The following is a 288,358-nucleotide window of genomic DNA, read 5'->3' as shown; positions in this document are numbered from 1 at the left end:
GTCGTAACTCATGGGCTTCCTTGATGGCAGCTTCAGAGCCAAGCATGTCAGTGACACATAATTTACAAGATAGAACCGTGTTATATGAGTTATGTAAATGACTCTAAATTATTATTCTGCCATCAATAATACAGCAATTTTAGGAACTCCTAATTTACCCAGTAGGAGAGGGGTTTATGTGGCATATGGAAATGAATGAGCCGCACATGTTTCTCTTGCTTAAAACAGAGAGCTTTGGACTGTGTGATAAGCCTATAATATTCACGTCAGAAAGAATTTTTCTAAACAGTAAAATATTTGCCCTTGGTATTCAAAATAAGGGGAGTCCCAGTTGAGAAAAAGAGGGACAACTGTTCTGGTTTCTTGCTGGGTTTGCTTTGTGCAGTTGTCTTGTTATAAATCTTACCTGAAAATAACCCAATTCTGTCAATCTTGGCACTATATTCATTTTGTGTGCAAAAGCTACATTCATATAAATTCTATTTTTTTTCTGTTAAAGAGAAATTCTATAATATGAAGGCTAGATCTTTCACCTTGGCATAAATCTGTTCACTCCAGGTAAAAGCAACCTGATCTACAATAAGTGAGGATCTGATTTTTTACATAAACGCAAAATAGAAGTTCATCAGTTACTTTAGACTTCTAATGAGAAAATAAAATTAATTAGAATGGCGTTGAGTGACAGTCCTTAAAAAATAATTTAAATTGAAAAGTCTTAAAAAACATTGACTATCCTTGAATACAACCATGGATCCTGAAAAATGCCATGCTTCAGGAAAAAAAATATTAGATTAAAAATAGTGATATATGTCACATATGCTTTTTAGATAATAGAAAATGGGTCCTTTCTTATTTAAAAAGTAAATTAAAAGGAATAAAGCTAAGACTGTAAGAAAAAAAAATCAATGTTCAATTTAGTAAGGGGTAACTCAAATATACTTCAGGCATCTATGGAAATTACCTGCAGTTTGGACTCGAGGAAATAAGATCACAAATCTCTTTATTTTAGGCAGGTTGTGAGGTAAATTATAATTTATTGCTTAAGGAAAAGCTACAAAAATGTCTTTAATACCTTTGTAGTGTTGCTAGTTTCTTATGAGAGAAGCCAAGAAAACTACAAAAGAGAAAAATAGTGAAGGGAAATAAGATTATTAAAATATTAAAAAAAGATATTACTGGATCATGATAGTAAAACAAAATGGGTGAAAGTGAACCAATGTTTGTGTGGGTGTCTTTTATTTTTTAATTAAATGCTGTACAGAAGTCGTATCTGGGAATAAAAATGAATACATTTAACAGACATTTTTCATTAAAAACAAAAAAAAAGTTTTTTAAAAAGCTTCTTATTTTTCCATAATATGCCTGCAATGTTTTTTCTCTCTTACATGCAAAGGTGTTTCCAAGGTGTGAATGTTCCTCTCTACACAGGTTCTTTTCCCATTTTTCTCATATTCCCAAAGAAAAATGGGAATGAGACAGAGTAGGAATAAAAAAGAAGCAAATTATAGAAAGACAGGTATTAATAGTTGCAGTTTGAGGGACTCCTATAAAATTAAAAAGTGAGAATTTTCTGTTAATGTCATTTCTGAAAACATAGTATTAGTCATCATTAAATGCAAAGAGACAATTTTGCCCAGGATGGAATACAAGAAATTATCAGTAAAACACGTTGCCTCTGTTTTCTCATAGTAGTGTCAGGTTATTTAGGACAGGACGTGTTCTTTATCCCTGAACTGGAAGAAGAAAAATACAAGCAAATATTGACCACAGCTGACCTGGTCAATTGTGTATCATTAATCTAACAGTGACATCATGCAGCATAAAATTAGGAAACACGTATTGATCTCAGTGGTGACCTAAAAGTGATGTATGCAATGGTATCTCAATGTAGCTCAATGAGGACAAGGACAGTTTTACTGCATCTCTGTTATTTATTGTTCAACTTTTCTGTCCAGAAAGATCTCCAAAAACCTGAATAATTTCCACAGAAGAAGGTGAGGTTTGTGCAATGTGCCATGCTATAGCATCACAAGAAAGTGAAGTTCTACATTTACCTGTTCCCCTTTCTGCTGTCAAGGAGACTTGATTTGGATTTTTGAGAAGGAAAAGGTGCAGACGGCTACAGAGACAGAGTTATGGGAATATCAGTTTTGCAATGTAGCTACATTACTGGACAACTTTATTTGAGTCCAACATAACATATAGGATTGTAAATCATATAGCAAAGTGTTGCCGACCGAAGTTGCAAATGGCTGATGGAAAATAAACAGAGGAAAGTGAAGTAGTGAAACAATGAGGAATCAGAGGATGATTAATGAATCAGTATTCAGGCAGAGAAATGCACAGACTAATTAATAAAAGCTTTCCTTTCAGGTAGTTAACATAATGCTACTTAGTTGACTACTAAAGTGGACAACTGGAATTACTAAAATAATGAATAAAGTCAACGTTTAAAGTTTTTGAAGTGGACAATGATGAAAATAAAGACTGAGATGTTCACAGGGTCATACATTATTTCTGTCTACGGGGACACAATTAATTCTTTCTGTTCCGGAGATTTCTTTGATCTATTGCCAAATGTAGTGTTGATTTAAAACAATTATTATTAAGTTTGGATCAAAGTCATGATAGTGCTCATACTGTGATATGTATGTATATTTAAGGGACTGAGGTCAGCCTTTGATGGTGCCTCAGTTTACTGCTAGTTGCTGTTCTACAGCAGCTGCAGGGCAGAGTATTTGGCAGTTCTTTTCCAGTTGTCCAGTGTTAAATTTTGTTTTCTCTGTGTTTCCTGTAACAGAGACTCAGTCATGGATTCCAGAAGTTCTACTTAAAGAAATAATTTGTTTGCAAGGTATAGCATAGAGCAGCTCAAGCTGGGTGCCTCCTGAAGAGCAACCTCAAATAATCTCAGGCAATTCTGCCCCCACAATCCACATCCCTACCACCCTCCATATCACCAAGTAGTAAATGAGAGTCTGAGATCTCCCCATTCTTCATTGGGTCTCTTCATTTTCATCAGGTGGGCCCTCAATCAAAGTCGACCTTCACTTGCCATTTTGCAACTGCAGCAGGATGAAAATAGGTTCTTGTCAAACCAAAACTTTCTTCTGTTTCTCACCTTGTATTAGATGCTGTTCTGTTCCCTTATTTATCTCCAGGTATGCAGCTCCCCTTATCTTCTAGCTTGAAGACTCTGAGGCCTTTTTAACTTAATGAAGCAGAAAGTTCAAAGGTTCACAGCTTGCAGAAGTTATGCGAAGCAAACTTACTTATGCCGAGCAAATTCTATATAAGCAGTTTCTAAGCGAGCTCTATACAAAGCAGTATACCCAATAATTCAATAAGCTAAGGCAGTCTTTTCCCCAATGTCTGGTAACATATGCTGTTAGAGCTCCTACCCATAGATAATGTCATAAAGATACAGACACATTAGTATCTCTGTCTCCTACAAATTCTGTTCAATAAATGTTAGCTCATTGTGTATGCAATTCACAAAGGCTAAATGCAGCTGATGGAAGAAGAAGATAACAATAACCATATTTCAACTGGAATGGCAATACAAAGGAACATTTTTTGACCAATCTTTTTGGTGAAATAGCAATCACATAAAATTATCGCATACCATAGTATCCATTTGTGTTCCTTTGAGGAACACATTGATATTGTTATGAAAACATCACTGCATTGCACATTAAAATTGTTATTTGTCCTTAAGTTCTAGCTAACATTAATACAGCCCTGAAGTACTACTTATAAAAATTTTCTCTACAAATTTATATAGCAGTACAAGTCCATGCAAAACACCTTTGGCAACAAATGCAATGTAAAAGTTTGAACCCCCTTTCCCTCTAACAATCTGCCAGGTGGTGTATAGGAATTAAGAGGACTTCAGCATCTGAATTTGATCTTGGTTTAATTTTGAGTCTCCCGCAGTCCCGGAAGCAGCTATTTTTGAAGTAATTTAGTTCAATGAGCTACATAGCAGCATGATCGCTGCATCCTCATCCTGTCGGTGTGATACCTGGAGTAAAAACACTTCAAAACAGGCTGTTTTGCACAGACTCTGTAGTGTCTTGAGTTTTGCTTTTGTGGGAGAAGTAGAAGTCAATGCTGGAGCTCTCAGTTTACTCCCATGCTGGTAAGTACCTGATTTGCTGCTGATAATCACTTTCCTCTTCATTAACTACAGCTCTGTTTTGCCATTGACACTTCATGTAGCCAGTGCTAGATATTCCAGTACTAATGAATTTGATTGAGTTATACAAGATAATGGTCCAAAATAACACAAGATAACTCTTCTGTAAAGAACGTAAACACCTGCATTAGCATCTTATATCCTAGCAGCTTGCTGCTTTCTTTGTGCCATTATATTTATTCTGTCTTGATTTCCAGCTCTGAGTGTGATGAATGCATGTACTCTTAATTTCTCATAGGGAGGGTGGCAAGCACCATAATAGATAACTTCAAAGCATAATGAAAAGAAAAATGCAATGAGCCATATTTAGAACTCTAATGATTTTTTTTTCTTATCATTTTGACTGATGAAAATGGAGCAGTATGACCTATGTGAATGTATAATTCTTTTCTTACTTGGGAGGCTTCAAATACTGCCTGGCTGGCCTTTTGAAATGGCATGATTATGACTAAATTGCACATTGCCAAGGAGAATTCCATTTTTCTAAGAACATAGTGAAGTAAAATTATCAAGATTATAAAGAAGTTATGGTTTATTCAAGCCAGCAGAAAGACAGCTACAAACTGACCATTTTAGCAGCTTTTTTTTCTCATTGCTACATGCAGTTTAACATTTGCACATTCCTATTAACTTTGCAATTTGTTTCTGAAGATGGTATTATGCATGGTCTAGTAGAAATAAGCTTGATTTTTCCAGGTAGACTGGTAGAGAAAATTAATGGGCAGACATCAGCTAGTGTTTTGAATGTTTAGAGCAGTATTTTCATTGAGGGAGCAGGGAAAATTTAATTCAAAAATGTTATAGCTCTAGACCCTTAAAACTAAACTTGTCCTGAAGAGGCTTCAAGTCATTCAGGCAAACTGTGCTAAACTCACTAAAATCAGAAATAAAATGCTTTTCTAAAGAAGAGTTTTAAGCTGACATGTTATTTTGCAAATCATATATATGGGCCCTAAAATATACGTTAGATATCCATTTTATTTTGAAAATCTTCATTCCAGCTACTTCTGTAAAAGAAGGACTTTGCAATATTGAAGTAAGTTTGCTCACAGTATTAATAGTAAGGCTTGAGGAGGAAACACTTAAGAAGAGTAGGGAGTATGTTTTTTTTCAAAGATGATGCTCTTAAAAAATACAAAATGTCACAAGATATTGTAGTTGTAATGAGCACTGTAACTTGTGGACCCATGAAAGTAAAGGTGATAGAAGCAAAATTAGCTGTGCTGAAGTACTCTGTGCTACTTAATCTAGGATTCCTCTACACTCAGTGGAGAGATATAGAATGATCCAGAGGGAAATTCACATCACTCATCTCAAGTACTGGAAGATTGAATGGGATTGCTCACCTCTGGAGGTGTCTACCTCCCCTCATTATGGAAGGCTACTCCTTAATTATGAATATGTGAACAGTGGAGCTCAGATTTTTTATTTTCCAGACATACATATACTTAGTGAGTGATGAGCTAAATAAAAACCTTTGTTTACTGTAGCAATAATATTGTTTTGAATCCAATCACTTAAATATAGTGGTAATGTGAGTAGATGTCCATGACAATTGTAGTACAGCAAAATTACGTGCATTGACCAGAAAAAGAGCACACTTACAGGATCAATAACTTTCCTGTTCATTGCCAAATATTCTTAGATGTATTACATCACCAGTTTTGGGGAAATGAATTGACATATCGGTGATAAATAGAATTTAGGATACAGTTACTTTGTCCTTGGTAATATATATATTGCATATTGCATACTAATGCCTTCAGTAAAGTTCATTGTTTTTCAGAGTGGGAAACATTTCAGAAAACATTGATATGAGAGAGCTGGGGGTCTAATGATATGGGGACTTTTGTAATTGGATAGCATATGTAGTTTACCATGGTTGTTAGCATTGCAATACTGTTGTAATAGCGATTTTCCTCACCACGTATTTTCATTCTGTTAGCTTGATGAATACCAAGAGGAGATTGGTACCAGAGCTGACAAACTCATTTAAATGAGAAGCTACCACAAACACACTAAATAAATAGCATTTTTCCTGAGGTGAATTTTTGTTTGTTTATTTTTGTTTAATTTAAATCTCTTGAGCTGTCAGTGAAAAAGCTCTTAATTTAGTAAGTCAATAAGACCTCTATTTTATAGTGAATTGTTCTCTGTTGCTTTTTTTGCTTGTTGGTGGGACTTTTTAATTTATTTTGTTTGTTTGTTGTTTGGTGGGGGTTTTTTTTGTGGTGTGTTTGTTATTGTTGTTTTCCTAAGCTAAAAGCTACCATTCTGTGGTGACTGGTAACAGATTTTGCTCCTCTGATTTCTTGCCATGCATACTTGAAGAGCGTCTTCTAACTCACAGCTTGTTTTCCGTTCTGCTTCAGATTGGTTTTGCTGCGTGCTTATTTTGTTACCTGTGCCTAAAGGCTGTTTTCATGTGTGGGAACAGCTCGTGCATCTTCTGATTTTTGCCATATGGTAGGCTTTACTTCTCTGTGTGATATCCTCTTGATTACACTCATCAGCACATTCCCCAAAAGGCAATTTAGATGACTCTCTCTGCATACGCAGAAATAAGCATTTGCACTTTCCTGCTGGAAGTTACCAAATAGATCCGTTCCCTGGCAGCACAACTTGTCCTTTTCCACTTCTTGGATGGGTACAGGGTGGGGGATTTGGAGGTACATGTTGTGTTGAGCTTCCTCGGGGTGGAACTGGCATTACCTGTGTATGAAATGCAGCACTGTGCAGGTGATGATGGGGAAGATCAAGCTCCCAATGAATTAAGGAGCAGGAATTATGGGAAAGGAGATTTGCTAAGCTTTAAATTCCTTATCTCTTTCCAAAAACAGAACACTGTAATCGTCTCTGTGGGTGAAAACACTTCTTTGAAGAAAGCTTACGCAAAGCTAAACTTTATTTTATGTCCCGTTTTAGCCAAAGAGGTTAACTAATACAGTACTATTGTATTTGATTACATTCAAGAAATTTGATTACACTCTAGAAATTTATCATCAATACCAACACCTTGTTCCAATACAGCCGGCTTCACAGATGAACCTCATCAAGGATATTGCTGAATTATTTGAAGTAGTACAGGAAAAAAGAAAAAAAACCAAAAAACCAAAAAGGTTTTGAGTCATCTGCATGAGTGTGAATAAAGCGAAATCTTATGTCACATCATTACACACCACACCTGTGCTCACATGCTCCCTTATTACCTATAAGTTATAATACAGGAGTTTTCCATAGTTATACATGTGTTTAATAAATTCTACTTGTTAGTAAGTGATTTTTCCCAGTCTGTTATTCTCACTCTTTAGCTCACACTGTGTTTTGGTTGCTTTTCAAAACTGAGCAGTACCTGTATAACAGCAAAGAATATCTCCTGAATTAGGATTGTCGTCCAGCGTTTCCCAGCCAAAGCACTGAAGGGTCTGAGCTCCGTCGCTGAGTTCTCCAACACGTAGCGATGAGTCTTGCTGGTGTGATGCAAAAACCAGGACTCACAGCTGGTCACCATGATTGGGATGATCTGTCTCATCTCACTAATAATGCACAAAAAATAATCATATTGCAGCAGAAAGCACATAGTGCAATATTATCTTTTGTAGATGTCATGGCAGAAGAAAAAAATCTGCATCTGAGTGAAGCTGAAGATACAGATAAGTGGCTTCATTTTAACCCATGGCTTTCTAGATTAACTGAAAGTCATGTTCTTCAAAAATACAACTTCTAATCTTCCTTCCCTGGCTTTGCCCATGTATATTGCTTTCTTGTATTGATTTGAGATTAATTATCTAGAGGTCCAAAAAATAAGAATGTGCATTATCACTTCCTCCAAGCTGATCACAAAAATTCACCTCCAGTCTCACTTAGGAAATAGTATCACATAATTTCTGGTTAATCACTATGCAGGCCAATGCAGGAAACCTGGTTGAAATCTATTTGTTTTTCCTTCTGCTGTGAAAAGACAGTTCAGATCTCAGAGCTGCCAACAAAAGCAACTGCTGCTAATGCTCAGGTGAACTCAATATGTCAAGAGCTTATGGAGATTGGAAAAGCTGCACAGAGATCCCTGTGCTGCTGACACTCCTGGAGTAACAGCATAGGCAAAAGATTAAGATTAATAACCTCATTTCTGAGCCTTTAATTCAAGAGATAATTTTGCCCACAAAATGAATGCACAGAGAGCACTCAGAGAAGATAGTACCACTAGTGATAAGATGCTCACTAGAAAAAGTCAACTGTTTTTATGTGATTTTATGAAACATGAGAGTGAGAGCTGTGAATACCTGTTTCCCCCCCAAAAAAGCCCTACCCTGAAAAACTCTAGCATGATTTTTCAGGATGCTCAAAAATTAAGCCCTACTCCAAAAATAAGCCCTAGTTACAGTTAGTTTTAAAAGGTCAATTTTAATACTGTCCAGGCAGCCATACATGTCAAAAAAAAAAGGTTTTGGAGTAAAAGTTAATACAAGACCCTGTCTTATTTTCAGGAAAACAGGGTATGTGCTGAGAGGAATCTGCAGGTTGTTGTTGAAATGAGAGCTGTGGCATTTGTTTGGCTGGCTGCAGAATTAGCTCATAGGATGTTGTGTTAAGATAATTGGTTTAATTGGCACTGAGTTGCCTCAGCTTGCTGGCTGACAAATAACAGTGGTTGGGAAGCTATTGTATTGTAACACTGTGAGTGAATGGTGAGAGGATTCTATGAAGCAGGAGTGAGCTGCTACGGGTCATACAAAATTAAGGTAGCCCTCTTTGTCATCCACAGTTCTTGCATAAAGCTCTTAAGCACTTTGTTGGTTTCTAGTACAGTAGAAAATGAAAATACTGGCACAATCATGCTCCTCAGGTTGAAAAAAATTAGTGTTCATGTGTCTCTATGGGTTTTGAAGTTGAGCTCTCCAGCTGTTTCCTTAGATGTAGTGAAATGATTTAAAGATGCAGTTGAGCTGTGTGTTTCTTTGCTACTCTTATTTTAATGGAGTTTATCAAGTTCTTGGAACACTTGCTAAATATAATTATTGCAATGACAGATATTCTACTTTCCAAGAAAAACCAATGCAAGAGAAATTAAGTTAACTATAGTCCCTTTCACACAAGGGTATTGTTGCAAAGAAAGCGATGTTGAAAGGCACGTTGGGTGCCAAGATTCATGTTGTGTTAAGAAATTGGAACAGGTCAGAAGACAGAAATGTATTTCTGCTTTTTTGAAAGCCTGTATGCAGCAGATCATTATTTTGAGTGTTTCAGTTAAATTAAGCAAAGGTTGGGTGTTTCTACAGCACAGTAGGGATAAAGGAGTAGAGGGGCATGATGCTTTCTTTGGTCTGCTTTCTGTTATCAACTCCTCAATGTACTGCTTGGAAACAACAGGTCCCTCTGAGGACAGTGTGCAGTTAGATTTTCTGTGAGTCAGATATTTCTAAAGAGCACATGTATTTACCTTTGATAAATGCTCCATTTCAACAAACGCTGACATTCTCAAATAATTTCCCTAGGGGTCTAATACTTTGGCTTCTCCACTGCAGTGTTATTCTCCATTGGCCAATTCCTCAACTCTTTAATCCTTTCAGTTCTAACAAGTTGCCCACATTGTTTGCACCTGCCAAACAAAGGATGGCAATGGGCTGTTCCTTGCATTAGGTAACCTTTGAATTTCAGAAAAGCATCATCCTATGATATTTAACTAACATGTAATAAGTTTGGATAGCTTATTTTCCCATCTTATTTCATGCCTTAATAACTATTTAAAGAAAGTTTATGGGTAGCCATTGGGTATGACCAGGTTTTGTTCTTGTATTACTTTTCATGGGAAGGGGAAAAAAAGCCCTTGAAAAGCAGTTGCATTATTACAGACACCAATAGAACTCACAGGACATTAAAGTAAACTTCCCTAATTACTATAATTTAAATTTACAACATTAATACCGAGAAAACCTATTATAAATAAAAGCTTCTAAGCAGGAGAGAATTAAATCCACTAAATTCCATTAGTGACATCTGATATAGAAACACATTAAGAAGGCTAAACATCACACTGGTTGCTTAGTTAGTTAAATCCATTAGTATTAAATACATTCATTTCATTAGCTGCTTGGTTCAAGGGATCTAAGCTTGAAATATGTTCTTTAAAAGTGAGTAAGGTATTTCTTTTAGATGAGACATAAACAGTTACTGGTATCTAAAAGGTTTTACATATTATGTGCGTACCTTGTCATTATAAAAGAAATAATATGCAATTTTGACTTAGCAGTTTTTGAATACGTGAATGTTGAGAATAATACATGCAGCAGTGTGAGTTAAAAAATGACATAGTCTAGAATTAGGCCCCTTCAAAGAAAACCCCACCAAAAAGAGACAGAGAGACTGTTATTCTTGGGGAGCTGAGTCCAAAGCACAGAAAAGCAAATGGAAACCACTTATTTCCTTTGGGTTTAATCAGGCCTGGATTTTGTTTGCTTTTAATGAAGCCACACAGTCAAGAGAAAATTAAAGTACAGCATTGTGCAGGGAAGCCTTGCATATCAGAATGCTCACAAACATTAAAAATGGAAAATTTTCTTAAAGCAACCCAGAACGTAACGTAGGATAAGCAATCAAAGTATCTCCTAGGAATAAAACCTGAATGTATCGAGTGTAGAAAGAGAGCAAGTTTTGCCAACAATTCAGTGGGAATGAAGGACAATCACCATAATAGAATAACCAGCAAGGATGTGGGTGTTCTGCTGGGAGGTCAGCAAATGCAAAATGTAAATGAGAATGATAATGGAAGAGATTTAAAGAAATTTTATCCTGGCAATTACAAAAATAGTATTCCATGTGTTGGCCTGTGTATGTGTTTATATGTTGATGAGGATCGATTACTTTGCATTACAGAATAATTTGAATTACAATGACATGTCTTGCTTTAAAATAAGAAGTGCATAACCCTAAGCTGGTGCATACAGTTATACCATTTAAACTGGTTATTTGAAGACAGTGTTTATCTGGAAAGGGTGCCATTCAGTTCTAAATTTTCTTGACATGTAATATAGTTTCTGCCTGTTCCTTTATCACTTGTGGTGCCACTTGCTGTGAACTGAAAGGACAGAATATTTTCCTAATTATTAACTATTGGATTTGGAGTGTGTTTGCTTTTTCTCTATTTAGGTACCAAGAGTAAATGATCCATAGTTCCTTCTCTGTCAGCTGAATTTCCTTAGTCGACAACAGCATCATCTGAGAATGTTGCTGGATGGTGCATTAAAATTGCAGTTGAGTTACTATTTGTTTTATTCAGTTTTTGTGGGACAGCAGAAAGCTGAACTCAATCTATCACCTGCTTAAGCTTTTTGTTTTTTCTTGTTTTGACTCTTTTTCTCTGAATTGTATATACTTAGTAAAGAACAAAAAAATCAGTTGATCTGCTGTTAGTTTACATATGTGTTACTTATGCGCACTGATGTTAATTTTACAGAGCCTTTGCAGACCACACTAGGGTTATATTTTCATAATTAATGTAAATGTAATGTTTCAAGGTCTCCAAGACCTGTGCCTATAAAATGACTCCTATACTCAGACCAAAACCAAATAATAATCCATCATGAACTTGCAATGACTACTATGTTATTTGTAAATAATTGATAAAAGTCTTAGGGTGGCATATTAACAATAAATATTATTTTATTGCCTTTATTTGTACTTTGGAGTTTCTCAGGGAAAGAGATGTCATCTAAAGTGATGAAAGTCTGGTAGAGGGTGAGAGAGATTTGCAAAAATGATTAAAATGGGAATGGAGAACAGTCATCAGTGTTGAGGATAACTAGGAAGGAGAGAAGTAATGTGTGACCAGCTACTGGGAAGCTGGCTGCTGAGTGTTCAAAGACAATGATGTTCAGAGTACTCACCTGAAAAAATGCTCCTGTAAGATCACCAATAATCATACATGAATAGACATGGGTTTACTCCAAGAAAGTGCAAAAGTCTGTTTCATTTGTTCTACTTCTTATCTGGGACAATGGCAACTTCCAGGAAAATGCAAAACCAATCTCTTACTCATTTGTGATTGAGTGTATCCTTCAGTATGGTATAGCACATAGGACAAGATATCGCTGGTGCCAACTTCAGCCCTTCAGTGTTATCATTGAATAAACAGTAACTGATCATTGGACCCAATGCTCTGTGTTTCCTGAACCCTCTGTGCAGTTCAGCTTATGTCAGCTCTTGGCTTTTTATTATACCATGTTTATTGTTTATCTCCTTTTAATCTGGGTCAAGGAGTGGAATCACTTTTTATATCACTTGCTATAGAAATCACAAGAGATGAAGAAAGCAGAAATTAAGAGGACAGAACTTTTAATATTAATTTTACTTGAACATATTAGAAAATATGTTATTGAGTGCAGTCTAGATGGTGCCACCATGAAGTTCATAAGTGATTTCCACTCAGTCATGCTTTTTCCTTAAATTCTCATCATTTAAAAGCATTTCTCATCAGCTGTATGGGGTTTTTTATGAGTGTTTGGGATTCAGATTGAAAATTATTACACTATCATTAGCAGATTGGGGTATTTTTTTGTTGGATTTAGAGGTAATTATACTTAATACTGTGATTATTTCCATTATCATGTGTACACAGTTGACATTTTATATGTGCTTAGCCTGGTTTACAATCTGACAACTGGTGTGTTAATTCTTATACTCATTAACTTCAGTCCAGCTTTCTATTAGTGTGTTGATGTCCAAACAATCCAATACAGGGGGTCCTTCCAAAATGAACTCTTAAAATTCCAGGGTGTTGCCACATGCCTAAACCACAACTTTCATTCTTAGATTTTAAAATACATTCGGCTTTTTTTTTGCCTTGGTTTCTGGAGGGTAGTAGTATTTTTTTTAACCATTCTATTCACCATTTGCATGAGTTTGAAATTCCAGTTTCATAAGAAAATGGAAGCAACAAAGCACAATAAAAATCAAACTGCTTGTATCCAGCCATTCTTATCACCCTGGTACATGACTGCCTTACCAAATCATCAGTACAGGAACAATACATTCTATTTCTTTCTATTTTTCCTCCTGCAGCAGTTCCATATTCACTCATATTTGTTTATGAAGTCAAATTGAAAGTGATGACAGCAAAAACTAAAGGAAGATAAAATGGTATTCTGAGGTTTTGTATAGGCTTGCCAGTACGATAATTATGTTTTACAAAAGGAGTCTATACTTATGGAAGGGAAATTTCTAAGTCTCTTTATCCTTATAAACTGTATCTATTTCTAAATATTGCTTTTGAAGAAATGTTTTATAACCTTCTTGCAGGTTTCTAGCAGCAGTTCTAAATCTGGTTCTCTCTCCTGCCTTGAGATTTGCAAAGTAATTTTGGTCTCTTTTAAAGGAAGTGTCCTTGCATTTTTATTTGCTCTACCAACTAGGAATAGGTAAAAGTTTTTTGAGAAACAGATTTGAAATTAGATGATCTGAAAGATTTAATGAGTATTTAATTTACTATAAAAGCCCTTGTAAACTTTTTCATTTCCTGAGCACAAGATGCATTTGGGTCTTTTTGTTACTTTAGAAGTCCAAAGCTTCCCAGGTTGCTTGGATGCTTTTTGACAGTTTTGAGAAGTGCAAAATCTGTCTCATGATGCATAAAGTATCCCACTTCTATCGCCTGAGAGCATCTACGCACTCCAATTACATCCAGTCCTGCAGAAAACAGAACGTAGGTGCTTTGCTAGTTATAGAAGTCCAGCAGACGCTCTTTTTTTGTCCTTTTTATTGCTCCGTTCATGTGGTTTTTCTCTCTGCTGTAAACCCAGTAACTTAATCATTTGCACAACAGAATCAAAGCCTCATTGGTTGAGGAAATTTGGATTCAATCTGGAATATATTTCCATAACTATCAGTGTGGGGATTTGCATAGGAGCAGGTGGAATATGGCAACATGATTCAATCAGGGATTATGAATACATGCCTAGAACAGCCTAGATGTGTTTACAAAAAAAGCTGGACATGAGTAGGTTCGTATATAGCCAGTTTTAAGTATTTTTGCAGCTGTTTCTCCATTCCTTCTTCCTCTGGAGCTGGTCTATACAACGTGTGTCTGAGATATTTTGTACTAATCGTATAGTGAAATCATGTGAAATCCAGGCACAGGAGTAGCAACGTAATAATAAAGACATGGATTGAAATAAATAAATAAATAAATAATCTCTATATCATGCTTTCCAGATAGTGTTTTTTTCCTTTTGATCAGATATGGCTGTTGGTTTAGTTCCTGGATTGCTGGCAGGTCTACAGTTGCTTTGTAAAAGATCTGTCAGAGCAGACATAGGACTGAAATATAAGCAGACTGGGGAAGCAGAGCATGGGCAGATGATCAGGTAAGAAGAACAAGCCGTGTCTTATTGCTGCTTCCAGAATCATAATGGCTTTGGGTTGCTAACCTATTTCTCCATGTAAAATGATTTAAGAGGAACATTTCCATTCTGCTGTATTTCTAATAGAACGAAGCTTATTCCTAATTCTTTGGGATTTTACAATGGTTCTGTGAACAACAGGAGGCAAATCTGCAGGCTTTTCCCATTAAATTCATGCTGGTATTTACTTATCTCTCTATTTTATCTTGAATAATGATAGCTTCCCAGCTGCAAAAGCCAGTCTTTTGATTTAAAATGCATATGAGACAGTTATTTTGGCTAGGAAACCACAGGTCTTTGCTATGACGAGTACAAAATGTGATAATAATTTGGTTTTTGAGCCTTTACAGATATGTCATACAGATATTACCACAGAATGAGAAATACCCATTTTTCAAAGACATACCAATATCACATAATTATAAATACATTCTTGCTTCAAGGAGAGGTTTGAAGACCTGGCCTGAAAAAGGCAAATTCTAGGACATTTGAAACAATATCTCATGTGATGCTGTGGCATCCCTGCCAGACCCCACGCAATCATCATCACTATTGGATGAAACAGTAAAGGGAACAGGAAAGACTTTGTTCAAGAACATTGCAAAAAGCCGCAGCGGATAATGATGACTGATGCATAGCTGCAGAAGCACAAGGTCATACGGAGGAAAAAAGAAACAGTAGAAATGTAACAGCAGCTGCTTCAAGAAGATGTTGCCTTCTTTTCAGAGAAAAAAAAAAAGTGCTCCTTCTTATCACTTACTGCTGTTAATGAATTGAAGGTGAAAGGAAGGCAAGGCATTCTGTAATGAGAGCTGCCTAAAGGGTTTTATTTCGTGTTTGGTTTCACTTACTGAGTAGGGTGAGGTAAGAAAGTAACCTTCTCCTAGTAAAACCAGTATCCTGAGGCAGTGAAGTTTTTCCTGCTGCAGGCATTTTGGGGGAAGAGAGGAATGGAGGAAGATGGGAGACAACTGGAAGCAAAGTAGGGGGAAAAAAGCAGAATATTTATCCCATTTCAGATGTTCCCAGACACTAATTCATCCAGTAGGCAGCCTGTAAGAAAACAGAAGTTTACTGATCTGTGTCTTTTCTACAGTCTGTCCTATCAATTTTATGCTAACTTTAAGAGAGTCAGGTTTAAGTGTAGGATCAATCAGTACTTAAACCAGACACACAACAAAATATTTACTCTGTCCTGTGCAAAATTAATGAATTAAATGACATTCTGATTGAAAGGAAAAAGAAGTTTTATTAATTTCTTACTTGGACCCAAACTCAAGGAGACCTGTTTTAATTGCTGAATTTTTGGAGAACACTTATATTCTTTCTCTTTATGTGTTTTTTTAGAGGAAGTTCTAGCTGTTCCATAGCAGATTACACTAATACCCTTGCGGATTTTATTCTTAGGGCTGCAAATAAGCAGTGCATCAGATTCATAATGGTCCAGTTCAGTGCTGAGATTTTAACAGTCTCTGAAGGAAAAAGCGTGTTAAGTTTGGCTGAAGTGCAGATCTGTCTCTCTAGATTTGCTGTTCATCTGAACCAAATTCTGTGTTTTCTTCATCACTCCATGCAAAGAGTTATAGCAAGTACAGACAACCAGTGACTGGAAATTTAACTTCTGCCTCAATCTAAGAGGCCAAAAGCAAGCAGGTGTGTCAAAGGCATGTTCACTGTTCTAACCATACTACAAGAAGTTGCTTTTATTGCACAGTAAATAAAGCAGGAAGCTAAATAAGCCATGATTCACGGTTGGTTCTGAGCAACATATAAACAAGATTTGAGAGTGATGGTAGGTGAAGAGTTTGGAAGAGTGACTAATCTAATTAGGTCTGCAGTCAGGGTAAGGCTGAGTGAGTAATATTGGAAAATAATAAGGCAGAACTTTGAGTTTCAGGCCATGCAGATAGGAAGAGAGAGGCGAGGACCTGCAGAGAGTGCAAAAAGAAATGAAAGTGTTCAGGAGAAATTGTTGTGTAACCAAAGGCTGTGTGTGAGTAATATTGTGCAACAACAAAAAAGAAGAAAAATAAAAATTTAGCCTTATTAGAGAAAGGGCAAGGAAGTCAGATACAGAAGTGCAAGAAACAATCAAAGTTAAATGTGTAACACTTTGTTCTGTGAAAGCATTTGGGGAAAATGGCCATGAAATTGAAATGGAATTAGAAGTTGCATGGAAATACAGGCAATTAAAAAGGCGTTCTGAAGTGTGTATGTGTTTATATATATGTATAAACACATACATAAATAAGAGTAGTCAAGTTCCTGAAAGACAGTGAGGATAATCTAGTTATGGTAGAAACAAACATTTCCTGGCACTGTGAACTAATTGTGTTTCATAGTGCTTTCAGGAGGATTGCTGGCAGAATGTCAGTAGAAGAAATATGTTTTTCATGCTAGGGAAAAGAAATATAGCTAAATTCCAAAGTGCACTAGAAATCTTTAATCAGATTCTGAGTTTAATTTGCAAAGTGTTAAATGTGCTCAGGTTTTATGTTGGACTCCTGAAGCTGCGTACTAAGCACCTAAATCAGTCCTAGAAAGTAAAGAAAAACACCTCAGGAAACTTGTAGCTTTATGTTAAAATGTGGGTTTATTTTCCTTTTGGTGAGGGAATACAAAAAGGAATGGTCCACTTTAATAGTCTCCAAGTGATCATACATTTGACTGTCTGGTTAAAACAAACAAAAAACAAACACCCCAAAACCAAACACCAGAAGAATACAATTTCAAGTCAAGAGTGCTCTTTTGTATAACTTTACACTCCTTTGTTACCACAGAAACAGACCTTCAGCTGGCACAATATAACAGATCCTGATGCTCTCTCCCCTTTACCTTTAGCGGGAACACCTGTGGACTAAGAAACAGCTCTTTGTGAGCAAGAAACTCAAAAATAAGCTTTATGATAGATAGAAATCCTTCAAGAAATCAAATTCTAATGCTTTCATCTTGGTCTGTTACTTTTTTTTTACCACTGAAAAATGCCTTATCTCAACACAGCCAATTTAAAGTAGAAGTCAGACTATGAGCAGGGATAAATAGGGCTGAGTGAGTCTCCAAAGGATGTCTTAATGCTAGAAATTCTGTTGCAACTTTGTGCCAAAGTGTTACTTTATAACCTGTCAACTGTTTAGCCATAATTACAGCTTCTCTGTGTTGTCCCTACATGGGAATTTGTTTCTTTTATAAATTTTAATTTCCCAGGAGCTCTCATTAACGGTTGAAACCATTTGCTTGATTTCCCTTTATTAAATATACTGAAAAGTCAGCTGTCTTGGGAATAAAATACAATTTCATAATTAGGAATACGTGCTTATTCCCTGTGCTGTGTTTCTGGTTTATTCTTCCTTCAGTGTCTTCTCTGAAAGTAAACATTTAGGATGGTTAAGTAAAGTTGGAAAGAAACAAAACTTATTCCAGATTTTTTCTCTCAATCATTTTATTCTTATGCAGCATGTATTTCCTCTTGAATTATTTATAACATTAATCAGATAATGAAATACAGATTTGGAGTAAGTGAGAAATTTTAGCCTTGTAATGAGAGCTCTGCATGATGACAAAAATGTTCTTTGCTTTTCAAGGTCTACTCTTGTCCTTTGTTTTACAAAGTAATTTTTCTCTTGATCTAGTAAGTATAGAGCATAGCTGTAAAGAAAGGTGCAACTGAGCTGAATATTATTGTGATGTATCTGTATTCTTTCTATCAACACTTTTGTGGAGTTTGAATGGTCTTTCTCCTCTAATTTAATATTATTACCACTTATTATTTATATTCTGGTGTCACCCTGAAAAAGCCAACATAGCCTGTCCATCCTACTGTGCTAATGTTGTGTATGGACAGTGATCAACACATGGCAATTATAGTACCGAGTATCGAAGTCAATTGTCCAGGGTCATAAATGTCAGCCAAAAATTCATCTTGTTAATTACACATTCATTATGCAATCCACCAGACTGCGTGGTGTCCATTGCTAAATGTGATGCTCCTATCCTGAAGTTGTCCTTTGCTTCAAATAGAACAGTTGTCTTTAAATCCAAACTCAAGGTTTTACAGATTTTCCTATTGTCAGAATTCTGCTTATTCTAATGATCTTCATATCCTTCATCCTTTCCCATGCTGCTGCTTTGTGACTTCTCCTATGCAGATCTCTGTCCTCTCAACACTTAAAATATATCTGCTTATTTATTCATTAATTCATTGATTCAGTAACACAAAGGGGGATTTACAGTTACGGAGACTTGTGATGTGAAAATGGGTGAGAAAAGAGGATACCAGATGTCTCAAGGACAGATTCTTGGTTTTCCTTGTTTCATTCTGTAGATTTTTGCAGTGAGCATGCTTGGAAAATCATGAACGAAAGGGGAATAGAGTGGCCAAAAACACAAGAGAAAACTCACTGGCGCATTAGAACTATCTTTTTTTTTTTTTTAATTTTAATAACAATACATAACAGACTGGTGCGCGAGACCTACATTAAATTCTCACCTCTGCTTGGTGAAATTTCTAGCATAGATTTCTACTCCAGAGAAGACTTTCTTGTGTTTAAAATGCCAAGTCATTTGCCTCAGCACAAGTCAATAGGCACAAGTAAGTTAAAATGTTTCAGCAGCCATGAGCTCCCGAAGGGTAAAACATGGTGTGTGGGACATGCCATATCACTTTTTGCACTCTAATATCTATGTGGAAAATGTAGATTTCCTTGCAGAGGGAGCCTGAGGAAAAGGCCGGGTCCTTCAGGAGCATTTTCTTTGTGTTGCTCCATCAAGAAAGCTGAATTAATTTTCAATTTCTCTTTAAAGTTTCCCATGTGGTGTGTGGCTGTGAGCAACAGCGATGGGGAGAGCCAGGGAAATGCTTCCCTAGCCAGCCGAGAGGGAAACCTTTGGAGTGCAGATTATTAAGAGAAAGGTTGTTGTGCAGCCAGAGACTTTTCTGCCACCTCTGCCTCAAGCTGAGACAGCTGGAGCAGGGAGCTCTGATGGATCTACTGAAGGCAGCTTGAGGAAGTTCTTGAGAATTAATTACTCTTTCTTCAGTTTCCCTTGGGTCTGGCTTGCAGATTTTTTGCTAGTGACATGTGTCACAGGCTGGGAATAAATGATATGTCAGTAAAAAGGATTGCTGACACTTCTATACAGTCAGTGGGTAGATTCCTGAAGACTTTCTCACCCACTCTTGTCACACCATGAGAAGTCTTTCTAAATACATGTACAAATACCAGTTCCAGTGAAGACACTTTATCCTTTCCTGTAACACTCTCCATATCCACATGATACTCTTTGCATCTGAGATCTACTAAATCTTTCTTTTAGTGAAGCTGTTTAAAGCCCTGGATATGACATTTTTTTTCTCCTATGTGAAGCTGTTCAGTGATGGAGCTCAGAGTACTCTGCAAACACTTAAGCATTTTATTATTTACTATACCTGTGATTTAGGTAGGGCAGATGATGCATAAAATTTATATATGCTTAAATTAGAGTAAATAAAAGATGTGGTTCAGATTGGTTGGGAAGGGATCAAAAAGTATTGTCAATCAAACTTAGGTAAACATTATTTGCTGTGATATTTGCATTATAGATACTCGGCTGTAGAGTAGACTCTAGAGCTATAACTGAGGTGCCTTACAGGGAAATAAAGGGGGAAAAACTAGAGAATATTTTTTAAAATGATGTTATGAGACTCCTGCTGTTTCCCAAGTACTTTTCCAAGGGGCCTAGAATCTGTACTTGTAGGATCTCTACCTCTTGAAAGTTGTATTTCAGCCTGGGATACTTAAAGGGAGGTTAGGTGTCCATGAGCTTTCTTCTAAAGAGTTGAGCAAAACTCTTCCCTCCTATTCTTCTTGCTGTGTTTTTAAACAGAATGACCATGCTCTTGCCTTACTCCTTTCCAAGATTTGAAGTGGAAGATGGGTCATTACAGTCATGGAGGTTAACTGCAGGACTGTAGGTCTCTACAGCCCATTGCTTTACAGGACACTTTATGCTGCTTTCTGCAGTGCAGCCAATATTCGGATTTACCCAAAATCTCCTCATAAAACATGTCTTAGAGGTAGACGGCAGATGCTCCCTTTCTATCAGGCAGAGGACAGATAAAGGTCTCACAAGATCAGGGTAAATTAGGCAGGCTCATCACTGCCCAGCACTCCTGAGTTTCAGAACACTAATGACCACTGTCACTGGGTCACAGATAACTCAATTTGGCTCATTTGTTGAGTTCTCTGACATACCAATTCCCACAGTAGAAAAATGGTTGTATCCTGTTTTTTTTGTAGGTTCCTTTTTTACATTATGTTTAATCACGAGTTTATTATTAGGATGAGATAAAATGGCCTCAAGTAGCTCCAGAGAAGGTTCAGATTGGATATCAGGAAAAACATCTTCATGGAAGGGTTTGTGATGCATTGGAACAGGCTACCCAGGAAAGTGGTGGAGTCCCCATCACTGGAGGTGTTTATAAGACGTGTAGATGAGGTTCTTAGGGACATGGTTTAGTCTTAAGGGTCTCTTCCAATCAAAGTGATACTATGATTTTTAACCCTTTCAGCTCACCTGCAGAGCTGAACTTCAGTCAAGTGAACTTGAAGCCATTCACTTGGGCTGCTTGCCTTAGGACAGCTAAATGATCAGCATTACTCACTTACTGGCTCTGACCTTTATTTGCTACTGCTCCTGTGTTTCTTTTCATCAGCACCCTAACAGTTCCAGTAAAACCTATAAAATTAACTTCCTGGGCAGCTAGAAGAAGTGCTGAATTCATTACTTCCAAAAAACATCTACATCCCTGCTGTGACTGATTATTTACTATCCTAAGGGGACAATGAAATGATAATAAAACATATCATTCGCTTGAAATGCTGGGAAAGAAACTAGTGTAATGAGAACAAGTAACTTTTACTTATTACAAGCGAAAAATGGCAAAAGTAATGAAAATGGAAATGACTTAACAGATTTTGAGATTTATCTGGCTTTGGATCTGGAAATTGGATTCTGAAGTGCAGAAGCAGACCTGTATGAATTAGTGTGGAGATCATCAAAACCAGAAAGAACTCACTGGAGGTATTCTTAATAATCCTTGTGAAGCTATACTAGTATTTCTGCAGATGTAGTTACCAACAGCTTCCCATCTCCCTTGATAAGGAGGAGACTATAATTGACTTTGTAAATTGTATATTGGAAGATGCATCTGCATCCTGCCACATTTTGCCAAGTAATAAAGTGGTTGCTGATTTGAGTTTTTAGAGAAGGTATTAATAAGCAGTAGTTGAACTAGAAAAGCTAAGCTGCCAAGACTCCACAAGCTGAGATAAATTTTTACCTGTGGTAAAAATGTACATTTTACCTTTGGGTCTCAGACAGAGTGCATTCACAAATCTGCAAGGTCCTGCTCTCACATTCAGTCTGAGCTTTGTAAGGTAAAGCTAAAATGAAAACAGTGCGATGAGCTTACTTGGGGTGTGAGAGAAGAACCTGTTTGAACCTTGTTCTGCTAATGACTCCCATCAAACAGCACTGCGTTGCTTGACCAATGGTGTTATAATTGTACTTAAATTAGGAAAATTGTAAGGGTTTTCCAGTTTTGCATTAACATGAGCATAAAGAGTAGCTTATTTGTGATGATGCACACTGAGTGCTTATATTGGACACAACAATAAAATCTCTGTATCCTCTTGTCAGTGTATTCTTCTATTGATGCATTGGATATATGTGCTTGTAACCCTTGCCCTTCAAATATTCATATCTGAAACTGAAAATAAATGTCTCTTATTTCCTGTCAGGTGCATGATAAGACAGAGGCACTGAGAAATCAAAAATTATCTGTCCATAGTAACTTATGCTAACGATTGTCTGGAAATGTTATAAAGAATAGATATTTATTAGCACTCTCTACATTGGAAGGGAATGGTGCGTATGGTCCTGAATATACAAAATATTAAGGCTTTAGATATTACTTAAATGCTGGAGTAAAGCTGAGACATCTGATAACTGCAAAACTGTTTACTGCTAGACATATTCCAATGCAATGAACATTACTCTTGAAAAGATAAAGCAATACAAAGAGCTATAACATCAAGTAGAAAAAATATTGCACCTTTTCTCTTTTTTTCTCTCATGAGGGTTAGCAAGTGCTGTATTTCTATTTTCTTAGGCTATCCAATAACTTAATTTAGGGGACTAAAAAAGATGGATGATGTTGGGTCTCTATACTCTGCACAAAATCATCCAGCAACTGAATCTATTTAGATGAACTACAGTGTCCAGCTCAGTATAGAGACCTATAGCATGTCTTCCAGGAAGATTAAATCCAGACAAATAAACACCCTCTGGGATTTCTGCTTAGATCAATTCCATCACTTCAAACCTAAAATGAGGAAGAAAGGAATTTTGAAAAGAGGGATGCAAAGGACACAGCAGCTGTATTGCTTATAAAGAAAGGCAGCATTACTAGTAGAGAAGTGTTTTGAAAAAAGCCTCTTCAGAGCTCCGTAACCATTTTAGACTCTGGTAGGTTAATGGTCACCTCATTCCCAGTTAATGACTTGGTCCATCTAATGCAGTTCAGACATGTTCTCATGATTGGCTTCCAGCAATAAATGCAGAGCTTTGGGTTCTTCAGTTAAATATTAATAAAGCTTCTTGGAATAGTTCATACAGTTTCTTCTGCCCACATTAGCATTACCTGCTTCATTCTTCCAGAGAACTAAAAGGTCAAGTAATGAGTTACTGAGGCCTTTTTGATTTTAGGACTTTGTGTAGATTTTCTTCCTTAGGTATACCATTAACACTGGGGTTGGGTACTCTTCACCTTCTATCAAATGAGCAGATAGGAAAACAGTCCAGAAATAAGCCTACAGCATCTATTTATTGCAGAACTGTTTTAATATTGCATCTATGTATCTCAGTGCAAAAGATTTGGGTAGTCCATGACTGCAGAGCATTGCATCTGTCACAGTTCAGTTGCAGGATCTCCAAAATGGTCTTTTGCAATTTCATATTGCTCACTTCTGACTCAAGTGAGGCAGAATTCTTATCATATAGTGTACAAGAACTGTATGCAAAGACCTTAAAGTAATAATTTATATTAGGATTTTGTCTTCATATCTGTACCTTATTGGTGCTTTTTTGACCCATTCCGAATGTGAGAAAGCTAAAAACTGTATAAAAATATCACAGTGATTGCTGAAGCAAGTTTCATGCTGTGGATTATGCTCGTTATTCATAATTATCTCTTTATGAATAGCCACCTGAATGGCATATTGTTTTTCTTCTCCAGTTTAAATTATTAGAATTGTAAGAAAATACGGAGTGACAAGTATTAACCAGTGGAATTTCAATTCCCCTAAAGAAAGGAAAATAAGAATTTATGGGAGTGGAATTACGGGAGTGGAATCTATTTATCACCGCAAGGTTTAGAGACTACGCGTTACTATTTTTCCTTTTGTATAGAGCCTCATAAAAAAAAAATCACTAGTTGAAAAAATAGAGGGGTGTAATTAGAGTTCGAACTTAATATTCTGTATGCTTCTGTATGAACAGAACATAATTTATCTAAGCACTAATATAATGCAAAGGGAGTGAAAGGACATAACAATGTGATAAATCTGATCTTCTAATTAATCTAAATGTTGAGAAATATATTTCTGCACTATAGACCTGACTTCTGTTAATAGCATAGCACAGAATAGTGATATTTCAGTCACTGAAGAATCATTTTCTTTTATTTAAAAAACAGCAGGTATTTTTCTTGGGGGAAAAAAAAAAATCAAGAAAGAAATTTAACATGAGGAAATCTGGGGAAACTAGGAAATATAAGTACTGATACGATGTTTTCCATTACAGAAGTATTTTCTATTTGGAAGTTCTTCCACATACCATCCTGATACTTCCCCCACCCCATTCTTTGTATAAAATTATAATTCCTTGTTCCACAGTAATGAATAGATAAACCTGGGAGCAAAAGTATGAGTGGAGAATCCACACCAGCTGTATTAGCAGCTGTTAATTCTGAGTTATATCTAAGTTTTTGGGGCACTTGCTTTAAACCCAAATGTTCTGATCCTCATTTATATGCCAGTAGTTCCTACTGGTCCAAATATGCTATGTCATCTTGCTGTAGAGATGGACCTAAAAGGTGTAGATGCTGACACCATCTCCTTGGTGTGTTGTCTGTGGTTTCTCCTCAGCTCTTCGTCGCCGCCAGTGACCAACTCATCACTTGCAAGAGGTTGTAGCAGGTTCAGCATCCAGGAGGTGGGAAGTGTGAGGACAGCAGTTATTTGGCCACTTTCCTATGGCTTTTAAAATTAACTACTGTGTATGCAGACACAGAGACAATTATAGTGAAACGGCAATTTGAATGAAAGGGGAAAAGCACTTACAGAAGTTGTTGATCATCTAAGCAGAAAAAGATTTGGTGGGTTTGCCTCTTCCAGTTCCAATAGAGCTACCACAGCCTTGTCATTATACATTGTAAAATTCTCCCTCGTATAGCTTTGTCTTCATAGTTTCATTAGCATTTCCAAATATGTAGAGTGATGCTATTGTGTTATATCAGTTCATTGCAGTCTCCGTTTTTGGACTATTTGCCTAGTTTTTGTCTTTATTCTTTGCCTCCACAATGAATACTGCCCAACATTATTACCTTTGTCACGTCTTGCTCTGTTAGATCAAGGTGACTGTCGCTTCTTTTTAATCTGAAGAGCTGTTTTGGACAGTGGATGAAAGTGGCTATTATGTCTCTCACAGAACCAATTTGGAATTTGGTTGTGAAAAGATATTTTAGTGAAATAGCATTATAATACAGGAAGGACATGAGGGAGGATGGAAAACTCAATGAAAAATAAAATCTAGCCACAAAATCAACATCCTGAAAAGAATGTGTAATGGCAATTATACGTGGTGTGCAATGTGCTCCTTAAAAATGAGCAAATAATTTGCAATGAATAATTCAGTTTACTAATTTGGCTGTTTATCACTCTGTGGAATACTTGCAAGCAGGCTGCTGTGTCCTCTAATCATAACTGCATGGGAATAAGGTTTCCCAGGCAAAAAAACCCAATCAAGTTGAGCATTCATTGTGTAGACAATGGAAAGTATGTTTCTGTGGGCTCCTTTAGTGAGGGCAACACATACTGTTATTGAGCTTGTTTGAATTTATCCTTCAGTAAGGAGAGGCTGAGGAAAACATGGGAATAAAAAATCTGAAATCTATGTGTTTATTAAAAAGAAAAACAACCTAGAAATATCACAGAGAATTTGCCAGGTTCTAGAGTTTTAACTTTGCATGTTAAAATAAAAAGGGAAAATATATTGTGGGAGCTAGAACAAAGAACTCTGCTAATTAGCAGCAGCAAATATAACCATGCCTTTCTTTCAAAAGTAATTGTATGCAAACACATAGTTTGTATACAAAAGGATAGTTATCATAGAAAATGCATAATTACGTTCCATACAGAGAAATAATTAAATATGAAGCCTTAAATTCCTATGAACAACTTCAGAAAGAATGGACTACATTTTTGTGCCAGTAGGAACAGTAAATTTCACCATGAATCTGTTAAAGGTCATTTGTAATTGATACTTTCCCTCTTGGGAAAAAAAAAAAAAATAAATAAGCAGAAGGAAATTTCCTGTAGGAACGGAATGAGGTACCTTAGAAAGGTTACATGAGATAAAGAGGAGTGGCACTGCCTGCAGCTTGGTCTCTCCTACCTGGTGGTGTAAATCTATCACTTTGGTTAGTGGTAAAGTCACGTTAAAATGAAATATCAGTGTCTACAGAGCCTGCGGTGAGCTGTATCGCTCTCAATGGGAATTACAATTCACACCACTGTGAAAACTCATCTTTGTGGAACTAGAGCCATGTCTTTAGCAGACAAAATCTGGTGGGTCCTGAGGAGAGGAATATCCTACCTGGCTCTGTCCTGTCCCTCCTGGGACTGGGCCGTAGGAGAATGTGCTGGGGGTTCAGCTCTGCACAGCCTGAGGAATGGCCAGGCACTTCAGTAGGTTCTTTACTTTAGGTTTGTGTCTACAAATGTGTTGAACCTTGTGCCTGTTTCTGTGGATTAGAATTTGGATAGTCAGTGTTTTGCATGATGGAGCCCTGCAGGAAAACCTTTCAGTTGCCTGGTTGCAATGAAGTGAAACAATCTCAGGCAATTCCTTATGAACAGAATTTCCATGTATTGGGTTTCACCTGGTTACAAGAAGCAGCTCTGTGATGTGCTTTACAATGTGCTTAATGTTTTAGAACAATCCATGGCGTCATTTGCTGATTTTAATGGGCAAAGAAAGCTTAATCCCTTTGCGAGTGACAGAAAACAACTGTGATAAAACCCATTCTTGAGGAATATTGACAAATACTAAAAATATTGACAGATGAGAATGTCAAAAGATTAAAAATCAGCGAGACTACTCATAAAATAGGTGCTAGTGTGAGGCTTGACTTCAGTCATAAAACTGAGCTTCGATCTGTAAGATATTTAGGTATCCAATTTCAGCTGGATTAATGAGAATTAGAAGCATGAAGTGGACTTGGACATCTTGCAGCACTGAGGCACTTGTGAACTTTTGATTTAGTTCTCTTTGGATATCCCTAGGCAATTTAGTTCAATAGTATTTTTTTTTTCCTGAATATCTTTGAGTCCCAGAAATATTATTCTCTCCTGAAATCATTCTTCACCTAAGCCTCTGATAAAAAAAATAACTGAAATTGTTCCTTCTGATATTCTTTTTAAATCTCTACTATAAGAATGAGTTATTACACAATTTAAAAGCCTGCTTTACTGTGTAAGTTATGGGGTTGAATGGTATGTGTTTGTAAAGTGTTCTGTTCATTGCTTGGTAAACAAACTATGGGAAAGTAATGGAGAACTACAGGGAAGTAATAGTTCAAGCTAAGAGCTCAAATGGAAAATGCCTCAGGTTGAACATATGATCATATCTGATTACAACTATCTTTTGAAAATGGTTATGTGGTAGGTAAATGGGCCACATATTAAGTGGAGCTGTAGGCAAAGGGCAGTTTGTTCTTTTACCTATCATGTGTAGCTCTTATTAAACATTCATGAGATACAGGTCATCTACAGCAGAAAATCCTTATTAAAGATTTCCTCATGACTCAAACTGACATCTTAATCAGGGCTCCCCTTGTCATTTCTGTGACTTTGCCATTTTAAGGTCCCCATATGACCAAATTCAAGATAAACCAATGATCTGCACGTTCTACTTGTTCAAGTTCCATCCTTGTTAAGTATGCTGCATTGGACTGGGACCTCGAATGGAAATAACAATTCTAAAACTCAGAAATTACTGCACTGCAAGGTTGTGATCCTTTCACTGTTCACAATTCCTACTGGTGCCAGTGTTGCTAAATCCAGCCCTAGAATCTCTATAAATTGGATGAAAAGATGTTAAACCACTTTCAAATCTTATTATTTCTCAGTGTTATAATGGGAGGTAAAACATTTGTTTTTAACTAGCTAGTGAACGCTTCACACTTCAATTTGCAGTTCTATAAAAGTAATGATGCCACAGTATTGCTGCTGCTTGAGCAAGATCTGAACCCAAATATAAGACCCCTCAAATTACAGCTAGAACCTAGAAACCTTCGAAAGGCTTTAGTTGTAACAATATGGCTGTTACAAACAGTAATGGTTCCTACAAACTCTTAATTTGAATGCAGTGTTTGTGCAAAAAGATTTAGTAGAAGGTCAACTTAATTTCATAAGGTGTTATCCAAAAACCTTAAAGTTTGCTCCTCAGCTCCGTAGCTTGTACATCATTTTAATAGAGTTCAGCTTCTACAACAAATAAAAGACGAATGGGCTCCTGGGGAATAAATGTGTTTGGAAGACTGACAAACAGAAGTGAAGAAACATGGTAAAACTTTTCCCGGGGGCAGGGGAAGTGGCTAACTTGCTATTTATTTAAAAAAAATGGACATATCAGCAACTGAGGGAACTGGGAGAGATCTCTTTGTTATTTTAATGTACATCTGGACATTAAAACAACTCTGCAGAGTCTATAAATTTCCATACAGATATTCCAAATATTCAATGTAGAATAAGTGTCAATTCCAAGTTTTATGATTAGCAGTGAAATGTGACTTTTTTTTATCTGCCCAGCTTTAAAAATGAGAATAGCTCATTTCTAGCAGTCTGATTGCCAAGTTTTTTTACAAAGTCAATTTATTTCTCTAATACTTCAGGTGAAAACTTGATTTATAAAATCCTAATTCAGGGAAGGACTAAATATGTCTCAGTTTAAGCATTGGAGTAGTCCTAATAACTTCCTCAGAACTATTGCATGCGTTAAGTCACATAAATAATAAATAAGTAATTTCTTAATTCATTTACACACTGCTCATTTACCACTGAAACACAGGAAAATCAAAGCTTTAGTTCCTCTTAGTTCGAACCACAACACTCACTGATCTCAGTGGTGCAGAATGGTGACCTGATATCCTGCCATACTAACAGCATGTTGGACAGATTGGTTGTGTTTTCATCTTAAATGTTTCATGTTCCAAGCTGGGTGGTGACAGCACATGGTTAGTACATTCCTCCTACTGCCTTTTTCATGCTGTCTTCTGCTTTCCAATGCTATTGGTTTCAGGCTGAAACCTGAAAACTCTCCTGAAACTCTCATTTTCCCTTTCCCCTTTTCCCTTCTCCTTCCTTCTTTTCCCTTCCCGGTTAGGGATCTTGTGGAGTCATTTAGCTTTCCTTGAATCTATATATCCATATATATCTATATATGCTTCAAAAAATGGGTACTACTGTTTCTGGATTGAAGGGTGTCTGCACTGCTTCTGCTTCCCCCATCATAAGCGCAGTATAGGTGTTTAGGTGTATAGGTGTATAGTCCTTGCTCTGGTCAGAGCTTATGTCCGCAAGGACTTGAATTTAAATGATTGAGATTGAGGCTGGGAGTTCTATATTCCTACTATCTGTCCAAACTTTACACTAGATGAGGCTCTAGACCTGGCAGGACACCAGGTGATGCTGTGATAGTACCAACCTGCTTCTGCTCCTCTTCTGTCTCCACTTTAAAATGCTACCAGGCTTGCTAATCATCTTTTAAAAATGAAACGGATGAAATAGTCACAGAGCACTCTTAAAAATGGAAGAGTTTTCAAGAATTGGCTTTCTACATCATTGCAGAGTGCACTTCCAAGTGGTGTGTGAAATGGGTGTTTTCCAGCATCTATGCTTGATCCAGAGAGCTGTGGTAGGAGTGTGACTCAGTGCCCAGACGAAGCGGAGTCATATCATCAGCTTTTGTTCTTCAAATTCGAAATAGTTTCCCTTAAATCCTTACCTTGCTCTAACTGTGTAATCTATAAAACCAGCTGCTGTGCCTCCTTTCAGCTACAGAAGCCATAGAGCTTTAAACTCTTTGTTATCTCCTTTTTTTCAGCTTATTTCTAGTTGTCTTGGAAGAGCTTTAGCTCAGTCGGAGATACTTTCTTTTCTCTCCAATTTAAGCAAGAATGCAACAGCTGGGAAACGCAGGCAGAAACACTGGAGGATTAATCACAACCTCCTTGCAATAGCATGAAATATTCCTGCAGTCCTATGGTTCTGTTACTCTTTCATATATATATTTGATTATTTCCTACTACAGTGCTGATAGCTCTTCTTAAAGAGAAGAGATGAAGAGAAGCCTAAAAAGTAAAGAAAAAGGTGGATTTCTAAATGCATACTAATTCATGAGAATTCATATGCCTGGCAAACAGCTCCCTGAAGCCTTAGTAAATAGGAAGAGGAGAGAGGGGAGAGGAGAAGAAAACAAACAAACAAACAAACAAACAAAACAGGCCATAAAATGAGATAAATTAGTAATGGCTAAGGAAACATCCTGGTAGAAAGTAGCAAGAACCCTAATTGAAGCCATTTGTCTACACATGGGCTTTATTAACATTCTGCTGATGTTATTTGTGTCAACATATCTACACATACAAACTTGTGGAAAGTTCTGATGTTCCACTTGGGTTTTCGGAGTAAATAGTCAAGAGTTTTAAATTGCATAGGTGCTCAAGCAAATTAAACTTTGGGCCATCATGATCTTACATTATTTTTTTTTCCTTAACACATGGCAGCTTGTTTTCATCAATATAGAATAATCTATCTTCATTACAGACACGTGCATTTTTCTGTTCCTTTGGCTCTTTTCCCAAACTGTTGTTTGATAATGATACTGTCCCAAGAGAGAAGGCGTACTGTATGATCCAAAACTTCGATATTTGTGGGACTGCCAGAAAAATCAACCACATCTGGAATGGTTGTGTCCTTAATTTCTGCAGGATTATTTTGTTTCAAAATAGTTTAGGAAACATTATCAGAACATAATTTATGCTTTCACTTTTTGATATATATCTATATATATATATATATATATATATCTTACCAGATGCAGTACTGGTATTACAGGAAGTTACTAAAATGCCATATTACCTTTAATTGTTACTGATAATCACTCCAGAGTTCCAAAAATAAAATCATTAATATAGCCTTTCAAAATAGTAAACTAGAGCTAAAGTTCTTTTGCGCTTGTTTGGCTTGTTATTGTTTCCCCACAATTCCTAACTCACAAGCCAATGACATGAGAAAAATATATCAAATACTCCTTAGCACATTGCAACATTAAAAAACCACATCATATTTGCACCTTGAAGGCAATCTGTGTTTCCAGCTGGGATGGGATACAGTGTTAACTGAAGTCACAATTATAATACATTAGTAAACTAATAAAAACTAATAAAGAAAACAATTTCCCTTTTGCAAAGTAAATATCACCAAATGCACTTTACCACATATATCTCTATGGAAATAATTAGAATTTGATAACAAAATCTCATGTCTATATACCTTTCCATTTTTGCTTCATTACTCTCTTACTTTAGAAAAGACTAGAAAATAAATATTGGAACTTTTTTAGTAGCAACTTAATATTGTGTTTTCTCTAAAGAAAATTTTGTCCGCAGTTTATAATTTCTTTAAATTGCTAGTCAAGCTGATAGACCTTAAAATTAAATGAATACATTTATAAATTAACATAATTTTTTTAGAAAGAAAAGTCACATCATTTGTTATAACTGATGAACAAAGCTGTTTGAAACTTGAAACTATTAGTCTGGAAAGAATAATAGTAGCTGATCTTTAAGATTTCAGATACTTTGCATATCAAAATTATTAAGAAGGTAATCAGCAGGACAAAGTGCTGTCAGTGCAGATGGATAACATGCTACACAGAATAGTCCTGGCTCCAAGGCCCAGCTTGACCTTTGAGATGTGAGATACCAGTCACAGAAGGCTATTCAGGTTGGGTTTTTTTATTAAATGCAGCAGATGATATAGAGCTTTCCCAGCTGAAAGAGGTTGCTGTAATTCTGGGTGGTGAATTAGGTTCTGATAGAGACTGATAAAAACAGCTTTATAGAATTCAGATGGGAATTACCCAAAGGTGGGCTCCAGTGTCTAATACGGCATGATCCAGAGAACCTTGCAGACCGTGCAAAACCTTCCTGCCAATGGACGGCATGTGAGTCCAATGGCCTGTTGCATTGGACCATTAAAGTTTTGTAAGGATTGCTGGGAGACCTGCTCTACATGAACCACCTGAACAAGACATTTCAGTTCTGTAGCTCAAGATGGAAGTGTGATGAACTTTCCTGTCAAAAGCCTAATTCCATAAAGCTGTTACTATGGACATCTGACGTAAATCCACTCAAGTAGATGAGAGACTTTCAGTGTTGAGGTCTGAGATGAAGATTCAGTGCTGGGAAGCATTTCTACTTTATGAAGCTTATTTAATTTAGTTATCCCATCCTACTAAAGCATTGAAGTGGGCACTGGACAGGTTTGTCATTGGACAAACCACATCAATAATATGAACAGGTTCTATCTCTGCTACAGTGTACACTGACATTAGAGTTTCAGAGAAAGGCAAGGAAAAAAACCAGGTATGGGATTCTGCAGGAAAATGTGTTAATTACTTCATGCTAAAAGGTGATTGTAGGAAGCAGTGGATGTTATGAATATTTATTTAAGCTATAAGCCATGAATTTACTTTTTTTCATGTACTAGCATAACATGATCAAACTTACTTACAAAAGAGAAATATACTCAGCACTAGAGATGAAAAATACCTATGTTTCTAACTAATTCTTTCCCTTTTGCTATCCAGTCACTGAATTTCTTCCTGAGATTTGTGAAAACCTGCACATAAAAATTTATATTTCAGTATAGAACTCATCCAGCTCTGAGTGGGGGATGTTGCTCTGTTTTTTCTTTTTCTCCTTTGTTCTCCCTCTAATGCAACCAGCTTATCTACATAGATTCTCCTTAAATTATCTCTGAGAATACAGAACTTAAACCCAGGCTATAATAAGTCTGAAACTTCTTGAAGCCCTATGGCCTGAGATGCACTTTTAACAAATGTAAAAACCTATAGAAACAAGTGACGCTCTTGCGAGACAGGGAAAAGTCAAAAGCAAAAGGCTAGGTGAATTTCCACATATTTTCATCTCTGATAGGCAAGAAAATCAAGCGATTAAGTATTTATGTTTTAAAATATAGATTTTAATTATGGTTACCTCTCTCTCTTAGACTTATGCAGGAACATGGTTTATTCAGTTTTGTTCCAGTCGGTGGTATGAGTTAGTTGCACTTTTCTTTATTCTTCTTCTTTAAAACTAACATAGTCTCCTAATAGGATGCATAATAAAAGTGGCCAACATAGAGTGACACTGAGGACTTGAAGTGCATTTCTTTTAAAGCTCCTATGTATCAGCTCAGTGATGTTGCTGCTAAGTATTAACAGTAAGCAACAAAAAATGTCTTTCTTTTTGAGTTTTCTAGTAGGCTGAATTTCAAGAGGAAGCCAGCTTCATCAAAAATATGATTGAGAGCAGCTGTACATGAACAGAAAACTTTTTACATCTAGAATAAGGAGTTTTTTGGTGTATGTGGGTTGTTGTTTGTTTGTTTGTTTGTTTTCCTCACATTTGTTTTTGCAGAAACTATGTGAAAACTAGATTATGTAGCATCACATTGCATTCTGCCATGTCTTAACAGGACTTTTACAGTAGCGCTGCAGCAGGTTGAACAACTCATGGGATCTGTATTGCAAGTGTAGATGTTAGTCCGAGCCACTATTGTCCAAAACAAATGTCCACTTATTTCTATGGATGAGCTCTGAGAACTGACAATACACTTGCTTGGCACTGATGCAGATCATGACCACTTTACCGGTTTTGGAGAAACGCTCCTTGAACAAGTAATTCCTCTAAGCAGAACTACATGTGTGACTTGTATGAGGAAGATGTTCACAGTTGAATTATTAGCTGGATGGGTGCAAGATGACTGTATTTGCTGTTACTGCCTCTTGCAGTGCTCCTCTAGAGAGCTCAAAACTCCATTAAATCAGCATCTTGCTGGTGCTCAGATCAACTTTCTGGAAATGGATGTAGTTACACAGTTTTCAACATCTTTCACAGGACCATCAGCTTTTCAGGAGGTCATCTTGTTTTGCTCAGTGGAGACCTTGATTGAAGGAAATATTCCTGTTCAAAATAATGATCTATTTTGTAAATAGATTTCATTTTCTTGGGGTTTTTTTCCTAATGGGAACGCACAGACGCTACATTACTTTCCCAAAGGAATTATGGTCTTTGTAGCTTCTGAGAGAACTGGGAACTCACCCTAGGAAATTATTATGTTGCCATAATAAAGAAACTGTGCCCACTTAGGAATTTTCTCTGAGAGGCTTCAGCTCGACTACCAATGTTGTATTACTTTCCCTTTCCATTAAAATAAAAGACTCAGTCTGGCAGACATTCATTAGCATAAACCTTTGATCAGTGTAATTATCTCTATGCAAAAAATTAGGTTGATTTTTTTTCTCCAAATTAAATAATGAGCAGAATATTATCAATTCAAAAAATGAACCCCCAACCTAATTTAAAAACTGTACCTAACGTGCTGCAAAATGCTGACAAAGTAATCCTCTTTCTTAAATCCTCTTTCTGTCATTGATTTGTCACAGGTTTGTTTTCATCAGTCTCATAGCCAAGGTGAACTTTACTTCAAAGACTTTTCTTTTCTTGTTTTCTAAAATGACCTTTTTCTTTGTTTTGTTTTGTTTTTTTCCTCTCCAATTTTTTCTAAATTCAACTAAATTCAATGAAGTGATGAACGTTGCATCAGGGACAAACTTGACTTCGCATTCCTTGTATTACTTTATACATGTCAAAGTAATGGTGATTAAGTGAGCATACAAAAATAAAACACTTCATTTAAGTGTTCAAACCCTTCAAGTCAGCCTTATTGCTTTAACAAGCTGTCAGCTTATGCTATTTGAGAGTAAAGAAAGAAGCAGGAAGGGTGGACTATATTTGTGGGGAAGAAAAGGTTTCAGAGAGTAAATTCAGATCACTGGTAGGTGCTGAGAAGAGCTGCTCTCTTTTCTGTTTTTAATCCTTTTATTCAGATGCATGCAAATCTTCAGCAATCAAAAGTGTGAACAATTTGTGAAATCTCTGTGGCTGTGGAAGTTCCGTGTCCTGAGTAACAGCATTGAAAGAATGATCTTAATGATCCTTTTGCAAATAAAAATCAACTTCTAAATTTCCAACTGCTTTTAGTAAAAAATCTTGGGAAATAAGCAATAAAAATGAAGAACTCTGAAAGGCAGATTTTGTCTGTCTTCAAACAAAAATAATATAGGTCTGGAAAAGGCATTCTGGATTATTGAATTCTGGCCTCTTCTGCCCTGTTGTACGAGGTAACTTCAGTACTGCAGAATTTCTTATCTCTCTAAAACACACATAAAATGAATGAATAAATGAAGACTGAGTAAACTCAATTATAAAGATATTTCTCCAAAGAGCAGACCCATATACCACTTAAAACTGCGTAGGCTGTTTTAATGTTCTAGCATTTAGTTCAGTTAAGGATTTGGTGTGGGAAACTCGGTCTCACACAGACCTATGGAGACTGGTTGTACACCATGTCCTCTATAAAGAACATATGAAGGAGGCAAAGAAAGATTTAGCAAGGATTTGGTAACTGAGAGTGAACTGAAATTGCAGCACTGAAATATTGTTTTTATTATTTTACTGCTAAAAAGAGGTTTAGAAATTGAGAATATAATGCAATCTGAATATAAGCAGTGAGAAATCTCATTTATTTCAGTGAGAGTTACTTCCACCTTCATCAGAGCTCTATTTGTTTATTTGGCTCTTTGTTATTGACACTGACTTTCCTTGATCTCCCTTCTCACACAGCAGAGAAAAACACAACTGGAAGGGAGAGTACCCTTCACATTTCTAAGCAATTATGTGTATTTTGTTTTGTCATCCTTGGGAAGAGGAAATCTCAAGTAAGTTTTTCATATGAATTGGTAAAATAAAAAAAGAACAAAACAACAACAACCACCAAACAAACAAACAAAAATATCCACAACCCAGAATTGCTGATTGCAACAGAATAGTCTTCGTTTTGCAGAGCATTTAGGAACATCCATGGCTCTAAGCATGTACTTCAGTCCCATTGCTACTTAAATATAAATAAATAAATGAAGAGATCAGGCACAGCTGTAGCATCAGTGCTGTCAGGGAAGTGCATTATGCTCAGTTTCTGTTCTTTTCAGTAGTTTTCACCTGAAATCCTTCCTGGGTTTTTGTTTATTCTTGGTGTGGTCTCTTCAGGGCTTGGTGTGTTGCTTAGGGCCATCCAGAGTGTAGTTTTCCTTTGATCTGTGTGCTGAAGCACAAGGGCTGTGCATTACCCAGCCTTATCTTTGTTAATTTCCAAACTTGAATTTGTATCCTTGGATATCTTAGAGGAAGATCACAGAGTAGAGCACAGGTAGGGGGCACAGGGAATAGGAATGACAGCTGGAATTCTGCCTAGAGAGCAGCAAAATGTGTTTGAAGCAGCCGATTGCAAGTAGTAACTCCCTGTTTTCTTACCTTACCACGTGTTGCTTATTTAGCTTATAAATTTTTCCTTTTGACAAATAAATGGTCGTATGAAATTTGTACCCAAAGGCTTATGAGAAGATATAAAATATTTTCTCCACATTACTTATTCTCTACCAGAATGATCTGCACCGATTAAATAAAATATCAAATATTCATATAGGAGGTGAGGGGGTTCAAATCTACTTAACATGGTAGTAACTCTGCTTTTGCCCAAATAAGCAGCAGAATTAGAACAATCATGAAATTTTTCAGTATTCTTACAGCTGTAGTCCTTGTTTATTAGCATAAAACCACAGTATTAGATCTGAACTTTCTTCAACAGAGACTGAATTGGACCCAGTTCCAGTTATATATCTAGTGAGTTAATCCCATCATGAAAGAAATAATAAATCAAGTGAGGTATGACTATAATCAGCAGTATGTTTAATAAATCAAAACAGCGACACTAATCCAGAGACATAAGTAAAGGGGGAAAAAATCTTTCCTTTATAAAGTATTAAATTCACCATACCTGGCTTCTTTTGCAAATCTATAAACTGCTTAGTTCAGAGCTGTGTATGCTGGCAACAGGGAAGTGATCATCAGCTCTTTTCTGCTTTTATTCCTGTTCCCATATAGAGCAATCCCCATTAGCATTATCACTTTGCATAACACTTTTTCACATTTAGAATTTTGTATCAAGTTTCCTGGATTTGTGCCCTTGTTTGAAATGTTGCTTTTCAAATCCTGTCCTGGATAGAAATAATGTCAACTTTTCTTTTCAGTGATAATATTAATAAAACTCATTGCTCGAACACTTCAATTTTTCCATTTCAAAATGTTTTTATTGGAAATATAGCATGATCAAAACCGACCTCTAATTTCCCAAGAGAATTTGTTGAACCTTCAATGAACTGACAAAAACCTGATACTTCCGCAGCAGAATGCAAAATTCACACACTGGAAATGGGAAGGATTTCACAAGAACCTTCTGTGAAAGCCACAACATATCCATGACGGCTGCACAGATTCCCTGAAACTGATACAGAAGGTAGCTGGAACTATTCAAGAGCGGGGCTAAAGATCTTGAAAACACGGTATTAACTAACTGAGTTTTAGTAAAATGTTGCGCACTTAACCTTTCCTGCCCATCCTGTGTAGCAGCCAATACAAAGCAAGCTATCAAAATGTCAAAGAAGAAAAAAACAAATACAAAAATTCCATCTGAGTAGGTTTTAATTGCTGCTTGTGCTAATACCGTTTGATGCTCAGGATTTTTTTTTTTAAATTTCTTATATAGTGAAATTTAGAGCAACAAATGCAATAATAATTTGATTCTGATGTTATTCTAGCCAGACGCTTGGGTTTCATCAGACATCAGTATCACAGTGTTTAGCTGCCTGCCTGTAGCATGGGCTGCTCATAGCCATGGGTACTCCTTATGAGGTATTGAGCAACAGTGGGTGTTGTGAATTTGGTGTGATTAATAGAAAACTGTTAATTACAAGAAGTTGCAGTAATTGTGGATATGTGTGACTTTTGCAAGTAGACATTTCTGAAAGCAGAGCAACTCCCAGCTGTAGGACGAAGTATTAGAAAAACACCAATTTAGTGGCATCAGCTGTGCACAGGTGGAATGATCAGAGTGTGCTCTGGAAGTTCATTCAAGTTAATTCTTACACACAACGTATCATCAAACAATGATGTTATTTTGGTGGAGAAGGGGATGATTTGATTGCAATACTAATCTATATTTTATATATTAACACACATGTATAATTCTTTTTACATGTCTGAAGAACTCGTACATATGACTTCATGTATTTTCTCTCCTTTTCCACCCTTCACACTGGGATATTTGGATGTGACTCTCACTCTGGTTAAGATCAGTGATGTTACCGCTTGAAGACAGGATTGGCTGCTTACCCTTTCCATGAGGGAACCAAAACAAGTTTTCTAATAGGAACTGAAAGAATGTATGATGGCATTAAGGAAGACCTCCTACAATATCCTATTGTCAAGAAATTGGTTTTGCTTTTCCCTATCTTGAGTTATTTCCAGATGACCTATTCCTACAGCTTATGCAACAAGCTGATATACTAGGCAAGCCCAGGGGCAATGAGATTGTGAGGGAAAAGATGCAGTTTTATATTGCCATGTCTATAATTAACGTATGTGGTGACACAGGTTACTTTCACAGTTGTCATTTGAACCTGTGAAATTTCCCCCTGGAAATGTCTAGTCCCTAATTTAGTGAGAAGTTTGCACAAAAATCAACAGCAAAGGCCACAAGATCTCATGAAATAATTACTGTTTCACAGTTAGGACTTTAGTCAATCTATAACTCTGTCATTTTGGATGTGTGCGCTCAGACACACATTACATATGTTAAGTACAAGCATGAAGTCATTTTGGGTCATTTGTCTGATTCGTTGATAATTCTTTTATTTATTTCAGGACCTTTGAGACTGAGTATTTCTGTAAAAGCTCCTTCTTATTGAGTAGTGCATGACGGAAATCAATCTCCATTCTTAGATTCTTGCTTTCATAAGCAATAATTAATCATGCTAAACTACTGATATAAAAATAGATGGTGTGTAAAATAACTTTCTAATTTCCCTGCAGACCCGTCCCTACTTTTCATGGAATTTAACTTAACTTTCTGTTAGTGAAAATTTCCTTTACAAACTGGTGTGGTCACTTCCCCCACAATAACATCTTAGAGTTTTTGATACATTTTATAGCTTTTGCTGACCACTCTCTCCTGTGAAGTACTTGCAGCCTTTTTATCCTCCAGGAATGGACTCGGTCTCTAGCAAGATCCAAACTAGTCCTCCTCAGTGGTTCAAATTGTTCATTGAGTACAGTTTTTAGAATCCATTTCACCAAGAACTTTAGGTGATGTTCTTGATGGCAATAAAATTTCAAACATTGCTGCACTTTTGATTTTCAGTTTAACCCAGTACTAACACAGATGCCTCTCTATAATTCAGATCCATAACCACAATCTTTAATAATATTTAGAACTGAGTATTTCAGTCTCTGATCATCTGATTGGATCATGTTTGTCCAAAATGACTTTAAAGTTTGTATGAGACTGTATTACTTTTGGGCATATGTTTCAGAAGTGTGAAATTACTTCTCATTTCAAAGTTACTGACTCATACTGAAACACCTTTTCAGTATTTGATAGTAGGTGATAAAAGGCTCTCTCATAGAATACCTCTCTCTCTTCACAAGCTGTACGTTGTAGTATGATTCCAGGAAATCCATCATCTCTCTTAAATTTCCCTCATTTACATTTCCATGAAGGACTGATGGGCAGCAATAAGTCAGTTGTCAGCCCCATAGAATTATAAAGTTGGCTGAGAAGTGTTTTCTGCAGTTATAGGGAAGTCTTTGTCTTCTAGAAGGAGAAAGACTTCAACCAGATGTTTGTTTTTTTTTTTCTTTGCCTAGTGTATAGGCAATATCTACATTTCTTTTGTGTACATACACATAAAGACATGTATTTGTAAATATATATATACACATACACATACCTACAGGGACAAACATGAAAGTAATGTGACATTTAATTTCAGACTCTTTTCATTGTTTGTAACGGTTTTTGAGTCTATCCCATAATTTAATGCTAGATAGAGATAATTTTTTTTCCTCCAAAGCCTGTTGGTCAATCCAGGAGTTCTCTCTTTTTTGCTGTTTGCTTGTTTGTTTTCTGACAATTATGACTGCTTATTATGTTATGACGTATCTATATTTATGAAAAAATCTGTTATGTCTGTGGATCGAGTATCACAGATGTGTAATATGCCTATGTCCAGGTTTTGGCTGTGAGTTAATTTTCTTCCTAGTAGCTGGTATAGTGTCATGTTTGGGATTTAAGATGAGAATAATGTTGATAACCAACAGATGGTTGAGTTGTTGCTGAGCAGCCTACACTAAGTCAAGGACTTTTCAGCTTCTCATGCTGCCCTGTTAGTGAGGAGGCTGGGGGTGCACAGGGAACTGGGAGGGGACATGGCTGGGACAACTGACCCCAACTGACCAAAGGGATATTCCATGTCATATGGCATCATGCTCAGTATATAAACTAGGGGTAAAGTCAGCCAGAGAGTCGCGGCTCGGAAACTGGCTGGGCATCTATCAGCAGGTGACAAAGGGTTGCTTTATGCATCACTTGGTTTGCATATTCTGTTATTATTATTATTATATTTTATTTCCCCTTCCTTTTCTAGCTTATTAAAGTGTCTTTATCTCAACCTGGGAATTTTACCCTTTTTCTGACTCTCTCCTCCATCCTACTGGAGAGTAGTGAGTGAGCGAATGGCTGTATGATGTTTAGCTGTCCACTGAGTTAAACCACTGCAACTCATTAAACATGATTATGTAATAATCACATTTTTGTCTGTAATAACTTGTCCTAAGTGTAAAAGGACATCTGAGGTAGGTCTGTCTTTCTTACATTGAAGCTTTGACCGTGCTCTGATGTTGCGTGTTGAAGCACAGGTTTTCCATTACTGCATTTGTAGGTTGGGTTTTTCTTTTATTGTTGGAAATACTTCACTTAAAAATCTATTGTATAACATTTCCTATCTCGTTGGTTATGCAGGAAGCTTTTATTCATTGATATAATGGTGTAGTAAACTAACTTATAGAGCCATTAGGCTGAATTAAGTACTAATATTTTTTATTTACCTAATTTCTTGAAGTGATGTTTGTAATACAGATTTGCGTGTGTGTGTGTGTGTTGTTAATAGCGGTAGCAGTGTGCTGTATGACATACACAGTAATAATATCATATGAGGTAGTGTCTGCATTTTGTACATAAAAATGAAAATGTTATTGATTACAAAATGCAATGCTAAAATCTGAAATCACAGCAATATTCAGCTTCATAAATAATGCTAAGTTTGGGCTACACCAAGGCTTTCTCTGAAGGACTAGATAGAAAACTGCATTTTTCTTCTGTATTTTCAGCTTTGTAAGGATCAGACAGAAACTTGACTTTCAGTATTGAAATACTGGGTATGTCAAGTAACAGCAGGAAAAAATGTCAGGGGAGTTACTTCCAGATGATAACTAACTCCCTGTAGCCAAGGAACGCAAGTCTGACTTGAGCCCACTCTCCATCTCCTGTAGCGCGTGGTGGTTCCCCACCGGTTCGCTTCTTCTCCTGCATTCTGTTAGAAGTCACTAAATGGCTTTTACCATGTAGTATCTGAGAAGACAGAAGATATATATAATTCATCAAACCGTCCTTCTGAAAATGAATAAAACATATGCATCCACGTATGCATCAAAAAGCTCCCTATTCTCTTGTAAAGCCAACAATTACTGCCTCTGAAGAGGTCTGTGTAGCCATGTTGGATGGTGAAATTCCTATTTTGTATAATCTTTTTTCAGCTAGAGATCAAAAATCTCTTTCCTTTCACCTCTTCTTATTAAGATATAAAAGAATTCCATTAAATGGAACCTTTTTTTTCTGTGGAGATTCTGTTTAGAGAACAGGTGAGTAGAAAATACAGTGTACTCTACAAAAACACATTACAACTACATTTTTGTATGACAAATGAACACTATTGATTTTCCTATAGTGCCTTTCATAAAGATAATCTGTACATAGAAGGAGTCAATTAAATGCTGAACAGAATAGAAAGGTTTAGAACTGTTATTTAAACTGACATATTTCACAGGAAATGCACTCAGAGAGCAGGTCAGGATTAACTGTATCCCCTCCCATCTACAAAGATTGATATGGAAGGCTTAAAAATATGAGAAATGTAAAGAATTAGAATGAACACTCAAGAGCTGATGAATAAGAAGTCAGTAAGTGAAACCATGATAACCCTTCTGGACTGAAAAAGGTCAATTTTTGTTTGGGTTGAATGATGGAAAAGTACAGAGAAAGAGTAATATGGTCCACCTTCCTGAAACTTTGAGAGGATGTTTTAACCTATTCCATCACAACGATGGGAAAGATGATGGCAGGAAACATGAATATACTTCTGATAAAGAAACGTATTTTTACTCTATTCAAATAAACTGTCACAGAGGGAAACAGAGACTACCAACCACTGTGTACTGTTGCTGCTATAATCACTGAAAAGTATTTCTTAAGTTCATAAAGCAGATTCTATAGTGGCTGTCTGAAACACAGCATTACTACTTCTGCAATGCGCTGGGTTTTTTTGGGACTGTAGTTGGTTTTAGGTGTTGCTTTACACCAAGTTGTAATGGCTAAAACACTTAAGAGGTTCCTTTGTGTTTCCAGAAATAACTTAAATGCTTCCAAGTCTAGGATTCATTTCCACTTAGGATTTTGGCGAAGTCACTTTTGAAAGTAAAGCACAGGTTAGCATTCATCTTACCCAGCTTCAATTGTGGAATAAAAAAAAATAACTATTTAGACTAACTTTACTTTCAGGACTCTTCTGTAATGAATATAGAGACACACACAGAGGGGCCTTTTGATCTTACTTGTTGTAATCCCCTCCCATCCCTGAGAACTCTTTCTCTCTGCTCATACAGAACAGTATTTTATAATAGGGTTATTACTTCTGTCATGTTTTATATTGGGTATGTAATAATGCTTTATATGTCCAACAGTGTTCTCTGTGTGGTTTGGATTTTATAGGGACCTGAAGGCTCTGAAATCATGCAGATTTGTAAAGGGTTTCAACAATCAGTCTCTGGTGGACACTGGTGAAAATCACTGACCTTTTCAGTATTAAACTGCTACATTTAGAAAATGAGAGTGAAATACATCCCTGCTTCTGTACTTACATTAACATCAAGAAATATGTATAACTTCAGGAGGAATATAAATCAACCACTAAGTGACGGGACTTAGTAAAGAGCTTCTCCTAGTGGGAGAATTTTCCAGTGTCGAGAACTGCTCATTTTTTTGGCACATTCACCTAACACACTCAACTGAGGAAACCTCAGAAGAGACTTTCATCTGACCTGGTATGTGAGGCAATGGCTATGCCTCCTATAATTATTTTATAATAACCACCAAAGTTTTCATGTACATTACATAACCCTCTTTTGATAATCTGCTCTTCTTAGGATGCAATCCTGTCAACATGCTCATGAATAATTCCACTTTTGTCCCTTCCTATTAGCATAAAATGTTTCACAAATTTGCTAGTGTAGTTAAGTGCTAATGTTCTAACTTCAATTACAGTTTTTAGGAGACATATTGTTTGTTTGTTTTCCCCGTGTCCTTATAATTTTACTTACAAACAGTTGCATTGAGTAATTGTCTGGAATCAGTTGGATTATGTGCTAGAAAGCAAGACAGTCTTGCTTCTTTAAAATTTTAATTAGATTACTTTCTGATTGTAAACAACTCCAGGAAGACTAAGCACTATAATATAGACCATCCTATTTTTTCATACAGCTCAAGAAAAGCCCATTTAATTGTTAGTAAAAGATACACAGACAACAGCTATAGGTTACTGAGGAGCAACTTGAAGTTAATGATTGGAATAAATTCACTGATGCAAAATAGAGGAATTCAGACGTAATTCTGCTGCAAACTTCACCCCCCACTATGTCTCCAAATTCTTCAAAATTAGAGACTATGGGGCTTTATGGCAAAACTTTTCCAGAAGAAGTTGGCACTTGAAAAAATGTCCAGATTAACTGGAAAATTTGCCATCCCTGAATAGATATGGCTTTAGTAGCAGGACTATAATCTTGCTTGTCAATATTTCCAACTGTTCGGCATTCAGATACCAAAATTAAAAGAAAAGAGTGTTAAAGAAAGAAAACACATCCCAATTTCCACATTCTTTTCATCTTAGCTCCCTACCAGGAGCAGATGTGCCAGTAATGGCAGTGTTTCCTACATGATAATAAGTATTAGTAGCTCATAATGAGCTAAACGCCATTGCCAAAGAGTTGTCATCTAATTTTTTTTTCCCCCCAATCATTTCACTTATTCAAAGTGAATGATGTTGTTTGGCCAGATCTAGAGCTTATTTGAACAGCAGAAGAGTTTTATCTGCCCAGTCTGTCTCCTGTAATGTGACCAGATGTGATGTGCGTGCTCACTACAGTCAGTCTTCAAATGTCCACAGCTTTTGGAGAGTGTCAGGTATATTGTGCACACAGAGACTCTATTGCACAAGATGTCACATGAAGAGATGACGTGGCTGTCATCTCCTGTTTTGCCCTGGGGAAAGCAAACAACCTGAAAATGGGCTGAAACTACCATGTGAGATGCTTTTGTCAGAACAAGTCATTATGGCCCATGCCAGGCGATGATGTGTAGTCATAGAAGGCTTCTAGACATGATCACTTCTTCTGGCAGCAGCAACTTTTTCATCCATCATCATTCTTTTACATTCAGAGACATGTTTCTGCCCTGTGCCTGGGTATAGATGGACAAATATTAATGTGAATTAGAGATACCAGTCTCAAATGGGAAGCCCAGGGAAAAAAAGCTTCAAGGAATAGACTCTAGGAAAGGGTTCTTACAGGTTGAGAGCATCCTCCTAAAGGACTTTTAGGAAAAAAGGTGTGGACAGCCTCTTTGTCACACATGTTATCTCAGCATGAAATCATACTACAGAACATTTAAAATAAGGGTGACGCTCAAACAAAATCTCAGAGCTGGACTGCTCAAAAGAAGTGCTTTTCTACACTATTAGAAGGTTTGCCAACCTGGAAAATGTAAAAGTTCAGTTGCCTTGTCTGATAATTTTTGGGTATTGCTTTCTCCTCGTCAAATAGGAAGGAATATTGGCTTTATATCTGACTACAATGTCAAGTGATAATATTTATTGATGAATATTTTTCTCCTTAGAGTTGGCAAAAGGGATAGGTATAAATACTTTAGGTATTATTATTATTAATAATATTATCATCATCATCATTATCATTATTTTATAGAAGTTGTTCTGGTTCATTCTATTATGAAACTTTTAAAAAAAAAAATAATTCATAAGATTTTATCTATTACTATTCTATATTAAAAATATTTGTTTATAAAAATAACTTTTTCTTCAGTTGGAGAGACAAGCAAGAATTTTTATTTCAGGTACTAACAGTTCTTTGGTAAAATCTGAAGTTTCATGGCCTCTTTTTCCATTTATGGGTATGTAATATGAAAGCAAAGGGGAGTACTTGGGTAGTAATGGATTTTCACTTTTATTAATCATATAATCCCCATTTTGCTAAGCAAACCACATTCTCCATAATCTCATTCACCTAATTGTTTTCAGTTTGCTTTCCTCTGGCATGATGTGATCATAAAGAGAAAGGAGTTAACAAAAATGTTTTCCTTTCCTTTCACTTAGCAGGAAAGCCTAACCTATTAAAATATAGCATTTTTACTATGTTATATTCTGCAAGATCTGAACATCTTTCTGTGTTTGAAATTACTGTATTGAAGACTGTAGAAATCAGGATCTTCATCATGCAACCTATGATTAATTATAATTGGACCGCTATCTAAAATCTAGGCCCTATGGCACTCAAAAGCTTACTTTAAATGTAGAAGTAGGTGTTCAGAACATCCAGCCTAAATATACAGTATTTCCATTTACAAGCTATTCCATTTGTAGCAATTGACTACCTGTGTCTTTAACTTTCAGTTGTCATTGACATTCATCAATACTTACAGTGGGGCAATTTCAACAGGATCACAGCCTCACTGAATCAATGGGACCATGACTTAACTCTGCACTTTCTTGGATGAAGGGAGGCATAGTTGATAGCATTAAGAATAAATAAGAATAAGAACTTATTCATTCATATGCTTTTTTATTTTTCAGTGTGCAAAGATGAGATTTAAAATTTCAGTTGAAAACAAATGCTGTTTACAATTGTTCAGTCACAGTGATTGTATATGTGTTATGTGCCCTGTGCTGGTGATGATCAGAAGATGTTGAGTTAAAAACATCCAGAGAAACATGAACTTCCTGCCTATGCCAATATTATAATTGTTAAGTAAATTTCTAATATGATATATATAGGTAATGAGATTGCAACTGTATTTCTACAAGTTCTTAGTGAACTCCATTGTACATGGTCAGAATTTAGCTGCATATTCTAGTTAGTTTTATCAACTGCAGTTACCACAGATAATGTCACAGTCATGATATGCTTGATGACATGATGAAACATTTGGAAACTGCTCTGTCTGCTCTGAGCCCTCATCAGGGAATGAGATGCTTGATGGGCACTATTTTCAAAGCTGCTTTCTGTCTATAATTAAAATGTTTTCCTTTACATCTTTCACGTATTGAACAACAACCTCTCATAACTTCCCATCACAAATACAGAGTTGGTTTATTTGTTTTTCAATGTCAAGGGCATGACTCATTTTGAAAGACCTCAGTCGTGTCCATTGGGAACAATCACACCGTTCTCCTAAATTTTTCTAACTTAGCCAGCAGAGCTAATCCTGGGAGCAAGGATTAGGTTCAGTCATTTAGATTTTGTACCTTTTTTTCCCTGAGGTGTAGAAGTCAGGGCTCAGTCCTGTAGAAAAGCAAAACTTTATTGATTCTACAATATAAACTGCATTTTGATGCCAGGACAACACAGAAAACATTGCAAAGACCTATAAAACATACTTGTAGAGTTCTACGTAATGGAAAAAAACATCAGTTCATTAATGGAATGCAAAGAAACTTTTGTAAGTTTGTACAAAGTAAATTTCCATATTTACTTTCATATTGTGTCATCAGAGCATTTTATATAAATTATATCTTTCAAGCACTGATGTTCCATTCTTCCAAAAACTTATAACATTTTCTTCTTATAAATGCAACCTATATAGCAAGTCTAGGAATTAAATTAGTCTGTGACTGCAGACTGCGTAACATATTATTATTTTGTTAGACTGACATTTAGTTTGTTATCTTATTCACCTTTAAATATTTATTTAAATGGTGAATAAAACTGGACAAGGTAAGTAACATAATTTGACAGCTGATTCCTCAAAACCTTATGGAAGGAAGAGAAACATGTTATTAATGTACTACCATTTTCAGTTTATTAGTTATACCTACTTCTGGAGAAGTATGGTTCCTCTTCTCTTAAGAAAGAAGTTTAAAAATTGTCCATAAATTCATGCCATTTTAAGTTGGGGCAATTTCAACTATGTAGTTTTAAGGAGAATCCACTAGATGGCACAGGAAAAGGAACCTCAACATAACTTTGTGAATGGTGATGTTTTTGCTTTGCTGGCTTATTTAGTCAAAAAGTCTTGTTTTGAGGCAAAAATTTTATTCCTTTTGATATTAAAATACTTAAAAATCAATTAATCATTTTCTCCATTCCCATAATTTCTGAGAGGCAAACGGTGGTAGTGTCCCAAAATCTGTGTCCCTTCCCCTATCCTTTTCATGATGTCTTTTTGTTTGTTTGTTTTAACTACAATAATTTAAAGGAATTTCTCATCACCAATATAATCCTGACCAAACACAGCATTTAAATGTGTCCCTAGCTTTAAGTACTGATTGTTTCCAGTGTGAAGCTGATGGTTGAACTGTGGACCCCAATGTAAATTCTAGGAAGCCAGTAAATATTCTCTTAGGTTTAAGTCATAGACAATGGTCAGAAAAAGGCTATAGCAGGCTCTGCACACTCATTAACACTTGAGATTATTGTATGAACTTCAAGACAGAGGTAGAGTATTAATATTGAACTGGCATCTTTCCAATGTAAGTATGGAAAAGTCTTAACAAAATTTTCTCTTGAAACACTCCTATTGATTTTCCATCATTGTATTCAGTGAGTTCAGGAAGAAGTGCAAGTGAATAAAATTCCTACTCTTTTTCTCTTATTCACTGTTAATAACTCTTCTAGCAAGTTGGGTTTGGTTCGTTTGTTTTTTTTTTGACTGGAACAAAGAAAGGTTTATGAAATTGAATTGTAGTGAGCTAAACAAGTGCAGTAGCCTGAGGAAGATATTAATTTTTAACATATTAATTTATCCATATAGAAGTAAAATTTAATTGTTTCCAGGTTCACTCTACATTATTTTTATTAAAGCTAAAAGCGGGTCAAGATTTAAACGCGTCATTTGAGGTTCATCTGTAATTAACAAAGAATGCTGTACTTGTGACCACATCTTGGAGTTGTTATTCAAAGCTTGATCTCTCTTCAACACTTAGACAAAATTGCTTTGAATTCAAAGGGACAGTATTGTCCATTCAGGCCACATCTATGTTAGCAAGTCAACAGTCACAGTAGGAGGAGATCTACAGAGCAAAATAGTTGGTGACGATGCCTCAAAATCAACTGACTATATTTTTTGGGGGGGTCTTCTCTGAAGTAGAGTAGCTCCAGCTTGGTTCTGTGCACATCAGAGCTTTGGGCAGCTAGAGTGCATTGATAAGTTCTGTGGTGCATCCTTCGCTTGAGTTTCAGTGAGGTTCAAGACGTCCCTAAAATGGATAAACACCCAGGAAGTGGGAATAAACAAAAGATTTCACTAGAGTGCACTCTGGACCTGAACGGAAATGCTTGTGTGAATGTACTCATGGATTTTGCACTTCATGTTTGGTGTAGCTGTGATGACTTTCAATTGACATAAATCATTATTTATTGATTGTATTTGGTAAGTATGAACAAACCCAACAGCAAGTGTGGATGAGTCACATGGTGTGTGTGTGTATATATATATATATATATATATATATGTATATAACATTCTCTGACTTAAACCTAAATTACTAAGGAAAATGGCAGGTGGAAGAGGTGAGAGGGCATTTTGCAGAATCAATGCCTAACTTTGGAAACCAACCTGGTTTTGTGGTGTTCATCTCAAAGTCAATGTGTGTACATTATACAGGCTTCAGTTAAAGTGTGTTCTACCTACATATTTGGAGAGTCTTCCTCCTACTCTTACCTTAAGCCTGTCATGGGTGGAGTGACAGCATGAAATCAAAAACCTACTCAGTTCTGTTTGGCATGTAACAGAATAACAGCTGTTGCCGTATCGTGAACTCTTTTAGATAAAACGCCAAATTTAGGCTGAATTTTAGTCCTTAAAGCAGGAAAACATGCAACAAGATAAACTGAAAACAGGAAAATAGGCCCACAGCAATAACAGATAGTCCTGTCATCTGAGTGGTTATATTACAGCACACACCAAGTAGAAAAATTGTCATCTATTATTTTTTGATTGTTAGTTCCATGTAGAAAAACATGTCCTGAGATAATCAGGACACTGAAAAATATTTTACTATAAAAACAAGTTGTAAAGAATTATTACCAGGTGTTTCACCAGGAAAATGTATAAATATATTCTCTTCTCAAACAACAGGAGTTGTCCAAGTGGACAAATCTATATATATTTTTATATTTATTTATCCAGCTAAAAAATACACTAAGAACTTACTTTTTTACCTCTCTCTACCTACCATTAAAGAAAACTGAAGTTCTTTTACTGAGATGTTGGTTTTCTGAGGCAATGGGGTGACTCATGATTGGATTTGGCTCATAATTATGATAAGAAACATGCTAAAATTTCATTCAAATCATGACATAAATAATTAGAATAGGTTTACTTCTTCCAGTTTTGCTGAAGAAAACTGATTCTGATACAAATTCCCAGATAAAAAAAGAGATGTTTCTAGTCTTAAGATGACATTTAATAAAGATATCTGCTTTCCTTTTGCCTTGCTATTTTTCTATGACTCTGGTAAAATCAGGTTACTTCCCATCTTAATTCTGAACCTTGATTTTAAAATGTAGTTATAAGAAAATTAGGAAAATTGTTTCAAAACTGAATATCCCTCATTGAAAAAAGATTGCACTGAAATGTTTTGACTTAATTAGTTTAGTATTCACATTAAAGTTTGGATCATACTACATCTTTCTGTTTATTTAAAGAGATATTTTCAGAAGTGTCTACTCCAAGTAGTTAACTGTGAACATTTGTGAAAAACTGAGATTGCCACTTCTCTGATGTAAACATGTTCCTTTAGAAACTAATGGCAGATGGAAGGTACCTCGCTGCTCTAAGTGTGTATGACCAAGTATATTAAGTCTATTTTTTATACTGACAAAACGGCGAACCCTATGTGGATACCATCATAATAGTTTTGCACTAGTTTCATTATATCAACAACTATTAAAGCAGAGTTAAAAAGACAAATGTCTTCCTCTTTATGTGACATTGATTTTTATTCTGTGAGTTTTTTTGGAAACTTTTAAGAATGCTGTGTTAGAGGAATATTTAATCTATTATCTGATTTCCTCTTGTATCAGACACTCACTGAGCACCAGCGCCCTTGAAAATCATATTTATAATCTTCTAATTCCATATTTCTTTTTCTTTCAATCTTTTATCACCAGTATTTATCAGCATGTGCTTAATAAAGGATCCTCAGGATTTCTCTCTTTTCCTTATAAGGAAAGAAGAATAACTTAACTGTCTTGTAAATTAATTATTTTTGTTTCACTAAATAGCACCTTAATTTTAGCTTTATTCTAGTTTAAATGTTTTTTTGCAGCATTAGTATTTTCAGTTTTCTACTGCAGCTGTTACCAGCTTTTCATTTCTGAGGTTTTCCTGTGCAACGTTGCAATTGTATTTGTAAAGTATTTGTATTATTTTAGAAAGGGTGTTCTGATTATTTAGTTACAAATACCTGAAAACTTTGCTAGAAACCCAGTTGACAGGGCATAGGGAACTTTAAACAAGGAAAATGTGGACATATGGGAAACATTATGAGCATTTTTAAGATTCCCTAAGTGTTGCCACTTTGTAAGTTCAAGATGAAAGCAAGGTTTGGTGGATCTGATCAGTGGATCTGGAGACGTGAGCACATTTCAGAGAGCCTTTGCACCACAGTACGGTGGATTTTCATCAGTAATATTCATCTATGTCATAGTTTGCATATAGACGTTCTACAATGTATCACACGTAGACTGTTATTTTAAGAAATGCCACATTATCGAGAGTGTATTTTGATTGCTCTCTATAAATTAGTTAAAATACTGTTCCTGAAGTCCATAGTAAAGCTCCCACTGGTTTCACAAGACCACTTTTCTTCTTTCTTTGGACTGCAAAGCTTAGCACAAAGTAGACAGAGTAGAGGCTTGTGCTTTTGTAATATCTTTACAGGAGTAGAGATCTTATCTGCATCCCTACAGTGTTTTGATTTCTTTTCCCTCACTCTGCTCAATGTCAGGACTCAATTCATGTCAAAAGCAGTAAAACTATAATTTTCATTTAGTAAAACTGTTTTGTTTCTACATAAAGAGCTCGGTGGCCCCCTGTGTTACCCTACCTGTTAGTAACTACTGTGAAAAAATCTGTTTTCTTAATCTATGCTGTGTCATTTAATCAGGTAATCATGGGCAATTTTCTAATGATTTGATGATTTAATTTTTATGATATACATCCAGTTCCAGAGAGGACAAATAATTCCTGTGATAAATGCAGAAGATTTCTGACAGACTTAGGCTAAGAATTCAGTTTTGATAGAATGCAAAACTGCAAGGCACTAATCAGTCTGCTTATCACTCTGAGTGCGTAGACAATTGCTTAATTGCTGTAAATTAATATCTCCGGCCATTTGCCTCTGACTTCCAAAACTGATACATTAGGCTTAGAGATGAAAATATGGTCTTATTAAGGAGATATTTTATTTATGAGATTAAGTAAAATAAAATGTGAATGTTATAATTAAAAATAAAAGTATTTTGTGTATAACCGGATCTGATATCTAATGAGAACAAGCACTTCTCTGTGATAAAGCCATTTGCCATAGGAGCTCATAAAAAGAATACAAATACCTACCAACAGGTAAAAACATACATTCCATACACTGAAGCATACCTGGCCCCTTTCTCTGACAAATATTCCCATTAAGGAAATCTGTAGACATGATGTCTCCAGCATCAGTCCAGTTTTTGGCACAGTCCCCAGAGAAAGAGAGATGGTCTATGGTTTGAATTAATTCATTTTATGTCCTTTGAGCAGTGCAAAGTAGGCACATAAAACAATCTATCCTTTGCTTAACACAAAACTGGACAGCAGCTGTTGTAACAATTCTTCCCTTTTTTATAATTTGGGCATCTGAGTTTGCCATTTCAAAAGACAGTCAGCCGTGACAAAAAATAATGTAGATTCTCTGTTTACTTCATTCTTAATGAAGTAATAGAAATATAATTCTGATAGAAGTCCATACAGTTTATATCACTGGATCTCAGAAAGAGTTGGATTGTGTGCCTGGTTGTTTTAGTAATGAGAATCACTACTCGCTTATGAAATCTACAGCATGTTCTTAAAAAAATAAAGCTGCAGTTCAAGGTAATTGAGTGTAAGAGAACCTTTTCCTGAATGAGAAATGCATAAGCTTTGTCTGAATACAAAATCTCTCTGTGCTCCGTCATGCTGCAGAGCATATTAATTTTGGTGTCAGTTTCTCTGCGAAATCACTGCACAACCTATGAGTGAGAGTAATTATAAACACTGCATTTCTTTTGTTATTTTAATGTGTTATTTATTTCAAGGAAAGAAGGATGGGAAAATAGAAGGAAGATGAATATAAATAGTTATTGTGAGTAGAAAATATGAAGTGCAATATCACTAGGAGCAGGCATATTGAAGATATTACTCTAAATTTGATGTCCAGGTCTATTTCCTACTTCCATGCTCACTAAGAAAAGATCATACATGCTCAATTTTCTGCTTATATTCATATAGTTATTCTTTTGCCTAGTTATCTATCCTGGAATTTTCACAATAATTAATGATTTGGTTTTGGCAATCATAGTTGTTTTTAAATACATACAATTTCTGTAAACTGCTTATTTTTGAATGACTAACAAAATCCCCACCCACAGAAATCTGTTGTTATGTTATTAAACTGATATTTGAGGTGATGTTTATTCTTCACCTCACTGTCCATCAGACAAAAATAAAATGCCCAAATGGATGAACACGTGGTTCATCTAGTCCAGTAGTACATCTCCAGCAATGGAAACAGCAGATTCTTTCTACATAGAGGATATTTAGCATGCAAGCAAGGTCATTCTATGTGGTCCATTCCTCTCATGCTTTCACAGCATTCACAATTCTACTTCAAACATCCCTACCCAGTTTTTGTAGTATCCATTTTGGAGCCTGTTGCTCAAGAATTTGTTTAATCCCTTTTTCGGCCCCCTGACACTGTCACTACATCCTTCTGTGACATTAAGATCCAGACATTCACTACTTGCTGATAAAATACTCATACTTCTGTCTATCTTAAACCAAAATATGTAAATGAGCACATGCCAGCATGACGTGCTATATGTTTTTCAGGAAAGAAGCTCATACTTCTGTTGAGAACTAGAGCTTTTTAATCCCTTTGATCTTATAGTCCATTGCACCATGCCAGAGGTCACTAGTTTCTTGTTGTCAATATAAAGACAATAGGCTCAAGATATCACATCATCTATGCTGAAAATCCCACAGACTTGGCATGAATTTATAATAGTATGCTAAATGGTCTTGAGTGGGTTCTTCTGCGCCATTAACATTTCTCTATTTACTCTCAGGTTAGGGAAATCAGCCTACCTGGCTTGCTTTGGCCCTTGGGAATTCCCTGTGTCTCACTTTAGATTCCAAAATTCTTAAAATTAGGACCATCAATTCTTCAATTTAGGACCTTAAATTCTTCTTAGGTCCTCACATTCTTAAAATCTTAGCCTTTGGCTTTTAAGAAAGCCGTGGGACTGGGAGCTGACCTTATACTGCATTGATTCTTTCTGGTTTAGTTATTGCAGCAGTGGTAGCAGTGCCAGATCAGAAATCATGTTACAGAAACTCTGCAGAGGTGACATTTCAACTCAGGGTAATATCCTTGTATTTATGGTTGGAAAAAAGCAAGAAAACACAGCAGCATTCATTTTAGTTATTATATAATCAAGTATATCTAATTACATTAACACAACTGCATTTTGATCAGCAAGTATCTGAGTTCTGTAAGATCAAACCCCAGTAATTCAGACATGAAAGGCATTTTTTGCTCTTAATTTTAATTGGAAGTGCATTTACTTCAAAACATGTTTGCTGCATGATAGAACTAAAATCTTGAAATTGGTTTATTTTAACAAATCTTTTGTGTCCAACAGAAATGTTTGCTCCTGACATTTTTCACCCATGTTCTTACACAGACACACAGGAGACCCACTGTTGCTGCAGCAGCAGTGAATTTGGTCCCAAAATAGTAAAGATTTTGACCTGGCAGTACATTTTCATTGAGGAAATGTTAGTGATTCTCTATTAAATAGCTAAGATCTTGCTTGTTTTCTTTTAGGTGAAAACATAATTTTAATAGTTCCACTGGGTTAAGCTGGGTCTTTTGGCTGAATGCATGTTATAGTTTATAATTATACAGAATATATTTTAGCAGTGTTCTTATCCTGAGTTACTCTATACCTATGTGCTGGGTGAACATTACTGTAGGCTGTGTTGTTTCTTAATTTGTAAATAAACCATGAGATTCGTCACCCTTCTGATAAGCAGTACTTGGCTACAGGCAGCACAGCAGTGGTGCAAACTGCACCTCTCCCCTTTTCCAGAGCTCTGAAATCCTCACAGAGACAAGGATGTCTCACCAGGAGCAGAAGAATTCACCTCTGAGTGACACAGGATGCTTAAGTATGTCATTAGCTGATTTCACTTCAGTACATCTGAGTAAGTTACTGTGACTCTTCAGGTGTTTAAAGTTAAATATGTGTTAAGTACTTAGCAGCTTCAGGACTAAAGTGCTAATTGAGCCCCTAATCCTTCTGCTTATCCCAGCACTGGAAATGATGTGTGCTTGAAAGGGCACACCCAGACCTGTAGATTTAAATGATATATCAAAGTCATTCAGCAGATTTTCCCCTCCTTGCATTCACTGAGATGTTGTTCCTAATTTCAGTAAAATAATAAATCAAATTATCCCCTGAGGAACTGGGGATGTGCCTTGAGGCGGGTAGTGCTCTTGTTACACAAAGGCAAGGAAGGGTGTGAGCATCCTCTGTGCTGGGTTGCTCTCCGAACTGCTTCTCAGGTGGCCATTCCTGCTGCCGGTTTGCTGATCCTACCCATCTCTGCTACATCTGCTCCCCTGGAAGCAGCATTTCCTGTCCTGGGTGATGGGACATGTCACCTCTGAGATGGGTGCCAGAAAATCAACACTAAGCATGTGGCAAGGATGCCTCAGCAGCCCAATGCATAGCAGCCTGACAGAAAAGAAAAACCCTCAATATCCTACTATAATAGTAATATTTAACAGGTGGTGGACACTAACTGATACCATCATAACTTCATAATCTCTGATGTTATTTTAAAGTATATTCTTATATACTAAAATACAACAATACAATTCCAGCTTCCTCCTCCTCCCAGGGCTGCTGCACTGCCCACCATGATGAGGAGGGAGCCATGGCTCCTGGGGCTGCAATCAGTGATTTGCCTCATTAGGGCTGCAGTCACTGATTTGCCTCGTTAGGATTGAGGGATGGGCAAGAGGGGCATTTACTGAGGTGGGGGCTGCTGGACGTCTGGTTTTGAGCCCTATAGTAGGGTAAGGCTCTGGGCTGCAGGTGAGACCTTCTTAAGTCAGGGCTGCCGCCAACACCACACCTGCAGCACATTTTTCTGCCAGCTTTTAATGTCAGGCAGGAGGTCTCTTGTTGTTTGTTAGCCAAACCTGGGAGTTTTTGCTGAGAGAGCATGTGGGGCATGGCTGTAATCTCCTGTGGAACCTCTCTGTTTTTTCCACCTCCCATCCACACTGTAGACCAGGAAGGGTATGAGTGGTAAGCAATTTGGAGGTGTATAAGAAATTTTGCTGTGTTTCTGAAATATAGGTGGGAAAGGTAGGAATAAGCAATAGAGAAGTTGTTTTATAATTAACAAAAATGCATAAGTCAGATACTGTGGCCGCCTTCTTAAGAGCAAACAGCAAAGTCTGTAAAGCTCTTTCTGAGACTGAGCAGTATGAAGAATCGTGGTGGTTCTGCCTTCCCTCACGGACAGAAAGTCTTTTCCTGTGGTTTTGCCTTCATACATAGTCTGGGAAAATAGCCTGCCTCATAGAGTTTCTTAAAACCTGTGTAAAATGTGTGTGTGTGGCTGAGAAGCATTTTTGTTGAGCAGAACAGCGGAGTTAGTAAGAAGATATGTGTTCAAACTCTTGTTAAAATCCTTAACAAAAGTAGCAAGGGTTAGTCACAAGACATGTATTGTACTCCTTTCAAAAGCTAAGTGTCATTGGCTTAGAAACCAAAGGATTTTTCATGAAAGTACCTGGTTGCTGCTGTTCTCTCAGAGCTACAAATGTGTTGTATTAGTGCTTTCTTCTTGGTGGTTATGTGTTTATTTTGTGTTTTTCTTCAAGAAACAAAAACCTTGTACGGCTCCTACAAGTGGAGAGAGAAGCACTAGTTCAGCTCTTCAGAATGTTGAAAATTTTTATGTGAACGTACTTCAAAACCATCCACACTCACCTATGTAAGAACATAAAAACTTTAATGCGGTTGGGTGTAGATAAAGAACAGTACTGAATGGAAGAAAAATGCTTGTGACTGGAATAATACATGCACATTTATCCTGATTCTCTACTTGCTTGGGCACCATTCCAGATTAGTGGGTGGAATTAAGCTGCTGTTTAAATTTGAAGAGAGTTTCATACATTTATAGGAAAAGCAATGAGTGTTTGAGCTATGTATTGAAGTATCATTCATAAATAGTGTACATTTCCCATCAGCAGCTGTCTTTAGGAGTCAAAAACGTCAGCAAAACCTGAACAATAATGATGGATTTTGAACTGTGGCAAAATAACTGGTATTTAATTAATTTTTCACTTCTGAACATCTTTAGTACTTGGGAAAGAACTGAAGGACTCAAGCAGTGTACTCATAGTGAAAGGAAGCTGAATTCAGCTTGTTAAACTCAGATATTTAGTCAGGTTTTATGTTAGGCAGAAAGGAGACTAGGAAATTTAGCTAATGCAGAGGTAAATGTGGACAAAAATCTGCCAGCATAGTCACTGTTGCCAGTGAACAGAAACCAAGCTACAAAAATGTTTTGATATTTTGAACAAAAGAATGCCCTAGGAAGTAGATTAAGAGTAGCCCACTCCTATAGCTGTCAGGTGAAAGGACTTAGCAAATATAAAAATCTGGGTCAATTTGTAATACATTGCTGTAATTCCACCTAAGATTAAGGAACTCACGTTGTTTATATCACCTGCAATAGTGAACTCTTGAAGTTTCACTGAAATGCTTGCTGAAGTTTTCCCCTAGGTTTTTCTTGTGCTTTGCAGTATGTATCAGTACAATATACCACAGGCTATCTTGACTTTGGAGGGAGTAAATGAAGCAAATGGTTCAAGATGATAAATCTTTTTTTTTTTTTTTTTGGAAGACAAAACAGTTCTTCTGCCCCACTCCCCCAAAATAACACTGTCTAATTGTAGTGGAGAATAAAGAGCTAAATTGTCACAAATTGTTGCATTTTCTTGTTAGTGTCCAGTGCTCCAATATTCTGATGTTATAATGCCTAAGATAAACAAAACAAAATGTACATAAAATGACATACTTAAAGTATATGAATGAACACACAAATAAAATTTTAGTTTTGAACAAAAAAGCACATTTTAAACTGTTACAATTTTGCTTATGTAAGTTAGATTGTTTTTATTAACTTGTAATTGCAGAATTCTTCTACTCAAGTAAATTGTGGTGTCTTTTTCTTGCACTCCTAGAATTATTAGTGTGGTCCTGCCTTTAACATTTGCAGGACACATAATAAGAGGTGTTGTAGCTTCTATCCAGAGTTCCAGCTGCCTCAGTCACCCTCCATAGAATCCTATTGGTTCTGTCCACAAGCAAACTGCAGTGCAGAACACTTAAGGTTTGCTGCAGTAAAAGAAAAAATAATATTAAAAGGTTGTGTGTGAATTTTTTGCTAAGTGAGCTACACAAACATGTGTTCTGGGACTTCCTTGTATTAAAGTAATTGCTTTGCGCTTATGTGGTGCTTGCACTTAAATTTCCAAGTTCTGAATAATAGAGAAGAAAAAGATTTAGTGCAGTCTAACAACTAAAGAAATAACCTCAATGAAGAAATCCTTTTATCAACTACTCCTACGCACAATAAATAAAGGCTTTGGAAGCAAGCAACTGTGTAAAGCAGTCCTGGCTGAATGGGCCGCTACTGCTTCTCTGGAAGATATCCTACAGGGAAAGCTGCTTTTACAGCATGCCCTAAGTAAAGCTTAATTGCTTCAGTTACAGTTCAGTCCTGTTTTGGATAGAAAACACCTGATGTGTGCATTTCTAGTGTAGATTGCTTATTAGTTGGATGGATGTCTGGGAAAGGTGGTTTTGCCTCTCTTCTTCTGCTAAGCTGGGTCACCTGTTCTGTGCCCGTTAGTTGCTTCTCTGCTTTTAATGTATGCTGTTAACAGAAATTCTGTGTATAAAAGAGTCACTGCAGGCTTCTTGTGTCTTTCTCTGTATCTCAAATTAGATTTTTGCCCCAGTCTTTTTAAATTTGTCAGCACCACTGGAAGACTTGAGCCAACAAAGAGCAGGAGCCGGGACAGGAGAGGTTGAAAGAATTGCTGTTTAAGTTCTCTACAAAAGGGCAACAGAAAGTCTGTTGTTATTTTTGCCTCCCGATGGAGAAAAAAATACTTTAAATGTACTTTTCTTTTAAAGTTATGGCATAAGAGGGTTAGTATCTATAACTGTGGTGACCTAAAGCAATGTGAGGAAGGCAGCATTCAGTGGGTTACGTGGATTTTTTTTAGTCCTCTGTGTTTTAGTATAGTTAATTTTTAAAGAGCACAGGTTGCAGAATGTGACAAGCATGAAACAGCCCTGCGAGTCCTTTCAGCTGGTTTTAAAGGTAACTCAAGTCTGAGCATGTGAATATTATTTAACAGTGGCCCCGAGTATAGGATGTTGCAGAGACATAACCTAGAGGTCACAAGCAAGACAGTTCTGCAGTGAAGCCATGTCACACAATATGTTCAGAAAGACAGTCCTGGAGGCTTAAATTCTCTAGTGCTTGTCCATAACTGTGACCTCTGAAAGGAACTGTGTGTGATAATACCATGGTAGATGGGCTGTAGCCATTCAGCTGAGCACTTCTGCATCTACGAGAGAGAACATCAAAGAGTTTCTTGCGGCTTTCAAGGTCTTTGTAGAGCAGATGTGAATTTTCACACAGCCTCTTTAGTTTAGTAACCCCAGCACATCTTTCACCTAATCATTCCTTGACCGGCTTTTAGCTCCGCTCAGCTAATTTAAACTGCCACTGTTTAAGGGCACAGCCTTGGAGTCTCCATTAAATAAGGCGGCTGCTGGCTGAGGATCTGGAGCTAGCAGATACATTATCCTAATTAGCAAGTGAGCAAATTTATAAAATCTAATCAACTCCACTGCATCTGCTATTGCAGATGATGAACTCACTGTAAACAAATAAGATTTTAGCAAATTGCTGTAGGTAGAAAAGGTATCAGTGCGTGTGGACCATGTTCATATATACATATACGTAATAATTTTTGGGAGTGTGAACTGTTCATGTGTGATGATTCCACTTGCTCCATGGCCAGCTAGTTGATACTTATATTACGCTATGTTGAATCTTTAAAAAAAAAAAAGCTTATTTTTGAGCCATTGTTTCAGTACAACTGTCATTAGTTGATGTGGTAATTTGTATATCAAGCACAGTCATGGCTGCAACTGCATTGTATATTGGGTCACTCATTCTGCTGCGAAGGAAAACCCCTCCTGAGAGTAGTTGAGTGTGAGGTCTTAAAATGTTCTTAAATGTAAAATGTTCTGGATTTGCTAGGAACAGCTCTATTACACTATTACACCGGTGTGTGCATGGTTAACAAGAAGGTAGAGCTTTGGTAACTAATTACATATCATGAAATAATTGCTGTCATTTACCCAAAATAAAATATATTCAAATCCATCAGCACTGTTGAAAATTGTTACTATCAACATAGGATAACAACTGGCATAAAAACAAGCCAAAGGAACTAGTGCTATGACAGAGAAGGATCTAAAAGGAAGACCATGCAGTGTTAGCCATATATATTTAATTAAGTGAATGCTGTGATGCAAATATTTTAAATCCTCAGAGTTTCCCTTTGTTATTTTAAAATGTATATGTTTCTAGCTGTGTAGTAAATAAAACGTATTCGTAAAATATCTCTCTGATTTTACAAAAACGGTCTGGGAAGATAATGATATGTTGAATGTTCTTCTCTATAGTCCAGTCTCGCAGGGGGTTGAAATAGCATCATAATGGAGTGTACATGCTGATATCAAGACCAAATTTGGGAGGAATCTTTCTCCAATGTAATTCAGTTTTGGCCTGCCATTACTTTAAATTATCTATCATTCAAATCTTAGTGTGAAACAAGAATATAAGATTTTTGGCAGATTTCACTAAAACAACTTAATCAAACTAGTAATTTCAGGTGTAATCATAACTTTGAAATGTTAGCAGTGCCCTGAGATTAGCACTCTTCAGATAAAGTCATCGAATCGCTAATGAAAATGGCCAATATCTTTTTTTTATGTCCTTCAGATCATTGGCTAATGAGTCTCAAGGGGAAGCAGAGTGAGACTTCACTGAAACACAAAATGCAATCTAAACTTTGAAGTTTCCAAGATGATTCTTAGTTCGAGAGATGTCTCAGGATCACGCTGTTGCTGTGTAGTTACAGCTGATTCTGATGCTTTTTTATTTTCTCTCCAGAGTGTCTGAGAAGTTTTCCTAATACATGAAAAATCTGTTCCCCAGCCCTCAAGAACAGTTATTATCAGAACATATGAGACAAATAAAACAAGGTCATACTTGCTGTATATTTTTTGAACTTACCTTTCGGAAGATGAAAAACAGTATTACTTCAGCTCCTCTGTGAAAAGCTACAATTTTTGCAGAGTCAACTTTCATTTTGAAGAGCAATGAACAAGAGTAAGCGCATGGTTTCACGAAAGAATGAACTTCTGCATTACGTAGAACATTTGATATAGAACAGCATTACAATAGATATTTCCTATTCAGCGACAAGGTCTGTAGACCACTGATGCTTTGTTCTGAAGGTACCAGAATTCATGGGTTTTTTTAAGCAAGCTCAAACACAAAAGGATGATAGTAAGTCTTACACCACAATAAAGAACGCAATTAGTTAATCTAATAACCACGAATAACAAGTACAAAGGAAGGCATGCTTTATTTTTTTCTATAAGAAATGTGTAGGTCAAATGAGAGTTTTCTAATGAAAATATAATTTAAAAGCTGTTACATGATATTATGTCACTGGTGCAGAAACATTGCTAAAAATTCTGTTTTTACAAGCATCTCTTTCACTTTACAACAGAATTGTCTAAAGTGGAGCTGGCCTTTGTGCAAGCCAACCTCTCAACTGTGATAATGTAACTTTTCACTGGCTGAGTATATAGCTTCAACCTTCAATCTATATGCTATATGAACATGTTTCTTGTGTCAGACTTCTTCAAAATAATTAACCTACTCTGATTTACAATTGAGATTGCAGCTGAGACTCTGGCTCTTGTCTTTTGACATATAAGTTAATAAGAAATCAGAGTTTAAAAAGTGACTTCTGAGCAGCTTTATGAAAACTGTGGAATAATGACTTTTTTTTCTTAAACAAACATGGAAAATGTTACATGTACACTATATCTGGTTTATAGATATATAAAAATCAATCAATCATTGAGGAAAGCTTGAATACTTACTGGCTTAGTATTTAAATCCTCAGTCTATTTCAATAGGTGGTGTAGTTTTTACAAGCCAATGTCACTGAGCAGTAGATCTGAGTGGATAATTCAGTGACTAAATTACTTGCTACACATAGCTACTCAAAATATCCAAAAAGAAACTATTTTCTTACTTAATTGCCTTGTGGCTTTTCTTCAAAGGAAGAAAGTAATGTGGTTTTAGTCATGTGTTACTTGCTGTTCATATTCTCTGCTCTGTGCTCAAAATTCAGTTTCACATGTTGTGTTTTGTCAAATGACCTATTATGACTGTTTAATCTGCCACTTGCTATTGTTGTGCTTGATGTGCATCTCAGATTAGGTTTAGTTTAACAGTAGCAAGTAACGAAGTGAACAAATTTTAGGAACTCTGTTGCTGAACCATAAAAAAAAATACTCTGAGCTATGTGGTCAAACCCTATGGCTAAATCCATTTGTGCCGACTAAAGATCTTGATCCTTACTTCAGTAGTGGTGGGAAGGTAACTGTAAGATGTATTTTCTTTGTCTTCTGCTTATGCCAAGATGGTTAGGACATAATAGAAAAGAATCATTTCAGTTGGAAGAGACCCTCAGGATCATCAAGTCCAACCATAACCTAACACTGGCACTAAAAATGTCCCTAAAAACCTCGTCTAAGTGCCTTTTAATCCCCTCCAGGGATGGTGACTCCATCACTGCCCTGGGCAGCCTGTTCCAATGCCTTTCCGTGAAGAATTTTTTCCTAATATCTAATCTAAACCTCCCCTGGTGCAGCTTGACGCTATTTTTTCTTGTCCTATCACTTGCTACTTGGGAGAAGAGACCAACACCCTCCATGCTACAAACTCCTTTCAGGTAGCTGTAGACAGCAATAAGGTCTCTCCTCAGCCACTTGAGTACATTGACCCAATAATATGTGAGTCTCCTTGACCACATCTTTGATTCAGCCTTGATTCCCCTGTATAAGTCCTTCTTATATCATGCTGGCCAGTTTTAGTAGGAATATGAAAGCATATAGTCCTTACCTTTTTCTCTTCTGTCAGAATGACTTATGTTCATGTACTGCTCAAACTGTAAAGGGACAAAAGCTCAGCCAGTGTTATTTAACTGTTAAAATCTGATCAAAGGCTTGAGAAAAGTGTGCTCTTCTCCCAGCTCTGTGGGGAGATCAGAAGACCTGGGGCTGCTGCTCAACTGTGTTTTGCAACATCTTTTGAAACCAGGGGTATTTCTGAAGGAATAAAGCCCCTTTGCCAAAGCTGGGGCTGTCATAATAGTGAGACCCCTATTTCTCAGCTCCTCAGACTGAGCAGATTGCACCTGGGACAAAACCCACTGATAGTGCTGGGACTCCAAAGGAACACTGGTGAGCTCTTACTCTGCTTTTCTGTGTGAGAGCATATCTAAAGCAGATTATAGTCAAACTGAAGAGATACCAAGCTTCATCCTTCCAAAATCCTTATTTCCCAAGATCAACAGACTAACAGTGTTCTGTTTAGTGTTAAAAACAAGGCACAGGATATCAGTACCTGGAGATAGGGAAAAAAAAAATCCTTTAACAGGAGGACTTTGTGTGTACTACTTTTGTATATATTACTATTAGAGTAGGCGGTTGTGTCAATTTTCCTGAAGGCTCATGCGATGCACCGTTAGTGTTACTCCAGGTAACGGTGTTGTTTTGCAAGCAGGTTCAGTGTTAGTTCCTACTTCCTCAAATGCAGAAAAAGCACTGCAATGTTTAGATTGAATGGTTGTGTCTTCCTTGCTATGCTTAAATCTGAGTTATTTCCTAAATGCATACTGGTTTGGTAAAACCAGTTACAGTTCTGCCGTATATGTGTGGTACTTAGCTTGTTTAGAACTTGTAAGTAAAACCCTATAGTTCACTAAAAGATATTAAACATGTCTTCTTCACTTCTTCAAGTGAAGAAAGTACCTCTTGTTCTAAAAGGAAGTAAATATCGAGCTAAATGCTTCCTCAGTGCTTAAGGGCAAGGTGAAATTATTGCATATAATGCAGCACCTGTCCATCTCAGTTTTGGCTAGAATTTATCAGATATCCTTTTACTGCTATGGATTCTGCTATAAATCAACAGTGCTGTGGTGTTTGTGTGTATTTGTTTTGTTTTTCTGCTGACTTCAAAGGCATATTCTTAAACAACAAAATACGAGCATACAGAACCAAAACAGGGATTAAAGTCTTTGTACTTGTTATAATCAGGTTAGGAAATGAGAAAATTACTGTCTGTGGAACCTTATGGTCAAATATCAAAATAGACAGTTCCTGAGATAACGTGCTGCTTCAGTAAGAAAAATACGTTTTTAAGAACAGCACATTCAGAACACGTTTCCTTGAAAACTCTTATGAGAAGAAAACACAAAAACAACAACAAGCCCTATCAGCAGCCAGTTTCTTATCGCATATAAATCAGTAAGATGGTTTTGAAGTCAGGAATTCACACTGTTTCATGACAGTGAAGAAACCAGTTCAAGATACCTTCAAAATACCCTTGCATTCCATTTTGGCACCTAAACGAAGTTTGCTAGGTATAGCGTGCTTTTAAAGATAAGTGCACTCTGTGGTTTATAGCTTCTGCACATATTTTCAGGTTTTTATCTCTGAAAGCTGTACTTGCTTGTGGCTTGTTTGGCAAGCGGTGATGCTCCTACATTCCCCTCAAGTTGCAACTGGGTGTAGGATTCTTCCTTGCTTCCCTTCCTGATTTAGCAATACGTGACAACACTACTACTGCCTGCTTAAAGGATGCTTTGCTGGGTCTCATTGATACACTTCCATAGAAACAAGATTAACATGTTTTTTGTGCTATTTTAGTATTGATTGTGCTTTGCAAGATCTGAGATTTGGGTTTTTTATAAAGCAGAACTTCACAGAAAATTTATTACATGGCACTCAAGTTGGTGCTAAGTGGAACTCTGCATATATCTGGTTTTCCTTATTGAAAAATTAATTTGTGATCATAGGAAGGGAAGGAGTTAACAGGATGTTTGCCATGAAGATTACATGCTTACTAGGTATCTCATTTGTTGCGCTTGTTGCAGGGTTGTTTGATCTGTAGCTTCTCCCTGACTTGAGTGGATGGTTTGTGGTGGTCAGTAGAATAAAGTGATATAATGAGAATGCTAAAGGTCATAGCCTGTGATGCGATTTAAGTAGCAGAATAGAAATCTTTGCTTGTGTTTTTGACGTCTCAAATTTTAATGGTTCTTTGCCCTAAACAAAATTTCAGGGTAAGTTTTCATTCAGTAGAAATAGTGCAATAATATTGGCAAAAATGCATTTTTGGGGTAGCTGGAAATGAGCTACGAAGCTTTAATTTTAAATAGGGTTGTTTTGGTGTACCTCTAGTCTGGGAGGCAGCCTAGGTTACTACAGAAAGGAGAAAACTTGAGTCTAGGAGTGTTGTATGTTGAAGACATATCGCTTGAGCTTTGGTGCTATTAGTGTTTTTAAACAAAACACATATCTAAGTGTTGTTTTCCTTTATTAGGTATGGGGGTGAAGAAGAAATACATAAGACTGGCTTTTTGAGAAATTAGATTAGCATTTTTCTAGATGGTGCTCCTTCATCTTCCTTTTTTTATATGGAATCTTCAATAGGGGACTAGGGAGTACTCTGATACTGGAAAAAGCAAATGATTATACTTAATCACAGACAGGAACTTTTTCCACTCTTGTCTTACTTGTCTGAAGGATGTATGAGTATGTGAACTACAAAACCTGTATTTCACATATAGGATATGGGAGCTCCTGAGTGGCAAAAATGGTTATTTAGGCTTGAACAGCAGGGAGCTGAATCACAATTGTAACATGCTAATTGGACAAGCTGGAAATTCCTGGGATTTGCAAGTGGATCATTTGAAAATGCATGGGGTGATAATTGAAGGCAAATTAGCAATTTGAACACCAGGTGTTCTGAATCTGATCAACACAGGAGAGGAGAGAAATATCTTTCTGTTAAAAAAAAAGTAGTTGGAAGTGTCAGAGTGCAGAACTCTAACACAGATGAAATCTACTTGTCTCTTAAATTGTCAAGAAAAGCTTTCTTACTGGGTAGAATAGTAATTGGTATTTTTATTCTAATAATAGTTCTGAAAGAATTTCTTTTGTTAAGCCTTTGCAATAGCTGCATCTATAAATACTATATTATTGATCAACCTGCTTATAAACTGCTTTTGGTTTTAGACCTGCAGAAGAAATGCAAACCAATGTGCTTTTTTCTCATTATTCACTTACATGGCTGTATACAGGGGCTAGTACAAAAGAACCTACTGAGTTGAAGACTTTATTTTTCACAAGCTTTCTTTCTCAAAATTATAGCAGAACTGGCATTTGCAGAGCACTGTAGCAAACAAAAGCACAATGTAGTCTTAAGAAGCTCTTGTGCACTTAACTTCTCAAAGGTCTGTTGCTTTATTCAAGTGGCTTTTATACATCTTTGTTAAAAATATGTCTAGCTTTTGATCTTTTTCTTTTTGCAATAAAGCAAATGTTTTCCTGAAGAAAAACAAGGGAAAGGGAAAGGTCATAGACCATAATTTACTTGTGGGTTTTGGTTGTACGCTAGATGCTTTGATGTAGTTAGTTGTGGTCTCCTTTGATATGGATAAAATATTGATTTTCCTTCTGATCAAGTCCCCCTATCCTGAGTTTTAACAGTCTAAGTGCATTTCCATGTGTATAATTTTCACCACCACTTGGCATGCTTGCAAGAAATATAATAGGAGTTTGAATAATACAAATATTTTGGGTTTATTAAATGGTGTTTATTCATGCCATTATTTCCCTTCTGTATAGATCAGAATGAAGTTAGTGATGGTGACAAATTTGATGAATCGTATTTGGGGATTTTTGCTTCAATGTCGAGAGGAAAAACTGAGAGATGTGCTATTGGTTTTAAACTGTTTCATAACAAGCCAGATGATTCCTGTAACTTTGCTTTGTGGATGGCAATTGTGAATTAGGGCAAAACGTAAATCTACTAATATGCATTTAATCACAAAGAGATGTCCAAACTGTGTTCTGGAATGTTCATGTGATGGTGCCCATTGAAAACAAATGAAACAGAAGATCATACCTGGAGCTCTTCTGGTTCAGATTAAGCTAAAACCTTATTTGTGACACAGTGGCTGTCTGTCCTCTGCCTGCTTCAGTGTTCAGACTTCCACTCTTCTGTTTTTCTATGATTTATTAATGGCATTCCATTATCAGGAGCTTGGTGATCAACCTAGGCTGATTTCACAGCCTGATTGTATAAATCATATGCAGTTTCATTTGTTTTAAAATATCTTAGTGCTTTTTTCAGATTACCTACGTTAAGTGGACATCGATCAAGGAATGCACATTAATATAGAATTGCTATTACTACTGAGTATTCTTTGAAATAAATACTTCTGCAGAGCTAAGTCTGTTTCCAAGCCATTTGTTAAGCAAATTCTAAAACATGAGCAGGATCCCATCTTTGTGATCCACAGATCTTTCCCTTCCCACTCTAAATTTTGATAATTTGAACTTTTTTTCATATGTTTAAGAACAGCCAAGGTAAATTAGCTGGCAAGTCTTGAAATGGTTTGAAGACTGAGAGGCCTCACTGTCATGTGCAATAGAAGTATTATCTGAATTCTCCCAGTTCAGGTTTTGGACCTGACGGCCGCTTGGCTGAATCGCTTGGCTTGTAGCTTGGTCAGGAGTGACTGAAAAAATTGTACCAATCAGACATAACACTTCACTGGTCATAAGGAACAGCAGGTTGTAAGCCATGCTCTACAGTATAATCCAATATACTTTCAGAACAGAATCATTTAATCTATTGCAAATGACCTTTTCCATTAAAACCTTGGAATATTACCAACCTGTTAGCAATCCTCGTGTGCTATGGGTGGCTTAGGCATGGACAACAGAAGAACTGAAGTATGCCAGGGCCAAACTTGAAGATAACTGAGAGAGTTTGTTCTTTAGATTGAGAGCTGGATCTCTCCACTAAGTAAAAATGTTCCAACACTTCTGATAGTAACACATCCAGACCTCTTGAAATCCTCTCACGCCTCTTAGTATCTGTGCAGTTATATTGGCAGCATGTGGTCTTTTTATCTCAGAATACCACTTCCAAGTAATTTTTATCCAGGTTCATTGTTAATTTGGATCCTTTTCAAACTTCAGCATTCCCTTTTTTGCACTTTTCATGTTCTTTGTTTCTTTAAATGTACCTGGGTTTTACTGCCTACCCTCTCATAAGAGTGTGGTCTCTAGTTTCCTAAGCCATGAATGCATCTTTCTGATCCTTCTTCATCAGTATTTATTCTTCAATTTCCAGTCTGTTTTTTCTTTCTTGTCTTTAAGTTATATTCCATATTAGGTAAGTACTTTTCCTGCCTGGAAACTATTACATAGGCAAATCTTGTTGCGTTTGAGTTCTTTTGAGGCTTATATTATCTATTACCTTGTTCAGCGGGCATAATAGCTGTACTAATTTATTTAGAGTCAAATGGTAGTTCATAATTTTGAATTATCTATTCAATAAGTCTTTCTACATTTTAATAGTAGTTTTAATTTTCATAATGATGTCTAAAAAAGAAACGCCAAGCGACTCAATTCTCCTTCGCTTTTAGCAATACTTAAGCTGTATCTCATGTATAATAGGTTTATGTTTCTGTGGATGATAAAGAATAATTGGAGGGAATATAAAGCTGGTATTTTAACATTTCAAAATTAAATGAAGGCAAATTAACTTTTTCAGATGGAAAGATTAATATGAATCTTACTGATTTGTTTGTTTCTTATTTTTTTACTTTCTAGCATATTAAAATGAAGTTTTCTACCTGTTATGCATTGGTTTTGCCCAAGATGACATAACTTTGCCACAATTCTGTCATGAGATAATATGGAAATGCTGTGAAGTGTAGAGATTGGAGGTAATTATTTCTGAGGCTCAGCGTGCACTGAGGTACTAATTGGCTCTAATGTTTGTAGCATGCTGAAAACTTGCTAGGCTGAAAAAGGTATTTTTTCTAATTTCTACTTGATTTCCAGCAGGTATTTGGCTCACAGAGATGGAAGTAAGAGATACAAATAGCGGAGAGGAAAAAGGCAAGGGAAAGCGATGGCACAGCATGAATCAGAATTTGCATCTGCTCTGAAAACTTATTTGTGGGAGGGGAAGAAAAGACTAAGATAAGGCATTGACAGAGCAAAGTAATCCAGCTGTATAGACTGCTAACATTTGTTTATAGAATAAAAGAAAGACACTGTGACCTGTTCTTCAGCTGTTAATTTAGCCCTTTGTTACTGGAATACTTAGGGATTCAGCTGAGCTTTCTTAGAGCATCTGTCTGGAGGTTCAAGTTTATCCTATTGTCTTTTAGCAAGATTACCTATTGCAGGCCTTTAGGGAGAACCCTTTTTGTTTCCTCTGATTTTCTGACATATGACTATTTAGTATTGGAATTAATTATATGTAAACTGAATTAGCAATAGAGTAGTGGAGATAGTATCTAAATTAGAAAGAAGTTAAAGGGAACAGAAACCTCTCCATAAGAACACAGTGAGATCTTTCAATGTGAACATCTACACTGTTAGGGAATAATATTTTAACTTGTGCTGAGTTTTCAGCCAGCTAGTTCTCTATGTGGGCACTCATGACAGGAGCTCAAACTTTGATCATCATCTTTGGAAGTCTGCATAGATCTAATTGCACGCGGCAGAATAGTATAGTGTAGTTTTACTACCCAAATATCACTCCCCTCCCCTTTAAAAGTACTGTGGTCCAAGGTTCTGATTGTTTTGCACCTAAAGCATGATGTTACCTTATTTATATCCTCTGAATATTGGCTGCTTCTGAAAATAGCCAATGAGAATTTTGAATTTTAGCCCTACATTATGATCTTTCTCTCTAGACTTATAGATTCACACAGCTCAATATGCAGAACTGGACAAAGTTTGAAGTTTTGTTTTATTTTTCCTTCACTTTTCATCTAGTCTAAAGTTTAAGTATATCTGTCTCAAACTTTTTCCAACTATCCTTTCAGCTAAGATCAAATATTGATCTCTCTTCAGTGAAGAATTTTGGGAAAAAGCATGAAATAATCTCCAGAGAGCTACAGAGATTTATAATGGAAATTCCATGTCAAATAACATAATTAACCAGAAATATTTCACTATAGAACAAGGAATAATGTCATAATGTGTGTGTAAGTATTTAAATCTCAAACTTCAATTTAAAGGGCATTTTTAAACCTCAGAAGTCTTCTTCAAATATTATCAACCCTTATGTAATAAGTGCTTCCAAAATTTGGAATGTGCTGAAATGGTCAATTTTGCACAGTTTGCGTATTATTTGTTAGTCATAGTTAATATGCTTAAGGCATATTGGCACATGCACTTATTAGCTTGAATTGCTAGGTCTATTTCAAAGGCCTTTAAGCAAATAAAGCCTTTTATCTTGTACTAGAAATACTTGTCCTCTATGTTGAAGAATTCACCAGTCTATGAAATATGTTCACCTTTGTGATTTGAATGGTATCCAGCCAAGCTTGCATAGGTCTATATTTTAAAGTATCTTTATAGTGAACTTTCAATAAGTATTCCTGACCGTTGAAGCTGGACATCTTGCTGCAACATTGCCGTCCTTTGTATGCAGTATACCACTGTGGATCATAAAAACAGATGTCATTTTTTTATGGTGCTTTTAAGTTGCTGAATTCTCAAATAATTAAAAAAAAATCAGCATATGTAATATCATCTCCTTGTAGCTGCAAACGTTAAATCATTTTTGCAGCCTGAGAAATTTGGTCTGTGTTTTCATCAGGTATGACTGTCTGAGGAATCCAGCCCACTGTGTCTCAGTGAACTGACAAACCGCACCATTGTATCAAAGAAATTTACTTTGCTGGTTTGAGTGCTAGTCTAATAAATTGTCATTCTTTGTTTTAACTCCTTTTTGCTTTAATTAAAAGACAACTCTCCCTCCAAATCCGAACAGGACAAACATTAAGGCTTAGTAATTTTATTCAACAGTAAAAGACCAAGCTGGTTATAAAAGCTGAATGGAAACATAAAAAATTTAATTTTTTAATTTTAAAGGCCATAATTCTAGGTTGTCTTGTCATAGCGAAGTTGTTTTGAATCCCCCCTCTTCTAGCCTGTGTTTTGTCCTCTCAGCTGTTGTAGTGGAACTGTTTGTGGGCTCAGGCGTGTTCACCAAAATAAACTTGATTCTCCATGATTTCTCTGAAGTAATTTTGCTGTGCTGCTGTAAGTAATTTCTTCAATTGCTCTATAGGTGTAACCTGCAGATCAGGGCAAGAAAGAGGGATTTCTCCAGCTTTGCTGTCATCTCATGGATCTGCTGAAGTCTGTACCACTTAGTAATTTACAAATTATTTCCACATCATTGCTAGACTTGGGAGTGAATCTGTATCCATGCCCAGTTCCGAAACAAATTGGATAAATTTGACTTTTTCTCATTGTCAAGAAATTACATTAATTTCGTACAAATAGAGTCTCTTTGGTTGCTGCACAAAGGGAAAAGTTTTTGTCCCCAGATGACAACTGGCTTAACAAATGCAATTTAAATGTCATTTGCTGCCACTAATGAGATAATTTAGATTGCACTTGTGTATATAAATTGCTGCTGTATCTATAAGGAAAGGAGGGAAATCAGAGGAAAGCTGGCTTTCTGTAACTCTTCACAAATCATAATAAGAACTTACTGTCTTATAGCTAAATGATGAGAAATTTAAAATATCACAAGGGAAAAAAGTAATATACAGGTTGGACAGGCAATAACAACACAAGATGTGTGTGATGCAGTGGTGCGTATGCTTCTTCCTGATGGAGTTTGGCTCTGCCACTTTTGTGCCCCATGTGAGAGTTCTAAGTATCAGCTTATAAGGCAAGAATATGTTCTGTTCCCATTAAATAATTAAATGTTCATTGGACCAAAAGAGTAAACATAAAGGAACTTTATGATCCAGTTATTGGGATGTTAGTGTGGGACAGGTATATGAATCTCTACCTGCTTCTTCTATAGTATTTAATATGAAATACTTAGATATTTTGGAGAGCAGGAGCTAGAGACTCTAGAGACCAAAGAGACTCTATTTGTACGAAATTAATGTTATCTCTTGACAATGAGAAAAAGCTGAATTTATCCAATTTGTTTCGGAACTGGGCATGGATACAGATTCACTCCCAAGTCTAGCAATGATGTGGAAATAGAATAAGAACTTACTGTCTTATAGCTAAATGATGAGAAATTTAAAATATCACAAGGAAAAAAAGTAATATACAGGGTAAGAAGGCAGAGTTGGAAGTGTCAAACTGTTGCGAGAGATGCTGGAGCTGCAGAGCAACCCTTTCAAAGGGATAAGGAACAGCTGTGGGGTGAGGGCTGCCAGAGTGGAATGGAGCCATGACATTCCAGAAATAGACTGGACTGTGAGGCATCAGGTGGATTTGATGTCACTTTTATCTGTCATAGCCTGTGATTCCTTGGAGAGGTTACCCATTTTCACCCCACCAGTCTCAAAAACTGGTATATTTTTTGAATGTTTTTGTTTGTTTATGTGTGTGTATTTGTTTGTTTGTTTGTTGGGTTGTTTGGGGGGACTTTTGTGTGAGTGATGTGAGGGGTTTTTTCTTGTTGTTATTTTCTTTGGTTGTTTTTTGGGGTTGCTTGATTGTTTCCTCATCATCTGCTGGGAAAGCCATTAATGACCATTTCCACTTAACTTATATTTGGGTTGGAGATGACATGAGCTATTATGCTCTACATTGCTGGAATGGAGAGGGGTATGGCACACTCAATAAGGTGTGCTATATATTTCTTAATATTTAGAATACTTAGATTTACAGTATTTCATTGTACCACAAATCCACCAGAAAAAGTTTTAGCTTATTTGAGATGAAAACTAGGTTTTTGTTATTAAAGTATGCTTGCTTTTCTTTCCACAAAACCCAAGTAATATCAACCAGCTTGGCTGAGAATTGCTGTGAAACAATAGAAATGAGTGTTTGATGTGTAGATGAAGCCCAAATTCTTATGGTTACTACAGGCCATTCTTTTAAAGCAGAACAGATGTTTCTTTATACATAGAGAATTAAGTAGTATGAAAACAGCCAGCTGTTGTAAACTCACTCAAGAATTTTTGTAAAGCTATAGGGAACTGGGTGAACATTTGGTTAAATCAATATTTGCACCATGCATGTTTTGTTTTGTTTTAAATGCTTAAGCTAAGGCTCCTACTGGAAGGCCTAGTCCACTCCATCTGTCTTCAAAGGAAGGTATGAGGTTCAACCCATGTTTATTTTGAAGCTATAGGCCTTCAATATGTTATTTTAAAGTCAATTCACCATCAATTCCAGAGTATGGTAGTCTGCTTTTTTGATCATGCTTTATATTGACAGCAAATGTCACTGGTTGTCCTAAAAAATATTTTTTAAACAGTAGCCTAAATGGCTTTACCTCAATCTCAGGATTAGCCTGCATTGTAAATCTGAACAGGTTCTAGTTGGTTTATCTATTAGACAGTTTTTCAGCAATAAACAGGCAGTTTTGCAGAAAGGTGGGAGGCTGAGGGGATTAGGAAGAGGAATGGGAAAACAGGGCTATTTGAGTTGTGGAACTTGGTCCTTTTTCTTTTCCCAATTTGCCAGAGTCTGTATTTTAAGTTTGAAAATAAGTTGCAAAACACATCTTCCTCCTTTTCCCCTTTGAAGTGCTGACAGAAGCTCCCTTCAGCTTCCCTTCTGACTCCCATCAAATGCACATTTGATATCTGGATTATCTAACAGTTGTAAGGATAACATTTCCTATGAGCCTTCCCCTTTCTGTATTTGAAGGAATTTTTATAGCTCCATGACATTGTTGCTAGGGTAAAAATAAACACTTGAATTACAAGTGGTATAAGAATTGTTTTTCAGTTTAAAGATATAGGTGGTGGTGTCTCGGCCATGTTGTTAATATTTTAGTGTTCTTCCCTTCTACTAAAAACAGAAAGCACAGAAGCACAGCATCTGTATCTCTGCTTTGCTTTTGCTTTAGAAGTTTTGATGGAAGAGTTTATAGAGAAGGTGAAGGTAGCAGAAAAGATTTCACTGGATTCTTCTTTTTTTTTATCCTCGGGTTCTGTTTTCAGTTAAAAAGCAAACCATACACCTTTCGTTGATACGAAAAGAATTATAGACATCCTATCTCCACAGTTAAGCACTCCGAGACATCATGATGATTTCTGTCTTAAATGTCAGTTTCTCAGGTACAGAGAGTAAAATCTTGAGCTGCAGCTGCTGATGTGTGGCTGAGATTGCCTAAGTAGAGCTGCAGGTTCAGAGTCCCCGATACCAGAGATGACTAGGAGCTTTTCTTTTCCTAAGCTCTTGCACAGTTTGTACGTATATTAGGGACTGATGTGAAATGCTAAAAAGCAGCTGAACATTGAGAAACTGCCAGGGAACTTGGACTTCCTGAAAAGAGGTTCCAATCTGTGGATTTTACAGCTTTTAGGTTTCCATTGCAGGAATTGTCCAAATCTGTGGTCAAGGATCTAGTCAAGGGTGTTCCCCAAATGGCCAAGAAATATTAGCATTTTGGTTGTGTTATTTTTACATCTGTACTTTACAGATAACTGAGCATTAATGGCTCTTACTTCTCAAAGGACTGGAAGAATGAAGAACTTACATAGTCACTAGTACATTGAATAGTGTTATGGAGACTGTACAAACTGTATAGTAAATGTGATTTGCCCTTTTGTGATTTCATTACAGTTGATTTCACTGACAATTAGTTGAATGTAAAGTACCATTTAAACATTTAAAACTGAAAGTTCACTGAACAGTGACAGACACAAGTGTTGTACATATTAACTTCTAGAGTCTATTTGTACTATGACTTGTCAAGCTAATAGTTAGATATCTGCTTGATTGCTCAGAATGCCTAGCCATGTCATACCAAAATATATCATGTAAAATTTCAACACAGCAAGGAGAGATATGTACTCTCTGCAATTTATTACCAAGAGTAATTGGCAAGCAATCATAGAAACTCTGCACTCTATCGTATGTTTTTATAAACAGTTTCTCCTTTTTTTGGTAGTCAATTATAGTACTGTGCCAAAAGCTGCTTTCACTGAATATCAAATTTAGTCCTCCTATATCTAGAAAGATAAATATACAGTTAGAAGCTTAGTTCTACACACCTGCTTAAGTCGCTTTATATTTACTAAAAAAAATTGTAGCTTTTTGTTATCTTTCTTTTTACAAATGAAGCTGGAATTGTTGTAGGGTAAGCATTGCTTTTAAAACGTTGAGACTTGGATTTCAACATGTATGGCAAAACTAATGCCTTCTCCATTCTTGCCTAGGTGCGGGCAAGCTTGATTATTTTAAGACCTGGTTAAATCCAAGCTGAAAGTTTCAGCTGCAGCATAAAGGTGTTTGGTGTTTGTTTTTTCTTCTTGAGTTCTGAAGGATGAGAAGTCCACATTCTGGCCTTAAGATAGAAAGCTGCTAAATGACCATTATATAACACTTGTACACACCTATACACTATATCAACACAAGTGATGGAACAGGGTAAAATCACATCCGTGGAAGGCTTCTGGAATCCTACTGCTAATGTACCTAATATTATGGCTCTATCAAACACACAAAAAGCACAAAACATGTGACACACACACTTTTCTGACAAAGCTGTGGACTCCAGCTGGACAAACACTAAGGCACAGGATCCACCTATAAGAACTTTTGAGTCTTCGTTAAGGTTATGGGTAAGGTAAAATTAAGTGCCAGAGTTAATTACCTGCCCAAGCTATTCATGCAGTGAGCAGATTCACACAAAGTTAATTAGCTTTTTTTATAGGTGCTCATTATTTTAGGGGTAGTATTAATATCTACGTTGAATAGTCTTGAGAAATGATGGATTAGAATGCTGTTTAGTTTGATAAAGTTTGAACTATTAGCTTCATCTTTAAACATAACAAGCTTTTTTTAACACTTGTTTAGAAAAAATATTTTACTTGTACTACTGATTAGATGAATCACTAGAAAAAGACAGTAAGGCTCTGGAATACATATTTTGAACCAGAGTCACAGGATGAACACAGGCAACTTGTGGAAAAATCTGATAAGCAAAAGTGAAGAACTGACAGAAGTTCTCAGCCAATGTCTGGCCCCAGTTTCAACAAGAAAGTTTAAAACAACATACCTGAGGGTACATAATTGTTTCAGTATGCTACGGTACAGTCAAGAGGAAGAAATCTGGTCTATGAACATGCAGTAGACTCCAAGGTGCTTTACATAGTATTTTTTTTTAACTAGTAATTAAGCTGAATGGTTCTAGTGACTGTTAGCGTGCCTGTAGTTCTGCAACATTTATTTATAATACAAAGATCTAGGCATGTCTGAAAGAGCATTTCTTTGTGCTTTCTGTATAAGCTGCAAAAATGCCTAATTCACCATTCCCTCCCCATCTTAAAGGCCTATAATTAGAATGAATTTTGAATGAGTAATTCTTGATTGCGGCACAGATGGGGAAAAAATTCCTGGTTTCCAGACATCACAGTGCGTGTAGTGTTTATGAGTATAATTCATCTGGTTGCTACTTGCAATTGAGGTATTTGTTGAGAAGCACAATATATATCTACTGAATAAAAAATACTATCTGTATCTACTGTAGAGTAATATAGAACATGTTAATATTTAGAAGCATTTTAGAGCTGAGTCTATTGTGTAAAAATAAATATTAAAAGAGAGAATTTCTTTCCAAAAGAATTCACAAACTAAATCCATCTGTTCCCTTACAAGGGAAGGAGAGGAAGGAACAGGCATCTGAGGCTAAGAGAATGAAATCAATTTCCTGAAGGTCAAAGTCTTCAGTCAGGACAGGAATTGAACCTTAATTTGGGTTTATTGTTCTACTATCAGAGCACCTGCTCTCTCAATCCCAGGTGGTTATTTTCTTGAATTATTTCATGGATTTCCTTGAAAATTTTCACTATTTGTTGCTTTGAAAAGCCTTCAAGAAACATGGAAGGCAAAATTTAATTACTGTTCAATTAAGTATGGCAATGACCCCTGAGAACTTGAACAGGTTGCATTTAAATGTCCATAGTGTGTACAGTCCCAGTTTTAGTGACTTCTACAGGGTTGAGAGTTTGGAATAGATAACATCCACAGATGTGTTGCAAGCTCAAGTATTCTTTGAGGCTCTTTTGGCAACTATTGAAAGTATTACTTGAAAAACCTGGATAATTCTGGCAGTTAGTAACTTTTTCTTTGATATTTAGGTGATTTACAAATGTCTGTATTTTTCTTCGGAAGAAACTCCTGCGATGTGGCACTGCCCATGTATTGTACAATATGAAGTTTGCATAATTGCTTGGCTAATTTACTTATTTCTGAATTACTGTGGACTAGATTGCTTTATGGTCTATTCATCTTTCTAAATTTACTTTAAATACCTGAAGATCGATATAACCATACCAGGGTATTTTCAGCAATCAACTAACTTTGCGTGCAGGTGGTTACATAGTCTGGGGAAAAGTCTGAACTAAAGACGGGTCTTGAAAGTGTTAAAGGTTAATTTAAAATGTGGGGGGTTTTTTTGTTTTGTTTTTGTTTAGGGTTTTTTGAGGTGTGTGGTGTATTCTTCCCCCTACCCTTGTTAAGCAGTGTTTGTAGTATATCTGACAAATGAATAGTGAGTTCACATCAAAAGTAATGGGTGAAACTTTTGTGCTCACTCTGGAAATTCAGTTTGCGATGAAGACCATTCTAAGCCAGATTTGGGCCTGTGACGTGGGGTGCTGTGTATCCTGACAGTTCTGCCCTTTGATGAAAAACTACTACCAAGCACTATTTGGAAGTTGCTGCTTGAGAACCTGGCATGAGTACAGGTGGTTGTGTATTTATTCAGCTTGTAGGAGTTTAGCTGACATGGAAGGACATGTAAATGCACATTGAAATATTCTTGCACTTTCCTTGCTGAGTTTGTTAAATACTCCATAGTGACCTGGTAAAATGTTTAGCTCTTGGCTGCTGGATTTTCTCTATGTTGCCAGTTCAGTAGGAATTTGCTGTTGTGGCTGAACAGCAACACAGATTTCTTTGATAGTCAATGACCTGATTAAGTTGGCTACTTCCATATTGAATCTCCTTTCAAATATGAAGAGAGAATGACAGTGCAGAAATCAATAAAATTGGTAAGAGTTATTGCAGTGATCAAGCCTCTCCATCAAAAAAAGGGCTGCTCTGACCATGCTTATATATTTCAACACCATCTCATTGGCATCATCCACTGGAGATTAGAATTAGAGCTGCAACGAGAGAGGAACAGGCTGCATTGTGTGAGCTCTGACCTCTGAACACTGCATGTCTTTTTCCATATTCTATTTTATATATATATTTTTCTGGGGCAATATAAGGCTGTAATAAGTAAATGGTATGATTAGTGCCTGGCCATCCTCCCAGTTACACACTTAGTTCCCATTTTCCAATTTGCAAGTTTGACAAGAAGTTTTCAAGGTAAATTTCTGATTATGAAACTTGTTGTCAGGTAAATAAATCAAGATCTCTGAGATCTGTAGCAGTTTGATGGAGAGTATAAACTCTCTGAAAGCAAAACAAGGAAACAAAAGTTAGCTGTGGCAGGACATATTAAGCTGATTTCATTTTAATCCTTGAATTTTGAGTGCATTAAAGGTAGAGGGAGATTTACAGTTGAAATCCTTTAGATAAGGGGATCTTTTCTTTAGCATAGCCAGCCACTGTGCTGTCAAATTCACACAGATCTGGAGACAGTGAGCTGTATTTCAGCTTTGACCCTCAACTTCACCTTCGCTGTGTGAGGGGGTTTTTTTAGGCTTTCAAATCTATCTGGAGTTCTGTGACGGAGAAATGGCTGGGAAGGAAGTTGCAGGTTCCTCTAAGAACTTATAATTAAGGGGGAGGTTTATGAACCAAGACACTCCCAGCACAGTTGTATTTCCTTTTGTAGTAACTCTTCTACTGTGTACAAGGAGAACTGCTTAGATTCTTTTATTTATTTATTTTTATTCAGCAGGTTCATTCTGCACTGTTGTGAAGGGTTCTTGGACTCCTTCACATCCTTCCTGCGTAACCATATTGAAGGTTTTCCAATTGGATAGAACTTAATGGAATGCCGAGAGTGGATAGCAACAGGGAAGAAGGTGCTTGGATTAGTACATGCTGTGTTACAGGAAATAATGGGGATCAAAGGAATGGTTTCTAACTGGAAGAAACCCATTTATTTTTTAGGTTAGAGCCCTCCTAAGAAATAGAGGATCCGTTTGGGGAATTATAAATAAGACTGAACAGCAAATAGAAGATATTAGAGAGAAAGTAGAAATGAGCATCGCTTTTAAGTACTTTCTCTGGTCAATTATGTGTTTTGTTTGGTTTTGTTGTGTGCTTTTTGTTTTGTTTTGTTTTTAATTACATTCTGTTTTATCACATTTCTAAGCAAATTGTACTGTTAGTTTGTACATTTAGGAAAAATACTACGTTACTCAGTCTCAGCAGTGTTCTGTATCTAACCAAAGAGTGCATTTTGATCTTATATATCTGATTAATATATTTCAGCTATCTGAATAAATTTAGCAAGGTGGTGATTGACATGATTAATATACAAGGATTAATTCTGCAACATGTCAGATGGAGATACGATTTAACAGATACACAAATATACAGTATACACGTAACTATTTCATAAGAGGTGCTCAAAATAGATTCCTCATAAAAAGTAACATTGTTCAGTTAAAGAAACGCACAATGTCAAGCCACACAAGTTCAGCGGCACCTCAGAGGTTTTTGTGAAGTTGAGGATATAGAGAAATATGAGCATGAATCTCCTGACTCTGAATCCTCTGCTTTTACTGCTGTCAAGCCCTGTTCAATACGAATCAGGGCATGAACTTTTAGCAGATGAGTTAAACCTGATCCTTAATTGCCCTGCAGGTTTTTGTGAACCAACACCATATTTGCTATTGTTTTCTTGGTTTTTCAAGCTCTGGTAATTCCTATTAACAGTTATTTTCCTTAGCTTATGACCTTGAAGCTGATGAGAAGAATCCAGTAAACTGAAAGGTGGTTGGAAAAACAAAACAAAAACCAGGAGCTTTTGAAGTTTGATCAGCTCCTTTTGTATCAGCTGTCTTTATCACAGCTTTATATTTTCTGTAGAAATGATGTTTATTGTGTTCTTGGCAAGCACAATAAATATTTAGAGCTATGCATTTTGTTACATTATGCATTCCCTACTAACATCTTATTTGCAAAAATCACTTAATGTAGAGAAATAGTACATACTTTTTATAATGAAGTGTATATTTTGAGATAGTAAGGACTGAAAAATTTCCCATTAAATATTTTTACATTTATTCAAACAGTCATTGTCTCTGTAGTAACTGAACATATATTGCTGGAATAGTTGATTCTTTTCAGGGCACCTGTGTGAGAAACAAAGGAAGAGAAATGCAGTTTTATCTTTTGGAGGGACAGAAGGGTAGCTATTTAATTTCAACTTAAAACTAGTCTTGCTGCCATTAGGCTAAAATTCAGGGCAATGCTAAATTACAGCTTTATTCAGTTTTTCTGAAACTCTGTTGGTGTCATTGATGAATATACATAGACAAAGTTGCATGAAATACCAGTGCTGATTCTTAAGGTCTTGACGGAGACTTTTATGCCTAATTGTATGAGACATAAAAATGGCTCATCCCACTTGTGCTACTTACCTGAGATTGTATTCAGGTCAGGTGCTGCCTTTCATACAGAACTGAGCTCAAAGCGCATGTGCAACAGATCAAAAAGTGGAGATTCTAGTAGAAAGCTTTTGGATCTGTTCTAGAAACCTCTTCTCACAGTGGGTAACTCTTATTTGTATCAAGGTATAGCTGCATGAATCGTGAAGGTTAATATAGTTGCTACTACCTGGTTGCATGGTCATTGGGGGCTTTTATCTTTTCTGTGAAAACACAAAGCACGATAAGCTTCTAAATAAGCATAAAACTGATGTTCTTGCCCCTGTGGCTTGGCCAAATGTTCCTTTTTTTTGGCTAATCAGTACTATTCTGTGTATGTCCACTGCTATGGAAGCTGTGGAGTTGGCCACCGCTCGCAAGTTGCACCATCTGTGTATGGTGTTTTGGTTTGGCTTTCAAAACACAGACAATAGTGGTGGTGGTAACAATCCCTTTAGAAAAAAGGGTGGGAGGGAAGGCAGGAAGCCTGATCCTACATATCCTTTGTGGACCCTCAATTCTCCTGAACTGAAGTTGAAATTTGAGGTTCTGTAACAATGTTAAGAATTTTTCTGTCTTCTGACAGTTGATACTGGAAAAATTCTGATGCTTAAAATCCATTCAGTGTATAGCTAATCAGTTATTTGTATGCAAGACAAGTCCTGGATATAACAGGGCCTAAATTAAAAAATAATTAAAAAAAATAACGGTGGAACCAGGCTTGTGCAATCACCACTGAGAGAAGTATGTGTCAGTAAAATGGGACTATAAGAGCAGATTTATCTATGAATTGCTTTGTGTAGGAAATTAAATAGGACATAAAGGTACACTGGTATGGAAAGAAGAAATAACTATAGAAGAAAATCATCTTGCAGAGACATTTTTCTGACTGAAATGCATTCAAATAGCATAAACCAAACATTCACCAATGAATGAGAGAAGAGCTGTGTATTGTAAAGGTAGGTGACAGATTGTTGCTGTAGTTCTATGCATCTCAGAATCAGTCTGGCCATCTATCTACTTTTTCCCCTATTTTTTAGCATTTTTGAGCCAAGAATCATCTTATGGCAACCCATGTGGCAAGGAAAATGATTTGTGTTTATCTGTGAAAAGTTAAACAAAACAACTGAAAATGAAATATGTTAAATTGTGCTGGCAGTGAAAGGCTTTGATTTCATTATATGCACTTTGTTGCTTGTGTTTGGAAGATATTTCAGATGACTAGATGGTTTTATGGATCTTCTTGGACCTCCTGACAAGTACACAGTGGCCAGGATCTGTGGGGGATTCAATGCAGTTTAAACTCAGACCATTCTAGTTTCGTGGTTCTGTTCTTGTATAGGTGACTACCAACTTACCAACAGTGCTGATAGCTGTCAAGAAAAATTAATAATAGGCTTAACTATCAACACCAGAGTTGATATTTATGTGGAAGGTTAGTTCTGCTCTCGTACTGTTTCTGCATTGGGGCATATTTTGAATAATATCATAGAACTATTTATCTGTTTGTCATAGAAATTTGACATTTATATAAAACTGGAATGTTTGTACTTTTGACCACAGTTGAAGGCACTGAAGTAGTCTGGAGTGTGCTGTGTTTGGATACAACAGAATTATTGAATGTAAAAGCACTCTTGACCAGAAACAAATTTCAGTTATGATTTAAACATATTTCACCCTTTACTCTTGGTCAATGTGTTGCCATGGTCTGTGGTTTCAAGTTGAGCTGAGCAAGTAATAAATTATATATATATACGTGTGTGTGTGTGTGCATGTATAAGAAAAAAAGCAAAATAGTCAAATGGATCATATAAAAGAGCAACTAAAGAGGACTTAAAAATATTGTAGTCTCAGAAGACTCAAAGGGAAAGGGAATATACAGAAAGCAAAGGTGAAAGATGAAAGGAAGGTTGCACAAAAGGTTATGGTGAATAATAAGAAATTTATAAGCAACAAAAGGTCAGTGACGGGGAGGCAGCCAGGCTTCTGTTCAATAGCTGTTGTAATTTATTGACAAAAGGAAGTATAGTCCTAAGAAATTAAATGAATTCAGTTTCAGAGCTTGCAAAGGAGAATCAGAGTGAGATGCCAGAACCAGTCATAAATTCCCCCGGAGCGAAGAGTTGTAGTGAATAAAATAGGGGTTGTGCCAAAACAAGTGTTCTAGAAATTAGAGCGTCTGAACCTGGGAGCTAACCAAATTGCACAGCTAAAGCTTGTGGATCTACCTCAGAGCTGTGCTTAGCACAGCTAAGAGAACTTTGTCTGCTTCTTGATTATTTTTTATCTATGTTTTTCTCCCCTGGAGGCAGCATCACTCTGGTAATGGAGAGGAGGTTCTGCAAGGTCCTCTTTGTCTCTTTGAGTGGAGTAGGAGGAAGGAATGCTTTTATCTTCCCATGTTTTTGGCCAAAAGCTAAGTTGCTTTTTTGTTCGTTTGTGGATTTTTTTTTGTTGGTTGGTTTTGTTTTTTGTGGTGTTTTTGCTGTTGTTGTTGTTGTATTTTTGTCTTCCCTGAATTATTAGTGTTAGAGTTATTAGTGACTGCAAGACAGAATAAGCCAAGTACTGTCACAAAGACTGAAGGTCATTGTAGGGACACTGATGGAAAAGTGAAAATATGAGAAAATCTTTGCAAACAGAGAACTGAGGGGGGATCAGCATTAGGGAAAGGCTTTTTTAGGGAGAAAATTGTACAAAATTTGGGAGATGTGCTAGAACCTTCTGGAGTGAGGATGTTGAAGGACAAGAATGGACACCATCTGTATCCTTTGTGTCTTGGCTGGGCATAGCTGTAATAGGAGAAGACCAAATGGGCACTGAAAGTCCATGTTGCAGAAAAAAGAAGCCAATGGTGAGTAGTGTCCTGGATTCAATGACAGAATGTCATTCTTTTAAGCAGTTACCCTAATCAGTGACTTTACATACTGGATTTGGAGAGCTTCACAGCTGAGAGAAGGATGCTTTTAGTCCATGTCATCATTTCTTTTCAGACAGAAAATCTGAATTTATAATCTCAACACTACTGAATGGAAAGGCTCCAATATGATGGTATTTTATATTAAGATTAGCACAGGTATTTTCTACTACAGTAATTGTGACAAATGTGTTGTTGCTGTAGGTCTGCTATACTTGGTGGGTGCTTTGGACTTTATGGTCTTCATGGCAGTTAGAGAACAGAGGGATCTCTCCAGGGAAGTGAAAAAAATGTGACTCTCTATGCCTGAGAGAGAAACAGGGTAGTAGAAGATGAATAACTGAGTTGGGGAATGTGTGTGCGCTGAATACAGAACAAGAGAGCTGGAGTAAAAATGAAGTAGTGCTTTGGAGAAGTAGAAATATGTGTTGACAACTTAGGGGATGGTAAAAGAGTTTTCCAGGATAAATGACTTCCTTAAGAGGGAGGAAACGGTAAGAACAGATGAAGCATTTGGAACTCTTAGGATCATGTCACAGGCTGCCTGCTGCAATTTCAGAGACAGGCTCTTCACTACTGTCAGCTTTCACACTTCTTGTTCTTGAAGAACAGAACTGCTCAGGCTTAGGAGAGATACCACTGATCTGAAGTTGTTCATCAGGAGCCTTCCAAGTCTTCTGCTTTCCATGACTGGCTTTGGAGAAGTGCAGCGAAGCTTCTAGCACTGGCTTCAAAAGCAGTGCACTACCAGCTGTGGTGGAAAGGATTTACCAAAGAACTGAATACACTCACCAGCTCTAGGTTTATGAATGAAGCCATCCTAATTCACCTCATATTCTCTTCTGTAAAGCAGATTTTCTAAGTTATCTGTGCAAACACAATGTAAAATAATTAAATTTAAAATTGTTTCCCACATGGATGACAATAGACAAATTTATCAATAAAATTTCTGATCAAATGGGATAAGCTTTGAAAAACCATGCATAATTTTTGTCTCTGGAGCAGACACAGCTTTATCTAAGTAAGGTTATCCATGCCATGATAAAACATTTAGAGGGGAATTTTATCTAAATTATTTGGCATTTGCCTGCACTCAGGAACTTCTAAAACTTCTCTTCTAAAATTTCAAGTTACAATTTGTTTAAAAAAATCTCTGTACATGTTTCAGACTGCCTGAAATTATTGGATGGATCCTGATGGTCTGATATCTCTGCTCAGTTAATGGACTTGGAAAGGAATCATATTTGGCTTTTTGGGGGTGGGGTATAGGTGGGGAGAGGGAGTGTCTTGTAGCAAGAGACCTCTGAATTCATTGCAAAACCAGAAATGTAAGCTGCAAAACCTTACTCCACAGAATATTAAGACATATTAAGATGGCTTGACCTTCATTATCAGTTTTTGTTTTGTTTTTTATAGTAGAGACAGACAAAGCGATCTCATGGTATAGATCAAACTGTATCACTTGGAAGTCTTGTGTAGTAGACATCATCAGCACACACATCAGCAGTATCAGCAAATAGAACAAGTTGTGCATCTTCACCCTTGTTAGGATCACAAGGTGTGAATATTTTATATATATAAAAATATAATGTGTGTACCTCTATATGTCAAAACTCTTGTTTTTAAGAGCAGGAACAGCACCAATCTTAGATTAAACACCCTGGGCAATGTTGGTTCTTATTACCTATTTTTTTGGTAGGTAACACAGAAGCTGCTCAGAGTTGGAAAGCTGGACTTCATGTGAATATGATGGGAACTCATTCTGTCCTGCTGATGCTGAACTCCTTTTTACGTTGCTGAAGTTTATGCTTTTGACCTCTGCAATGTGGAGAACTGTGTTTGTGCCAGTCATCTAGAGCTGATTACATCTGGTACAGGGTTAGGGGCACTCTAGAAAGTGAAACAACTTGTCCTGAGTCAATGTAGTATGTACAAAGTTTTCCTCTATAGATGGTTATTTTTATTGACTGAGAGGGTTTAGACTCACCTTTAGTAGTTTATATTATAGATGTCTCCAGCTAAGATGAATCTCACAAAAATAGCTTTGGAATAAGAGGAACAGAGGTGCAGTTATGACTGAGACTTTTCTGATGGCTACCTTGCTTCACACTGGTAGTGTTTAATGATTGCTAAATAGGTATGGAAGACTACATCAGCTGAGGATCAGTAAGCAGCTTTTTTATTTAAGATCAATAGCACTCAATTTTTTCCCCTCTCTCATTATGAATAAATTTTTTCTTCATTCACTGTTCTTGTTTTCTTTTTTTTTTTCTTTCTCAGATTTTTTTAATCTGTCATGGGTTTCCTACCTTGCTGTTCTTTCGCTACCCTTCCTTTTCCCGACCTCCTTTTTTGGGTCTGCCAGCTGGAACATCCAAATTGGTGTTTTAATCAGTGCAGAACTGATAAGTAAAACACAGGCTTTCCTCTGCAAAATTAAGGGTATGTGAGCATGTGCCAGGCAGGAGAATGCTGGGAAGACTGTGGATACTATTTCAGTTGATGTTTAATAAATGCAACTACGCATGCAGCTAACACACACTTGGGTTTCCTTCTGCGCATCAAGAGAAGGGGAGATCATTGTGTAGCGTTTCCTCCCCCCAGAACAGCTGAAGATCACAGTATTTAATACTTCAATTTTCCCAGCACAGATGCTTAAAAGCTCTTATATTGTTGTTATGCTATTTTGGATGTTATTTTCTATGTGGAAAGATTTATTCAATCTCTGCTTTCTGATACTTTTTTTTTTCTAGTTCTGGCATCCCAGCTTGTAGCTTCAATTTTCTTTTCACAGCATTGATTGGGAAGCTGCTGCCCCTACCACATACTAATGTCTGTCAAACACTTGATTCATTCTGCGGCATGAGAAAGCTGGAGCTCTGCAGCCTGCCAGCACTACCCGAGAGCTGTGGACACCCGTTCCAAGGAGCTGTCATGCCGTACATCACCCGCGGCACTCACACATCCAGCCGTGTCTCATGCGATCCTCACCACAGAGAGAGCTCCCCGTGGGCAGCACCTGGTCCTTAGTGCTGGAGACATCCCTGAAATAAAGCAGGGTAGGAAAACACTCACCAAAAAGTTAAGTAAGGAAAGCATAGGTGGATTGAACAGTAAAGCCCTGCTGGGGTAATGAATAAACTGTATCATTCAAATGCAAAATGTGTTGCTTTATTCACTAATGAAGATGGGTTCTACTTAACTTATTTGGAATGAAGTGAAGTATATATCGACTGAAATAGAAGTACTGGGAGGATGGCTGTGACTTTGTGGTGTTATACAAGATATTGTCCGAAATGCAACCAGGGTATACACTTGAGGGGCTGAGCAATAAGTAGAGGTGTCCTCAACAGCAGCCAAAATCTGTGATATTCTGATGTAAACTCTTCATAGCTGGAAAAAGAAGCAATCCACCCGGAGGTTCTTAATGTTTAATATATTTTAAACCGTCATGGGATAGGGTAATGTTCATGTAATGTGTTTCTGCGTTGCCAAACTTTTCCAGCAGTTGTTACATTCACTGGTGAATAGAATAATCCCTCTACCCCTTTAATCTTTAATGCATTTTTGTAAGGCTTAATTATTTTAAGGCCTCATCCCTTGCAATAATTAGTATTTTGCTGAGTCAGGTGTTGGGTATATTATTGGATAACTTCCTTAGCCTTTGTAAAGACTATCTCAATGTTCTTCTCAGTAAAAATATCACAGAAGTGTTAAAAATACTAGAAACATTCTTAAAAGTTAATCCTATATTTGAAGTCATCAGTAAGGATATTTTTTTCCTATGCAAAAAGGGAATTCAAGTCCATTTATCTCTAAAATTTGCATTTTAATGACAGTAAGCAGAAGGGCAGGGAAGAAATATTAAGGAAAAATCCCAGCTTGGGACAACATATCCAATAAAAAATTCTTTTAAAGCTGATGATAACTCCTCATTTTATTTGATGATGCCAAACAAGAAAATTGAGATACTGATTAACAATTTGGCAAGGTTTTAGTGAGTAATGCACTGTGCTGGTGCTTTATATACATGCCAGCTCCTTTTGGAACTGGTTAAAGAACAAGCCTTGATTAATGAACAATTATTTTTCTTGATTAATTTAATAAATGGTCCTTGTCCTCTGCCCCCTTTTTCTTTAGCAGTTGCTGGTCTTAGTTCTCCTTTGATTGGCACGTTGGGAGCTGATAGTGTTGAGTGAGTATGGAACTTTGCAGAAACTGTACATAAAAATTGTCAACAGTTTCTGGATAGTCCTTAGGGGGACTCTTTTTTTCTAAATTACGTTCAGTGACAGAGACTGGGTTATTTTTTTGTTTTCCTCAACTTATTGAAGTCATTATAGTAGAAAAATAAGCTACAAATTTCAAAATATATGAGGCAAAGCTGTCTAGTATGAATTGGTTACATATGTCTTCCAAAGGACTTGAAATATGGCATCTCTATTTTCTTTGACATCTTGTATAAAATAGGTCTAAAAATGGCACTTATGCAGCCAGGTTTTGTCTGGAAGGACATGACTTGGTTTAAAACAAAAAAGTTTCCAAGGGTAATATGGTATTCTGGTAAATTTACTGTGAGCAGAGTCAGGGAAGAACTTGTTGGGTAAAACTCGGGCATTTCAATGTCATTATGACAGTGGGTTTTTGTCACTTAAAGGACTTAAAGGAAGAATGTGTCCTGGGAATTCATTTGAGCTTAGGGTACGCTCATATTCTGTGCATTGATGTGGCAAAAAGTCTTCAGTGTTTACAGAACATAAAATTGTAAATATGAATATAAATACTATGTTCTGATGATTGAGTAAAGTGTCAGACTAGCTGAGATCTTGAGAAATAGTCCTAGATTTAGGTGGCCTACTTTTAATATGAATCCTGCTGGTGGCATTTTTTGTCTAACTAGATCTGCCCTTTATCTATTGGAGAGCTATATCTAATAATTTCAATTAGGCCTATTGTTGTTTTTTTTTTTTTTTTAAATAAGTTTTGAACTACCTCAAGGAACTGTGTGAACATCAGTTAAATTAGAGAGCTTTCCTCAACTGTGATTTGTACTAATCATAATGTTTACACTGAAACTATATCAACATGCAGCTGGCTGGTTGAGTGGCTTGCTAGTTGTATGTCTCAAGCTCTTCTTCTGTCAGTAAATTCTAAGAACTGTACAATAGAGAAGCACTGCATTGTTGTTCATCTCATACAATAAAATAATGATATCTAAGAGTTTTTATGTGCTGCCTTCCAGCATCTTTGTGATTTACAATCTTTTCTCAGCAGGCTTATCCCAAGTGGGCTAGGACTAGAAGTACCAGTGTGCTGAGGAGGCATTGTTTGATTAATGAACACCTATGTTGAGTTATGCATTAGGCTTCCTGCCTTTGAGACTGTCTTAATTAGCTAAATGCAAAGGCTCTCCTATCAGTACACAGACAGATTGTGATATTTTAAAAAACAAAAATATGATAAAAAGGATGTTAATCATGTTCAAATAACTAGTGAAAGGATGGCAGATTGTTCAGGGTGTTATTCTCTGGGGACTTTTTCTTCCTCATGTCTCTGTTTTTTTGCATAGCTTATGTATAAGAGGGGCTAGATGTGGTATAGTGTTTGATGTACTTGAAGCATGTCCTAGAGGGATCGTGGAAAAAATGAGGTGTACTTGAAATGCATGAGAATTTCACACAGGTGGGACCAAATCTTAAATCCTAACCTAATGACAGACAGGTCAATCTAACAGTGAGTGCTTAGTACCACCATGTTTTTCAATATTGTCAGTAGGGTGAAGGAAATCAAAATTCATTCTGGCTGGTAACAACTTTGAGAAAGATCAAGGCTCCTTTGGCATCACTCTTATTTTCATTTGCTAACTTAGTTTGCTTATTAATCTAGTCTCTGGTCCTTTGAAATAAGACAGGATAACCTGACTTTTATTCTTTGTTTACTGTACTGTGCGCTTTTCATGTTGAGGACAGAATATGCTTACCTAATGCACAAGTGAAAATCTGCAGGAATTTTGACATGTCCCAGCATTTCTAGAGTTATCCTACACAAATCTGGTGGAAAAACAGGAGTATTTGAGCAGCAATTCATGCCAGACTGATCTCCACGAGTTCATAAGAATGTGTGCATCTTCATGTGAAGTTGTATCTGCTAGAATAACTATTCACCTTGACTTTTTTTGGTTATACCTACACATACTCTGAATAGTCTTTGTATTGCAGAATCTTTAATTCACTGCAGCTCAAACAGTGCTTACTATTCCCTCTGTCATATTTCATTTTCTAATATATCAGCTTTAAGCTCCTTCAATCAAAGTGGCATGGAAATTTCAAACACGTCCAGTATTTTAGTAGTTGCTAAAACTGGTACAAAGCATGAATATTCCTCTTTACTCAAATTAGTTTTCTGTCATGAATGTCAGTAAGTATGCCAGAAACTTGAATAATGCTTCTGGTAAGCTCACAATTTATAACTGCAGTTGATCACTTTTCTGAAATCAAAGGCATTGAAATCATTATCATCAGAATAGAGAGTGAAGCATTTGCTGCTTTGCTCTTCATTAGGCTGAAGAAGCTAATCTCCTTTTAATGACTTTTCTCCTTGGTTTGATCTCTATTTGAAGCTGTAAGAAAGCTAAGCTGTTAGATTTTCAGGGTATTATCCACCACCCTTCTACCAGTAATGTTGCAAAAATAGTACAGTCCTTGGCTGCAATTAAAATGGTTAGAAGAAAAGCGGGGAACTTCCATTTCAGCTTTTTTTTTAAATTACCTGTATGGAAGTGTTGAATATATCTATATGTATTCTAGAAATATGTGAACAGTCTCTAGAACAGTTGAGGGGCAGGGAAGTGAAGATGCAGCTGTGAGGCATTCAAATTCAACCTTCAGTTCTCCATGATGAATAATAAAAAAACCTAGTGAAACCAACTTTAATCTGGACTAATAAAATACTACAACTGACAGAAACGTGTTAATAGTTGTAAGCATGCACTGAAGTCTTGCATCTTCAATACTGTTTGTTTTGGCTCCAGTGCATTCCTAGTTAAAAGAATAACATTGCTTTTAATTGGAGAGGTTTCTGATTCAATATTTCGATTTTTATAGGTTATTAAGATGTTCAGCCTGATTAATGTCTCTATTCAAAGTATGCCCAAACCTGCCTTTCTCAATTGCTTCTGACTTGGAAAGTGCTTGCTTGTTTCAAGATTTTTAGGTTAGGTGGTGAGAGCCCTGTCCCAGTGTATCCTCCATGCATCTCAATATGTTGCTGATGTCTAAACTCAAAAAGAAAGAAGAAACTCATGCCAAGCCTTCAGATATAGTTTGTCTGCCTCATCCCCTATTGCACAGGACCACTCCAATCATGTTCAGCTTCCTAGAAACTGAAGACTGCTGAGCTGTGGAAAATAGGCTTCTGAGGTGAGGAGGAATTTGAACGGGAATAATTCACTGCCTGGTCAAGGGCTTGGACCTTTAACTTGCCTTGTGGTGGAGGGGAAGCATCAACACCACTATATTGTTTGCCATCGTATAAGAGAAATTTAAACCTGTTTTGCTGCTTTTAAAAGCTCATTTCCATAGCCAATTTGCAGTCTTTCTTGAATGGATAGTAGTGCATCTTCTCAGAATGAAGAACTAGGAAACTATTTATACATTTCTGGTATTTAAGTTGCTTGCAAAGACTGTAAATTTTTTATTTCAGGAGTTTCCTAGGGTACAACTTTGAGGAATATATCCTTTTTTATTATTTATTGCTTTTTCTGTTAGGTATGGCTACCTCTTTAGGACTGTAGAAAATACAGAACAGTAGGCACGATGTGCTCACCTGCAGGTAAAACACCATGCAATAAATATAGCCCAGGCTTGAAGTCTTGCCTTGTACTGGATTTTGGGGTTATCTACGTGAAAAAATTCTTAGCGGGCATCACTTTGCCTTGCTATGCTGGGAAAAAAGACAAAAAAAAAGAGAGAGACTGAGACAAAACCCAACCATAACCTCAGAACTCTTTTGCAGAAATATTTGACATTATCATAGTGATAAGGATTAATTATGTGGTGCTGACAGCTGCCCTTGGTGACCACAATAACTGTTGGGCACTCTGCGTAAGCTGCTTTCTGTTTTCCAGGTCTCCCCTGTGTGAGGAAAGATGACATGAATATTGAACTGAACTGCACCTTTCCTCTCTTATTTCAAAGCATGGGTTTTGATGTGCTGCAGTTAGGAGGGTAAGGAGTTTGTGTCATGTTAACTTGGAAATCCAGGAATACTTCAGGTGAACACCAGTACAGCTCTCTAAAGTTATTTTTTTAAGTGTGGTCTTGGAAGAGAAAACGTGCAAAACCTTTTACATTTTTAATGTCATTCTTATGACCTAATAAGGAAATAAATGTTTTGGATAGGGTATTGAATTAATTTCCTATGGAACTCTTGACCTCAAATACTTTATATTATTCTGGCTGTTTGAGAAGCAGAAGAAAATCTTCCATTTCTCAGATCCATGCTGTGTTTCCCACTCAGTTAATAGTTTTTAAGCGTTCCTAACACTATGCTGGGTAACCATGACAGTTGCTCACCAGTCCTCATTCATTTTACGTTGTAATGGGTCTGTTACCCTCACGTATTAATTTGCATTCAGAAACCTGGCTACATCTTATTTTCGTTTTCCTTTGATGCAGTACATTCTTAATGAAAGTCAGATCATTAGTTGGATTTATGGACCAACAGCTTTATCTCTTAAGGCCAGAAATAAATCTTTCACTTGCTCATTTGAAGCTGGTTCTCTTTGAGCAATTCTAGTACATGCAACTAATGCTAGTAATGGAGATGACTGACCATCAAGCTTCTGGTTTAATTTTGAAGGTTTTTACTGAAGTAGTTAAAACAGACCTGAGAAAGCATTTCAGAATTCCATTGCTAATTCAGCAGTTCTTTAAGTAAAATTTCATGATGGCAGCTTTCTTTAAATGAATTACTCCTACTACATCTATATTGATTTTGCATGAATTGAGGTTCTTGTACGAAGCACAAGAAAAGTTTACGAAAGGGAAGCTTATTTTCCCCATCTGGAGTTGATCCTCAGCATATCACGAGTAACAGACCAACGTTTTTTGCAAAAGGAGTAAAGATTGCATTTGTTTTGGAGGACTAAAGGCTGAACGTGAATCTTTCAAATGTGTCACAGCAGGGCTTTTAGTGTAAGAATAAAAAATAATCATCTTGCCTCCTTGCATGTGTTTGTCAGTGGAAGAGCTGAGAGTAGAGTCCATAAGGAGTTCTCTTACACAACTGTTCTGTGCTAGATCCTTCTGGTGGTACATTACTGAAAAGCTGCTTGGTTTAGAGGTTGTCAACAACATAAGCCAGCCCAAAGCTGACGCAATTCTGAATAGATAGCTGCATAAATTAGGCACTGATCTAGCTACATGCAGGTGGATACTGGTCCATGGACAATCTGGATTCATGTGTAGTCAGCCATGAAAACAAAATCAGAGTTTTCTTCTTAAGTTCTTCAACATTAAGATTAAATATAGTATTTCTTGAAATACAAGAGGTATGCATGACAAAATAAACTTTATTTAGGTGTTACAGAGGAAAGACAGGATTGCAATGACATGTTTGTCTCTATATAATAAGTAGTGACAGTGGCTTGTGGCTTAAGTTGTCAGGGGGCACTGAATTCATAGCTGGATTGTTGACCCCTGCACAGCAGGATGATGATAATGCTTTTGAAATATTGCTACTAGTAAAATGTATTACTAAAGTCAAGGTTCTGTGTGCAAGACTAGATAGATTTGTGTGATAACTTGGAAAAAAAATAAAAAAAGAAGAAAAGGAATGATAGCCATAGACAGACCAAAAAAACTTCTAGTACCATACATACGATTTCTGAGGAGAACAGCAACTGTTATCTGGGCTGTAAGGGAGTTAAGTGACTGGTGTTATCTATCTGCTTTTTGCTTACCAACGCATTTAAAGAAGTAACTGCAAGAGGAAGATAAGTGGATGATGTGGCAATGATATTCACACAGACACCTGACAGGTCAGAACATGTAAATAATATAGACCTGATATTCATCACCTGAATCGGTAAGCAGACCACTGTCTCTTTTGAACACTATTCTGATTTAATGTGGCCATTATTGTAAACATACGAGGATAGCATTATTACCACCACCAATTTAAAAGGTGCATCATGGACTATGGCAGCTTCTTCTTGTCTTTGGTTATATTTCTATATTCTCAAAGTTACAGAAGCTGAAAATCTTAATTTATTTCAAAATTCAGATAAACTGAAAATATATGCTAACATCAGTCTGCGCTATGTTAATGGGCTGTTATAATCCAATTTCTGTAAGGAAGGCAAATATACAGGTTGATATCAGAATCAAATATTGATGGAACTATTCTGTATTAAAACTGTTGCTTCCATCTAGAAAGACTCTGTATCTGAAAAAGGCAAATGACTCACACTGACATTGTGAGAAGTCTATGGCTAATCAAATGTAAACCAACATGAAACGTGGATATGCCAGCTTTTGCTTGTAGAAGAGAATGGCTTTTATAAAATGATCTTTACAGGGTCTGAGCAAAATTATTAAATTGTAAACTAAATGTTATAAAGGTCTATTTTCTAGGTATTGACAGTTATATAATATTTCACAAGGAAAGTAGCACCACACCTTACTTTATTGCTTGAGTCTATGTAATATACCAGCAAGTATTCTGATGCTTCTTGGAAAAAACAACCAACCAACCAAAAAACAAACAACAAAGAAACAAAAAAACCACAAAACCACAAACTGCTTCAGAATTGGTGAAAATTGATGCAGAAATAGGAAATTCGACTTAATCGGTTAATTTAAAATAACATAGAGTTGATATATAGTACTTCCCTTTTTATTTTTTTGGAGGTTGAAATGGTTTTATTAGTAAAATAAGGGACAAAAAAATGGGCAGTCTAAGCAGCTAAAAGGAATTTGTGAGAACTACTGTTTCATGATGCATCTTTAATGCATGAACGTTATGAACCATGTTACTGATGTGGTCACTAACAGCAAATGACAGAAAGCTGCTTAGAGCATAAGGTAAAGTGATGTTCCAAGCAACACCAAGTGTCTTTCGAGTTCTTCAAGAACAATTTCATTGTTTCTCCAACACATAAATAGCTATAAACCAATAAGGCTGAAGGAGAACAGCAGAACTAAGTGATGTATCCCTTCACAGATGGGTAGGCAGAGCACTAAAGAGTAAGTGATGTACTGGAGAACCCAGGACAAGCTGGTACCCAGGCAGATTCTGGGCTGTTATATTTGTGTTGCTAAGCATGCTGTACTGCAGAACTATGTGTTCCCACCATGGAGTGTGGGTTGGTTCTTTGCATGGTTTTTTTTGTTGTTTTAAAAGTGATATGGTCTTCCAGTCTTTTCTAAATAGTTGTAGCAGGATTATACCCTATAACGTTTCCTCACAGTGACTTATTATCTATATTAGCTTTTCTTTATTGCTAGCTGTTGGTTTTCGAATCTGGCATAGTGTAGGAGCTTTAGATCCTCTTATTTTAATGCTTTACTGCACAGATTTGGTGTCATACTGTGCTTAATATTTGTTATTGACCCTTAAAAAAAAAAAACACTAAATTTATTAACTGTATAACTAAATATAAAAGAGCATACTAAAATTCAAGCGTAACAAAATCTGGCGATCTAAGAATTCCCTTTTTCTGACTGAAATACTTTCTCAAATTATCTGTAAGAGAAATAAACATCATCTTCTTACTGTGCTGTGTAGTGAGGGAGGAATGACTAAAACTGGGAATCTCTGAGTGGTTTTGCCAGTGCAAAGTACTTATTTGCTACTGTGTGCAGTGTGAGGTACTTGAAACAAACAGTAGGAAATGTACTATGCAGTGCTGTGTAAGTTTGTTCTCAAAAATGTGATACTTCTTATGGACAAATGTGGGCCTAAGTAACATTAAGGAAGGGTCCTGGCTCTAGGTGGGAGTGGTGTTAAGCTAGGTCTTGTGCCTAACCACTGTGCTTTTCTTTTTGATGAGTAGTCGTGGATCAGTCTTGCAATAAGTGACTGCAGCAGACCAAGAGTAAAGGGAAGTGTGAGTGTCTTGTTGGAAAATTGATCCATCCACAATGGAAGTCTGTAGGTTCAAGGAAGCCCTGGAAAAGCTGTTGAAAGAGAAATCCAGATAGGGTTGTGTAAAGACATAGGAAGCCTGTTCTTCCCAGCTGCCAGGGGCTTACACTTCATGTCCGGGACTGTTTCAAATCAGTGTCAGAAGCAGGGTTGGGCTACGTGTCTGTGGATCAATTCTTATGTCCTCAAGACTTATTTTGCTGCATTACTGTGTTTAACAAAAAATGAAAGCAAAACACAGGCGCTCTAATACTGAAGAGAGTAACTTAAGGAAATGTAGGAGTGATTTAAATCCATGAAAAGGCAAATAGTCTAACGCAGTACTGAAGTGAGAGTGAAACTACCTTTGGGTTTAATGGAAAGGAAACTAATTTCTATGGGTTTTGTTTTGTTTGTTTTGGGTTTTTTAATCAGTGTAATGAAGTTATTTGTAGCAATTCTGCTAGAGTTAATAGCTGTTATCTGCTGTATATACAAAGGGGTTTTTTTGGGGGAAATGAATAAATGTAGATAGTGTATATTTAACTACACATTAACTGTCTACATTTAAACTGATTTGCACTTTAAACATGCTATTCAAACAGGTTACATTGGTCATGCTACCTATTGTTACAGAAATTTCTTTGCTTTATGTTCAGTTTCAAGAAAGTCAAGTCCTCTATACATTTCTTCAATCAACACAATTTACCAAGTTCTAACCTTAAATGACATCATTAGTAAAATAAATATTTTCCTATAGTGAATAATGAAGTTGTTGTATTGGGGTTTTTTTTAATGACAGAAAAAGGTACTTCCTCTGAATTGTGGGAAAAAGTCATTCATGTTGTATCTGTGCACTATTGAATCAGCTAAAAGCACAGATTTGAACTATTATACATACTGAGTTGATGAACAGGACCAAGGCTGGTTATTCTGGTTTGGTTTGGTTTGTTTGGAGGGGGTGGGAGGGGTTAAACTTTTTCTTTCTTTTCATATTATTGACTATTTACATTTTTCCTTTGTATTTTGTTGGGACATTAACTAAATCAAATTTAATTAGCTTTGAATAAAAGATACAACTAAACTATTCACACTTTTAGAAAAATTGTCACTGGAAATTTATAACTTGTTTCTGGTCTAGTGAAAAATTTTTGTCATGGACTGAAATAGTGAAGGAAAGACATTTAAATTCTTATTCTTGTATTGGGAATGGGAAATTTTTTTCCAAGCCTGCTGTACTGAAGTACGCTGTAATAATAATAATTCTCAGAAATATTGGGTAAAAGAGGATGACTGAAGTGGCAAAATTATAGCATTTTTAATGCATGGATCTCAATGTTCTATAAAGAAATATGCCTTGAAAAAATGGATGTAAAGCAGGGCTTGCTCAAAGAGGTACAGGAGTGAAATTGCTGTTCTCACTCTCAAGAAATCACATCTACAGTCACCATTGAATTAATTCTCTGAAGGACTTGGTTCTGCACACAGACTGTAACACCAAGATGCTGCCCAGTAATTTGAATTAAGCCTGATGTGTATTATATGCAAATTTGCCACTTACACATCTGATGACTCACCTACACACCATGGAGTGATGGATTTGATGATGCACGCACCCGATGACTTAGTCACATCACTCGAGCGTCTCCACTGTGCAGCCATGTTTTGATGTGAATGCTTCCAGCTGTAGGAGTTGCAAATTCTCCAAGCATCCTGATGATGATTCATGCAGTTCATGTTTGTACCCTCTTACAGAACTTCATTTCTAGTGTGTAGCTGACTAATATATGTATCACTTGGTGAGGGAGGAAGAATAACATTGCAACACCTTCTTTTATGTAAAGTGTTCAAACATAAAGAACAGTCCCTTTCCTGAAAGCTTGTCGTATATGTAGGGAAAGTTTTAGACTTTTTGTATCCACCTCAGTTATCTCAAGGCAAGATCATCCTTGTTATTTGTGGATTAGTCAGCAGATCTGCCACCTAGTTATGTGAAATAACAGATACGAAGTGCCATAACTGAAGAAAATATGTTCAACTTTTCCCTTCTCGGTCGAAATAGTAAAGGTATTAAGGCTATGAGATAAAGAGAACATATGGAAACTAGCATTTATTGTATTTCTTTTTTGTGTGTGTGTGAAAAAGCTGACTTTTGTACCTTTAAACTACTGTTTGCAGAGATTGAAGCTGTAGAAAGTTTATGAGATTTTTCACAGGACATTAGCATTGTCACATATGGTGCGCACTGTTTGTAAATTAAATAGAGTTCTGCTTTATAGTCATTAGTGATTTGATCCAGTTCCCATGACAGATAAAGTGCATGAGCAGAGCTTCAAAACATTTTTGTTGTCACTGCTTCAATCTGATCCTGAATGAGAACTTTAACAGACAATATGATACTGAAACAAAGCCTAAGGAAGAATCAGCTTGAACTGAATGCTCCCTTAAGCAAGGAGGCACTTTTGAATAATTCCCCATGCCCACCACCTGTTTAAGAAGATAATGATAAATTTCAAAACATCCAAATCCACTTTGTAACTTTAGGTTATCTTCTACCTTTTGGAACATTAATATCTTGAGTAACAACTGCTTCTGCAAGTCTCTTACTACCTGTAATTGCCTTATGCTGATTACAGTTCAATGATTATTTATTTATTTATTTTCTCCTGATGACTGGGATTACTTCATCAGACAAAGGATATGTAGATGGAGAAAGCGTAAGCTTGCTTAGAGCAAATAAATTGCTCTGCAGTGTTTTAGAATAGGTGATAATTGAACCAGCAATGTGTATTTATTTTCAGGATAATAATTCAGTTGTAATTTATCTTCCAACTATCCATCCTGAACATTGGGGAACAATCCAAAGTTTGCAGGTTTTTTATGGTGACTTACTCAGCTTTTGTGTTAGCTGTTTGCAAGAGATTGCCAACTGCTGGAGCAGTTGAGAGCCTGTTCCTTAATTGCTCTGAACTGCACATGAGAAATCCATCACTAAATTGAACAAACTACTTTTGGAAGAGAAGCTGCTTATCATGTCTCATTGTGCAACGACACAGCAGCACTAAGAGTAATCAATAGTGAAAGACACTGTTAAATAAAGCCAATTAGAACCCATTAAAATATCGTTTTACAAAAAAAAAATCCTATGAGTATTTCAGTGACAACTGGAGGTTTTTTTTTTTCTTAACTGGAGCATTATTATTTAGAAGGAACAGAAATGTATGAACATATTTCCCTTTAAAGCCTTCAAAACATGCATGCATAAAACGACAACCTGTATTGGAATGCAGGTGTAGAGTTCTACACATTAACCTACTAAACACTTCTATTTTACAGATATACAATTATATCACATAAGTGAACCTCTAAGTCGATTTGCTTTCAAAGTCTTGCAGAGAACTTGATTTCAGACTATACGACTTGGGTAGGGATTGTGTGCTGTGTGGAGGTTCAGGTCACCTGGGGGTGGTGGCTGTGTCTCAGTGTGGCAGAGGAATACTTCAGGTATTCTGATGCAAAGCAAGGAATGTAACAGAGAGAGATATGCTGCCAAGAGTGCTACGTGCTCCTACAGCAAGATAGATTTTGGTATGTGTTCCTACAACAAGACAGATTTTGGAACTGTATCTTGCTCATGCAGAATGTTCTGCAGGTGGATCTGAATAGATTTGATATTGAACCTGGGTAAGGGTGAAGTCTTTGGACACTGTGGAACATGTGAATTGATATGTTTCTGTATGTTCTAAAAGTCAAACTTCCCACAGCTATTTGAAAAATCTCAGTTTTGGGAGTGGGTTCCTTTACTGTGGTCTGAAACAAAAGAGCCTTATCTATCCTCAACACTAAATCGCTGAGAATCTTTCATTTGCAGACGGGGTGTAGTTAGTTTTCCACTCTCTCCATGAGGAGATGAGTAACAACATAAATTTGTCACAGTGAATATTCTAGTAATTGCAGAGACTACATGGCTGAATGTTTTGGCCAATGAGTATTGTTTCAAGATAAGTTATCTGAGGTGTATGCGACTTCCTTCTGCAGATAAAGTTCAGTGAGTGGTTTTGTGATGCTGTGGCTCTGTTCTGGCCCACTGCTGGTTAAATTGTATATTTAGAGTTGGAAAATAGAGAACTCTTTCCAGTAAAAAATGTGGTTTCATATATGTTTGCAATTCCTTTCCACCTACCTTTACGAAGTCCACTTGATTTCCATATAGAAATTTAGAAGGAAAAATATCTCAGAAAGCTAATTTTCAGAGGTTCTTTCTTTATTTGATGCTCTTGTTATTTCCTCTATGAAATGGATGTTGGCTTACTGTATTCTTTTTGGCTTTGTAGGTGTGTAATATAAACTAAGTCAATGATAATATTTACATCTATGATGATTCTGGCTCACAGTAGCTTTTCTCTATTAGGTATCAGAGAAGCCAAGGCATTGCACCCACAGGGCCTTTCGATTCAGCAAGAAAATCTAAATCAAGGATGAAGTAAATTGATGGAATAATATTGACAAACTTGGTCTGATGTTCTCTATGCTTAACCTTATGAATAAATATCGGAAGTATTTTTGACAGCAAAGCCAAAATATCGAAAACTAGAGGTTAAAGATTAATTTTCTATAGAGACCCTTTCCCCCTCACAAAAGTTCCCTTTGGGTTTCAAGCAAAAGTTCTCCATTAATTTTAGTAGGCTTAGGTTCTTACGGCTGCTTTCTGCCTTCTTTTCAGTAGCTTCCTGACTAAGAAATACAAGACTCATTCACTACAGTTGTGTTCAAAAAATTCACAGTTGAGATACTGGCATTAATCACTTTCCTAAAAAAGAGTCTTTACCTAAAAAAATATTCACAAAACATTCTAATTTAAGACTAAAGCTACTGAAATATTACTACGAAGAGTTTTCTTCTTTGCCAGGTAATTTATTTTTGAAAGTAATAAAGGTGGAGGTTTTCAAGTGAGCTTTAAGGTACTTCTCGTAATCTAAATTCTAGTATGATTGAAGCAATGAACTCCTCTGAAGTGCCAGCAACGTCATAGCGTGAATATAAATTATGAGAGGGTTAAGCCATCAGCACGCCTTGTGTGGACTAGAACTATAGATTTTTAGGGACAGCATGAAGCCAGCTGCTTTATAGAATTGGTAGCATGTAGTGCAATAGGATGGGAACAAAAAAGCACTAAACCTATTTTCCTGAAATTGTTTCTTTTAAGGCCAAGCGCTGCGTTGATCCAAACTACTTAAATTACAGTTATTGTAAGTGTCCTTTAACAGCGTTCACTGACTGCGTGTCGCAGTCTGGCTACCACCCAGCTGCAGGCATCCCCCCCCAAAATAAGCGAACTCACCATGATTTTGGTCTAAAGTGTTGTAGAGCATTTCAGGGGCAGCACCCTTCACCTTCCCCTTTTGAAATTTGAGATTAAATTTTCTTTCAGGCATAAATGACTGGTTCTGCTTCCTGTTATTATGTTTTCACATGCATATAATATGAGGCTGAGGCTGTCTACCTAGGTTTCTTGCCAGCAGAAGACAAGTGTGTTTTGTTTCTTGAGCTTGTTTGTTGGTTGGTTTGGTTTGGTGGTTTTGTTTGTTTTTCCTTTCTCTCTCCCTAATTTCTGACAAATCCATGAGAAGGATTCCACAACACTCTTCTTTGCAGCATGATGGTAATAAGTTACAAATAAGACCCACAAAATGGTAATTAAAGCTACCCTTTGAATACCTTAAATACGCAACATTCTCTGCAGTGTGCCAATCTGTGCTCGAAAAACACATACCTGATGATTATATCTAATAAAAAGTGTAATGCTTATGTTTGTGTTGTGTGACAAGGATCAAACTAGCCTGTGAATGTGTGAACCTGCCAGAATTAATAACTAACTGCCAGAAATAATAACCAATTAAATTCCCCATAACATCTTGTAGATGAAGCGGCTTGAACTAATAATAAAATTAAGTTAATAAAAGAAGGTTGCTTAGTTCAAAAATGTTGGATATCTTTCTCTGTAAACATAAGGCATATTAACCTTGTGATTCACATGCTGTGAATTACTGATCTTTTCTCCACGTCTAAGAATGGGAAAACAGTTTTATTATTGGGTTTGAGAATTGCCAGAATAATCAGGAAAATACATTTTCCCATCTCTTGATGATTTAAGGTGGACTGAGAAACAAGGTTACAGAAACGTCAGGGATGAACTCATCCTACTCTTCTTTCACTGTGTAGCTGTGGCCCATGAATACAGACATGACTTGTGCTACTGGAATGTGTTACCTTGTGAAGCTAAATATCCAGCATTGCTGCTGGTTACTGTAGCTTCATGAAATCTCAATGTATGCTTCTACGAAGGAGAATGCCTTTAAAACCTGGATATTGAATGTATTTTCAGAGTTTTTCACTATTAAAAACCTAGGGATGCTCTATAGTTAGTGGTTTTTGTCTCGCATTGGTAGGAAAGCATTTGCAAATCCTGGTACAATAATTCATGTTGGAATTCAAGGGTGAAATATTGTATGGTAGTCAGTCTAGGAATTTTAAGTTATGTTAGGTTTTGGTGGCTATTTCTTATGTGATTGAAAGACCTGGATTGTTGAGGGTCCAATATAAAGGGTGAACATCCCCATAAAATGCACTTTGAAGGTATAGAGACAGATTTCTGTCTTCCTCCCAATCTCTCTTTCAGAGAATGTGGCCATGAGTCTCTGTCTCAGCTCTAGTTCTTGAGTGCCTTTAAATTACATTGGTTAAGCCTCAGGATCAGTAAGTGGAGAAGTCATATTGGCATTCTCCTCCTTTCCTGGGCTATTAAAAAGAGTAGAAGATAAATGAAATCTCAATTTCCAAAAAGTATTTGGCAAAATCCATCCAAGTGGCTTTAAAGGGGAGTAGGGGGGGAAATAAATTGCTCTTATGTGAATGCTAGGTAAATTTTGTGGATCAAAAGCAAGCTCAGAGAAAAAGACTTTAAAAAAATATAAACAGCTGGTTACAGCATGGGAAAAAATATTTTGGGATAAGACTTAGAATGCGAAGATAAATTTATTACCGACTTAAGGAAGTGTATTAATGGATGATGGAAAAATTGTCACAGTAGGTGAGAGTCCATTTGGAAAGAACAGGAGACTATTCCAGAAGAACTCAACAGGAGCAGATGACTGGCGGGTTTAGGGTTGACAAATAGAGATCAAAATCTGCATGGTAAAATTTGATAAACTCTTAAGCTGGTAGGTCTGAAACTAAGTACAAGAAAAAGAGGTACTGTAAGGGAGCAGTAATCATCTCAGCTACTCAGCAGTCCCCCAGAAAACAAGGAATGGATGTAAATGAAAAAAAAAAATCATTTAAATAATGAAAATTACTTTATAAGAATTATAGGGGGAGTACACCTATGCTTATAAGAATTATAGTGGGAGTACACCTATGCTACTCCTTGACACAACGTAAGAATAGTAAATCAAGTAGATGAAAAATAAGCGAGTTTGAGTTTAAATACTCATTTAATGATATTTTTTTTCTTTATACAACCTTTTTAAAATAGAACTGATTTCTGCACAATGTCAGATTTTAAGGAATTGATTAGGGGAAAAAAAAGGTTTCAGCATGAATGGATGTAGCTTTTATTTGAATAGGTTAAGAAAAATAAGTACAGCTTTTCAAGTTTGTTTTACTTGAACATAAACAGTAAAGCCCAGAAAGGCAATTAACTGTTAATTGAAATTAACCTGCCTGGGGATCCTGCATGGGGATTCCTGAATATTCCTCTGAAATAATCCAAAGAAGCAACTGTCCAAAGATTAGGCTATACCAATCTTACCTAAATAATGTTTTTATGTTCCTGTATTAGGAACTGTTGTCTTATAGTTTCTGACTTTGAGAATAAGTTTGAAAAATGAAGCTGAAGTGAAGAGCATCACCTCTGGGAGTAGTCCATATTTGTGATCAAGGGTGTTTCTAAATATATGCTGCATCAATACATATGTTTTTAAATTCTGTTACAACAGATTACACTCTACTGCAATTTCAAGCTTGCAAAATCCTGGATAATGGGTTCAATTTGATTTTCATCTTGCGTGTGTTAACGTTTGACCATTGTAAGGTGCTGCAGCAGAGATGATATACAGCATTAGATCTTTTAGATTGATAAACAGAATATCTTTTTATATATATGTGAAAGTCTCACTAATTGTTACTTTCTATGTTTTTGCAAAGTACCAAATGCTTTCTATATATTTTCTAAGCTTATCAAGGAAATGGGTTCTTTGACAAAATCTTACTAGGAATTATTTACCTGCTGGGGAAGGGATGGGAGTGTGGAACAGGACACACATGGGCAGAATAAATGGAAGAGGAGGAGGAGAGAAGAATTGACAGGCAATTATGCTGACATTTGATGGAGCTGTATTTGTGGTAGTACAGCTTCAAAAAGCTAAATTGGCATGTGGGGGCGGGGGGAAGAAAAGCTGTATGCTGCCCTGATAGTCTAGTTACACTAAAACATCTGTTGCTGACTTAGATGCTATTTACAATGAGATTTTTGTGCAGATGTCTAGTACAGAGTTATGCCTCTTCCGAGGAAGTTACGCAGCAGTGTTTATTCATCACCACCTGCTGCTTTGTGAGCAGAAAGACATATAGTGGGTACGTGGCTGAGGAGAGTAAATGTCCAAAAAAGAGAATGGCTAAAGAAAGGGGGGAAAAAAAGGCATAAATCACATACACAGACTTACCTTCTGTAATCAGCAATATGTCAGCTGGATTTGGAAGGTATGCTGCAAGGCTGTATGGAAAATAAAAGCAGGATTGCCTTATTCAAAATTAACTTCTGCAATATGCATTCCTATAAAGAATTTAATTAAGTTAAGGCATAAAGTGCCAGGTTTTTAATACATAATTTAACAATGGCTACATATGGGGATCACTGGGCTTCTCCACAGATTTTGTCTTTTTTAAGGTGTAACTTCAAAATCTATCCCTTTCTTCAAGTTGTCTTCTTTGCCTGCCCACCGCCTTAATTAGATAGCTTCTGAACTATGGAAATGTTGATATGCTCTTATTATTACAAGAGAGATGGTGTTAAAATTGTTCACGAGTTTGATACGTGACATAACCCTGCCAACTGCTTCATTTGAGGCTGTGACTGCTGTTTCAATGGATGCTGCCTGCTCCTGTTTTTTCTAGGTAAAGAACACATAGGTACACAATGTCTAAAGTAGATATTAGACTTAGGATATTCCTCAGCCCTCTTTTCTTCTAGCAAGAACTGTGGACTTAAAAGCCTGAAGTCCAACAGGGTTCTATCCTGCAGGTCATGGGAAAATTTGTAGAAATTTGAGCTAAGTGGATGGGTGGTTTCAGAAAGGACTTTCAAACTAGATAAAAGTGTGATGGAATGTCAAACCTAAATTACAGACGCTTGTGTTATAAGCAATGTTCATACTGTGTATGACCTTCCTTGTGAAAGGCTGGATCACTTGTCACTGTCGATCGGCTTCAGTGTTACAAACAAACTACTCAGGAGATCAAAGAGCCACCGTATGTAGCTTAGTTTATTGCACTTTTATATTAGTTTATTTTTCTCACTTGCTTCATAGGAAAAATAGTGAATTTAATGCACAAAATCTCACTTTTTATTGGAGTGGAATTAAGTGCTCCTTAAAAGTAGAATAGCATAATAGCAAGGCTGAGCTGGTTGGTTTTTAAGACACAGTAATTATACTCAGTGTAAGCATATATTTAAATAGATAGAATGGAAGAATGGAATGAGTACACTAGTTCTGTCTCCTGTTATATAAATGCCACTGTGGTTACCCAAGCTATCTAATATTTACTTGCTTCAGATCATTTCTGCAGTCAGGTTCAGTCAAGCCTACTGAAATTATGCTTCTAAAAGTTTGCCCAAGGTTGAGGAGAAAAAATGATATAGTATTGTGTAGTGAAGACAATCTGTAACCATAAAAATATGTTTTGAAGACTTTTGTGCTCAATACTATTAAGGATTCTGAAGCAGGCTGAGCAGTTCCATATGTGGAAGATGCAGATGGGGAGAAGCCCACGATGGTTTAAAAGTCAGTTGCCAGACAGCTGGAGGTGGCAGGGCAAAGCAGATAATTATATGCCTTGTTTGTGACCTGCAAAACCTCTTCTTTCTGTTCAAATCTGTGACACAACCAAGCCCAAATTAAAGGACTACAATAGGAAAGTCTTGAACCATCAAATATTAAAGGTCATTTATTACCACAGCATTAAAGGTCAAGGAAAATATAGGAAAGTTGGTTGGAGAGGATTTAACTACTTAATGTGGAGTAAGTTATGGTATTTCTTTAGGGAAAGAGTAAATCAAAGAACAACCCGAGGTATTAATTTGCATTTTGTTGATACATACCAATTTTTAAAGTTATTTCTAGCATTTATGGCAGTTCCCATGTTGATTTAAAAAATTAGCACTTTTATACATTAGCCTTCACTAGCTAATGAAAAGTGATTAGCTGAAGGATTATAAAAAAAATTCATAAGCTAAGATGTAATTTCCTAGATTGTACAGTGTAGCCAGAGTGAAGATTTAAAATGTCATGATTTGTCCTAGATTAATGACACATCTCAGTAGAAATGCTCAAATCACGTATTGAGGGAGTTAATCTTTCAGTCACGTCTGTTCTATTATGGGTAAAAAAATCACGAGCCAAGAAAATCTCTGTGCGGTATGAATTACACGCTGATAATTCTTTTATATTTCAGAAATGGTAAACAAATCCTTTTATCACTTCCTATCCCTTTATTGGACACTAATATATTGCTGTATACATTGATTTGCATGATCTTGATAATAGGCCTACCCTTTGGAGAGTCACAAATGAAAAATTAGTTTTGCTGACACTATAGCTATGAGTCTAATATTTGAGAAGGGATACAGAGACTGTGCTGTTTAACTTTAAGGCTACAGTAACGTGATACTTCAACCTTACTCTCCAAGAATCTCAGCTACCTCCTTCCCTAATGGCTGCTTTATTTTAAAAACAAACAAACAAAAACCCACCATCCAGCATAGACAGTATACAAGACTAGAAGATGAGCAGGAATATGTCACAATAGGTTTGCAGACAATGTGAAAGACACAGAATACAACTTTGAAAAGATGAAGCTAGATATGTCAGAGAAAAGGTTGATTTCTTTTGGTGTCTTTTTAGGGATGTTAAAAAGTGGATATAACCACAAATTCGGGTGAAAAGATAGGAGCGGATGGTTCTGAACACATGATTTCATAATTGCATATGATGTATTTAACACTTGCAGAAGCTGACATGTCTTTAAGCAGACCTTTAGGAAGCTCAGTATCAGTGAGTTTAGCAAAGTATTGTCACCTTTGAAGCTCTGTCTGAATGCATTTGGTTTCTCTTTTAGATAGAGATGGCTTAAATGTCTCAGGTGCCCTTAATATATAGCGCTCTATATCATGAGAGATACTTGCTGTTTTTTCTCAGCTTGGGCCAGAATGAGGACTCAGTTTTTCTAGTGAGTTACATTGTAAAGTGCTTTTTATAGAGGGTTTTATTGAAATGTCAGTGTACTTAGGGCCAAATCGTCCTACCTCATGCAGAGTTCAAATAAACAACTTTTCCACAGAACCTATTGTGGTTAAAGAATGGGATTTGAAAGCTTCATAGTTACGTGTGTAGATGCCACGTTGCATGCTGTGCTTTAATGCCAATCTTCATTGCATGAGCTTTTTGTGACCCAGCTCATCACTATGACAAAAAATCATATCCCTTCTTCCAACCTTCTAGCCAGCGGGTATTCAACAAGAATAGCTGTTAGATGGATTCTCCATTGAAAGGATCCACAACTCCTGAAAGAAAAGCAGTAATGGATCCAACCATACGGTGACTGAACAGAGGTTGACTTGTAGCTCTGTGCTCTGCCTGACAGGTCCTTGTGTTCTTTGTTTCTCCAGTTGAGCCTTTCAGCCATTAGTACTGGTTCATCTTCCATTTGCATCTGCTGGTACAAAACTAGATTAGCCAGAAGAGATGGAAGTGGACAAAAAATCTGTAGAGATAAGTGTTGTTTCTGTTCAGTGATCCACACATGACTATTTGGATAGATAGTTCTCCTAAAATTTGGAAGGACAGCTTATGAATGAGGGAAAACTCGTACTTGTGAACGAAAGTGATAAAGCAAATTCTTCCTGTAGAAAGAAAACGTATCTATCTAGGGAAAACAACAAACAAAAAAACAACCAAACAAAACAATCAAATCCCTGTATATCTGTGTAGTTGGTTACCACAGGATTTATGTTGCAGTGATTCAGTATCCATTTAAGCACAGGAATTCCAAATGGGTTTTGGAAAATAGGTTTGAACTCTGCTGTTTGATATCCTGCCTATTTTGCCTTTTTAAGTTTTCACAAAATGAGTGTGCATGGGAGGGTGTTTTCAAACTTCTGAATGTCTTTCTGTCCTGCAGCAATCTCCACACGGCAGGAAAGGGCTCTTCCCTTTGGTTTTTTCATTATGTTTGTCCACATTAGTCTTTCAGGCTTTTCAACTACCTTAAAAGCAAGCTTATTAGATTTATTTTTCCTTTCTTTTTCCTTTATAACAGGTTTTGTATTTATGTGAACACAATTTTACATTCTACTCCATCTAAAGAAAAGAAATTGGGGAACATAGTTTGGAAGCATGTTCGAAACTCCCATATCACTTTGGTGGCAAAGTGAGCTGGAAAAACAGGGAGCTTAAGGTTTTAGCCTCTGGGCTCTGCTGAAATCCACTCATTGAATTCAGTTCACCTCATAGGTGACATATGGCACACCCTACACTTGATGAGATTCCTAAGAATGATGATAAAATGGTGCATTCTATGAAATCTAGCAATGGCTTCAAAAGGTGAACAGAACAAGAAATCTTACACTATGCCACTGTGTGGAAATCCTGTTTGACTTTTTATTTTTTTAAGATGGAGAAATAATTTTTGTAAGGTAAATATCCAATTAGGACTACTATAACCTTCTTTTTATTTTACTGCTTTCAGTAGTGAGGAAAATCTTGTGGTTATTCAACGTCATTCCCCCCCCACTTTGTAATAGTTTTGTTTGCTTGTTTGTTTTTGGCGGTGTTGAGAAACTGCAACAGTGGAAGATTCCTAAACCGTTTTAATGTTGTTCGAATTTTAAAAAGATAACATTAAGATTGCTCGATTTTTTTTTTTGTACTAGTGCTTTTAAAATGTGACTTAGGTTTGCCACTTAGGTGCCTAATTTGATATACACACTGGCTTTAATTTGAAAGTTAAGATGAGTAAAGAGAATATGAGATAATTCTTAAGTGTTATGAAAACTTTTTAGGCCATATTTTGAGAAAATATAAAATAGTGGTTTCTCTGAAGTTAGTGAGGTTTTCATGAGCTCACTATCTCAGCTCTGAGCTGACTTTTCATGACGTGGCTCAGTTTTCACTGGAGAAGGGATCACAGATGGCTGGGGAGAAGTTCAGATGCTGTTTTCCTGCTGTGATTCCCAGCACTGTGTGAGGAGGCAAAAGACAGCTGAAGTTTTTTGGGTAAACACAATAAAAGTGTCCTGGTCATACTTGTTTGCTTGACTGATACTTCACTCTGCTCATTACCATGGATTTATGTGGACTGTATGTTGTAGACCATTAATGAGACCTGTGCTAAATGTGTATACAATTAATATGTAATTATATATAATGACATGGTAGTCTGACATGATTACTTCAAACTCTATTTTTTTTGAAGAAGTGCAATTGTTTCATTATAATGCAGAGAGATCTGTGAGATTTTTTAACTATGCCATTATAATATTGTGAGGGTCTCACTGTTGATGTAATGTAGCAGTTTTCACTGAGTTCCAATTAATTCTGTATTAATGACATTTTGATATGATCTTGATAGGATAATCTTAATGCATGTCATATCTAATAAATTCTGAAATAGAGCCATACTTCTGTTAGCTTTTTGAAAATCAGGTTTTTATTAGGTTATAGCAGAAAACAGGTCCAAATATTAGGAAATTCTCATTATTTCATCTGGGAAATATAGCTATCAGTTAAGCGTTACATTCCTACTTTCTCAACAAAAGTTTTGCAGACTTCTTTATGCAGAGGACAAGGCACATGTGTATCACTGGTGTGAACAAGTGCATGCAACATCATCTAGTTTTAGCTGTGTAAAGAAACCGTGGAACCTTTGCTCACAGTCTCTTCTGGTCACGTCTATTTGGCCATAAAAACACTATAACTGTATGTTATGAAACAACAGAGTAAAGCAAACCAGATATATAATTAAGTGGAAAATATACTTATGACCATCATAAATAGCTATAGCAGTTTCAGAATGACACAGTATAGATATGGTTTCTGCGTGTATCTTCTATGCTACTAGTCATTATGTTGCATGTTATCTGACTGTCTATTTATAATTTTGAGAGACTACTCCTGATGTTATTTAAGATGCAGGCAGAAATACTTGTTATTAATGCAAGGATTCCTTATGAGAAGCTTATCAACAGTAGCTTCTCTGTGTAATTTCCTCCCTAAGTGTCTCAAATTATTTTATACCATAGCTTCCCACCAGGTAAATGGTGATCAAATTATATGTGGATTTATCAAAAATGCTTAAGTACTTTGGGTGTAGGAATCTGAGTAGTGCAGGTACCAGCTCCGATATTTGGATCATCTGGATCGGGATGTTTGTAAAATTCAAGACTGAAATATTCTAATGAATTCGTTGTAATAATTCTCTCTTGGATCACATTCAATCTCATTATAGCTGTAGAAGACCAAATGCTTTATAACTGATTTAATTGGTTTTAATTTATTTCTAAACATGCCTCTGTTTCTGTTTTGTTTTTAAAAGTGGTGGACAGTTAAGATCCAAATATACAGGGAGGAATCATCTACCCTACATCTAAGCACAGGTACCAGCTACCTTTACTGTTTTAAATTAAGGAGGAAAGAAGGAAAGCAGGGAGCAGAGTTTTTAAATGACTAAAATGACTAAAAGTAAACAATTGGTGCTAAATATTCTATATGTTGATGAAAAGGAAACAGTTACTTAAATTACTTAATTCCATAGTAAAAATAATCGTTTATTATCAAACAACTTCAAGTTTATTTGAGGTACCAAAAAAGCATTAGAAAAGTCCTCTTGAACTCCAAATTGATTTAAAACAAACAAACAAAACCAGAGGGAAATTTAAAATGGAAACAAGACCTTAAAGAGTTTTTAGCATACCCTGAAGTCTGCTGAACCTCAGACCCAGAATAAACCCATCCACTGTACAAGCAATAGCAATGATTCCTGACCTCTCCAGGGCTACTCAGATGTGACTGAAATTTGTTATTCTTTAATTGTTTTGCTAAAAATGTTATTAAAACACTGTTGTCTAGCTCTTTCAGTTTTTAAACCAATTGGTCTCACAGAAACTGAGACAAAAAAAGTCTTTTCTGACACTTGATTTTTATTTTGTCTGGAAGGATTATCAAGTAGCTTTTGTTTTATAGAAGTAAAACTTATCTGAATTCATACAACATTTATTAAATTAAACAAGAGATTATTTCAGAGTGGAACAATAAACAATTCTTTAATGGACCCGTATGTAGATTGTCAAACCACCTTAGTAGGCACATTTTTTTCCCTGCTTTCAGTTCTGAATGAACGCTGACTTTTGCAGAGATGATTTTGGTATGAGAAGGCAGATTTGCCCTGAGGCATCTGCTGGATATAAGCAAACCTCAACTCCAAGATGCTAAAAAAGGCATTTTCATGTTAATGACTGCTGACGGAAACACTTTCTGAAGATGCCCTAACTCCTCTTCTTTTGTGTGTGACCTTGGTGAACCTGGTGGCATATTTGATGTGTCAGCTACAAATTGAAAGAGGTTTCTCTGAAACCTTGGACTTGTAGTCCTTGGTACAGTGGAGTAAATAAGCACCACCACATATGACAGCATCTACAAGTTATCAGGGATGACTTGTTTTAGGTGTATAGGAGGGACATTTGTAACAGCTTCTGAAGCAGACACTTCCACAAAGAAAATTGTTTCAAGTTTCCTGATACCAATATGTTGTTGAAGGCTGATCCTCGTTCTTGTTCTTGCACAACTTGTGCAGTGAGAAGCAGAGAACTGGGTTCCTCTTATGTTGTTTTCTTCTCTTCCTGCCTTTCCTCTACAACATACAAGTTGAAATGTAAATTGATGGATGAAGAGGTTCAGCACTCCTGACTCTGTGGCCAACATAGTTAAGGCCAGAAATTCATGATTTGGTTTTGTTCCATTTTCTGAGATCCTAAAGTTGCTTCTTATCATGTATGTAGTGGTTGGATCAAGTCTTGTCGTCACTACCGGAGTTAACTGCAGTTGTAATATTATATAAAATGTAGGGCTCCAGTGTGGAATGAAGGTGGGCAGTCCAGACATGTTAAATATTAAATACATAATCATTCCTGGTTTGGACAGTGGAAAAAAAAGAGATGTTTTGTAGAATTAAATTAAACTCTTTTCTGTAATCACAAGCTCATGAAATTGCTCATTTCTCTGTACTTTAACAGCAAACGTATGTGGGCTACATATATTTGCTAACAGTTCAAACAAGAATTTGAACTGGACTCCTAACCTGTTAAAAGTAGGATTAACAATGAGGTCAAACTTACTTCTTTTTTATTTTAATGAACTTGCTTCTGAATTGGCTGGTTCTTAGATTTAAAAAGGGTTACCTTGCAAATCTCTTACAAAGTTCAAAATGACCTTTAAAGGGACCTCTGTAGCAGCTTTTACTTAACTCTGATGTTTAAGCCATAATTCCAGCGCTGTAGTAATTGGAATACTTACAAAAATATCCTGTCTCACACGAAATACATACTTTTAAATGAAAGTGAAATATAGACTCCTGAAGAAGACACTGCTAGAAACTCTTCCACGCTTTTTGCACACTTTTGTCACTCGTGACCCTTCCTTTGCTGTGCAACCAAGTCTCCAAGGCTCCAACATTCACAGCAGGTGGATTCCCACAGGGCTTATAAAAGCCCCCGTGTTGAAGATTGAGTTGGGAATCAGTCACCCCAAACCTATTATCTCACCAAGTGGTGGTGTTAAATATGTCAGGTTTCAATCAAGAGAAGTAATAAGCTGCATGCATTAATTCTATGTATGTGTTTGATCTGATTGTGTTTGTACATGTGGATATGAAATATTAGTCCCAGTATATTGAAATACTTCACCCTGAGACATAAGCTTTGCCTATTTTGGTAAGAATGTTTTGCACTTAGGTAGATGAATGGATTTGTTAAGAGTTTATTTAAAACAAGGTACATTTCTAAAGGCAAAGAAACTCTGCCAGGGGAGGTGGAATGAGAAGATGAAGTGACAAAAGCAGGAGAAAAATTAGGAAAAAGAATATTGCATCTATTTTTGAAGTTAAAATGAAATCTTTCTTTGAGGGGAGAGAGGAATAGGAATTTGGAGCTAAAGAAGTGTCTCTTGTAAGTCACTTGTCCCTTCTGCTCCTGCTCAACCAGGGCTGTTGTCTCGGAGCTGCACTCACACACGTTTTGCACCCACTGAGGAATGCAACATATGTATTCAATAGCTCACAACACTTTCCCTTAAGAAAAGAGTACTGATGTCTAGGTTTTTGCATTTCCTCCTTTATTTAAGATGCTATTTATCATACACTATTTCAGAGATTATATATTATTACTCGGGAGCTCAGTGTGTCTAGCTAGCCTTTTTAAGACATAGAAATGCAGTATGTTGTGTAGAATGTAAAAATGTATCAAGTTACTGTTCTAGTTATCTTAAATGGTGATTCAGTTCAACAAAAATATATATACACGTGTATGTACACGTGTATTCACACAGACATATATAAAAACATGTAAAAAGGCCGGCATTCTCTGCACTGCAGTGGTGATACAATACCTACATCGTAGTGTAGTCTGCTTCACAGAGATGAACATGAAATTTTCACCCATGAAAATTTACAAATTGCATTTGTAAAGCACCCTTAAATAAAATGCATTACATCTTTCCAATGGTTGTGCCTTTATTCTTCTGAAAGTCTTTTGTGCAAAGTGTTGCGAAGGCTTCAACACTTAGAATTTTAATATTCAACAGCAAGACATATGAATGGTCTGTTTTTATAAGTGTATTTATAGAAATATCTCTCTATTAACACATATGCATTCAAAAAACCTGAATACAATATATGACATCAGTCAATGATTCTTTTTTTTTACTACCATTATTTCCAAAGAATGGAAATAAAATTAGGACCCCTGCTGTAGTAGTTACTACATAAATACAGGCATGAGTGGATGTCTTTCTGCTCATGCTGTATTTTGCAAAGGAAGGCAGTTGATCCGTTTTCCTCTCTAAAATAGGCAAAGATATTCTTGAACTATCAGTGTGAAACTTACAAGAACCTGTGTGACAACTAGTGTTTGAAATGCCTTAGAATTATGCAGTTTTCCATTGTTTTATTCTTATTTATATTTTCTATGTATGGCTATTTATAAAAGAGCATATGTAATCACCTTTCTTCTGCTTCCTAAGCTAGGAGTAATTATTTATTTAATAAGACTGTCAATAAATTTGAGCCAAGAAAGGGAAAGCTTTTAATTATAGAAGGGAAAAGACATTTCTAAAGAGTTCTGCATGTCTAATGTATTTACATGGAATATTTCTATGCAAGGTCTTTGAAGTTGTTATACATTAATATTTGATCTACCTTTAAGTGTATGCAGCACTAAACAAATTGAGCATACAGCCTAAGTCTAAGAAAATCTACAAACAATTCTCTCCTATTTTTTCGTATAAATATTATTCTTAAGATGCACATTACACTGGTAAAATACATCTCATCAAAACAAACAAACAAAAAACCCAAACAACCAAAACCAAACTAAACCCCTAAACCCTTCAAAACAATAGAAAGCTCCAGATGAAGGTCAGTTAAGAGTCAGGGGGAAAAAGGATGCTTTTTTATGTCTTCAGGGAAACAATTTGAGCACAATCAAGTCTGACGAGTAGCATTTAAGATTAAGTGCCCAGTCCTTAACTGCAGAAATTTGCCTCTAAAAATGCAGGTTTTCCTTTTGTCCTACTTGCATTCACCCCTGATCATTTTTCTTCACAATAATACAATTTTACCTGTGTGTATCGCAACATTTCGGGTTGTAAATGTGATATAGGAGTGATATAACACTATTATAGCTGCAGAGTACAGGTACTGGAGCCACCAAACCGCTTGTGCAGATGTTCTCTCATGGTAAAATCCTTTAGAAGATAAACCCCAGACTTAGCAGTAGGCTTCTCTATTTCATTGCTGATGAATAGTAGTATCACAATTAAAAAATAATTCCTCAAGTTGCAGAATTTCCTCAGTTTCCTTAAGCTCATGCAGCATCATCAGGGATCATTTTCTGCCATGATACACCAATACCTTCCCCCAAATTCCACCCCATTTGTGTGCACATTACAGATGGAAGAAGTATTAGCTGTGGGTATGTGACTGTGAGGAGCCTGGGAAGGTTGGCTTTTTCTGGAAGAGAAAATGACAAGCTGACTGTACTTTTTATGACCTTTTTACTACTCTGTCATAAGTATCCATGGTAACATGACTGTTTCTTTCATGCTGGTATGTAGCATCAAAATAACGATAAATGCTGATTTAAATTAATGTGGTTGAATAGGACTTGCTGCCAGGTGTGCTGAAAAAAAGATATCAGAGTTGAGACACAAGGAAGAAGAGTCAGAATTACATTATTTTATTCCTTTTTGGCTATGTACATTGCTTTTTCTTTCTCTTACTTTCTCTCCCCTCCCTCTCACTTTCTTACTAAAGAATATAACCAAGAATTTAATTTATTAATTGTATTTGTATGCCATGTGAATGTCTTATTAAGGGTTGATACTAATTAAAAAAAGGTTTCCATTCATTTCAAGCAGTGAATTTCTATTTGCTTTGATAGACTCCAAAATTACTCCTTACTAAATAATTGAATCCTATGACGCACCAGCTTAAACTATGGAAACTTTCATTTTATACGTGTGATGTATAATGTAGTTTCTGAATGCCTTTCATATAACCAGACAGGCACATAGATAACCAAAACTACTTCTTGCAATGATCACACTTCACTTGTAGATAACTTTTTATTCTCTTTTGTATTGTGTAAAAGGTGATTTTTGGTTAAATGGTATACTTTCATGTGATTTGTCATCAGATGAGCTTCACTTGTTGCAAGGTAGGGAATACCTCTTTTCTGTAAACATCTTTAACCAACACTCATTTATTTAAATCAATATTAAGATCAGGTGAAACACAAACACGGAAGGTGGGTAAACAGTCTTAATTGCTCTGAAGGTCTTCCCAGTTGCTTCAGGTGATGAAGAGCTTTTGGGGTTTACATTAATGTTTCAAAACACTGTTCTGGAAGCTATTGTCTGCACTTACCTTCAGCTGGATGTGAGGCAGGGCTGAACGAACACCTAATTGAAATAATAACTTGTGAATTGGCAGAAATGACAGTTTTCCAGAGGCGGTGGCAGGCTGACCTGCAACTTGCCCCTGACTCGCATCTTGTATCATCGATCTTGTCTAGATGCAGTTCAAAGAAGGATGCTAATTACAGAATGTTGTTGGTGGTTTGATTGTAGTGTTACTATTATTATTTTTCCTCCAGGCAGGATTTCTCAGCGATGTTGTGCCGTAACTTCCGAGCGCAGCTCCAGGCGCCCCCTGCCCATCCCGCCCCCGGGGCGGGGGGACCCGCGCACCCGCCCGGCCGGGGCCGGGGCCGGCAGGAGGAGGCGGGTCGGGGCCGGGCGGGTTCTCTGTGTTGGCAGCGGCGGCAGCAGCAGCAGCAGCTCGTTGTGCTTCGTGACATCACTCCTGGAGCTTCCATCCCACTCGGAGCTCCTTTCCTCACTCGTTCCAGCGGTCTGTCTGCTCCGGAGGAGCTCGGAGCCTCCCTGGGCGAGACGAGCTCGGGAGCTGCTGGAGGAAGATTCGGAGGGAGGAGGGAAGTGTCATTGCGAGGGGGATAGTGAGGAACGGAACACACCAGAGCAGCTCCAGGATGAGATTCCTCTCTGCCTACTACTTGCTGCCTCTCTTTCCTGCACTGGTCTTCAGCGCTAGGTGAGTACCGAGAGCTATTTTGCTCGGAGTTCCCTCGTTTGCTCTTTTAGATTCAGTACTTCCAGTGGAAATAATCCAGATTTCAGCTTTTACTGGGGTGGTAAGTTTAGAGCAGATAGCTTCTCCGATTCTTATCTCTCCCCCTTCTAGTCCTCTAAAAGATACTGACTATTGCCTCGGTGTTTCTAGGCTTTTTTTTTTTAATGATGTAGAAGAGCTGCTCCGGTGCAAGTTGCTCATGTGATGTAGCAAGACAGTAACAAATAAAGCTTTATACATACAGTAGTAACAGCAGATAGACTCAGCTTCATTGGAAACAAGGAAGCCAAACAGCTGAAACTGAGAACGTGCTGAGGTTTTCCCTTACAAAGTGTAAAAATATAAACACTGAAACAATCTCATCTCGGTTTAGGTTTTTATATCTGAGCATAGACCTAGGGCTTTTTTGCTGTGAAATGCAGGTGAGGTGTTGCAGTGTTATCGCAATGCCAGGAAACGTGTTAAAAAGTTGCTGCAATCTAGAAACACTCCTTTCTGTACAAGTATAGTATAACAAATCACTGAAAAAATGTGATAAAAAAAATCTGTTGCAGCTCAAAAATGAAACCTGTTCTGACCATGTAGTGTTGTAATAAGATAATGTATATTGCTCCGTTGCTCAGAGATAGTGTATTCTCCATGCTGTAGACATAGCATGTTCAGCAAAGAAAAGATAAGGCTGAGATGCTCTATCCCGTTGTCTTGATGTACACAGATGGAAAGTTAATGCTGGGTACAGAGCAGATCTGTTGTAATGACGTTGCTCTCAGTGCAGGCTTCTTAACTTTCAGTTTCTTGTCAGAAAATCAAGCTCAATTTGACTGTGGTATTTCTCTGCTGTGTTAGAAGTTTATAGAGTACTTATAATAAGTCTGTAAAGCGTGTTATCAGAGGATATATGTACATATATTTATCAGGGAAATGTGCCTTTCCCCTTATTCTTGGTCTCCTTCTGCTAAATGAGCATTGAAGCAGCTTTCTGCAGAAAGCACTGCATGTTTTAAGCCTTAAATGTTCACTGGGAATTAAATAAATAAAGGTATACCTGCTAAGTACTCAAAGTCAGCTCCAGCAGGACCACATGTCTGTACGTACTGGAACACAGACAAGTGATCACTGTGAAAATCCCTGACTGGGAAAAGGCCCGAAGGTAGGAGGAGATCGGGAATATCAAATGTTTCCATTATTCAGTTACTTTAGTCCTTTGGAGGGGGTTGTTATTGTCGAGGGAAGTGGGTGCTTTTTGTAGCACTTCTGATTCAGGGACTTTGCCGTGCCAGTCCATACGAACCACTCCAATGCTCTTTGAAATACAACGCTTAGAGGGAAATTGTGGTGTGTTGTGATTCAATAATTATTCCTCTGATTTAAGAAGTGATCTGAGGAAACATGCACTAGTAGTCGAGTGTAAAAGTTATTATCAATTCTGATTAGTAATTTTATGCACAGAGTGATACAATCATTGCTAAATTATGCCACATTTAAAAAACGAGAGGAAGCACTCAGACAGCTTTTGTAGATGCGGGTTTGAAACCTGCATGTGCTTGTGCAGGTTAAACTGTAGTAAAGAGAGATGTGGAAAACTATTCTAAATTTTTTATTTGATTGTTTTTATAAAGTGTCTTAAAACCTACTTGAACATTTGGGGGACTAAACTGGAACAAAGTATCTAGTATAAAGCCCTAAAAGTACGTGCCTTATCTTCTTGAGAAGATATTACCTGTATGAAAAATGAACTGTAGCTCATTCTTGATGATTGTGAAGAAATCAAGTTCCTCTCCACCTTTCAAAAAATAATTGGACAGAATATGAAAAAGTTGAAGTTGGCATGTGAATACTAAATATGAAGATGATGGAGTTGTCATGTGAATACTAATTATGAACAGTATGACTCTGAGGAGTGGATATACTCTCATAAGCGTATAATTTTGTGGCACATGATGATTTATGTTCTTAGGTAATTGAGGGATGAAAATGATCCATGTGAGAGAAATTCCAGTTAAAATTCCACCCAAGTGCCATACGTGTTGCAAAGTGAAGTTTTACTTTTGATAGCAGGTTGGTCCTCCTGTTAAAAAGGAGACTGAAACTCTGCTGTAGAGCTGGACATTTATAGAAGTCCTGGACTACTCTGTTCAGCAGTTGCTTTCAGTCACTGTATTTTTAACTGGTTGTGTGGAACATAGAGTAATTTTTCAAGAGCACATGATGGAAGTTTAAAAAGTGATACAGTGCTATCAATATGCCATCTACTGGAAAGAAATTATGCTTTAATCTCCCTCAGCAGAAGGCAATTCTGTCTGTGGCAGCTAGTATTTCTTGAAAACATATGGTTAATTCATTGGTTGGACCCAAACAGGGTAGACTTGCAGAACTAGTTGTGTTTGCAAAAAGCAGGGTCTAATATCTTGCTGTGGGAAATTGCTTAGCTAAGGCAAAGCATAAAATGTGCGGAGCAGAAAGTTTTCCATCTTGAGGATTTATTTTTAAGTTTGTACAGAAGCACAGTATCTCCGTTTCATAAAGTGGTGCTGAAATCGCTGAGCACAGGACATGCTGCAGAGGTGGACAGCTGCTGCTTTTTTGCACCTTGTCTTGTGGTGATGTTACCTTCTGTGCGTCATGTCACAGGGACAATTTTGGAAGACCTAAGCGTGCCTTCAAGGCTAATTATAAACAAATAGGAATTTATCAGTTCAACTCTGTTAACACAGCATGTTGTCTTTTCTTGTTTTATAGCATCGTTTAAAAAATACAGCTACTATTTTTAAGATTGCATTCAATATTAGCTTTTGATTTGCAGAATTATATGCAGGTAACTTCTCCGCATGGTCTAAAATCATATGCATGAACCAAATGCCTATCAATTTACAGAAAAGTGATGTTTTTGAAATGAACGATCTTTTCTGTTTTACCTAAACTTGGTTTTGGTGCAATTTTGAGACACAATGATAACCCTTAAGCCTATTACCAGTTGGTTGTATTGTCAAAGAGATAACAAGATTGAAGTGTATTTACCTGTCCAGTTAACTATGTATGTTTTCATGGAATAAGTAAAAATTACTGCTCTAAAGTCAGTCCCATTAAAAGGGAAACAAGTTTTTGAAGGTTAAGTTAACTTGGTAAAACTATTCTGACGCTGGTGTTTTCCTGTCTACTTTTATATTTCCTTGGTCTGCTTGGTATGGGCAGATCTAATGAGATGGTTGTGTACGTGTTATTGTCTCTTCCTACGCTGGAAAGGCCTTCTTCAGAAATGAGTCCCGCTGCACTGAGCGCTCAGTGAGTGCACATAGTGTACAATAGGCTCAGGGTCTGATTCTGCAGCTACTTGGGTGCTTTTGTGTCCCCAGACACCTGAATATTTCAACTAGAAAACTATTTGTAGAAGGCAATGCTCGTATGAAGTCAGTCATTGGCGCCAGTAACTAAGATCTGCAGTCCTGATTACCTTGTCTAATGACTCTTGCTTTTATCCAAAAGGAGAGTCTTTTGAATGTTAATTCAACATTGCTACTCAATGGCTGGGTACTTTAATCTCCACTCACCAAAATATTTTCTTCTCCAAATGGCAAAAATTTGACTCTTTAGTAGCAGTTTGTGAAGCAAAGCTTTCCTTTCCTTCTGTGACGGCAAATTCTTTTTTGTTCATGTATGAAATGTGTCAAAGATGCAAGACGTTGAATAATTTGGTTGAAATAGAATGCTTTATAGCAGATAACAGGGTGATAAACCAAACAAGGTACACTTTAAAGACAACAATAATATTGCTACTACAGCAACTCATTAAATGGATGTGCAAACAACAGGACTGTAAAAGGCAGAACTTATTTTAATGGCAGAGAAATGACTGGCTGTCATTCTTTTCTAAAAAGTGCAGTTCTCTGGCTATCTTACTACACTGAGGTTACAAAGCAATCTGTAAGTCCTTGGCTTGAGAAGAATGCTACCTCTGTGTTTTATGACAGGATAAAAATAGTGTGCTCATTTTTGGGAGGTGGATGTTGCTTAACAAAGGTATGGTTGTTGATCTAGTTGTATGTCTGTTGTTGGAAGTGATAGAAATATAATGAATTTGCTTAATTTATTAAACACGAGATCCTGATTTTAATGCTTGCTTTTTTTCCCCGTGGATGTATTTTCAAGGTCAACTGAATTTCTTTGTTTGTTGGTTTAGGTAATTATTTTTTAAGGAATATGAAAAATACTAATATCTTTCCCACCTCTTGGATAATGGTGTGTGAAGAACCATTCACACTCGGTCTGAGACATGAGGAAAGATAAAGGGGAACGTCTTTGTGATAGGACAAGAGGAAATGGCCTCAAGTTGTGCCAGGGGAGGTTTAGATCAGATATTAGAAAAAAAAAGTTGTTCCTGGAAAGGGTTGTCAGGCACTGGAACAGGCTGCCCAGGGCAGTGGTGGAGTCACCATCCCTGGAGATGTTTAAAAGGCATTTAGACAAGGTTCTTAGGGATATGTTTTAATGCCCGAGTTAGGTTATGATTGGACTTGATGATCCTGAGGATCTTTTCCAACTGAAATGATTCTATTATTACACTGGGGTGAGGGAGGATAATGTTGAAAATCCTTGTTTCTGGTTCTTAAGTCTTTTCCCACCTTAGAAACACTTTTTGGTCTATAATCAAAGTAACTGTTTATCATTTAGACTCATTTGAGAGTAGAGGGAACCCTGGTCCTTCTGAGACTTGGAGGTGGAAGAACAAGGCTCCGTGTGCGGTGCTGCCCTGGGCTGGAGCCCCAATGCCATTGGGTGCTTCAGCAGGCAGCCAAAAGCTGTTCTCAATTCTGAGACCTCAAGCAGCATCCCTCCTTTTCCCCGTGTCTGAAGGGGAACTCTGCAGAGTGGTAGCAGACTTCATTAGACTAAAAAGATGATGCATTTTTGCTGTTGGTTTGGTGGATAACAGAGACTGTCTTAATACTGTGCTTTCTGAATTCTTCCAGAAACGCAGGGACATTAACTCAACTATTTGTCTCCTGCTTAGAATTCCTTTCACACTTACTTTTGCTGTCTGAGTTTTCTGGGCTGTGAAAGCTTTCTGATGTCTATCAATGTGGATGATGATGCATTTGGTTAATGGCTTGTAAGGACTTATGTTTGAGGTACAGAAGTGGCATTTAGCATATGGCTTGCAACCTTACTATACCTGAAGAAGCTATAAGCTTTATTGTAAACTGTGCTTAAACATAATGGGACAAATTTACTAGTGTCACAGCTCCATTATTTCAAGGAATGTATTTAGCTTGATGGCTTTATTTTGATGACTTATAAGCAAGTGCCTAATAAAGCAAACTATAAGCTACTAGGTGAAACAAAAGCTTTTCCTTCTTCAGGGAGAAAAGTTCTGAGCTCCACTGATGTATTTAAAAAGAACGAAAAACAACCACCATTTACCCAAACAAACAAAAATCCTCACCAAACCAAACAAAAATGAAAAGACAACAAACAAACGAACCAAACCAAAGCACCAGATATGTGGGCAGGAGGAGCTACTTCTACTTCTCCCCCCCTGCACGAAGCAGAAAAGCAAACCAAAACCTGCTTTGAGTGGACTCCTTTGGCATCAGAATGACTTTGCTTAAAGCTAGTTTGGGAATCCTTGTACTTGAACTGCACTATATGTGCATATAGGAATACGTGTGTGAATATACACATATATTCTTAATGCTAGATTCCTGTAATAGATTTGCTTCTTGGTGTTTGCAGCCCTTCCGTAACAGGGCAGCCATACGTTTGTTCTGCTTGTTTGTCTTGTACTTGCAGGGGGGAGAAGACCTCTTTTTCGGTCAAAAGTTTTAAATTTCATGGGATTTTCTGCTGTTATGATGGGGCTAATTTTTGGTTAAGATTGATGCTCTTGGAACTGGTACACCTGCTATGTTTTTGTATTATCTGGACTAAAACGTTTAAAAGTGCTCCACAAATTTAAGCTCAGCAACTTAAATTAGAAACCCCAAAAATAAGTCTGTCTCAGTTTGGCCAGAAATACTAAAATAGATTATTTTGTGATGTTTTGTCATTGATGTTTCTGATTTCTGGAGTCTGAAAGGAAGAAGGAAAAAAAAAATGAGGGAAAGAAAGGATGCAGCTAAAATCTGTTGTAACCTTCAGGAAAGACTTATTTTAGATTTGATCTGATTTACAGTTAAAATATTCTTGAAGTTCCTTATGATCTCAGGTAAATCTCGAGAATCTGTAGAATCCGGTATTAATGTAATGGAACAGCTGGAATTATGCTTGTTATGCTATGTATAATGCATTTCTGCCCAGGAGACTTGCAGTGGAGTTACTTTTGACATTTTAATGTATTCTTTGTGTTTAGAGAAGTTAAAATGCCGACACTTTCCTGTTTCTTTCTCATTTATTAATTTATAGCTAGGGTAGAATATAATGATATCCTAACCTAAACTTGTAATCCCTCTTTCTGTGAGATTGTGTGTTCGATATTATTTTCTATATTTAACAGCAGCCTGTTCACAGCTAGTAATTCCTCTGATGTACCGCTCTGCAGACAAATAAATCTCATTTATGCCACTTGTCAAAAACAGTGTTTCCTCTCATTATCTAGTTTTGCACAATGGGTGCGCCAGCTGCCTTGTAGGGGTCAGATCTGTAAGTATTCTTGGTATGGAAGACAAGTAATGTGTTTGTCAGAAAGGATAAAGACATTGCATACCATCCTTCCATCTTAATATTGTGGGAAGGTTTAAGATGTGCATTGTTATATTTGCTATTTCAATCACATCAGAGTGGCAAATACCTTTTAGAAATGCTGAAGAATAAATATGACACTGTATCAAATAGCAGTTTTTGTGTGACACTACAGATTTTTCTCCCTGTCTTCCTGTTCTATTACTTACTCATCTTACCCCTTACTGCATATCACTCCTATGCTTATTAATCCTTACGTTTACCGCACATTATCTTAGCAATGCTTTTTAATAGTGTTCACTCTGAAACCTCTGCTGTATTTGAAGCAAACAATACTTCAATGAATCATGAGAGAAATCAATGTGTATGACTCTTACAAGCTGAAAAAATAGGTGTGTATGGAATTTCTCAATATCTTACTTGTCGATATTGATTGATATCTTCTGTGCAAAGAAGGAGAGAAATGTCAGAAATTCTGGTGTGTTTTGTCTATATCTACTATATAGATAAGATAAGACTAGTATGCTGTTAGCTGGTGTATTTTACCCAAACTGTAAATTTTTCCAGCCACTTACATATTCTTATTGTTGTCATTTATGAATGCTCGTGTTTTGTTAATTTATGGTCACAATTTTCTTGTGTGAAATAGGTTTGCTTCTCATTTGCTGAGAAAGAAAGTGGAAGCTGGTTAAAAAAAACAGCTTTACCCACTGTCGTACAAATTGCAGCACTTAGAAAACCAAGCACATATTTGCTGAATTCCATGTAATTGCTAAGACCTTTCCCTTTTAGCTGAAGATGGAGCCGCAGCAGAACATTCTTCTAACTTCACACAAACTTTGTGTGTTTGTGTTCTCAATGGCTTTGCTACTGTAATCTTTTGTAGAGACCTTCAAAACACCTCCTGTGATGGGACAGGCAGAGATTTGTGATAGGATACAGTCTCTCTAATTTGACTATAATGTAACCTTTTAACATATTTTCAGTAGATGTTAGGGGTTGTTATAAAACTTTATTTGGTAGTGGAAAAAGGGAAGACAAATTACTTCGTGCTGTAAGTGGTAAAGAAATCATGGTTGTTTACCAGTATCATATAGTTGTTGTATTCTCAACCACTTTCTGTCATTTAATTGATGGGGATGACTACAGAAGTAGGATTGTGACATTGTACCTCCAAATTGCTTGGCAAACTGGGGAACTGAGAATGACGATAAGCACAGCCATACACTTTGTCCATCTGATGTATGCCATCCTCATCATGTTCAAATGATTTTTTCAGTCATATGTTTGTTTCAGAGTAGCCTTTGGCAGCAAACAAGGAAAAGAAAGAAGTGCGGTTTTACTGAAACGTGGAAGAGTAAAAAATAACGTGTGGAAGAATTGAACTGACAAGACTGAAAAGCAGCCGTGCTCTGGGTGGCATTAGATTATCTGTTGAGGGGGTTTCTTCCTCCTGATGCAGCGTAATGAAATGTGTGCTCAATGTGCAAAGAGAGAATGTCCCTCTTGCAAATGGAGAAATAAAATCAATTTTACTACTGCTTCACTTATAGCGTTTTTGTAAAGAAATATTTTTCAGGATGGGGTTGAACCTCAGGCAGGGTGGAAATCAAACTGTGTTTAGTATAATAAGTAGCTGAACCTAGGAGCTGCTTTGCTGAAACTGATTAGTTGCTGATTAATTTGTGTTTTCTACGCCAAAAGATGCAACATAGCCATTGTATTCTTACCACTTATTCGTGACTGGCAGAGTCCATCAACTCCACTGCAGATACATCCCTCTGTTCTACAGAGAGTACACAAGTCTCTGGCATGTGCTCCTCTGAAAATAGACATTGTGGCTGTTTTCTTGGTTTTGTTCTGTTTTCTTCTTCCTTCCATGAAGGGAGCCAGGGTTTTCCAAGGGACCACACATTTCAGAAAGGCTTAGCGCCTATAATCTGCAGTGGATTTCATTTAAGTGAGATGAACGAGTTTAATATGATGCCTTTTGAATGTTAAAAGCGTGTTGGCTGCACTAACCTTGTGAAAATCTGAACATAAACGAGAGTGATATGCTTTGAAAATTAGACTGTTATTTAGTTTCTGATGTGTATGGGGTATACTGAATAGTCATGATTATTAGCAATACATCCTGAACCTCTTTTAGAAAGTCCTTTTAGCTTGCTTTGTTTCACTCTCAGTTGAGGAATAAGGTTATTTATTTGGCTTAATGCAAATGATAAGGCTTGGGAAATGAACCTGTAGTCATGGTGCCTCGATGACAATGGGGCGAGGGGGGAGTCAGAACCCACGGCGGCATTGCTGCTTCCCTTCTGATTCCTTCATTAAGCATATCTAACATTGCAATCAGGGCAGCCTGTGTTCTTTAATTTGGTGAAAAATCAGTCTCAAATACCGTTTTCCATGAAACGTCTGCATTCATACATGAATGATGTATGAAAAGAAAAATACACTCCTCAGGTGCGCAGAGAGTGAATAGAGACTTCTCTGCAGTTGCTTTTTTATTTACTTGTAAAACAACTATCTGCTGTTCAGTATACACAGATGTGCTGTTATTTGACACAGGAAAGCTTATGAAAGCAGGCACTTAATTTAATATTTTTCTTTAACTCACACCCCTCTCTTTGTCCCTATTTCAAACATCCGAGTTTCTTCCCGAATTTTTAGTCAGTTGGAGCTCTTTTGGCTCAAGGGAAGATCGTTATCTGTTCCTGGAAGCAGAAAGAATGCAATTGCTGTAAAAACTAAATAATAAAACCTGTTTTAAAGAAATAATAATGAGTTCTTCAAATGGACTCTGAAAAACTTGCATTTCTGCCTGTTTTAATGTGATAGTACATGGTATTGCCTTTTTCATACATACCTAGACTAACAAAAATTAAGTAGCTTCTGAAATAGGATATACATATACATATACAGGATATGTATAGCAGAACTAAGTGTTTAAGGAATATTATATGCTCCCTTGTATGAGGTGAATCCCCCATCACTGCCTTATAAAACATAATCTGAAAGGCTTAACCCATTTCCATCAAATAGGTGATACTGCAGTCGGGGTTAAATATTACAGCATACCCTCTGCTTTACTGTAAGAAAATCATATGTTTCTTTGCTGCTTAAGCTTGATGATTATATCATATGGTAAAATGGTACTTTTATGTGCAATGGAAAACCTTTCCCAATAACCTTTAGTCATTACAGGAAACGGAAGTTTTTGTTGCATTGGATTAAACTTGTGGAACAATATGGTGTTGACTGCCAGAGGATGGTGGAAAAACCTTGGGAGAAGTGGAATGGAATAATTTAATCTGCTTTAAATCTTTGCATGTTCTAGGGAATGAAATGTCCTTAAGGTAGTATGAGCCATTTCTGTAGAAGACTATTCAGACAGGTAATAGAATCTTCATTCTTGTGAATGCTTGCAAGGACCCATCTGGAGAAATAAGTAGATGTGTATTCAGCAGTTCAGTTGTTGACTAAACTGGAAGCAAATGTACATATCCAAGCAATCCCCCAACTGCTTGATTTCAGGGAAACTGGGAGCAAGTTTCGCTAATACAAAGCCAGAACTGAGAAATTGCCACAGCCATTCTGCAACCTAATAGGATGAGATACAGTGTCAGAGGGAGATGATGGGAAGGCAGACTGATTTTTATGTCTGTTAGAAGGAGGCAGATGAAAAGGGGCATTAAAAGGTGAATTAATAGATGGAATATTGATACTACTCTGGAGATATTCTACTTACCTGTATCTTACAAGGGGCTTGCTACGTCCAGGTGCTACTCTCTGTATGCAGAGCTATGTATGTAGAATGTGAGCAGACATGGAGGGAAGGGGACTTATTCTGCTCTGCTTGTAACTGCTTGTGGTTTAGAAATTATGGTATTGGATTAGGTTTAATTCTTTAAAATAAAAGCTTAAAAATTATTTTAAAATATGGCTTAAAAGCCTCCCAATAAGCAAATGGTAAAAGGCTAGCACTTCCACCTGAATTCTAGGGCAATATAACAGGTTCCTCTTGTGCTACAGGTACCTACACTCCATGGACTTTAAACCTCATAAGTGATGTACACCTAATTCTAAATTAAGGGTAAATCTTTCAGTGTTCTATAGAGAACACTGTTTTGTAGATCGCGCATGTGTGTGTGCATAAATCTCCTTAGTGCTTATTACTTACCACATACTAATGAGAATTCTTACCTGTTTCATGTTAATTTAATGCAAAAGAGTGGCAGTGGGAAATTTTCCTCATCTGGAGTAGGTGCAAAACATCATTGTGGGTGCTGATAAAAAGAAACTAAAGGCTGCAAAATTGTATCCTATACCACTAGTTTATTTTTTTTAATGTAAAAAGATCTCTTTTGCTCAAAGGTAAAATACATAAATATGTATAGTATTTGTGCCTCTGTATAAAGGATTTCTAGTTGTAGGCACATAATGAAGTATGAAAAATTGATTTTTGGCTATCTTTTCTCAGTGGCTTGAACAGCTCTGTATGCTTCTGCTTGTATAGAGTGAAATGCTTCAAAACAGCTGTGGTGGGTGGTTTTTGTTTTGTACAAATAACATTGGGCTCTAATTTTTTGTATCCTGCCACTTCCTCCAAGTGCAAGAAATTATACTGGAAATAAGCATTTTTTTTTCTGGCAAATATGTTAATCTATAATTATTTGCTTTCATTTTTTCAGTCTTTCAATTGGACAATCTTGCACTTCGGTGTAAAAATGAAAACTTTCCGTAGATTCCTTCTATTTCAACAGAATATTTCTTTACATTGATAATGCCCATTATTTGCTGACATTATGGCATAACTCTAACGGTGCTGAAAAAATAGCTTGAGGGAACTGGTGTTGTGTTCAATGCTTACTCAGCAATCTGTTATCTTGGTGGGTTTGTCCCAGCTCGGCTGGGTTATCAGTGTCATCTCCTGTTGCAGCAGCATCTGACACATCCCGAGGGCAGTTCTAAGCAGCTCCCTTATGTATATGGAACAGTGGATGCTTTTGCATATCTCAGCTGGCTCTGAGGCTTTTGCAAAGTTTGCATGGCAGGTACCCCTCCGAATCTACTTCAGAGAAAGATCTGAATCTTTCCAGACCTCGAATCCTTTTGCGAACTGGCAGCATTTTGTACAATCTCTAAATCCATGCTAAAAATGTCAGTTGTTCTTTTGAAAATTACTAGACTTGTAAAATTGGATTTCAAGCATGATTGGACCAATAGGTGGGATAAGCAGAATCCTACATCCGCTGTTGAGTAATAATAATAAGAAAGAAACTGAGCCAAAATATTAAAAAAACCCTCCATGCTTCCACTACTTGGAGTAGCTGGGCTTCAGTGTATCTCTGTATTACCTTTACTAATGAATGAAAATGTCAGTCTGCGTGCAATTTTTACATACAGAGACGACAAGGCATTAAAAAAGTGAACTGTGATCATGGATACGGAACTACGTAAATGACGTGACAATGGTATTATGGAAAAAAAGGTTAGGCAATCTATTCTCCTTCAGACAGATATCAGCTGTTATAAAATGATAACTCTCACGTTTAAACAACATGCATTTCACTATTTACTTTCTTGAGAGTTGCTGCTCTTGCCATACTGTAGTCATACTATAATTACAGAAATAGTAGAAATAGTAACCTGCTATGATTAATATGTTTGCATTTATGCTGATCTACGATGGCTGAGGATTTAATGCTCTTTGAATGGGTGTTTTAATGATTATTTTCTGCTTGCAGTACTTTAGCCTTTCGACCCATGTAACAGCACGCTGTTCCTCAAAGAGAGACAGTAAAGTAATGGGAGATTTCAGTCAACAATTAGGATATATACTTACAGAAACCACTGGGATTAGAAGATATCGATCTGTAAAATTGTATCCAACAACAGTAGTACTCACTTCTGCAAGACAGGTGACTGGAGCAAAGAACAGTGTTCATTCTTTTACCATCATTACTATGCCTTGCAGCATCGTTTTCAATTGAGTCAATTTGGAATTGATGAAGTGCTCTGTGTTAGGCTTCAAATGCTTATTTGTATGGAGGAGAAAAGTGGGAAGATTTCTTTTTCTATTTGCTTTTCTTTATTTTCTTCTTTCAAAAGCTTGTGTGCGAATTAAGATGTGAAACTTGATTTAAGTGGAAAAAGGGATGAAATCCTGCCTTCATAAAGGACACCTATGGGTGTTTTGGATATGGTCAGGGTCACTACTGCTTCATTTGATTTAGGTTTTCAGCTTGGTACTAGTCCAAGGATCATTCTTAATGTGCTCGTGTAAGTACCTGTTTCTTAAAATACTGAGAAGATCTGGATTCCCATTACAGTTTCATTTGGAGTATTGGAAAACAAATGAACTGGCAGTTTTGGTACATTTCTGAGCAAACTAGACTGAAATTCTCCTTGGTTAAACCTGTACAATCAATGTTTGTTGCTACAATCTAGGATATGTATAAGGAGCAGAGATTGGTTTTGGAGGTTCAGTTGTCTTCTAGATTTTGAAACAGGAATAACAGAAGAAAATACCTCTTTCAGCAGTATATGAAAATATAGTGTATATATATTCATAGTGAACACCAAGATACAGTCTTTTAAAGTTAGATCTTAAGAAAATAAAAACCAACAAGAAAACAAAATAAAAAAATACCCAGCAACTCACAGACACCTTAAAAATGCAGTGATTAGTTATATGGATATTACAGTGTTGGAAACGTGTTCTATCTCACCCAATTGTTTGCTTAACAATACCGTAGACATTTAAAAACTTCAGGCTGTGTTCACAAAACCACTGCATTCACAACTATAGACCTCTTCCTATGTGACCATGGGATACTTCAATTAAATCGATTTCAGAGTAAATAGACTTTGAACCTTAAGTGAATCCATTTATAGACCCTCACACCACACCAGCCCTTTGCCCACTTCTGGTTTGAATTACTATTTTTGTGCTACTGAGTAAAGGACCTCCTTTTATATACAGAAACCATTTGGAGTAGCTCAAGTGCCTGTATTATAGTGTATGTAAGGCTGAGTTTGATACCTGGTTTCAAAATACTAGTTGAACAAACAGCATAGAACTTGCTCAGTTAAAAGCAACAGATTTGTAGCTCTATCTTACCATTGAGGGAGGACCATGGACTGAGTTTTTTAGCTTAAAAAAAACCCAAAACCAACATCAGTTTTATTGTTTTGCAGTCTCTGTGGGTCAATGTCGTAAAATTTTGCCTTGTTCAGCAGACAACGTAGCTTTGGGAATATTAACTGGCTTGGCAGGATTTCACTGGAGTAAACCTCGTAACAGATTGTAGCTTTAAATCGATCATTTGATCACCTTCAGTAATTACTAATGAAACAACTCATTTGATGTCGTTGGAGTCCTTGTACCATCCACTGACTTCACTGAATCACCAGGACTCTTGGAATAATATAAAGTTCCCAGGGACACCCTCCTAGCACGTATGGAAAGAGAATAAGGAAGAGAATAAGAAATTGGCACTCAGTTTAGCGAAGACAACACCCAAAGATTTTTTTGGATGGAGAATTCTGATTTTATTTATAGACAAGATGGCTACAGATTATTTTTCAGTTTGCTCTTTGATGTTTAGCTCTAATGCTTCTAAAATAGAAAATGTCACTGTGTTAAGGCTTCTTGTGTGAAAGATGGTTGGTTTTTTAATTCTTCTTGTTTTCAGTTATCCCCCATGAGAAGAACATAAGTATGAGGTTTTACTTAAATTTGCTTCATGATTTAGGTACTTCAAATACTGACATACAGTGAATCCTACTTTTTATTTCTTTCTTTAAAGCCTTTTTTCCCTAATGCACACCTGATTTACTACTCACTTTAAAGTCTACGGAACCTCAGTAAAAATGGAATGCATAATATACAGATCTGTCTCCTTTTTTTGTTGTTCAAGTTTCTTGTTTTACAGCCTGCTAGCATATTTACTTTGCTGTTCTTGATTCAGGACCTATGGAAGAAGTTCATGGATCTTGTCTGCGTGATTCTGGGGTTATGAGAAGTCAAACTCTTGATTCAAATCAGAGAGATTGTCCCTTGTCCTAATCCTGCAAGTAATCTTTCAGGCTTTGCCCACTTCCCCTTTAATTTTGGTGTCCTGAAGGATACTGTTCTTCAGCAGCTTTATAACTTTCTACTTGCATAAAAAGGTACAGAAATTAACTGTATGTTCTCACAGTCCCATTCTCCTGCCAAACACAAAGTCACTCAGGGATACTGAGCAACCTGACTCAACTTCCTTTCATCTTTCTCTGAGAAAGATGTGAAATCAAAAACATTGTGCTTTCAAGTTTGGGGCGGGTTTCTTTTTATTTTCCGAATGACATTTATTACTATCTGAAATGTCTGCCCTTAATGGTTATTGAATGGGTATTATAGTAGTTGTGAGACACCTATGAAATCTAGAGTGTCCTAGATGTATCTTTAAGAGCTCTAGTTTGTCTCTTGAATATTTTAAGACTTTGATGCTTTAAAAGTTGTTTTCCTTTTATTTTTCTTGATGTTTGCTATGGAGAATGATTTGTAGGATATTGCTAATCCTCTGCATGAGTAGTGAAAACGATGACACAGAATGTTCCAGCACTTATCAAATTAGAACCGATCAACTTAATAATGTACTTTCTAACGTGCAAAACTGAAGAATACAGGCATGGCAAGGCTGTACTTCAATTTACCTTGGAATTCAATAGGCAACTCAAAAGAATAAAGTGTGTATCTCTAAGTAATTGGATATTGCACGTCAACAGGAAGAGTTGTACATCAGAGCTGAAGGATGGCTCTGTTGAAAACTGAATCTGGATATTTTAATGTTTAAATTGTGACTGGATCTGTGCCACTGAGAAAAGAATAAAACAGTACTCCCCATTGAAGAGCCACTATCTGAGGTCAGTGGCTACTTTAGTTCCTTCCAATGCATAAGAAAGAAATGCAGTACTGTGAGAGTGGAACTGGCTCAGATCATCAGCTGGCATCTGCAACTTTATTCCAGCTATGGATCTGGCCACTAACCAAATCGAGACATCTTTTAATTGTGAGCATTGTGTCTTTGCCAGTTCAATTAGCACTTTCAACATTTTGATCCAAATTGGTATTTAAGACTTGATTCTTAGGCTGAGCTGTGTAAGAACAGCCAGTGTTTAATGTCAAACATGAAAAATAGTAGTATTAGATGACCTCTAGTTTCCAAAGCCAAACTAGCCCCTTTGAGATAACTGCAGCATATAAAATGGAGCTTCCTCTGGACTCCTCATGCAGGAGTATGTTCTAGCCTGTGTGCAGGTATCTTCCCTTCCAGACTGGATTCATTTTGTGTGATATAGTTCAGTCTAGTGCCAACCTACCTTCTTTCTTACTCACCTGCACAGCCACTTCCAAAAGGTTCCATATTTCTCCTGCAGTAGGCAGAAGACATGGAGATGGAGAAGAGCAAATCAGGTGTTTTTGTGAGATATAATGATATCTAATACATCTCTTTCTATTTGCTCATGATCTTTCACTAATAAAGCAAATTTGTGCTAAGACTAGGCTGTTAGTTTAAGTTACCTGTAGTACTTGAGACTACTTTTGTGGGTGATTTTTTTTTTCCTTTATTTCCCCTTTTCCTTTATTTCTCCTTTTCCTTTATTTCTCCTTTTCCTTTATTTCTCCTTTTCCTTTATTTCTCCTTTTCCTTTATTTCTCCTTTTCCTTTATTTCCCCTTTTCCTTTATTTCCCCCTTTTCCTTTATTTTTCCCTTTTCCTTTATTTCCCCTTTACCTGCTTAAGTATTTGCAGAATCTGGAAACATGGTTTGGCCCTCAGTATTATTCCCCGATGCTGAATCAGTGGTGAAGAAGGTGAAAAGCACTAGGAGCAAGTATTTATCTTGACAACTTTAAGGTGATTTAGGTGGAAATCCATTTCTGTTTATTCCAGCAAATGGTGTAAAGACTCCGAAATAAAGAGTAATTTGCTTTATAATCGGTTATTGCTCTTACTGTTTATAATATATTGAGCTCTAAAACAGTCTTCAGTGTTTTCTGAACTTACTTTACACGTTGTATTGAATGCTTAATGTTTGCTGCTAATGAAGCAGTGACTAAACAAACAGGGCTGTAGCGCTCTGTATTGAACGTGGTTTGAAGCTAGAAGTGAGGCTTTGTTTTACCACATACTGTTTCACCCCAGTTCTCTAATGGCCAGTAAGATCTCTCTTAAGGTTCATCTCTTTTAGGCTTGGTATCTTTTTTATTTCGTAATCACTTAGTTCCTGCCTAAAGGAGCTAATAGACTGCATTTCTCTGAGTGATTTGTGCATACTTAAGCTTATAGGTATTGCTGTCAGCTGGCTTCTGCCTTTCTTTGTGAAAATGTTATGACTGATTTGGTGTTAGTTTTCAGTCAGATGTAGTTGCGATTGTTGCCATGCCTGCCCTTTGAGCATCAGGAAAGAGAGTGTACTCTTGTAATTAAAAACATAGCTTTGTGGTGCCATGTGAAAAGAACAATTCTCACCTAGCAGTGTCAGACACAGATATAACAAGGATAGTGGAATGTAGATATAACATGCAGTGCTTGAGAGGAAATATAAGATAGGATGGAGGTAGTTGGGATGTAGTATATAGTAAAAACATTACAGTGCAACAGTACTGCAGAACTACCTTTATGCCGCCTTGCAGTCCTTGCCCGGCTCTGTTCTATATCAGATTCAGCATGGGCACCCCTTCCTTCAGACCTAGCTTAGGGGAGAAGGAACTTTTTGTGTGTGTGCCCTGCCCCTCTCCCCACCCAGTGTAGTAGGCAGTACTGAACGCTTCAAGTCTGTGGGTCTTGGAAAATGTATGGGAAAGAACTGCATCATTCAATCGTCTTGCATTCAGGGAGCTGAGATGAAAATAATTCTGCTTTAGCTTTCATTATAGGATGAAAGGAATATGGATAGAAGATTAGTTCAGCTTTGTGAAAGATGAGGAGAGAAGGCAGGTAATGGAGTGAGAAACACCGAGATTGAAATCCCATTTATTTCTCTAACAATGCTATGATACTCAGTGATGTCATTTGTGTTAAATACTAGTGTCAGAAAAGATTCACATGATTGCACTAGATGACTAACGTATGTTGGACACACTGCATTAAGAACGGAACAAATGTTTTTCTCTGAAGGAAAGACTGTAACTTTGGCTTTTAATTCCTGCATGAACTGAAGCATGTATTGTTGAAGAACATGATAAATGAAGCACAGCTGAAGCAACGGGGATGCGAAGGAATGTATGTGCTGATTGTTGCTCTCCCGTGGTTTAAACTTGATGGTTTATGCAGCTCGGAAGAGAAGCAGCATGTCGAGGACCTGTGCATTTGGAGATGCTCAACAGTGGCTGTGAAAGATCTGTTCAGATGCTGCCTGGGAAAGAAAGTGGTGCTGAAAATGTGACTTACAGAATACAGCTGTTGTCATGGAGTAGAATTATTTCCAACAGGTAACAGAGACAAAGTGCAGTAGCACTTCTGGAGGAACTGATAAGTTGTGAAGGATGAAGAGGAACATTCCTTGACAGAAAAACAGAGATCTGGAAGCAAGTGATTTTTGTAAAAGAATTATTGTATTAGAGTTTACTTTGAGACTGACTATAACATTTATAGGAAGAGTCATAGAAATAAGAGGAAGAACTGAAACATGAGTCATATGCAGGTGTTTTTCTAATTCAAATAATGAAGGAATGCCTTGAGTTTTCCAATAAAAACGGCAGAATAGTCAGTCTAGTACTTTCTTATACTTTATTACTATTGAAATATTAGGTCAGAAATGCACTTGTCTGAGCTATAGAGCATTGTCTGAATGGATTTCAACCCAATCATAGTCATGTAAATGCAACTGATCCAAGGGCCCTGGATCTTGTACCCAATATATTTATTTTGCTGTGCTCTAACTTGTCAGATGGTCTTAAATTTGTCTGTCTGCACTGGAATCCCTATTATACTTATGACATTTAATATCATGCTGCTGTTTTTCCCTCTAAAGGAATATATGGAAAGAGGATGAGTGATAAAGGTTCTGGATGAGCAGAATGTGTGATGGAAATGATGGACCCTATCATAAAAATACTGAGAGGGACATGCTGATGAAATCCTTGTTTTCCTTTTGGATTATTCCACTGGCTTTAGGAAATAACCTTTCTAAACGATTTTTAGTAAATGCTGACAGAACAATCTGAGAAGTTTAGTTAAAGCTGTGCTTTGAAGGATAATGACCAAAATTTGTGGAGAGCAAGGCATCAAAAGTTATGCTCTTTAGAAGCAGAAAAAAAGAAAATTATGGCCTCGTCTTTGGAGATTAAAAGATTAGGGTCATGATCTACAGAAAGTAACTGAAGAACAGATAGATGCTGCATTTTAAATGGATCTTGAATCAAACCTGCACATTATATCATGTTGGGGTAGCTGTTACTCCACGACATTTTCAACAGTTGGCAGTACTGTCTGAGCAATGTCTGCCTGGGTGAAACCAGGAAGAAGTTATTTGCTTTCTTAAAGGTGGCCAGTGAGTATTTGCCTGCTGATTACATACTCAGCATTACGCTAAAGTCAAAACCACTCTGGCTGCAGACCCCGTCTATCCTTGCACCCTGTCACCCTCCAAAGATCCAACTCAGTTGCAATCCTCCTGTGACAAAGCAAAAGAAGCTCTTACTCTTCAACTACTTCATCATGAAAGCTTGTGTGATAATTGAAGGATGTAGTTTTACACTTTTCAGAAAGTCTTTGCACCAGCTGAGTCTGCATTTTTTGGAGACTGTTGTTGGGGCACTGGTATAGCTGAAGTGGTGCCTTTCAGGTACTAATGTGTCTTTGTAGGAAATATTTCCAAGAAAATCTGTTTATCCATCTTTATAATGCCCTGCATTCAGCTAAAATAATGGGATGTGTTCCTGTTGACACTGCTGGAAGTACAGCCAGTACCTGGTGCTTTTCATGGACTGTCCTCTTGAAGGGCTGAGCATGTTGAAGTTAATACTTCACTGTATAAAGTAAAAAATAGCAGACACTGAAAACAGACTGTGGTCTCCAACCAATAAATTTTTAAATACTGATTAGTGAAAGCTTCTTCTAGGGGGAAAAATAATCAATATTACTAATTTAGAATTGTTAGCAGTATTAAGAATCTCTTATTTTGGGAGTATAAAATGTAGTATGAATTCAGTCATTGGTTATTCCTTAAAACCAGCATTCCTCAAGGGGTGCTTCCTTTGAGTTACAAAGAAGAATTAGATAACTGAGATATGTTTTGAATTGTCCTTGTTCTTCCTGAAGAACACTAGGTGACTTTAGATTGAAATTACGTGTATCTTTCTGAAAGATATACTACTTACCTCATCTGTGTCTCTTTATGTCATTTTATATATACACAAGGGAGTGTAGTGTTTGTAGCTGTGGATCATAATTTACGTTACAGTCTTATGATGCTTAACTGAGTAACCGGAGGTTTTAAAAAATTGAAAAATCAATAGTTGGCTTTTGTAAGTTTTGATACTCTGATTCCACTGAAGTAGGTGATAATGAGATAGCAGCTAATTTAAATTTCAAAACAAATGGCTTTTTCCTTCAGCCCTAAGGATTTTTTCTCTTGAGGTATTTCTTTTTGAAGATTCAATAGGAAGCTGAGGCACAATGACAGAGAGTGACCTGCAGCCTGGTGTAAAATCCAGAAAGAACCAGAACCCACTTCTCCTAATCAATCACAAATGTTTGATTGTTCACTCATTCATTCCTGCAGCCTCCAGTTTAAATCAGTGGATTCAAATAGTTTAATAATGTGTGCTTTTAGAAAACACTAATGCACAACATGTTTTAGTGAAGTGTAGTTTCTGATGAAATTTGGAGATAGTAAGTTACTGTTGAATTATTTCTTAAAAAAACTTGGTAAACATTTCTTACACAGGAAGCAATTTTGCATCCATTACCATGTGGTGTCATCCTGTAAGCTTTCTGCAACTTGTCAGTTGAGATTTAGAAACAATTTAGATTAAACATAAAATTTTCAGGACAAAATGTTGTGTTAGAAAGAATCATGTTGTGAATGAAAATTACATAATTATTTTTACTTAGCTGGTGTAGTTGTAAATCGGCAATGTATTAGCTGCTGCTTACATGAGATCAGAATTACCCCCGGAGTTTTGTAGTTCAAAATCTTGCTTCTTTTAAGCTGTTATGAACCACCTCTTAAAAATAAAAAAACCAAAAAGTCACCATTCTTGTTGAGCTGCTGCACTCAATTCCATATTTCACTAAACAAGAGATAGTTTCAAATAATAGTGTAATGGTAAATTAGAAATATAAAATAAATATGGTTAGGAATGCATAAGAAAAGGTGGGACCTGATCCTGTATTGAACATGGCTTTGTTCATCTTAGTTTATTAAATATGATCTGTTTGTACTTTTAAAATAAGGTGTTGCAGTTGTAGTACATCTTCTAATTTTCTCTTTGTAGGCTCTATGGTGAAACATTTACATTGTTACTCCAGGAACACAAGATTGTGAAGTATTGAATGATCGCATTGGTACAACTTTTAAGATTTCATCACTTGCTGCTTTTCTGTGGCGTGATTAATTGTCTTGGTAATAGGGGGCACAATATTTCCTGAAATTAAAACAAAACAAAACCAAACCAATCAAAAACCAACAACAAACCACAAAAACTAACAAACAACCCACCCCCCAAAAAAACTCACAACAAACAACTATTAGAAAAAAAATCCCCAAACAAACAAACCAAATGGTTGATGTTCCCATAGTGTAGCCTTTAGGACTTAATACATATCTCCTTCTGATGGAAGTACAACATTCACTTCAATCTTTTATACATGTAATCTCTATAATGTTGTAGTTTGGCTACAAGTCTTTTACAAAATCGTTTCTTTAAAAAAAATGCTAGTAAATATATTTGAGGCATCGCTGTTAAATGAGACCTTACTGTTTGAAAGAAGAAAAATAATTGACAACATACTAACTATCTGCAGATGCAGTTGTCAAACTTAGGCGTATAGCCTGTATAATTTTTAATTAACAGTATAGATTTAGACCTGTGAAATTGCTACAGAGGTCAAGTTGAGGAAAAAAATAGCAGATCATTTGAACTAATGCTTGTGCTGTGCATTTAACCTGCACAGAATTCATGCAGTAATGAGGCTGGGCTAAGCCTTTGAAGTGAGTTTGCCGTGGATAAGTCTGCCTTTTAAACCCAGGAATGGAAGAATTTTTAAATCGCTTGCTCTCCTGCTTGATTTAAATACAGACACATCCCAGCAAAATAGCCAGCAGTCAGAAAGGATACATTTTCAAGTTCAGTTGCTATTAATACTGCATATGCAACAGTGCGCATTAAACAGTTTCTCCTACGACAAGTAAATGGAAAACTGAGTGACAAAAGCAGAATTATGCACGGTGAATTTTCAGGCTGCTGTCATATGGAAGAGTAGCTCAGACCGGCTTTCTCAGGTTTTTGGCATTAATTAGGAGCCCTTTGGTTTTGGACTTGGCATATGGTTAATAATCTTTGATGTTAGCAAATTAGCTTTAGATTTACTATGTGCAGTGCAAGTAATTGGATTTTTTTTTTTTCTAATGAGTAGAATAATTCCTTTTCTTAAGGATTTAAAATCATGACATAGGTGTCCATCCAGTGGAAATAAAACAATGACTAAATATGAGTCACTTGTTCCCTCTTTTTTACTTTCTAATGTCACATCAAAGCTATTTTTCATCTCTTTCTTTCTAGATGTAAGTCAGAGCTGTAGTTACATTTAGTTTGAAAAAAAATATCAAGGAAAATATATTTGTATTTTCTTGAGTAATATGCCATTAGATCGATGAGTTGTATTTGTTCAGTAGAAATATATAGTTACTATTTAAAGGACTCTGTGAGCTGGACTTTCTTACTGCTTTCCATTTCAACATGGACTTAAATTATATTGGACAATATCATACTTGTTACAGGCAAATTATTTGATCACAAAGTTATTCAGCTGATAATTGGGCAGGGATCTGGCTATAAATTTGAAGTCAAATGGAGATAAGATTTGAGGTTAAGAATTCATGGCAAGAAAAAGTACTTGTTTCAACTTTCCTTTTCAGTAGAATAGACAGAGTAGCAGAAGACTATTTTGCTGTTTTTACTCGATATCTTAAAAGTGTGTGCCTAAATCTATTGTATCCACCTATACTATCAACACAAAAGGAATTGATTTGTTTTCTACCTTTCAGAAACTGCATTCTGATTTTAGGAAAAAAAAATTTGTCTAATTGAAATTAATAGTTATCTCTTACCAAATAGTGTAGGTGGCTTTTCTGTACTGAGCAATCTTTTGAAGTAGCATGAATAGACTAATATGGCTGTCTAGTGAGTTAGGAAATATAAAACAATTAAAGCCAGCATAGATTGTTTCTATATCTTTAAAATGTGCACAGTTATTTTAATAAATAATCTATTGGATACAAATATAGCAGATGAGTGCTCTAAAAGGATTGCTCTTTATTGATTGCCAGGAACACTAGCAAGTAAAATAAATAGTAAACCCAATTTTATTGCCTTACTTCTATGAAACCCTATTATTGCAGCTGTAGAAAACAGCTAGAAAGTGATTGTAACATCCCATACCAGTGGCAGTTTGCTTGGTTTTATCTACTAAAAACCACTTAACTTCAAGGAAGACTAATTTTAGTGTACGATAAATGGGCTTAAAAATAAATTTTCTGTTTGGGACCTACCCACAGTCTTCTATGTCTGCTCTTGAGGAATTTAGTCACACGGAACAGCTTTAGCAGCTCCTACAGTCAAAGGAGAGAGGATTGTGTTCTATTTCTTTCAGTGCATTATTCTCTGTGGCCTCTTCCACTGACAGTTGAAGCATTTGAAAGGACTTTTTCCGAATCAGAACTGCGAAGTCACATATATTGTGACCAAAGGTGTTCAAATCATGTCGCTGAGACTGATTTGGCTTCACACATTTCTGCACAAGATTCATAACAGACTTTGGGGAACAGTGGGAGGAAGATGTAACTTGATTTCAGCTCCCGATAGCAGAACTCGACTGGCACCAGAGATATGTCAAATAAGAATAGTCCTCCTTCACATCAGTAAGACATGATAACCACAGATATTTGCAATAGGATTTTTACTCCCTGTGGTTTTATTTATGGAGGAACACAGCCCCTAAGTCACCCACATAATTCTGTGAATTGTTGATTGAATTTTCCTTCATCACAATCATGAATGATCTCTTTTTATTATTATTTTTAGAACTATTTTTACTAGTACTACTGCTTATGTAAAACAAAATTTACAGAGGATATAAATATAAAATACATTCTCTGTGAACATTTGCAATGGAGAACTAGAGTAAGAATTATTCTAATGTAGTCAGAAGGAGAGGAGCCTTAACACGAATGTTTTTTTTTCTTGTCTGAACTGTAAATGTACTTGTGCAATTACTGCATGGAGAAAAACTGAGTGATAGTGGTGTGTGAAATAAATGGGACTTATTACCTCTGAGAAATAAATGGACATAGTGGAAATGAGCTTTCAGCTCTCCCTGAGGGTCCTCTCACGTACTTGCGACTGTGAAGGTAAAAATGAGAGCTGGTTGGAGCATACAGGACTGTGGAGGCTCTGGACAGCATTGTGGGTTATTATTGTGAAATTGTACATTACTGGAGATCCCAAATCAGGCTGTAGACTACCCTGTTATATGAGGGTTGCAAATGAACATGACTAAACATATTACAATATTTAATGTTGATTTCCTACTAAAACTGTTAACCACCCAAGAGCCAGGGAGAACAAATCTTTGGTACATTAATATGTATTTGTCATTGTGCTGTTTAATACAGAACATAAAGATTTTGGTTTATGTGTGCAAGGATAAAGTAATTTTCAGGTTTAAAGTCACATCATTGCCATACTGGATTTGGTATTGACTGAGCAGTTACATTGCCTGCCTCTTCAGCATCAAGCAGAAGCAACTTGCTAGACTTGAAAGTGTGCTCAGTCAATTTTTGTTTAATAACTTTTTATTATTAAGCAATTATCAAGATTGCAGTCTTTGGAGGATACCATGAGAGAATGCCTTACTTTGAAATTTGATTTGATTTAGACCCTGTATTTATGAAAACAAATTACTGAGGAAGATTTTTTTTTCCTTTCCCCCATGCTGTTTTCATAGTGGACTCCTGTCTAAATGTATTTATTATCTAGAGGAGAAAGTATTAAATATATGCAAATTCTTGAAGAGAAATTATGGAGAGTACTTAAAAGTTGAAGAAAGAAACATGAAGACTACAGAAAGATGAGAAGTTCTGTTTGTTGCTGTTGGATACTTGGTTATTTTGGTCAGTACATCACTTGTCTTGAATCAAAGTGTTTCTTTTTTCTGCTGCACAGTGGATTTGGCTGCTGCTTTTAATAATCACTTTTGAGGGGCAGGTATTAACTTTTTCTTCTGCTTTGGAATAAAAATGTGTCTTTTATTTTGTCTATGAAAGTGCCCGTATTGAAACATGTTGAGAATTAAATAAGTGTTCAAACTACTGGAACAATTGATAAGTGCATTGAGTAGCTCCCCTTGTAAGGTTTTGTTAATGCTCTTATCTCTAATGGGAGCAGAGATTGACCTGAAATCGAGGATAGATGTGCAGAAGTTTATTATGCATTAGAAAGCATTTTTATTAATCGCATATTAATAAGAGTATTAACTTCCAATGGGTACTTGCTATTTATTTTTTATAAGTAGGTAACGCAGATTATGGTTGCCATGGTATAGAAATGTATGAGTGCTGCTTTTCTTCATTGCAAACTGGGTCGGCTCTAATCCTTTTCCCGTCAAACTTGTAGAACAGATTGACTCTTGCAAATAACATGCATCATATTCTTCTGTTCCTATGTTTCTTAAACAATCAACCAGTTTTGGAGGAGATAGGACGAGAAAAAGTCCTGGATTATATAAAGTTAACTGTTTCTAGGTATATGCTATGAACGTACTGAAAGTTTAAATGTCAATTCTGACATGTTACAAGACAGGCATGATGTAGATAAACAGGTTTTTCCAAGACACCTTCCTCCTCTCTACTTGGTGCCTAATCATTTGGTTGAATAATTCTTGCTTCTTTTTGAAGAACTATTTCCTAGTTACTATTAGGATACTTGTTTGTAAACCGAAGATGTGTTTTTTGTGAGTTAGTATAAGGCCAAGTATATATAGGGCCCTTATTGAAAGCTTAAGCAACTTGACTTGAATTGGTGAAATGATGCTAGAAAATAGAATTGAAACGGTTTAGGTACTTGTGTTGTTTTCGTACATTTGAAGTACTGGAAGTGTTCGTGTGTTGTGATTCTCTGGTGGCACCTTGCAGTTCCTTTAGCTTTTCGTGTGTCATTTCATCTTTTATATGTCTTCCACATTAGGTTTAATTTTACTATAAGAACACGCTATTAATGTAAAATGTGCTTAGGCTTTCAAGTTCATAGACGAGAAATTATAAAAGGCCAGGCAGCCAGTTTTGTTTTTACTTGTTTCATTCTGTGCTGCTCTTTTGTACATCTTTTCAGAAAACCACCCTGGATAAAATTAACTGCATAAAGGACTGCGGGCGTTTTAATCACATGAGAGAATAATACAGTATAGGAAAAAATATCAAGTTGTTTTGTGTTACAAAGGTAAAACGTGAGCTTAGCGGACCAGTTGAAAATTGAGCTATAAAACTACATGAGAGACAGTAGGCTAATTGCAGCACTAGAATCAAGTTGCTCTCCAGTTCAGGGTTAATTTGAAATCCCTATATTCTACCACAGAAAAATGGCTGTTTCTAGTCCAGAATCCATTCCCAGCACTTTAGAATATATTTGGATTGAAATCATAGTGAGAACATTAGTACATCTGAGCAGAATGGTCAGTTGTTCTCATACAGAGAGAAGTACGAAAGCACAATTACCCACCTGGCATAAAGCTCACAATTATGCAAGCAGTTTGCTTTAAAAATGAGACCTATAATATTCTCCATACAAATGTGTTTTAAAGACCTTCATATGAAGAGTTTGCTGAGTAGGTGGAATTGTTGCTCAACAATATTTTGAGACTTGAAATTTAACAAACTGTTCAGAAATTCAATTTTGGAACCATAAAACGTGAAGGTTTCTTTTTTTTTTTTTTTTAATAATGAATGTAGGTAGGAAATCAAATTATTTATGCTTTCTTAAGGAAGTACTCAAAGCCATATAACAGTTGGTTTACTTTGTATGTGTATATTTTATATAGAAGGGATAAACAAAAACATCAAGCCTCCAGAAACTTACTTCACTCTATTCATAACAGCCAGTGCAATGCTTTTTCCATTAATAGAAATACATAATAAATCCAAATATAAAACCTGAAATGAGAAAGAGCTTGTATTTTTTTGTTTGAAAATTAACATATTGAGTACAATTTGATTGTGGAAGCCAGTGAAGTGTGGTGAGTCTAAGAAAAGAATAAAAAAAAGGCAACCTCTTATGTTTTACGATTTTCTTAGGAGAAAACTCATTGTCAAGTTGAAGTACTGAAGCCAGTTCGGTCTCCTGGTGTTAATTTGTTGAAATCACATTGTGAAGCAGTTAGAAATATTTAAAATATGGAACGGTGCTGCTGTCAAAACCAAAGGATGTCACCAAACCATTCCATGAAATACGCACATTGCAAGCTTTCTTCCACAGTTCTACCAGCTGAAGGATATTTAGGTAGTTTATATGTTATATGAATAATGTATACCCCCGTGCTAGCTAGAAGAAATGCTCTAAGCATAGGAAAACACGTTAATGATAAGTGACAGTGCAGCAAAGTAGAAGTAACTCTGCACATTTGTTGCTTTTGACAGCAGGAACTTTTGATGAAATAGAGCAGACTGCTTTCTAAACTCTTCTTAAACAGTGTGAATTCTGTATTAGACTCAAACAAGTAAGCTGGAAAACGTAAAAAATAAGATTTATGTGTCAATAGCTGGCAATGACTCTCAAATATGAAGTGGAAAGCTATGACATTGATAGTTTCAGGGAAAAGAAAGTCATCAACCATCTAAAATCAATAATGCAATGGAATTTTTTTCATTTATTAATGAGCACATCAGGCAGATGGCATGAGTAATGACTACAAATGTAAATGTATTGGTCAGAGACATGCTAAATTAAAGGCATTCACCTTGAATATTTTTTTATTATAATTTCAAAAAGTGGAAAACTAGTGATGTTCAAAATTCAGTGTGCACTGGAGGTTTTTGACAAAGGAAATAGGCAAATAAAGCTAAAGGTACTTAGATTAAAAATGTTGAGAATGTGTACTGTAGTACATAGTAATTTGTTCAATGATTATACTTAGAAAAGTGATTAATACAAAGTAAAAACAAAACCCCGATCCCCCCAAACCTCCAAACCCATTAATTTGTTTCAGTTGTTGAATTCTTCCTTAGTGTCATATTGCATTCTGAAATCTTCACTTTATGAAGCCTCAGCTAATGCAGAAATCTGATTCATGTAAGTATGTAAAATCCCTTCTTTATCCTGATCATTGCTCTTCAAGTAGAAATTGTCTACCTATAAATCCTGTAAACTTTTAGTCTAGGTAGATGGTAAGAGACAACTTTCTGTAATTAGATGTGAATTACTGAAAATAAGTTTGAAAGCTCATTTTGACAGATGAATCACTGTGTATTTGTAAGGAACTGAAGAAAGAATTTTGTTGGAAATACAGAGATTTGGTAACAATTCAATTCTCTACGTAGAATTGACTGGATTTGCTCTGATTTAAGTACATATGGTCACTGGACCCAGAGCTTTTTTAAGTGGACTACTTGTCTCTTAGGAAATAAAGTGATCATTAAGGCATGCCATGTATTCTAGCAATGTACTTTTAAGGTGGTTTAGGCTTGAATGTGAAAAAGGATTATGTTCTAAATAATTTCCTGAAAGGCAGCAATCACTCAGTTATTTGCTGCAATATCCATCTATGGTGAATTTAGCACTATAATACCACATATGTATAGTTGAATACCACATTTTCTGGTATCTCTCGAATCATAACATATACTTACTTGAATTAAAAACACTTTCCAGCTCTTTTTCCACCTTTCTTTTCAATGAACAATTAAATAAGTATGTTTATAGGTTAGATGGACGAATACATTGGAGCAATGTGCTGTGGCTCACAGGTCTGTACTCTACAAAAAGCATTTATTCTCACCATTCAGGGGGCTTATCTAGGAGATGCAGCCAGTCTGGAATCTAGAAGATAGCAAGGATTTTTGTGGTTTAATCTGAGGTAAAACACTAACTTCATTTATTTTCTCTAGCACAGCTTTCAGTTAGAACTTCTGATAAGTACAAGTAACTTTCTGATATAGAGGTCTACAGTGGGGGCGGGTTTGAGCCTTGAGCTGTTCTTGTTCATAAATTGTTAAGGGGGAGGGAAAGACAACAGCAATAAAAACCAAACCACACAAAAAACATCCCCCCAACAAACAAACAAACCAACCCAAACAAACAACCACCAAAATAAAAACAAACAAAAACCAACCAAACAAACAACTCACAAAACCAAACCCCAAACACCACCACCAATCACGCTCACATCCCCCAAAAAAACCCAACAAACAACCAACCCAAACCAAAACCAACATGCAGATAAATGAATAAAAACTAGATTTTATCTCATGGAGCGTTTTCAGATGCCAGCTAAATTTGCCCGTTCATTTTAGTTCTAACCTTATTTTTCAAGTGCAGTATTAAAAAATATTGTGGCCTGACTGCTGATTTCAAACACCTCATCTTTTGAAAAGGCATCTTTTATATACCTTACTAAGTGTTATATTTTTTCCCCCACACAGAAGGTGTCAGATGTCATGACTGTACTTTAGGAATTGCTATTAGCATATTGAGCAGTTTAATTAGGATGACACATATTTATTTACTAGATGCGTTTTTGATTACATGTATTGGTTTCCAGCTCTTGGTGGCTTCTATGGTTCATTTTAGTAGTATATTATATTGGTTAGCTAATAAGGAGGGTCTTTAATGTGCTACCAAGTTTTCTGACAACAGAAAGTCACAAATGTACTGATGGGAGAAATAACTAGAAAAATGACATGAGTCCCTGTCTACTTGTGGAGTTTCTTCTGCTCATGGTTTTGCTCCCTGTATGAAAGTGGAAGAGGTTAGAGAATAGTCAAGATTTCAAAATAAATGATGTGCAAACACTTGCCTGGTGAGCCACCCTACCTGTTTTGGGGACCAGGACCTTCAGATTGTGTGACTCTGTAGAGCTACATACGGACACACACAAAAAATGCAAGTATGGCAGAATTTTTAGTAGAATTGTTTGGTATCTGTGCAGGTTTTATCTACCAATGTGAGTGGACCCTTAAACTAAGTTGAGCACAACTTGTCAGGAAAGAACTTGATGTGGATGGGCTGCCACATGTTTAAACACAAAAAGCCCTATGCCAGGGGGGAGTAGATGGAACAGAGAGATGGAGGAGTAGAAATCATAGAATCATAGAATAGTTTGCATTGGATGGGACGTTCAAAGCTCATCCAGTCCAACCCCTTCCATGAGCAGGGACATCTTCACGCACCTCAGATTGCTCAGAGCCCCATCCAGCCTGGCCTGAGACGTCTCCAGGGATGGGGCATCCACCATCTCTCTGGGCAACCTGGGACAATGTTTTACCATCCTTGCTTACCTCCTTGTAAAAAATTTCTTGTGACTTGTAATGTCTTGTAACTTTAAAGCACATTGTAAGCAAATGCGTGTTATAAACACAGACACACACACTCCAATCTGCACACCTGCCTTTCCACTAGCACATCTGAAATGATATTTTTTATGGGTGTTTTGCTGCTGTTGTTTTGGTCGTTTGGGGTTTTTTTTTGGTCTTCATGCTGACAGAGGCTGCTAGGGGTTACAGCAATTGTACTCTGTGTTTTAGTAAAAAAAAGGAGTCCTGATTCTTACAGTGCTACATAGAGAAGGGAAAGCACTTTGCATTCAAATGACTCTCTAGCACACAGGGAGGTATCACTGGAACGGACAAGTAAATGGTGGCAAAATCCACACAAGCAGTCTGGCTGTTCAGGGCTGCTCTGTAGGAAGGAATGAATAATGCTGGTATTTGGCATAATCAAGTAGGTTCCTAAATCATGTGCTGTTTAGGAAGGCAGACAAAATGAGAACTGTAGAACAAAAATAGGAATGTAAACAAGAACAGTAATTGTGTGAGTTGACACCAAGGTTTGTTTTTTTGGTTTTTGGTTGGGTTTTTTTTTTAACTTCTCGTATGTTTACACTGGCTTTGTATGCACTTTAGTTTTTGAAAACTTGTTATTCCCTGGAGGGCGTTCTCGAAGGAAAATATAATCTTTTTTTTCATCAGTTGTAGAGAGAAATCTGTAGCGTGACTAACAAACACGAACCTGTAATTAATTATATGAGAAAATGGTAGAATAAAATAGGAAATAAAAAATGTTACGACTCTCCTTTGCTCAAGTTTGCTCTTACTGATGTCAGTGGAATTGTCCTCATCCACAGGGGTCTACATCTCTTTATCTAGTACCTGCATTATAAAAATGAAGTACCATGTGATGAAACATTAGAATAGACTTCTAATATTTTTTTTTCAGGCTCAGTGAAGCAGAGATAAGAAAGCCTTAACAAGTACAAATCGCAGCTAAGAGAATGTAATGTAAAAAACTATACATAATGTTTGCACATCCATTTTTCGTTTTATGTTTTAACCTTTGTGGAGAGAACAGATTCACAGAGCTGTAGAAGCAGGTCATGCTATAAATCAAACACGGGTTAGGAGAGAACATTCTCAGCAACGCTCAAAATTTCAGAATCTGTTTTGAGATGGCTTTAAAGCAGTTGTCAGGACATCCATTTCTCCTACATTATGTAGACACTACCCATAAAAACTCAAACCACATTCTGTGTAAAAAGGCATTTAGGTATCGATATAGTTGGACTACAGAGTCTCTTTTTGGGTAGGTACTGAGAGTTGTGGAGTTAAAGCTTACTGCCATATAGGAATGTGTCCCCTTAAATAAGAAGCTGGCTGTGTCATACATAAATTAAAGGTTTTATGCTTTAAGTACCTGACTGCCAATAAAACTGTACTGAGCAAGCAGCTGTGCTGGCTGAGACACAAGACCTAATTCCAGCTGAGTATCTTCTAATAGAAAAGCAATCTAAGTAATCTGTGCTTCCAGAAAGCTCACCCATATTATCTTTGTTTGCTTTTCACCTCTTTATCTCAACTTTAGTGTCTCAGATAAAACCTTAGTAACTGTTAATATGGATGTTAGTTTGCAGGTAGGTAGTACAACTGAGGTAGTTTCTTTTTCTGTTTAGCTTGTGATCTCAGTGGAGAAGCAATGCTCTGAAGTATTAGTACAGTATCTGGGGATGTAACTGACACCTAATTAAAATGCTGTTGCAGTCAGGTAATATCTTCTGCTCCAAAGTACTAGAAATGTTAGCTAATTAAAGTAATGTCCTGTATAATACTAGTATACAGGAAGATAAAAAACCTGAGATTTTAGATGTACCATTCAGTATGGATAATGCATGGTTCTTGGTGGCAAAGTTACTAATTAGTAGTCTTCTGCAATGAAATTATTTTTAGAGGTCAATGAGCTTTCTTGTGTAAGGGAACTGTATTTTTTGTACCTGCTTTATGACAGAGAAGACATCTTATGTAGTGGAGCTCTCAGCTTTTAAATGCTGTGGAATGATTACTAATCATAAACATACTGTTGAAATATTTATCTACTTACCAAGAATTTCATTGTGAAAAGGACATAATCCTTTTTATCACACTTGCTCACTTGTTTTAGTAAATAGGGTACTCTAGTTGGTATCAAGAGACCTCATTCCTATTATTAGCTCTACTATGGGCCTCCCATCTGACCTCGGGCAAGTTGCTGCACTTGTCCATTACTCTCTTGCCCCGCTTGTAATTTTTGATTTGTCTGTTAAGCAACGCAGGGTAGAAATAGTTACTTTTCCATAGTAATTGGAGTTGTGCCTTTCACATGATGGCCTCAATATCAATGTCAGTACTTCAATCCTCTGGGCACTACTGTTGCACAAATAAATAATAGACAATAATAATTGAATTTTAGATTGTAAAGCAGAAAGAATACCTGAGCTGTTAGTTTTTAGCAAGGAGTGATAATGGAGCCTTTATCTTGCTTTTACTGTGAGTATTAGAAATAGTTCTCTTCCACCTGATTATCTGAAAACCTTGATTATAGAAAAAAACAAAATCAGAAATTAATGGCTTTAATCTCTAAGGCTTGGAAATAACGAAACATTTATCAATGAGACACATTATTTTGTTGATGATTGGGCTGCGTTTGTCCAATTAGATTTTGCTTATCTTTGGAAACAGTTTAAACTTTGCTTATCTTAAATCATAGACTAGACAAGCTCAGCTGTAGTTATAACTGCGCTTTGTTCTCAGTTTTATGAAACACAAACTCATTAAAAGAGTTGAAAACAGTTCTACTGTGGTTCTGTGAAAACTCAGAATATGTTTTCAGCATACAATGAATGTTTTCTTCTTATATTACTGTATTTCTTCAACAGAATATCTTGAAAACTATTTGACTTCTAGCAAGTGATTGTTTTAAATACAAGCTGGTTGATTGGTAAGACTAATGTAATAATAGTAGTGGGAAGTAGTTAACTGTGGTACTTCCTTAGTAAGAAATTTTAATGGACATTTTTATAGTTTAGAGATTAGTGCAACTTCTTTATGGATTTGTCCTGATGAAGTTCCACCCATTTTTGGGGGGATCTAAATGTTTGAGTGTTACTACAGGTAGTGCTATTTCCCTCTTAGTAAAATTATTCTCATTTAGTCACAATTATAGAAGCAGATTTCCCTCTACAGGTGTATAATGATACAGAATTTTTATTTTAAACTCTCCTTAAACTGAAGGTCTGTCCTATTTCCTGGTTATCCTGCTGCATACTCTATACTGTCTACATCAAATTATTCATACAAAAAATTCTTAGACAAAGCAATCAGTAAGTAGCAGAAAGTTCTTGTTTACTCCGAGGTCTTTTGTGATGTGTATTTTCTCTCTCATGATATCATTAGACACCTCCTGCATGAGCACACCAAGGCTGCCAAGTCTTTGGTCACTTTGTTCTCAATATTCTTGAGTGAGAGCAGGGGGAAATCACATACACAAACTTAATACAACATGGTAGTGAAGAGCCTAAGTCTGTGCTACCTGTCACTTAGGTGACAGAAAACTTCAGGTGAATCTAGTTGCAGCACAAAACTAAGGCAGCACAAAAGATTGTTATTTGTGAGCAAGATGATTGTAATAGTAGGTGGCTGAGACTGCTGCGTGTTTTTTATCCAGCCTGGTTTTAAAACGGAGAAAAACAGCAGAAGTTTAGTGTGGCAAGAAAAATAGCTTCAAAAAACATTCAGCTCACATTGTGGGATTGTTAGTGATGCTGTGTCCGTGAGATTATCCGAAACGGAGGTTGTTTGCTAAGGAAAATAAAAGTTGTGCAGTTGCATCCTGAGTCACAGGCCTGAAACACTGAAAAGTTCAGTAAAGATTGGAAGTGAAGAGCAATGCTCTGAGTAGCACAGGTGAAGAATGGGAAAAACAGATAAAGGTAAGAGCTCAGAATGTGCTGCTTTGTGATCAGTAAACAATTAATGAGCATAATGGAACAATGCATCCAGAACCAGACATTGCTGAAGTTAACAAGTGCAGGAGATAAACTACATTAGCCATCTGAAAAAGGTGTCTAAAGAAATATTAAAATTCTTAAAATAGGGAAGAAAGAAGGCATCAGTTTATTACTGTAAAGGAATTAAAAAGTCAAAGTCAGACAATCTGGATTTAAAAGCACAAGGTGCCTGTTTTTAACATTTGACCAAATGTTAATAGTTCATTAACATTATCAGTGTCTTAATTTATCTTTGTTTAAGAATATTAAAAGTTAATAGCATGAGGAGAGGGAAAAAAACAGTGAAAGGAGAAGTCTGTCCTACTAATAATCACACACTTGTGTAAATAAGGATCAGGAGAATTGATATTGTGGAAGCATAAATGTATAGTGCTGAATAACTATGAAAAATATAAATACTGCCAGCAAATTTATACCAAACTACCAAGTTGTCCTTTGAGTCTGAAGATTAGTGCTTGTTTGGGTTTGTTTGTTTGTTTTTGTTTGCTTGCTCTTTTGCCTTCATGGGTTAGGGTCCCCTACAGGTCTTTTCTCACATCTCAGATTTTGTGTGTGCATGAATTTTGGAAACTTAGTGATAGTTTATGGTATGATAAATCTTGAAGATTTCTTCAAGGAAGAGATTTTCTCTGCATTTCCAGCAAAATAATAACTTTGAAAAAGCATCAACTCTTCATTTTCACATGGATGTTTATTATTTTTTGAAAAAACATCACTTATTGGGTGAAATCCAACAATAACATTTTACTCACTTCTGCAAATTATAATGGCTTGTTTTATTTCTGTACGTGCATACTGCAAAACACAGCTTATGGAGAGTAAGCAAATCAGAACTTGTGAACTATTTCTATAAATGCTGGATCTCTCCCAAAGGTCCAATTTGTTTAATTTCAAGGCAAGTTTGCAGATCTTTTCTTACCGGAATGCCTTATTGTCCTCTAAAAGCACTTCTAAGAAAACTCAGTGTGACCATCTATGAGGCATGATAACATTTTTCTGTGGCCAATGTAAAAGGGAATGGAAGCTTTAGGAGAATTTCCAGGCAAATACCATTTTCCCAATATCTGGTGTTTTGTCTCTATACCATTTGAAAGCTGGAATCACTGTCATCTTGTAACAAGTTCGCGTAAAGCCCAGAAAAACTTAATAATTTTGTAGTTGCATGTCGCAGTGATGCATAGAAGGGCAGTAGACGTTTACATGTGCAGTTAACATTTGGCTGGTATTTATTTAGTTTATTATTAAAGGAGGGAAGAGCTGTTTTGGTGGGAAGATATATTCTTTACTGAGGATGGCTTTGAAGTTTTGTCCAGCTGATAGCAATAATAATGAATAATTATTGCAAGCTTAATCAATTAACTACAACAAGTAAGTGCTTATAAACCTGAAAACTAGGCAGGCAGCAGTTCTTCCTGGGTATTAAGAGTTCCATGGAGCATGAGTTGTCAAGTTAAGCACAATAATGTATTTGGGTTTCAATGGTAAGTGTGGTCTTGAAAAGGTCTCTGACCTTTCTTGAAAATCTATAGTGCATTCTTAGCCAAATAATTTTTTCTTTTCTTGCTCATAAGCAAGCACGCAATTATTTTACCTTCTGCTGATAACCCTTTTGAAGTGTATTGACAGCAACTCATGCGGAATTAACTATGGAGCTTTAATAATTCAGAAGCGTTCTGTAATGACTACATAATGCAGCTGGCTGAGTCAATGTGTATGAGGTTACGCCTTGCATCAGTATCATAAAATATAGGCAAAATGTAATGATTAAGTGTTATTCATTTCAGATATAGATTCTTATTTTTTAGTCTTAATTATATTAATATCCTTACTAATATCTACTCTCAATCTAAGAGCACGGTTGGGCTTTTGTTCTCTGTTTTCTTCCAGTCATTGAGAAAGAAAGTGAGGAGAACAAGATATTTTATTACATGCAAACTTGATGATTTGTCACATACTCTACACTGACTGCTCTTGTTTTATCTGACTTGTTTTTTCAAGTGAAAGGACAGCTATTTTGATTAAAATTACTTGGGTAGCAGTGGTGCTATTATTTTGAGTCAGCAATTTTGTGAGCAGCCAGCACTTAATCAGGTATCAAAACAATGTTGTGCTTCTCCTATTTTCAGATGTGAATTTCCTTACGTATGCATTAATGTCCTTGCTTATGAGACATATTGAGGAACTGATCTTGCTGGAGCTTTATCCACACCCTGATGTTCTCTCTATGTGACAGACTGTACAGAATCAGGGATGCTGGCTTGTACAAGGAGGAAGGGTTGTGTGGTGACTGTCTTAAATAGGGTAAAACGAAAGGAAAAGGTATTCCTTGCTGTTGTCTTTAATTTGCTAAACTCATCAGTTTAGCATTAATCTCTGTGTATGGAGCCGACAAAAATATTCCAAATATATTTCCAGTGCTGCATGTTGTGATGTATTTTACCTGAACTGAGAGAGGCAAAAACCTTCAAGATGTGTTTAGTGTGTTTTAGTCCTTTCTGTACCTGCTGTGTGTTCAGGTGTGGGGTCTCTGTGAATTGTCTCTGGGTCATGAGCTTCTCTGGCGGCTCTGTGCTCAATTGCAGCAACGAGTGTTTGCAATGTGCAGCAATGAAGCATTTTTACTTTCCTGGCTATCTCTTTAGGTGGGATTTGGAGCTCCAGGGGAGAAACTGAAGTAGAATTCTTAGACCTCTGTTATTAATTGACTTGATAATATTTCGTATAGAGAACTTTGAAAACAGAATGATGTGGGAATTTGGCAGTGCCAAGGAATTTTGAAAACTAGAGAACCTTCCAACTGAATTAATAAAACTTGTACACTTTAGCTGAATACCACCATCTAGATGATAATGCCCAGGTAACATAGATTTATTTAGAGATAAGCTTTCATTTAGGTACTATACAGCCAATTCCTTTAGTTTTATTAACACCCTCCAGTCAAAGGTTTTTAAACTTAAATGGATTTTTCTAAGGTTTCTTCCTAACAGCCTATCAACACTATTGCGTGTGAAGATCTTTGGACTGATACTGTCACATAAGCAAAGTGTTAGTGAAGGATTTTTTTTCAGTTTGAAATGAAAAGAATAAAAATTAAAACCCTTTCTAATTGTTCAGAAACCTGTAAAGCTACAATTAGTAGTAAAAGAGCTGTGTTTCTATTACACACAATACTGTAAAAATTCATTTTCCTTCTCCATTATCTGTCAGCTCAAATTAACAGCATGTTAGTTTATCTATGATAAATGCACTATTTTTAATGCAATGGGACAGTCCCTTAATTTGAGCACCTAGCATAGTGTCAGCCTAAATCTCCTTCAGCTGATTTAATTAGCAAAGCTCCATGTTAATCAGTTTGCAATTAAACTTTCAGACTTGTGCTAGGAAAAAAGAATCCCTTCACAAAACAAAAAATTAGAATTAGGCCAGTCATAAAAGTAATTTACATGTTTTTTTAGTAAATGTGTTAAACAGTCAATGAATTATTCAACACTACGTGTCTGTAACAGATTTACAGGTTTTAATGAGCTTTCCTAATTTGACTTCCCATACTAAATTGTACTATTTCTTGCATACTTATTAATTGAAAAGGCTTCATTAGCAAAATATATTCCTCAGTATATTATCTCTAACTAATAATGGCACTATTTCTTCTATATTCATTGATTTATTACTTCAGTGATACAGAAATAAACTTTTTTTCTTATGGACTAAAATTATTTAACTAGTTTGCTAATTTGTGAGGAGGATAAATGGGATTATTTTGACTCCCGTTTTCAAAGTTCTCCTCCAGATATATTTAGTGTTCAGGACTATTGGAACTAGTTGTAGGTGCTTCCTTTTCCATCCAGCTTAAAGATACCAAGTTCTTCATATTGCTACATTGTATGACAAATTTCTGAAGGGACAGAAGTCCTTTCTTAGGATGCTACTTCCCCAGTGTAGCAGAAACCCCATTTTCTCAGAATATGCCTTGACTTTCTCAGTGGGACTCTGTGGGCCCTTATTGTAGTATCAAGGGACTAGAAATGGTATTTTTTTGTCTTCTTTTTTGCTACCTTATGGAGCGACTTGAATCTCTCTTGGCTGAAGTGTGTAAAGGAAACTCATTATATTGGTTTTATAGATGTTCTTTTCTTTTGCTCTTCGGGCATATGGTGTATAAGTCATATACGTTCACATATAGGCCACATTAGAAAATGGCCATTTTAAAATCCAAGTTATTTGTAATGTTGGAAAGGTTACTGTTAATGTAATCTTAAAGCTAATCTGTACTTTTAATCTTCTATCAGTTTCAACAGGACTAATTTGAGAAACTTGCTCCCACTACTACCTCTGAGAGAACATAAACAGCAAAGACCTTGTGTTGCATGTAATTATACTTGTTCATGGAAAGATGAAGTATCAAAAGTATTTTAATAACACAGTGTAGCTTTTCCAGGTTCCACATTGGTGTTCCAGTTTTAGTCAATGTCTGAAATAATATAGCCCATATGTTATTGCACAAATTTGTCTCAGTAAGTTAGTTAGGGTTTGTAAACACTCCATGTGTTTGTAAATGGTGAGGAAGGAACTAAATACAATAAAATAACTCCTAAAACATAATTTAGAGATGGGAGCAGAACCCCATTTCCTCTGACGGTTCCACATCCTCTATTTGGTATGCCCTCTATTTATTTTTGGCATATGTTTCTCTACCATTAGGGCAGTCATAATTACTAGGATGTGCTACATAGGGAATGTGAATTAAGGCAAATTTGTTGCTTGTAACATGCCCTGATATTTGGTAAGAGCACAACTAAGCATGTGCTAAACTGGGATGTTCTGACAGATTAACCATATGCCTATTATTTTGCTGATCTGAGATTTAGTGTGAATGGTTTAACTGGGGATTTGAATATAACTTAGACTACAGTGAAATTAAATCCAGTCTAAATTGAAAATTGCATGTACACATGTAACAGAAGAGATTTTTCATTTGCATAAAGGATGACTGTCTGTATTTATCTGAAATGTGAAGAAGTGCGTACAGGTGTGAAAAAACAAGATAATTTGTGTAGCTCATACAGCTGTACTTGCTCAGATTTACTTTCATTGGATGTATGCAAACCAAACTAAGAGCTTGCTTGTGAATCAGTAGTGAGAATCAAAATCAAATTAAATACTACTGCTAAGATTTGCTGTCACTGTGCATTTTGCAGTGTCACTCACATAAACAGAAGATTTTCTCATTTAGAGTTTGTTTCTCTGGTTTGTGGTTGCTCTAAATCCAGGGCTCCCTGTGTTGTGAGCAATGTTTCCTTGGGGGATTCCATAATCTTTGTCCCTTCCATAGGTATTTTTTTTCTGATTCTGTTTTCTTTTTTTGTCAGTGGAGTGGAAGGAGAAGTTATTAGACACATGACTGTCCTGTTTTATTAAAGAATGCCTTCAGAATAGCTTATTCATATGAATTCAGGGAAAAAGAACAGGGGCTCAACGTTTTTCTGAAGAGTAATAAGGTCATGTTTAGAAACTTTTTTCACTCTTTTTACAGCTAAGTGGGTATTTCTGGAATATCTTTCCCCACCACCCCTTCTTTCTATCACTTATCTTCAGTTTTGCTAATCAGATATGAGACTTTTAATAGTTTTCAAAATACTTAAGAGTCTTCCTTTTTCTGGAACTTAATCATTTTGATTGGGTGGATGGGAAAGGGGAATAGTAGGCTAAGCAAGGATTTAATTAATCAAAGCACTGTGGGCACAAGTTCTTAAATATCAATCCTGTATTCTTCCTCTATTGACTGTAATCATTAGCTGAAATTATTGTTCCTTATTATAAATATTTTAAAGGTACCAAGGCTGTTAAAATGCTTGATCTCATTTGTGTGGCATTGAGATTAGATGTCTTCATCACTGAACATCTAAATTCAAGCTTCGTTGTAAAAACCAATGATTTCCTGCATAGCGTGGGATTTGTTTGTTTTTAGTATGTATATAAAAAGATCCAAAGATCTCCTGCAGTATTCTCATGAATGTAGCTTGCTTCATTCTATTTGCAGTACTGTACCTGAAGTTCAATAAGAGTTTTGCTCATTAGAATTACAGCCACTCCTGAAATACTCCCAAAACAGTCCTGATTCCTGTCTGTGAAGGCACGTTACGTATTCACAGAATTACTTGCCAACTTTTTGCTATGTGAAATGCACATCAACAGTCCCAGTGCTGCATTTACAGTTCTTAAACTGTAATGTTTCATTATTCTGAACACTTGTCTTTCCAAGAAATGCATCTACATGCCAATTATAAAGAGCCTGGAAAGTTAAGACTTTCTGTTTTATTTTTCTATTGTCCAGCTTTTGCTACTTGTGTGATTGTTTATTTAAACCACATGGGTTTTGTTCCTAGATTTCATGGCGTCTTTGGGGTAAAGATTAGAATAATTAACTATGACTAAGAAATTACAGAATTTTATATATAAATTTTGAGATAAGTGGTGATCTGTTTCAAAACAGTGATTCCTTTCAGAAAACTTCATTCTTCAGAAATATTTGTACCTGTAACCTCCAGGTACACAGGTGTTTAGAAAATAAACTTATATAAACTTTAGCAAGAGATTATATATATAATCTTAAAGCAGGAAATTAATGAAATCCCCCAAATTGTAGTGTAACTAAATAATCAAAACATGTCCAGCTTTCTTCGGCCAAATACACACTACTTTTCCTTCCTTTAAAATATGCTTCAAGTTCTTTGAGAATCTATCTTCTAAATATGAGTTGTTCTTCATAGAATAGGAGTATTCTTCAAGGTCACTTTCCAGTGGTTTGATATGAAAGTTGTTAGACAACCAGAGCCTGGTTTCAAAGCTCAGCACTTTTTTAAGCTAACAGATGAATGAGGTGCTCCTACACGAAGCAAACACATCTCATTACACCTCAGTGCTGTCCTTCAAAAAGTAGACTGATGCTCGAGTGTGCTGCAGAGGAACTGCTCTCGTGTTTTCTTGAAAATTACAGTCAATCAATTTCACAAAAGTACATAGAAGGTAATATTTAGGAGAAGAAACACTATTCCCCTGGAGTTAAGCATTTGGAAAGGATGAAATCAGAGCTGAATATAAAGCAGTACTTTGGCAAAACTTGAAGTTCTACTGGGTATTCTGGAACTTTTGAGATAAATACACAGGGTCAAAGCATTGAGTGGGAACAGCCCAGGCCTCACAGCCATTTCTTTGAAATGTAGATCCATTGTCCCATTCAGAAGGCACTGTTATTTCCCTTTCCTCCTTAAATTTACTCTCTTTCCCATGTTTGATTCACTTGCGCACCATCAGACAAAAAACGATAGCAACCTTCTGAAGCCAAGACTCCCAGAAAAATAGTGTTTTCCTGAGATTAAAACCACGAAATTCTGAGTAAACTTGCTCTTCTGCAGTTCACAGACATGGAAAAAGAAAATACAAAAAACAAATGCCTGGTAATCAGAACATACAGAATCACAGAATGTCAGGGATTGGAAGGGACCTCGAAAGATCATCCAGTCCAATCCCCCTACCGGAGCAGGAACACCCAGATGAGGTCACACAGGAAGGTGTCCAGGCAGGTTTGAATGTGTCCCAAGAAGGAGACTCCACAACCCCCCTGGGCAGCCTGTTCCAGTGTCTGTCACCCTTACTGAGAAGAAGTTTCTTCTCAAATTTAAGTGAAACCTCTTTTGCTGCAGTTCGAACCCATTACCCCTTGTCCTATCATTGGTTGTCACCGAGAAGAGCCTGGCTCCATCCTCCTGACACTCACCCTTTATATATCTATAAACATTAATGAGGTCACCCCTCAGTCTCCTGTTCTCCAAGCTAAAGAGCCCCAGCTCCCTCAGCCTTTCCTCACACAGGAGATGCTCCACTCCCTTCAGCATCTTTGTTGCCCTGTGCTGGACCCTCTCCAGCAGTTCCCTGTCCTGCTGGAACTGAGGGGCCCAGAACTGGACACAATACTCCAGATGTGGTCTCACCAGGGTGGAGTAGAGGGGAAGGAGAACCTCTCGCAACCTACTAACCACCCCCCTTCTAATACACCCCAGGATGCCATTGGCCTTCTTGGCCACAAGGGCACAGTGCTGACTCATGGCCATCCTGCTGTCCACCAGGACCCCCAGATCCCTTTCCCCTGCGCTGCTCTCTAGAAGGTCATTCCCCAACTTATACCAGAACTAGAACTACTTCTTACATAATGAAAACGAATCCTTTTCTGTTCTGAGCATGTTGGGGGCCTGACTGTACAGAATTTGCATTGAGTGTGCAGAGGACACAGGGAACTTCCAGTCCTGTCTTTGTTCTTTGCAGAATTCGGAGCACACGCTGAGGCATCTCTTATTTCTAATGCTCTTTGGATAGTAACTATATAGGAGAAGCCTGTGGATTTGCTTCAAGTCATCACAGTTTGCTGTTTAATTTTTTTTTTCACCTACACTACGTGTTACTTGGATGAGAAAATGATACAATTTAGTCACTGATGCCAGGTTTCCCCTTCTTCCCAGAAAAATGAAATGCTGCTCTCATTTATAAGGCTGGTAACAGAGGTGAGATTGAGCTCTGTTGGTAAAATTTGATTTGCAGTTTCCCTGGACTGTAACTTCTCATTTAAATGAATCGAGCCATGAAAAGCACAACCCTTTGCTCCTCTAAATTATATTAATATAACAGATGAAAAGGCATTCATTTTCTCAAAAGGCTTTAAAAGCTACCTTCTTTTGTACTTTATACACTTAATGTATTTTAATTATTCGTTATTACCGTTTTAAATTCACTTATAATTTTCAAAATGACCTAGGTATGGTGTAATTATGTTACTTTTTTATCTCTTTGAAGAAGGTTATACTCAGATGATTATACAACTTTTCCACACTCTTCACGGGAAAAAAACCCCAAATTTCTTAAACATTGCAATGAAGTGTAGGTTAGAGTGTAAAGTTCAGTTTACAATACTCTGACACAATATCAAATTTCTTCCACTTGTGGTAAATGGTACTGGGGAAACATTAAAGGAGATGCCTAAAGTTGTTGCAACTTTCATGATGTTTTGGGGACACCTTTGTGCAGAGGGAATTACACCTGTTCCATCCAAGTGGCTTCTGCAGATGAAAAGACTCTGGATCTCCTGGAGTTTCGTGTGTTTTGGGGGAGTTTTCTAGCACCTAGAGACCAAGTACCTCAAGTGAACCAACACTTCAGAGCATGTATCCCCTTCTCCACTGTTGACTGGATTTTTAAGGTATCAAAATTAAGCAGATTTTTATAATCTGCACTTCTACATGAATACCTAGGAAATGTCAATGTGCAGGTTATGTTAGGGTGAAGGCTTGGTACAAGTTGCCATCACTGATAAAAAAGTTGCCATAAAACAGCAATTTGCCAAAGTAGTATACCAATAGAGACAATTTTTTAGACTTTTTTCCCATTTCTGTCTTGATTTTTTTTAACATGTTTTTCCTGAAGGTTAGACCTGTTTTAATCATTCCTCTATCCCTATGATTTTTTTCCCTGTTTTGTTTGGGGTCAGTTATATTTGTATCATAATCTGTTGTGCTAGCCAACCAAAAGAAAAGGGTGTTGTGATTAGTAAGAGATAACAGTGTTGCACATTCCTGCCTGGAAGAAAGAATAATCTTCAGTATTTTCAGGGTGCTCTGGACATTTTCGCAGCTGCTTTTCGTTTATGTTTTTCCTCCTTTATAGTGGTGGGGTTGTTTTGTTTTGTTTGTTTTCCGTATAGCTTAGTATATACGGCAGAACTTGACCAACTGAAAACATTTACTGTGCATGCCTATTTCCACTGTAATTACCTGAGTAGAAATATGAATAACTTCGCCTTTGTTTTGGCTTCTTTCATTCTCTCTGTAGTCTTCCTATTATTTTAGTACATCTGAATCTTTTCTCCAGTAAAAGTTGCCTTGCTTTTCCAGGACATGTAGGTCACATTACCACCTAATACCGTGCTCTGTATTCTTGACATGAGGGCTCTATTTTTTTTGGGATACCTGGGTATCATATTCTCTGTGTCCAGGGACTCATGGGAACGTCATTAGTGGTTTACAGACAGGTATCTGAACTGGCACCCAGCCCACATGTCAAAAGGCTCAGACAATCCCATTCCAGAGCAATATAATCAAATTACCGAGGTTTTTTATGCAGTAGATGGTAACAGGTATGTATATATTTGCATACTGATGCTTGCGGGAGCCATTTTCATTGAAGAGGATACCTGAGTTTGAGAAGAACATTGAGGTTTGAGAAGAACATTGAGGTGCCTCCCACTTGCAGTATTTTTATTCATGTCAATCAAACACAAATAATTTAAATCTGAAAATTTGCCGGAAATTGCACATGAGGAATTATTAAGTGCGAGAGCAGAAAAAAGAAATCATCAAACCTCCCTCATTTTGTTCATTTGGCTCTAAATCATATGAACATTCATCATTCATGTAGTTCAAAAAGTGTGTTTAAAACCAAGGATTTGCATTCACTGGTTGGCTCAGTATTTCTGCTATTGCTTTGTTGCTGTTTCTAGAGCAAAAATAAATCAAACTAGACTAATTGAACTACAAAATGTCAGGAACTGCTGAATCAGAAATGCCAAAAATTTTGCTTCGGTCTTTTAACCAAAATGAAAAGCTTCATTCAGGTAAGTTTAACATTTAATATATGTGGCTTCCTTGCTTTGATACCTTTGGGAAATGATTTTTTTTTCCTTGTAAGTGCTGTTCTTCCATTAGCTCATTTAGCTACTCACTCAGAACTATCAATTCTGGGGTAGGTGAGAGCACCAAAGTGAATGAGATATCTTATTTTATCTGTTGATGCTGGTATCACACTTTAGCTGTTGTTTTCTGGAAAGACTGGAGTTATTGTTTTAGTTTTAAATGAATAATAGAAAAATGTCCATCTATAGTTACTCTGCTGCTGTATGTTACTCCAAGGCCATGCTTGAATTTATATTAAAAGGTTTAAAAAAAAAAAACACAAAAAAAACCAAAAAAAACCCCCCAAAAACGTAGAACAATAGAGTCTACTCCATAGATTATATATAATGTTGATAGCTCATATGTTGGAAGAAAGGCAATGCTGCTATGCTTGGGCAAACTTATTCTATGTTTTCTAGTGTGAGATAAAGTGGTAGGTATGAGCTCCTCAGATGAGAAATTTTAAGTGAAGATCTTATCTAGATGATAGGTTATTGTAATAACATGTATTTTTAACCCCTTTTTATGGTGGTGTGTGTTGGGGGAAGTAATGATAAACAAAGTTCTATAGAAAAATAAGTTGTACTTCAGGAAAGAGGTTTTGCACTCATGCACTGCAATGAAGTGAGAATACCACGGAAAGAAAATGTCTGTATCCTGATTTACTTAGAAAACTTGGATCTTTTGATTTTATGCAGAATGCATTTTTCAGTGGGTTTATTTTTGTTGTAATCCCTTTATTAAAATGAAGGAAGAATTCAAGACAAAGTGAGTGTGTGGAAGAGGGAAAGACTTTGTTGCTTCTGTGACTAATGAGCTTTATATATGACAATATTAGCCCCAGCCCTTGGGTTTTGTGTCAGCTCAAAGTAAGTATAAATCTAGGCTGATTAAAAACCATGGAAATTCTCCTTGTACAGGTGTATAACTGATTGCACAAGGTAGAGAACAATGGAAATTGTCTTCCTCCTAATTTATTTCCCAGTGATTTACTGAGACCTTTTTAGTAACCTTTTCTGTTTCTACTATGCCATCCCCATTCTGCAGAAGAGATGTCTGTCTGCAAAAGACATGTAAACTTTTCCAGACCTGTACCCAAGGAACTTTTCCTGAGTTTCTTCCAACGATAAAATGCAGAGTGCTGTGCATTCCTATCACTCGGCTTTGAGAAATATGAGCAAATACACCTTTGGTTGACATTCACATGTAGGCTATATACCCTCAGAGTGGGAGAAAATTATTAGACAAACCAACTTTTAGGCAAAATTAAAATGTCTACCAATTTTTTGGTGATGCATGAAAACAAATTCATTATGAGTCTCTGTACTTCCAATATTTTCCTTTTTTATTCTGTTCTATGGAAAAGTTTCTCAGAAACAAGCTGTGAGATGAGTGATGACTGAGAGCAGAAATAAAAATATGGTGCTATGGAATATTTTCAAAACTTCCATTTGGATCAGGAACATTGCTTTCTTGATTTCTTTTTGTATCCTAGTTTTCTGCCCTGCTTATTTTCTTGAATGATTAAATGTTGAAGACAGTTATTTTTGAGCCAAACTCTATTTTGTAGTCATAAACCCAACACTTTTAAAATTCCAAGATACTTAATGGTTAAAATCTGGCAGTTCTTTTCTGCTCTAGTTGTTCTATCGTTGTTTCTTGTTTCTCTTGTAAATTCATGGAAATACTGATCAACAAGACCAATAGGATGGCAAAAAAACACTTGTTTTCTAAGGCATTATCTTGAAATTTCTGCATTGATGAGACGTACATGCTTGCAGAGGAAAATAGTTTTTGAACCCCTCGAAACCACAAGGACCCCTCAAGTTTGTCCTGTAGAATGTCTCCACTTTTACTCTCCTCTGGTGCTTTTTGGCATTGCTATACTGCTCAATCTGTGCTATATCTATATCTATATTAACTCACTGTCTGTCTTTTAAATGGTAATCCAAATCAAACACGAGGTTGAAAATTTATAGCTTCCCAGAAGCAAACATTTGTTTTTATGGGGATGACTTTTGTACTTATTTACAGACTCACAGTCCGTTACACTTTACCTTTTAGTTATAGGGTGGTCAAGTGTAACAGAATATTCAACATCTACTTATTTGTGTGTCAAATATCTGGTACTTTACAACTCTGACCTCAGTTGTTGATACTGAGTCATGGATTGTTGCTGCAACTATGCAGCTCCTGGATATGTATGATCTAAAAACAGTTGCAAGATATTGTTAATTATGTAATTTTCTTGCGTTGGAAAGAATGACATTTCCTATATATTGTTGTTTTTCATTAACTTAGGTGTAGAAGATCTTTAGCTGACACATAAAGAATGTCAAAGATCTCTTATGTTTCTCCAGGTGATAATTTGACAAGGTTTTTATTGTCCTGCATGTATATTAATCTCAACAGGAATTTCATAAATATTGATACAAAGTTCTCAGATTACGTTTACAAAGCTAAATAACCAATTAAAACCAAAGAAACCTAGGAAACTTCTAAAGGATAATTCAGTGAGCTTTTCTGACTTCAGTTGTTAGTGAAACATATTAAAGTGTTTGAATTCCACTATACTATTTTCTACTGCATGTACACCTAGATGGTTGTATTTTTAGTTACTTTTAAAAATAATATGAAACTATGCAACCATCCTGAATGGCTGAAGGATGTTTGCATATGTGCATACTCAATATCTGGCTTTTAATATAAAAAGCCTTAACAAGAGCTCTTCACATGGCAGGTTTTTCATTATTCTGACTCTCAGGTGCCCATCACTGTGCAAATAACACTCGAGTAAATTCCTATTTTGGCCAGCAGACTTATTTAAGAATAATTTTCAATTAATATTCAGGGTAGGCAAGTCACTAGAAGTGAAACCAGACTGTTTTCTGTTAAGATGGTATTTTGCCCTACTCTTATTGAAGTTCTGTTGACACCAACACAAGATTAAGATGTGTCAGAACAATAATTGATTACATTAGTACTTCTGAAATCACGTCATGTACAGCCTGTCATAAATCTGGCGTGACTAGATGCAGAGTTAGACCATAAGTTACAAAAATTCAGAGATGAAGACATTAACCTTGTTATTTTTATGGTATGATCACTGAGCATGTCTTTACTGACGTGACGAGGGTAATTCCACACAGAGATGTCTTGTGTGTCTAGAGATAACGAACACACTCAGTTCACAGGATTTCACACTAATCAGAGCTTTACAGTTTAACACTTGCTTTTAGATGGATGCTCAGTTTAAAACCAAAAGGGATCTACTGCCTTAGGCTGCCAAGTGCGTTAAACTAGTAGCAGGAAAAAATTGTTAATGTACTGTCATTTAATTTTATTCAAGTGTTACATATACCATTTTTTCTTACAGAAATCTATTTTTGAAACAAAATACTGTGTGAAAGCCAGAATCATTTAATCATTACTAAAGTCACAAACTTGTAACATTTGCATTTTCTTTTTGTTGTAAATTATATAAATATTTTTAATACTAAATATAGCTTGATTACATGTGTCTTTATACATATTTTCTTAGCTGTGGTTTGTATTTAAAATGTTGGCAAATACGATCTAATGCTGGTACTTCAGTAGTGTGTATGGGGTGGTTTATGTACTTTTTAATAGGTGCAAGCCCACAGCAGCAAAATCTAGGGTTCTATGGCTTTTTGTGAATGCCATTATGAAATACAATATTGAACTCCACTCTATTCTTGAAGTTTTACCTATGCCATTGCTTCCATCTTTACTCTTCTATTGACCCATTGAACTTACTTTTATTAAAATGGGAAGAACATTATTTCAGTCTACATAGCGTACAAAGTCCCTGTTCACTTATGGCTATAACAGCTTTGGATGGAAATTCCTCAGAGTGTAACCTTATGTCTTGTGGGTGTCAAATGTTTTCACTGCTTTTGCATTGAACAAGTAATAGGTCGATTCTGTCTTGAAAATGGAAGGAAATAGATTTGGGGCCTGGTTGTTCTTACATAGCACTGCCTGTGCCCTCTAATGGTGTTGTGTCACTGTCACTGCTGATAGAACAGTTATTTAAGACAAAATAGGAGTCACTAGTTATAACTTTATAGGAATTTGCTCTCACAAGACTTAAAAGATTATTTCACCTTTTTTTTTTTTTAAATGGAAAAGTATTAATTTTTCAAGGTTGTTCATTTTCATGAACTTATCATGGTTAATGCCTCTAATCAAAATGATGTCACAGATGGGAAATAACCAGCCAGAATGATAGTATAATTACTTCAATTTATAGGGAATTTAAATAAATGTCTGGATTGTAGCTTTCTCTGGCCTCATTACATAGTAATTTTGTTATGAGGAGCAGTTTGCATGATGTTCTCAAGCATTCTGACCCATCTTTAACCCACAGTGTTACAAGCCATGTAGTCTGTTGTACACAGGGTGGCATGTGTTGAGATTGTCATTAGCTTAGCAAGGTTAATATAGCTTAAATGATTCTTGAGTGTTAATAGGAAAACTGTCAAAGCATTGTTACTTCAGGCAACAGTTTTTCTGTTTGCTTTATCCAGCATGTGTTCAAAAATGTATTGCTTATTTCAGAAGAGGCATTAAGAAATGAGTAATGCTGAATAGTAAATGATGCAACTGGTTTTGTGCTGTAGCCGTTGATAGTATAGGAGTGAGATATGAGCCAAAATGATTAACTCTCAAAGCAGATGTAGCTTTATGCTAACTGCATTTGTGTAATGGAATGAAATGCTAGCTAATGGATGAAGTAGCTGCATTGTAAGTAAAATGTTAAATACAGCAGGAAATATGTCTACTGTTGGTATTCAAATTAGTGGAATAATATGGACTTGTGCCTAATACATAGTACTTGGGTTTTTAATTGATGAAAAGGTGTGCGTTATCTCTTAGATTTGTTTATCTGGGGAAATATAAAATATTAAAAATAGAGGATTAGCAAGGGCTTAAGTGCATATTAAAAGTTGTCATAATTGTGAAAACTAGAGGGACTTGAGAAGCTCTGAAGTTTACAGCCTTTATGGGTATTGTGCTGATATTTAGAAGTGTTTTTCTTAAACTAGGAAAAAACCCCTAAGTTCTTAACAGGAGACAAAAAAAAAGGAACTTGTTGAAACTTCTGTTCTGAAGATATCCTGCTAAGTATCTGTTGTATTTTAGTATAAAAGTAAAAGAAGTTTAACTCTGCAGAGGACTTATCAGTTATGAAAGCAATGTCATTAAGATATTGAGAGCCATCTGCCATTTAACAAAAAAAAGCAGAGAATTCTTGAGGAATCATCTGAATTGTATTTTTAGAAAGAGTCTATTTTTCAGAGCAAGTGGGCAAGACTAGGAAACAAGAAACAAGCTCCCAGGCTGTAGGATCTGTATGTGGGAATGTGTGTGTTCAGGTATGTATGAGCTCTAAGATAATCAGATGACTTAGGAGTGAGATCCTCAATGCATTTTACCTCCTAGCCAGTTAGATTTTTTTGTTTGTTTTTAAAATAATAAAAGTATCCTTTCTTCATTTATAATACAGTTGTAGTGTGTTAGTCAGAATTCATACAACTCCTTAATTTGTCAAACCACAGCAGATTTTTATTTGCCTAAAATGGATTGTTGATTTCTAGGGTGTCAGGATGTTTTGGTTGACTTCGGTTGTTTCTTGAGCAGGAGGCACCAGCCAGCTTGAATATAACCTTGGCACAGATCTTGAGAGGGTGCTACAGCTCAGTCATGTGTTTGATGAGCTTCCTAGGAAAGGATCATGAGTTATAAATAGCTCCAGATATAATTAGCACACCTTTGCTTTCCTAAGAGGAGAAGGAAGCATCAGCGTGAACTAATGTCATTGGTTGGGTGGTGTAAGGCTTGGTCTGTTAAGATTGTCACTGCCCGAAGTGTCAAAGAAAACGATATTAGAATCCTGTAAAAGTTGTCCTAACTATCCCATCTTTTGAATTTTGTGGGGAGTGTTAGGTTGGATGGCTGTACTGAAACATGGGTGAGGATGTAGACTGTTATCTTTAGGAGAAAATATTTAGAGATATCTATGTGCAATCTTGCTTAAAAAAACAAACAAACAAACCCAAAAAACATACATGAAACTCCTGACTTCTTAAAAGTCAATGATCCATTTAAATAGGTGAAAATGTAGTGCACTAGGACAATTTATCTGGGCAATTACGTAAATGCGGTGCTTATTGTGGCTGTACCACGAAGGAAGAAAAGATATTGTCATTAGTGTTTGAATAATATGGAATAAATCAGTATATCAGTTTAAAACACAGTATATGTATTATAGGTTATAACTGCAGGCAATTGTATGAACATGGTTGGCTTGTATTTGGAGTAAGTCAGTCACTGATGGAAAATCACATTCAAATGACCAAGGACTGACATTTCTGTATATTTTTCCTTTTGCCAAGTGTTTCAGGAAGATTAATGTATCCTTTATTAACTAAATTGTAATGTTCGAGGAAGTGTTAATTTTTTTCCTCTCTAAATGAGGAAAACTGCCAAGGATTTTTTCAGCATTCTCTGCAAAATTACTTCTTATTCTTTAGATCCGGAAAGTGTCTGTTTCTGTACAGATAAAAATAAATTAGCAAGCAAAAACGTTACCTATCTTTTTTTTTCTTTCCTCACTTCCTCGACTATCTACTTGTTTTTTCTGTCTGTATTTTGTGTTTCATATCTTGGCTCTGGGTGGTGTTTTTGTTTTTTGGGTTTTTTTGTTTGTTTGGGTTTTTTTGGTAATTTTTTTTGTGTGTGTGTGTGTGCGTTTTTTTTATTTTTGGGGGGGTGTTTTGTTTTTGGTTTTGTTGTTGTTATTGTTGTTATTCAAGTGGACAACAAGTGTAGATCTTGTCACGTCAATAAATTCCATCAAAGTAAATTGTGTAAGACACTGATTTCCTACTGCAGTAGAAATAAAATTTTAATAGTGTCTTAAGTCTTTCACGTATCTTCTGTGAAAGTATATCTGCTTAGTTGAAAAAAATGCATAAAAATGAAGTGAATATAGAAACCCTCAAAGTAAGGCTTTGGAGAATTGTAATTTATGGAGGAGGGAACCTGTTCTGTGAGCACTTCTTCAAACTCTGCATGTGTGTGAAAATAACAAGGTACATGGCAGTAGAAAATCCTTTCTCAAATTTGTTTGCTGAGTTGTGATGAATTCTGTAAAATCTTATGAAAAGAGTATTTACAGAATCACAGTGGCTGAGGTTGGAAGGGATGTCTGGTCATGGCCTTTGTCCAATGTCTTGGTCAAAGCAAGGTCAGCTAGAGTAGATTGCTCATGGCTGTTTTGAATATCTCCAAGGATGGAGATTCCACAAACTCTCTGGCAACCTGATCTTGCGATTACAAAGTATGTCCATGTCACTCCTGTACTGGGAAGCCCAGCATGCCAGCTGCATCTCACCAGTACTGAGTAGCATCATCCTACTGGTGGCACTCTTCCAAATGCAGCCCAGGATGTTGTTGGCTGTCTTTGCCTCAAGGGCACGTTGCTGGCTTGTGATCAACATTTGGTGTCCATCAGGACTCCCAGGTCTTGTTCTGCAAAGCTGCTTTCCAGCTGACTACTTTTCAACCTTCTTCATAAAAGACAAGAAATCCTGAATTTTGATGTTCCCTCTTCACACAGAGGGAACTGATGACATTTGGTTTGAGTTTACTTTAAGTGACGATTCTGGAAATCAACCTACTCAGGAAAATGTAGAATCATAGAATCATTTCGGTTGGAAGAGACTTTCAGGATCATCGAGTCCAACCATAACCTAACTCTGGCACTAAACCATGTCCCTAAGAACCTCATCTAAACACCGTTTAAACCCCTCCAGGGATGGTGACTCCACCACTGCCCTGGGCAGCCTGTTCCAATGTGCGGCAACCCCTTTAGTGAAGAATTTTTTCCTAATATCCAATCTAAACCTCCCCGGCACAATCTGAGGCCACTTCCTCTTGTCCTATCATTTGCTTCTTGGGAGAAGAGACCAACACCCTCCATGCTCCAACCTCCTTTCAGGTAGTTGTAGACAGCAATAAGGTCTCCCCTCAGCTCCTGTTCTCCAGGCTGAACAGCCCCAGTTCCCTCAACTGCTTCTCATCAGCCCCTCACCAGCTTCAATACCTCCTCTGCACTCTCTCTGTTATTTCAATGTCCTTCTTATGATGAGGGACAGTGCAAACATTAAACTTATCAACAGATCTTACAAGGAATTAGGAATCGTGAAAAGTAGTTGAAATTTTCTTATGTTATTTCCAATGTTAAGCATGATGGCTGAATTTCTCGATAATTTTTTACTTATTATAAATCTGGTTGATTCTTGTTTTATATGAAATGTCTAGAAAAATTTGAAATGTTTTCTAAAATCTTTCTTCAAAAGAATTATTTTTTATTCATTTTCTTCCTGTAGTTGCCATTTAGCTACTGACCTGTATTCTTCCTACTAAGTAAAAAATAATTGGTTCAAAGGGCTGAAATAATACTACATCTCATTTTAGTCAGCATTAATAAACATGGCTGGTATGCTGCACTTGTCAGGGGTGCACCTTTTAATACAGCATCTGGTGACTGTCACTTATGACAACCTACTCAAGAGGGTCCTGTGAGACACTGAACTGGTGGCTGTGAATCCCGCAATATTCACCTTTGCACTTTAAGGCCTGGCCCCAGCACATATGCTCTACTGGGCCTTGTGATATTGTCTCCTATTTTCAGCTCTTTTTTTAGAGGATCAAAGATAATCCCATCCAAAGTTTGTTCTGGCATTTCTAACCACCTCTTTTTCTGAATATCAACAGTATATTTGTATTTAAGATTACATATTTAAAAAAAAATATATATATCATCCAGGTATCTCATTTACATTTGCATACTTTGATAACTTATAGCACTTTCTTTAGGGAATGCAAGTATGAAGAAGTGCACTCCAGTTCTTAACTGAATATAAACAAGCGATTAAATCAGATGGCAGTAAATCAGTTGTTCTTGGAATAAACTGCTAAGCATGTTTTATAAGTTCTTGACTTATTCTGTGCTTGCTGCAGGTATTGCTGGGTTATGACTGCAGTGACACTGATAATGTATCTTATGTCTTGACATACTGAGAAATGTTAACTACTAATTTTTAATTGTTGTTTTAATTTTTAATCAGTGGAATAATTATACCCTCAATCTAGAGCTGATCATCATTAAGTGTATTTACATATAGGAGATATAGAACAGTTACAGATCTGAGCATCTGCTCAAGTGTCACCTTGCAGTGTCTTCTAAAATTCTGGCCTGAAGTCCCGGATGCTTCTAAACTCTTATTAACATGAGAAGGTAGAAATTGCCATTTTGTAAAGATGCTGAGATGCATTTAGACCTGTGTTCTTGGTGGTGGCTATTTCAGAGGAAGGAGTATCTGTGCAGATATGCAGAATAAAATAATTGTAATCATTGCTTTACTTTGATTTCAGATATTCTAATCTATTTAATTTTTTCTGTATTTTTACCAATCACTGAACTTTTGGGAACAGCATAAAATGTGAGAGAAAGAATATGATGAAAATAGAGGCTTGCGCAATTCTGAGTAGAACACTTTTCCACTCTGTAAAACCTTACACCATGTTTTTCTTAAAACATGCTGAACCAGTCTAAAAAATATTATATTTTTCTCTAGTTTGATTTTGAAGGCAGGTGAAATATGTAGAATAATCAGTCATTTACATACTGTAACTATTGTAAATGAATGTGTCAGAGATGATCTTGCTGATATATGCTGGTGGAATAAATGGGTATGTGTGGGGAATCAAGAGGAATCTTAATTTTCTTCAAAATCTATAAGGGTTTTGTCTTCACCGTTAATTGCTTAACTGAAGCCGGCATGTTGCCTTGCCTACTAGGCAACACGAAGGACTTGAGCAAGCTCTACCCAGTGCCTCTTACTGGTTTAACTGATTGCAGGGGACGCAGCTTCAGTTTGCAGCCACTGTCTGTAACTTCTGTTGCACCTCTGTAAACCAAACTAGCAAAATGCATGTTATCTGCTGTGTTATATTATAAGTATGCTTCAGAGGGATGTTATGTGTGTATATGTTTAAACAAATTGCAAACCAATTTTTAGTGAACATTTATTAAACTCTTCCCAGGTTCTCTGGGTGTATTTGGCAAGTTTCTGGTAAAAGGGCTCTGTGGGCGTCCCTTGCATGGGAGGAGGCTGTGAGCTCCTGTGTGCTGCTTTTGCTGGTTCCAGTTATCTCCAAGACTGATGTAAACACCCCATCGGGTGCCAACACTGCAGCCTGTCAGGTGTCCTGATGCAGGGGTATTTCAGAAAGAGGGGCAGGAAGATGCTGTTGAAGATGTGGAGGAGTTGGTCTTGGAATTTCATCATGGAAGATGTGCTGTTGTGAAGATGGCTGGAAATGTGCTCTTGGAAGGGGGTTTTCAGTGCCAAAGGAAGGCACTTCTGAAGGGGCTGGAGCCATGCGTCACCCACATCAGGACAGGGACACTCTGAAGAGATGGCAGCTGGTGCGGGCCACATGTGCCAGGGCAGGGACACCTCTGATTGATTGAAACCCATGGAGCAGAGGAAAAGCACCAAGAGGTAAAGAGCAGCAGAGGAAAACTGCTCCATGCAGCCCCAGTCTCCTGGGATGGCTCAAGAATAATAACCTGTCATACACATAGGGAAAGTTGAGATGAGATGCGGGGGAAAGATATTTGGTGTAGGATAAGCATGGGGGAAAAGAAAGAAGAATATTTATTCAAGTGGTTGTTCCCTTCTTTTCCCAATACCCAAATCAGTGATCAGAAGTTGGTGTTGACTATCAATAAATTATGTAAAAATTTCCCAAGCCGAGAGAGTTTTGTTCATGAAAACCCCTGGTAAAAGAATCAGCAACTCTTTGATTCAGTTACTTCAGAAGTGGAGTTCCCAGATTTTTTACTGAATGAACATGCAGCTATTTCTGACTTACATCTAAGCAAGAAAATTATTGATACTCTGGTACCTTTGAGAGCTGTGGAAATGAAAAGCCAACTTCAAGGTCAAGCTTTCAGTTCAATTTCTGTTTCAATTTATTTACTTAACCTGAAGAAAACTCATGAGATGTAAAACATTTGACTTCTAATGCGATTCTTGAAAGAGGTGATACATTCATACTTGTACAAAAACATTCTATATAAAGGGCAGCTGTCAAAATACTGTAATATAATGAAACCTGGTTTAAAAGGAAAATTCTGAGTTCAAATCCAAGATCCCAGTCAAGCTAAATGATAAATGACTAATGCCCTTGAAATCCATGGTTTTTTTGAGTCGAGTCACCTTTCTGGAAGTTATTAATTTCCATGATGAAACACAAATGTGTGAACTGATGCTGAAAAGTACAAAAAAAAAATTGTGTCATTGTATTTTTTCCATTCATTATATGTAATACTTTTCTATTGTCTGTGCATTTTTATTCTTGCATTATAATGTGACCTTTCAATAATGGTGGATCAATACAAACACTCTTTTTCAAATGTTATTCTACTGAAAGAGAGGTTGTTTGTAGGACTTATTTCATAATTGTAAAGAGAACAACTGAAAGACATATTGTAGCTAATAGGAAAGTCAGTCATTTTCAAATGTCTCAAAATACTTATTTTTGTAAGTAAAATCACATTGTCTATATTCTTTCAAAATACTTGTTTGGTGTTTACCACAATTTTTAAGGCAAATGTTAAGAAACAGATTTCACTTAAATGGGTAATGTGAGTTGAAAATCTAGTCCACCGTTGGTGTCCACCCTTCCTAGAAATTTTATAAATAAGCATTATTTTACAGATTGTGATTTCAAGGAAGGAGTGAGACATCAGGGCTTGTGAAAGCATTTTCTTGTGCATGAGGAGGTATGAAAAAACTAATATGTGTATAGAAACGACTGGTTAATGTAAGCAAATGCTTAAAGGTTGCTTGCCTGAAACTGCCTATATGGTAGTTTGTCTCTATAGTTTTTTAAACTGGAAATAGACAGACAGGAATAGTATGGTTATAGAAAAACAAACAAACAAACATTAGCAGTATCTGATCTTCTAAAAATCAGTGCAGAAACAATAAAAGCATTTAAGACAGTTGGATGGGAAGTATGTGATAGCAAGGATGACACTTCAAAAATACTTCAAAACAAACAAGATTCTCTGTGGAAAGCCAGAATATACATTAGTATCCTGTTGATTTGACTAACAGAAAAAACTGTCAACTTTTTATGCATATCCAAATGTTTTATTTGTAAGTGAGATCAACATAGGTGAACTTAAGTACTTCTGCAAATGTTTTCATGATTGAATTTGAGAGTGTCTCTGCTTCAGTGTGTTCTTGAATCATCCAAAGATATTTCAATTTTCAGGGGCCAAGTGCTGTGCGAAAAAAACCCACCAGATTCTTTAATCTGTACAATAGATCGAGGTCAGTTTGATAGCTCTTAACTTTACAGTGATTTTCAGAAAAGATATTGCTGTTGAACTTCAATTTAGCCCCTTAACCTCGTTTTACAGTTGCAGAAATCTGGAAGGACAGTTATATAGGAGTTACTGTTCATATACATCTAACATTGATATTACTCATGCCATGGGAACAGAGGAATAGGATATGATAATTTAATGATGATGAAACATTACTGGTGTATCTTTCATTCTTAAATTTATGTACAAAGGCAGTGAAAAGTGTTACAAGACTGGTTCTTATATACTGAGTCTTAGCATGATGACTTTATTTTTATTTTTAAAGGAACTAACAATTATATCTGTCAGAGCAAATATGTGCTGGTTTACATAGCTTTGTAGATTAAACTTCCCTGTGGTGACTTGGTGGGCTTGATGATCGTACTTACAAAAAGTATTCAACTATCAGCCTTATATATTATTTAGTCCTGATTATCTTATATGTCAGTTTAATTCTGGTGCACATTCCCTGACTTAGTAGTCATTCCATTCTAGCATAGAGCAGAGCAGAATCGGGACAGATTTTTTCCTTTACAGCATGCTATAGGAATGTGGTACCAATATGTTGTCATTTCCAGTTCTTCTGTACTTAAAAGAAAAATAAATTACCTGACCAAAAATGGGTAAAAGAAACAATTACTTATTTACCTTGCAACTTGGTTCTCAGTTTTCTCAAAGGCAGCTGTTTCCCTTCACTGTTTAATTGAGGGAAATCAGGAATATGTGGCATCACGTGGATATTATAAGCATCCAATTTATTTTAGTGTGGTAAATGTTATGATTAGTGTTTTGGGGAGAATTTTTGAATAAGAACAATAGGTGAAAGGAGGAAAATATGACAGTGGGAGGGGGAAATGAATAGGATTTCAGCTAGAATTCATTTAATGAAGCTTTATAAATGTCCTGTATAATTTCTGGACCAATTGAATTAAGAAGCTGATAAAAATCTGTTCATTTGTTCTCATGGTTCTAGCCCAATCCCTGAGGGTTGGGAGGCTTGGGAGAGAGGATAGTGCTGGATGTTAAACTTCATACACTTCATCTGATTCTCTTTGAGGTTTATCATATCATTGATAATCAGATTTACTCATTAGAGATAGGACGGGAAGGTAGTATTTGAAAGAAATTGATAAAATCTTGTGTTTGTAAAGGCAGCTCCTTACTGCAGCACCTGGCAAGGCTTTGAAAAAGGTTGACAAGCTGGGTTGCTTCATCTAATTCTACTGAACTTCTTGAGCTAAGTAATCAAACATCAGTGTACTCTACGTTGTGGGTTTAGGTGTTGGGGTTTTTTTTGTTCAGTCTAGTGTTTATCTATTTTAGATTTTCCTTCCTTCCTTCTGCATGTGAATTTTAGTGTCTCATTACTGGTTGGTGGGTGCCCTTGAACTGAAACACTACCTATGGTCTCCTTAGGTATTTCCATAAATGATGGTTCCCTCTATCTCTTGCTCAAAGACAAGGATGAGAGTACCATAAATAAGGGAGATATTTGTACTCAAATTTTTTCTTCACTTAGGAGACACTGCAATAAATTAGAACGTTTTTGAGGGGAGATGAAACACTCTTCCTTTTAACTAGGCAGAAGCAGAATAACAGGTTAAACACCTTCTTTTAGTTTGCTTTCTTTTAATTGATTACCTGACAGATGATGCTCCTCTTTCCAGTTAATAAGTACTATGTGTATTCAGTATGGAGTAGAAAATAAAGATTAAATTGGAAGATAGATGGTAATTTAAATAAATGCTTATAGGTCAATATTGGGATGGAGCTGGTTTTTGTTACAGGTTACAGATCTGTAACAGCATAACTGACAAATCTACTCTATCCTTAGTTCAGAGTTTAGGTGCACCTCAGAAATCTGCTGTAGTTCAATAAAATTTGTGTACTCCTTGATCAAAGTACTGAGTTTGACTGTCATTTTAGTAGTGCTTGCTATTCTCTGTTGGATCTTCCTTCACTTTTATTTGGAAACGAAGTGGTTATACCATTTTTAGAGACTGGAATAATACTTCCTACCTTTCTTCCTGCTGTCAATCTACAAAGTTAAAAAAAAAAGATTGAAAATGATACGTATTTATATTTCATACCTTTGTCCTCACCATAATTGCTTCATCTTAAAGTAGGCTTATAGATCCATAATTTGCATAGTATCATATTAGTCTCCTTGATTATGCTTGGTAGTTCTCTGAAAGTATGATTCATTACCATGGAAATGACAACATAGTCTGTTTTCAGGCTAATTGCTCTACAGAACATAAAAATAAGTTCATTGAGGTTTAAATTACTCATACAATTCATATCGGATGTCGATCTATGTTTGCCCAGTGCACTTGAAATACTAATTATAATGGCAATAAAAACGGTCTGCTTGTACCTTAGGAGACAAGCTGCTTGACTACCAGAAACCTGCAGGCTGAGAATGTCTGGATTAGGTTTATGTAAAAACTATTCAACAAACAGGGTCTGGATCATTAAATTACAGTTTACAGCATCAAAAGCTACTGATAATAAGTTCCTAGCTCCTGGGTAGAGTGCATTTATATTTTCTGTTTGGCTGCTAAAACCCTGAGTTCAGCTGATTTCTAAATATGTTCCTTGGTGGTGTTATGTACCTTCCTGAGTGGGCTGTGGACAGCAGAGCACATGTATGAATTGAGTACATCAAAAAGAAAGTGGAGAAAACCTGCTTCACATAATACTGGATCATCTATCAGTCTCTAAATGTATTTTTGGGATTGACAACAGCATTGCACCCTGGGGATTATGAAAGTAAAATGGACCACGTTTGCTAAAAAGAGCCAGACATTGCATTGTTTGTTGAATGAGGGTTCATTTTTCTGTGTCTTCCATGGTGTTGACTTTGGGGATTTGCCTTGGTAGTCACTGTTCTGCTCCACTGGTGTGTAAAGAGAGTAGCTGCAAAAAAGGCCCCCAGGCATTACGGTTCTGCTTTCTGGAGGTATCATCCTTCCATGTACAGTAAATATGATGCTTTTCCTACCCTTTGGCAGTTTTCAACTTTCAGAGAAAGCATTTGAAAAGAGGATAGGAAAGCACGATGGGTGGACTGACTTGGCACAGGCTGCTTCACTGGATTTGGATGACTGTAAAGGTTCTGTAGGTCAAATGTAGGAAAAAAAATCTATATATCTATATCGATATATATATATAGTAAGCTTAACAAAAATTTATAGGATCAAGGATAAGTTCTGTCTTGTATTCGATATTTATCTATGACAGAGCAAAGGAAGCTTGTTCTTTGACTTTGTTTAATTGAACAAAAGCAATTTCTGTGTTAAGAAATTTCTGTGTTAATATATTCTATGTTAAGATTCCACCATTAAAGCCATTAGATTCAGATGCTTCCTATTTTTTTCACTCAGTTTTGTCTATTTAATGTAAATATTTTTCATGCTGTTCTAATTAAAAACCTACTACTCCATAAGGTAAATAGAAAGCTTTGCCAAAGATAGCTTAAGCATAAATTGTAAACAGGTTTTACAGGGCAAAGCTTAAATGTGTAAAGGAGAACATAGCAATTATCAGGGCGAGTTTCAGTTAACTAGACAATTGGAATGGTTTTCGCTAGAAAGAAAACACAGCTCCCTGCCTCCCCCACCAGAAAAAATAAGAGCTGTACTAGTACTGTTTTTTCCTTTTCTTTCTTGTCTCTGAACCATGTTTGCTGAAGAGCCTGAGCTTCATAAGTTGTTTCAACCTATGCAGTAGAAAATGAACCATGAATAATGAATTAGGCATCAGTTTTTGAACACCTAGGGTCCAGTGATCATAATTTCTTCAGTCTGGCTACATTAAACTAGGCTATATGAACTTAATACTGGACTTTAAAAACTCAATCTAATATGAATGATAATGGATGAGGATTTAATATATCCTTGGAAACTGGCAGTAGGGAACTATTCAAAGATCTCTCAGGGAGGTATATAAGCTTTCTGAATGCAGCACTAAAGAAAAGGTTGTAAGACTTGGATAAAGTACATAGGAAGTTAAAATAGAGATTACCTCCTTACATCTGTCCTCCTCTTAAAAACAAAACACTCTTCTGCACCCCTTCTCTAATTTATGGATGCGTGATATTAGCCAAAGGTACCCTGAAAGTGTTAAGTTATGAAAATTTGATAATAGTGAATCCCTTTTGTACAGCATTTAAAAATGCTGATATATTGCTGGGAACAGAGTGCTTATTACAATCAATGTCAGGCCTTCATTCCCCAAAGAAATCTATACTCTGTATAAATTACATTGGAGGAGCTATCTAAGAAAACACATGTGAGGGACTCATTCAGTGTCTTTTACAGAAGGTGAAGGTTACAATTTTATGGCCAATTCTGAACTATACCAAGATCCAGTTTGCTGATTTTATGACAGACATCAGCTTCAAATATTGCTCTCCTGTAGCTGTTAATTAATGAAAAAAGAGCAATTTTCTTTCTAATTTGTAGATGTAGGTATAGAATAGTGTCTTCTAAGCTTAAACGCTTAATTTGCTGATGTAGGAGAGAATTGTATTTCACTAGGAAGCTTAGCAGATTGTCCTACAATTGAAAACCAGACATAAAGAGTGCTGGTTTGCACTTTGTTCGTTCTCAGAATCCCCTTGTCTGTTCGGGGTAGATGCATGCCTGGAACATCTTCAATACCTCCAAAATTGGGGAATAAAATAATAATCATAAAAATGTTGAAGAGGAACAGAAAAATAACTTTATAAAATTAAATTTTCTTTTGCATTTGTTATCAATATGTGATTGTTTTTCAAATGCTTGTCATAGTAATGACAGCTGCAAGTGACCCTGTAAAAGCAGCATGTACTAAGAAATGAGCTGCAGTTGAGGAAGAATTCTTGCTGCAGGCTTGCAAGCGTAAATAGACATTAGGCTGCAAACACAAAATAATTGACTGCTCCCAGTCCACCTGTCCTTTCTCTTGCTTAGTCTTCTATAGCTAAGCAGCAAGGGTGAACTAATTTGAAAAGAACATTAAAAATTACTTATCTTAAATGAAAAACTTTTGTTCAAAAGCATTGCCTTCAACACAGCTGTGCTGTCTTACGTTAGTGGGTGGTCTTGCCTTAGGGCTGATGTAAAACACTGGCACAAAATGCCAACACGATCATTTTCCAGCAGTTAGTCTAGTGAGTGTCCTGAGGAGGAATTAGCATTACTACTACACTTGTTTCTCAAAGAGACACTAGCAGTGTCCCACGTATCGCTACCGACTGCCTTTTTAACAAATGTGGTTTTAGGGAGCCAAGATTCTTTCTCATTTCTTCAGAAATGTTGTGCAGGATCTACTGATTTAGCTTCTTAAAAGTTTTTTCCAGTCTTACTTGCCTAAAGAGAGGAAGGTGATTGAGCCCAATTATTTATCAGCCAGATAGTGACATTCATTGTTCTTGCCCTGAAGGTACATTGGATTCTTGGTTGTTACCACTTGCAATGAAGCATATGTGTCAAAACAGTCAGTCTTCAGAGCCAGAAAGGACTCCTTTCTAGGGTTAGGTTTTTTTACAACTAGTAAGCTGTATTAAACATCTCATATTTTTAAACATAAACTTTTCAATATGGGTTAAAAGTAGTGAGGCAGAATAATTATTTTTGATTCATGAGTCAAACAACAACATTCGCATAAATTATGTTTCTTTTTTCCTAACCTCCCCCTCTCCAGCGTTACAAAGTCCTTGAAATGTTCTCTGTGTTATACAAGCTGTGAGTTTGTACTACCTTTCAAGTTTAATATATGAAATATGAAGCTAATCAGTTACTTGGAAAGGTGAGAAGGTGAAGCACCTATCAATCCCATTTATTTATAGCTTTTAGACTTTGTACAAAATAGGCTAATACATTGACAATGGTTCTCTTTTCTTTTTTTTTCTTCTTGAAAGAATCATTAACATGAGGGATGGGATTGTTGTACTTCTACCATGATGAATGCTGAATTCTCTGTGATGTGTGAACAACATCAGCAAGGCAAGCAAGAGCAGCTGCATCACCTGCAAGTGCTTTAAAACCTGCTTGCTTTACATAGTGGCAGAGATAAGAGCTAAAGCAGTTGAAAATATGAAGCAAACTCTCCTACGTACTAATAATTGGACTGTTGAAATTGGGGCTTGTACCTCCTCTCTTTGCTTCTGTAGATTCATTGCTACTTTTTCCTTCCAGCAGGAGCCACTTTGTAAATCAGATTAAATGAAAATATTTTTGAAATTATTAAAATGGGATCATTCAGTATTGAGCTCTCACTCCTCTCATATTTTTCCCTGTTTGAAGTAAAAATCCAGATAACTTCAGAAGATGAGGGCAGCATGTTCTTCTCTTTGGAAAAATTCTAGTGATGCAACACGGCAGAATGTCAGTCCCTGATTTGTGTATGCACATGCAGCTTAATAATAATGAGAATGGCTTTAGTAACAATAAGACTACTTCAGATATAAATAATTAGAAATTAGTAGTTTCTTGTTGAAGACAAAATGGCTTTAATTTAATGGGCTGTGTAAGGAAAGCAAGTGCATTGCCACGATGTTTTGGGTTCATGAAGTCAAACCTGTGTAGCTGATAGAGGAAGGTGCACTTCTAACCACCATTTCATCTCATGAATGAATCTTGAAATTGTTACTGTTTTCTCTCCTCCATAAAATACTTCACAAAAGAAGCTTAAACATAAGAATTGCAAATTTTTGTTTATAGTATACACAAAAGATAGTAAGATAAACAGCAGTCACAGGGTTGTGTAATGACCATGTAAAACTTGGTGAGTTTGCTACTAGGTTTATACTGTAAACACTAAATCTTATGCTGCCAAACATTTCCATCTGTTTCACTGAAGTAGATTTCAAAAGGGACTGCTGTCTTTTCACATCTACAAGATGTGTACCTAAAATTCAGTTTGTCTAATTTTGTTACTGGAAAAATGTGAGGTTTTATACATAGCATAATTTCTGTAGAGCTCCATTAAGATATTTAGAATCCTGTTTCTCCTAATATGTTGAATTATCTAGGATTCTTCCTATTAGAGTAGAAGCTCTTGACTCATACCAAAGAGTTTCCATTGCAATGATTGGCCCAGAATATTTGTTATGAGGGCGTAATGCCCAGGCAACTTTGACATTATAGCCTGACTTTTGGTATTAATTAATAACCACTTTTAATATTAAGTGAACACAAATTATTGACACGTAAGTATTCATCCAAACAGAAAGACATAGATAATCATATAGCTTCTAATGCAGCTTCTACTGAGGTCAGTGTCAACCACTCTGTTGACCTAATGGTTAAGTTGGGCTCATTGCTACAATTAATGGGCTGCATCGTCTTTTCCTATTCTAACGTTTGCATAGTCTTTGAGAACGTGTCATATGGGTAAGGATGTATTGTATGCAAATAAATATAGTTTTCGTCTGTCCAGAAAATAGTCCTGATGCCCTGAGATGGTCTGTCACCTCTTTTTGCTACTGTTTTGCTTTAGTTTTTTGATCTTAATACTACTATTGGTAATTGCACTGCATGCCATAAATAAGCTCTTACAGACAAGCCTGATGATTTCTTCCTGAAACATTGTGGGTATAGGCCAAGTCTTGCAAAAAGAACAGGGAATAAAAAATACAGGTGAAAGGTCTGTTGGGCTCTGAGTAAGCCTGTAAGAATTGAATTCTTCAGGTTTTGATCTTAATGATGCTTTTGAGGTGATATCTCCTAACTCTGGCATTTCTGCACATATGTGAGGGCACAGTTGTGTTGGGTGTTGCTTGTAACAGAAATGGATGTGTGAAGCTTGGGAGTTTGTAGTGTGACTATCTGAAGTCTTTTATCACAAATATCAGTTTTGATTTCAGAGCCATGTAGGAATGTGAAAATTTGTACATGCAGGCATTTTTTCTAACTTCTCCCAACTGGGAATGCGTAAATATATCATCAAGGCTCTACATCACCGTGGCTTTTCTGAAGTTACCGAAATAAGTCCAGCAGTCTTCTCATGGTTGTGAATAGTATATATAACCAGAAAAGCATGTTTTTTTGTAAAATCACAAGAGTTTTTACTTTGGTCCTCAAGAAAAAAAGACTATAGAGGAAAACACCTTTTATTTTGGCTCAAGACGTATTTAGATATAAATAGGTACACTTGTATGTGCAAAGGCTTTTTCTCCTATGTACAATTGCTTTCTTGGTTTCATGTAAGAAAGTACACCAGGCGGAAGGAGAAATTGCTCTGAAAATGCAGCTGTCACTTTCTGATTTTTTGTATTATTTTTCAGAATAGTAAACCCTTCACTGAGGGTGGGAGCGAATGATGATAGAATTATCAGCAAGTCAATACCACAGATTTTGTAGTCAGCATAAATCTTAAAATGGATCTGTTAAATACAACTCTTACCCTGTAAGCAACTAATCCTTTCTCATATCTAGTAACACCATAATTCAGTATAATTAAAACCCTTCATGCATATTTGCTTTAGTTAAACATCTGGGTCTAAATACTACAAGGCAAAATACATCACTCTGAAAAAGAGCGGACTTGTCCTTGGTAAGTGATCTCATATTGTAATTCCCCTTGAGAAAACCATTCTACAGTTCAGGTACAAGCTAAATCAATAAACCCTTTAAATTGCTGTTGGGTTATATAGGTCATATTCATTTTCTAACCTTCTTGGAATGTGTAGTGGTAAATAGAAGTGTCACCTTTACGGCCTTCTGAAAGACTGACTACTGTTCACTTGGATTCTGGGAATTCGTAACTAATCTCTGCTAAAGTTTGGATTGTTTCTCACAGTCAAACTACTCTTCAGCCATACTTCCAAGTGCAATAGGAAGGGTTTTTTTAAATCAAGTACTTATACTGGGAGGTAGGATCTTCCCCAAGACTTTGTCTGCATTATCTGAGGTCCAGGACCAGCAAAAAAAAAGCTCAGTTGCTTCAAGTTATCAATGTTTCCAGGGAAACAATTAACAATTTGAACTCCCTCAATAGTCAGCCATTATCAGAGAGAAGTTGACTATGGGTTTAAACTAACTGACGTTGTTTAAGTTACTTAACTGACAAGAGATACCCAAGTGCAGTTTGACTTTCACCTTTTTTCATTATGTAGGTAAATCCTTGTACAGCAACTGCACAGGAGCGCAGTGTTCAGAGAGATGAGGGTACGTGCAAACTAGCTCTCTTAGATATTTCCATTATCTTTATCTTCCTTGGGTAAGGAATTAGGATTATTTTTAAGTTGTGCCAAGAGTTGTTTAGATTTTAATTTCTGAAGAGTTTTTGAATTGAACTCTTTACTTTTCATTATATTAATTTCATATGTGAAAATGAGTAATCATCTGAATGAAATGGTAGAATCAGATACCGTGGGCATGTAGAAAAATTTAGATTCTGAGGTAATATTTGTAGACTGGAAGTTGGCCAGCACGTATATATTAGAATGCTGATAACTTGGGAAATCTCTGCAATCTCTGCAATTTTGATATGGTTGTTTTGGAGATGACTTGAGTGAGGGTCACAAAAGACAATGCAAAATTCAGAAAAAAAGCGTGATAGTCATGCAAAGAAAAATTACAAGTATAGACAATTTCATGAAGTTACATCTGGCTCACTTCTGATCTAGTAAAAATGGGCTGAATACAGAGGTTTATTTGGGTTTTTTTTAGAATTTATACCAAATAAATTGAACCATCCTCCTTGATTTGCATATATTGCAAATTTCAGGCAGGTTCATGCACCATTCTTGGAAAGAAACTTTTGATCTTATGGAGTGTATTGACAAAGTTCGCTATATTGCATTGAATCTAAAATGGAAATGTCACTCAAAGTAGATATGAAATGAGAGGAAAAAGCACATGTACAGTCACAGCTGTTCTATGCCAATTCAATATTCTCTGAGCAGGTTTGGTTCACATAGTTCTTGATGCAGCTGAAGAAGTGTTAATATCACTGGGAAACTGCTAAAAATAAAAGCTTTGGACTGAAGTTAAGAGGTGCTTTTTGTTCCATCAGGAAGACATAGCAGGTGCTGGGTGCTGACAGAGGCATATGCTGAGGGAAGACTTTGCACAGACTTTCCTTCTCTCGGATACTAAGTGACACGGGCATTTGCTTTCAGCATTTACTTTTTATATCTGCTTATTAACATAGCTTAATTTCAGCTATCCAGAAGGATTTTCTTAACAGCAAACACAAATTTGCATGAAACTTGATAAGAATATTATTCTTCAATGCTTGATTTTCATTCTGTATGTGGTAAATTTAGCTGTTTCTTCCCTCCCCATGTAATTCTTATTATGGTGTATTCAGAAAAAAAAGTATTTTCAGTGAATTAAAAAGATTATACTGGGAAAGAATAGAAACATTTATATTTGCACTCGATAATGCTTTCTATTCTAAACTCTGCTGTGACACTTGAAAAACTTCTCAGATATCTTTAGTTCCCACAGAGTCTCTAAGAAGCAAAGGGAAAAGTTGTGAAGTTAGTGATATTTTCTCACTGTTCAAGTCATTTAAAGATGAAGCTGCTACGGAATCAGTGTCCACTTGAAAGCATTGGCATTCCCCTGTAGTTTATCTTTAGTTTTCCCTTTCTCCTTGTCACAGGAGCATCATGACCTTCTCTTGATCGAGGGTTGAGTAGTGAGCCCTGGCAAACAGGACAATGCAAATAGGCACCAAGTGTGATGTGCCTTGGTATTGTCTGTAGATCAAGAAATAGCAGCAAAATAATGCCTGAAACTGCTGAAAACTATGTCCCCAGTATCATTTGCTGTCCTGTTTTATCATGTTATCCATTAGAGTCTATCTGTTCATGCATTATTCTGTTTTTTCAGATATATTACTGATGAATGGTCAAGCTATAAATATCACAGTCAGTTTTGATTAGACAATTACATTGTTATCAAGCTTAATTGTATGAAGACTAACTTCATACAGGCTTTATAAAGAGAAAAATCAGTATGGCTTTAGGTATTGGTCCAATGGGAATAGCAGCTGTTAACTTTGTATGTATCACTTTTTGTTTGTTTTTGAACTGGAGTTTCAGTACATTTTTGAGGCAAACAGAAGCATTTCACAGGAAAAAGAAGTACTGAAATAATATACTTAGCTCTGTATATCATCTGTTGAAAGAGCCACGAAGCAGATAGATATTATGATATATTGCAATGTTTTCTGTATACAGCTATTTCTGGATGACTTTCTATGGTTAAATTTGACAAGACTGCATCTCCATTATACAAATTTCCAATATTTTAGTAAGTGTTAGAGGAGCAGTTCTGCTTTTTTATCCCTTTATTTTGCATTTCTTTTTTAAAAAATTCATTTTATTAAACAGCAGAATTAAATGTAAAATTCTAAAGCAACTACAAGTTTAAATTACACAGGTAGCTGAGACAGAAATGTTACCCTGGCTGTATTGTAGGAGATGCTGGAAAAAAGCATTGCCGGTTATATGAGGAGACTAGTGTAGCAGTGCTGTATTTTGAGGGTAATAACACTGAAGTCATAGTCAGAAGTTTTAGATGTGCGGTACAAAATCACACCAAAGGCAGTATTATGGATTTAAATGGTGAAGAATATCAGAACTGAAAAGGGTAATGTTAGCTATCTGAAAAAGAATGGTTTTGATGTGAATGAGTTTCCCATTAAAGACTAAATCCCATAGAACTAATGTGAAAAGTCAACTCTACATACAGAGGAGTCCATATTTATGCAGCCTATATTTGAATAGTTGTAAAGTGTTTAATAACTTCCCTTCTGTTCCCTATACAACTGTATAAATCCGGTAAGGATTCATTGCTCTAGGTAGAGTGACTACTGAATGTTTGGGAGAAGCAGTGATTTTTCTGTGGGGTCAGTCAGGGGGTTCTGTACAATCCTTCCTCATGATGTTAATTCTTTACTTTTGTGGCCTGTGCACTTTTCAGTGTATAAATACAAGTTGTTATTTTTCTTTGGCTCATTATTTTCAGTATCACGTTACACATGGTGATTCAACTTGCTGTTTCATTTCCTGGGGCCAGGTATCGAAGCCAGCTGCGAGTTTTCAGAAATCTCCTTTTGCTCCTTTACTCATAGATGGGAACTGACAGTTGCATCTTTTCCCTGATCAGTCAGTGATTCTACACAATCAAGAGTCTGCCAAAAAGATGCCAGATGGTTTTGGCTTATTTACAATGAGTGCATTAAAAAATACGAGGAAATAGATGCAAAAGGCTGGATTCTCTTGCTGTGTAGAAACCAGATAAAATGTATCAGCACTGCTACCATTTTGTAGGCCATTAGTTTAAAATAGTTTAGCAATGTAGGTCTAGTTAGGCAGTCATTACAGAATCACAGAATGTCAGGGATTGGAAGGGACCTGGAAAGCTCATCCAGTCCAATCCCCCCGTTGGAGCAGGAACACCCAGATGAGGTTACACAGGAAGCTGTCCAGGTGGGTTTGAATGTCTGCAGAGAAGGAGACTCCACAACCCCCCTGGGCAGCCTGTTCCAGTGTCTGTCACCCTTACTGAGAAGAAGTTTCTTCTCAAATTTAAGTGAAACCTCTTGTGCTCCAGTTTGAACCCATTACCCTTTGTCCTATCATTCGTTGTCACTGAGAAGAGCCTGGCTCCATCCTCCTGACACTCACCCTTTATACATCTGTAAACATTAATTTACCTACTTTGTAATATAAAGATCCTTATCTTCAACCTCCAGATATGTTGGTTTAGAATTGTGATGAATCTTTTTGTCACTTGAGTATCAACCACATTCATGTTTACACATCTGCGATCACACGCTTCACAAGTGTACTCTGTAAGCACCATTTACTGTTTATGATGCATGAAAAGGGATACAGGATACTCTTAACTATGGCTGCTTTAAAAAAAATTGCCAAACCTTGAGGCTGTGACCTTCTTATAATCTCACCTAATTTTCTTAGAATTTATGGCAGAAGGACCTAAACTATTAGAGCAGAAAGGTTTGTTAAAAAGAGTGGCTTAAAGAGCAATAACTGACAACAGATTTGCTGAAAGAGTCATCTGTTTAAGTTTGTCTTAAACTGCAGACCGTATTTCAATTTTCTCCTTTGTTTTAAGTGGTTTTTTATTTTTTTTCTTTTTCTTTCAGTCAGGGACATTTATGTACTGTCAATAATTGAAATCTTTATAAAAGTTTTATTTCAAAGACACGCTTTGCAAACCTACTGTTAAAACAAAATAAATTTTGCTTTGTCCTGACATAGTACTTTTTATTCAGTGAGAAATAAACTCAGGCTTTATTTTGAAGCCTAAAAGCTTAACTTTAATATTTCAGAAAAAAACAGTCAGAGGTGGAGTGATATCTGGGGTGTTAAGTCTTTCAGGTTACTAGGCATTTGTCTCTATTGCATACTGAAAATTAGAATCTGCTGAAATGTTTACTATAATCTATTAAATCATGTCAGTAAGAATAATAGAAGAGTCAAAACAGCTGACTGAGCTTAAAACTATAAGTGAACATCATTCCCTGAAAACAAATGATACAGAATTTATACTGACACTACATCAATAGGCTGATGGTAAAAGCAGAACAACTTGCAATTAAAGTACTACAGATGACCCTAACAGGCAGTATATTGCTAAATTGTTCTGTTTGATAGTGAACATTTGTAAAAGCACATGCATGTGCTAAAATGGTAAATATTAATTTTAATCCTAGGTGGAAATGATGAAAATGACACTTTACTTTGCAGGATGGTGTAACTGACGTAATGTAATATTCAGAGAACAGATTTAATCTGTATATCATTACATAGTGGAGTTTCCTAGGAGTGTGTTTAACTTATTGTTGCCACATATAATTATACTGCAAGATGAATAGAGAACCCCAACACTTTTCGGGGATCAGACTGGTGTCCAAGTTCAGCAGAAGCAAATTGTCCTGTCTGCAAGAATTTGCTCTCTCTCCACACCCACATAATTTGTCATCACTGTTTTCCTACTAAAGTTTCTTCTTTCACTTTCTCACACACAGTAATGGATGATGCCGTCCTTTCTAAAGAACTGTGTTACATTCAGGTTCTTAGATATAGATTAGATGTTCTTTCAATTTAAATCTCAGAATTCAGAGGAATTATGCTGATTAAGTCTTATTGATATCAGGTCCAATTACTCTACCTCTTGCAATTTTTTCTTAATTAGACAAATAATCTTGTTAGTTAATCAAACTCAGAGGAGTTTGCTGATATTCATCAGGACAAAATTCTGTATTTATGATTATATATTTTGTAATTTATGTGTTTTCAAATATGAACGAAATGTTACTATGCCATGGTGGAAATATATTTACATTTAAAAAACCCACTATGCTTTTCGTATAATAGCGCAGCTGCGGACTATGGGTGTACTGATGTAGAAAAGTGACGACTTCTAGAATGGCCTGCCTATCCATACCTGCAATTATATTGCGTATATGTGTGTGAAACCTTCCAAGGAGTGCTTATCAAATACGTGAGACACTAAGACTTGGTTATTTAGAATTCAATAGGGGAAGAATAAGAAAATCAATTGACGATGGATCTTTGCTTAAGCCCAATCCAGAGAATTTTGTTAATATTAAGCATAAAATTGAAGGTATATTCAGTTTTGTGGAAGAATATAGGAATTATTAAGTAATCTGATTAATGATTTAGACCACTGTATTTACCGATTTACCTTTTTTTTTTCTCTTGAATTGCACTTTGTTGGTCTAAAAGACACAAGTTTGCAATGTAGGAATTGAGATCTCCAAGACAGATGGGCTGATCCAAGGATTTGTTGGCTATCACACAGGTGCAGATTTGGATTTTACTGTCTTCAAAACATGGGCACCGTTCTTGGACACAATGCTAAGAGTCAAAGCTTGATACCAGAGATAATATTGTCCAGAATTAAAAACCTTTGAGGACCTAATAGCTAATAAATCTGATAGCTATAGCTTCTATTTTCAGTCTTCTTTCATTTTTTAAAATACTCTTCCAACAGTTCTGAGGGTTTAGTTTGTTTTGTGACTCTCTGTGGTAAATTTGTTGTTGGCTTTTGGTCTCCTCCCTGCCCAGTGTGTTACGAAATATAATACAAAAGAAAATATAATTGCATGTACAGTTTGTATTAAATTAAATTTAAAAATCCAATAAATGCCCTGGTTTATGCAAACTGATAGATATCAACATTTACAAGGCAGAGAGAAGCCAGTGCCAAGTGAATGCCCCTGGGGCAGAGTAATTGACTGATTAGGACAGGTGGCCTTTAAATGCTCCAGCTAAACTGGAATTATGGGCGGTGGTGGTAAAGTGATCGTTAAGACAGTGTTACCGCTAGCAGGTAATCGTTTTTAAATGCAGTTTAACTTTAAACAAAACCACGACATTTCAATGGCAAAAGAGACCATCAAGTCTAACACTCTTTGTGATGCTAAAAGAGAAATGGAAGCGATGACCTTTCTGAAACTACCTGATTACTTTAGCGGGAGGAAATTCCTCCTTGACCTCAGTTCACCAGCAAATTAAAATGGGACTATTCTCTGAAGCTTGTCAGGCTGATTACACATAATGCTGTTAGTGCTGCCGAGGTGAGCCAGCTCTTTTACAGTGATGTACATATACCTTGATTAAAATCACGCATAGCCGGGGTGGTAATAAAAAACTATAGGTGTTTCTGTATTATACTTGATGTATGAGATTTTCTTTACATTGCATGTAACAAGCAAAATGCTAATATTCATGAAGTATTCTAGCACTGGCCAGATTTAATTCACATAAGTTCTTTCATTTAATTTGATAGAAAAATTTGAACCAACACCTCGGTCAAAATAACGCCAAATTCTTGAAGGTTTTTAATCTTAGCATATGGATTTTCCTGGAAACCCATGATGAGTTTGCCTCTGTAACCTCTATTTGAGCTGTGTTTTGGTAACACTAGTTATCTGTATCAAGGATAACCAGATTACGTGTGAGTGCTGTGCAGTTACGAGTAGGTACAATAGCTGAGTCCTGGTATTATCTCTTTACATTGACTTTGCCCTATGTCTCCTGCAGTCGTTCTCAGGGATACTTCTTGTTCCTACACTAGATCTGCAGTGTTTCTTTTCCCTTGGTGGATGGACGTAATCAAAATGGTCTGAAACCACAGTTTCTTGAAATAAAATTCACTTAGAAATTGAATGAAAAAGCAAAACTTACAAAGACAATAAAATATTTTACTGATAGCTGAGGCTTTTTGTCTACCAGCTATGGAACTTATTAGAAAGATTATACTTTTTATTTTTCCATGCTGGGAAAACTTAAGATTTTTTGCAAGCAGAAGTTGGAGAAGTTTCCATGTTCCACTAGAGATGCAAACTGAAACACCTCTACGATTTTTATTTTGCAATATTCTGTATATGATTATTGCTGAAACTTCAATATAATGTTAAGATCCTTCGCCTAAAGTCTTCTGTTGATGAAAGAGGCATTTTATTCACTTTCATTTCTTCTACGTATCCAAAGTATCATTTTATATAGAATGATTTTCTTTTATAAATCCATCATATTTTGTGAGCTGTCTATTTGATATTAGATAGCATATTTAATTTGCTTTACTGAGTTTCTTTGCTAAAATGCGTATTCAAAATGCTTTAAAGGAGCATTAAGATTCCTGCTCAACTTCAGGGTCATGGATCTGATAAAGCAGAACGGATGTGTTGCAGGGTTGGGGTTCTTTATTCTCCTTCTTAGAACCAGAGGTATAGCAAGATGGAAAAAAAAATTAAATTAAACTTAAGTTGTAGAAGGAATGGGTGTTTCAATTCACTGATGAGTCATACTCAAAATGACAACGTTGAATTAAAAAGTATGCTGTTTTAGAATTAACTGAACAGTTTGCTTTTTGTTTGAACCGTGAGAGTTGGACCGTATTTCATTCAACCTAAAACAATCTGTGTTGGATTTATTTCATTGTGGATTTTACAGAAACTTTGAAACGTATAGTTACGTTCCAAGTACAAATTAACATTTTGAAAGGGATGGAATATTTTGATTTATCCACTAATTCATAATTAGGTTTGATTTCTGCCAGCATATTTATTAGGTCTAGTTTATATTGTAAGGAGGTTTAAGTGAGGGGGAAATGTGGAATGAAATAAATTTTCCAAAGTTAAAATAGACCTGAATCATCCCTCAAATTACTGGGTGCCACAGAACTCCATACTTCCAAAGTTTTGCTTTGTTTCTTGCATGGAATATCTTTGAAATAAGGAAAATCTCACACTATGTACCATCACTCATGTTAAATAAATCAAGTTTCCTTTTCATCACAGACAATACACCATTTGCTGTGGTTTAGTCTCATGATTTGTATACTCAGATGCAGAACATCCTTTTGACATATAAAACATCTATTTATCTACATTAGGAGAACCAAGTTGTTATATAGGTGAGCAGGGGACCTTTCCACACTCCAATTTGCAATCTATAAATAGTATTGGAATTAATTCAATTTGGATTAAGTAAGACTGTTTTCTAATGCATTGAGTAATGTTTTGAGAGGATCTCATTCTCTTATTTTCTGTGTTAGACAGGGCTACGAAGAACTGGAAAGGCAGCTGAAAGAAGTCTTTAAGGAAAGGAGTAATATTCTTCGTCAACTGTCGAAGACTTCTAAAGAACTTGAGGGAATTAAAGTAAACCTCCAGGTTAGGCTATGTCTTGATATCTGTATGATTAATTACTTTGATTTTTTTTTTTTTTTATATTCATATATATTTATTACAAAAGTGTGATTTTTGTTTTTAATATGTGGATAATATTTTGTTGATCGTGTAGTTAGCATAAACCTGATATTTTAATGGAAAATGTAATCCTCGTGAGTTAGGCCTTTTGCTCATTTACTGAAAGTCATAATGAAAATCTGAAAATAAAGCATAGTGGAACAAACAAGGAAGGGAAGGAAAAAAAATAAGCTGTCTTAGTGGAGTTACCACACATTTGTCATGGCAGCTACTGTAAATGGATTTCCTTTGCTGCTGCAGGTTGCATCTTTGCTGATGAGTTACAGATAACTGAGCTTAGTTTAGCTGCTCACTTGACCTGCCTGACATGCCATCTACACGGACTGACTGGATTTACTACAGGGCACTACTTTACAAGTTTAGCTGACAAATTGTGCCAGATGTGCCTGCAGCTGGAGCTGAGACACCTGCATTTAACTTTTAGGTATTATGGGTAAGCTGAAAGGGCAATAGTCAATTAACTCTGGAATCAAATTAGCTCCTCAGAGCAAAAAGCAGATTAAAAATCCAGTGCTCTGGGTTGGAGATCCTGAAATCACGTAAGAGCACGTCTGTCTTTTGCAGATGGTCTGCTGGTCTGGTAAAAACATACAGACTCATTATCGCTTGAGATTTGTCTCTGTATGTCATGTTATTTTAACGTTTTCCTGACATTGCGTATTTATTGTCATGTTGATGTAAGCTCGATGAGAAAAATATAAGAAGTAGCATCTCTATGTCTATTCAAAGAAGAATTCTGGTACTGTGTCTCCAGAGTGTGCGATACATTGCATTATTATATTGTCTTATATTTCAGACTTCTCTAGTTCTAATTAATGTGAACTGTGGCTTATTGAACCTTTCTCCGCTGCTTTTTTAGCATTCTTTATTACTGTAGGTGTCTTCTTTTTAGGGAAATGTGCTTCTCCTTGCAACCAAGTTATTTGAGAATGATGTTTCTTATGCAGCACAGCTGAAAGCAGTACTGAGCAAAAATATACTATCAGATGTTTTAGACTCAACACTGCAGACATCCAGATATAGGCAAAGAGCTGTAATATTGTCTTCTGTATATACACATTTATCTTTGTCATACAATCGCAATGTTTTTACTAATTTGTAAATCTACTTGTTTTATTTGATCAGCTCTCATTTAATACTTGAAAAACAGCTATGTACAGTTAATTATAGTAAAAGAAAAGTCAGGGTATTCCTCTATTTCTCACAAGTGGTAATATTTGCAATTCACCAGAAGTATTTTATGAACGAGGACCAAATTAATCATTTCACAGATGAATAACATTAAAGATCTCTTTGATAATAGATTTCTTCCTTTGCTATCAGTCTTTGAAAAATGATGAAGCATCAGCCAAAAGTGATGTGCAGAAACTTCTGGAAATGGGACAAAAGCAAAGGTAAGACCCCACTTCCTTCTCTTTCCATTTCCAGACTGAAAAAAAACCCTTCAGTTCTTCAATACACAGGAAATAAGATCCATAATAGAATACCTATAGAAGTTCTAAGTTTTACTTTGATAAGGAAGAACCAGATACTCGAGAGTCTTTCAGATATTCCAGACAAATCTATTAGATGATGCAAGCAAGACTTCAGCTAATATCCGATTTAAATACTTATATTTTATATGACTTGGGTGCAACTGAAGGTGTGCATCTCAGCCTCATAGCTGCGTGAATGTGTTTTTATAGTGGTTTGATTGTTGAGCAGCTTGTAGGAAATAAAAAGACTGATTAAAGGTATTAATGGACTGTAGTATATAGATCTTCTGAGAGTTTCAGCTATGGAGTGTACCACACCACAGCACTTCCCAGAGGTGGACCCTGGCTGGATGCAGTATGCACTGTGCTGCTGAGCAGCCCTCACCCTCCTTCAGAAGAGAAAAGGCTTTTACAATATACTCTGAGAAAATGCCCTGGAGCTGCTGTAGGTACTTGGCAGCTGTTTACAGGCTTACTGGATTTTACTTCCAGAGAGGTGTGCAAGTTGAGTGTAGGATGCAGGTGTTGAAAATGTGCCAGGGAATCCCCCTCAAAGAATTTCCCTAAGTAAGGGTCGCAGCTTATTTGCTTAAAGCCTCAGGCTGTACTTCATCTGGAACAAGCAAAGAACAGGAAACGTACTGTTAGGCTTAAGTTTATTGTGTTTGAACCCAAATTCTAAATAGATCCTGATATTAATCTTATGATCTACTTTCTTTTGACAAACGTGACCTGTCTGTGAGCACGACTTCGATTATTCTCTGCCATGATGGATGGCACAATAAAGTTTAGGGTGCTGGAATCTCAGCTTGTGTAAGTAGGTGAAGTTCAACTGACTTTAAATTAGTTGGGTTTTTTTTTAATCCCTTTTGTGTGAATTCTTTAGTACTCCCCAAGTTGCAGGCAAAACATGGTCACTTACTATGATGCCTCAAGTTTTGTTCCATGCACCATCAGCGCTTTGAAATGATCACATCTGTTTATCCGATAAGGGAAGCTGTATTGTGCTGATGGTGCCTTGTTTTCATGCTGCTCAATCGCTATTTCAATTAAATCTATTCTCTACTAGTGTTGCCAAAACTGATAAAAAGAGTAGAGTTATAGGCTAACGAGCTAGATGATGTAGCAGCTCACAAGTTCTGTTCCCATATGAACTAGATGGTTTCCATTCCAGTTGAATTTTCAATGGGCTAAATTATTATCTGTGTGTAAACCCAGTTCTATGTTGGTCTTCTGAGAAGGTTTCTTTGTGCAAGAAACAGGCTTGAAAAAGCTCTGCAGCTGTTCCGAAATATGTCACTGTTCTGCTTTGCCACAGCTCCAAAGTGTGTTTCATGCTGTGGGTAGAAAGAGGTGGCCCATGGAGGATCTCAGCCCCCTGCAATTCTCTCAACTGGAGAAATTCTCTGAGAGCATCAGTAATGTGAAAGCTTTTTTGATTAAAATAAAGCCCAATCCAAACAATTATGCTCTTGTTTTGTTTGTTTTTTTCTTACCCAGCTGCATGCCAGAATCTTCTACTGAATTTTGTGTTGCTCGTCTCCAGAAAGAGCCAGGAGAAGGTTAAATTTTATTGAAGCGTCATTTATTTATTTATTTACTTACCTACCAATTTATTTATTTATTTATTTACTTACCTATTTATTTTAAAATAGGTATAAACTGGTTCTTATTGCTAATAGTGTGACTCCATTTCGGTGTATTTTCAGTAGCCCATTTTACTTGCTTTTTTGGTGCCAATCCTTTTTGCTAGAAATTATACACTGGCAGATGTTTTGCACAGCAGGCTACTCAGTTGATGTAAAAGGTGGCCAGTTTCCATTGTAGATGATTTTTGTCTTGCGTTGGCACTATAGTTCACAGAGGCATTATAATTTTACTGGCAAGACACATAGACACAGTACATTTGTCTGTTAATCTGAATAATTAAATGTGCCTTTTCTTGACTCTGAAGAACTATTTCTTAACGGACACTTGTGACGAAGTTTGTGTTCTGTTTTTTTTAAAAAACTAGGGAAGAAATGAAATCTCTCCAGGAGGCCTTTCAAAAGCAGCTTAATGAGGCAGCTGAGAAAGCAGAAAAACAGCAGGCAACTGTGAGTGATTCCCTGTCCCTCTTTCATTATTTTTGTTTGTTTCTTCTTTTTAATCTTTCTGCCTTGAGAATTTGTCATTATCTCAACTAACTTTGCATGTAAAAAGCTTGGATTTCAAGTCTGCATTTGTACTCTATAAGCTTCGGAAGAAAGGACCTGAAAAAATTGTACATATTCAAAAATGCTAAGATCCCTGTCTTTATCAATTTCTGTGAGATTTAGATGTGTGTGTCCACTTTTGGAGATTTGGGCCTGGAGACTTGGACCTAAGTCCGTTCCCTGATTAAATCATCTTTATGGGCCCTCACGTCTCATCTATACCAACGCGCATGGTCGTATATCCACTGAGTTTTTTGGAGTCACTACTGATTTTCAGCAACAAAATAGAATCATAGAAGCATAGCGGAGTGTCTGATTTTGACTGTAGTAGATCTAATTATCACTGTAGGAAGGCATTAAGTCCCATTAAGATTTCATGCTTTAATGAAATTCTGTTTCTGGATAAACTGTGAAGTGGGTTGGATTTTTGTGTAGCACTGTGATGCTGTGAGGCATAAATAGCCACATTTTACTATTGCAGAAAAAGAAAAAGTAGAATCATATTTTCTTTTTAATTCTAAGGTGCAAAAAGGAAAATTTTCCTATGTTGATTAGTAGTATTCCCATAACACGAACATCACTGATCATAAAACGACTAGTCTCTAAGAGGTCCCTTCAAACCTCAAGTGTTCTGTGATTCTAATGCTCGACTTGAAAACAAGCTGCTAGAAGGGCTTATAAATCTATTTTTAGTTTCATACTGAGTAACTACTGGTTTATTGAGTAATGTTTTACTGTCTTTCAGGCAGTTGCTCAGTTGTCTGAAGGGTAAAGAGGCTGTTTTACCTATTTTTGTGTCTCTCACTACATATACTTACTGGATTTTTGTTACGTGTGATTTTGTCTAGAGAACAAAAACCCTCTTTGGTTCTTGAGGGGAGAAAAGAAACAAGCTGAATGCTGTGTTGAATTTGAAAAGAATAACATGTTTTTGAAGTCTTTCTCAATAGCCAAGGCAGCATATATATCCAGAAAAAGATCTACAGTTGTTTTAAGATGGTTTTGTACTGAGGTGAGATATATAGTCTTGATAAAAGAAAAAATGAGAACGTAGTTATCTCTGCCAAGTACTCAGAACACGCTGGCCAAAGGTTGTCATTTTTCAGGTGCACGGAGACATTCCCACCAGCTTTATTGGCACAACAAACACTAGTCCTACAAATTGAAGGTGGAAAACATATTTCTTATTTAATCTCTTTATTAGATTTTTATATTCAAGAATAATTCAGCTGTGGACTAAATACATCTCAGATGTAGTGATTGGATTATTTGCTCCTTGTTGTTCCTTGAGTTATGATGCTATTTTAATTTGCACAGCACTGCTTTATGTAAACTCAGTCCAGACCCTAGCACTGGGGAAGAGCACAATATTTGTTCTACACAAGTCAAACAAAATCTACAGTTAACTATAAGCAAAAATATTACCTTGTGCAGAAACCAAGAAAAACTCTTTGGAGTTTATAACAGAACTTGGCTTGGAGTGGTGTCAGCTGGTTACAGAAACTGAATTCTTGAGCTGCATCCTAAAACTTACTAATAATAGGATATTAAGTTTGCCACTGATTTTTAAGGAAAGCAGAACTATGTCCTTGGCTTGTGGCATTTATTTCTTTATACCTGAGGGTACAATGTACATAATGAAGCTCACAAGTACGGTGAGACTGAATGAATATTCAAAAAATCCTTCGGGATCCTCAGATAAAAGCTGCAATAGAAATGGAAATAAATATTATTACTGTCACACAGGGTTACTTAACACTTGGTTTCTCCATGTGTTTCATGTTTTTCTGAAAACAATATGAACGCTATGAAAGAAAGTCTAGGTACTTTGAGGCAAGCCTAGCTAGGTGAATGGGAGCTTAAATTTAATTCTAATTTAATGAATTGTGAGTCTTGTTTCTAATCCAATTTAAGCACATTTTATTCTACAAGATTTGGTGAAGTAAATCTTGATTTTCATCAGAGTAAATAAGAATAGAATTACATTTCTGAAAGCCAAATGAATATAACACCAGAGAGGGCTTGGAAATACATGTCTTTGCTGCACTTGCAAAGGAGGCACATTGCAATGCTTACTGTATGTTAATTGGCTGGATATATTCAACAGGGAACACCTGCCTGAAGGTGTTTTTTATTAGGTAATGCAAAAGTATGAGTAAGAATTCATAAGAATTAAGTCAAATTACATGAAAAATAAAATGGGATATATTCAAGGACTCTGACCAAACCAAAAGAACAAAGGAAACACCACAGCAATTCATTACACTTTGCATTCACATCTTGGGCAATGTACTGCAAGACTCTTCACCATCAGCTGCACAAATGATTCAACAAAAACAGTGTTATGAACCTTATTGTGTATGCTTATCCATTTTTTGACCCTTGAAGAGAGAAGCAAAGAATGGTAGGCAGTTAAAACTTGTTGATCTGAGGATCTGCTCAAGTGTTGGTGGGTACAGTCTCTCTGAGAGCATCCAGTGGAGCTGCTGCAGGTAATAACAAATTTCTGAGAGTAGAAGCAGCAACTTGGGCTTGAGGAAACAAGAAAAGATGTGAAGACATTCCTGTACTTTACAGTACCAATCACACTGAGGACTGACCTGAGGGCCCTTAGCAGGAGTGAGCACTCTCTTTCTGGGTTATCTTCTGCATCTGTAGCACTAACATAGAATCAGAGAATCATTTTGGTTGGAAGAGACCTTCAAGATCATAGAGTCCAACCAACATATGAAGAACAGCAGCAGTCTGCCTTGGAACAGGTCCTGTCTTGAAAATATACAGCAGACCCTGGATAAATTTATGGCTCTTGTTTCAGTTGCTCTATTTGGGTTACTAAAATCTGCAGAGGAATACTAGTTATTGTAAGGAAGGATTAAATTTTAGACTAGCTCTATGTTGCAAAGTTCAAGGTCAGATATAGACTTCCAGAAAGCAGTAGGTTATGAGGGAGCTTCTCTACAAACCATCTCACACTAGAACTGTGTATTCTTTGTGTATCAAAAAGCATTTCTTAGTAGATAAAGCTTGTTAGGCAGGAGCGCCACATTGGGTTTAATTACACTACACGTATATAAAATGTGTAAGGTATAATTCCAAATAACCTGTTGTGCTCTTTAACAGTTGATACAGGTTGACAGAGCTTTTTGTTCTGCATTTAATATCAAATACCTAAGCAATTTATAATAGGTTGTTATGTGGTGAAAAAAAAATATATTAATAATGTCAAGCGAGGTCTCTAAATGTGAAGTGGAACCACTTCTTCCAGAAACAGAATTAGCGACTGTGGACTAATTTTCACTTTCATTAGCAAAAAGGCAGAGTGCAAATGTCACACGTATCTTGAAAGTCGTCTTTTTTTTCTAGTGAATTTGAATAGATAGCGTAAATAGTGATTCTGTATCTCCGCATTAGGTTAACAGGCTCTTAGAGCTTTTTGGAGAAGGGCTTTTTACTTGACTGTACTTGATGCTAACTGCTTGTATCTTAAGAAACAGTTATTTTTTGAGGAAGTAACCTTGAAGTTTACAAAGTTGTCTCCCAGTAACTGCAGTAAAAGTTTATAGAAAGAGCTGGATAGCTCTGGATGAGAGAGACAATAAAGAATTAAACAGAGAAATGCTCAAAGTAGTTTTACTGAGTAAGCTTTCTCTGCCTTTTACTTTCTGTTCCTGTTTGTGTTTTATATCGTGTTGACAATTTTTAAAAAGACATGGTGATAGAATTGTTTGACAAGACAATTATAGTAGTCTGTCAAAATAAAGGAGGAAATATGTCTCTGTAAATACCTTTTTCCCAGTTGCTCAGTGTTCATTATGAAAACTGAGAATTAAGTAACACATTATGTATGACTTGTAAAAATAAACAATATGTTTATTTTGAAATCAGTAGGGTTTTTCTTAGTAATAAAAGACTAATAGATATGGAGAGTCTGTTCAGAGATTTCCACCACCAAATAAGAATCTCAAAAAAATCACAAACTGATGCCTGCAATAGTTTTTTTTTCTTAAATGTTCATTTCACTTCAAAAATGTTCATTTTGTTTAGGACCTGTCATAAGGGCTGTTACCAAAGTCCTGAATGTGTCTTTGACAAAGATTGGTTTTATGAATTAAAATATAACTTATAACTTAGAAGTTGTATTCATCTAAGAAGTCCTAGTAGGTAGAAATACATTTAGCTTTGCTTTTAAGAGTATTTAACACTTCGTAGAACACTTTTTCCCAAAGAACAGAATATTTCCTATGTTTTAGGTAATAACCTAACCAGTTTTCCCTGGCTTTTGGGGTCAATTCCTATACCGTAACTTGAAAATGAGACCATGAAAATTACTACTGAGTATGTTAGGGTTTCCAGATATTGCCCAAAAGTTAGGTGTTAATGAGTATATTCCAATCCCATCTTAATTGCTCGTGACTTGGTCCTGAGCAAGACACAAAAAGTCTGGAGGTAAGCAAATATACGTACAGCTGAGCTTTGACTGTGTGGTAATGATGTTAGATTGGGATTCTTCTGTCCTTCATCTGTAGTGAATAACTAACTATTGTCTGACTCTTAAAATTAGATCACTGCCATCTGCTAAGGCATTCTGTGTTTCAATGGGGGAAAATTTAATTTGAACATTTCAAGGTCACAAACTGCTGTGAGCAGAGGCCACTGGATGGAAGCTGTTGCCTTTAATAAACGTAATGAGCTCTGAAACACACAGAGCTCCGAGTACCTTGGATGTCTGTCTCCCTGAGACAGAAGCAGTGTCCTTGCTTAATATTGCAAAGTTCAGCCTTAGAACAATATATTTTCATTACGTATTTTCATAATTACAGCTAGATAGTAATTAAAGGCGGCCAACATGTGGAAAGACATGAATGTCAGACAAGAACAAAGAGCGAGGAGAAAGGAGGAAGAGATGTAGAAAGTTTCTTTGTTTCAATTTTTCAATTTCTCTGCCTTTTAATTTATTGCTGGGCATACATATCCATTCTTGTTTATTATGCTAGCAGGATTTGGTGACTGAAAGTAGAATTTTTATATCTCCAGGAAAATGATATTATGCCTTGTCCTTGAGACTGACTAAAAGCATCATGCAAAGAGTCTGATACACACTGATCTGCCTTAAAGCATGAAATTACAGACATAGATGCACATAAATGGATAGATGGGGTTATCTCTACATTAGCTCCAGTAGACAAGCCATATAAATTCCTCCTGTGTAGCTCTCTATGGCTGTACTTTATGACTAAGTGGTTCTTCAGTTGTTAGAGATTTAGTGGAAAAGCTTTAAAAATGCTGTTACAATATGAAAGCAAAAAATGAATGACTTCATTAATATTGATATTGCTTTAAAAAAAGAAAGAGATGAAAAAAATATTTTAATTATTTAGATCAGTTAAAGCAGTAAGTCTGCACTATTTAATATGTCCATATCAGTGATATCAGATGCATGTGTATGTGAAAGGTAATTAACAAAACTTACTGGTTTAACTAACACATGCTGCAGGTTGAAATAACAGAACTGTGGTGTCTTAAATATCTCTCCCCTAGAAGATCCCAGCTGATATTTACAAGCAATGTGTAGAGAGCACACAGATAATAATTTTGATATCATATCTCTTAATTATTTCATATAGCTTTGGATTTGGAAGTGAAGTGCTTTGAAGGAGTATAAATATTCTCTTGAGAGTTAGGACCAAAAAAGGGAATGCTCTTTAACAGAGGTCATTGTATTATGTTTCTCAGTATTTAATGGTAGTTGGTAAATCTTTTGAGCAGCTGAACAACCAGAATTCACCATGTGAATAGTTATTTTACTTTTTTCCTCCCATATCATATTTTGATTGTGACCTTTATTTTTTTTGTTGTGCAAAATCTTCATATGTATTGTACAGTGTATGTGGGTGAAATTTCAGTATTTGTTGACATGATTGTTAGCAAGTGTTTAGTATATTCATCTTCCACTAAAACAACGCCCTCAGTGATAACTGAATACACAGTTAGTATTTCCACAACTAAGCCACTTAGACAAAATTTTAGAAGAGTTTCCAAAAGAAGTTCCATTTATACATGTGTCGAGGGTTTAGATTGCGGGGTGACAATAAAACCCTGGCAGATGTATTGTTAACCTCCTCTCCCCCCCACTTTCCCTTTTGCCCCTCCCTCTCCCCCCTTCCCACTCAGGCCAGGCGATCGGGAGGGAAAGAAGGACAGAGAGAAGAGAGTTGGAAAAAATTGAAGGTGTTTTACTAATGCTACTAATAAGAATAGAGAAAATAATACAAAATATACAAAAGCAATCTTGAAAGTCTCAGCGACTGCCGAGCCGGCATCCAAAGTCCTGGATTAGACTCTGCAGCCAACCGGAGCTGGATTCAGTCTCTCTCTAGGCCTCAGTTCGCAGACACGACTAGCAAGGTCCTCTCCTAATGTCGGCCATAAGCAGAAGGGAAAAGGGAAAGGGACGAGATCCTCGTGATCTCCCACTTTTATATGAAGTATTCACGTGAATGGAATGTTATACACAGTTGGTCAGTTTCTTGGTCACTTGTTTCTCGTTGCCCCTCTCGCGAGATGTCCATCCATGCTTATTGATAAGTTTGCATTCCATTGCTAGGTTTACCACAACATGTGTCTGGTTCTCCAGGAAAATGCAGTTAATATGAAGCTTTAGCTGACAGGCAAATTCACTAAAAGAGAAAGTTGTTTTTAACAAAACCAGGACAACGTGTCAGGTGGCACTGGTTTCATAGAACCTCTACCTACTTTTCTCTCTTAAGTGAAGATAGCGTTCCATGGCTTCTCCTTTGATACAGATAAAAATGATGTCAAGTCCAGTAATGGTTTTTAAATTACTGACATCTGTCTCCTTGAGTGTGGACATGATTCTAAGAACAACTGTCACATCAGGCAGATTCACTGTCATTTTTTATTTGCATGACAACCAAACCATTAATCTTTAGGTCAATGTCTCTATAATCTAAATCTCTTTTCTTACAGAGGTTTTGTTTTCCTTAGCAAGTCTGCTGCAATGTCAGAACAAACGTAGTTTCCCATGGAACGTGGGTAGAATTTTGTGTCAATGGGGGAGAGAACACAGCATGGGGCATTAGGTATATAAGGATGAGTATTTTACTAATTAAGGTATCCAAAATCATCCTCCTTCAAAGTGAAAAGAATGTGTTCTTTTAATCCTAGTAGTTTTAATTAAATCCTTCTTTCTCCTATTATGTTCCATAAGCCAGGAAGAAAGCTCAATTACTGAAAGAAACTCAGACTGATTTGCAAAAATAATCCTTTAAATTGTGTTTGATTTAAATCAATCTTAAAACTAAAATTGGAATTTCTACTTTCCAAAGCAAGTCATTGAATTAAATAGGAACTAAAGACCGAATTTGAATGCTTTCACATATAATACAGTTTATCCCATGGATGGGTCTGATCAGAATCAAGAATCAGAATCAATCTCATTAGGACCAATACTGTGGAAATCAAATCACTGTGTAAGAAACCTACTATGGTAGGTGTTATGTTCTAAGAGAGTTAAGAAGTTTATAGATCATAAAATTAGTTACTATTGCTGTAAAAATCCTTAGTTCTCTGAAGATCATGTGGAACTTCATTGCAACGCATAAAAACTGTATCGACTGGTGCAAAAGTAAACTATTTATGTACAGTGATTTTTCTTCTCTTTTTTATAAGTTTTCTAGTAAGTACCATGGTAAATGTTTGTATATCTATAAAATACCCAACTGTGGCCTATACCAATTTGGTATGTAAGCAGAAATCTTTTAAGATAACTTGTTGCTAGAAACACATGCAGGGTGGTGGTGTCTTCTTTCGTGTGTCTGTTGTTTTTGTTTTGATTTGATTTTTCAAAGCTGTTAGTAGATTAAAACAACAGTTAATGGTTGAACTGCTGCTTACTTACATTTTAACAACTCTCACTCAATGTTTCTTCAAACTTCTAGATTAACTTCTTGAAGACCGAAATGGAAAGGAAGAGCAAAATGATCCGTGACCTCCAAAATGAGGTAAGAGGAACATTTGATTGTCATCACCTTTCAGAGTTTACACTGAGAGAGATTATGGTTTTGCTTCTTACTTGAAACAGATATTGTTGTAGTGGAAAGATAAAACTCAAGTGAAATACTCTTAACACAAAAGCAAACAAGAATGATGCTGAGCATTTAGAAATAGTATTTTATTGAACACAACTGTTGATTCTTTGCTGCTGGTGCATAGGTCCATAGTACGTTTCTGTAACTTTTACTGTACTTATGAGTTGTGCTTTTTCAGAAAGGAATACTTAATTCAGTTCTGTACGTTATTTTGATACACAGTGAAACTTTCTCCACAGTGTTATTACCTGCTTTACAAATAAATAGCAAGAAGGAGAGAAAGGAAATGCAGTCTCAGAATTGAGATTCTTAATAAAATTAAAAAAAACCCCACACTCTTAAAATGTTTTCTTATGCTTTATCTGTCAGGAATAGCAATCCCAAACTGATCCCAAAATCCCAAATAAAACATTTTTTGGGGTGGTTTTTGTTTTGTTTGTTTGGTTGTTGTGGTTTTTTGTTGTTGTTGTTGTTCATTTGTTTGTTGGGTTTTTTGTTTGTTTTGTTTTAGTATTAATTTGGTCTTGGAATCAAAACTTAAAAACATATGAGCAGTATCACATTTTTTTTTCCTCCTTATCTTTTTTTCCCAAACAATTTTTTTAAATCAGGTTATAGTTTTCCTTCTCATTGCTTCATTTTGCAAAGGGCTTTGCACTGGGAAACATTTTATTCAGATGATGTCTTGTTCTCTTACCAATTAGGCTTCCTGCCTGTATCTCTTCTGTTCACTTCTTACGTTCTTCTTTTCTAAACTATTCTGAGTTTGATGTTTATGAAAACTTAATCTCTTTAAAGCACTTATTTAAACAGTGATCTGTCTTGGGTCAGTCTGAAAAAAGTGCACGTTACTTTTTAGCTCACAAAGGAAATATCATCTCTTTCAGTTGCTCACGTTATTTAAGCCACATTCTCAGTTATCTTCATCTACAGTGTCAACTGCTGTGCTTTCTTTTCCCACCTGTGATCAGCGGATGCTTTTCAATTGAGCCTGTTAATTCTACTAAATCGTATCAGCACAATCCTATTGACCAGCCATAAAAAAATCCTGTCTCTTATTGCACTCTTCAGGCATACTTCATTAGTCAACATTCAAACCATCCGCCTCTTAATGATTTTCTTAGGTAGGTCAGTACATATCTGTAATATTTAGTGTATTTATAGCACATTTGGGAAGTCTGCTATGAAAGCAATCTCTGGTTTTGGCACTGAAAGTGTGTCTTAGTTTAAAGATGGAATGATTCAGCAACACTTCATTTCCTGATACCCGGTCAGCACTTGCAATTTCAGACAGGAGGTTAAAGTTGATGTACCGAAGTTGCAAGCATTTTAGGCCTTTCGCGGGGCCCATCAGAGAAATATCTAATATGAATACCTACAATTTTATTATTCCAGTTATGTGTCAGTCTTTTGTGACTGGATCGACATGTGTTTTGCTGTCCTGCCACACTAATGCCCCTTATTGCCCTTTGTTAGCAATTGCAAACAGTCTGCTATTAGTTCCTCTACGACTCACCCCAAGGAATCCCTTGAAAATAAACCAGAATAATGTCTTTTCTTGGAGGCTGCAGGGCTGGCTTCAGTCATTTACTGGATTGTTTACTGTGTAGCTTTTTTCAGTCACATTGCAAATGTCTGGGGCTAAATGAAGTTTCAGTCTGGTTGGGGTCTCTAAACTACATGAAGAATGAAAAAAAAATGATTTCTTTTTAGTATCTTGGCAAATTCTTGGACAATAGATAAACACACGGGAAAATATATATATGTAAACTGAGTGGTTGACATTTATAAGATCATAAATATTTAAGAAGTATTTTTCATATCTCTACTATCCTGTCACACCTGGTTGTGTCTTTGAGTTGTTAGGGCAGTATTTTGACTAGAAAGCAGCAGAGAAGGTGGATAGGGATATTATGAATCACTGAGTGAACAGTTTCTATTCTGTATAAGTGTTATTTGGGGCATCTATGATTGGGATTTCTCAGAAAGCAAAAAGAAATAGCATATTGAAAAATGATAACTAACCTTTGAGGGAGAGCAGTGATTAGAGATGATGGTCTAGATGAGAAGGAAAAAATACCAGGTGAATAAAATAACTTTTCGGTTTCCTGAAGCCTTCAGTGATGTGTCTCTGGCTTACCTCCTCCTCCTCCTTCTCCACATGTCCAAATTACATAGGATTTAATTACCATTCAACCGAAATTATTCAAGAAGATCCGTCTGATTTGTATTACTCATCTCTTTTAGATTGTAAAATTGAAAAAGGGAAAAAAGTTTTACTGAAAGAAAAGAAAAAGGCTACATTAATCTCTAGGGAAATTGTGAATTAATGTCTAGATGCTCTAAATGGAACTACGGAACCTTCCAGTACTTAATACAAATGTTTCAAATTTGGTGTGGGAATAAAAGGATTAAATCTTGCAGAATGAATATAATAACAAAGACATGACTAAGGGAAAGAGACTTAATCTCATATGAAGCAAAGAGTAAATGAGATGTAGAAAAAAAATGCAATAAAGATTTGATCTTCTGGGTTTTCAAAATTAGATGAGAATTGACTGCCTCTCCTCACAAACCACCCTGCAGAGCTTCCCCTCCCAAGGTTTCCATTCAGATGATGGATATGCCATGCTTTTGTTGCCACCCTATCCAAACACATTCACTTAGGTAAATACTGGAAACTTCTGTTGTTTCTCATTTAATGAAATTACCTGAAACATTTCAAATTTTATGTTGACATCTTGCAAGATGCTGCAAGAGCTGTGGGAAAAGACTGTGGGCACTCTTTATTTTGCACATATTTCAGGTGGAAACACAGGATGGTACTTGTGATTAACGAAATAATAGCGTCCTAGCATGCCCTGTACTTGAGAAGCTCCAGCATACTGTTCTTTGCTCAGTCAACTAGACTTGTCTTGAGAAAAATTTGACTTGAGAGAATTGCTTAGTCCTTCTGTGCGTTAACTACTGTGTGGACAAGGAACTGATACCTATACCTACCTAATGGCTTTTTTGTTCAACTTCTGCACTATGTTTGCCAATTTCCTAAAAGTAAGTCCACTAATAAAAGTTTTTCTGGAATTTCAGTAATTGTTTTTGTGGGCCTAAATAAGGTCGTCTTATTTTGACAAAGATTTGGTTGAAATTAAATGGTATGATTTTGAGAAAACATTGTGTTACCTAGGTTCTGCCTCCAATCACTGAATATACAGTATGCTTTAAAAAAATCCTGTTTGTAAGATTGGATATGCTATATGTTTAAATAATTGACAGCATTTTATATATATATTTTTACAAGTGCTGTCTGCATACAGATAGATAGAGACAGATAATGAAAATGGACTTCCTTTCATAGCTACTTTTGTCCTTTCACTCTCAGTTTATATTGGCAAATTGTGAATTTTGAAATGGCTCTTCCATGACTGTAAAAATAATTCCACGTTTAGTTCTGTTCTTTCAGCACATGCCCTGCTGCCATTCAGCTCTGCAATTCAGGGATAGGAATAGACAATGACAGCCTTCCAACTGAATGCAGCAGCTGTGATGTAGTATATGAGAAGAGGACATTGTACAGAAAGGCAATTTTCAGGCTATTCATGGCTTTGAAAAAAAAAACCCCACCAGTTGACAACAAAAATAGTTCGTGGGGTAGAGGAAAAAATGTGCCAGATCCAGCGCATAGGGATTATGTGTCTAAAAAGTCTCTTTTTTAGAGGTTTCTGAGTGCTTCCTGCAATACAAGAAAAAATCTGTCAGACTTCCAGCTGTAACATTGTGTGGATTGAGCTAATGTAGTCTAATAAAGGATTGACATGTAAACAGATAGGGTCTTGTTTTGAGAAGTATATCTACTATTGACAAAGAAACCAAGGGGCTTAGAAATTCAGAAGCGCTGGTGGGGCTAAGAAACTTGGCAAAAATGCAGATTAAAATAGAATATGCATAAAATACTTTGAAAATTTTCACTTTTGGAAATGGCCTATTACAGAGCGTGCAGGTCCCTTCTGCCATGGCTGTCATACATCACTTCTGAAGAATTATGCCAAAACTGTTCTAAAAATGAAGCTAAAGCAGGATGCTGTGTTAACCCTTGTTTATATAAGAAACATCATGGACCTTAACAATTGCTATTTGGCATTCACAACCGCCTGTTTTTGGCGCAACTCTGGATATGCACATGCATGATGGATTAATTTCTTAAATGAATGTCTTTTCTACATTGTGTGTCGTGCATTTTGCTAGTTTGCCATTCATATCCTACTGGTATAAAAGCCATCTTCAGTTATAGTGCCCTAGCTGATGTACACTTATATGCAATTTTCTTCAGATAAATGAGGCAGGATTTTTTCCTAAAAGTTAATAAAAGGTGTATATTCTTTACTGAAAGGTAGTGAAATGTTATTCAGCATTGTCACATGGATGCTATAGTTACCTCACATTAGACTTACGCGTGTGTATAAAGTTTACTCCTATTTAAACCATTTAATTACATTTGATTAGATAAGAGATAACTGTTTACCTCATCACATATTTGGCCAAAGTGTTTTACAATAACTCTGTGTATATCTACATGAAGGTATTATATGTTAACATTTTTACAAATTTACAACAATCCCATATTTTTATGAAGTTGATCCAATGGTTTATATCAGGCAATGTATTTCTTTGTTGTTTAGGCTGTGGCAGAACTTTGCCAAATATGAATTACATAAAATATATATAGTAGTGCAGGCAATACAAAATAAAACAGGAGTGGAAAATGAATTTTACTGTAGCTCTCAATAATATGTGTTCTTTTTGCTAAGAAGCACAGTTTTAAATAACTACCTTGCAAACAATACTTTTACTCTATTCGTGTAAAAATTGTAGTTATAGCTTTAGTGTCGAGTAAATCATCCTAAAGCAGAATTTTCTCCAATCTCTTTGTGCTTAGCTGCACTAATAAAAGATAAAGTCACAGCAGTTTAGAGTCTCACCTGATCTATTGAGAATTTCATGCCCTGTAGGGTGAATTCAATCAAATTGCATTGAATTATGGTGGGGAAAAAAACAAAACCAAAAAACCTAGAAACCTCCCTTAGTGAAGCAGAAATTAAATTTTAAGGCTTTGAGACTGTACGCTGATACTGTTCTATGAAAGAGGATATCGTAGTTCTTTACTCTCTCTGTTCTGCAGATGAAACTTTTTGTCTGTCATCCTGAGGAGAAAATTGGGTAAAGTTTCCTCTTTGGGCACTGCATTGGTTCTACAATTCAGAAGAAAACATCCACAAGTGTCAGAAGCAGGAGCACTGCTCAGGGAAAGGTGAATGAGCAGAAAGAGTACAGGGGCAGATATCATTCTGCTAAAGGACTCTGAACTCAGTGTATCTCCATTGATTACAGCGTCTTTTGAAGTAAAAATAAAATCCTATTTGGAAAAAAAAAATATATATATATATATATATATTTATCTATAGATAGATATGTATTTTTTTACACTTGTTCTATGAGGATTTTTACTCAAAATGCTAAGGAAAAGGTGGAAAAAGAGGTTTAATCAGTAGAAAACGGCTCTTAGGGGACAGTATACGAGATCATACACAAAACAAATAATCCTACTGCATCAAGATTGTCAGTGAGTTATATTTATAGTGACACAGCAGTTTTGTTTTCCTGATCTTGTAGACTTAAGAGCGTAGGACACATTTTCTCAGTTACTGTTGAATGATAATAAGAATCAGAGCATCAATTAGAGGAGTATGATGGTTCTACTGTGTCTGAATCCTTCCCTCCTAGGGACCACCATATCTTTGGATTCTTCATTCATTCTTTAAAACTGGAGCCAGTGTTTCATGAATCTGATTCACAACTACTAGAAAGTGGAGGAGATGTTCAAATAAGAACATTTAGGTAAAATGCATCCTTACTGAATGAGAAGATAAATATATACCTATTAGGGTTCTTTTCAACCTGTACTTAGCCATGATGCTTAGAAAACAGCTTGAATTTTGCCTAATATTCTTTATCTGTCATCTTTTCAATTAACCACAATGTTGAAAATCATAACAGTTTTCTTTTGTAATCCTGCTGAAGTTATTCTGATGTCTTTACTTAATTTTTCCATACTGCCCAGGACACTGTGTTAAATTCTTATTTCTGACATCCTCCCTCATTTAACCAAAGTTCCAAAACGGGTCTGAATTCTACATTTTTCTTGCTCATCTAGTCTCAAACCTTTGTAATGGGCTTTTTATCCTTGAAGCTTAGTCTTTTTCAGTTGTCATTTGTAGCAAAATATCAGCTGTGGAGAAAAGAATGAGCAATTTCCAATCTGTGCCTTCATTTCCTTTCATAGGAAATTGCTACTGGTAATTAGTGCTCCTGGATACTGATGCTACGTAATGCAGTAGTGTATAAGGTAAACTTCTATAAGCATTTCAAAGATCAGATTGATTAGGCTGTTGGGATAAGGGAGGTGCAAGTATTCTTTGATCCATTTTGTCTTATTTTTATGCAAGTATAGCCAGTACGTTTGAAACTAAGGGTTAAGAATAGGAAGTCCTAGTAGATCCTTCACTACATCTTATTTCAAAAAGGCAGCAAAACATGAAGTATAAGAGGTTACCTTGAATAGCGAAGTTTAAAAGAGCTGTATTCTGTCCTTTGCAGACCTGGCTCCTAATAACATCTGTTGCAGCTCTGCCAGGCAACAGGGGCAGCGTAAAACCTAATTAAAATCTTTGATCTCTGAACTTGTGCAGATAGTTTTGTGAATCTTCGTGTTATCCCAATCAATGTTTTCAAGCATTACAGATCTCAAGGGCGAGGTGGCTCAGAGCCAAGCTCCGAAGAACTTTAAGCACAGATGACATTTTCCAATTAATGTAAAACTTTCTCTGAAGCTAGTGTAAGTTTTGCCAAACAGGAGAAGAAAAACACTGATCTTATTTATTCATGTTATGCAGACAAGTGGAAAAGTTTGTGTTTAGTACCAAGATGTTAAAATTACCTAGTGGAAAGAACGCTTAAGAGGAAGTAACAATGGTATCTGTGGTTAAAAAAATAATGAGAATCGATACTTCAAAATCTTGAATAGACTCTATTGATTTTTATCCTTAGATTAAATAATAAAAGAGCATTTAATAATCAAATTTCCATGGTTCATAAGGAAAGAGAAGGCGAGCTGCTGATTTTTGCGTTACAAATAATGCTGTCAGTTACTGATATTTGTCACTTAGGATCAAAAAAGAGGGATCATTCTTGATGAGCTCTGAGTCATCCAGATTTAGTATCAGAGTATTCTTTGCCTCTGAAAACATCACACAGGACTTAATGGCATAAGAATTTATAAAGGTATTTGCGACATGAAAATGCGCTTGGCTTATTAATTTAAAAAGTTGCTTAATAAAGTTATTTTGCACCTGGAATGCTCCTGTCCTGGGCTGAGAGCTCTCCAGAGGCTATGAAGCTCAGACTACTAGATTAGTTGGCAGGGACATGGCTCTCATAGTTCTAACTAGATTTCCATGGAAGTCAATGAGAATTTAGAGGAAAAAGACTGGTGAACCCCGAATTGATCATATTATGGTGCACCATACAAAACTTCCATTGATTTCAAGGGAGAAGGCTTGGAGTGTTTGCATTTTCTTTAGGATCATACTGTTGAATACAGAGAAGTTTATTTGCTCACTTCATCAGGAGCAGAGTGTGATTTTAAAACTACTTTTTGCTATGTAGAGGTTTAATTCAACTTGACCACAGTTGTTTTCTAGTTTTTAATCTTAATCAAGATGAGGTGTAGCTGGAAAATGTCACCTTCATACAGTAAAGTGTTTTTCAACTGAGGGTTAATAGCCTTTGACTTTATGAAGATTATCGTCCTTTCCCACGACTCATTATCCTCTAGTCATAATTTGATCAAACTGAATACATTATTTGGAATTATAATTTCAATAATTTTATATTCAAAGAAGATTTTAAAAAAGTAACAAAAATAAAATACTTAATTGAAACTCATGTTAAAATTAAATAGCCTCATGTAAAATTTCTAAATTGTCAGTCATGTTACTACCTGAGCTAAGGTGTTTGTATAAGCTCTTCAGCCATAGTGTGACCCCACCATGTTCTTCTAAAAGAAGTAGAAGCACATGAAGGTTTTTTTTCTTGACAGCAAAAAGAATTGTTTCTCACCTTCTTTAAATCTATTTCAGCCTGAAACCCTGGAATATTTTCAAATGCAGAAATGTTTGTCCCTGCAAAAAAATTCAGCAGGATTAGGAGGGATATTCAAATTTGTTCAGCTTTTGTATCACATTTCCTAATGAATATCTCAGCCTTGCTAGTGAATTGTTTGACTTAAAAACATGAAAACATTGTGCAGTGGGAACAAAACACTCTCAAATGTGACTGTCCTCTTCCTAGAAAATCACTGCAGCAATTCACTTCATATTACTCTAGTGATAGGAAATAGTTCACTCTCAATGTCCAGTCAACCTCATACCAAGTCTTAAATGTAGAAATGGTGCTATTTTAGGCCAAAAATTCCAATTTTCTGTTATCCAGAAACATTTGAAAAGGCTTAGCTGTGGAGTCTTCTCTCTCACATTCCCTTTTGAACACTGTTCAACCATATTTGGGGCTGCAGATGTTAATGGAGAAGGAAATATTAAACAGATCAGTCAACTTGTTGCTAACGTTAGGCATAATACCTGGAGTTGCATTGATTTTGTTTAGTTGTCATTTAACTAAAGAAAGCAGGTTTTATAGCTATGCTATAATTTAAAAACACGGTTTTCATTAGACTGCCTCAAAGTAGCTTTTTCATATCTACCCATTTGTCAAGTTTACCTATAGAAGCCTTTCCATGGAATGAATCTTCTTCAGAACTTGATTTCACAGTTTTTATAACCAAAAATGTTTAAAAATGACAACCACAATAATACTTGAATTACTCCCTTTTGAAAATGTTCTCTGTCTTGTAAATAATTTAATACATGCAGCGTTTAACAGGTGTGGAAACGTTTCTTAAGTGAAATTATAAGGCTTTAATCAAGCAAGTGCTGCTTGAAATATTCTGGAAGGTGTTGTCTTATCTTAATTTTCTTTCTTGAATAAGGATTTTTGAGTAGTATTGTATCAAATAACTACATGAACTCAGGAAAGGTCTGCATGAATGAAAAAAAACAGTAAAAATGTGAGAATCTTGTGGTTCATCCACAAACTGTGCTGTCCTTTAATGTATTGTGATTAACATATTGTGATGGCTTGCTTTCAAATGTAAAGTAGGTATTCAGAAATATTTCAAACTATAAATTTAATCCTTAACCATGTCCTGGTTTTGTGTGTGTGTGTCTGTGTATTTTTATGTATTTGCATATATATTTAAATTAAAAACATTCTTTACATATTAATTTTATTAAGGTTGACCTTAAAATAGTGTTCTACATCTTTTTCACACTGTAACTGTCTTACTTGCAAAGGTGAGTGGAGGAGCCAGACAGAACACTCAACACTGTAATAAGAATAGTGTTTGTCTTTGTAAGCTTCTTATCAGAACTATATATTCATAGAGAGAATTCAAGACCGTTTGTTTAAAAGAAAGAGAATATTGCTGTTTGGTAGGTGATTTAGAGTGAGAAATGTCTTTTATAGAGACTTGGAGAAATCTTAGGGAAATTTTTTTAACCACATTAGTGCATTTATTTTGTGATTCCTCAAGTAAAAGTTTAGCTTCCTCTGTCTTTTTTGTTTGTTTGTTTTCCAGTCTCTGGAACTGGGCTTTGTACTGATAATCTTAACAAACCACTAATCAAATGAACAGCTGTCTAACTCTTCTGCTTTCAAGCCTCAGCCGAGGTAATTTGGTGATTCAGCCATCTCAAAGTCCCAACAGAAGTTTGTGAAGCGTTTGGACAATTAGAGCGATTCAGTTTCATCTGTTGAGCTTTGCATCAGGATCCCTAAAGCACATGAGTGTGTTTTGATTCTCCCATCTGGTTAAGTCCTGATGTCAGTATCAGCATCACCCTGAAGCTGGATGCCTTTGCTGCAGCATGGGTGGTGATGGCTTGGTCGACTGTCCTTCACCAGCCCCTAATCAGGATTCTGTTTGTTCTGTGCCTTATTTTCCTCTTTTCTTACTTGCCAAATAACATTATTTCTTGGGTTAATCAATTAGTCCAAGGAACAATCATTTGGACTACAAAAGTAAAACAAGATAATATCAATTGTGTTAAATATAATAATTGGGAATAGGATCACATACCTGTTTGGCTTGGTAGATTATAAGTCTACGTAATGTTTATGTCATACGTTGGCACTGTTAGTATTTCAAAGCATAGTTCCTCATACTTGCCAGAAATATGAGTCTACAAATGTATGAATTTAAATCCTGAACTTCTGGGAATTTGGAATGACACAGCTTTATCACCAATGTGGGATTTGGATTTTGAGAAATAATTATGGATTCAAGACATGCAGCTGTTGAGTGTAAGTTCATTAAAAGTGTTCCTCTGAAAATCCAGCTGCATTCGGAAATATTGAAATACATTTTACAGATAAAAACGTACTACTTTTAAATAGTATGTGTAGTCGGTTGTAACTTTAAGAAGAATTCCTGAGCAGTGCACCTTCTCTGACCTAGAGCCAGATCTCTCAGATATTTCTGAAAAGTATATGAGCATAGAAGTTATTAAATTTTGTGGGCAGATGCATTACTTAGATTGTCTGCCTGTGACTGACAGACCAATATTCTATTTAATATCATGGGATTGGGTAAATTACATTTTTACATCCTTTCTTTTCCAAGACAAGTATTAATGTGAGATCTGCTGACTGTCAAATTTTCTTTCTTGTCCAAACCTATTAACACTTAGTTTCAACTAAAATACAAAGGAAAAATGTAACAGGTATTGAAATATCAATTATGGGTTGAATTAAAAAAAAAATTAATCCTGCACAGATTTTTGTGGGTACTCTCTTAAGAATAAGTGTCCTGAATGTTTATATATTTACTGCAAAGTGGAAACATTTTCATAGAGGGGATTAAAATTCTTGTATTTTTCCTTCCATGACTTTACAATGCCAACAATTCTGGGATTAGAGCACCCCTAGGAAAGGACAGGTAGTTGAGCATTGGATCTGCCCTCATTAAGAAAGGAGTCAGCCTTAGATCTTCCCCAACTTCAGTGAGATGCAACAGGTCGGCTCTGGGTTTGTGAGTTTATGAGGTAAAGGTGAGATGCTGAAACCTGCCCAGAAGCACCGTGTTAGTCACCTGAGGTTTTAATACTGTGGATTGAAGGACTAGAGAGCAGAGACAGTCTCTCATTTATGTATTTTAAGGATTTACCTGTGTGGTTGCAGCTCTTTGTGTGTGACGTGTTTGCAACTTGGATTTTATACAATGTTGAAAAACACAAACACTAATAAGACTTGTTGTCTGACATCTGCTTAGCATTAAATCAGTATAATTCAGTTCAGTAATTTCAGTGAAGCTACCTGACTTTCCAGCAGCTATTTGGATCCATATTGAAGAAAATACGGATCTCTTGCATTGTTTTTGTGCTTGTTATTTTTTCTCTTATTAGCTTATGTCACGGTTTTCATGTCACTCCAGGTTCTGCACCTAATGAGCACATAGTTGACACACTTGGCCTTTTGCTTTCTATGTAAGCTTTTTATTCTTATGGGAGCAGTAAATAGTACTGGGCTGTTCTACATCATTTACCCCTCCCTGCCTTTGTAGAGGAGGTATCATTTATATCTTTTACTTCTGTGTCTGGACATAGGCCTTTTTAATGTATTGTAGAGATAAATAAAGTGTATTTGTCATTTATTTTGCTTTTCTGCATTTCCTGGTACCTTATTCAGATAGCAGGCACCTTCAGGATTGTGAAGCCTTTGGTGCTGGGGGAATCTATGACAATGTTCTCCACGGTTATAGCTGCATTTGCCAGGTGTCCCAGCATGGATATCTCAGGCTGAGTCATTAATTTCATGCCGCTGCATGAAAATTTCAGTGTTTTTTTTAATTCAAGGGTCTACACAGGATTTATGGACTTTGTGCGTAGTCATCTTAAACGACCAGATACAAATTACTTCCCCTCCCCTCCTTTTCCTCTTATAGTTTTATTTTGTTTTATAACTGGCTTTGTCATCACTTATGTGTCAGTGTGATACTTGATGTGGTTACCCAGTGCTGCTGACTGGTGTCTGGGGGTATGGGGACATTCAGCTCATGATGGACATTGCACATACAATGCCATCATTGCATGATGCAGTCAGTCCCCAAAGGACAGAATATCTGGCTGAGTCTCTTCTGCTTTTTCTGGGCATTCTTGGGATAGATTTGTCATTGTCTTTTTATTTTGGGATGTGCAACATTTTAGTCCCAAACAGATGAGGTTTTTATAGCATTCGTAATAGTTCTCCAGATGCATGAGCTTTCTTCAGTTTTTCCAATCCATCAGCATGTAGTTTTCCCATCTTAGTTCTGAATCCAGAAGGAATAAGTGCAACTAAGCATTAATTCTGATACAACTCTATGCATCAGTTACCACATCCAGCAAAATATTTTGCATCATGATAATCTCAAGCAGGAATATAAACATTCCTTATGCACATTCATAATGCACTGAATATTTCAGTGGCTTTGATGTTGAGATGTGGGAAGTGAAAGGCTGTCTCTTTCTTACTCGACAATTTTTTTTTTGTTCTATTTTTAGCATGAAAGATCCTGAGAACATTTAGTTAACTCAATATTAATTGCTGTTATGATTAATATGCCCGTATTCTACCCAGCAAAATAATAAAGATCATAAATCTAGAAAATGGCAAGTCTCTGTTTCCAGTCCTAAAAATGTCTTGCCAATGTACATAGAGCACACTTAAGCTACAGAAAACACAGCCAAATATATTTTGTAAATATAATTTATCAAACTATGGACTTAAAAAGACTTTTGAATGATAAAGTATTGAGAGCTGATACTGATTTTGCTGCAATGATTAAAGTAAGGAAAAATAGACTTAGAGAAAGTTTCCATCTGCAAACCACTCTCATGTGCTTAAAAGCCAGAGCAGTCTCTAGTCCAGAAGGTAAGAGCATAACATCATTTTTCTGGCTGTATTATTTACCCAAGCATGCTTTGTGTGCTAAATATTTTAAACTGATGCCATTCAAGAACAGATGTAAAATCATGCAGTTCATTTCCACCTTATTCAGAGATTTTAAATACTTTGCTAACACATCTTTCAAAGTCAGGCCTTGAAAGCAAGGTCTTTTCATTACTAACTGACATAAAAGGAATAATTCCTTAGATCTACATCACAGATACTGGCTGTTGTCAGGAGGTGAACACTCAGTAAATCCTAGAACTTCCATTGACGTGCATGTTCTGTCCTGTGTTATTAGGCATTGCCACGCTCTCCAAATGGCTTTTACTTGAATTTCTGAAGGAAGGGGGGGAAAAAAAACAGTAGCATCAAGGGAAAATCTCCTTTACAGCTGCTCATGGTGGCCATGAATATATCGTGGGCAGATAAAGTATCTGGGAATGTTCAGCAGTCTGTTTGACTAAGTGGTGGCTCTCACCAGAAATGTCTGAGTCTTCTCTTGTTGAAATTATAGCTTGGCAAAAATGTGTGATTTATGTGATCTGTACAGCATAACTGTGTAATTGCAAGATTGCAGATCCAACTTCAGTTTATTCACGGCTATGTTTGCTTTCTATTTAAAAACACATTTTGTCTTGATGCATTTAGGCTGTACAGATCTTTACATCTGTCAGACGATTAGTACATGGTCTGTGAGGTTAAGATAGGCTGAGCTTTCCCCATCTAGCGTCTCCTTTTTGTGTGTATGGAGTTGAACAGATACAGTTTATCACTGATACCATGAGCTTGTTCCTTCTAATTCATCGTTTTTCTGTATGATGCCTTTTGTAGTGTAACTACATACTTTACTATTTACAAAATGCAATGTATGCGTTTACCCTTGACCTATCAGCAACATAAAGCTACTATAGTAGACTGACTGAAACACTGTATTTTTCTTTTGAAAATTTCCCTAAAAATATAATGTTTTTTGTCTAATCGAGACCCGTCAAGTCTATCAAAGTAGAGTTAATATAGATCAGAATGAAATATGTTCTGTCATTTCTTCTGTGCTGTGGGAACATGAAAGTATGGCAAGTAAAGGCAAGATGCTGGCTTAGGGATGTTGGCATGTTAAGCACTGCAAAATAGCTGGACTCATGGCTGAGGTTCTGACATATAATGCTAATAGTAACTTGAACTGAATAAATTGTGACTTAGCTTATGAAAATACATTTAGTGGAAGTTTTGGTATGAAGCATTCTGAAGCTTGTTTTGTTGCAGTAACAATGTGAAACAAAATATGAAGATAATCAAGAATTATAGAGTACTTTTTTGACATTTAAATACAGTAAATGTCTCCAGTACGTTAAGTCAAATTACTTTTCGCAGCTTGTGCATCAATGCAGCTGTTCAGAGAACATTATCAATAATAGATGACATTTCGAAAGTGCACAAAATCAGGATGCCAGGAGATAACAGTAAAGAATAACAGCCTGGTTACAGAGGAAAAGAATTCTTTTGAATACTGCCTTACTTTTCAGTGTATATTGAGAGACATAGCGAAGTACTAATAATGGATTTTTCTGAAAAAGGAAGCACTTGCTTTTCTTTTGTAGGCACAGTTCACTGTTTGCCAAATTTTGGAGATATACCTTTGCCAAATGTTATAGCCTATTGGGCATAGATTCAGAGTGGAAAACAACACATATGCTTTGATACTTTAAATATTTGGGGCTTTGTCCTTTTGAATGTAATTCAGAATTGTGGTCAGTGTAATTACACAGTACAACCTTTATCATTTAAATATTGTCTGAGGTAGATGATCAACAAATTCCCTTTGACCTTTGCTGAACATCAATAGTGAATTGAGTCATCAGCATGAAAAAATGTGATAGTTTATCTACAAATAAATATGTTTTATGGGAATGATTTCAAAGAACTTTGCAATACCATATGCAACACTGCTAAAAATGGCTGTTATCTTCGTGTTGTCCTAAGAAAATGTTTATTTTTTGTTAAATTGTTACATTGTTTTATTAAATTATTACATTGATTGTCTATTGCAAACTGTTCTGGGCCTACGTTTACGTTAAGTGGGCTATTTACTGATTCATTCCATGGTGCTTATAGATGGCACAGTCCCTCTGCTAATGTGACCAGGACACTTCAAGACTGAAGAAACCTCATGTCCTGACAGCTTCAAACATGGGCAGAGCTTCTATTGCTGCCTGCACCTGATATAGCAGGACAGTGGATGGTGTTTGGGTTACACTCCTGATGTTTTGGAGATAGATGGATGTGGCTTATGGTTTTGCTACAGATATGCTGGCTGTGGCTAATCGCTACCATGGTTTGCTTATCAAGATGTAAGATCATGTGAACTCTTTTCTTCTTCATTTGTTCCAACGATGGAGCCAGCATTGTATCGCCTCCTGGTATGAACTTTACTTTTACTGATGTCCTGAGTTTCAAACCTCACAGCCCTGGTGATAGTGCCTACATAGAATTTGTGAATTAAAAATAGTGTTTTAGTAAGTGCTGAAATATCCTAACGTGAAAATCTCTCAGTATATTGAATAAGCTCAGCGTGGTGGAAATATGTTTAATATGTGAATCAATCCAGTAAAACTGCCTCAGGGATATCTATTTCCTGATTGAAAGATATTGAAGTAGCTTCTTTAAAATGGCTGATGTATATTTTAGATGTCTGTAGATGGTACTTGCAAAACTACTTTTAAAAATTAAATATATAGGGCAAAAAGTTCTGTAATGACAAATACTCAGTGCACTGTTACTAAGAGAATTCAGGAGACTGAGCCTATTAATATTAAAGCAAACCTCAGCGATATGACTCCACAGAGAGCAGCAAAAATGTATTCCTTAGTCATCTCCCACTCTTCTCCTTTCATAACTATGCCGTTTATGTTTTAAGACAGATGTTGACAATTCTGGGATGCAAATGTGCCAGGATCTAAAATATGCCTTAATGCAGTATTTCATCCCCTGCTGCTGGTACAGCAGAAAAAGTGAAGTTGTAAAGCAGAATATAACCAGTGTGACCCTTTGCTCTTATAGTGATAGAAGAGCTTGTTTTTTTGAAAGTCAGAAATGCATTTTATTTTTAGATATTTACATATTGGGTCACATTCAGCATGCTCTTTTCATTTCTGCCACATTGCCTTTATTAATAGAGTTCTCACTCAGCTTTTCTGGTTTTTAAGCCTAACCTGCAGCTTGCAGCAGCACCAGCTGCTTTTCGCCATTCTGTTCACAAATGTCAAACAAATGAAAAGAAGGAGCTTCAGGCTAACATCTACCTCACCGGGTGTTCTGCTTTACTGATCCCACAAACCATCCCCAGGGCACTCAGCCACCTCTACCAAAGAGAAAGATCAAAGAATCGTCAGGTTTCTTCTCTAGTTAATCCTGCATAGCACAGGCCGTTACCCTTCATTTCAGATAGAAATTCTGAAAAATGGGATCCTGTTTTTAATATGCTGCTATGTTTTTAATTAAAATATCTGGCATGGGAAAAATTAGAAATAGCATTTGCTTTCCCATAACAAAGTCTGGTTGAAATGACAGAAAGGTGTAACAGAAAATTAAAGCACTCCAATAAATACTGTTTTGTATCATCTTCCCACCATGAGCTATCTTTTCTCAGAGATAAGGAAAATAAATGTCCCTGACCTCTTGCAATCCAAAAATGGAAAAAAAAAATCCACTACACCAATTCATTGCTGTAACATAAAAATCCTCAGTTTCAGAGTGATGAGAGATTGAGAGATATTTTTTTCCTCACTGAGCTATTTAAACTCACATAGAAAAGATTACATGTACCAACATTTGATATTGTATCGTAACTGTATAAACAACAATAGTCATTCAGGAACTTGCTTTATTTTTCTAAAAAAACCCTATTGTGACATGAAGACATGGAATTCAAAAATACAGGCTAAAAGGGATGGAAAACAAACCCCGCAACTTTAAATGTAGCTCAAATAATTTAAATGTATTTTAAATGTAGAAGTCATTACTAAAATTGTCTCTAATTGGATCAAAAATTTTAAAGAGCTTTTCAGCCACTTTTTACCTGAATTAGAGCAGTCCCAGAGACTGCCAGACAGCTGATGACTGAGCAACTGCATTATGAATATCTCTTGAATTCAAAGCACAAGTATTTCTACTAACAATCGTGAATGATTGAGCCCTAAAGTGACTTTATTCCTTAGATCCCATCGCACATTTGTAATACAAAAGACTGCTATGGAAAATTAGCATCTTAACTCATTCTGTATAAACGTTAAAGTTTTAAAACACAGCAGCAGCGCTCTAGTCCTGCTCAGAATGCCAATGGTTTGTCAGAGACTCACAGTCCAACTGCCTTTGAAGAGCACTTAAACACTTCATTTTGGGCAGAGGAGAATAGTCTCACACAGTGTGATATTCCAGGGCTTATTTGTGTTCTGAATGAAGTCTCAGACACAAGAAGACCCCATGTATCTATGGATGACTGGGGTTTGGTCTGCAACAAGTTATCTAGACAATTGAGTGATGCAAATACAAATACTCGTTGCAACTACACTGTGAATTAAACCTTCCTCTTAAGTAATTTAATGTTAACATTAAACAATCTCAATGAAATGTTTTGTGCTTTAGAGATACAAGTTCCACTTAAACCATGAATTTTTGTGGGGTTGAGCTTTAATGGAGAAGCTTGTGTTTAGACTTTATGTGTGGAAACATTAAAAAGTTAAAATCTATGAAAAGATTCTGAGACAAGAGCATGTGCGTGAGAAAGGCTAGATGGAACGTGAGTTACTCTGTGTTAACAATATTGTTTTGCAACAGATTAAATGCCTTTTTTAGCTATAGTAACTTTTGACTGCTTCTAAGCTGCTCTTGCATTTTGAGTGCTAGACAGGCTCACATTTACACCCCGATTTGTTCCACAGTTAAGATGCAATCAAATCTCAACACGTGCTACAGGTTTTTTTGCCTGTATTAGACTTCCAAGGGGTTTTTTTTGCATGATCGGGGGGAATGTGACTAAAAATTTACTGTCTGTAATGGATCCAATCCAACATGCTGCAATGTGTTAGCTTGTTATGACTTTAAGTATATATATGTATATTTGTCTTCGCATGTTTATATTTAGAGAAAGAGATCATGAGATTGAGGAGAAAAAAAAAAAAACAACCCACATATTCAAAAAGTATACTTTTTATTACTGTTATTGCTATTCTATATCTCCTTACTCTGGTTAATTTAATGTATGGGGCACAACTGCAGGACATACTCTGCCTTGGACATAAGGAATCACAGAATGTTAGGGATTGGAAGGGACCTCGAAAGATCATCTAGTCCAATTGCTTATTTGGTAGAGGCTTTTGTATAAAATTAGGCTACTGCTATGCATAGTTGATGAAGATATCAAAGATGAAGGTATACAAACCTGTTTTTTCAAGAGGGAGCTCTATGTGTCTGGCTGTACTTCCTGATTCTGCCCCTCCTTTTGTCTGTGTGCTCCCTTGGAGCACGAGTTATTCCAAATTAATATTTGGAAGAAATTTTGGACACAGCACTTCTCAACTAAATGGGAAAAGTCTATGCTCAGTTCACTAGAAGTCTGTGGTGTCGCTTTCATTGAATGCCTGGGCATTCCTGGAAACAGTGTGCTTCTAAATAGTTGTACCTGTGGCACCCAGCTCAAAGCTCAAATAGAAGATATTTGTGTGTTGCTTATCAACTCCTTCAGCTCAGATGGACTACCTGAAATTCAGGAGAAAAATCAGCAGACTTTATCCAAAAGGGACAGATATTCGGAGGAAAAAATAAATAAAACAAAAAAAAAAACCAAACACCATATCCTACTTGTTTGGGGAAGCTTGCTCTTATGTGCCTTTATCTGTAGTGTAAGACAGGGGGACATGTTACACAAAAACCAACAATACATGACTTTAAAAGTCCAAATAAAATGGGCTTCTCCCAGGAATTCAGAGCTGGAAGGACAATGGTACTTTCTAAGTTTAGATCCAGACAGATCTGAAAAATGTACAGGTCATATATGTATCATCAGTACTAAAATACACTGATGGGGCAAAGTCCTTCAGCTGTTTGACACACTTGACCCCTGAAAACTGAAGGGAAAAGAGGCTCAAACAGCCTCAAGAATTTCAAGACTAACTCCTCTTCTTACAAAAGATCACAATGTCTTCACTGCCCATGAAGGAAAAGTAGAACCACCGTTCTTAAGGTCTTATCTGAAAAACTTCACATAGTGGAGTGCAGGAAACTCAATTTATCTGTCTCAGAAAGATGAAGGGCTGAGCCAACCCTACTGGGATTAAAGCAGTCATGCTGTTTCATGCTATATAAAACATTTTTCATCATTGTGAAATATAAAGCTAATATCCAGAGCAAAATGGGTACCAACACATTGTGATATCAGATAAATCTAGATATTTGATTTTAGTCTGTTGCTGTCTTCTGATTTCCCTCCTAAGGGCACAGGGAACCGCTTTGGTTGAACAGGAGGTAGAGAGCAGTTCTTCTTGGCAACTGGCCCTGACAGTCCTGCTGAGCAGAGTCCAGGGGTTTTTATTGTTCTTTTGTGTGTTTGGTTGCTTATTTATTTATTTTTTTTTCAGTAGGATGCCCATAAGAGAGAAATGTTCCAATGATGAGCAGGGGCTCAGCATGGTCTGATTTGCGCTATTCACCAAGGGGAGGCAGAGCCAAGTTTATCTTGTATACAACAAACAACTGTTGTCAGAGCTCAGATAAAATGTCTGAATCGAAGCTGATTACCGGGAATAATTTTCTGAGAGGGGAAGTGATTTTCTTTCCTTGAACACAGTTTGTGTGCTCATGCTTTCAAAGGCTGGTAGGCAAACTAAACTTGCTTTGTACTGATGATGTCTACATTGTATTTCTCATCCTGGGTTGAGATCCTGATGCTGTTTCAAAGAGGTAATATGTGTGTTTCAAAGAGGTAATATGTGTGTTTCAAATTATGAAACACAAATACGAGAGTATTGAAGCACTAGTCTGTGTGGGGAGTGTTCAAGGTAACCTAACTTAAGAAATGGCATCTGAAAATTTGTGCCTTTTACATCCGTGGCATCACTTTACCTTTCTGTATGTAGAATATATGATTCATCAGATAATAGTTAATCCCCATAACTTCGGATTTATGATGATAATAAACCCCTTTAAACTGGACCCAGCGATAGTTTGTCAGATTTATCAACGCTTATAAACCATGACTTTTACCTCATGCGGTATTTATTGTACATTCTAGATGAGGAGGGGATGTTATGAAAAATACAATATGCAGCTATAAAATTAATTATTTTAATAAAGCAAATTTGCAGAAAATGAACTAAACCTGCAACTGTAAAAGTGCTTATTTTTTTTTTTTTAGTGTTTATTTTTGCTTTTATTTTGTAAGTCATTGCTGAAGCTTTCTAACAGGGAGATGAGAATTAACAAACAAACAGAACAACCAACAACAAACAAAAAACCAAACACTAAAATAGCCCTGTCACACCTTTCCGCTGTTATGCATTGATAGTGCAGGGAGGATATAGCAGAAGGAAGGAGATCTGAATTTTATTGAGATAAAAGTTAGTAAAAATTTTTTAACATTATAAAAAGACAGGGCCATTGGCATCATGGTTATTGTTTCTAAGAACACTAAGGTGTTCTTGTATCTCTGTATTTTTCTTCTCTTTCTCTTCCTCCTCTGGAGAGCTGTTGTGCTCAGTCAGTCACGATATGAATTGCAGCTTTTGTATTAACATGGGTGCATCTCTCTAGATGTTTGCTGACCCTTTTGGCCCACTACAGGCCTTTGATTCAGGAGAATCAGTGACTGAAGTGAAGGGATTATTTTCAAACTTTAGGAATAGAAAGGAATATATATCCACCTAGTCAGTGAGAAAGGCAACCTAAATATAGGGTTACTGTCAATATTCATGGAGTGAATTCAGCTTCCTTTGAGCCTGGTCTCACATATCAAAAATAAAATCAAACTCAAACAAAATATGCAAATGTTACATCGGTATAAGAGGAAAGAAAAAATGCCCAGAGACTAACTGACAGATCTATTTAGGAATGAGGCAGAAAGCTTTTTATATTCAATATGGAAGCTCTGTGCAGAATATGTTAACAAATCTGACAAGTTGTTACTGAGTGTTCTCACTTTTTTGAAGGACACCAATAGACATTGTACTCAGGTGTGGTGCTATTTCTTGAGTGTAGGTGCCAGGACAGCAAGTATTGACTGCATTGGAAGACACAATGATGTTCTTGTGCATGTGACAACCATTGAACAATTTTCTGCACCTGAGTTTAGGGATGCACTGAAACTACTGGTGGAAATGAGTTAAAAGATTTAGTAAATTGAGTTAGATGCTACAGTAACTTGGCTTAATGATATGATTACATGCAAATGCTCCAGCTAACAGTCTGTGCCATAAGCTTTCCAAGATGTTAAAATACATTAAAATATCTATTTAATTGTAATATAATGATATCCTTTCTCCAAAGCTAAAAGGCCATGTCTAATTAAAGTCATTATTCTATATAATTTTAAAAGCCTATTAAATACATGTTTACAGATACTAAATTCATTCCTTAAACTGATATTGGTTTTTAAACTTGAAATGTCCAAGTCCTTTTCCAACAACAAAAAAGTTTGAAACAAAAACTGTATAAAATTCTAGTTATATTATCTTATTTGTTTTTGTTCTTTGAAGGATGCTTAATAGGAAAATAAGACTTGAATCCATATTTAAGACTTAAAAGTCACAACTTCTGTCCTGACTCACTTAGCATTTGTAATCTAAAAATCTTCCCGCTTAATTTATCTGATTTTAAATAGCTGCTTTCTAGTGAGTTTACAGAATATGTACCTGATCAGACTCTTCATTTCAAAACATTTACTTTGAAATCCTGATCAAATCAGGCTCTGTTATACTTTCCATGATATACTTCACATTCTACTAGAGAAAATTAACACTATTAATCCCTATATTTGACAGTGACATGTGATTTGCTAAGTAACATAAAATGACTCAAATTTTAAGCAAGAAGTGTCATCTACCTCTGACAAGCTCCTACTTATTTTGCTCTTGATACTTGTAACCTTTTAATGCTTGCTCTCCTTTCTGAAAACATTATTAAGCGCAGATTAAATTATGACTGTTTTGCCTGCATTCCAGTAACCCTGGGGTTATTTCGTTGCTAGTAGACTGGATAATGAGACAGGATTGGTAACTCCTGTTAAACCTAGCTAAATCTCAAAAATGGAGTCCCACTCAAATTATTTTCAGCAAGTTTTGGTTTTGCACTATTTTATTTTTGCACAAAAAGTGGAAGTTGTGGCAACCATCTAACACAATGTCTGTCCTTTTGAGGTGTTAGGAATTCAGCTCTTCACATTCTGGGTTCCAGCAGGGCCCCCTCAAACCAGCACATGTGGAAGTTACTTACAAACTGTTCATGTATTAATAGAAGTATTTTTTATAGTAGTTTATACTTAGCAAAAGGAAATGTGTAGAAATGTAAGGATTGTAACTCATTTGTTGGTTCTGAAATAGGTGTAGAGTCTGATACCTAAACTATCGTCAGGCTGAAGGTGGACTGGAGGATAATGATACTAGTTATTCAAAACAAAGTGATTGACTTGCCAAGTTAATTAAGTGCAATTCCCTAATGAAGCAGTGCCTTTGGCACAGCTGGCTATCACCCCAAGAGGTCATGCTGGTCTTTTATGTGAAACCAGCCTCACCAACTGTGTGATCACAGTACAACATTGCTCTTTAGATGTAACCCTGGGGAGCAATAGATGTGCTGGGTGTGCTGCACCTCTTTGGTTTCTATTTGGTTTATCTTTATTCAGCTTGTATCTTCTACCCCATTCCCATTTTGCAGAGTCACATGTCTTCTGTATTTCCACAGTGGTTAGTACGATAAGGTGCTGCTCTGTGTTGAGCTACAAAATCATTTCCAAATAAAGAACAAAAAGTAATCGACTGTGAGACATGTGAGAACATCATTTGTTTTCCCTCCCCACACACTCAGCCCTTTGCAAATCAGATTTTGTGAAGCAGAATCTGGTGGTCTCATCCAAAGTAACATCCCAACTCCTTTTTATTCCATTACAGAACTGTGGGTGCCTGTGTCAATCAGCCGGACGTGATTTATTGTTTCTGCAGTAGTGTGTATTGGTGCACAGTAAATAGCAAGAATGAAACTTGTGAAATGATGTATCTTCTCCTTATTTCGGAATTCTGTAAAGGAGGTTTCAAATTGAATTTTAGTTCATTTGTATTCACTTTAGTAAGAAAAGTTTTATTTCAAGGAAAGCTCTGAGCTTCTTATTGTGGAAATAAAGCTTCCAGTGTTTCAATGGGATGTGGACCTAAATTTGAAGTGGTGTCCTGGATGGAATTACCCTTTTTTCTCTAATGTCAGCTTGGTTTTATGCATGATATTCAAAAAACATATTGCTATTCAGTAATAGATACACATGTCTAAAATATGGTGGGCTGGGTTTCTTTGTGTATGTTTACCATTTGCTAGCACAGGAGAAGTTGGTTTTGGTGTTATTTTCATTTCTTTTTAGTGTAACCATGTTATTACATGTCCAGGCTTGAAGTTCTGCTCACGGAATACTTATGTTTCTGAACAGTTCTGAAAGATGTCTGCACTGCAGAGAAATCTTTACCCTTGACTGTCAATTATAGGATAATATGAGTGAGGAGTGCAGAAATAATTACCAGACTATTGAAAATTCATTTTAGCAAGGTTTATTATTTTCCCTGAAAATGAGAAGAAATATGATTAAAACTCTTACATCAAAAAGCATACTGAGTGGGCAAAATGCTATCAGGTAGCTAACCTTCTAATGTATTTGATTACTTGAAGTTTTAAATTATGAAATGTAGCAAAAAGATCCCATGAATTTGACCATCAAGGTCTAGGGATGAGATCTTGGCCCTGTTACTCAGTTATAATGATTTACTGAAAATTATATTGAGCTATGCAGTTGACACATGATAAGGATTAGAGGTTGGTGGGGTTTTCTTTGTTCTTCTTGGTTTTGTTTTGTTTATTTGTTTTTGTGGTTTTGTTTTGTTTTCCTTTTTTACCTCAGCATATTCAATCTAAATTGTTTTCAGTTGCAAGAGTGTTTTGAAAGGTTTCTGTGTGCAGTCCTGTTCCTGTGAAAGCAGGTTTTAATGCAAAGTCATAGCCTTTTAGAATTCTATAAGAAAGGATATTGTGTCCTGATGCATCTACCTTGTCTTCTTATCTGTGTCTTTTCCGGTGACTTAAAGGTGTTATCCGTGTATAAAATAAAACCAGTATGATCAAATATTTAAGGAATCCCTTAATATTTCAGTAACTCTCGGTAATAAAACTGTTGTGTGTTTTTTTTCTTCCCCTCTCAGAACAAAAGCCTCAAAAACAAGCTCTTGTCAGGAAATAAGCTTTGTGGTATTCACGCAGAAGAGGTAAGTAAGGTTCCTCTCCATTCGGTATAACGTACCCAAAAGAAGCTTCCATCAAAAGTCTTTTGTACTAAGATTCTGGTATAGATTATGTATTATACATGTATGGTGAGTGCTCCTAAAGCTCTCTCATCTCAACTCAATTCTGTGACTTCACTAGAAGCAACTCAACTGTATTAGAAGATGAGCTGCAAACTCAAATTTTAGACAACTAAAATGAAGTTTGAGAATGCTTATGGAAAGTGTATATGGCTCTGTAGATGTATGTTATGATTTTATTTCCATAATATCCATGCCTAGAGTAAGAGAGGAACAGCTAAATGCCTTTTAAAAATAGTTTATAGGGAAAGGAAAGATTTATTATTTTTGACTGCAAGAATGTTTCATTACTTCAAGGAAAAAAGGGTCCTTTTATAAAATACAGGTAAAGATATCTGCCCCCTACTGAAGAGGGAGCTAGCAAAGATAGTCAATGATACGGAAGCCCTGTTTTTTTCCAAATACATAAAAGTACAAGTGACTACATTCATGCAAGCAGTCCCTTAAGCTTTTTAACTTTTTGTGAAGGAGGTTATTACTACGTATGAATCTGCTTTATTCATTTACATTATTCCAGTCATGGTTTTTTGCATATATAATTTCTGTGAAAGTTATTGCATCTCACCAGAATGAAACAGAATTTAATTCTTGACCAAGATTTTCATAATTATGGTTGAACATGTTTTCTTCATTAAAGACTCTACTTCTAAACTTAGAGGTCAAAACTCAGGAGGTCAAAGTAGCATTTTCTAGTTATATTAGCTATTTAGCCTAACTCAAGTTCTTCAACCACTCTTTATGAGAAATCCTCAATAGTAAGAAATAGTTTTGGGTTTGCTTTTATTTACTAGCTTGTCAAAATGTATGTTATCTTCCTATATCACCATTGTTGCTTTCAAACATGCCCACACTATATGAGTACAAATAGATTTTTTCCCTTGTTTACCACTTTAAAAAAATTGGCAGTGTGTGCAACAGAGCTTTCTGTTTTCCCCTCTTTTTCAAGTTTGTTTTTCCTGGCTGCATAACATCTTGAATGTTTGGTAATTAACTTGAAGATCTTTTCCCTGATTATCTCTCCTTTAATATTTGCAACATAAATGTCTCTAGATCTAAATGCAAAGCCTAAGATTAAATTAAATTTAGTGTAGTGTGACAAGCCTTTCTGTCAGAAAATTTCAGAAAACTAAATGTAAGCTAGCTAACTCTCAAGGCAGCAGATTGTGAGTGTATTTTAAACGGTAAGAATCTCAGACTTTATGAATCATCCTGGCAAATTTGTGGCTTTTAAGTGGGTTAGTGCCATAGGAATAAGCAAAGATGCTACAGGAGCATCCCTTTTTTTGTTGGTGTCAGCCAGAGAAACACAGTGTATTTTCTGCTCTTTAATTAAATACTATTCTCACCAAGCATAACAACGGTGTGAAACCAGTTTCCTTTTAGTTATCAGATCAAATACCCTCCATGAATAGAATTGCCTACCAGGAAGCTTCTGCTCTGTTCTGCTCTCTGACTGCATGCAGAGTTTCAGTGTGCCCTGTGATTCTTTGTTGTCCAGTTACACACACAGGAGATGCTGGTCATGCTATACAGTTTATATGGCTGGCTTTTCTTGTCCAGAAATTCAGAGCCCTGGAGGGGGGAAGTCAGGGTGGCTGCCCAGGAAATAGGCACATGTGCCAGGGAAATATTCCCAGGTGCTGTGGTGTAGAGATCATTATTACCCTGTGTGTAATGACGGATCTTATCTACTGACCGGTTTTTTGTATGTCCTATCCCTGGAATCACAGGAAAACCACACACCAAACAAATTGCAGGTCATAAATGTGCTTTTAACTCACTTCTATTATGCACTGAATACATTTAGCTTCCTAACTCTTTATTTCATCATTGTGATTTAGCAAATGAGTGTCCCCATTCCAGGCCAGGCTGGACTGGGCTCTGAGCAACCTGAGCTGGGTGAAGATGTCCCTGCTCATGGAAGGGGTTGGACTAGAGTAGCTTCGAAAGTCCCTTCCAACCCAAACTACTCTATGATTCTATGAATCATAACTCTTAGATTCCTCTATAGCCATTTTGGATACCCTGTGTGTCACATAGACTGTAATACTTTCTTAAGCACAATGGACAGAACAATTAAAGCTCGTTAAGGTTTTCTCACTGGAATTTAGTTGATGTGGAATATGTTCCACAGCTCTTCCAATTGCATTTTCCAGATCAAAGCACAGTGCTATTTGCATATTCTGCTGTGTAGGTGACATAAGAACAGATAGAGTTACAGAAGAAAGAAGTGAACCGAATTGATCTTGGCTATTTGTTTCAGATTTTGTGGAATACAATAACCAATTTGGCCATAGTTCTCAAATATTTAAAGAAAGTTCTAAAATTTTATCTTTAGATTCATTCATCCTTCCCAAAAGTCTGTTGCTGAATTTGACTGCACCAATTGGAAAAACATCAGATCTTTCTGAAAGCTCCAATTTATGAAAGATACGCTACCATCTGTAATACGTTATGTTTATGGATGTGCAGTTTCAGTAAATGTGGAATTGACTTATAATCCATTCCAAGAAGTTCTAAACAGTTGGCATTAATTAATGTGAGAAAACGTACCAAATATCAGTTGAGACTGTGGATTTTGTTAAAAAGAAAGTATTATTTTGACAGGATTCTTAAATAAAGAGTGAAATAATGCTCTTTGGATAGTTTGGTGTAGTATATATTAAAAAAATGCTATTAAAGGCTTAAATTAAAAAGTGTATAGACCATTACTTAAAAATATTTTAAGGGTAAATTTAACAATATCTAAAATAAATATCAGCCTCAGCTGATATAAATTAGCACAACTATGCCTAGTTTACATTACAAGATCATAAAGTGAGAACCTAGTTCATTTAGATGCTATCTGGAACTCCCTGGTCATTACAAAGAAGAACCTATACAATGCTATGGAAACCTTTCCCTCAAAGAAAAAGAAGATTCTTTGCTTTGAATGTGATGCCTTCAGTTATGTTTCGTGGAAAGTATTAATAACATCTCATGTGTAAAATGTGTAAGCCAATTATTCACAATAGTACTAACTCTTTTGTGTTCTTCAGGTGAGTGCCACTTTATGTTTTCCTTGATACTTTTGCCTGATATAGACATGCTACCCTGTAAAAACAATTTATTTTGGTTATTTTTCTGCATTTTAAAGCTGATCTAGTTTCTACCGTTGTCTGTACTTGTTACTTTTTTTTCCTTTTCTAATCCTAAAAGCAAATATTTAAAATAAAAACTCCATTGATTTTATCCTTACTTTCAGTCAAAAAAGATCCAAGCGCAGCTGAAAGAGCTTCGTTATGGAAAAAAGGATTTGATTTTTAAGGTAAGTTTTATTTCACTATAGTTAGCTAAATTATTAGTTAATACAATATTGAAGTAATGTAACTGCCTTTATTACTGTAGTTCTAAGGAATTATTTCCTTCTCATCATACTGAAAAGATCTCAAAACACCACAGACAAACATAATACAATAACGCAATCTCAGAAATACCTATTTCAGCTGCTTTTTTCTGCATAACACTCTGACAGGAACAGTGCTTTTTATTAAATTGCTTTCAGGGCTAAAGAAGGAAAGATTCAAAGCCTAAAAAGTTCCCTAGTGTCTTTGTTCTTCAATAAACAAAAGCAATGGAGAGTATTTAGTTTATGAATATCTGCATTTACACATTCACTTGAAGTAATATTCTTGTTTCCTACTGGTGACCAAAACCTGTTGCCCTATTCCATAGATTCTGTAAAACATTTTTCTTCTTTCTAACCGAAGGATAGAATACTTTTGAGATAGTTTTTGTTTTTTCTTTGATTAGCAGTCCTTCATGGCAATGTCAATTATTGTTGCTAACACTTAAAGCAAATCTTTGTGATAAGCTTGAGCAGTAAAATGTTCCTTAGGTCCCCACATTCAAAGTCTTGTTATAGGCTGAAACGTCTTTATGAAAACTGAAGCTTCCAGGAAAAAATAAAATGAAACATCTGTGGCTTATACAATCCAAATGAATAGGCTATTTAGGTAATATATTTGAAAAACAAACAAACACAAAGCAAAAACCCCATGAACACTGAGAGGGGAAGGACAACACATAGAGACATTTTGCTGAAGGACATGGAGTCTTTGTTAACACAGGGAGAAGTTAATCCCTATTAAAGGAGGAGAGAGATTCAAGTCACCTGACTGGAGGCTGCTGATTTAGTGCTTTTATTGCCGGCATAAAGGATGAAGATAAGTAGTTGTCTTCAAAGAGACTAGAGCTAGAATTACTTACGAAGTCATTCATCTCAATATGAGGTCTAAATTGCCTTCTGCAAGTATTTAACTCTCTCTACTGTCTATCTATTGTATGCATAGTACTGTAAAGTTGAAATAATGTAGACCATTTAAAACATGCAGTGTGATTTGTGTGATTTATTTATTTTCATTGGGTTTTTTTAGCTTCTCATGCACAAGTTGATTCCAAAGCTTTTCAGGGACAATTGTTTCTGGTCATTATAAGACTTAACCCAGGGGGAATAGATTTAGAGATAAAACCAAAGCATATTGTAAGTCAAGGCAGTAGAATTTTAACACCAGCGAGAATGAACAGAAATTCAGATTTGATTTATCTATAATTGAGAGTTTGAAAAGAGAAAAAGTTTATAGATTCTAAAGTTGAGTGGGTGCAAAAGCTTGTTTTCTTTGGCTGAGACAGGAGGATTTTCAGTGCTATCTACTTGTTGTTTTCATTATGCTAATACACAGTGATCTCCAAAATGAATCTGTGTTATTAGGTTATGTAGTAATGCTCATCAAGGGAACACTCCTACCCGAAGCTGCCCACCTGAAAACAGTTTACAGAAGCAGAGAAGGAAAACACAAGCATTAGAAAGTGAACAAAATTAGAAGTCTGTCTGGCATGCAGAAAATTAAATCCACTTTCCCTTGATCTTAGTTCAGTAAACTATTTAGAGAATTTTTCCTCAGCAATGACAATTTAGTGGTTAAGGTGTAGATGTAAAGATCAGAGTTTTGTGGTGGAGGGGAGGGAGTTTACTTGTGTTACAACAAACGCTATTTGCCTTTTAAGGAAATTATGAACTTATGTAATTTAAAACACTTTGAGAGCTTGAGATGAATGATGTTAATGAATTGTGAAATGGATTATAAAGTCCCACGTACTGGGACCTACATGTGCAAATACGTGAAACTTGACTATGTGCATTTCTGTATGTGATTGACTGCCTGATTTGCTAATTTGATCTTTTATGTGTAGTCAGAAATATTCTTCTCAGGTTTATTTGTTGGTCTTTTTCCTGAGTAAAGGAAATTTGGTTTATGGAGAAAAGGGAACAGCAAACTTATGCTATCCTCCTAAATACTCATGTGAGATGGGGTTCAGTGTGCTGTTTTGAGTGTATTTCAAGTCTGAAGACAGATGTACTGAATAGAGCAGAAGTAATTTGGTGTTGGTACAGGGCAAACAGCTTTTTAAATGTCTGATGAGAGAGACACCCCACTAGGTTTGGGCAAGAACAGGTGGTATTTCATTTCTAGTGGCTTTGATACTAGAAACCAAACAGGTCTGATGTTTCATGTTTCATAAAGTTCTGATTCTTTCTGATAAAAGATCCAAACAGTGGGTGGACAGTCTCCTGGCAGCACAGAGCATGAGTGGTGTGTGCGATCATCTCCTGCTAGTTACTGTCATCTTGCAGGACTTCTGCCCTTTTCCCCCTTCCCATCCCACTAAACCTTGTTTTTCTGCGTGCCTTGCTGAGGACTTCAGGGAATTCTGTTCTCTGTGTAGCTCTGAAGGTTGCGAGCTTCTCCTGGCAGTTCACCAGAAGGATGTAAACTTCTTATTAGATTTCTAAAGGGTACGAGGGAATGCTACAATCTGTGCCCATTAAACTGTTGCTTTTTGTGGTGGAATTAATTGTGAAGATACATGTGAAGTAAGGTGGTGGTGGGGGGGTGTTTGCTTTTAGTTTTGCATGATCAACATCAAGAAACTAGTTTTCAAATTCTGATAACCATTATTATCAACAACTCTGTACTGACTAGAGCTCTGGGGATTAAGTGGGAGAGGAAGAAGGGGGGTGGGTGGGCAAATTTTTTTTTCCTTTAATACTCTACCCTTTTTCCTTTAATACTCTAGTGAATTGATAAATTATATCTACTTTAACATTGTGCGACAGTAACTCAACAAGTGGTAGTTAATATGAGTTCATCATATTTGGCATGTATTTACTCTTATTACATCTTCACAGTGGTTTTTAATCTAGCTGATTAATTATGTGGCTTGTGTGTATGCATATTTATATTTTGCTGTCTCTCTAGTTATGTGATACAATGTTATACGAGAGAGAAGCACTGAGAGTCACAGAAATTAAGTGATGCATTCAAGGCTATAGAGGTTGTCAGTATCTCTACTGAGATGAGAATTTGATCTCCTCATTATCAGACTTCAGTCCCTTAAATCTCAGCACACTATCCTTAAAAAGTTGATAAACATTGGCATTTGCTGTGTATTATGAGAAAAATAAGGCATGATTAATCCAAATTTTAACTCAAGCTTCTTCATTTCATAGTTGCCTTTGTGAGTAGACACTTAATAGTTCTGAATGAGTCTGCTCTTAATTACAATAATTCATTTATGGTCCTAAAACTCTGATTCAGTGAAGTACTCTTGATTTAGCAAAGCATTTAAACATGAGGTCCACGTTTGTTTCAGGCATTCATAACTACTTGTTTTCAAATTACTCCTTCATTAACTGTCTTCCCATCATCTGTCTATGCTATCATAGAAGTCACACTTTTTACTATATTAGAAAAGAATTAAAAGTAATTTGGTTTTTTTTGTTGTTGATGAAAAACAAATGTGTGTGTCTGAAAACAAATTCAGCAATAACTTTCACTGTCAGTTCATCCTTTGAGGAGCAGCAGAGGGAACTGGGGCTGTTTATGCTCGAAGAAAAAAGGAGGCTGAGGGGAGACCTGCTTACTCTCTACAACTACCTGAAAGGAGGTTGGAGCATGTAGGGTGTTGGTCTCTTCTCCCAGGTAACAAGCAATAGGACGAGAGGAAATGGCCTCAAGTTGCACGAGGAAAGGTTCAGATTGGATATTAGGAAACATTTATTCATGGAAAGGGTTGTCAGGCATACGAACAGGCTGCCCAGGGATGTGTTTAAATCACCATCCCTGGAGGTGTTTAAAAGACATGTAGATGAGGTTCTTAGGGCCATGGTTTAGTGCAAGTGTCAATGGTTGGACTTGATGAACTTAAGGATCTCTTCCAGCCAAAATGATTCTATGATTCTACAGTATCTGAGAAGATAAATATGGGGCTGGGAGCTGAGTGACATCAGGAAGCAAAGACAGAGGTGCTCAAACAGAGAGGGAAAGAAAGGAGGAGAAGAAGGTGAGGGGGAGGTTATTGAGAGAGACTGGGAGAGAGGATGAGGGAGGCAAGCAAGAAGACAATCTTAATCCTAGTGCTTGATAACCTCTGCTGCTCCTCACAGGGGTCCAGCTTGTTTCCATGGTAGTAATGTTGAACCCCACACATCTCTGTCAAGTGCAGTAGCACAAATTAAGAGTAAGATTGACATTCTAGTCCTCTGTTATGCTCCTAAATAGTATTTCAGGTACTGAGCACTCTAATGCCCCTAAAGAACTAGGCAATACCATATCAGCTTCTCAAATTTAGGCTTGTGTTAGAACTGCTTACACAGACTTACAGAAGAACGAGAAGGCAGCTTTAAAAATAGTGGGTTTTGTGTTTCAAGGACTTGTTTCAATTAAGTATTTCTGTCTGGGAAACACCTGAATTGCCTTATATGTAAAAGGGCAAAGGACATGTGTTTAGAAGTCTGACATTTGTAGTCAAACCATTTTCCAAATTATTTGAAAAACATACTGCTACACCAATGAGTTCATTATTTAGAAACTAATTTTAAACCGTGCATTTGCTATGGTAAATAGGGTCAAAGAATATCAAAATTATGTGAAATTGCTTTCACATCATCCTGACTGGTTGTGGTAAATATTTATGCCGTTCCTACCTCTGAAGTAAGGTTGATGCCACCATATGTGTCTTCCTCCTTATTAGCAGTAGTTAATTACATGCCACAGTAAACCTTTTTCTCAGACTTGCAAAGTATTTATTTCTGTGATGCAGACTATGAGATTCCACATTCCCTACAGAGAAAGAGGTGAAATGATTAAAGAAAAACAACCAACCAACCACCACAAAACCACTGAAGACTGACTTAGCAGAGAATTTGTGTTAAACATTGAATTATAAATGACCTTGTTGTCTGGGCTTTGAAATAATTGATTACAGAATTTTAATTCTTTGATAACCTTTTACAGAAGCGGTTTGTGTATTTGCACATGTAAGAAGATGCAAGTTTCAGGTTTTCCAATATTATTCTGCTATTTGTATGCAGTAGGCAATCAGGCTTGACACAAATCCAGTCATTTCATAAATGTACATTCACCTGCTTGTATTAAAATTGCTATCAACTGCAGAATTCATCTGACCTTGCATGTTTGAAAAATTAATCTATTTTACACATTTTAAAGGATTCTTCATTATGTCCAAAGTACCATAAAACAACTCCTTTCCTTGAAGAAACCCTTTTTTTTTTCTAGCACAAAAAGGATGCTCTTATCTTTGCTGTTGCTTTTACATTGGCCTGTAATGCTAAATGTAACTTGTGTAGCTCAGTGTTAAGAGATGATAAGTGAAAACTGAGGACAGTTTCCAATGGGCCTGTCATATCAGCTTTCCTGAGCGAGCACTGCAGCTCGTCTCTCTTTCAGACGGATCTGTAGCCTGTAGTGTGTTTATTCATCCAATGTGTTTCCTCCGCATCTGGATCTTCTGCAACCTCCCTTGGGAAATTTAGCAATGCTGCTTAGGAAAAACAAAGCAACAACAAAACTATTATAAAATATCAGTTATATACATAAATGTAAAACAAAATTTTAGAGGTTCTTTTTTTATTTTGTGCAATTTGTTTGCTTGGGGTTTTTTTAGAGATTTTAAGCCAGTGGCTTGATGAGGGGTAAGTTCTATAAGCTACAGGCTGACTTCAGCACATTGCATAACAACTGAAAAGAGTCTGGAGGAGGAGACTTCGTGGTTATTACTCATTTAATGTATAGCATTTTTAAGCATCTTATTTTGAGAGACTAACTATCAAAGACTTCAAAGAAGAAAATGTTCTCTAAAAGGTTTCCCTGGACTCTGCCAGAAATGATACTATGAATGAAAGTAGCAAAGTGAACCTCCTTTTAGCCATATTTTTATTTATTTAATGATGTTTCCTATTTGATAAATTTAATCTTATTGGTCTGTTGTGTCTTGTATATTATTCTTTGATGATTTTATTAGCAAAAAGAGGTTGTTTTTCTTTGGATTGAATTTATTTTTTCTGTAAGCCTTTACTTTTCATACAAAGGCTGAAGATGAAAGGAAAAGTGCTCACAATAGAGAGGAGTCTCGTAAATGATGAAAGGAAAAGTCTGACAATATTCTTACGGACTTTTCTTTTTAAATACATAAATAAGAAAGGCTACATCATATTTACTGAGATCAAAAAATCTTATACATTTGTAGCAATCCCATCAGCACCGGTTCTGTTTTGGCAAAAGCTGTTTTCTTAGGAGACTGTGGAAAATAGAAAGGATGCTCCATATTCTCTGACTCCACAGATGGTTCATTTATATGCATGTTCTTTCACAATGCTCATCGAATTTTTTCTTAAGACTTGCAGCAGCTCAAACTCTGTATTTCTGCTACTTTGAAGTATTCTAGTCTATTAGCCTTAGTAATAGAAAATGTTTTCTTGTATGTCTTGAACCTTACTGAAATTGAAGCCAATTTGTTATAATGCTATCTCCTATGGACTTGGAGTATTTCTCACAGTGTTCTCCTTTTTTGGATTAACATTTGTAGAATTTTTTTTCCAGTCTTACTTCTCAGTGTATGTTTGTGTACCATTAATGCTTCATGTTAATCATATCTGAACTTGTTTCCTTTGGTCTCCGTCCATTTGCAGTGCCCTAAAATGGACACTGAAGACCAGCTGGACATTTTACTCATGATGAGCAAAGCAAAAGTATTTTTGCAGTCTGTACCCACAGTGTTCTTTGCCTTTCTACAAAAAGATGGCATATTTAGTGGTGATATCATCTTGAGTCATTCATCCCTACTGTTCTATATTCTCTATTTGTTTTGTTTATTATTCCTGTCTGTATTTAGCATCTTATACTTGTCTTTAGTGAATGTCATCCTATTTATTCCAGTTTGTCAGGATAAATTTAGATAAAACCCTTCTTCTATGACACAGAGAGTTCTGGTTTGATGTCATCAGGATATTTAATGAATATATGTTTGGTTCACTCTTCAGTTCTTGAATGATACATATAGCAAATAAAAATCTGTCCCCTAGAGAGGTAATCTGATGATTCCTTTCAGTACTTTTCCAAAAACGAATGTTGTACTAATAGATTTAAAAGACATGACCTCTTTTATACATCTTTTATACTTTTATACATGAATCCACACAATAACATTTAAGTAATTCAGAGAATCACAGAATGTCAGGGGTTGGAAGGGCCCTCAAAAGCTCATCCAGTGCAATCCCCCTGCCAGAGCAGGAACACCCAGATGAGGTTACACAGGAAGGTGTCCAGGTGAGTCTGAATGTCTGCAGAGAATAGACTCCACAACCTCCCTGGGCAGCCTGTTCCAGTGTCTGTCACCCTCACTGAGAAGAAGTTTTTTCTCAATTTTAAGTGGAACCTCCTGTGTTCCAGTTTGAACCCATTACCCCTTGTCCTACCGTTGTTTGTCACTGAGAAGAGCCTGGCTCCATCCTCCTGACGCTCACCCTTTATATATCTGTAAACATTAATGAGTCTCAGTCTCCTCTTCTCCAAGCTAAAGAGCCCCAGCTCCCTCAGCCTTTCCTCATAAGGGAGATGCTCAACTCCCTTCATCATCTTTGTTGCCCTGCGCTGGACTCTCTCCAGCAGTTCCCTGTCCTGCTGGAACTGAGGGGCCCAAAGAAGAAAGACTAAATAGTACTTTCTGTCGAAGATAACACATGGAATTTGCCCCAGACCTTGAGACATGACCTGAGTAGTATTATTTTGAGTGATTTTTTAAAATCATGATTTGTTCTCTTGTAACAAAATTCTTTGGGTGCAGGAGACAGCATCATGGCTACAAGTTTGCAAAATGCTTTTCTTCATCTTTAGCTCAGGAATTACCAGCTTTGTGCTAGTATTACTACACATTTGTGAGTAATAGATGCACTGATCTGATGGTTATATTATATCTATAGATCAGCCCAGAACATTTGGGCTGGTTTGCATTTCATGCTCTGGTTCTGTTTATATTCATTGGTTTATGCAAAGTCAGATAGAAAGATTGATGATATTTTCCTTCAAAGTATTTTCAATACAAGATAATTACAAAATCAGTAAAGTTATATCTTTAATAGCTTAACCAGTAATTAATGCTCTTTTGCAGCAGTTGCTGTATCTGGTGATGTATAATAGCCAGGAGCACTTTTCTAGAGAAGATGCTAGAAGATTATTTTGTTGATCTGTGGATTTATAGAAAGTGATAATTTTAGAGACTTCAGTTTTTGCTGTTTCGAGAATAATACTGTTGAATATGAACTTTGTGTAATTTTTATTCTGCTGACAAATCTGGCAGGTGGCATCCTGAGGTGGATGACTCATGGGCTCAGCTCTGCAGGGTTTTATGTGTTAATATGTTGTGAGTGAGAACTGGCATTTTCATTGAGTCCTAAGAGACTGTGGGACCTTCCTTGAGGTATTTCTGCTTTGTAGTATACTGAGATAGTGAGTGTTGGACTTAGTCTTCGTTGTTTAGGATGCATGTGGTATTTCGGTCATAGAAACTCCTAGATTTTGTATTTTTCTTGCCAGGTGAGAAAGCTTATATATATATTTGGATGGTCCCTACTGTTGCATGTATAATATTGCTTTTCAGGTTATCAATTGTTTGTGATTGGATCTATCTACTTACTGCATGTAGAAAGATGCTTTAAGACAGGATATTGAGTTGCTTTTCTCAGTAGAAGCTGAGGCTTCTGGGAGAGACAGGAAATTAAAATTTGCTTATTTGATTTTTGTAAAAGACGTTAGAGCTGCTGCATAAATATCTGTGCTTGCTGTTTGGGTGGTAAGTAATGGCATGGTTATTTTTCAGATAGCTGTCTTGTTGAGATAATATAGTTGATGTAGGGACCATTTTGTCATTTTCCATTACATGGCCTTTTATCACTGTATGGTAAACAAGCAGTAGGTGTTGGTTGGTTGATTGGTTGTGTTTTGGTTTTCCAGAGTGGTGATACAGGTGTATTTTCTTAACATTGACAAAAATGTGTGTATAATAGAAGCTCTGATCTAGATTACATGTGTTTTGCTTAGGAAGTAGATGTCGCTGTTTACCTTGCCATCTTTTACCTGGCACGTAGTTTCCATTTCAAATGCCATATTTTAACATTTTGCGTATTGTTGCAATGATGTTATAGTAATTAGTAATGTGTTAAGGTTAGCATATTATGTTAGCAACACAAGGAGGTGCCTGAAGATCCAGACAGAATTAGTTGAATTCTGCTGAAAAACATCTACAAATTATTTGCAGACGTGGGAATTTTTTTTAATATTAAGAGATAAGAGATACACAAGAAGGTGGAAGGATGTAATCTTCTATGTTTCCCAGTAAAGATATTGGATTATGTATTAACATAGTTAATTGATACCCTTATTGAAACAAAACTCTTTCTGCTATTCTGGGTTTTTTTTTTTTAATGGATTCCTGCAGTTTTGGCAATTACAGATTTGTGAAATGTGACTATTGTTTAGTAATTCAGTCTATTAACTTATTGTCAGTTACATTTTTTACAGCACAGTTTTGAGCATGAAAAATTGCTCTAACTGTTTTTAATGAACTGAAAAATCCAATATTAAAAGTTTGTATATGGCACTGAGGATGTGGCCTTCAGGATATGGACTTGCAGTAGATGATAATACAGTCTTAAATACCAAGTCTGAGTTACTGGGTGAGACAAGACCAGTCAATAGCCAGTGTGAGACAAGGTTATTTAAATCTAGCAGCAGCAGTTCCATGTTTAACTGGCAGCGTACAGCTATTCAATCGACTTACAGACCTGATCCAGCTCCTGCTAAAATGAGGAGAGGTTTGGTATTGATATAAAATTGCAATTGATTGGGACTTTGACTGACGTTTTCCACATAGTTTAATTATAATAATGATTTTGAGTGTGCCCAGTAGGGTTGAAAAATTTAAAAACTTTGTCACGTAAAGTATTGAAAAATTCCAAACTGCTTAAAGATGAGAGAAAAAAATGGGCTGAGCGAAAGACATATAAGAAGCTGACAGATGAGTCCAAGCCTCATCTTGTGTAGATGGAAAAAGAGAGGATGTTTTCCATGAAAACTATGGCCTGGATCCATGTGTGCTATATGTCAAAAGGGGCAAGATGATGTATGAGTAATGCCAGTCCCAGAAGCACACTTTGAGATCAACTGTTTTGGCACAATCATTTTATTTCAACATTTAAGATTCTGTGGTGGCAGGTGCTGTAGAAATTGCTAAGAAAAATGTATTTTTCTGAAACATGAGAACTGGAGACATTTTACGCTGAGGATAATAGGACACGGTGTGCTGTTATCCTCCAGGCAATGGTCAGATAAAAACACAAGTTGTGCAAATGAAGAGCAGGTGCCAGGCATGGTGCCCACACTCATTGGCTTTCCCTGGAACTGGAGAAGCTGGAGGAGCAGCCAAGGTGGTACCTTGGGCAGCAGGTCCTTGGTGGCACCTGGCACAGTTGAAATCCAGAAACAGTCTCTGATCTGGCCCTGGGGCTCCTTGAAGAACTGTGCTGTAGGTGATTGCTTGGGAGATCACCCAGCTCCACCATTTTGGGGCACAGTGACATGTATGTCCCAAATTGGGTTTGCTTCCTAGTAGAGGCAATTCTGAATGCCCCAACATTTGTTTCAAATCAGACAAATAAAAATTGAAGGTCTCCTCCTGGCTTCATCCTGTCTGTTCCTGGTTTGATCCTGTTTTGTGGGATAATGTTGATAGCCAATTCAGAACCATCTACGTGATGTTCTGCAGTATGAAGTTCTCAAAATAAATACAATAAATTTAATCTACATTATGGGAGGTGTTTGAAATTTCTGTATTACTCATTGTTGGCTGATTTGGAAGCACTTCACAGTAATGAGTCCTGTAGGTGTTGGATGTTTTAGGTTTTACTTTAATCATCAGCTGAATATGAGGTAATGTTTTCAAAATGGAAAATTTAAGATAGTTATCTCTTGAAAAACAATTTTACGTTAAGTGGTATTTCGAGAAATACTGGTTTTATTTTCTTTGGTTTGTATTTTCCTGGCTAAATTATACTCGACTGGAATGGTCAAATCTTAGAAAGAAGCCTCTAAACCAAAAAGCTGAAGCTTTGGGCAAGACGCAAACTAAAGCCCTTCAGTGTTTGTTCTCTTATTGCTAAAATAAGCAAGACAATTGTTTAAAACAGTCTGGCTTAGAAAAGAAAGAGCAGCAGGTTGTTGTAATTGTGTGGATCAGTTATCCATCGGAAATAACAATTGGTGCTAAAGCCATAGGTCCTCTGGCCTGCTTTGAAGGGAGGAGAATCCCCTGCGGGTGATCTAAAGGCAAACCAAGCCCAAAGGTGACTGATGTGGCTCTTCTCTTTGTATACATCATCTGGGCCTGTTTCTGCAGAAAAGCAGTTTTTTCCTTTAGTTAGAGGATGAGTTCTTTATTAAAACCCCAGCAAACTGCTGGTTTGCTTTCATTGTAATGAGTTTTGTGTGAAGGAAAAGCATGAGGGTTGGCGAAGGAAAAGTGAAATTTCACCTAATAAAAAGCACAAAGGTCTTATTTCCTTTTTTTTAAAAAAAAAAGTTTTTATTTAATGTACATCCAGAATAGTCACAAATGAGAGATAAATGCATTGTGGCAATAATGAGCATGAAGAAAATGTACAAGCTCTGAGTCTTTGCAGAAATTATGCTTTTAACTGACTTTTCTTCTTGTTGCAAGTGCTTTGAAATATAATTCAGATGTTGCTGAATGTCTGGGTTTTGCTGCATGTCTGACTAAATGGAAGAGCTGCCAAAAAGTGTTATTCTCAGTTACGTTTAACAACTTGTGCTGCAGTAAACAGTACAATTTAGAAGCACAAGCCTCCTTTTCTGAGATACAAATAATGCTTACAGAATAAGCACAGCAGAATTCTGTTTACGAGATAATGTATTCAAATTTACGGTTAAGTGGTTTCCAATTAAAAAGTTGTCCTAGTTAGAAACTACAATCAATTATAAAATAAGAAGTTGTACAGTAAAAATTTTATCTTTTTTCTTAAGGCCCATATTTAAGGCCTGTATGGGAAAAAATGGAATTTAGAATATCCAATCTATTTAACATGTGATTAAACATCACTTAGTCAACCATGTTTTCTAATTAAGTAGAATGTGTGATAATGTTGTCCTCAATAAACAACAATTTTTGGTATGAAATATGATACATCCTTAAAAAGTTTTGTAATGACCAAATAAAATCCCAGTTTATCATGTCTGGAAGCGAAGAAAACAGAGTCATGCCATGTTTATTTCTGCATATGTGAGTAATCCTTCTAATGTGAAGACAAAACCTAGCCTTTTCTGATAAAATAATATTTGAAATTATGTGTAGGAAAAATAAAGAGAATGAAGTATTTTTTTCCTGAATATTTTAAGCAGTTACGAGTTTAAAACAACAACAACAACCATTACTACATACTTTATATTCCACATTGATGTGCTGTAAAAGGTTTCTGGGATACAAATGCTAAAAAGCCTGTGGACTAGCCAGCAAATTCAGATCTACCTCTTCAGGGTAAAATACCGACATGAACACTTAAAGGAACTTAAAGGAGCTTATTTGTAAAGTATCACATTGTTAGCAAAAATAAATAATCCAACAGTAATTTATTAATTGTATTCACACGGAGATTCAAGAAAGGTCATTGAAAAGAGAATGTGGTTTATTCCTTCTAGTGTGACTAAGGAAGTGAGAAGTGTAAAGCTCCTAGCCACTGTTTTTCAGATTACAAACCTTCTCTCTCACCCCTCCTGTTTCATTTCTTTTGTGTGACTTTGAAGAATACAAACATCTCCACTACTTGCATTATACTGATCTGATACTTATAAATTCTTGGACAAAGTCAATATCCCCAAGACATGTAGGCATTGCCTTCACTATTTTTTTTTTATGTATACACAGAAATTCTCTCTAGTATCAATTACTTATTTTATAGAATTCTATAACAAATTGGGTTTGTCAACTTGAAATCAGATTAGTGTTTTGCTTTTTATATTTATGCCTGGAAGAATTTAAATATAGGCATTTTGTATAATGTAAATCACAATGAGCAAAGGTAAGAACATTCATTTAAATGAGTTAGAAAAGTGGACTTCACTGACAGTAATTGCTCAGTACACTCTTTCAGAGCATGAAAAAATGATTTATCTCGCTGTTTCCTCTGTAAGACCAAGAATGCTTAAGACATACTGAAAATTTGTAAGTTTTTCCAGGCTATGCTTTTTAAAGGCATTTACTCCTTATCTGAATTTGCCTTGTGTAGTCCTCCTGGTATTTCTCTTTATTCAGTATCCAAGCCACTTTAATTGAATTTGGCCCCCTAAAAAACTTCTAAATTAAAACAGTGGTGAAACTATTGCAATAGGAATTTAGTCTTAATAGACAAAATGTTTTGGGAAAAAAATGATTATTCTGCACTATTGGGACCAGGATGTAAATAAATATCACTGCTTTCAAGTGAGTGCTTCATCAAAAATGCATTTTTAATGCTAGGATTTTATTCTCACTTAATGTCAGTTGGATTGATATCTCTGGCCTATTGGCTCAGTAATCTGTGAAATAAAATAAATATAAATGAAAGTGACAGAAAAAGTTAGTCCATCAAAATATGACAATATTACCAGAATGAGAATAAGGCTTGATAAATGGTGCATGCCAAATGAATTTCTTAATACATATAAGCCTGTCCTTTGGAAGAATACTGCTTCACCATGAGCTATAAATGTTTTACTTGATGTGAGCATTGTTATTACAATACATTATATTAACTAATTATTTCTAACGGTGGGCAGCAATTGAAGAAAGTAAAGGCTTTTCAACCTACTTGATTTTTTTTTTATATGGATGCAGTTTCATTGAGTACAATCTATTATATGGTGCCAGATATTCCCCTACCAGGAAAGAATCAGCGGTCACCTGTAACCACCGTTACCTTCTTCCTATCAACTACCTGGAATTTTGGGTGCCAACATAATGTATGTGTTGAAGAAAACCAGACATAATGAAATTCATAATTTTAGCTCTGGTATTCCACTGATTGAAACTATAACACAGATGGTGCTGAATGGAGAAGTTGTCTCGTTGTCTGGCTCACACCATACACAATCCATCATCTTCCATGGGATTTTAGTCATTTAGCAATGCACACCATCGGAGATGCCATCCCGGCCTCTCATTTATCATCTAAACATTATTTTGTGTAATTTCCTTTTTAATGGCAACACATATTTAATTACATATATTGTTTCTCAAATCTTGGTTCTCATTAATTGAAAATGTTTTAATTTGTATAACTGTACTGTAAAAATAGTTTCATGAGTAGCAGTAATTAGAATGCTAATGATGTGAGAAATAACTTGGTCTAATTCTAGTATCTAATGAGAATTGTCTCTGCATCAGATAAAGCTAAACTGAATGTTTCAAACATTGACTAGGACCACGTTTATTGTGAGTGATATTATGCACTATATTTAGTAACAAATGCAAATGTTACTGAACTCCAGCAAAAATCTTATGTTACTTTTTTCTGTAATAAGCCAGTGATAAATACAGTTAAATTTTGCAAATTCTAATGAGACTGAAGGATTCTTTCTGTATTTGATGCTCTGTTGCCAGCCTGAGGAACTAAACCAGTGGTCTGGTCTGTGTTTTGTGTATGACAGTCACTGGTATCATGTGTAAGAAACATGATGCAGTAGAAATTAGGGATTGCATTCACAAGAGACTGCCCCGCATCTGAGCAAGCAGTTGACTTCTGCTTTGAAGCAAGATTGCCTAATCCTACATGGTTTTGACTAATGAAACTGGGGCTGCTCTGATAAATCCACAGATAAATGCCTAATCCTGATGAGGACTAAGCAGTTCTTTACATGAGCAGGGAACTGAAAATTTCAGGCTCCTGTCATTTTATCAGCTCCTGTGGCCCATGCTTAATGCTAATAAACATCACTTGAAGTCACTGCTGAGCACTACAGGCTGGCCTAAGCTAATACACATTTGCTAAGTTCAGCTCTGGGGCCCCAATGTTAGAAGGATGTGGAGCTGTTGGAACGCGTCCAGAGAAGAGCCATGAAGATGATCAGAGGGCTGGAGCACCTCTCCTGTGAGGACAGGCTGAGAAGGTTGGGGTGTTTGGCCTGGAAAAAAAGAAGGCTCCAGGAAAGACCTTATAGCAGCCTTCCAGGACGTGAAGGTGACCTACATGAGAGCTGGAGAGGGACTTTTTACAAGGGCATGTAGTGATAGGACAAAGGGTAATGGCTTTAAACTGAAAGAAGGTAGATTTAGATTAGATATAAGGAAAAAATTGTTCACCATAAGGGTGGTGAGGCACTGGAACAGGCTGCCCAGATAAGCTGTGGATGTCCCATCCCTGGAACTGTTCATGGTCAGGCTGGACAGGGCTTTGAGCAGCCTGGTCTAGTGGAAAGTGTCCCTGCCCATGGCAGGAGGCTTGGAACGAGGTGACCATTAAGATCCCATCCAACACAGACCATTCTATGATATGTGCTGGAAGTGCAGTCATTGCCCCAACACAAAGTGAACCACATTTTGTAGTGTTTACGCTAAAAAGCATTTATGTTGTGTGGCTCTAAATCAAGTTGTGCTGCGTTCAGCAAAGTGCATGTGATCTTGAAAAGTCTGGCAAGAAAATAGTATCTGGCTGGGGTTGAACGTCAGAAACCTGGTGAGCACAGGGTGGTGCTGAGGGAAAAGGTGCTTGCAAACATTTGGCCAAAATTAAAATGTGTTGCTCTTTACCTGAGAAACAAGAACTTTATACAGTTATTCTGTATGCAACACTCATGTATTACCTAATTAGAATTTCAGAGAGGAAAGATAACTGGTTAGTTTAGTGTCTTTCTTTATGGTTCCCCTCCTAAACAGAGAAAGCAACTAATTGGTTCTTCTTGCAAACACAGCAGTAAAAGAAACTGGTACCTTATTCCTAGGAAAAGGGAGAGAAAATAATTGTCTTTATTTACCAAGTATTTAAAAGCATCTTCTGAACACCTGCACTCAATACATTGCATATATATTGTAAAAAGACAGATCTCCTCCTTACTATGTAGGTGCATAACTAGCTATTCTTGTGAATTTTCCTTTGTGCGAGGAAGGAGACGGAGAAACAAATCTGGAGTTAACCCATTCTATGCCAGCAGATAGTAGCGTTTCATAAGGTGTCTACATGCACGAACATTTGAGTGTTTTCTAATTTTGCTGTTTGCGCCAAGTTAACACTAATCTTAGCATCTCAGTGCTTGAAACTACAAAATTGTATTTCAAATTGCAAACAGAAGTCAGATAAACGAACAAAATAATAAAAGGTGTTTGAATACCTTGAATTTACCACAAGGATATTATGGCATAATTGTGAATACTTTATAGTACAGAACTAATTATGGTTGACATTGAAATTAGAGTAAACTTACATTCACATAAATGAAGCAGATTTGAGCCCAGTGCTGACATAAGAATACAGTTTTTTTTTTCCTCAGGAAAAAAACCCAAATAAAACAAACCAAAACCAATGAAACAAAAAAATCCATCCCTTGAGGCTTGGTCTTTTTGCAAGCGGTTCTGACCCAATTCATATGTATTACTTGTAAAATTTATATCCTTTTCTCTCTCACAGGCACTGCATGAAAAATTATAGGAAAAAGTGCATTGTAGATTGCATTAGCTTTTTCTTCTTTATTCCCACAGGCACAACAGTTAACAGATCTGGAGCAAAAACTAGCTGTCGCAAAAGATGAATTGGAAAAGGCAGCCCTTGACAAAGTAAGAAATTAATGTGATGTAAGCCTGTTTATCTCTATCAGTTGTGTTTCAATGTAATTTGACAGAAATAAAGTCTTGCAATGATTTAGATGCATAGTTAATTGCATGTACCTGCTACTGAAATCAGTGAAACTAATTATGATGCATGAAGTTAAGTACAGCTGCAAAGTTACTTAAGAGGAGGGCAATCAAATTAGAAAGAAACATCTCAAAAACCCATGGAAAGCCAAATACTACAATTCTTTATGTGCAAATGTACACTAACAAGAATGTGCCTCTAAAAGATACAATTTTTATCTCTTGTTTAATCATAGTTCCAAGTAGAATGTGATGTAGAAGTGGGTCAGTTCCTTGTTAGTGTGGGACTGATGTGACAAAGCTAATTCTCCATGTCAGGAAGGCTGTGGGGAATCCCAGGAAGGGGACAAAGCAGGACACCTTCATTCCTGTCACCTGTGAAACAGCAGAAGTTTCTTCTATATTTAAGGTAGCTGGGAAAAAAAATATCATGCAGTAGGGAAGCAGTTCATCAGGAAGGAAAATACTTTGATTCACTATCAAAACCTACTGTTGTGGTTTGGTTTTCTAGTATTTTCATATTCTGTGAGACATTTTTTTAGAAGTATGTCTCTTGCACTAAAACCAATTTTCATTAATCTTCAATATTGCAATCTCTGAAATCATCCTCTTGAGTGAGGATTTGCATCCAGCATTGCAAAATGTGCTCACAGTAGCATTATTCAAACATATGTGCGTGTCTGGTGATACATCATGGGTTTTTTTGTTAGTGCACTGAACTCAACTGCTCCACATATTAATTTAAAAATGAAGCATGTTCTTTCCTTGCTCATATAACACTCACAGACATGGTGTCTCACTAGTGCCAATATACTGTCTGTGCCATTGGCAAGAGAGCAATACTTGCTGTAAATATCTTTGAAATGCAGTTATTCATTATAATGCAGACAGTTGTGAAGGAGAAAGCAAAGAACATTTGACTTCAGGAACTTTTAATGAGAATGCTAGTACAGGATTCTGTCTGCAAATTAGAAGGGGATTTGCAGCACACTGAAATGACTTCTCTGACCCTCCATTTCTTTCCTGTTAAATACTATAGAATTTTAATTTAGGGCTCAGTTGTGGTTCTGTAGGCTTACCAGAACACCAGTGCCATCTTCTTGAAAACTGTCATTGAGAGAATCTTTGGATGGTGTCATTGCTTACATGATGCAAAGGTAGAGTGGAAATGGTAAGCGGGAGTAAAAAAACCAGTGCAAATGAAGGAAAAAGACAAAGTTCATGCCAGTGAAATTGTGAGACACTTTTATAAGACTAAAAATACCCGTGATGGACAAGTTCTAACTGGAGAGTATAAGGCCATTTACGTTGTAGGTACCTTATTCCCCTGCTTAAGAACTTTTCTGTATGAACTATGAACTGAAAAGAGTTAGAGACAGACAGTGGTCCATCTGTGTCTTCAGTGAAGACTTGGCCTTAACTCTTCTGATAATGTTAGCACACATACTTTCAGCTGGAGGAATGGAAGTAATGTATAAAGCAAAGTGCATTTTTGGAAAATGAGCTGTATTTGAAATGAATAATTGAGTGATCAGATCTCAAACTGTACCTATAAATAGGCATTAATTTGTATTTTGCCTTTGGGAGGGTATCAGACTTTTCTATTAAATATTAGGTTGTGCTGACAGTGGACTTAGTGTCTCTCGTAAGTCTATTTACACTACAGCACTTTTCTAGGTCCTGTGATGGACCCTTGGAAGACTGACAAATTTTGCATTACCACAGCCCAAATAATTCTATATTGAATTCCAGCCACATGAAAAGAGTATAAACAGATCTGGGAAGTCTGAAGACATGCATCAAATGTTGACAGTATTTTGACCAGCAAGCAGCCTATTTTGACCACAATCACATCTATGTAAGGTTATTGAGAACTGTGTCAAACAACATCCCTGGTTCCAACAGTGTTTCCTTAAGTTGTACTCTGGTGTTGCCCATTTATACATCTCCCATCATCAAAGTCAAAGTTGAAACTCTATTCTGCTTTTCCCTTTGGAATGGCAACATGGCTGGCTCTAGCCAAGGCAGGACAAGTCCTGGATGGCAGGGGTGGGAAAGGAGAGGACGAGAAATTATCCAGAGGGATTTCCAGATGGAAGGAGTGTGGTGTTAGATCAGTGTGATTTGCAGGGAGCACAAGGCTGCTGTAGGGCTATAATGGCTGGGTCCGTATCTTCAAGCAAAATTAGACAGTCTGCTGCCTCTGCCAGTTTGGTGTCTGAGTTTGTTTTGACTGTGTCAAATGGTGATTTATGTTCTCTGTGCAGTCAATTCTTGTAAAGGTAGAGGAAAAGACATATTACATGAATAGAAGTGTGCTTAGATCTTCTGTTGTCAATTAGAAATTAGAAGTTCCCCGAGTCAGATGGATAAAGTAATCCTTTCCCTTTTACACTGCCATTAGGTCAGAGACATATCAGTCTGGCTCAAGGTTCATACATTTTAATAAGTAATTCATATAAAATGCTGTCCTCTTTGATAATGTAGTATTCCTCCTCACTGCACACATCTCAGGGGAAACACATTCAACACATTGCAAACAAACCAAACTCCATTCCATCTTCTATTTATTTGTTTTTCCTTATTGTGCTGTTTATTAATAGTCTTTTTATAGTTGTTTTTAATCCTGCCATTGAAATATATCCTACTAACTATTTTTATTTGTTTATTTTTAAAGAAACACTTTATGAGATACACTGTTACAAGATAAATTCTCTGGTTCCAGTTCAGGGGAAATTTATTGATGTAAACCAGGGAATATTTGTCGTGTTCTGAAAAATACTTGTTTAGCATATGAACTAAAACAAAGTGGTATATGCCCAATGCCATTACTTAGGATGTGTGTAACTGTGAAATACTTTTATATTGTATATGTAATATTGCACATACATAGAAATAGTGTGTAATGTTACTTATTTGAATATTTTCCATCAATTTTGCCATGGTGTACCTTGGTTTATGCATCTTCAAAACAACATCTTTGAAAGTTGAAGTGTGCTGGTGTAGCCTGTATTTATAGGCACATTCTTAATAGAAAGAATAAGAGCAAGTTTATTATTATTCTTATTATTTTTTAAGGCCAAATGCTGCCTAACTTTGCCTGAAATTAGTATCAGGAAGTTACCTCAATATCTAACATTTGACTTCACATGTCAAAGCAAAGATTTAAAATGAGATTTCCTCAGTGCCGTAGTTATCTCACTGTTCTTACTGTCTCAGCTTATTTTAGTGACAGACTTTTCATTAATCCATCCATCTGTATTCCAGTGAGTAAAGAGAGTGTTGTAAGATGAGTTGCAAGCACTTCAACACTGTACAGTGCGACAGCACAATATGCTCATGAGAGAAATCATCTTTATTGGATTAAAATAAATTTTTGTAACTTGTGGAAAAATACCGATTCTTCTGAACATTACAAACAAATGTCCACCCAAAGTCTGTGTTTTTGCAGTACTTCTGAATATTTACTTCTCTGTAACTATTATATGTAAAAGTCTGGTCACTGTATGGTATTTGGTAGATTGTATTTTTGTTTCTTCTCAGATAAAATAACATTTAATAATTATTTGCAATAATCAATGTGGATAAAACTGCATGGAAGAAAGCGAAAAGCGCAATGACTTTCTAGGCAGTTTGGTGCGTAATGCACAGTAACCTAATCATATTGAAAAAAACTACTCTAAATAGCCTTAATTTCTTCCGTTAATAAGAAAAAGCAGCAGCTGCTCCTAAATGTTTAGTTTAATGCAGGGAGAGAAAGCAAGCAATTCTGTTCATAATAACACATCTAAAAGAACTGATGATTTCTTATGTTCCCCAGGAGTCACAGCTGAAAGCTCTGAAGGAGACCGTGCAGCTTTGCCTCTCTGCCGTTCTGCACAGTCAGCCGCCTGCTACGAACCTAATCCCTTCAAAACCAGTGGAGAAGCTGACATCCCCGCTTACAAAGGGCTCTAAAGTTCCATTTCAAGTGACAAGCGCCAAGGTATGGTTTCTATCTCTTTTTTTTTTTTTTTCCAAACATCTTTGAAAGTTTTTCCTGTAAGAGCATCCAACTGGAACTAAGGAGGATTTAAAATTCATTGAAAGATTAGGATGAATTTTGAGTATAATTCTAAGCCTGTTTCTGATGTCAATAAACTTTTTTTTTAAAGTTTAAAGCAGCTTCTTTTGCTGAGGAACAAAATTCTGTCCATTGCTTGTTAAATGGACCATGTCTGCATAACAAATCTACAAGGAAGATGGATTTGCATCTAAAATAAATCAGGATGCTAATTCATAGGATTATTTACCTGCCAGGCACTGATAGTACATTTGTAGTAATATAGCACTAAACAGTAAGACAGTTTTTGCTTACCATGTCTTTTTTTTCAGTTAAAAAGACTTTTATAATACCATAAAATAGTCTGGGCCACCCAAATCAAATTGCCCAAAAGGGATGTATGGAACTGATAATACGCCACAGGGAATATTGCAATCATGCAAGTTGCCCCAGAGATGGGAAGGGCAGTTTAGGAGGAAACATGAAAAAGAAATATTGCTGAAAAGTGTTTTGATTCAATGGATTCAAGCATTTTAATACAGTCAAGACTTTCAGTGATTAACAGCTGTTCTGGTAATTTTAATTCCTGGAGTTGCATTTTGCTCACGTATTCTACTGATTCAATAGATATAAAAGAAATCTGTGATTTCAATTAAAAAGGAAGTTCTACAGAAGAATGACAGAAGGACACTTTAATGTCTTCCCTAAATTCCAAAACTCTTTGCTGAAATATAAATAGGAATTGCTAAGTCGTAGCCAATTTGTAATTTTTACATCAGCTGTTGATATTCACTATTAGTACAGAGGCTGAAGCCAAAAATTAGAAATCATTCTGTATATAATTAGAATTGAAATACAATTCCAGAAAGCAGAATATCATTATAAAACTGGATTTCACATTGCTAGTGAGAAAATAATGATTGTCTGTTCCTTAATAACTGTTTTATAGGGAGAAACCTTCATTCCTAATGATTATTACCTCTGGAGACAAAGCAGTGTATTAATTGTAGTGGCACATGGGGATATTAATGCTCATTTAGATTAAGATCACTTGGTTCTGTGTTCTGCATTTGATTAAAACACAGAATACTCTTCCTTTTTTTCCCATCATCATATAGATTTTGTGTTTAATGTTCCTGTTGGTAAAATGTAGCAGTATTTCTGTGCTCCAGCCTTTTGAGAACCAGTATTTAGTCCTCTGTATCCCAAAGTGCTTGAATAACTTAAACCGCCTCTTTCATAGACATTGCTCACATTTCTCTGCGCTTGGCATATGCCATGAAAATGTCAGAGAAAATAATGGTCTGCAATCCTGTTCTTCCACACATTGACACCTCATTATTATAAATCTGTGCATTATCTCTGATTATAAAACCACCAAAATCGCATACTGTGAAACAGGTTGTCAAAGAATCATAGTCAGTCCAGAATAAATACGCTCTACACCTCAGCTGTATTATAGAAGGCCCCTTTTTTAAAAAAAAACCCCAAATAATATCAATTCTTGCATATCTTTCCATGGCTTTTACTTCCTCTTACAAACCAACTAACTCTAACTTATAGATGTATGTCTTTCTTTTTTTAAAAAAAAATAGGTTTGCATAAACATTTCAAAATAGCAGGCTAGTATATTTTGGTGAATATAAATGTGTGTGATTACTTAAATGTGTACAAGTGGGAACTTCAGATGAGCAGCTCTTACGCGTCGTGTCGTGTCTGCTAAACAGCAGTTTAGGAGAGAAATGATGATTTGTCTGGCAAAAATATTATTTTAAAGATATTCTCATCTAGCCTAAAGATTACTTTCTAAAAATGTCAAACTTATTTTAAGCCCATTGAAGGGGTACATCATATACTGTACGATATCTATATCACTTTTGCACAATTATTGATTGGGGTGCTTCCTGCCTTTTTATTTTAAAGTTGCAAGTAAGTAGGTTGTATATTAGAATTCATAATTGGTAACCATAATACCTGAGTGCTTCTTAGAAATTATATTTACATAAGAACACAGTATAGAAAGGGTAAGTATGAAAGTAAAGTGCCAAATTTCTGATGAAGTTTCATTTTAAAAATTTATTTCCTAGTGAGGTATTTTAGTCTTTCTATAGTCTGTGATATAAAGAAACAAAACAGATTTTAAAAAACCAGTGCAAATCGGTGCATAAAAGTGCCTAAAGCAGTGCAAAAGAAAAAATAAAGCTGTTATCCTGAATAGCTCAGGAATTTGGAAGAGTGAGTAGTAATGGGACTTTTATTAATAAGCCATAGAAAAGTTTCCCTTAAAATGATCAGTCTGAGATGCGTTTTGTGATGTGTTATACGAGTTAATATTTACAATGTACAAGAATATAAAATACAGAATCTACCATTTGAATTGTCACTAATATCTCAGACCAAACCTATTTTACCTGTCACGTACCCATCATAATACTGATGATGGTGGTTTCATTGGCTTTCACAAATGGATTGAAGGCTCAGTGCATATAAGTTCAATGACAATAACAACTCAATAAAACCAAGAATAACCAGAAGGCTGGTCATTAATCCTGAACTATGAGTTCTTTAACCTGCTAGATTGTTGACAATTATTTTTATTACGTAATTTATTTTGTCCTATAGTGTCACAGTAATAACCATTCTGTATTCTGCCAGTGGAAAATGCTTTCAAACTACTCTAGCTGTCGGATTTGGCTTTTGCTGTAGCAATGTCCTTGCCTCAATCCCGTTACAGAGGTCATGAGGAAAGAGAAAAATGAAGAGGAACACACAAACTCTACTTTCCTTTTTAATCTCCAGATGAGTGCCTAAGGACCTGGGTTCTTAAAAAGTACTGTTAATGGATGGAAATGGTAACATTTACTAAGCTACTACCTGCTGTGGGAAATGTGGGCTGGTATAATCCATCAATCACAGCACTGGTACTAAATTCCTATTGAGGAATTTTCTGCACTTACTGTATCTTGGCATAATAAACAACTGTGAATTTATATGGAGTTAGTAGATGGAATGTATTCTTACTCCGTTTTTCAAATTCCTCTTTCTGAAAAAGGTTAACATTATACCTTAAAAAAAAAATATAACACTTATCATTCAAATATATTTGACTATGCAGTGTAAATACACCTGCGCTCCAAAAGCAACAAAATAAGCTTTGGTAACGCTGTGGAAAATTAATGGTAAACCAAAATCTGAAGTGAAGTAGAAGAAAAATCTGTTTCCAGTAGCAAGATAGAATATTATAAATTATGGGGGGAAACCTTTTTATAAAGGTTCTATGATATATCTAGGAAGCCAGAATATTTCTTAAGCTTTAGTCCTTATGCATTTCATTCTGCGACAGTAGAAATTATTAATATAAATGTTTATATAAAATAATAATACAGTAGTTAATTATTTGTACTAAATATTAGTTATGCATTTATATTAATTACGATACTGTAAGATATTATAATTATAAAATTGACTAGAAATTTGAAAAAAAAAGAAATTATGTGTACATGTTTTCAAAATACACAAATACATTTTGAAGGAGTGAAGAAATGTCTGTAATGTGTAGGTTGGACTGGGTCCATGTTTATGATGACTGAAGAAAGTTTTTTGTAGTTGTCTTCTAAGAGTGTTTTGTAGATCCCAGAAAACTAACAGCGTAGCTTCAGATTCATGAAAAATTAACCAGCTGAATGTAGCCATGTATCATCTCATCTCTCTCCTTTTGTAGGTCAAGAAAAATATATAACTCGGAACAAATTACTTAAGGAAATAATTTCAGTTTTCTAAAATCAGAGCTATTACCGTTTATATAATTTATCATAATATTCCAGTGTAAATGAAGGTTCTGACCCTTTGAACAAAGCAATCAGGAAGTTTTTGCTCAAGAACCTGTGAAACAACACAAATATAACTATGGACATGTTTTTGTCCTTAGAGGTAAGACAAGGACACTGAAAGCTTTTCTCATGTGTCTGATTATTTTCACTCAGGGTGACCTCTGTATAACCTGCTGGAAACATAACTTGGAAGTTATTTTTCTTTAGGAATTACAGTTCAAACTGCCGTTATGGCATTATGTCAGGAGGCATTCCAAATCTTGTGTGTAATAACTCTACCCAAGAGGCAGAAAGATGGGCCAATGGGCTTCTGAAAAATGAAATAGACTAGTCTGAATTTTAAAAGCTATTAATGAAATGAATCAGATATCTGAAATTGACAATATGTATATGCTTCTTGGTAACATATTCTCTGTTTTGTAAATTTGGAAAAACAAAGCTTTATAATGTAAAATATCAGTGATTGTTCTTTTCCAATCTTCCATTCATTTTTTGCTGCATAGGTCCTTGATGTCTGAATCATTCTCTGCATCTGTCTGGTATTTTCAGACCATGAGGGCAGATACCCCAGTAGTCAGGGTTTTTTTTCCTCTTTTTCCCTGCTTTCTTTCATTCTCCTATTCTTTGTTGCTAAATACTCCTCATCATTTCTCCTAACTTACCACTTTTCAGCATTATTCTCTCATTCTGTCTAGCAAAATATTCCCTTCTGAAATCTAGTCATTCTTTAAGCTTAAGAATAAGAAAGCTCATTATGCTATTCCTTTTCCTATAAAATGACCATGTAGAGAGCAGAGGATCCCGTATTGTCTGAGGCAGCTTTTTTAAAGGGTCTGCTTCAAAAAAACTGCAAAATATTAGGTTAGATCTGGAACAATGAGAGGTTTTAGACAAAAATTAACCCTGTTTTGTTGACTGCTATGGTAAATGAGAATTCTATGTAATTGTGAAAAACACATAGAGCAAAACTTTTAATTTCATTGAGCTCCAGGATATTATAAGCCAACATAGATATAGCACAACATGCTCAGATTTATTTGGAAATTAATTGTATGCTCGCAATTGAGGGAAAAAAAAATAATGTGCATCCTCGTAACTTTATCAGAGGAAGCAGAGGTTGAACCTCAGGGTACGAAGCATAATATCTGTGGTCAGTTATAAGCGAACAGCAATAGCACTGGGGGCAGTGAATAGATTAGTGCTCCATTAAAGCTGTAGGAATTTGGCCTCTGTGGTACCTCTGTGATTTTCTACTTCTGTTGTATCAAACTCTGCTTCTGCCAGAGTTAATGAGATATCACTGACACCTGCAGTTTCAGTGACCTGTAGATCATTGCATTCAGCACAGGGATTGGAAAACCATAATTAAAAAAAAAAAGAGAGAAAAAGGCAATTACTAAATGCAGAGTCAGCCACATTTTATAACATGCAGTAATGATGTGCAATCATATAACACTTTCCTGACACATAAACATTATGAGAATAAAATAGCATTGAAAAATGACACTATCCATTGTTTTAGAATTTAATTTCAAAGAGAGTAAGGAATACATGTCTCTTTAGGTACTTACCAATAGAAATCTCAGGTACTATGAGTATCTGTAAGGCTAAAGTGGTAAGAAATTTGGTTTTTAAAAAGATAAGAGGTAATTTAATTGCAGAAGAATGACTAGCATGACCTAGTTTCTCCTGTTCTGCTGTTTATAGCTCTCTTTGGGCTTATAGACTTTTATTCTTATTATGATCAACTAGATGCCAGCCATAGTTTTGTATTATTGTTAATGATGATTTATAGGACTATTGCAACTCTTCCTCATATCTTTTATTTCCAGAATTTCCTTCAGATTGAGTACGTTTTTGCTGTTGCCTCAAAAAACTTCCATGGAGCTTTTTCTACAGCCCTATTTCTTCAGTGACTAATTTTTAATAAAATTTTATTACATGCTGGAAAATGTTTAACACCAGAGATCATTAAATTGAAAGCTGAAGCTCTTTGCTTTTATTACTTACTTTAAAGAAGTCTTCATTATTAACACATTATCTCAATAGTAAATTAGTTTAGGAGAATTTTTTTTGTCCACTGAGTGCAATCAAGGGAAATTGGAAAAAAAGCACCTGGCATCTCTTATTTAGTCCGTAACCCCAAAACAATATCATTCTCCCTTCAAGTTTTAGTGACATAATCTTTATTATTATCTTCACTTATTAACTGTTTGACCTCACTCCTCTTTGTTACGGAGTGTAAGTAGCTGGACTGGCCCATTACCCCTGGGTTCAACTCTGCAATTAGCAATGGGCTAATGAGCTGAAGAGGTAACTGGTAACCACTTATTACTGCACTTTTTGTGGCTGTTAACTGAAGGTCAGTTTGCCTGTGTATGAAGAATACTCTCAAGTCTCACTCCAAATATCTTTTTTAATTAATGTCTTATCAGACGTTTCTATAAAGTCTCCCACAATCTAGTATATAATAGCTCTGAAAAATACTGTGGGTGACCGCAGTACAGAAAATTCAAATTTCTTAAGGGATATTTTAACTAAAATAAAATAAAATAAATATTTTGGGGTATGGTTAATGGTCTCGTGTGGACCTGAGGATTAGCAGAGGTGGTTTACATCCATCTTCTGATATTGTGCTTCAGTCTAAGCCAGCCTTCCATGCGAGAGCATCCTCAGGCTGGGATGCTCAGCAGCTTCTGAACAAGCTCACTTGTCTTTTTCTCTATCAGAAGGGAGAAAGAGAAGATGTAATTACTTTTCAGATGTTATTATTTTCGAGAGATCTTTCCTCACCTGCTCATATCTCGTATCGAGTGCAGCTTTTTTTAAAATGTTTTTCTCTCTCTTCCTTTCCCCCTGGTGATGGTGCAAATGACTGGGGAAATGTAATGTATTTCTGTTTTTAGTCAGAGTTGTATTTAGCAGAAAAACAGCAACATGTTGTTTTATCTTGTGACTTTCCCAGCTGAGGAGTTCGTTACTTATCATGTCAAAGAGTATGTGCATGTGAACAATAAAAACAAAACTGAATTTATGTGCCTTTGCAGTTGCACACTAGTAAACCTATTTTAAGATTTGTTAATATTAGCACGTGTAAAAAAATACAAGAAATATGCAGAGCATCTAATCAATAATTTTAACTGGCTTACAAACTTGAATATAATTGTGAAAGTGCTCCCAAGGGTATTTTGCTACCCAAGGATATATTAAAGATTTATTTCAAAATTATTAATGCAGGTATCCTATGTACAGTCAATGTAACTCATCTACTGTTACAAAGTATCACCTCATACCGGTGTACAGAACCAAGTGGAAAATGTTAGATATAGTTAAATTATCTTTTTCTTTGATTTGAGCAAAGATGTGATTTGGAAAATCCAAAGAAAATGTCAATTTGCTCTAGACATTTTGGTTATTAGTAGGAATTTTTTAGCAATTCAGTTGAAAACATTGCATTGAATCGTAAAACATAAGAAATTCAGAATGGACTGGTGATAAACCCAAGGCATTCAACTTCAATTTAGTCTTGAGCACTTTAAGAAATCACTTACTGACCTACACTTGAAGTCTCATTGTCTTCCAGAATTGCTAAGCATCCCCTTATTCTAAATTTATTATTTTACATTAAAATAATTATAAATAAAATGTAAATTAAAAAAATAAAATGTTATTTTATTGCCAATGAGAAAGTAACATTGTCTGAAGGAAAGTGCTTCTAATATAATGGAGAAGCAGACATTCAATTAAATCAAAAACACTTTTAGCATCAAGCCCATGTTTGTTCAAATCCCTAAAAGTTAAATGAATGGTGCTTAAATTGAATGTTTGAAGTGATAAAAAATTGAGTCATATTATAAATTACTATTGAATCCTTTTTATTATTAAATATTTTGAGGTACTTTACAGATTATTTATAGACTCATGTTTTCTCATATGTTTTAAAAAATAATAGTCCTCATTTCTGTTGGTTGAACTGTGGTCATGATGGTAATCATATTGTCAGGGGTTTTTTTTGTGTAAGAACAAGTGTTTTTATAAGAAGGGACTTAAAGAAACACATAATTAGAAGCAGAGTTTATTTTGGAAAATCTTCCTCTACCAGGGTTCCTACCTTTTCTTAAATCAATGAAAAAGCCTCTTTTAATACATGATTGGGGAAAGAAGGTCAAAGTCTCAGAAGGAAAAACATTTGTTTAAGTTATATCATGTATGAAGCCCAACTCGTGGCTCAAAGCAGGAGTTCCAGCTCTACTGAGTTGGTCCTCCTGGGGTCTGTAACTCTTCCAGGGCTGGGCATCTTTGGCTTTGTCTTCCTGAAAATACAGATGTTCACATCTGTGACTGTAACTTCAGTAGCTGCTTTGTTCATCTGGGCAGCCTGTAATTGCCTATAAAGCATGTTCTGACAGTGTGTATTATTGCTGCTCTGAAGTATAAGAAGTGTTCTACAATGTTCATTACCCCACAGCTAATTGCTTTTTCCTTTATGATGGCTGTAGAAAAGACTGTTACCGAAGCAATATGTTTGGTTGTTTCAGTTTCTTAAATATAGCATCAAAAAAACCCCACAAACCAACCCCACCTTAAGATGCTTGTGTATCTTAACAGTTTTATAAACCAAAATTTTGATATTTTCTCCTCTGTGGTGAAGAATAGCCTGTTTTAAAATTTTAGAAATGATGGAAAAATGAAAATAAGTAGAAGGTGTATTTATATGTGTAGTTGTACTCTTGATTACATATCCATCTCGTTACCCATCCTTGAACTTTACATGCTACAAAATGTTAAGTATTCAAACTTGCCCACTCTGTAAGTAAAAATGATGGTAAAATTTAGCTGTTATTAAGGAGATGTGAAATTATAGGTTTAGGTATAATGTAATATAGGTAATTGATTTGTGTATATATATTAACGTGGTTTTTTGGTAATAATACTCATTATATGTATGATGATCCAACAAAAACTTCTGGTTTTCAAACCTAATTAATTCTATTTCCTTTTCTTGTTGTTTTAGCTACAGATATATTTACAATAGATATCCAGAATTACTCTGAACAAATGGTTATTAGAAGAAATTTGAAGTGAAATAATTGATATCAAGTGCACTAATTGCATTCTGGCATTAGACATAAGTGTTAATGAGTAACTGGGCCACTGAAAAAATAGATTTCTGTTGTCTGCCCCCAGTCTCTAATACCATGGTGGAGTAATATGAGTCAGCCAATTCATATCCATATTCCTTTGTTTAGGTGACTGGTTATTTCTTTATTAAAGATCCAAGTCAGAATAACTTCTGATTGTTCTAACTCTTAAGCAATTGTGCAGGTTCAGGTCTTGCTCAGAACAAAGTGGAACAACTATTACATTTCTTGACACAGATCAACTGAAAGTGTGGGTGCAGAAGAAACAACTCTTCATTTGTCTGTACTTAAAATGACTTTATAGCTGTTGTTTTCTCTTCGAAGGTTCAAAAGGAAATCTTTAGTAGCATCTCACACTCATCTTTTTTTTTTGCAGAGGTTAACCAATGGTTCTCTGTTGTTTATTCATTTTAAATTGCTGTACTATTGAGTGAATACCAAAGGTGTGCAGGGTGATACAGTGATTATAATGTACCTTACAAATTAATTATTTACATGTTGGCATCCTCTCCCATCCAAAAAATTACAAATGTCAGGTACTTCTAGCTCAGTACTTGGGCAAGAACTTGAGCTCAGATGTGCAAATGTTAAGCTTGGAGGAATTAACCACCTTCCCCTTTCCCCTCCTTTTCTAGTTGTGAATGTAATATCATAGTTTGGACTATCTTGACATTTTGCACAACTATAGTTTCAAATTACGAGACATTTGAAAAAAACTTACGTAATTTGGTGATTCCATGGTTCATCATCCTTCATGTTTCTGTCATGACGTGACACAACAGTGACCTAGAGAACTGCAAAGATAGAAAATAACATCTAACTCCTGCTGCAAATCAAGTGGGAGAAAAAAGTGAAAACACATCATCTCAAATGCATGATTTTAAGATTAGATGAGCCTCAGCAGAGTTGCATAAAATTGTTTTGATATAAATTTATAGCCCAAAATAGCAGAAGGAGCAAATAAGCTATCTTCTGTTTGAAATAATCTACAAAGCAAAGTTACTTGCATAAAAATTATGTTGAAAGGCAGTAAAGTGCTACATAAGTGCCAAAAGCAATTAAACTTGGTCAAGGTGACCCCTCATCCTCAAACAATAACACTGTGTTTGGATACTTGCAGTATACTCACTGTATTGTATCACACATGCTGATCTGAGATCTTCAATCACAGCAGGTGAGCCTAAATCTCTATTAGAAAGACATTAAAAAGCCCAGCTTATCTCCAAATACATCATTTAGAGATTAAAATGTATATATTATTTATTGAAGAAGTTTTGACTGTTTCCCCTTTCAAAAGTGCAGATTAATAGATGACTAGGAGTTCTATAGAAATGCAGAATGCTGATGTGGTAGATATCTTAGTGCATAATACAAATGACAGTCCCAGTATAGTAGTTGTATAGCACTTGTACAAATGATGTACAATCTGTGCTCTGCAGTTGGATTATTTTAATTTTTGAACTTTTTAAAATACCATATTTCTAAATTTTTGATATTCCTATGCAGAATGTAAACTGCAGTTTACTTGCCCTCCTGATTTATATCTTCTCCAAACTGTGTATTTTAAATACAAGTGGAGTCTTGGGAAGTCTAAAATGTATTCAGTCACTTCAAATGCTTAGAGCGTAGAAGCATATTGGCCTTTGTTTAGAGATAGAATTATTTCTGTATTTTACCACAATATTATTAAATTTAATTGACTGCTGTTTTGGGGGGTTTTGTCTTTTGTTTTGACTTGGTTGTGTTTTTTCTTTTGTTTTTAATGAGTAACATTATCTATGACGAATGTTCAGCTACCCTGAGGCTCTGATTTGCATAGGTCAGTCAGATAGTGCTGTGTATCTCTGCCTTTGTAACTCTTCAGCTACTCTGACTGCTAAATTGCTTATGAATCTGGGTTGGTCTTTACAGGTGACAGTACAAGTAGGTAGAAAGTAAAATATCCAGAAGCAGAGTGTTCTGGCAATACAGAGAGGAGGCGTCAGGGATTCTGCAGCCTCAAGTTGCACACTCAGACTATTGTCTTCAAGGTGTACTGGGGAAAAATATTTTAAAGTCTGTTGTTTATACTTAGAAAGGTATCCTGGAAATAAAGTTCATGTAATACGTTGCCAGGGAGTCATAGAAGTCCCTGAAAGTCATGCTGAAGTTTGCTCTCTCTTGTATTTCAAAAATGTACTCAGAAATCAGATTTGAAGGACGTTTTTGTTAGTGTAAGGCAGCAAGACATAGCAGAGCTAATCCTGCCTTTAAAAAATTATTAGAAAAATATTGATATCTATGTGCTTTGCATCAGCTCTGTAACAAAAATTACATTCCACAGAACTGATCCTCTGAATAATTATGGCATATGAAAAGTAGATAAGCTTTTACTAGGTCCAAACCTAGTTATTTCTCATGTTGTCCTCAATTCTTTTGCTTGACTTAGAGAAACAAATTAAAACTTTTTAATTGAAATACATTGATTAATGTTATGGATACCAGAAGTACATTACTAAGTCCTTTAACAGCACAGTAACTCAAGAAAGTCTCGATGTGCTACCTGGGAAATCCAGTCATATTTCTAGGCCAACTACACAGACCCTTCAGTAATAAATGTAATTCTTGGCCATTTTAGAGGTCATTCTACTTTTCCTTTTATCTAGGTAGTATAGGTTTAGGCGTATTGGGTGCAATAAATTGCCTTGAAAGCAGTTTAGTGTTGATACTTTTATGCTCTTAAATATATCCAAGGACATCTACATGCGTATATGATATAAATAAAGGGTTTAGGATCTACTTATCTTGAGATATTTATGCAAAGGCTGTCTGTGGACCTTAACAACATACTATCAGATGAATTATAAAAATGTCTGCAGCATAACTTTATGGTAAACCAGTGATATAAGTGTAGTACCATGAGATCTGAACTCAGGACTGAAATCCTGTAGTACTACACGAACATTTTATTTTGAATCTGTGACAGAATAGGAAATTAATCTAAGGTAAATCTCAGAACACAAAAGTCATAGAAATATGCTGTGTTTGGGCATTAAAAAGAAAATAGAGGCAAGGGATGTGTTACAGGAATTCTGCCCTTTTTTGTAAGATGCTGAGCCTGCTCAGCTTCCATTGAAATTGCTCTGGTGGTGCCCAGGAGTTTGCAGGACCAGCCCCCTGATGCGATGTTATCAATAGCTCCCCCCAGCACTCAGCTGTCCTCAAAATACACAATATTATGCAGCTCACACTCTGCTGCATCATTAGAGGCAGCACCAGCCTTCAGAAAATGTTCGTATCATTAGCCCAGTCGACTTCAAAGACAGCAAATTGTACAGCAATAGAGCATTTCTCTCACTTGCAAAAGTCAGGATGAACAAAAGCTACGCCTACAGGTGCAGTAGAAGAGATCTAGGACTTGTTAAATTTCCTAACTGGATTACAGGAGGTGTAATTTAGTTTTTGTTCTTCAAGGCAGAAAGTTTCATATATCACTATATGCTCATAAAATAGGAGATGCTTTTCAAAAGATATTTCTCTGCTCTTTACATATCAGCCAAATGATTAAAATGAGACAGATGCTGTAGACAGCTATGGGAACACCTACCCGGTTACAACAAAATCCCGACAGATAATCATATAAAGCAAATATTTTACCCATTCTCCTGTGTTCTCTTGCGGAATGCAGCGTCACTTACTGATAATACTGAAATCCTGTATTGCTTTTATTGACAACATGTAATTTCCATTTCCATGGCCTCATTTTACAGATTCTTACATATATACAAATTCTAGCCTGCTGTTTATGTTCGCATACTTTAAGTTTGCTATACAAATCACAAGTTTGGATAGTTTAGGCAAAGAAAGACTTGTTTAGTTTTGGCAGAATGTAAGCCAAGTGTCCTTTAAATTCACTTTGCAGTTATGTCCTTTACTAAAATAGAGCAGGTAAACAATAGACTAACTTACTACAGGTAATAAATTAGAAATTATGGAGGCTCATGACACTAAATATGTTGCATTTTTCATTGGATTAGCATAAAATTACTGGGCACAGGTGCTTTTGTAATTGGGACTCATTTGGAAAATGTTATTGTTCAGTGACCCTCAAAGTTGAATAGCTGTTTTTTGTGGTGTTGTTATGAGGCAGTGCCATTTCGAGTAATGTCACACTCCCATCTGTCCTCACATTTCACTATCTTCTTACATCAAACTTGTATACATACATAGCTGCAGATTTCAGTTATATTACCCGCAGAAAATGACAAATGGCTTTTTTATTAAGAATTGTCTCATTCCAAGTTTTCATCATACAAAAGTGGGTGGTAATAGAAGCATTGCCCTATACACCAAACATGCTTGAAAATCCTCCATAGTCAACTACTAATAAATTTTAGACTTACACAGGTTAGTTCTCTTATCTATAAAGCTGCACTTTAAAGGATTTTTGTTGTTGTTTAGTTTCGTTTTATGTCTTAAGGAGATACGCTGCAAAAAAAATGCAAGCTAAAGAAATCTGGCAGCCAGAATGATTTTAGAGGGTAAAATTAGCTTGTTTTCTGGGTTATTGTTATATAGATCTTATTGTTATATTAGATCTTATATTGATCTAATGGGAGTTACTAAAGATTTCCCTGGCTGTGAGAGCCTTAAGGAATTGCTGTCTGATTAGTTCTAGACTTCAGGTTGTTCTTCATCCTGTGGTGATTTTTCTCCACCCTATTGATGTGAGAATGAAGTAAAATTAGTCCAAGCATAAGCAATGTTTTGGGGGGAGGTGGTATATGGAGGTATCTGCAGTTTTAGTGATAATAACAGATGTAAACTCCAAGACACCATTTTATCCAAGGTTAAAATACCTTTATTGTTTTAACTTTCTCACTTTTTTTCATACAGAAGATTCCAGTGAACCAGTAGAAGCTAAAAAAGTTGTAGGTAATCAAGTAGCTTTTAAAGCCCCGCTCTTGGATTGTGGCACATTTATACAAACTCAAAAAGTATCTGTATCAATCCTATTGTTCCAACCTCTACAAAGAGAAGAGTAGGATAGTTATTCATTCTTTTCTCTGCTTTATTTATATTTAGAGCACTTGATAGCCTAGGCATTTTAAATACTTACTTTGGACACTACTGCAGAGGCTATTCAAGACATGTACGACTTCAGAAGGTAACAAGTGCTTCACAGTGAATAGTTTATTTGATGAATTTTTCTGGTTTTTTTTTTCCTGTAAACCATCATGAGCCACCTAAAATTAGTCTTTTTCTTGCTGCTATTATTGTTATTAAGAAATATTTTCAGACATAAGAGCCATTTAAGGCTGGAAGTTGCTTCCTTACTGTCCTTTATGCAAGTGAATGTCTACTCTGATAACCAGCGTATTGGAAAATACAAAATGGGCACTGTAAAAATAAACCCAAACTTCACAAAAGAATAATGCATACTCTAGAGAAATTGCAGTGACCTTCAAATCGAAATGTATCAGCAAGTGTAATAACAGTTTGTTCAACATTAACTGTGTCTTCTGGAAGAGAATGTAGGAAAACACAATACAAAAAAAGAGAAAACCCCATCACTTTCTTGACCCTTATGAAACTGTCACCTTGTGGGACTTATAAAATGATCAGATTGCTTTTTCCTTAAATATTGGAAACATGCCTTTCAGTATCATAGTTTATTGAATTTTCTTTATATCTTTTTAGTGAGGAAGAATAAGAACCAGGACATGAGCATGACCTGATTAAAAAATTAATTTTGTAATTAGGCTGGTGATATTTAATCTCAGTCTCGTGCTATCTCTTCCTTCTGTCATGCTTGTGCACACACATTTTTATCTAAATTAATATATTATTTATATCAAGATTATATATCATGCTATATATTAGATATTATAAATTATATAAAATTGTATCTGCACACATGTCAGGTATGTGTGCACTAAACACTAATTAGAACTACTTAGATTGTTTTATGGTGGTCATTATTGATTAAATTATAATTTGGACTGTAAATGTTTAGCCTCACTAGGTTCCAAAATTGTGTGATATATGGAGTTCTCTAGTGTTTAATTTTCCTGAGCAGCCTACCTAACAGCTGACACCAATAATTTTAGTTTTTCATTGTCTCATATATTTCATCCAGACATATACATGTCTGCTATGTGACAAGGAGATGGTGATGTTCTGTCCTCAGCTTAATGTAGACTATTATTTATGGGTTTCACAAGGTCAGTACAAGGAAAAGTATTTCTAAGTTCTGTTTTTCAGTTAATTTAGGGAATTTTAGCACCCTCTCATGTAATCTTACCAGAATTTTGTTTTGTTTACTTTTGCTTAATCTTCTCAAAGCATGTGACTTTTACATATCCTCTATCTTGTTTGCAGTTAAATATAAGTAAATATGTAATTTTGACTGCACTGAAAATTGAGGTTCAATAAATCATCACAGAGCTCTTATTGATCCTGGGAAAACTGATTGCATACATTTTCATGAGGGTTTTTTTCCCCTTCAATTGCATGGAAGTATAAATAAGAAACCGCAATTGTTACAAGGTAAGGTCTGAGGCAGCTGAAAGTGTTGGTTTGGGATTCAACTATTTAAATTATCTGAAATACGTGACACTTTAAGTTGTATTGGAAAAAAAAAAAAAAGTCATAATTTGGAGCACAATGATAAACAGATGTGGCTTCTTTTTATTTGTGCCTAGCTAGGTATTTAGAGAATTGCTTTAAATTGGCATCTATTTCTATGTGGATGTCCTGGAAGAGCTCTTGGAGGCAGTTGGATATCAACTGAAACACTAGATGCCTGAGCACAGTCACTGGAGTTCCACTCCGTTCTGTAAATGCAAACACATTTTGCACATTACCAGAGGAAGGTGACCTCTTATTCTTTTCATCTTCCGTTTTTGTATTTCTTTCTTACCTTTAAGCATATTTGTGAGTTGGCTCCGCATCTTGCCCTGGAGAGGGTGCTTTGCTCTGGTCTCTGGGCTTCAGGCAGCACCGTACTGGCTGTTGTGTAGAAATGATGTTCCAACAGAGATGAGTTGCACTAGTTTGAGGTGGTTAGTAACCAGTTTTTTCCCAGGAAGCTTGACTTTAACTGGACTAATTGTGTAGGAGGTAATATTATAAACAGCGCTTGAAAACTTCATATCTTCCCTAGCTCTTTTTAAATTTTAGAGTAGTTTCTTCAAGAGTGGAAGGACTGCAGAACACTTAATAAAGAAAAATTTTAAAACAATAATGTACATATTATGTCCAACATAATATACTGCTGGGAGGCAGTTGCATGCATGAGGGAAAATTCTGCACTTGTAGCAACATTATGAAAAGGATGATTCAGGAAATTGATGTCTAAATATGTCATCTATCATACCAAATGATCTATTTGAAAGAACAAATCCTTTCCCTCTGATGAATGTTCAGCCATTTCAAGTTATTGTGATTGTTCATCTTGGAGAAATTCCACTACAACCAACACAAATGTATGTGAGATGAGAAGAAAAGAAAATGTGCTCTAGTCTTTTGGTATAGATGTTAAAGATTTCCCAACAATGTTTGCTTCTAGTGGGAGTGAGGTTCTCCAAGATTACTTGCAAAGCTTCTGATTGTTGTGCTCAAGGCTCAGTGTTAGCATAATGTATACCAGTAAGCAGCTATTTTCCACCTTAAAGATATTTGAGTACAGTGCAAATCAAATAAATACATAAATAAAATAATCAAGGGCAATTCTGTTTACTTAAGAAACTGGATGTAGAAGTTTAAAGATCTGGCACATTGTAGGATTTGCAGTCCTTTGAGAAGAATTGCCCTATATAAATGTAACAGTAGATGTACATTAAATAGAAATGAAAGCTGAACTGTGTCTTTCCCACTTATTGTTGAAAAATATTCACTGTACAGTAGAGAAAAAATAGTTACCTCTGCTGTCATAAAAATATATAGGGTGATTAATTTTTTTTAGGATTGGACTTCTCATTTATCTCTGCATGTGAGTTACACTGTGCAAGATTTTAAAGTCAGGGTATAAAAAATGTTATACCGTGGTTTCCTTTATACTATACGTACATATTGATAAATATTTATCTGTGATTTCTATTGTAGAAAGATATAATAGATAATTAATTTAAAATGTCTGGAATTTGTAGGGCTAGGAGGGTGAGTCAAAAGTCTTATCGTACAATCCAAAATGCCCCCGTGAACTTCTGTAATTGCAAATAGTGCTACTCAAAAAAGAGGGGGACAGGAAAAGGTGATTGAAATGAATATGTGAGGCATTATGTGGCAGTTGGCCTGTGTGTGTGTGTGATATACAGACAAGGTCCCTGGTTTCCAGGAGCAGTCAGACAGAACTGACTTTGGAAAGGAGATATTTCTGGCTTCTGCACTGTGCACTTTGCCCAGAAAAGCTCTGACAACTTCATCCACCTGCTACATAGAAAACTGCTCTGGTTTTTCACAGTAAGTCCTACAAATCCTTGAGCAATTTTGGGTTTCCCAGACATGACAGCACATCATTTCCATCCCAAAGGAATAAGGCATTTCCCAGAGAAATACAAACTGAGTACGCTGAGAAGTGGGGATGGCTCAGGTCGGGCTATTTCCCATCTGTATCCCCTTTGCAGACCAAGTAGCCCTCAGCCCAGGGAACCTCTGAGTTTGCCCTCACTCAAGGTGCCAGATGAATGTCACAAAGTGACATCAGCCACACCAGAGATGGGCTGGCACGTCTTTGCTGAAGGTGGTTTCTGAATGTTTGTAGATTGGACCAGTAGCAAAATACGTGTTTCTGGGCAAATTCCATTGTTTTCTGCATTTAAAGTTTATCAAAACAGGCTATGAATATGCGTATCAGGATGTTGCCCATCATTAGAGGAAAATCATCATAGAACTGGTTGTGTTTTGGTTATTTTTTTTGGTCCTTTGGTATCATGGACTTGTACTCTGCCAAAAATTGCTTGGTTTGTTTGCTTACATTCAAAATGCTGTGCAATCTTCTTGTTAGATCAGAATGAGTATCCTTAAATATATACTTTTTAATGTGGAAATTGAATATCACTAGAAACCCTTAGTGCAGAAAAGAGTAATCTGTGACAGTCTAAGCAAAAGGAAAAAAAGACATTAATGGAACCAATATTTGTGTTGGCAGGTCAACTGACAAGTGGTCCTGTCAATAGCATTCTGGCATCTCGCATGAGCAAATGCTGACTTGACAGTAAGGGTTGTGCAGTCATACCAACAAAACACGTGGGAAGAAGAAAGATCCTACAAGACTATTTCTAATGTAGGAAAGAATCGAGCTACATATAAAAATTTAAAATGAAAAACCACCACTTTTGAAAGATGGAATTCAGTTGACTTAAGTTTGCAATTTTATTTAGCCATTGAGGATATTATAATAACAATGCACGTGTTGAGAAGAGAATGGGTTTGATATTAGAAATGAAAACTGTATAAAGCATAACTGAAGGAAATGTCAAAGGTATGAGGCAGAATTGGGCTCTGTCATTTCTGCCAGTGCAGACTATGCAAGAGAACTCAAAGAAATTATGAGTTTGGCTTGCTTCTCTATCATAAGTATTCTGCAAGTTTTGCTGCAAGCAAAGTGCACACAAGTGAAGTTTAGCTTTGTCTGCAAGAATTTACGTTAAACTCATTGTAAACAATTTTGCTTATTTCAACTATCTGCAATGCAAAGCTTGGGTTTTAGTCCAGCTTGTAAGGTCTCACCAGGAAGATGCTGTAATTTCTAAATTATTTCAAAGAAAAAAGATAAAAGGGTTGATGATCCTTGAAAAAAATGTTTGGATGTGAAATTCTGTATTGAAAAGATTTGAGGAGGGTTCAGAAAGCTTTAAGCAAGCTGGGAAGTATTTCAGAAACTGTTTCCAAACTGTTTCACTCTGGAACACTTGATGGCATTTTTATTAGGTAAGCTGTCAATCTAGTAAATAGACTTCATTCAGACAAATAATAGCATATTCATTTTTTATTAGGAGGGATTATTTCTAATAACAAAGCATCTTGTTTGCAAAGTCTGCCTCAAAGACTCTCCCATCACAAGCAAACAGACAGGTCTTTGAATTTTTTTTCCATGTAAGAAGTCAGTATCAAAATGATACAGGTTAAAATTACCTCCGAGGTGGAAGAAAGGCCTGTGGCATTCTGGCCAGGACAGAAATCAAATCCGCAGGACCCAGCCAGGCCTGTTCTCTGTTCTGCTGTCCTCCATGGGCCACTCCAAGCAGCGTGATCGGGTTTTAAACTAGAACTCAGGATATGCAGATCCATGTCAGCTTAGGGTGACAATGTGGAAAAGTAATCAGAGATGGTAGTTATGCAATAACTGAAGTGATGCAATGTTTATCAATTAGAAACCAGACGGGGAATGAAGCTGCTCCCAACTTGGCCGGGATCTGAGCAGCGCAGCTCTGGCAAGGGATTTTTAAAGGCCGCTACAAAATCTGGTCCTGCTGGTTAAGACAATTGTATGAAAACTGAAACACTTTGAAAAATGTTATATCTTGTTTTGGGAGAGTAGAAAGGGGAAGACTTCTAGGATACAATATTTCACTTGACTACTTTGAATATTGGAAATTTTCCTGGTTTCCGTTTTGCTGTTTTCCATTTTCCTAGAGGTAGAAAATTCCATTAGCATTTGAAAACATGACGCTGGGAAAGTCTTTTCTTGATTACAGCCTCATCTAAATATCACAAACTTCCCCTTTTTCTGTAGAAATGAGTACAACGTGCTGAGAAATTTGGTATATACACTGCATCTATAATTCGTTGTGGAACGATCTCGAACAGGAATCCAATTCTGAAACTAGAGGCACTATGCACATTTATTCTCCTGGTATAATAAGGCTTCAAGCTGCCTGATTTTCCTGTCATCCCACATGGATTTACAGTTTCAAGTAGTCAAGAAATCAGGTGGATGTGTGTACTATCAGTCACCGTGCATATGCTTCTCTTATTCAACAGGAAGGAATTTAAGTTTGCAGAACTGTAATAATTCTTTCAGTCCAAACAGGCAAATCATTCAATACGGATATGAAATGTCAATCATTATTTAACAAAACAATTATTTACATTGATCTTTTTAATCCGTTCATCTCCTTGTCACTTTTTCTAGTAGACAATTGCTCTGTAAAACCAACAATTCCTCACTGAAGAGCTGTTAAACAGAGATTATATGGCAAATAGTAAGCAGTCAGGTTTGTTTTCTCCTACTCTCTGTCATTTTTGAAAACTTTGTATCCATTAGTAATTCAGTGCGGTAAAAGTGACATGAGGTGGTTCAAGCTTTCAAAATGGGTGTCTGAAGTTCTAGCTTTTCTTTGCAGAGAAGTTAGTTTGATTTGTTCCCCGTTCCCATTCCCCTGAAGAGTTTCAAGATGTCTTGCAGGCAATTTGATGGAAGCCAAATCCCTTGAGATCTGAAACTCATAACAAAAAGAGAGGCTCATCAGTGCTCATCAGTTATATGTTATTATTTTCTGGGAATATATTTTATCAGAGTAAGAATAAGTCATTATGTTTTGAGTTGGGCTTGTTTGGGGTTTTTTTGTTTGTGTATTTTTTGTTTGGTTGGTTGTTGGTGTTTTTTGGTTTCGTTTTTGTGGGATTTTTGTTTGTCTTGTATTGGGTTTTTCATGGGGTTTTTTCTCCCTTTTTTTTTAAGTTATATTTCAGAAATACTTATAAATCTTCTTATAAATCTTCCCTAATTTAGTTTCCTTCCACACATTTCAGTGGATTTTGAACTATACGCTGGAAGATTAATGCTTTTTAAACAAATGTTTTAGTAGAACTAAGAATAACAAGATGGTCATAACAATCATCTCATGACTATCAGAAAATTATGGTGCACCCAGAAGTTTCAGTTACTTTATGTCTCAGCAGAGTGTGCAGTTGTGCTGTACAGGCAATGATGAGGATATCCAGTTAATTTAGTAATACAGTTTCCAGATTTTGTGGATAATTTCTTTTTGAAATAATTCCTTGCCATGTTATGCCATGACCTAGTATCTAAGGCCACAAAACTGTGAAGTTATCAAGCTAAATTAAGAAATACTGAGGTTTAAATACAGTGCAGGCTCTATATACAAACCCAGTGCACATTCTTTCTGTTCATGTCCAAATGAATCTTAAAAGTTGCAAGAAATATGGAAAAACATGCCTAAAACTGCCCTAAATTTCAGTGGAAGGAAATGCACTGTACCTGCTCCAGATAATAGTCCATTTGGAGTGTAAGGAGGTGAGTGAAGGGCATGAAACGGAACACATTTTGCCAGCCTGCAGTGATGTGAGGGCCCAGCAGGGACAGACTGTAGACAACTAAAGTAAGTAAAGCAGTTCATAAACAGTTTCAGCTGAAATCTTTCCCAGAATCCACAAGAGTCGGAGAAAATGCCCTTATTTTTTCCTCCTTTACCTTCTCATTGAAATGTTTGCACAAAAGAAAATGTGGTTTAATTTGCACTTCATTTGGTTTTGCTTAAAATGCAAAAAATATACCAAGAAGTCACTTTTGTGTGTTCAGTTTTCAGGCAGAAAGTCTTGATTAACTTACATAGAAGTCATCCTTTAGGAGAGAGTACTTTATTGAGGATGAATATTAAAACATTCCCTTTACAAATTTTGCTGAAAATGTATAAAGTACTTAAGTCTGCAATATATGACCTTTAGGTTTCTTGTCTTTATCCTGATTTTTCAAATGTGGCCTTTCTGAAATTTTATTTATATTAACTGTTTTATTTTACTTTTTAAAAATTATTATTATTATTTCCTAGGTCCAGAGAAATGCTTCAGCAGAGAAAGAGAATCTTCACGTGGCCTCAAGAAAGGAAGAAAATCAGAGCATCCAGGAGTGCGATTCTCAAGATGTAAGCTTAGCTTACCTAGAAATCAGAGTCTAATCTAGATTGTATGAAAATACTAATGCCTTAGGCAATTATCAATGTGACTTACTTTTCCTAGCAAGCCAGCTATATTCTGCATTATAAATGCTGAGGAGGAAGTGTTCGTTGCTGTCAGTCTATGCAGGTATTCTCTCTGTGTTTCTTTTAAAGACTACTTAATAGAACTTGTAGAGCTGTTGTGGGGAAAAGAGCAGTGGGAAAAAATGCCATTTGATGTTTAACCATTTCAGGAATTGGTTTGTTCCTGGTTGGAGAGCTGCTGCATTACAACAAGACGCAGAACCTTTTTTACATATTGTTTCCACTAATAATCAGGCACACCTGCCACAGATGCTTCGTTTCATAAAACAGAACCTAAGCGAGATGTACGAGGTGACAGCGTAATAGTTGAAAACCTGTTATCTCATCCACTGCTGGTCTAGGAAAGCCTCAAGCTGTGTTTTTCTTATACCACGTCTGACAGAAAGCTAAATCTGCTGCTTTTACTGAGGTAAAACTCTCATTCAAACAACATGGTGGTGGCTATTCACAGAAATTCCAAATGCATATATTAAGGCTGTAATTATAACAGTACAAATAAAACAGGGAAAGGAAATGAGACAAAATTTGTTAAGAGAATCTATTCTCTGCTCAGTATTCCAAAAAATACAGTGCCACCTTGACTAATTTGCAGGTGAAATACAGAAGACAGCAGGAAAAAGACTGTCACAATGGCACTTGAATGAACTACTGAACACATTGTCTTCCTCCAAATATAACAAACTCCTGTGGAGGTAACAGGGTAGCTTGCTGGTAGTGATCATAGCAATGTATAGCTATATGAAGAAAAGTTTGGAAACCAAATCTTAGATAATTCTGTATCTGACAAATATAAGAAGCTGTATATCTTATCTATTTATTACAAATATGTTACTAGTTTTATTAATTATAAATTACTTCCCTTCTGCTGCATCCTCTAGCGGGGGGCAGAGCCAAGGAGAAATTGTCTATCTGGGAGGAGAGTGCACAGTTTGCTGTTGCACCTTAAAGATGAAGGAAACTTCATTCCTTATTAATAAAATTCGAAGGAGGAGAATACAGAATAAGATGTAAAATTCTGAAGTTTGAGCTAACTCCATTTAGATTAAGCCTAGAGACTGGTTATCGTCTAGGAAAGTTATGGAAAGTTTGATGGGAGAGTAGAGGTTAATTTCAGTAAAGGCTGAATTGTATTAAGCTGAATGCTTGTGCAAAGAGGTTCAAGTAACTTTCTTTTTACGGCAGCAAATACATTAGAGCCAAGGGAAAAAAAAGTTGTTAACGTGTTTCACAAATCAAGAGTGTATTTAATTTGTCTATCAAGCAGTGCAATGAAAGACACCTAAAAGATGCACTTTTCCATAAAATCAGGCATTTAATTATTTTGATTAGGGAGTGATGGTGTCTTTTTGTGCTTCTAGCAACTAGTATTTTTAGCCATTTGGTCAGCATAATGTGCTTCTTGGTATGAAAAACTTGTCTGAGAAAGCAGAAGACAACTCTAACTGGAGTTAGAAGTCTTGAGGATTCCAACTATTTTTCATCATTTAAGTTAAATTAAAATCTAACCCTGTTCCCTGCCGCCTTCTAAGCAGCATTATAATTCAAATTAAAAGAAATTAGGCTATATATCTAAATTTGAGTAATAGGATTCAGTTTTATATCATTTAATCTCCCGATTATCACATTTTAAGACCAATTCTGTATTCTATGGGATTCCTTTAAATTTTAAATCGTTAAGGTTTGCTAAATCTGCATTTGACAAAAAAAAAGTTAAAGAAGGCATATCATAGGGATATTCAAATGCACCGTGCTTTGCTAGATAATATTCCTCATTGGAAAATTAAGCAGGCAATAGCTTTATCAGTCTTATCTTGCTTTTCACAGAATTACAGAATGTCAGGGATTAGAAGGGACCTGAAAAGCTTATCCAGTCCAATCCCCCCACCGGAGCAGGAACACCCAGATGAGGTTACACAGGAAGGTGTCCAGGTGGGTTTGAATGTCTCCAGAGTGGGAGACTTCACAACCCCCCTGGGCAGCCTGTTCCAGTGTCTGTCACCCTTACTGAGAAGAAGTTTCTTCTCAATTTTAAGTGGAACCTCTTGTGCTCCAGTTTGAACCCATTACCCCCTGTCCTATCATCGGTTGTCACCGAGCAGAGCCTGGCTCCATCCTCCTGACACTCACACTTTATATATTTGTAAATGTTAATGAGGTCACCCCCCAGTCTCCTCTTCTCCAAGCTAAAGAGACCAAGCTCCCTCAGTCTTTCCTCATGTTCTGTTTACATTAAGTGGGCTTTTAAAATATGTTTATTATACATCACCATGTTCATTAGAAATAAAAGCTGTTCAGCTAGCTTTTTTTTTTTTTTTAAATAAAAACAATTGATTGATTTGATTCAAATAAAATTTCAGTAGTTAGTTCTTTGAGGAAATAGCTGTAAAACAACCTGTATAGTGCAGCAGCGTGCCCTCTGCCACACAGGACAAACTGCAACGGAACTGTCCTAAAAATGAAAGAATAGGTCTACAAATATAGCTCAGGTAATACATAATATACATAATATTTTACAGAAATGCTTCTTTTCAAATTGTGGCTGCACTAAAAGTACTGGATTTTCTTGCCAAAGGCAAGAATAATTATTTCCTCAGAGGATTTTCTCCATTTCTATGCTATCATCCCCACACTGAGCTGTGAAGTTTTATGACAAGTCTGTCCACACTCACAGGACTACACTTGAATTTTGAATAGTGGCTCGTTTGTAGTCTGTCATGGGAGAACAGAACATCCCAGTTTGTCAGAATCTCCTGATTTCACTTTAACTACCACACAAATTTCAATTGTGAAAATGGTTGTTTTCTCGTAAACCCAAGAATTGGTTAAGGAAAGGTAGTAAATTTTTTAAAGAGCACAATTTCTCACAATTGTTCCACCTATTTTACAAGTCTAAGGACTTACCTTGACCACTTTTTGTCCTGTGGGTTGCTCTCAGTGATGAGTAAAGTAATTTCCCTGGTTGTTGTTTAATTTGAAACTTGTTTTCTTTCTCTTTCACTGGAATGTGGGCTGCATGGCACATAATAGTGCAGATGATGATACTGGGCTAGCAACCTCTACACCACTTCTATTGTTATTTTTGATGCTATGTTAGCAGATATATATTTTCATAAAGGAAATGAACCCTTAGGAAAATAAATTGCTTCTAGTTCTTTCAGGATTTAAAGTGGTATCATCTAAAGGCGTCATATGAGGGCTAATTGTGGAAACAGACATTTTTAGTCTACTTCTCAAATTAATTTATATTCTTCCCTCTCTCTAAAATATATATATATATGTCTACTAACCTAAGATCAAAAATATGCTTAAAACTGTTGCTAAGAAACCTAATATTTCAGCAACACTTTATCAGAACTTTACAAAGACCCTCTGATTGTGTCTCTGATAAACATGATTTATATTTTGGAAGAATTACTGCAGTAAAGACTGACTAGAGAAGAACATGCAATATTTCAGATGGTAAGGCAAAACATAAATGGAAATATCTAGTTACTTGTCTCAACTGGTAATTTTTAGTCTGTATGGCTAAGCATCCCTCCTCAAATTTGAAATCATACTGCAATTCTTCCTTATGGTTTTACGCGTGTTCATAATAATGTGGTTTACATAGAAATGAATACAAATGAAGATTTATTTAGAAACGGGATGCAGGCAGGCCAAATTATATTGGCAAATTTTGAAATTCAATACTGCTGATACCTTAACTGCCATGAAATTGGACATGGGACCTGCAGGAGCCAGAAGTAGGCAGGATATCCTGTAATACGTGATCTTCATTCTTTCAAATCATCTGAAATTTGTCCAAGATTAAAAAAAATCTTCAGTTTTCTTTTTAAAGTTTCCATTATTTAGATTATTATTATTTTATTAGAGGAATCTTGTTAATACTGTGTTTTTCTTAGCCTTGTCCAGAGATGTTTTCCCTATGACTGGCTCCTGAAAGTCTCATTGTAGAACTAGAGCTCTACAGAGATTGTTTCCCTTTATCATTTCCCTTCTAACTCTTCCAAAAAGCTTTTTTTCATATCTAATAATTCCTATGTGTGTAACTGGTCATTTAAAGCCACCTATTTGGTAGTGCTAAAACATCAAACAATTTATAAAGTGATTCTTTGTTGTCTGTTCTCATCTTTGATTTCCTGCTCTTTGTCCTTGTAGTCTTCTCTGATAAATGAAAGTGATAGTGCTTTTATTTACTGCCTTAATTTCCTGCAGTAAACAAACACTGCATGTTCATTAATCATTCAGTGACAAATGACACTGAGTATTGGAGAAAAACTTGTGTATGTTTCTAAGCAACCACAGCATTTTGCTTCATTTTTCTCTATCAGTTTCAATTGCAGAGCTTTGATCACATTGTACTCTCCTATTACTCTCCAAAGGGACTGAGGAATATAAAAGAAAAAGAAATAATAATTTTAACAAAACTTCAACCTGATGAAATTATTAAAATGTGAATTTGGTCATTTTATTCCCTGAACAAGGACTGTGAAGGTCATAAGAAGTTGCATCAACTTAGTTTAACCATCCACTCAATATGCTGTGCTCTAAAATAAGAGAGGGATATAAAGAACTGCACAGGTGTCTTACAGAAACATATATGTACACTTCACCTACCTTTCTCCATATCTTTCATCTAAACAATGAGGGTCAAAGGAGATCGAAATACAGATCTCTTAGAAATTAATGAGCAGATCTGGTACAACAGGTCCTTGAATAAACTAAGGACCTAACTTAGATAGTGATGTTATTTTCGCTGCAGAATAGTGTTTTAGTCAAACATCATCTATTCTGCATATTTGTAAATGGTAAATGTAAAAGTAAACTATTAAGGAAATATTTCTTGGAAGTATGGGAATAATTGACAGGAGAAAAAAAAATGAATAAAACACAAGGTCATATTCAATGGTGGATATAACTGCACACAGACCATTGATTTCATCAATACATCTGTTATATGGTAGTACAAAATCGTCATTTCCAAAGACTCAGTTTGGTAATAGATCACTTCAGAAATAAAAAAATTGTATTATTGGGATGGGGGGAAGAAGTAATATAAAAAAATCAAAAGATCTGTTCAGTCTGGGTAGGAAAAAAACACATCAGAGAAGTGCGTGCTTCATGTAGTAAAGAGCTAAAATCTCACTAAGAGTTTCAGTCATTCTGGGGTACAGGTAGTGACAATTTTTTAATACGATCAAGTAGAACTTAGCCTTCTTAAAATATGAGTGTTCTGTGGCATATATAGTACAGCAACAGGCACATGTGGTTATTGACAGAGTAGGGTTTAATAACAACTCAAACATCACATCCATTGCAAAACTTTGATAGAATTTGTAGGTTTAGTCTGTTGAAGAAATATAGCCTTTCACCATTTTAAATACAAGTTGTTCAAGTTCTTTCACTTTTATTTAGTTTCATTATGAAAGTTCTAGCTAACTTGAACTAAGTTTGACTAGCGAATTTTTCAGGTCATTTGAATATAGTCAAAATTCAGTGGTGTTAAACTTCTTTTTCTGCTACACAAAGAGAGTTCCACTGGTTTAAGCTAATCATTGACATCATAAGTGAACAAATCAAGGTTCTTCTTTTGCCCATAGCAGAGCCAGTGCTTTGTGGAGCTGAGGAGAACAACTTGTGACAATAGGAATGATACCACTGGTACCACTTTCACTAGGATGTGTAGTTTTCCAGTTGACCTAACTGTGCCACCCTTTTGTCCTGTACCTGGTTTAGATTCTTCAGAACTAGGTCAGTCCTTTCTCCTCCATTGTACTCTGCTAACATCCTGCATTTCTGCTTAGTGTCTACTGAAGCAAAAAGAAGGGCTGTAGCTATGTGATGGAATGCTGAATCTGCAATTTTTGGTCTATTAATACTAAATCTGTATGATGCACCAGCTGAATTATTTTCCAACTTTAAAAGCTGAATATAATGTAATGTAACTTATTTAAACGTCTTTATTTCCTGTCCACTTGTGATACGTTGGATGCTTATTTGAGCAATAAAGCAAATTCTTATTTACTGCATTGATGCAGTGGAATACCCTTCCAGTTATATTGTTCCACGGCTTACAGATCAAATTGCATAGTTTAATAGCCAAGGGACATGCTGAATTTTAACTGGCTTTTTGAAAATTCTTTTTAAATGAAGATGCACACTTGGCTGATCCACCTTTATAATTTATACATCCAGCCACGAACCTCTCCAGCTCTGCTGTATAATTCACAAGATGAACTGAATACCATAACTCCTGAAATTCTGCATGCTTTACTGATCAAGCTGCATATTTTACAATCAGAATTCACACAAAGATACTTTGTTAATCAAAGCACACACTAAACTGATAAAGGCAGCACAGTCTTTCAAGACACATGCCCCACCTCAGTTTCCCTCTCTTGTTAAATTTCTCATTTAGTGTGCTAGATATTTTTTCTCTTGTATATGCAAAATGTATTGCTTAAGGCAGAATGCACTTGTATGAATATTTTATTCTACAAACACAAATAGATCATGGATGCATTTCTTAAAGTTTGTGTAGAACAAATAACAAGCATTCAACACCACTAAATTTGGTCTGTTTCTCTACCATATACAAGAAAATTATAATGAGACTTCTCTTGTGCTTAGTCATAAAAACTGTAAATGTTGACCAAGCTAAATTTTAAGGACTCGTTAAGAAGAAACTGTGTAATTTGAAAAGAGTTAACAGTGAAAACAGTGAAATGGCACAACCAGCTACCAAACACACTTAAATGTAGATGCTTTATCAATAGAATTTTTTTTAATCAATCCTATTCCCTATTACATAATATTAATCCAACTTTTATTAGCTCTTGTGTATAGTAGGAAAAATTGGAAAGACAGTCCCCACTATCAATCACTTATTTGTATTTCAGGCTCACTCCAATAGCTACAACATGGCTAAAAAACTCCAGTAGCTTCAACATGGCTAAAAAACCCCTGAAGTGCCATAAAATCCTTGGCAGCACCACCGGTTCTCTGGAAGCTTTCAGGAGGGAAGCAGCTGTCTCCTCTCCAAGTGGTTTTCTTAATAACATGTTTCATTTCTGTATTCACACCTGTTCATAGATCAACTTTGTTACAGGCAAGGGACTGTCAGAATTTCTCAAGTGCAACAACTTAATGAATTTTCTTCCCCCTTGTCAATATCTTAATTTTTAATTAACTCCAGTCTAATGTCATTTCTACTGAAAGGATATTTATAAATTTTCCTGATATTTAATTTGGATGTTAGGGTGTTTATTTTCAGTGTTCTTTGCTGAGTGAGGTGGTTTTTATTGTGTTGTGATTCAAGCTGCTATAGGATGAATTCAGATTTACTTTCCACTTTCTTAAGAAACTCTGCCCCAAAAAATGCCTCAAAACATACCAGTTAGAGGGGTTTTTTTTCCCCTCTTTTGGTTCATGATTCCTTTGTTCTCCTAGACAAAAATAGCTTATTCTATCCAGGACCAATATTATTAACCATTATATATATATATATAAAATTAAAATGCAGAAGTGTCGGCAAACCTTGTAGTGGATATTATGAGGAGTTTCTTGTTGAAGGCTTTTTCATATTCATATACCTACAAGCAAAGCTGTATACTGATGACTTTTCCACATTTTTTCACCCATATATTGGATTATGTCCGATGTGTAAAGAATATTCTATGTAGGCTTGGCTTAGCTTTGGAAATCTTCAAGGTCTTATGCTAAACAAGAAACATTTCAGAGGAAGAGTTATGTTAAAATTTAAATAAACAAAATTACTGTTATGTTGGAAACAGTCTTGATGACTTAAAAACACCCTACATTTATTTTCACTCCATTTGAATGCAACAGTTTTCATAGCAAAACAAGTGGAGAAATTCCAGTGTGAACACATTTTAAAGTAATGACCAAAGATTATCAATATTTTACTGGTTTTCACCTTTTAATTTCTTCGCCTATGGCATCATTAATCCCACTCCTGAAGGGACTTTAATTTAATTACAGTAGAAATTTCACTGCTGGGTAAATCTCTGCTTAAGACTCATAACATGAGATCTCCTTGGTTCAAAAATCTACTGTGTAATTAATTTTATTTATGCTGTTCAACACAGTTTTCCCTCATACTAAAAAGCATATTGGCAAAGAAAATGACATTATTGCTGGAATAAAATGACAGCAATGAATCTAACAAGCTTTTCCATACCTCGAGAGTCATCTGAATTCTCCTTCAGGGAATTATTATACAAATCCCCACTCAGGGATTATTATACGTAAGAGATCTAGCAGTTTAGACAAGTGAATAGTAATAGAGAAGTCCTAATTGTAATTCTAGTTTTCAGCTCTTTGTTACTATTTCCTCACCCATAACAGACAATTATAATTACTTATCTGTTCCTTGAGATCACTGTAGGAATAAACAAAAAAAACCCAAACCAAACACAAAACAAAAAAACAAAACAAAACCAAAACAAACATTAGGTTGTTAAATTTGCAGGCACATTTGACTAATATAGGAATGATGGAAGTATGGGATTCACTTAGGTATGATATCGTCGTTTTGTTCTATTTCATCAATGAAGCTAAAAAGCCACTGTGTTGGGTTTTTTTTAGGAAAACCATGAATATTTTAGGAAAAAATACAAAGTAGTTATCTCTACCATTTGTGTTGACAGGTTGGCAAGACATGTTTGGGGAATCGCAATAATTCAACGTCGCGTTTGAAGACAGCAGAAACAGAGACAAGTTTTCAGGTATTCTGTTTCTGAGATATTCTTGAGGTTTTATTAATAGGTTTTGTAAAGAAACATGTGAATACTTGCAGTATGTTTATGCATTCCACACTAATGCTTTTGAGATAGAACTGCTTCCTCAGTTCAGATTTACACTGCACCTGATTTCAGCTCATCTGCTCAAAATTACTTTTGCTTGGTGATAATTTCCAAAAGCATTTAACACTTGAAGAACTGGATTGTCCTAGTAGCCAAATCACTTAATTTGATAACGTGATATCTATAATATTGGGAAGAGAAGGGAGAGATTTCCAAAGTCATTATATATTTGCATTTATGCAAAGCTGTTTGCAGCCATGTTACTGACACAAAAGTCTTCAGCAAGTTGTGCTCCTGAGCTTTTCCTTTGATAGACTGAGAGAAAAAGATAAAAATTACTATAATTATAAAGGAGCATCAGACTTGTATGTTTTTGCACTATCAGAGATTGTTAAATATGCGTCCTTTAGTGGAGATCAGAATCCTTTTCTAGTACAGTTGGTGAATATTGTATTCTGTTATACTAGTTTGACTAGTACATCGGTTTAACAGACATACAGCTCCGTGTACATTATTGCCATGGATTATTGTATTTTATTTGCTTATGTATGTGCATATTGTGTATGCAATGCTCACACTGATGCTATTTTCACCTTCAACAGAAGTTGCACAGCCCTCCGTGGACTAAATCTGAAGACAAAAAATCACCTGAAAGAAATGAGAAAAAATTTGAAGAGTCTTTTAGTACAAAGGAAAAAAAAATATAAGCACTACTAATCTACATTAAAAATGCCCGTCTCTTGCTTCCATCCTCATATTTTTTTTAGTCCAGGGGCATGAATTGTATCAGTTTTCTAAAGCATGCATTTTTCACTATTTTATGAATGTTTGTAAATTAGTCTAGAATAGACCAATTAGTACCTTTCAGCAATAATCCAAAATGGATGTTTGGAGAAATGCATTGTAATACAGTCCAGTTTTTGAACTCTGGTTCTACCTGATTAGTAACTGCATACTATGAATTAGTTTCTTCATAAACAACAGCCATTCTCAAGTATTTTCTCAGTCTGTTCTATTTCATGTACCTTTATGACAGTTTACATTCTAAATGAAGTTAAGAATTAAGGGGCAGGTAATGGGGGGGGGGGGAAATATTTGTGTAAACATAGTTTAAGTACAACACAACTCATAAGAGTAACTGTAAAAACGGAGCAGTAGGGATCCATGTATACTTACCTTTCAGTAGTACTATTTCAAATCTGCTTACTCAAACAATAAAAGATATTTGGTTGGTTGTTTCTTTTTTTCTAAATGCTATCACAACTGGTCCCTTTTTAAGCACTGAAGCATTGACAGAAATGCAGAGTTAAAGGGCTGGAGATAGAGTCATGGCTTTAAGAATCCAAGCAAAAATTTTTGCAGGTGGAAATGAGTTAAAATTGTATAGCTTGGGTACCAGTCATGGGAAGTCAGTGCCATCCCTTGTATTTGCTCTCATCTCAAGAGGATAAATATACTTTAAATGGTAAAAACCCAGTTTGCTCACTACAGATGGCCTTTGGTCACTACAGCAGAGAGGAGCATTTTGGTTGGGGTAAGCTCGGTGACTCCTGGGGTGGTTCTAATTTATCATGGGTCACCTACTCTATGACAAGAAAGCAGAAAAGAAGGGAGGAGAAGAAAGAGAGAATGCTTTTGCTTCTTTGTGTGTATGTTATTGTTGGTCTGATTTAGGAATTCATATGTCTCATCTTGTTGAGATGCAAACCTTGCAAGAACTAGTGCCTGAGGAACAGTTAATTGCCTGATGCAATGCTTTTATGCTTTCTTCTTGCATTGTGTTTTAAGCAGTTGTAACTTGTAAACTCCCACCTTTCTCTTACTAGGCACAGCAGCACATTACAACTATTACTAGATTGAAAGCAGTTTACTTATATTCATTTGCTTTGCCTTGCTTTTGAATCAGTTTGAAAAGCTAATACACAATTTTTTATTTTGTTTAGTGGTGCTTTCTGTTTCTCTTTTAGCTTTTAAGATTTTACATGTCCTTCGACAGTCTCATCCTATAGCTGTTTCTTGCTGGGGTGAATATTTCACACTGATGTTTTGTATATGCTCCTCTACTCAAAGGTAACTATTGCGGAATGGTAGGTTTCTCCGCCGGGAAAAATTTCAACAGTTTTAGAAAGAAAAGAAACTCATAAGCTGACCAAATGATGTCAAAGTACTGCTCGGCAAAATTCACTACTGTTGGACAAAATATTATCCGTGTTAAAAGAAGTGAAATCCTGACCAGACAAATAATCAGACAAGATGTGGCTTTTCATAATTGGTCCTAAAATCAGTCACGATCAAATCATGCCTATCAAATACAATATGAATTTGTTTCAGGCACATGTAGGCCACATTTTCAGTGTGCAAGATACTTGTGATCCTGTCATATCTGCAGCTGGCTCTAATTTCTAGTTATGTCAAAACCAACATTTATTTGCAAATGACAGACCTTAATTGAAATATCTGAGGTATGGGCTGAAAAGGTCACTGAGACTGTTTCAGTCATCTGTCTAGAAAGGACATGGATCTTTGTGTATGTGTCCCAGAGGAAGGAGGTGAGCTGTCCTATTCGGCATTTGTTTCACTTTTCTGAAGAATTCAGCAGTGCTGACAATACATCCACTGCTCTTGTAACTGCTTATTACTGCTGTGTCGAGATGGCCTGGGGTTGGTGTCCACAACATGAAAGAACTGTGCCTTATAAGTCGGTAACAATACAGTGTTGGGGGTTTTTAATAACATATGTGAAATCAATGAATGGTTGAGCAGCCCTCAGCTTTCCAGGGATGTGCATAATTTAATTGGCATTTTACCACGACGTAATTAATGTCACAAATCTCTTTGCTATCAGAAGAACACCACAAAATATCTGAATGGGTGGTGTGTTTATGAGGTTATTTTTTGTTTTCTTTCCAAAAGGTTTGTTGTTAGCAGCTCTCTTCTAGCCACGGGAGCGTGATCTGGGCTATGTTTGTACCTATGCTCTCATGTATATCTCTTTTCCTAAGTGGTGGTGCAGAACAGATCAGATAGATCTGAGTAAAGCCATGTTGGTGGGGAGAATTAATCCTTCTGTTTAGATTAAAGATGTAGAAAACAATGTCTAGTCTGAGGATTACATGACTACATTCAGGTGGGACATGGATTGCCATTTGTTTTCAGTGTGATTAACAGTTTCACTTCTTAAAGATAGTAACTGAGGGAATCCCTGTTTGTCTTCATACCTACTATTTTTTTAATAATCCACATAATGATAAAGAATTAAGAAAAATAATTATGTACAAATTAATCTCTCAGCTGTTTATGGTTAGGTATATCTGATATATATTGTAGGTATGGCTTAACAAATATTGCTATTCTGAAGATTCTAGTCTTATACCAAGAGGTTTATGCATCACTAATGCATAGGTGAAATGGAAGGTGAAATCTGTCCTTGATGTTTGTATCTCAGAGAACTACAGTTCAGAAGCATATTAACATCTTTTCAGTTTGAGAGGAAACTTCAATTTATATATGGAAAAAAAGAAAGAAATGTTTTAGAAAGGACATTGGAATTCATAAGAGTTGCATGATAAAAGTCAAGGATTTTGAAAAGAAATAAAAAAAGCCCTTCATAATAATGCTTCCAAGTATTAACATTCCTTGCGACTAGCAAAGGTGTATATATTTTCCCTCAGTGGATCAATAACAATACTTTCATTCCAACCTTGAGTCTGAGTAGTTTCACATTTTGGCACTGGGATGAAGCTAAACAGACCTGATCTGTAGTTACTCAACATTATAAAGAACACGGTCATAAAGGAACTCCAGTTTATACAATTTAAGTCACATTCACACTTATTTGGTCTCACTAGAATACTCTCAAACTCTTTTATGATCAGGTTCAGAGAGAACCGTGTCACAGGGTCTGTTTCCCCACGTGGACTCATCGAACCACGGGGCAGCACATCTTCAGAAAATGTTTTGTAATTTTGTGGAGTTGCCTGGCAACCAGGTCATGGACCATATCCTTCCTCCTATTACACAGA

At 36.2% G+C, this 288,358-nt stretch overlaps 1 protein-coding gene across 1 annotated transcript; it reads left to right on the top strand.

The window, feature by feature from the left end:
- Positions 1–117,212: 117,212 nt before the first annotated feature.
- On the top strand, positions 117,213–285,043 carry LUZP2 (leucine zipper protein 2; the record flags this gene model as incomplete). Its single annotated transcript, XM_080345295.1, has 12 exons — positions 117,213–117,274; positions 192,534–192,651; positions 194,071–194,141; positions 196,237–196,318; positions 204,376–204,438; positions 229,065–229,127; positions 232,468–232,530; positions 249,360–249,434; positions 253,333–253,497; positions 275,302–275,394; positions 284,181–284,258; positions 284,939–285,043. 12 exons carry the CDS (start codon positions 117,213–117,215, stop codon positions 285,041–285,043), a joined length of 1,038 nt encoding a protein of 345 aa, XP_080201421.1.
- Between the last annotated feature and the right edge of the window lie 3,315 nt (positions 285,044–288,358).

The sequence above is a fragment of the Nesoenas mayeri genome (assembly GCF_963082525.1).
Source record: "Nesoenas mayeri genome assembly, chromosome: 5".
In the NCBI taxonomy this organism is placed as follows: Eukaryota; Metazoa; Chordata; class Aves; order Columbiformes; family Columbidae; genus Nesoenas; species Nesoenas mayeri.
Note: the sequence above shows the minus strand (reverse complement) of the source record. Positions and strands in the feature narration are given on the sequence as shown.